The sequence below is a fragment of the Mustela nivalis genome (assembly GCF_964662115.1).
Source record: "Mustela nivalis genome assembly, chromosome: 13".
In the NCBI taxonomy this organism is placed as follows: Eukaryota; Metazoa; Chordata; class Mammalia; order Carnivora; family Mustelidae; genus Mustela; species Mustela nivalis.
Window position 1 is genome coordinate 68595005 of NC_139032.1, and position 288358 is coordinate 68883362.

Sequence of the window (288358 nt, forward strand, 5' to 3'; positions counted from 1 at the left end):
TTAAGTGTTTCTGAAATATTCATCTTGATTGGATTTCTTTTCTTTTCTTTTTTTTTTTTGACATAACTTTGTCTGCATGGTGGTCCAAAAATGTTTTGAAAGTTAAAAAATGGTGGAGGAAAAACAAAGGATTAAACATAAACTGGCTCGACCAGTTTCTTTCCCTCTGGATACAAAGCCAGCTTGAAGCTTTGTCTGAGAAAATCACACTCTCAGGCAAAAGCTAATAGGCTGAGGGTTGGTCCTTCTTCCACAACCTGCAAGTCTGCAAGACCTTTCATTTCTGTATTAGAATATTCTGTTATACTAGGCTCATGTGGCTCCTTTGGTTAATGGTGACAGAAAATGTGACTCTAGGGCCACATAACTGCGAGTACTACTGGCCTAGGGGCTGGAACAGATTGATACGATTGGCAAACCCCACCCAGGCTGCTCTTTGTAAGAAGGGGAGAAAATGCAGTGATTAAACTTAACCACTCTCGTGCATTGTGCAATTAATCTCCAGCATCCCTGGACTGCTCTCCAAGCTCCGTAACTTAGACCCAACCCACAGAGACGGGCCCATTGACTATGTTTCTAATGTACGATAGAGTCTGCACACAAAAATTCATTCATTCTTTCAAAATTCAATCCCTCTCCTCCTGTGGAGTGGGGGCTTAGAGGAACGAGGATGTATTTTCTTTGGCAAAGCTTTTGAGTCAGAAGTTCAAGGTAGAGGCAGCCTGGGGAAAGCAGATACTGTTGGTCGCCTATGCGTGCCCTTAACTCCAGCCCCAGGGATGGGTCATGAACCCATTCCCCCTGACAGTAATTGGTTTAGATGATGGCATGGATCTAATTCAAGCCAATGAGGTGTGAGAGAAAATCTGCGGGAGAATTTTAGGAAACTTTTTCTTTAAAAAAAAAAAAAAACAGGCACAGAGGAAAAGCTGGTCTCTTTTTTTTCCTCTGGCCATTGTCATGCCTAGTTGTGATAGCTACAACCAGGGCAGCCATCTTGCAACCAAGAGAGAATTCAGCCTGAGGATGAGGACAAGTATGGCAGAGGTGAAAGATAAAAAGACCCTGAATTCTTGATACTGGCATTGTGCTGCTGGATAACCGACATTGGAACCCCCTTAGCTCCAGATGGCTTGTAATGTGAATACATTTCTTTATTGCACAAGCCACTTAAAATTCATTTTCTTCTGTTACTTGAGGCCCAAAGAATCTTAATACATTTGCTTTATTGAGTTGGCTAAAACATTTGCAGATTTTTTTTTTTTTTTAAGTATTGGTCTTGCACATGCTACACCACAGCAAAGTGAGACCTGATCCCTGTTTCTGGCCACTTCTCCCTCATATTTCCAGTCTTATATCCCCACTGAGGACAGTGTCGCTGGCCTTCATCTTCAGATGGGCAACCCATCGACTTAATGGGTTAGGTCTACAGTGAGCTACTGACTCTATACAGGTTCTTTTTTTTTTTTTTAATTTTAATTTTTTATTTTTTATAAACATATATTTTTATCCCCAGGGGTACAGGTCTGTGAATCATCAGGTTTACACACTTCACAGCACTCACCAAAGCACATACCCTCCCCAATGTCCATAATCCCACCCCCTTCTCCAAAACCCCCTCCCCCAGCAACCCTCAGTTTGTTTTGTGAGATTAAGAGTCACTTATGGTTTGTCTCCCTCTTAATCCCATCTTGTTTCATTTATTCTTCTCCTACCCACTTAAGCCCCCATGTTGCATCACCACTTCCTCATATCAGGGAGATCATATGATAGTTGTCTTTCTCTGCTTGACTTATTTCGCTAAGCATGATACGCTCTAGTTCCATCCATGTTGTCGCAAATGGCAAGATTTCATTTCTTTTGATGGCTGCATAGTATTCCATTGTGTATATATACCACATCTTCTTGATCCATTCATCTGTTGATGGACATCTAGGTTCTTTCCATAGTTTGGCTATTGTAGACATTGCTGCTATAAACATTCGGGTGCACGTGCCCCTTTGGATCACTACGTTTGTATCTTTAGGGTAAATACCCAATAGTGCAATTGCTGGGTCATAGGGCAGTTCTACCATTCATTCTTTTTTAAAAGTTTATTTATTTCTTAAGGACTCTGTACACCCCATGTGGGGCTCAAATTCATGACCCCAAGAGAGTCACATGCTCGCCTGGACTAAGCCAGCCAGGAGCTTCTCTGTTCCACTCATTCTGCTAAGCGTTGGGAACAGAAACACAAACGAGCCTTTTATTCACTCAACAAGCAAACTTAACATCTACTTTGTGCAGCCAAGCATTAGTGAAAAAATTATGAAAAAAGTCCTGAAGCTTGCCCACAAGGGCAGTCTATGGTAGAGACAATCATTTATCATATATTCACACAAGCACTAGGTGAAGGGGAAGAATAGGGCAAGACAGAACATTCTAGACAAAGGGAACTGCAAATAAAAAGGCACTGGGGCATCAGAGAAAGTGGTGGAATTCAGAAATTCAAAGACCAGTGTGACTGGAGCATAATGAGCAAGGAGAAACTGTTTTAAGAAGAGGCTGGTGGAGCCCCCCAGGTAGCTCAGTGGGTTAAGCCTCTGCCTTTGGCTTAGGTCATGATCTCAGGGTCCTGGGATCGAGCCCCACATCGAGCTCTCTGCTCGGTGGAGAACTTGCTTTCCCCCTCTCTCTCTGCCTGCCTCTCTGCCTACTTGTGATCTCTCTCTGTGTGTCAAATAAAGAAATAAACATCTAAAACAAACAAACGAAAAGACAAGGCTGGAAAGACAAGAGGCAAGGGCTGGGTCACCAAATGCCCTTTGTACCATATTAAAGAGTTTGAACCTTTTCGTCAGGGTCCTGATGTAACATTGGAAAATATTGAGAAGGATAGTAAACCAACCAGACTTTTGCTGGAGGAGCCAAGCTTGGAGTCAGAAAGATGAGTAAAAAAATAAACACAAGAATGAAGAGGAGAAGTTGGATGACAGATGTCAAGCGGGCAGATCAGCAGAAGATAATGGCCAGCATGCTGTTAGATGAGGAACTGAGGAAGAAGGACCAGAAGGTAGAGATGATTTCCAGGCTTCAGGTGACATCACTTTAAGTAGGAGCAGAATTAGACTGCATTTAGTTAGCAGGACCTAGCGTGTCCAGGATGGAGTATCCAAATTAGACATGAAGATATATCAATCTGACTCAAGAGAAAAATCTGGGTGGGAAAATCTGGGTCCCATAGCAAATAGGCAGCATGAAGACACAGAATGGGTAGCACCCAAAGAAAGGATATAAGTTAACAGAGAGAAGTTCTAGTAGAGATCCCTGAGGACAGTCTATATTTGTGGGGCCTGGGGCAAGAGTACCAGTGAAAGTACCCATGCATCCGCTTAAGTATTTGAAAGTGCAACATCAAACTGACAGCCCATTAAAATCTTTAATCCTCCTACTTTTTTACTGTGTCAGTAATTTCCAGCATTTCCCCTGCTGTTATTGTAGATAATTGAGTAAAAGCTTTTCCTTCTCTACATCAAGCATCAGTATCCAACTGATACTCTTAGAAATTCAGTTTTGAGATTTTGCTTCAAGATCATGACTGCAGAGTTTATGGGAAATGCATGTGTGTTTGGCTAAATGAAACTATTTCTTTTTCTTGAGGCGAACACTTAGAACAACTGGAAGAAAACAGAAATGGGGGGGGGAGTAAGATCTTCCACCAACTTTATCAATACAGAGTCCCAGCTATCTTTCATCCAGCTGACTATATGTTTCGGTTATGAATACACATCTCTCCCACCCCACCAATTATTCAGCATTTATGTGAATTCAAGGTACTAAATGCTAATATATTTCTGTTGCTTACGTTTTTAATGAATGCATTAGTTCTAAAGTCAATAACCTGGCTGATGTCCACATGCTGGCTAATGTGTAGCACAGAATTTAGACCTTCTAGGAATTTATTTCTTAAAACTGTGAGTTGGGTGGAGGAACCCTAAGAGTCAAGGGCATGAAAACTAAAGACAAGTAATATGTAAAGGGATATTAATAACTCACAGGGGAATCTTACCAACCTCACAATAGCAATTCCAGATAATAGGATAATTAACAATAACATTTTTATAGTTTTTATGATACAGTAGTATCTAAACCATTAAGGGCCTAGGATTAAGAGAGCCAAACCATTAAGAGACTAGGATAGTTCTCCTTGTCGGGTATTTCCAGAGGACCCTATCTTTAACACCCACTCTTGTCTACTTCTTGACACCAGTCTTCCCCTCTAAGCTTTATGGAAGCAGGAACTCAGTACAGCAGCTGGCACACAGTATGTGCTCAGTAATCATTAGTTAGATTGAACTTATCAAGTCTCTATAGCTAGTAAGGCACAGTGATGAGATGTCAGATTCCACATCACATGTCCCTTTAAAGCGCTAATGGTGTTTATTTACTTATTGTTACTGTCGACTCATTAAAAAAAAAGAAGGAAAGAAAGAAAAGATGCTAATGACATAGCTAGACCAGGCATGTCTGTTTTTATACCTAAAGCCACTTGTGTGTGGATTAACATTTTGGCATATAGACGAGTGGTGATATAGTTCTATGGTCATAGAGCTCAGTGGTTTTCTTGCCCAGGGCCTATGTAGGTCTATGGTCTTAGAGCTCAGGAATCACATAGCTAATGGTTAAGATCATATGGCTAAGTGGTTAAGAGGCAGAGCACCACAGTATCAGGTCTTTACCCAAAACTTTACTGTAAGCTCTCTAGCCACATATCCTCTAGTACATCACTGAACTTTCCCAAGCCTCAGTTTCCTCATTTGCAAAATGGATATAGCAGTAAAAATCTCTCAGGATTATAATAATGAAATCAAATCTGTAAACCATGCAGCACAATGCCAGGTACTTAGCAAGCATTCAATATCCATCATGTTTATCAACGTCCTCATTACTATTACCATTATTATGTGTCCCTAGCAAGAAAAGCAAAAGCTCCATGGGTTGAATACAGAATTGTCAAGAGCAGAAAAGGCAATTTGCTGATAACTGATACTTGATTTGGAAATGGAAAAGCTTTTACTCAGTTCTCTACAAGAGCAGATGAGTAAACGTTAGCTGTGTCATGTCTTTTACAAGCCACTGAAGCCACCAGAGCCAAGAAAGCCCTCTCCAAATTCCAGTTGAAGAATCTGGGGAGACCTAGAATATTCTCCTCTACTTCTCTTTTAACAGCCTTGGGGCATTTAGTCTCCTCACCCACCTCTGCTGCTGTGTGCAATGTTTTTTCGAGGTGACTACAGCCCTACTTGATCATTTTCAGAAAAGAAATTCTTAAGTCCCTTTGTAGGTCAGAGATGTGTCTTCTTTCATCTGCATACATGTTTTCCCTTTACTGCTAGGCTATTAGTTTTGATTTCAGCTGCTTTTTATGAACAGATCCCTGAATGTTGTGCCCTGAAGGACTACGTTGCTTTCTCACTTACTCCTTCTTCAGAACGTTCTCCTTCTCCTCTTCTGTCTGCTCCTCCTCACACTTCTCTCAGCTTCTGAGACAGCCAGCAGTGCAGAATATGGTTGAGTTATATTTGTCCAGACGCTGATACCTCATGCTTGGCTTTGTAGATTTTAGAAAGATGAGGCATTTAGAGTTAGAGACTTGGGTGTGAATCCTGATTGAATCATGAATTAGATGACTGAGTTTTGGGCAAGCTATTTCTTATCCCCATACCATGGTTCACACATTTATAAAATGGGAATAATAATAACACTTACTGAAAGGCCTGGTGAAATTGAACCTCCCTTTAGATCTCACCAACTCCTCACCTATAAGCTTTCTTCCATCTTCTGTCCCCTGTTCACAGCCAATCCCCACATGAGCTGTAAACAATGCACTCCAGAGTCACCATGCCATTGTGTTTTCTTCCTTGGAAATAGTCTTCCTCATAACCCCTCTGGCAAAATCCTGACCTTTCTTCAATGCCCATTTTAAGTGTCTCCAATTTCAAAGAGCCATCCATGATCCTTTCCTCTTCCCAAACTGATGGGATCTCTAGCTCCTCCAGACACTGAGAAATACTCAGCACTTTGATATGTGCCTTGTGGTGGGTGATATCTAATTGATTTCAATGCAATTGAGAAAGATCTTTCCAACAAGTAGAGCCTTCTGACTAAAAAGAAATGAGCTTCTTATGAAGGCAGAGAATTGGTTCTTAATAAAAGTTTGCATGCAATCATAGTACTTACCGGGGAATTGAGATGAATCCCCAAACCTGTTGTAGAGACTTTAACATCAAATAGGAATATGAGACTGAGAAATCTTTGAGATGCTGTATCATTCAGAGATTCTAGATTATGTATGGTAGCATAGTGTTCATTCAGTTAACATCTTCTGAGTACCTACTTTGGAGTTCAACAGAAAGCACAAATCCAAATGCCTACTGGTGACAAGTGAGGTAGGTGACTTACATGAGGAAGTGGGTTGAGTATTAGAGATCACTGGGGAGTGGAGTGGAGAGGAGTACACTGGAGCAGACATGCTATGTTTAATGTTAGTACTCACACCTCAGCTCCATGCATTATTGCTGATTAGGAATGCGGGTATGGGGGGTTTCGGCATTATCAGTCATTTTGACTATTCAAAGAAAATTTAAAAAACGATTTTGTATAAAATGTCTCAATTTTTTTAAGTTGACAGTTCCTTTTGCAAAAAACAAAGCAAGATGAAAAAATATTGTGCAGGCCAACCAAATGCATCCAAAGTGTTGAGTCTGTCCTTGGGCACCATTTTGAGACCCAAAACTGAATACTGTACTCAGTGCTTGGTGTAAGAAAGATAAACCCCACACTCGTGTGGGAGATAGGCATTTAAACAGATAATTATAATAGATTGCACATTTAGCTTATTTCCATTTTTTCTTCAAAAATAAATGAAAGTATCTAATGGAAAATAAAGAGAGAGGGAATTAATGTAAAAGCATGGTCTTAGTGTACTTGGAGTACAAAAGAAGAGATGGAAAACCTAGCAAAGAGGTGGGATAGTAGGAAAGAAAAAAAAAAAAAGTAAAATGGCTTTCCAGTAAGGGTGAATACAGACCTGAGTCCCTCCCCTTGGGCAACTGGACAAAGAAATAATGTTTATTTAAAGAGGATAACGATACTTTCTGTTTATAACAAGTTGCATTTTATGTGGCCATGCTCAATAGCCAATTTTGTATAAGTTGGAAGGTTGAAAGAAGAATTAAAATGGCAGGGAAATGTTTAGGGGTCATCTACTGAGGTTAGATTGTTTGAAGTCATGGATATGAATGAGATGAACAAATGGGAGATTTTGAAGTGAGGAAAATAGAGAATGGGGCTCATATCCTAGGAGAGAAGCGTTTTAGGACAAGCAGAGAGTAAGAAAGTCCAGCAAAGGGAACCAAAAAGAATATTGGGAAAGCAGAGAAACCCAAGTCCCTACGGCCAGGGTAGGGGCATTAGCCGAGAAGTCATTCTCCTCTTAAACTAGGTCAACCCCAAGGTACAGCTGCTGGGGGAGTGGGGAGTGAAGGTGTTGGGGGGAACACTGTAAACTTTTTCTCTAAGACTGGTAGGCCAGGATGATTTCCAACCTGGGCAGAAACTGTGATCCAATAAAGAATTGATAATGAGTATTGAAGAGAATATTGTTGGGTGGCCGACTGAGCTTTTCATTTTGGATTGGCACCAGGAAAATATTCTTTCCATGGCTGAGAGAAAGAAGGTTTCTTTTCATTTGAGAAGAAACAGATTTTTGCCCCGACTCTGCAAGGGCAATGCAAGTCATGAGGAAGGGATTCATTATTTTCAACTGCAGTCTTCCCACATTCCCAACACAAACGTTATTCCACACGCAGACACATTCAGACCAACTTCAGAGCTGTTGAGCACATACATGTTCTGAGGTTGCAACTATTCATCACGGTCAACTTTATTTTTTTTTTTTTTTTAAGAAAAATAAATTAAGGTCTTGGGAAAGGAAGGAAAATGAAGCAGGCCAAATGAGGAGTTTAGTGGACTTGAGATGTGAATTTTCAGAAACTCCCTTTTCCCCCATTAATCCTTCTTTTTTGTCCTTTATCCATTATGTGGGATTAGTTCTTTGTAAATTTGGATTTGTACTGATGAATTAAATTCTTGGCAACCGCTGTTCCTGCTGACTGGGTGCTTCTTTGTGCCCTTTGTAAGATCTATAACTCATTGCACCTGTTGCATCTGAATAGTCCTCTGCAGTCAGGAGTGTGTGTGTGTGTGTGTGTGTGTGTGTGTGTGTGTGTGTGTGTTCTTTAAAGCATTCTACAACATTCAATGTAAAAGAAGAACTCCAGTAAACGGGAGGGGTTGCTAAACAGTGGACTGAGTTATGAAGGCAAGTTGCAGAATCTCTTTCCTTCGTGGTCTTTTACGGAGAACACCAGAAACAGCTCTTAGTAGCACAAGGGGCATTTGGTGCTCATTTGGGACAAAATGTTATAAAATATGAATTCTGAAGACCTCTCCAGCCCTCAGGGGTGGCTGTATGTTTGCACTAGAGATCAAGAAAGGAATTCTATGATCCTCTAGTCAAAATCGCACAGTTTTCGAAGAAGGTAAGCTGGATCAGGGAGGGTTAGTAGTAACTTACCCAAAGGTAACACAACTAGTTATGGAACAGAGAACTAGAATCCACACCTCCTGACTCCACCCTACTCCAAATACACATAGTTTCACTTTACATCCTCCTTTGTTCTTTGAGATAAATATTAACCAGCTGGCTTGCAAGCCTTTGTGGAGAGGCTCTGTGTTTTCATCAAGTTTCACATTTCTGAAAAATTACATCAGAATTTATGTCAAAAAGATGTTGCATTTTTTCAATGAAATACAGTTTTTAATGGGAAAAAGAGAAAGCAAACCAGGATATATGTCTTAGCAGCTGAATAAACAGGTCTACAGAACAAGCATTTTTGGCTTGATATGTTATATATTATTTATAGTGCAGTCATTCAATTTATTAAAGATTGAACCATTAGTTTCATAATATAATACATTCTCTTCCTTTATTTCCCATCTAGGGCTCTTTCTGAGATGGAAATTAGCCAAATAGAGCATCTTTCTTAGAGGTTCTGTTAGGTTTCCTTCTTTCTTATTTTTCCCCATTCCCCACAGCTACCCACACCATCGGATCATATTGCTTAGTAGAGGTGGTTGAGACAGAATGGAAATCCCCAAGCTATGAGCCATCCAAGAGCATTATAATGGAAGTCACAAAGTCTAGGATTAAGTCTCATCTGTGCCCCCTTAATTCTTTTGGAAAGCTACTTAACCTCTCTGCACTTCACATTGCTCATCTGTAAAATGGGTCTCATAAATCCTCCATCACAGGTTGTTACAAAGATACAGGAAGATGACAAATGTGATGGCATTTCACACATGTGCTCTGTTACTACCAGGAAGTTCAACACAAACTACTTTCACCTACCATGCAAATGAAAAACAGGACTAAATGGACAAATAAAAATAACGATTAAGCCATACCTTTTTAGTAAGGGATATCAACCCCTAAAAATACATCATAATTTTTTAAAAAATTTAGTGAAGTAATTTCTCATCTGTGTCTTCTCAACCCATTCCCATATCTTTTATGGCAAATATAAAGTATTAGTGGGTGACGAGGATAAGGACTTGAAGGACTGTTATCAATTAAATCAGTTGAGGGTCCCAGTTAAGCTCTAAGAAAACGCTGGTTGAAATTTTCTAGCTTTCATTTCCTCTCTGAATGTAGTCTGACTTAAGAACTTCAAGAACCCCCAAAATTTACTGTCTTAAAACATAAAAGCTCAAAACACAGGAGGTGTGTTCCAACACATGTAAGCTAGATGATTACATCTAAAGCACGAGGGATTAAACAACTGATCCATGTTTGGTGGTGATGGTGGAAGGGAGTCCATCTGGAGGTGTGTCTCTTTCAAGAAGCTGGCCTTGGTAAAGGACAAGCTCTCCCTTACTGACTGCCCAGAGCACATCATGTTACCAGCACTTTGGCATTCCTCAGCCTCACTTATGCACTTTATTACATTCTCATGAGCTTCTCTGGTACTGCATTTGAAAATCATCACATCTTCCTTATCTAATAAACATGTGCACCACTAGTCACACTGAGTATGCAATGCAGAGTTGCCCACATGAGAAGCAGCTACATTTCTATTCCACACCTGCATTTCAAAGCATCTTCTCTTGGGATTTTTGTGCGGGCCTATATTTAAGATAACTGATGTTTTCCCTATCCATGCAAATTTCTCTGTCCTACATAGGCTATAATTATATCAGACCATCTCAGATATACCCTCCAGGTTTGGTGAACATCTATTTAGATATTTTGCTTAACAGGACAACAGAAAGCAATAAATAATTTTATTTATGTTAATTCAATAAATTATTCATTAAATCAGAAAACACTATTCAATACTTATTCTGTGTTCGGCCCTCTGCTAGAACTTGGGAGTAGATAAGATAGACATAGTCCCTGCTGTGAAAAGGCCTACTCACAGCCTCCTCTCAGAGTCAGGCAAACAACTAACCCATCTGAGAACTATAATCAAGTCTGTGTAGGGCACTGGAGGAACAGAGCAGCGAGAGTGTTGGGTTTTGCCTGAAGAGGTATGAAGAAGGACTTCATAAAGAAGGTGATATTTGAGTTGTGCTTAAAGGATGAGCAAAAGTTTTCTGGGCTGGGGCACAAAAGATAGGCCTTCTAGACAAAGGGGACGCTGTGGGGAAATGGCAGGAGGCACAAAGCAGCTACTGTGAATTGTCCTGTGTGACTGGAGTGTACCATGCATGGGTGGGCAGAAGTGTTAAACAGGAGTCTGGCAAGGGAGGTCAGGCTCAGATTATAAAAGGCCTTGAATGTGTGTTCCAACGATGTTTGAGATTGCCCAGTAAGCAATGGGATCATGGAAAGATTCCTGAAAAAATTATTCCGGTGGCAGGGTTGATAATAGGTCTAAGGAGAGAAGTGGTTACAGACAGTAGGACAACATGTTAGGTATTTACAAAGATCCAAAAAAGAGATCTGAACTAGATGTATGGAAATGGACTCAAGAGACATTTCTGATTAGAACTGCCAGCACTTGTTGACACGATGGATGTATACTTGTGTTCCCATACACATTTTGAGTGCACGGAAGTCTATAAACTCCTTAAATTCTTAAGACAATTTAAGTAAAGATAATTTACTAAATGGGTCCTTCACAATTACACATAAACAACATGAAGAGGCTAGCTCTTCTGGACTCTGGGTCAGGATCCACTGAGATGGTATTCTGATACTGTCTCTTTATAGCTGGCTGACAGTAGATAATTCCTTTCCCCAATTAAGCCTCTCTTGTGTCCCAAATGGAGGAGGTGGCCACGATGATTTATCTCCAAGACTTCCTCCAGCTCTCACGCTCTGTGAGTCAAACCCCTGTGATAAGGGTCCACCACCCCCAGCCTTTCCCAAACTGAGTCACCTCTGAAGCTGCGATTATTCTGGGGCTGACCAGGAAATGCGGGAGCACAGTCACTGCAGTAGCATCCCAAGATCCATTCTCAGGAGCTGGGAACCAGCAGGTCTGGTGTGAGACTGAGGCAGCTGTCAGGGGCTGTTCCCTGATTACACAAGCCTCTCCAGACATCTCCCCCACAAATGCGTAGCCACACTCGATCCTATAGACCAGTCAGGGCTTCCCCCAAAGAAAGAGCCCTCTCTTTCAAGTCTCCGAGTTTCTCAGTCTGTTTTTCCTGCTTGGGCAAATCCCCACAGCCAATTATCCTATTTACATTGTTCTAAAGCTGCTCACAGGACTTTGCCACAAGAATGCAAGGTTCTCAGGTGGTTTTCCCTTACTTCCTCTTCCCGGAGCACAGCCGGGAATCTGCTTCCCTCAGGGGACTTCAGGCCTTGTTCCTAACCAGTAGGGGGCTCCACCTCTGCCTAGTTCCAGCCACCTAACTCCATACACCCTTGAGTGTTATGTGGCCAACAGCTTCTGCAAGTCGAGAATTCCACACAGCCACCCCAAGACGTAGGTGTGACTTCCCAATTCTAATGTGAGGTTTGGTGGAGGAAAGGTGGCTCATCAGAGGCTGAACTTTTAGAATGTGCCCAAACCAGAATTCAAACCCAGGTCTGTCTGATCTCCAGTCTGCTCTGGTTCTCCTTCCTGTGACCAGAGTTAAGCTCTAAATGATATTAATGCCCAAGCATGAATTATCTGCAAAGCCTCTGAGCACATCTACATCTGATGTCTTTGTTACCCAAGGAAGGTACAGTCAAGGTTATTTCAGGTTAAGACACCAACAGAGGGAAACAGGTCCTAATTCACCTAACCAAGGGCACTAATGTTAGACATCCAGGTTCCTTCCAATTTTTTCCCAAGAGTGGTGTGATGTACTGCTATCAGTCAGTTTCACGTAGTCATTAAAATGAAGAAACTCAGGCACCTGGGTGGCTCAGTGGGTTGAGTCTCTGCCTTCTACTCTAGTAGAAATCTTGGGGTCCTGGGATCGAGCCAGCATCTGGCTCTCTGCTCAGCAGGAAGCATGATTCCCTCTGTCTCCTTCTGCCTGCCTCTCTGCCTACTTGTGATCTCTGTCTGTCAAATAAATAAGTAAAATCTTTAAAGAAGAAGAAGGAGGAAGAGGAGGAGGAGGAGAAACTCTATGAATCAGGCTGCCCTGCTTTGAATTCCCTTTATCACATAGTAGCCTGGTAACCTTGACCAAATTACTGAGGCTCTCCTAAGCTTAGCTTCCTGTGGGTAATGGAAATGAGAATAATACTCACCTCATAGCGTTGTTATGAGGAGTAAATAAGACGATACATGTAAAGCACTCAACACACAGTCTGGCATATGGTATGAGCTCAATAAATCCCAGCCATTATTATTAGCATAATATCTTTGCACATAAATCTACCTGCAGCTCTGATTGTTTTCTTAGGAGAGATTCCAATGAGTAAAATCCTATATCAAAGGGTGGCTCTTCATACATAGTGCTTAATTATCTTCCACAAATTTTGGGGTGATTTATACACCCAAAAGAAGTGCCCGCAAGGGTAAATACAGCATGCCTCATAGCAGTGGTCTCCAAAGGTCTATGGAATGTAGCTGAGCGTAACACAATAGAAGGTGCTCGAACATCTTACAGTTCTCATATACAAAGATAAACTTTCTTTTCTTTTTCATGCCTCTTCAGTCATGGACTAACCAGGGTCCAGGCTAATCAATCCAAAGGCCTTTGATTTAAGAGTTCGAAAAGACGGGTTCAATTTTAAGCTCTGCCACTCACCAGCTATGAAAGTTTGAGCTAGTCTAAAAGGAATTATACCTGGGAAGTATCTTCCTCTCATATTCTTTATAACTACAAATGCAGAATGCGTATTATCACCAGGCCTAGTCTTATTTATGTGACTGTCAATATTTTTTGTACATTTTTCTGTAAAGGCATTGCATTTATAAACAATTTTTCACTGTTCATTATACAGATATCTCGTGCATCAATATCAAATAGGGCATAGATCCAACTCTACCAAAATTTTGCTGTACAGTTAAGGGTAAGTGACTTTCCCATTCCGGGCCTCTTTTTTTCTGACTATAACTTTTTTTCTCTCTTTTTTCTGAAGGCTGTTATAAATAGAAACACATTACCTATGTTTCTATCATTTTGTCTTTGCATACATCGAGGTTTCTCAGTCTTGGCACTACTGACATGTTAAGCCAGACAATTTTTTGTTGTGCAGAGGAGGAGTGGTTGTCCTGAGCATTGTACGATGGTTAGCAAGTTTCTTAGACTCTACTACCTTATTGGTACCTCCATCTAGGCTTTGACACTTAAAGATGTCTCAAAATATCGAGACATATGCTGAAGGTCAAAATCATCCTCAGTTAAGAACTACTTGCCATATTCTTAAGGGTTTCAGGCCTTGATTGTTATATAAAGAGTTGGATTAGATGGCTTTTAATATCCCTTCCAATTGTAAAATTCCAGTGATGCTGTCAACCCACCCACATCCCATAGATTTGAGAGAGGTCCTTGTCACCTCTAGTATCTCTTCTACCTGCCAAGGTCCATGGATGTGATTGACTCAGTCACCTATGCCTTAGCTAGAGGTGATAGGTGAACTATCCCAACCACAGATTTGGGGTTCATCTGACCCAGTCACCAGTCAGATGTCTCTGGGCAAATTCTGAATTTTTTCATATGTCGAATGTGGATGATACCTCAGATCAATTCAAGAGGACTAAATACGGCCAGTGTGCATGTGTCCACTACCAAGGAGGAGGAAAACTCCAAATGGGAGTCTCTTGCTTTCATTTTTCCCTACAGAAATGATTACCACTCAATCCTTTCTCAGCCATAGCCTTCGGGTTTGGATCCAGTTTTCTTTTGATTTAGGTGTTTCCAGCTACAATCAAGGAGCCTTTCCTGAGGAATGGGCTAGACAAATGATCCAGTTAGCAGTCAGAGGAATGCAATGGACCAAGAGAGTGACTTTGATTCCAGCTGAAAATGTCAGCAGAGTGCTGGGAGAAAGGAATCTGTTTAGCAGGTGTGCTTGGAATCTGGCAGACAGCATTGGGCCAGGGCCAGGGCCACTGAGCTGGTCTGAATGCCTTTCTATGTTGACTCCTTGGGACTGAGACCCAGGATTTAAAGGGGAGAACACCTAGAGTAAACACACAACAGCCAGACAGTGGCTAGAATTTTTCCCCAGGCCTTCCGTGTCTCTTACAGAACACCAAGAGGCCAGCAACAGAAGTGGGGCCTGAGTCCGTGGCCTTCACCCACCCTCTTCCACATCACCTGATCTGAAAGGAGCTCCAAAAATAGCTCAGAATTTGGGCCTGCCTGGGAGAGACATAAAGATCCATTTACATGGGAAGGTGACTGCTCTGAATACCCACAGCAGGCCAATCTATGTTAATGGCTCAGTCTCCCTCAAATCTGGGATTTATATAACTGGTTCCTACACTCTGCCGTTGCCAGCAGAAATGCCTGAATTATCTTAATTCCAGAATGTAAATTATTCCAATTTTGAGGCCATCATTTTAAAGCTGTCAAAGTCAATATTTTTAACAGCCTAGAAAAAAATTACAACTGGAAAATGTCTAAACAAGTTGTACTTGAGGTCTTGAGACAACTTCTGGCAAAAATCTGTGCTGAGATGGAGAAATCCCCCATCTCGGGACTCACAACTCAGGAAAAACATCTATTTTGTCCCGTCACCAATTTGTCTGCAGGGGAGCCAATGAGTCAGTCTACCTGCATTGATCACTTTCAATCTGTTACTTTCCATTTATGGATTAATCATTCATCTTTTGGTCCTAACTTTTTTTTTTTAAAGAAATTAATTCCTTAAAGAATAACATTCAATACTTGGTCATGAAGAGAAGGAGGGAAAAATCCCACCCTCACCTCCACCCTTTCCAAGTTTCCATTCCCTTTGTGTCTTAACTCCCTTCATCCATGACTCTCTGAGAACCACTGTGTGCTGACCACGACCCTGGGGATGCTGAGATGGGTAAGTACTTCCTGAAGGTGAGGGAGGAAGCTTTCAAATGAACTACCTCACATGTGGCCAGGAAAGAAAAGGCAGGTCCTCTTTTTTTTTTTTTTTTTAAAGATTTTATTTATTTATCAGAGAGAGAGAAGGGGAGAGAGCGAGCACAGGCAGACAGAATGGCAGGCAGAGGCAGAGGGAGAAGCAGGCTCCCCGCTGAGCAAGGAGCCCATGTGGGACTCGATCCCAGGACACTGGGATCATGACCTGAGCCGAAGGCAGCTGCTTAACCAACTGAGCCACCCAGGCGTCCCAGGTCCTCTTTTTATAGGCACATCAGTTTTCATCCAGGCGGATCATCATCTCTTACAAACTCTCCCAGAAAGACACCTGGGATTGAAGGAGGTAGGTGAATGTGTGAGGAGGGGAACGTGCAGAGCTGATTTGTCTTTGGGACAGAGGCAACCCGTTAGCACCCGGGCAGCTGGCCAGGTGGCAGGAGTATGGCACACCCCCCAAGTGGGCACGTCTGCCCATCACTCCCCCAGACATCAGGCTCAGGGTGGTCCTCAGGATAACGCTGGAAAGTCTCTGTGATGGGCCCATCTCCTCTTCAGAGGCTGGAAAACACCCCATTCCTGTAGCTCTGAAGCAGGATTAATTGATTGGTCTCATATGAACCTAAAAGCCGTTAAGAGCAAGGAGGATGAAAAGCAATTCAAATTGCTTTATTACCATTTTCTAGTAAAGTACCAGTTTAGTCCTCAGCCCTACTGTGAAGCAGCAGGTTTCCAGATATTGACTGTGCTGGCATGTGCTCCTAGAAGAGAGGAAATGCCTGGGTCTGAAAAGCAGAAACATCTGCTCGGATCTCCAGCGGGTCTGTTGCTGGAGCTATGGGCATGGGGGGAAGGGGGGTCGGGGTTCCCTCCAGGTGGTGTCACTGCAAGCAGGAGGTGGGGAAAGCACCCCAAGTAGAGGAATTTCAGGCCATGGGTGGGGGCTCTTCCTCTCTTTTCTTAAGGCCTTATTCACTTATGGGCAGAGAGGAAGAGATTATAAATGGTTTTATAAGGTAGTCTATAGACTTTCTGACAAAGGACAGCCAAGATGACTATGGTAGTTACAATGCTAATGACAGTAGCCATCCTGTAGTGCCTGTGTATGCCGGGACTGAGCACTTTACCTACCTTCAATCATTTAAACCTCAAGCAACACTACATGGTAGATACTACTATAATCTCCTTTTTACAGATGAGAAAACTGAGGCACATGGGTTAAGTAACTTGTGCAATTTCACCATCTAGTAAGTACGGGGGGGGAGGGTCAAGCTTTAAACCCAGAAAGTACAGCTGAAGAGTCCCTGCTCTTACTACCTATGGTAATGATTAGAGCACTATGCTAGACACTGCCATCACACTTTTTTCTTTGATCCTTACAGAAATACTGTGAGTCAGATACTACTGTCCCCAGTTTTCAAATGAGCAAACTATAGCTGAGTGTTATGAAGCAATGTGTTCCTAAGGTCATAAGGATGAGAAATGGGGGCGCCTGGGTGGCTCAGTGGGTTAAGCCTCTGTCTTCAGCTCAGGTCATGATCTCAGGGTCCTGGGATTGAGCCCTGCATTGGGCTTTCTGCTCAGCGGGGAGCCTGCTTCCTCCTCTCTCTCTCTGCCTACTTGTGATCTCTGTCTGTCAAATAAATAAATAAAATCTAATAAAAGAAAAACAATGTCTTTAAAAAAAGAAAGAAAGAAGTGTCACAGCCTGGATTAACCCCAGGTCAAGCTCTTTTTACAACAGCCTGGCTGCCCTCGGTGATCTCAAAATTTGGACGTGGGCTATGCTTTCTCTGTAGAGATGTAACCCAGAATGTCAAAAACAAATCAATCAGTAATAATAATAGTAATATTGATAATAGTTAACATTTACTGAGCACCTGCAATTTCATAAGCCCTCCTCTAGACATAAGTTAAATCCTCACAAATTCCTGAAAGTCAGATTTTTTTCTTTATTATCCCCGTAAATTAAAAAAGGAAACTGAGGCTCAGAGACATAACGTGACTTGATTAGGGCCACACAGCTGGTAAATGATTGCACTTAAATATGAGCCCAAGTTGGTCTGGTTCCTAAGTACAAGTAGTTACTAACTGTCATTTTCTTAAATCAAAAGAAAAGAAAAAGAAATAAAGAAGGGGAAAAAAGAAAGAAAAGCAACAGAAACTGAAGTGTTAATATTTGAAGTCTGTTCAGTGCCCTAGGGAAATTCACATGTAACAAAAATTTTTGCCACATGTTTCTAGAACATAAAGTCGATGTGAACAGAGATTTGGGGCTTTCTCCTCCTCTCCCATATGCCATGTACCTAGAACAATACTGGTAGATAATTGTTGAATGAACTTTGGGTTGTGATTGAAACATCTTAGGAAGCTTGAGTGATTCACAGAAAGGGAGTTTTATGACACTTCTAAGAACAAATTCAGTGCTGGGCTACAACTAATCAAAGAGATAAGAGGTAGATTTTCAAGTAACAATTACCACAGGTGTGTCCATCTGACTTAAACATTTATTTATAAGATGAGAGCTCAGTGGATCATCATCTCTCCAGTTGCTCAAACCAGAAACCAGGAATCCAATCCCCAAACTACTTGGGGACCAAATACTTGGACCAAGCCGGTGGTCTCTCCCCTGAACTAACTCAAGGTCCTCCCATCTGAACTCTCTTCTTTTACTCTTCACCTCTCTAATCCTATCCTCCGTCCAAGAACCAAGGTATGCCTCCTGAAATATGAATCCAATTATGTCATATGCCCTACTGGAAAACCTTCCCCAGTTTCCCATTGAACTTAGAGTTAAATCCAGACTTCTCCCACTAGCCCCTCCTTTCACCACCACCATTTTGAACCACCTTCCCTTAACTTAGAATGTTCTGTCCTCATTGACCTTCTCTCAGTGCCTCTAACAAATTATGTCCATTCCCACTTTGGACCTTATACATATCATTTTCTCTGGTTGGGCTCTCCTTGCATAATTCAAAGTTATATATTTACTGGTATACTTATTCTCTATCTACTCCAGTAGGTTGTTGGCTCATGGAGGTGAAGACCCTGTCTGTTTTTTGTGTGTTTGTTGGAGGTTAGAGTGTCATCATTGGCTCTTCAGCACCTAGCTTTGTGCCTAGCGGTGTAGTCTGGACTATAGTAGACATTCTAAAGTATTTACTGAATAAAATTAATGTAAAAGATTATTATATCTGGATAAAGTCACAGAGACCCATAAACCATTAGTGTAAGCATATTGGAAACAAGTGCTATGTCTTGGTTAACTCTATATTCCCAGCAACTTCCCCAGAGACTGACAGAGGTAGATGTTAAATGAATTCTTGTGAGTGACAAGATGGAATGGAAAAGTAACTAACATTTACTAAACCCACTAGTGTGTTCTAGGCAATCAACATATGTCATTTTTAAAATTCTACTCAATAACCACATGGAGTAAAAAACAAAACAAAACACCAAGACTTAAAGAGTTTAAGTCATGTGTCAAAGGTCACCAGGTTGAATAAGTTACCTTATTCAACCACCTATTTTTACAGATAAAAAATTGAAACCAATAAAAACTCAAAAATTTGAGCCTGTAAGGCAACTATCTCAACATAATAAAGGCCATATATGGGAAACCCATGGCTAACTTTATGCTCAATGGTGAAAGACTGAAAGTGTTTCCTCTAAGACCACGAAGTAGGCACCAATGTCTGCTTTTTCCACTCTATTCGAAATAGTATTGGAAGTTCTAGCCAGAGTGTTAGATAAGAAAAAGAAATAAAAGTCATCCAAGTATAAAAGGGAAAAAGTAAAATTATCTCTGTTTGCAGATAACATGATCCTATTACAGGAAACCCTAAAGATTACACATACACACACACACACATGCACACACGCACAGACTGTTGGAGCTAGTAAGTTTAGCAAAGTTGTAGGATATAGAATTAACATACAAAAATCAGTTGCTTTCTATACACTGACAATGAACAATACAAAACCAAATTGTGAAAACAATTCTATTTATAATAGTGCAAAAAGGGTAAAATGCTTTTAAAAAATGTAACCAAGGAACTGAAAAACTTGTAAATTGAAAACTGCAAAACATTGCTAAAGAAATTAAAAGGCACAAAAAAATGGGAACACATTTGTGTATATGGACTGAAACTTAACATTGTTAAAGTGTTGATATTATTCAAAGTGATCTGCACATTGAATGCTATCCCTGTCAAATTCTCGATGATGTTTTTGCAGAAGTGGAGAAACCCTTCCTAAAATTTATATGGAATTTCAAGTCAGAACAGAATTGGAAAAGAACAAAGTTAGAGGATTAATGCTCCCTGATTTCAAAACTTACTACAAAACTACAATAATAAAAAAACAGTGCGCTACTGGCATAAAATAGACATATCAACTAACAGAATAGAATAGAGAGTCCACAAGTAAACTTTCAAACATATGGTTAAATGATTTCTGACAAGAATGCCAAGACCTTTCAAGGGGGAAGGGACAGATTTTTCACCAATTAGTACTGGGAAAACTGGACATTCACAGAAGAATGCAGTTGGAACCTTACTTTACACCATAAACAAAAATTAACCCAAAATGTATCAGAGGCCTAAATCTAAGAACTAAAGTCATAAAACTCCTAGAAGGAAACATAGGAGAAAAAAAATCTTTACAACATTGAACTTACCAATGACTTCTTGGCTCTGACACCAAAAGCACAGGCAACAAAGAAACAGACAAAATGGACTCCCTCAAAATTTACGACTTTGTGCATCAAAGGGCACAGTCACAAGAGTGAGAAGCCAGCTCACAGAATGGGAGAAGATATTTGCCAGTCCTATTCCTAATGAGAGACTGATACCCAATATGTATTTAAAAAAAAAAAAAAAGCTCCCACAACTCAACAAAAATAAATAAAAATAGCCTGATTTTAAAATAGGCAGAGATTTGAATAGACGTAACTTCACAAAAGGTATATAGGTGGCCAATAAGCATATGAAAAGATGCTCAATATCACTATCATCTGGGAAATGCAAATCAAAACCACAATGAGATACCTTGTCACAGTCATTACTATGGCAGTTATCAAAACAACAACAAAAGAAAATGAGAAGTGTTGGTGAGGCTGTGAAGAAATTGGACTCTCATTCATTGCTGGTGGGAATGCAGAATGGTACAGCCACTGGTAAAAACAAAGTGGAACTTACTCAAAAATTCAACATAGAATTATCCTATGATCCAGCAATTCCACTTATATATACCTAAAAGAACGGGAGGCAGAGACTCAAACAAATATTTGCACACTCTTGTTCATAGCAGCAATACTCACAATAGTCAAAGGTGGAAAGAATCTCATCGACAGATGAATGAATACAAAAAACGTGATATGCATCCAATGGAAGATGATTCAGGCCTAAAATGGAATGTAATTGTTGGGTCCATGGCCAAAGGAGTGAGACTGATAGAAAGCGAAGGTCAAGCAAAGCTTTATTTCGCGCCAAGCATCGAGAATCAAACTGACCGGCCAGGGCCGTCTCTTGCAAAGAGGTGACCTCTCTCTGCCTTACAGAGACTAGCTTTTAAGGGCAAAGGCCATGTGGTTAGGCCTGGCCGTGCACAGGTGGCCAAATGAGATTGTAACACAGAAAAAGCTGTACAGTCCTGCTAGGTCACACTTAAGTGGCCAATTGAATTACAATTTACCCTATAGTAGATATTTGAACTAGCCTATCACCTTGGTCAGAATTGGCGCCCAAAAGGCACGCAAAGGGTGGGGCCCATACTCCTTGGTAGCTAGGGAGACAGTTTGCACCCCCACTGGTTGAATACCTCCACCTGGCCTGACCCACCCTTGTATTTGGGCTTTGTTACCTGGGACTAGTTTCCAGGACTTATTTTAAGTAAGTCCCCTGGGGGAAGGGTGGGGCAAGAGACAGTTTAAGTTTTACTGTATAAACAACAAGGTCATTGTTTAACCAGATGGAATCGCTCTGGCTAAATAGGCCCTTACATAATTCCGACACACGCTACATCATAGTTGGGAACCTTGAAGACGTTATGCTGAGGGAAATCATCCAGACCCAAAACGATAAATACAGTCTGATATCATGTTGGTGAGGCACCTAGAGAAATCAAATTCATGGAGACAGAAAGTAGAATAGTGGTTGTGGGGAGCTGTGGGGGGCGGAGGGTAGACAGGAATGGGGAGTCATTGTTTATGGTATAGACTTTCAGTTGGGGATGACGAAAACGTTGTGGAGATGGATTGATAGTGGCGATGATGGCATGATGGTGTAACTGTTGCCCTGAACTGTACACTTAACAAGGGCTAAAATGTCCAGTTTGATGTCATGCATTATTTTACCACAGAAAAATGGAAACCAAGATGAGAAGACTTCCCCAAGATCACACAGTGAGCTTGTTATTGACTCAGGGGACACTAGAATTCCCAGCTTCCCGAAGCTCCCAGTGCTATTCTTATCTTCACTTCACTTCACTTCAAACTGAAATAGGACTTAGAGTTATAGAGCATTTACAAACACAGTTAAACATCAAGTAGCTTGAACAGAATGAACCCAACTCCTCACTTATTATTATCCAACCCCCTTCCCCAGGCTCTCCAAGTAAAAGAAGAAACTCACAACAAAAACCTATCATTGGTGGAGGTGGTGATAAAGATGGTAATGGTTTTGAGAACAATCACTCCATTCCCTGAGGCCCGGGCCAGTGTGCATTTAACTCAGCTCCCTGACCCCCAGACTCTACAAAAAATATCCCAAGTCCCTTACTCAACAAACTTTGGCTCTGTTTCAATTTTTACCTTGATAAGATGGGACTAAGTAGAAACTCAACTAATCAGAAAACCATTAATCTGCCAATTAATTGTGGTTTTGCTCCTTGAGTCCCTTTAGAGTAATGTCTTTCCAAAATGGGCAGTCAGGGGCACCTGGGTGGCTCAGTGGGTTAAAGCCTCTGGCTTCAGCTCAGGTCATGATCCCAGGGTTCTGAGATCGAGCCCCACATGGGGCTCTCTGCTCAGCAGGGAGTCGGCTTCCCTTCCTCTCTCTCTACCTGCTTCTCTGCCTGCTTGTGATCTCTGTCAAATAAATAAATAAAATCTAAAAAAATTTAAAAAAATAAAACAGGCAATCAAAAAACCACCTGAAAACTTAACATTTCAGGACTGAATCTGGGTTGGTCTCCTCTTGCTTCTTGTCTCTTTTTTCTTTCCATGGTCAGATTGACACTTGTTTGGCAACTAAAGGAACTGTTTATGTCATGCAAAAACCTGCCTTTCAGAGGTGTTAGACTATTATGTATGTCATTTGTCATAGGTCTCTGACTGTTCAACCAATGTTTATTTCTCCTGGTCAAGGGTTAGGAAAGAGAAAAGAGCATGAAAAACACTCAGATTTGTAGAATAGGATTACAGCACAAACTGGATCATTAACTCCAAAGAGATCATTCTAAATGAACATAGATATTCCTCTGCCCCATGTCCTAGTGTTTACAGTAACACCCCTGCTACTACAACTGGTTTGTCTCCTTATTAATGTCCAGAGTTATCAAAATTCCCAGTTATGACATACTTTCCATAAATTGAAATATTAAATAGCCAGTTACATTTTTCTTTCAACCTAAAAAAAAAGGAAAAAAAAAGCCTCAGGGTATGGCCTCATGAGTAAAGTGAATTTTAATTGTTCCATTTTCCCACAGCAACCTGAATATGGTTATCAATTTTTGTTAAACTAGATTTAGTTTTCAGAGTGATAGCATTATTTCTTTCCACTCAGACTCTTCATACTTCTTGTCCATTAAGAATACATGTTAACAGTCAAGAACATGTATGCTACCAAGGTTGAAACTTTAAAAAAAGAAGACTTGATTTCATTTTTTTAAAGTTCAAGGTGTTTTTATTGAAATTTAAAAGAAAAAGAAACTTTTATAGGTCATATAATTCCAACTACCTATTAATTACTTTGATCCTAATAATGTACACTTTTCTGCCCTTTTAAAACATGGATATTCAGGGCGCCTGAGTAGCTCAGTTGGTTCACTGTCTTACTCTTGATTTTTGGCTCAGGTCATGGTCTCAGGGTCGTGGGATGGAGCCCCATGTTGGGCTCTGTGCTCTTCAGAGAGTCTGCTTCTCCCTCTGCCCCTCCCTTGACTCCCACACGTGCACGTGCATGCTCTCTCTCTCTAAAATAAGTAAATAAATCTTGAAAAAAAAAAAAAAACACTGATGTTCAAGACTTGAAAAATCCCTCCTGACCTTAGAGACATGTCAATATCTTAGTCTTATTCATATCCATAAGATCGGCTCTTACTTTAAGTTTTCCTGATTCAGATCTGTATTGTTTCTTATGTCTGTTGCTATTAAAAATTGGATCACTTAGATTCATGTTGTTATCAAATGGGAGAAATACTATTGAACAAGTTACCTTGTTGATCCTACCTGGCATATTCCTTGAGATCACAATCCTTCTTTTCTGCTCCAAATATGAGAGAGTGCGTGGACATTGAACTAGCTGTTCTCACACAGTTCTATAAAATTTTTCTCCAGTTACTCTTTCTCCAAAAGGAAACACATGGTAAAATTTTACTTGCGAGTCTAGCTGATGCTGTTGTCCCTCTCAGTCCCTTCTCTCTGGTCTGGCCTTTGACCACCCTCCCCTAACAAAATTCCTCACCGCCAATCAGTTTCCAGTGATGTGTGAGCTGATCAACAAAGAAAAATTTTAAGTAATAATTAGAAAGCACTTTACAGTTTGCAAAGTACTTTTGTTAAATTTAATTTGCATTTTATGTTTCTATAAATGTACTCATTTTTTTTTACTTATTTCAAGTTTTTTTTTTTTTTAATTTATTTTCAGACAGAGATCACAAGTAGGCAGAGAGGCAGGCAGAGAGATAGAGAGGAGGAAGCAGGCTCCCTGCTGAGCAGAGAGCCCAATGCGGGGCTCGATCCCAGGACCCTGGGATCATGACCTGAGCCAAAGGCAGAGGCTTTAACCCACTGAGCCACCCAGGTGCCCCAAATGTACTCATTTTTTTAATACAAAGACAAAGTTTTAAAAAATTCTTCACAACCTCACAACCACATAACTCCTCTTTGATTTCTTAAACAAAAACAATACATTTATCATCTACAGTGACAAAAAGCAGACCAGTGGTTGTCTGGGACGAGGGGTGAGGGAGTGGGAGGTTTGACTGTAAAGGGCAAGAAAGAACTTTCTAGGATAACAAGAATATATCCTTCCCCACCCCACCCCCAGCGTTATTGAGGTATAGTTGACATATAACATTGTGTAAGTTTTATGTATATAATGTGATGATTTGATATATGTATATACCACAAACTGATTATCACAGTCAGGTAAGTTAACACATCCATCACTCACATACTGACCATTTTTTGTGTGTGTGGTGAGAATTTCCAACATCTACTTACTTAGTATCTTTAAGATATAAAACAGTTAATGGTAAGTCATGCCATGCTTTAGATCCCCAGAACCTATTATCTTATAACTGGAAGTTTGTATCTTTTGACCCCTTTCAGTCATTTGCCCCATCTGCCTGCCCCCAGAAACCACCCGTCTACTCTGCTTCTATGAAATTGAGTGGTTGTTTTTTTTTTTTCATTTAGATTCCACATAAAAATACTATCACACAGTATTCATCTTTCTCTGACTTATTTCACTTAGAAGAATGCCCTCAAGTTTCATCCATGTTGTTGCAAATGTCAGGATTTCCTTCAACAAAAGTAGGTTTTTTTTTTTTAAAGATTTTATTTATTTATTTGACAGAGAGAGATCACAAGTAGGCAGAGAGGCAGGCAGAGAGAGAGAAGGAAGCAGACTCCCTGCTGAGCAGAGAGCCCGATGTGGGACTCGATCCCAGGACCCTGAGATCATGACCTGAGCCGAAGGCAGCAGCTCAACCCACTGAGCCACCCAGGCGCCCCCAAAAGTAGATTCTTGACTGTGGTAGTTACAAGACTATATTCCTTTGTCAAAAGTCATCATGCTGTACACTTAAAATGTGTACATTTTATTATATGTAAATTATACCTCAATAAAGTTTATTATAATTTTTAAAATAGTGATATATTCATAAGGAAATTCAAAAAGCACTTGCAGTTAAATATGCTGGATTTATTTTACTCTACCTCTCACTGAAATGGTAGTAAAGGAATGGATAAAAGACATCCAAGGACAAGGAGAACAGGGGAAAAAAAGACTTTAGAAGGTAAGAATTCAACAGATTTCAGAATTTAGCAGAGCAAAGTGAGTTACAATCTCAGTGCCTACAGTTAGATGAAAAAATCATAAGAAGTTCGTGGGCAATTTCCCCGGCAGGAACCCTGGAGGGAAAGAGAAGGAAGCTTAGAACTTAAGGGAGGAGGTTGAAATCTAAAAATAAAAGAGGGTTTAGCTGGAAGTCTGTCTGAAGAGGAATGGGACCCCACCCCTTCACTCTGGGCAGCTGGAAAATCACCCCGTCTTCACCCTCCACGGTGATAGAACAGAGGTTTATTTCGGAGAGACCCCAGACTTCTCCCCAGTGGAAAGTAAGGGCCAGTGCAAGATGGAACCTGGCCATTTACAAATAAGTTGACCTACTCTAACCCCCACAGGATTTTGAAGATCTCTTTCTGGAAAAAACTAAACAGTTCTAGAGAGGAAAAAAATCCTTGCACACACATTCCAGGGTCTCACCAATGGTAAGGCTGTCCTGTTCTTGATCTCTCTAGACTGAAGCCCACCAGTTCATAATACGGTCTCAACACACACACACACACACACACACACACACACACACAGAAAGAGAGAGAGAGAGAGCTTCCAGATAATGGCTCAGTTTTAAATAAGAGCAGAGTAGAGAATCATTAAGCATTTAAGAAATAACATCATCTTTGCCACATCTGCCATGAGAGTGAAGGTCATTCTCAGCAGCCAGAAAGGGTTGGGGAAAGGAATTGTCCTATCTTTTATAAGCCTTCTATTTTATGTTCTATCTTTATAAGCCTACTATTTTATGTTCAAACTATGGGTATCATGCACATAATTTTTAAAAGAAAAGAGGATCCATCTCCTGTTTTTACTACTACAAATAATATTACAAAGCATTTTTGCTTCCGTTGTCTCATTGGGATTTCACAAGAGTCTGCAGAGATAGAAGTTACTGTGAGCTCTGTGTTAGACAAGGAAATAGAGAATTAGAGAAATGAGGTGAGCGGTACCAAGTCCACTGATTCTAAATCCTTACCTTTTGGTCCTTCCAAAGGTTAAAGTACAAAATTATAATATATGTTTATTTACAATTCTGCCTGATTCCTAAAAGGTCCTTATGGGAACTCATAATGATGAATATAGCATTGCCAGATAAACTGAATTTTTAAAAAATCATTTGAGAAGTACATAGGAGAAGGAATAAGAATCGAAGATTCAAGGGTTAAGATTAGTTCATTGAATTCAAGCCAGCAAATCCCATATATCCAAACAGAAATGAAACAAAGTTTGTCTCTGAGCTTCCTAGCAACCAATGCTAAAAAGGAAGTAAGATTGATAACTTAGGAGATTTGCAGTGTCCACAGAATAAGATCAAATCATATATTTTCCCAAAAAAGAATCTCATATATCCTTGCTGCTGAAACCAGGGAGAACTTTTACTCACTAATCTTCATAAAGAAGAAACTATATGATAGAATGAGCACTATCCCCAGCAATGTTATTAAAATAACGTCAACAGCAAGTAGAATCTCTGTCCTCCAATGTAGACCAACTTCATCACATCACAATCAATTTGATTAAAAACAAATTAGCAAAGGCAAGAGGAGGAGCATGAAAATAATGAGACCTAAGGATAAGGGAAAATTCAAAGTAAGTATAATGTTCCCATGATTCATGTATACATATACACATACACATACATACGTATCTATGGTATCTATAAAGACTTTGAAACAACTCAACTTCCTAGTGCACTCACCAAGAGAAAGAAACTACAAAATGTACACTATTTATGTCACTTGTTATATAGGATTATTTGCTAAAAATGAGTTTAAAATTGATTTATCTATCCAAAGTGGTGACATTCGTTAGTTTTAGGATTGATCCATAGTTATTCTTTTTGTTAGAGAATTGTCTCTTAAATCCACTCCTGATCTATGAGAATAAAACCATCTCACCTGTTAACTCTAGGTGAGAGAGTTTGAAATGATCTCCCCCCCCGCCCGCCCCATCTACTTCAATTCCTCCTCAAGGAGGAGATTTGTCCAAATTTCATGACATTTCATGGACCACAGTATAGGGAGTCTTGATTTGACTGAGTCAGGCTGAAGAATGGGTGAGAAAGGGGAAAACTCCAGAGCTGGTCATCTGTCCACTGAACATCAGGTCTTTCCGATACTCTCCTGTTATTCTCTGAATGAATAATGGCCATTCCAGGGTGCTGACACCCTGGGATGACACCCAAAGCTCTTGTCTTCTGAAGTACCAGAAGTTCTTTAGTCTATAATGCATTCAGACCCTGCTGAGTCCTATGCACAAATGAGAAAAATAGGCCTCTCTCATGCAGGGCAAACCTGGTCCATATGGACCTACTGATGGTTAAGCCCAATGTTGTCTCTCTTCTTTCAAACCTTGCACTCAAAACTTCCTTCTCATGTGTATCCTTTCCTTCATGCCATTCCGTATTGCAGATAAATTCAGGCTCAAGGAGATTGTCTAGTTCTTATTATCAATGTAGCCGTTGTATCCCCAGGACAAACCAGCATAGGGGATAGAAATGGATTCTCATTAAAACAATATTTCAGTAGGTCTGACTCTACTAGTTCTCCTCATACTTAGTGGACTCTGACATTACCCTCGAATTTTGCCCATTGATTCCCAGGTGTCCCCAGAGTGCTCTCTCACATGTGCTCATTCCCTTATTCTATCTGCTCCCACCACAGACCTCATCTTCCCTCCTGGTCCAAAACACTTCCTTAATTCCCTCACCTTCAGAGCTGTGAGAAGGTACTAACACTGTTCCTAAGGCACACCATTGAAACACCTCCCATGCACCCATCAAAAATGCAACTAATGTGCTATAGTTCTGAAGTTGCCAAAGCAGCACTTTGTGTCCATAAGTCTTTAATGTGTCTAAGTCATCTATCTTTGTGCAGAAGTGGAGAAAAGTTCTTACAAATTCCATTATAATTAGAAGTATTATGACAACACTATGAGCCTGGGTGGTTCAGTAGGTTAAGCATCTGATTCTTGATTTCAGTTCAGGTCATGATCTCAGGGCCATGGGATTGAGCCCCACGTTGGGCTCTGCACTTAGCATGGAATCTGCTTATCCCTCTCCTTCCATTCTTCCCACTGCTCTCTCTCTCTCTCTCAAATAAATAAGTAAATAAAATCTTAAAAGAAAAAAAAAAGCAGGAGCATTAGGATAACTGTAGTGAAGTTGTATTTATGCTTATTTGCAGCTCCATCTTTCCCAGGAGTTCAAATATGAACCTACAGAGGGCTGGTCCAGGGGAGAGTTTTGAATAGCAAACACCATCGGTGAAGTGCAGGGCATCCTTCCCTGTAAATTTCAAGGCCTTTGTATGGGATTTGGCATTTCCTACCTTCTGGTAGCTGTCAGTAATCTCTGGTATTCCTTGTTGCTGTACCAATTCAACACCTTCCTCCAACATCTTTCCTGGGTATCTTCACATCATCTTCTTTTTCCTATCTTCATATGGCTTTCGTATAAGGACACCAGTCATGGGATTTAGGGCCCATGCTAATCCAGTATGACCTTAACTGATTACATTTGCAAGACCCTATTTCCAAATAAAGTCAAATTTCAAGGATTCTAGTGGACATGAATTTTGAGGGGACATTATTCAATCCAGGATGCCCACACTTGGTCAGAGACTCAACAAGTGCCAGATAAGGAAGTATAGGGGCCTGTGAGAGTCATGGATTGGAACCTTATTCAGACTCAGTCAAGAGAATCAAGGAAAGATCAGAATCCAGGAAGCCAATGAGCTGATGAATGCCCAAACTGAAAGTTCACTTGTATGGTGACAACCTAGTCTCTTCTCCTCAACACTTTCCCTCCAGCCCCTTGGACAGAAGGACTTGGATGGCTGCTGTCTCTCTCAGAAAAATGGAACTAGCATACACTGAGTGTCTTCTATGAACCAGGAATATGCTAGTCACTTTTACAGAACTAGCAATTCCCCTAAAGTTGAATCCTGATTTTAGAAGTGGAAAAACTGTGACTCAAAGTTAAGTGACTCATCCAAGAACATACAGCTCCTTGCCAGTCTGGCCCCAAAGGTCATGCATTGTCAATGCACACACTTTCTGCAGGTAGGACCTCAGTACAGTCCTAGACTGCTTCTGCTTCCCCAGGTCTCGGTGAGCTAGCTCAGAACAGAGATTGTATTTTACTCCCATGGCAAGGAGGAAATGCTGCTAGGACACAGCTGAATGTCCTGTCACATTGAATGCCCACAGAGGTTAAGAAAGGTCCATGAGCCCACTCATCATCTTCTGCCTCTTCCATGCACCTCTACCCAACCCTTCTTTCCTCCCAGGAGAAAACCAGATTGGCTGGAATGTTTGCACCAAGAAAAATCCATCTCTTAGCAAACATTCTTCCAGTCCCCAAGGATTCTTCATAAGAGCTTTCCATTGCACCCGCTCACAGGGCAGACACTGTGCTAAACCAGCTGTTTAACACAAGAGGCTCCTGGTCCCCAGAGACCCGAGACAAGCTCCTGAGACGTGCAATATGTCTCCATTAGCCAAGCAACCAGCTTTGGGTGTGTTTTCTAATTCCATATTCTTGTGTTCATTAGCTGCAAGTCTGCCAGAAACTCAGAGCTCTCCAGCTTTTCCAAACAGAGAAGAGAGAAATATTTCACATGGTTTGCCTCATAGATCAGTTTTTCTGAGGACCTCACGCTGTAGAGGCTTGTTACCACCACAACCTGTCAGACTTAGCTGCAGAGCCTGCTGGGGTGTCTGTGCTGAGTCAATAGAGAAAGATGAGTAAACACAAGAATGAGGAACAGGCAAAACTGGGAGAGGAGCTGACCAGCCTGCAGGACCGTTTCTGAGACAGAAGGCAGCCATCCAAGTCCTGCTGGCCAAGGGGCAAGAGGGAAGGGGGTTTAACACAGCAGGTAAGGGCTCGAACTCCAGAGAGAGGCAGAACTGGTTTTGGATGCGGACAACCCGCGCTTAGCAACTCTGTGACCTGAGGCAATTGTCATAACCTTTTATGCCCCAGAGGTAATAAAAGAACATCCAGATTATTCTGAGGCTACAATGAGATAATGCTTATAAAATTTGTAGCACACGGGCTGGCCCAGGATAAACTATAATTAACACTCATTGCAGCCTGATTCAGTCTCCAGGAGAAGACAGTCTTGCTGGTAGACAGTGACCTCCCATCCGAAGTAATATCACAGAGAATAGCAGCTCCCCAACCCTGGGTTCTTCTTCCAGCCCTTGTAACAATGTTCAAATTAAACAATTTGGGGTGAGAGTCTACATTGCCCACTATGGTAGCCACCAACCACATGTGGCTATTGAACATGTGAAATGTGGCCTGTCCATGTCAAGAAGTACTCTACGTATAAAATCCACAGTGGATTTGAAAGAGTTAATGTGGGGGGAAAAATCATAGAATAGCTCATTGATACTCTATCTTATATTGCCTATGTGTTGACATGATAACACTTTGGTTATACTGGCTTAAATAAAATATATTATTAAATTAATTTCACCTTTTGGGGGAGGGTTTCGTTTGGTCTGGTTTGGTCTTTACCTTTCTCGGTGTGGCTAGAAGAAAATTTAAAATGACGTGCGTGGCCTGCATGCACGGCTCACGTGATCTTTCTACTGGACCATGCTGATTTACGGGGACAAGTGTTCTAGCCAATGGGTTGGATTCAAGGGACCCAATTCCCATTTTAAGCATAAATGGAACACGCTCAAGATGTTAAGGCAGGTAGGCTTCTGAGCTAACACATGGACCTGCAGGTACCTGGGCAGGGCCCCCTGGAAATGAAGATGATGATGACAGCAGGAAGATTTGTATTAGACTTCACCTCCTGGCAGGGGAGGAACCCCTGATTAAGGGCCAAGCCTGTGCAGGGCTGGTTCCGTGAATGGGTGGGACCGAGCCCGCAAGCTTCAGGACCTGCACTAGGCAGGGCTGAGGCCTCCAGGGACAAAGAGTTGCCATGTTTGGGATTGTTTATAAACCTGGTAACAGGTAAGCGCTTCGTAACACAATGTGTCCTTCCCTCACTTGTCATGAGCAGAGATAAGGAATCAAGACACCTCCCTCTAATGAATGCACATCCAGCTCAAAATCCTGGGCTGGAACAGAAAGCCGGAAAGAGCAGGGAGGAGAAGCAAAGCGATTTTGGAGGAAAACTTCCAAAGTATTGAGTATGTCCTCAAGCCAAGCTAGCCACAGCCAATTTCTAACACGGACATAAGAAGCATTCTTGGAGAACTCTATCTCATAGGCCCTTGAAAACATGATTATAGTTAGAACCATATGTAGGGCCTAACATGTTTAAGGAAACTTCTGGCTATTCCCTTCAATCTCTCAGCCCCAAACAGCCTCTGAAATATGATTAGGTACAATCTAAACCCAAGCTCCTCAGAGACATGACATCAAAACCTGGTTAGTAATTCTCAAAGTTAACGTTTTCCAAGAGTCTGTATTGTCCTTACATGAAGGAGGGTGAGTAGTTTGTTGAGGAATTTCTCCAGTTTAGAAACTGAGGATTTCAGCATCTCGTCTTACCTCCATGAAGCATAAATCAGTGAGTTGAAACAAAGGAGGCATATGAGAAGCACTGGAGATTGAGGGAAAGTTGGGGTGGCTTCCCAGCTGACCAGACCTCCGTGATACACTGTGCTCTGGGATGGGATTATTTTTAGGCCTTGGCACTATAATCAGGATTAGGATTTCACTCCCTGGCCTGTGAAGACACTCATATGACTTCGTCGTTCTGGACAGAGCATGTGTTCTGCCGCAGGTTGTGTGAAGACCACTGTCAGATTTGGTGAGGCAGCCCCATTCCCGATCAGAGTGTACAAAAGGCAGCTTGGATCTCTGAGTGCAATGTGGGTTGTAAAGGGCCCCTTGACCAGGACCAAAAAATAAAAAAAGGAAGAGGGGAAAGAAGGAAGGAAAGAAAGAAAAGAGAAAGAGAAAGGAAAAGAGAAAGAAAGGAATTTGGCTCCTTCTGTTTCTAACACTTAAAGAAACCTTGGATAACCACCCCCACACACACACAGCCCAGTGGTATACCTCCAACGTTGTCTTATGAAAAATCCATCACATGCGACTGTTGGTTTCGCCTGTTTGTTTCTGCAGCATGGATGAGTCACCCCTGTAACCAGAGGTTACAGCCCATTTCTAACAAACAGGCTGGGACATGGGCTAGTGGGGATGTTTCCTCCATACTCTTTGAGACCCCTGATCTCACCCCCGCTGTTCTGTTCCCATGTTCCCTATTGAGACTGACCATGAACCCGACTGGCTGGCCCACCGGGGACCCTCTCGTTCACATCTGCTCCATTTGATCCTGACACACATGGAACACTTTGCCAATGTGTATTAAATAAAAAAGCATGAATTACTGCCTAAAACTCTGAGCCTCATCTTTCTCAGTGCACCCCTACACTCTGCAACAGAGAGTACCAAGTCACCTGGCAATTCACTGGGTTGTAAAGCCAATTCCTGATAAGAACTAGTGAAAGGGAGGCTGTGGAGAAATAGGACTAGGTCATGGTCTTCAGAGGGTCAGTGTTGCTTAGGTAAACAAGAGTGACCAAGTCTGGGGTGAACGAAAGAGGTAGAGATGATGCAGTCTCCCCAGGAAACACTTTCATTATCATAATGTCAATGATGCTAATAACAGTGACAAGAATATTCTCTTACCTTCATAATACTTGTGTCTTAAGTTCTTCCAGTGTTCCAGACCCTGTTCTGAGTGTTGGGCACATAGTGAAAAAGTGGAGTCCCTGCGGTCATGGGTGCAAGGAGACAATGTGAGGAAGGAAGTGTCTGATGTAGCACATGAGAGAGGGGTGTCAGGGGAGAAGCCACTGCAGCCTTATAGGAGGTAATCAGAGGGCGGGAGCTGTGGAAGGCCCAAGTCACCGGAGCCATGTCAGAGAGTGCCTCATGGAGCTTTTCCACTGCAAGGAGGGCCAGTCCATTGTGTCCCACCTGGAAATGGATAATACAGGTCTTGTGGTTGTGTCATAACATTGAAAAAACAGCATCAACAACAAAAACAAAACTTCTCACCAAAACCAAGGCCTATAGATGTCTCCCCTAACAAGTACTAGAAGAGGGGACAAGCGACCATCTCTGTACAGCTCATCTTTGACCCTGGTAATGAATGAACTACTGCTGTCAGTGGCTTTCTTAAATAGAAGTACACACTTGGTGCTATGCATTCCATGTAAAACCAGGTGCAACTTTACAAGGGGCCCAATATTGCTGGACCATGCGGGACTGTGCTGGGCTTTCAACTCTGTTTTTGGGAAATTAAGCCTCATTAGGACCATATCAGGTAGATGTTATCACTCGCACGATGTCAGCAATAAAATAAACCTCCGAAAGGTGATTTTTTCCCCAAATCACCCAGCTTACAAGTAGCACCATCATAATTTCCACTCAAATGTTCCCGACCACCAAATACCTCGTCCCTACGAGGGCAAACAGCAGGGAAATAGGACTACTTACTTCCTTGGGTGGCCAAAAGCTCTGGTGGGGGATAAAGGAACCTTGACAAATGCCTTTGAAAATTAGAATGAAATCCAATCTTCCATGATAACCAGGTATCAAAGAGACAAACTAGAAACTTACTGGACTAAGAATTTAGCTTTCCAGGGATTTTTCATTCATTCATTCATTCATTTACTCATTTAACATGTATTGACTGCTGATATGCTGTGTATTCACCTGCTACACTACTAATCTCCTGTTTGTAGCATGGTCCTGGTAAACTCTCACTTTTCTAGAAAAGAGAAGATCACGTGGAACCTGCCGTAGTCAGGTTTAGCTTTGACCCAGAATGTTGTTACCTGGTCAGTGTATGAATGACCTAATCTCTCTACGGCCTCAGTTCTTAAAACAATATGAAGTAATATTGGTCCTACCACATGGGTTTGTTGTAAAGATTTCCTCAGAAAAAGCATGTGAGAGCACCTGGCACGTAGAAGCCAGGAAATGTTAGCTGAATCTGACTTTGTGGGTTATTTTCCTGGGGTTAATCTATTGCTGGTTTTTGGAACAAAATTCAGAATGTGAGATAAAGGGAAATAAGAGCTGCAGAACCTCTCAGGTGGCCTCCTTGTGCTCCTGGTGTGGGCAGCCTCGTCTTGCTGGCACCGCCAGGATGAGGGGCAGTACCAGGAACCTTGAACGTGGTCCCAACTGAGACCAGGCACTAAGGCTGTGAAGCCTTGGTGAGAATGGGCATCATTGGAAGAACCTGCCATGTCAGCTTGTTAAGCCGTGGCCTGTCTTGTGAGAGGTGAGTGCTTGAATATTCCTTCAGTATTTTCCCTTTCTTCTAGAGGAGCGGCCTGTAAAACTGATTTGGTTATGCAAATGTAAATGCAAGTACTTGGGCACTGTTCTTGGAAACCCGCTTCGGAATAGTGGTTTTCATTAGCCAGCATCTAAAATGGAGATGCTTCGAAGTTACTTGTTTAAGAAGCAAAACTGTTTCGTGTGACCTAAAAAATATTCTATCCTGTTTTGTGCAGTAATGTAAATTTGGGGTATCTTTAGGCTGCGCTGTGTTTTGGCTTTTGCTAGTTCTTTACAAGTGTTTCTTCTCTGGAACTGGTTACTAAAATGAGAGCTGGGTTGGTCCCAGACGCAAACACAAGGAGCGTCTATTAAGCCCTTCCTTCAGGGCTGAAGACGGAGGATTTGTCACACAGAAGAATTCACAGAAAGAACCAAGACTAGCTAGCTTTCTCAGGGAACCCTGAATCTCTGGCTGCGTGTACCGTGATAAGTAAGGAAGGGGAGAGCCTGATGCCTCTGAATAAAGTCTTTGACTTTGCTTAAGCAGCATTTGACCAACAGTTACTTGTCCTCATGGCGATGTGTTTGTTCTTGTGGGAGCTCACAGCCAGGACCAGAGAAATTAAGAGCAGCCACCAAGAAGTCTCCTCCTTTGACTGGACAAAGAACTATCCAAATGCACTGGCCTCAGGTTGGTGAAATTCCCCAGGCTGGTGTATTGATGTCCTATGCATCACGCTGTGTAAGAACAGAGAACCCAGACTCTGATTAAACAAACAAACAAACAAAAAACATTAAAAATGCAAGAGCTTGGTGATGGCTGCACATATCTGTGAACATTGAGTGGTACCCTTTGGATAGGTGAATTGTATAGTATATTGATTACATCTCAATAAAGCTGTTTTTTAAAAAATGAAAGAGGTGTCTTTTCTTTGTGTAGCCTAAAAAGGAGGAAAGGAAGGAGGTAAAAAGACATCCCTACCCCACATGCCATATATACATAGATATCTATGTATATATCTATATCTAGATATTCCTTCTCTGACTCTTGGGCTTATTTCAATGTCTTTGTCTGGTAAGAGCCATAGGATAAGGTCTTAAAATGGCTGGAAAAGCCTGCCATTCAGGAGGTGAGACCCCACCCCACATCACCACCAGTCCATCATCCCTGGAAAAAGCAAACAGAAACAGAAAAATGGACGCTATGAAGAAGACACTTCATAAGACACAGGAGAAGAGGACAGTTTTCTCACTTCTGGATACCATGGAGTTGAGACCTGCTTATGGGCATACCTGAATAGTGGGGATAACAGGACTTCAGATCATGGAAGAATCAGAAGAAGCCCCAACCTAGAGATGAGCAAACAATGTCCTGTAGATGAGATACCTATTTGTACGTGTCCAGTTCCTTTGCTTATCCCTGAACCTCCAGTCAAGTCGTACCTGAGAACCATCGTCTTCTCAGCTGGTTGCCACCAGCACAGCAAATACAAGTGACATGCCTTGAGTCCTCCCCACCTCCCTGCAAAAGCTATCAGACACCATCGGTATTAGTCTCCTCCAGCTGTCATAACAAAACACTGCAAACTGGCTGGATTAAATAATAGACATTTATTTTCTCATCATTCTGGAGGCTAAAAGTCCATGGTCAAGGTGCAGGCAAATTTGGTTTGGTGAAGGTTGTCCTTTCCGGCTCATAGGTGGCTCCCTTCCCATTTTACCTCATGACTATGGCCTTTCCCCTTTGCTTATGTGGAGAAAGAGAGAGTCTGGTGTGTCTTCCTCTTTCTTATTGTTTTTCCTCAAAGGTAGTATGTATCTATGTATTTTTTAACTTGATTACAGTTGACATGCAATCTTACATTAGTTTCAGGTACAAAATAGAGATCTGACGTCTCTCTATATTATGATATGCTCACCATAAAGGTAGCCACCATCTGTCACCATACAGTGCTATCATAATATCATTGACTATATTCCTTATGCTGTACCTTTTATTGACATGACTTAATTCATTTCATAACTGGAAGCCTGTATCTCCCACACCCCTTCACCTACTCTTCCCATCCCCCCATCTTCTCTCCCCTTTGGCAACCATCAATTTGTTCTTAGTATTTATAGATCTGATTTTGCTTCTTGTGTGTTTATTCATTTGTCTTGTTTATTAGATTCCACATATGAGTAAAATCATACAGCATTTGTCTTTCTCTGTCTGGATTATCTCATTTAATATAATACCCTCTAGCTCCATGTTGTCACAAATGGCAAGATCTCATTCTTTTGTACAGCTGAGTAATATTCCACTGTGTGTGTGTGTGTGTGTGTGTGTGTGTGTGTGTGTGTGTGTATCACATCTTCCTTATCCATTCATGTATCGATGGACATTTGGTTTGCTTCCATATCTTGTCTATTATAAATAGTGTTGTAATAAACAGAGGTGCACATATCCTTTCAAATTTATGTTTTTACTTCTTTGGATAAATAGTAATAGAAATAGAAATAGAATTATTGAATCATATGGTATTTCTATTTTTAATTTTTTGAGAAACCTCCATACTATTTTCCATTGTGGCTGCACCAGTTTACATTCCCACCAACAGTGCACGAGGGTTCCTTTTTCTCCACATCCTCACCGACTCTTGTTATTCTTTTCTATTCTAGACACTCTGACAGATGTAAAGTGATATCTCATTGTGGTGTTGATTTGCAGTTCCAGATGATTAGTGATGTTGAGCATCTTTTTATGTACCTGTTGGCCATCTATATGTTTTCTTTAGAAAAATATCTCTTCAGGTCCCCTGCCCATGTTTAAAATGGGATTATTATTTTCTTTTGATGTCAAGTTGTATGAATTCTTTATATATTTTGGATATTAAACCTTTATTGGATATATCATTTGCAAATATGTTCTCCCATTCCGTAGGTTGCCTTTCTATTTTGTTGATAGTTTCTTTTGCTGTGCAAAAGCTTTTTGTTTTGGTGTTGTACCAATAGTTTATTTTTGCTTTTGTTTCCCTTGCCTTAGGAGATGTATCTAGAAAAATATCTCTAAGTCTGATGTTAAAGAAATTACTGCTTATGTTCTCTTATAGGAGTTTTATGGTTTCAAGTCTCTTCCTCTTTTTATAAGGGCACCAATCCTATCAGTTCAAGACCTCATACTTATAACCTCATTTAACCTTAATTTCATCCCTAAATGCCCTGTCTCCAAGTATAGTCAGAGTTAAGTCTTCAACATACTAATTTTGGTGGGACACAATTCAGTCCGTAACACTAGTATTTTCCCCACTTTACATCTGAAAAAACTGAGGCTTAGAGAAGAAATTTGGCATAGTCAAAAAGCCAAGACATGAGCCCAAAATGTCCAAAGGAAGAAAAATATCTTTATCTACTTCATTTATACCACTGTAGTGAATTAATGTGTATGTGTATACTCTGGCCAATATATCCTTAAGGGAACAGGTTGGGTCATGGTAGCAGAGAAATCTACAGGGAAATGGAAATCCTAAGAAGGCTAGAATTATGGCAGCCACATTCTGCCAGTTGTCCCCATCCTGGGCTTCACCCTGTGTTGCCAAATTTGGAGCTTCTGATCTGTGTTTCTTAAGAGAGATGACAGTTTCACTTACATGATTCTGATAAAGAAAAAAAACATTATAATTCAGACACTGGGATCCCCAAGAGTTTGAATGATAGCCACATGTATTGTGACAAAGCAAGTAGCCTATGAATCAAAGTCACATTGTTTTTTTTTTTTTTTTAAACTAAGTATAAGTTAAGCCATGATGATCATAGAGCTCCTCATTATTGCCACAAACAGATCTGCCCATCATGGATGACCACATGCTCCAAACCTTTCCTCTTTTCCCCTAACATTTCGTTGTATTTGCCCAGTGTCCTATTCCCTCTGCCTGGCATGATGGGGAAAAACGATAATTTTTTAAAATGCCTGGTGATAATAATGGCTAAAATGGCTTCAAATGGTATTTTACTTATTTCTTCAATAAAGGTTTGTTTCTGGTTTCTTTGTTGTTATTCCCTCCCTATTACCGATCAGATACTATTCTAGGCATCGGCAATAGAGTAGTAAGTCAGTCAGAAGATCCTTGTCCTCAGAACACACATGCTCTAGTAAGGAACTTATATTACTATGAGAATCTTAATCTTTATCTTAAGCAAGACATCTCTGCTGCTTAACCAGTCATAAGCAGTGTGAAAAATGGAGCTTGATCTGCAGTCATGATTAGAAGATCAAGTTTTGTGCCCTGGCTTCATGTCTTTCATTTATTCCTGTAACATCCACTATGCACCAGGAATTATGCTTGGTGCTAGTGATATAGTAATGAGTAGGGGAAAGAGACAGACCATTACAATGCAATGTGCTAAGTGTTATAAAAGAATCATTGTCAAAGTGCTTTAGAATTACTGAGGGAGCAGTTTGGTCTCTTTGAGAAAATATAGGCAGCTTCACAGAAGACATGAAATTTGAGCTAAGTAATTAAGGAGCAAATATCTTCTAGGTAGAGAAAATGAGGTTGGTCTGTGCCTCTATATGCATAGAGGGTTATAGTGTTTGGGGGAAAAGGGGAAAAATCAGCATGGCTAATGAGAATTTCAGGCAGGTGGGGAAAAGTGTAAAGAATACAGATTGGCCAGAGATCTGTCTCTGTATTTCTATGACCATTTCACAAACCCAACTCTGTGAGTTACCACATACCAAATTTCAGTGGCACAATCGGAGAACCATAAATAAAATTATATCTGTAAGTGCTTCTCTTCTCAGGGTGTATAGACATACATATACATATGCAGATATATATTTTATCCTGTAAAAATATCATAAAGAAATATAAAAGTACTGAGATACTTTATATTCAACATTTTGATGATTTGATTTTACAATAGTTATTCAAATTTGACTTGAAATGTAAAGTATCTTTACCTCCTGTGAAGACAAAAAAATTAGCTTCAAATGCCATTAAATTGAACACATCATAGCTTGCATCAGGAAATCCCCAGACTTACACTTTCAAAATGTTTGACTCAATTAAATAATGTTGAAAAATCTATTGTTTCAAAATCATTATGGTAGATTGAAAGCAATCTTCTGCCTTGAACCAGAGGGCAATTGATCATGAGAGGGCACAGCACTCTAAAGAAACTTGCTAGCCCTCATTCTGTCCAGCAGTCCCATGCATCAGCCTTCATCAAGAGACTGGAGAAACAATAAAGAAAAATGTTCTGTTAGCCTTGGTGCTATTTGTCACATAATTCCTGCTCTCTGTTTTCCAAGCATAGGGGAATGTTACATTTCCTTGAAGCGTTCATTCTAGACTTTCTCTCATGATGACCAATGATAATAGCTGCTTCATCAGCCTGATTCCAGAATGGAGACGAGACAAAGTGGATATCCAGCTACTTTGTGATGTGTATACCAAGGAAGAAACAAACCCTGTTGTGATAAACCACTAAACATTAGGGATTGTTTGTTACTAGGCTTAATCTACCCTTGTTAATTAATAACTTTACCAGATTCAAGAGTTGAATCAACTCTATTTTAAAGTATGACCAACTATTCATATATCAAGTATGTACCATGTATGTACCATAGTAAACACTGTGTATTTTATCCTCATTTTTCAGACCACTAGGTAGGTAGGTATATTTTATAAATGATAAAACTGAGTCTCGAAACATTAAGTTGCAGAGTCAAAAAACAAACCAAATCCTCTTTCTTTTTCCAAGTCTGGCCTTCCTTTTGCTGTAACTCATGACCTTTTCCACTATTTCTATGGCGAGTAACCCAGATATATCTGAGGCTTAACCCTCAAGATCTAGACACTTGACTTGAATCCCATTTCAGTGCTTTGTGAAAATCAAGTCACCCTCCAAGAGTTTTGCAAATTTTAAGAGGACTTTTGAGCCCAAGCCTTTGTCTAATTTCTGGAATCCTGATTCCTTATTCCACATTTACAAAATGGGGTACTAGAGGCGAAACTGAGCCTTTGTGCCAATTTCTAAAAAAAGCCAAACCAAACCAAATGAAAACTCATTACACACACACACACACACACACACACGCAAACACACACACACACACACACAGCATTGGGTAAAGGGGATTTGCCGGCATATCTTAGATCAAACAACTAAAAATCTCATATTAGACATTTGTGGTCTTTAAAAGGCCTTTCAAGCCACCCCATCTCTAAGAGAGCTCCTTTTGTGATCTATGCTCCCCATGATACATAAATTCCCACAACTCCTGGCTCTGTTTTTTTCCTCCAGCTCCTCCTCCCCTCCTCCTGGATTTCCCCTGAAACTCCAAACTCCACTCCCCCTACCATTCAGAACAAGTCCATTCTCCATACTTCTTACTTCCCAATTTGCATAGTCCTCAGCAAGACTCTCTGCCTTTCCTTTAACAAAAGTACCCTCTTTAACAGTTGATTGTGGTTATTTTTAAAAGGACTTTTTCTGTTCTACAAACTTTTTAAAATGTTTCTTTTTTGTCTTCTTGATGTTATGTATAGTCCTTTCAGATACAAATGTAAGAATCTGTCTTAAGGAAATGCCTATTCAGTTCTCTCCACCCCTATCTGACAAGTCTTGAGACCTGTGTCATGCAAAGTAAGAGATAAAAAAGAATTCAGCCCCTGACTTCAAGATGTTTACCTTGAAGTTGTAGATCCATGATAATTATACAGGAAACCTCTTGAAAACTGCCCAAGTTGGTATCTGTATAGTAGCGTTTGTGAAGGTACCAGGAATTCGGTGAGAAGCTGAAGGAGTCTGATGGGAGGAAATGGGGACAGGAAGAGGCTAAGGAAATGTGCAGATGTGCAAGATGGAAAAGTTTGATCCAGGCAGGGACTAGAGTGGAAGTCAAAACAAGACAGCAGGAGACATCTTGGTATGTGCTAGTGACATTTCATCCCATTCTCAACCTCCTTCTGGACCCCTATACCTAAAGTCATATAGCGATAAAAAAGTAAAAGATGTATCAAACCCAATTGTTTTTGCCTCAAATCCAAGACTCTTTATAATTATACCCCAGTAGTTCAAATCATGATCCCACAAAACAGTGATTTATCTTGAGTTGGACTGATAGGTTGTTCATCTAAAATCTGGCCTTTTTTCGAATTGTTGAGAAAAATGTTAATGCCTAATGTTTTGTTCAGTGTTGAGTTTTTACTCAAATCTCCACTCACTGGCAACAAAACGATAAGCTGTAAATAAATATTAACAGGAAAAGTGGGAAACAGTCTGCACTCTTAGTTTTTCTTTACTTGTTTGTTCTTACATGAACAAGTACTCATAAAGACAGGAACTCGGGCTTTGGAGCCATTCCACATGAGTTCACCTTTCTGCCTTGCTACCTGTGATCTGTGTGTTCTTCCTTGGGCAAGTTATTTAACCTTTTAGTACCTCAGTTTCCTTGCCTGTAAAATTGGGATATTTATAACACCATTTCACAGGAACAAGTCTACAGCAGGAACATTGGTGACAATATAATAATCGTAACTATAAGAATAATGGATAACATTTACTGAGAACTTAGTATGTGTCAGGCACTATCGGCACTAATTAATTTTTCCAGTAAATGTTTGTTGTTGTTATAATTGTGTCATCAGTGTTCCTGATGGTAGAGTTGTTCCTAATGTGCATAATGGAAAGAAGGGAAACTTCATTTCATAGTGTTCAGAAGAAAGCTCAACAGCTGTTGTGGTCTCTGACACCTGAAAAACATGGGAAGAATACCACATTACTCATCGAGGAGGTTGATGTCATTCTTCCTTCACATACACTTTCATACCAATAACTTTCCATCCAAATTTCAAAATAGAACATTTGCTTCTAGTTGGACAAAAATCCCTGTTCTGAAGCCAACATAGCATGCAGAATCCGTGGATTGTTCTGGTACATGCTAGATAGGAAGGAAACGCCCTACAGGAAATGCCTATGATTTTCTACTTCTGTTGCTGTTTAGGGATCCTGTCTGCATATGTCATAGAGAGGGGTGCAATTACGCAGTCTATAGTTTTCAAATTTAATGGATTTGCATGTTGGAATTATGATCAGGGCTTCTTTCTATGGCTTCAATCCCACCACTTTGAATAACGAGATGCATTCTTATTACAATGGAGAAAACTGAATAAGATGCACTACAAATCCACTTTAAGATTGTCCCAGCAAACAAACGTATCCTGGCATCACCCTGAAATGTAGTACATTCTGTGATTGAATGATTACTCTGGACTACACTGAGGAGTCCTTGTCAATCATCTTTCTTCACAGGACGTATATGTGAGGATGTTTTCATTCAATCCTCAACCAACCAGATAGAGAACTTCCAGATGGTAAGCATTCTCATAGCTTCTGCTTTTTTACCTAAGGCAAGGATATGAAATCAAATGATCAAATTATTAAAGCAGCACTTTTTTTCTAACTGTTAGTCATTGTTTAGAGACTGACATTTTACAAATAAAATGAACATCCTGCTGAGGACATAGCTGTTGACATCCCAGAGGTAACCCTTTTGCCTTGAGACTGTGGATTTGGGAATTCATTAATGTACGTATTTTAAGATCATCCTGTTTGAAAAGATCACAATGAACCAACTTCTGTAAGGTCTCACTGAATTGAAATAGTATGGTCATTTCTATGACCCCAGGGGGAAAAAAATCTCTACATCATCAAGGCTGCATGATTAAGTGTCTCAGAAATCAAGGACATAGCTTCCATAAGAAGTGCTTTCTACAATGCACAGACAAAAATCTTTAAATAGCTAACTTACCTGATCATGAAAAGTACCTGTACCAGAATCTCTGTAGTTAATTTCAGATATGGCAAACCCAACTAAGCTTCAGAGACTCCCATTAAATCTCTACTCCCAAGTTTAGCAATATGAAGTACAAGTTCTCCAAAAGGAAGTATATTAGCCAAGCATACTCTTCAGAATCCATTAGACTGGAATCCAGGAACATAGTTAGCAGTGCCCATAACCTGTCATCAAAGAGTTCTTGTTTATTCAAATACAGTGAATGCCAATGGTTGGAACATATTCAGGGAATATATAGGTCAAGTTGCTTTTGATAAATACTTAAAAATAGTGGTTACTGATTCTAAAAGCTTCCTATCAAGCATTTCTTAACAAACATTATTTCCAACCCTCATAATAACTTTGCAAGGTGAGTGCCATTATCCCCATTTTACAAATTAAACAAGTTAGGATCAAGACTGCTGAGTCATCTTCTGAAGGCTTAGGACACAGTAACTGGCTAAGCCAGGAAAAGTCAGGTTTGCTCAACACCAAGCCAGATGCATTTCCCTACATACTAAACTATTTCCTCAATGTTTGCATGATGCTTTTCTGCATATTAATTGTCTCATTGGTTCTAGTCATCATCTCTCTGCTGTAGGCTTTACTTTCCTTGTTTTAAAAAGAGGGAAACTGAGGTTCAAGGAAATAAGTGACTACAAGAGGCCATACAGAGAATAAGTAGCAATTCTTTTGCTATTGTGCTGCAGTGCACCTGCCTTAGAATTAGCAGCAGAGCTCCATCGTCAACTAGGAGAGTAAGATTGAAATTGAACGGAGTTGTGGTAGATCCTTAATCAGACACATTCCATTTAACTTTTTTCAAAGTCTGTTGCCATGGTTGTTAAGACCAGCATGCATTCCTTGAGATTACAACAATCTCACAGCTGACGATGCTGGAAATTGCGTTGCAAGGTGTCATTACAGGGGGAGTGAAACCAAAAAAACAAAAAAGAAGAAAAATTAGTTTATAGCAATAGGCTTCAGTGTCCAAGGTCACCATTCCATCTGGAATTGTTTCTAAATATTTTACCAACTTTTTTATTATTACTTTTTTCAGAAATGCATGATCTTTATAGAAAAGATATTAAATATTAAAAAGTAGAAAGAGGATGGGGGAAAATCCATAGTTCCAGCATCCCAAGCTAACTACAACCAAGAGTTTGTTTTATTTCTTGCTCTTTTATATATATATGTGTGTGTATATATATATATATATATATTTTTTTTTTTAATATATCTTCTTATGTCTTCTACAAAGTTGTTATCATACTGGATATATAACTTTTGTTTGTTTTTTACTGAGGTATAATTGACATACAACATTATATTAGTTTCAGGTATACAACATAATGATTTGATATTTGTATATATTACAAAAGGATATATAACTTTAGATCTTACTTTTCAACCTACATCTTATATTACATGTTATAACTTGGGCATAACCAGTAGCAGGTTAATGGCTACTTAATTATCTACTGAGCATAGTTATTATGATTTATATAGTATTTTTCTCAACAGGATAGTCCTTTCAGCTTTTACCAATTGATCTTTATTATGAAAAACTTTGCAATCAGTATCTTTATGCATAAAGATTTTTTAATATTAGCCTTATTTCATTGGACAAACACTCAGAAACAGAATTACTGATCATTTTAGGATTCTTGGTAGATATTTGTGTTCAAATAACTTGTAGTCAAATTATTTTTCTATGTATTTCTCACTCGTACCATCATTTCCTTTGAATATTCTAATTTCAACAAATTGATAGAAATCTCCCAAAGTAGTCTCTGAAAAACTGTTTGAGCTTGTGTCATCCATTCTGCATTTAGCCATAGCACCAGTTCATTCTCATGCTAGAAATCATCTTGGGCTCCAAAGAAAACAATTGAAGACTTTTCAACAGATGATCAGTGTCCTCGAACCAGCACTGCCATTAAGACGTGCCCTTCACTTCACAATTGCCTAATAATTGAGCACTGAAGAGGATGCCTCTGTAACCAAAAATTTTTGAGCAGCACCCATATGTAGTATCTTTGGACTGTCTGGTTCTGGATGTTCTTGCTGGTGTGGGAACATTGCAAAGCCTAGCTTTGTCCAAGTTGGTCAACAGCTGATCTTTGATGATGCAACAACTATTACTTGGGAAAGGCCATTTCAGGTTACATACCATCTCTTTGGAAAGTCTTTTCCCCATAAAATGTTCCAGTATTGGGATCGCTTTGGAGAAATATTCCTTAAAAGAGATGAAGTTAGGGCTTCAGTGAATGTTCAAGAAGGAACGCTGCTGCAGAGATCTGCAGGGAGATGGAGGACTTTATTCACTAGAATCCTTCTCTGGGCCGTGGAATAAAAGGAGTATTCCCAGAAAAGGAAAAGAGGAGCATTGTCTTGACTGAAAGAGGAAGAAGGAGGGGAACAGACATAAAGGGTCAGAGGTTGACAGAGAATCAGGTCATCTTTTTGTTTCCATAAATGGGAAAAAAAAGGAGGGGATTTTTTTCATGTCTTTGAACAGATGTATGAGTAAAGAAAAAGAGTAGTATTTAATATATATTTTGCTGAATGATATAGTATGTAAACTCCTAAAGTAGACCTTCAAGAAAAAATAGTAAATTCTCACATTATTTTCTAGCCTTCTGGAGTTAAATTTATAGCGTTTTGGGATGGGGGTGGTGGCAGTGAGTTGTTCTTATCAGGTTGTTTCATGTGTCATCTGGCAGGTCTCAATGTGACTCTATTGAAGTTACATAACTGTGTTCCGAGGAAACCACTCTGAACCAATGGGGCCTTCCGCAAAGCTCATATATTTTATATGCTGATATGCTCCTATCAACTTCCACCTCTCTCATCCTATCACTAACACTCAGACTATGACTTTAACAATAGGCTTAAATCCTGGCCACTGCTCCCACCTATCATTCCCACTTTTGCTCTTCCTCTTAGTATGGGCTTTGCTATCCTATCTAAACTACCCACACTTCCTTGGCCCTGCCAGCCCTGCCTGGTTACTAGCATTTAGCTCAGTAGTTTTAGGTTAGCCTAGGCAGCTAACATCAGTCTATACAACAGAGATAGCACACCAATCACACAGGCAAGGGAAGATGAACTCATGAAACAACTTTTGGTTGCCATATGTCATTTTGATAAATTATAAATGCCGATGGCTCAGTTGGTTAAGCCTCTGCCTTCAGCTCAGGTCATGATCCCAGGGTCCTGGATGGAGTCCCACATTGGGCTCCTTGCTCCATGGGGACCCTGCTTCTCCCTTTCCTTCTGCCCCTCCCCCTTGCTCATATGTGCACTCTCTCACTCTCTCTCTCTCAAATAAATAAATAATATCTTTAAAAATCAATAAATCAATCAGAAGGGAAAAATCTAGAAGTCAAGTTGGAACTTCAGTATCATCTTCTGATGCTCTTACATCAATACTCTAACCACCACTCAACAGGAGTAGAGTCACATCTTGTTTGAAGATTAGTTTCTAGTGTTGGTTTAAGGTGAAAATTCAATATAGCAAGAAAAAAAAATGCTCTCAAAATCCCTTAAATTATTCACAAGGTTGTATGTAATATAATCCTCAACAATTCTAGAGCCAAAACAAACAAACACATAGTTTTTCCTCTAGGATTAGAATGGATCACTAATGCTTTAGTTGAGCACCAGAGAAAATCATTAGCATGTGTTGAGAGGCCATATTGGTGTGTTGTTGTTGTTTTTTTATTTAAACTTTATTTTATTTTTTCAGTGTTCCAAGATCCATTGTTTATGCATCACACCCAGTGCTCCATGCAATACATGCCCTTCTTAATACCCACCACTGGGCTCACCCAACCCCCCACCCTCCACCCCTCCAAAACCCTCAGTTTGTTTCTCAGAGTCCACAGTCTCTCATGGTTCATCTTCCCCTCTGATTTCCCCCAGTTCAGTTTTCCTTTCCTTCTCCCAATGTCCTCTGTGTTATTTCTTATGCTCCATAAGTAAGTGAGACCATATGATAATTGACTCTCTCTGCTTGACTTATTTCACTCAGCATAGTCTCCTCCAGTCCCGTCCATGTTGATATAAACGTTGGGTATTCATCCTTTCTGAAGGACGCATAATACTCCATTGTATATGTGGACCATATCTTCTTTATCCATTCATCTGTTGAAGGGCATATTGGTTCTTTTCACAGTGTGGGGACAGTGGCCATTGCTACTATTGAACACTGGGGTACAGATGGCCCTTCTTTTCACTACATCTGTATCCTTGGGGTAAATTCCCAGTAGTGCAATTGCAGGGTCATAGGGAAGCTCTATTTTTAATTTCCTAAGGAATCGCCACACTGTTTTCCCAAGTGGCTGCACCAACTTGCATTCCCACCAATAGTGTAAGAGGGTTCCCCTTTCTCCACATCCTCCCTCAACACTTGTTGTTTACTGTCTTGTTGATTTTGGCTGTTCTAACTGGTATAAGTTCGTAGCTCAGTGTGGTTTTGAATTGAATCTGCCTGATAGCTAACGATGATGAACATTTTTTCATGTCTATCAGCCATTTGTATGTCTTCTTTGGAGAAGTGTCTGTTCATGTCTCCTGCCCATTTTTTGACGTGATTATCTGTTTTTTGAGTGTTGAGTTTGAGGAGTTCTTTATAGATCTTGGATATCAGCCCTTTGTCTGTACTGTCATTTGCAAATATCTTCTCCCATTCCGTGGGCTGGAGACAGAATATTGTGTAAAAAAAAATAATAATAAATACACAAACTATGTTTTAAACTCTTGACTTAGAGCACCTGGGTGGCTCAGTGGGTTAAAGCCTCAGCCTTTGGCTCTGGTCATGATCCCAGGGTCCTGGGATTAAGCTCCATATCAGACTCTCTGCTCAGCAGGGAGCCTGCTTCCCCTTCTCTTTGCCTCTCTGTCTACTTGTGATCTCTGTCAAATAAATAAATAAAATCTCATAAAAAAAAAAAATACTCCCACTAGAAGAGACACAAGACAACTTGGAGAGACATGGGAACTCCAGAATCATAGCTTCCAATTCACATCCACTCATTGAGTGGATATATGAGCAAAAATATCTATTCATCATAGTAGTTATGACATCTACTGTTAGACTAAAGTAAGGAGGCCAAGCCTTTTTGGAGTATTGATACATTCATTCATTTGTTCCAGAAACACATACCATATGCCTACTCTGTACCAAATTTCATGTGGGGTACTGCAGCAGCTAATAGAGGAGCAAGACATATTCTTGATTCTCTAGGAGCTCATTGTCTCATGAGAGAGAGACAGACACTTGAGCCAATATTGATAGTTCAATGCAGCAACAGAAGTGCAAGCATAAATTTATGGGTACACAGTGAAAGTTCTTAATAACTTGCCTGGGATGGGTCATGGTGGTAATCACAGAAGCTTCAGAGAAGAACTTCAGTGGTAATAAATTTACAATTCTCAGTGAAAAAGAAAAGAAAAAGCTGGTAGCTACTACTCTCAAGGTAAAGAATATATCATTCATGCCAGAGTTTCTTCAAAAGAAAACTCACAGTCTTCATAGTACTATTAGTTCATTCTTTCATATACTCATTCACTTAATTTTCTAAGCACTATGCTGTAGAGATTTCAATAGGAACTCTGGAGTCCCTCATCCTGGATATCATATGTAAATCTGACAATTACCCAAGCTCTCTACATCTAAATTTCTTCCTCTTTAACATGTGAATAGTAAGTGGGATTTTTTTAACTCATTGAGATGATACATGAAAAGTACTTAGCATAGTGCCTGAAACAAACTAAATGATCAATAAATTTGCCTGGTATCAGTCACTGTGCTCTTTTTAAAGAAGACTGGGAGCTCTCTGGGAAAAACTAGAGGCAGGTTTCTAAGCCAAGAGAAAAGCTTATGCAAACAAACAGGATGAAGAAAACATATCCTATGTTAAGGGAACAAGACAGTTCAGTTTGGTGATTGTGTAGAGTGTGTGGTTGAGGGGAGTGGCAAATGATGAGATTGGAAAGATAAGCTGGGTCCAGATTGTGAAAGACTTCATAAACTGTATGAACGAGTCTGAACTTTATCCTTCTGGCAAGGAGGAGACAATGGACATCTTTAAGGAGGGAAAAAACATTATGGTTTTTTTGTTTGTTTGTTTTTGTAGGAAAGAAGTTCTGGCAGAAAAATATGTCAGGAGCATAGGAGGCAGGGATGTAGTGGGAAATGTTTGCAATAATCTTGGCAAGAAAAATCCAGGGAGGTGGTAATGAGTGGGAAATGAAGTAGAAGAATTGGATTTGAGGGATATTTCTAAGGTAGGATTAGCATAACACAATGATTGATCAAATGTAAGGAACAAGAGAGAAGGAAGTCTAGAATGACTCTAGCTAGAATTAAGAAAGACAAGAAAACAGAGGCACAGTAGATTTTGTTGGTCAGATAAGTAGTATGTGTATGCCAGACATGTTAGTGGAACTGTTGAACAGGCAGTTGAAAATTGGGTCTGGAGTTCATTGCAAAGCTCTGAGCAAAGAAATAAATTTGGGAGTCATCAGAGAATAACGAGCAGTGAAAGCTCTGGGAATGATTCCAGGAAGAGGAGTTCAACATGCTATCTTCTTAGTCTATTGCGTTACTTTCTCGGGTATTCACTCTTCTGAAATGAAGTGAAGCATAATCCATGTCACATGGTCTCCAAAAATAAGGTCTTTCAGTCATCCTAGAGCTATTCAACTTTCACCACATTTTATTTCACAAATTGCAACCATAGTTAAGTCGCCTCACTTTCTAATACAGAGGAAGTGTCCTATGGCATTGAATTAATCAAGATACATGCTTCTTGGACTTTGTCGCTTCATGATGGTGGACAGAAACCATGGCCTCTCACTACGAATAATGATTTGCCTCAACTTGGCTCAGCCACAAAATGTTGGAGAACTAAATTGCTCATTTTTTACAAGGCAATAATTAGCTCATCCTCAGAAAGTAACTGCATACACATTGACCAAGAAACCCATCTTTTTATGACAGAAACCAAGGTTCAAAGGTCTTTTACCCCTTTTTACCATTTGCCTTCCTCTCAAAGCTTTGGGGGTCATTCTTCTCTATAGATATGTCTAAACTCTTAATTGTATCTCAGATCTATAATGACCTTGTATGACTCTTCCAGGACAAGAAATTTTGATTATAGTTATTTCTAAAGGGCTTTTGATGAGCCTGGTTCCGCCTTAAACATCAGCCCTAGGCCAGTTATTTGAAAAAATGAATGCCTAAAACACTACCATTTTTTAAAATAGTTCACCATTTACCTTGGTTGAGTGTGGAGAATTTATGCACAAGAGCTTTATTAGGAACCATCATGCTTCATCACCCTCAAGCTAAATGTTGGGCAAAGAAGAAGCTAGAGACTACCAAGGATGCCCACAAGCTGAATGATGGACAAGATTAACCAGAATGGCTTAGCTGTTTCCTCGTTGCTCAGTATAACATGTCTCATCAACAGCAGTAGCCAGTTATACAAAATCACCAATGAAAGAATGTAAAATGGAAATTTAGAATCCCTGGGTTCATATCCTAGCTCCCATCTCAAGCAAATCAATTAAATTTCCTAGGGGGTTAGTATCTCTATTTGTCAGTATCTCTCTTTGTAGAAAACCCTTGCTTTTTTTTTTTTTAAAGCATTAACAAGATAATATGAGTGAAAACACTCAGAATGGTGCCAAATAAATAAACACCCAATACTGGATTTGAGTAAGAGTTTGAGATCTAAATGAGATCATGGTCTGCTTATGCCAGGTGTTGAGTCTTTGCTGAAATGAGTTAGTGAGATAGAACTATTGAGACCACAGATCTTGGGTCATATTCATTAGTTGGATAGTGTAGACGACCCATCTTCATATTAACTGTCAACAGATAGACTCCTATTTGGAGGACTAAAAATTCAAGACTTTTAGGAAGTAGTTGTCTTTCTGATTGTGATTTTTTTTTAAAGATTTTATTTATTTATTTGACAGAGAAAGATCACAGATAGGCAGAGAAGCAGGCGGGGTTGGGGGGTGAGTCAAGCTCCCTGCTGAGCAAAGAGCCTGATGTGGGGCTCCATCCCCAGACCCTGAGACCATGACCTGAGCTGAAGGCAGCGGCTTAACCCACTGAGCCACCCAGGTGCCCCTGATTGTGATTTTTTTAGATACTCTGCTATTGAACATACCTTTACCACAACATAAAAAAGCTGTAATCAGCTTCACTGTTGAAGTGAAATTTAAAAAAAAAAAAAAAAAGTTGGCTTTTCTACACTTACAGAACTTGAAACAGAAAAGGTAGAACATACCCAATTTAGTAAAGGTTAGTGTGAGAGCTAGCTGCCTCTGAGACCCTAGAGTTTCTTTAATATTGTAACATAGTATGCATAACCATTATCATGCATAATTCAAACCTATCTATTCCCTAGGGAATTTGACAATGTATATTACCTGTCCCAGCATAAAACTGGGGGGAGAAGGGATTCCAGAAGAGTTAAGCGGAATATAGAGAACTTAGCAAACTTAGCAAACAAATCAGTTTTTTAAATGTCAAAGGATATTTAAAGGAACTTGCCAAGATAAATACCATAGGTTCAAAGGAAAAAGAAAAACCACTTATAATGAATTAATATTTTAGAGCTCACTCTCATGGCCCAGTATATGGCATTCTCCTTGTATATAATAATGAAATAAGCTCATATTTAGCAGACACTCACCAAAGGGAAATTGATTTCTGGAGCCCACCTGACATTCAACCCACAGCTTGCTACTGATACGAAGAAAGATTAATGTACCTGCTCATAGTCAGTGGAGATTTGAGGTTGCATCTTATTCATGACCAAATCCTCTCCAGCCAACCATGCGACTTCCTGGAACCATCTGTGAGAAGCTGTGGACTATGTCATCCTGGGCCATTTATCCAGGCATGATGTTTAATTAGTGCACACAAAGTTGATGTGAAAGGCTTGGCAGCTCATCCCCTCACCCCTGTTGGGTTCATTGCCTCATTAGAAAAGCCCTGGATGGTTGACCAGCCAGACAAAATTAACAAGCACATTTTTCTAACCATCCACAATAGCAGTAACTAACATTTTCATAAAGATTTCAGGTTTATAAAATGCTGTTACGTATGTAATGCACTTTGTTGCAATGTTGTAGACAGAGCACCAGACCTTGGATTTGAAAACCCCAAGTCTAAATCCCCATTCTGCTATGATGTGGCATTGGAAAAAGTAGTCTGTCCTCTTTATGTCTGTTTTCTGCTCTGTGAAATGCTTGTTTGGATTAACTAAGGGGGTACATGTGAAAATAACTGCACCTTTGCTGGTGTTCAGTGATTACTGCTGTGACCGTATCGACTACCTTCTGTCTTCTCCATCTACCTAGTTTAAAGAGCAAAATGCTCTGCCATACATCTGAAGAGATGGTGGCCCCAGACAGACCCTCTGAATATGCTGAATAGATTGAACCACCACTGAGTACAGAGGTTAACTGAGAAGACTATAATAGGAGACTCAGGCAGGGAGAGTGGAGTGGAAGAGAGTGTCACATAGGTTTACACATCTTCAGATAAGATCTCATTGGCAATCCAGACTTCCTAGAAATTATTCTCCAGCTAAAGCAAAACTCTTGTTGGTTGCTGACCCAACCATGTGACTGAAGGGAACATTTTGGACAGAACACTGAAGACTGTTAAAGTTTGAGTCCAGAATAGACACCTAGCCTCTTGCATCTCCACACACACACACACACACACACACACACACACACCCCTCCCCAACACACATGTTTTGTTTTGAAATTCCACAACTGAGTCCTGAGCTGCCTCAAGAGAAGGGGGCTGGAGCTCATACGGGAACTGTATTTGAAGGAAAGCAGTGATTACCTCTCCTATCTTTCACAGTCAAATAAATATTTACTAAGTAAGGACACACAGCATACATTAAAATTAATGCTTCGCACAGCTTTGGAAATGTCTGTCATTTCTGTCAATGTTTCAATAGCTCCATGACTGTGAATGGCTCTGCTGTCTCTCAGTGAGAGCTGCCATTTTCCTGACGGTGCTCAGCAGGAGATCGGGGCTGATTATATACTCCGAGCCAAAGGACGAGCAGCTAAGCAGAGGAAAGCTCAAGGGAGAGGGGACAAGCTTACATTCAGCGAGGTCTGCAGCCGTTCTACAGTATTTGGGGAAGAGTAATTGAATGGTGATTTCAAATAAAGAAAAGGAGCAGCACCTAATAGGGACATCCGTGTTTATAGACTATTAGCAAAAGAACACTGGAGGAAACTGACAATCATCTTTCCTTGGTTAAATAGCCTATGCAGAACTATGTCTTCCGTATGTCAAGTTGTCACCAGCCCAAGGGTTTAAGAAGGGACAGTTGGCACTTAAAAGATATTGATGCACGTGTTTACCCAAATGTCATTCATCCAACGCCTGTGCAGTGTGCAGTGGAGATATTTGGACTCGAGTAATTTTATTTTAGTGCTTTCCCCTCCTCTAGGAATAGTGTCAACTCCTGACACTAATCTGGAGGCTAAAGTGATGGCTCACAGTTTCATTAATGGTATATTTATGATCTCTTCAAAATGCCAGTGATCTACTCCTCTTGGAAAATATACACAACAATTAAGGAAGCCACATTTTTAGCCATTGCTCTTTCCATTGGCACCTTGGGTCCTACTGCAGCTGTGGTCCCCAGAAAATGGAGAAAAACTTGACCAGCTATTTTTGGGGCAGTGAGAGAAACAGATCTGGAGAGCTGTAGAAATGGGGAAAGTAAGAGGTGAGATGGGAAATAGAAAACAGAGAGGTATGGGTTACATAGTCGACAACATTTTCCAAGTATTCAGAAATGAATTAGTGACATTCCTGAATGTGCTGGAATGTCTTGCTTCATTCCAGCTGTGTTTTCTCTGTGACTCATACATACATCAGGGTCCCATCTTCTCAGTTCTGATATATGAGTGGTCCTCTTTAACATCAGTGCCGCCTTCTTGTACTTCTGTTAGAAAGAAAGCCAGTCCTCTCTACCGATATATTTATCAATAAAAATTCTTCCCTGTAAGAGGGATTTTACATCATAAAAATGGAGTGGAGGGGCACCTGGGTGGCTCAGTGGGTTAAGCCTCTGCTTTCGGCTCAGGTCATGATCTCAGGGTCCTGGGATCAAGCCCCGCATCAGGCTCTCTGCTCAGCGGGGAACCTGCTTCCCCTCTCTCTCTGCCCACTTGTGATCTCTGTCTGTCAGATAAATAAATAAAATTTTTTAAAGAAATAAAAAAAAATAAAAATGAAAATGGATTGGAAACTCACTAAAGAAGCTCCATCTCGAAGCCTTCTTGAAGTTACCTGGGTGTTTGAAACATTCTTTATTATTTCAGCATAAATTGCAAAGAAACTTGAAGGTCCAAATCCCCAAATCCAGAATCAGCATAGGTTTTAGTTTGGGTTTCATAAAAGCAAAACCTGAGATAAGGGTTCTGGCACAGTGATTATTGAAGAAGGGTTCTCAGTGCTCTAAGGGTGGGGAAATCAGGACAGCAAAGGGAAAGAAGCCAAGCACAGTCTAAGTTCAGGTGAAGTCCAGACTCTGTCTGAACCTCAGGGGAGCTCTGGAGGATAAATAATGCCACAGAGTTTTTTCCACTTTGAGGCAAGGGAGCTAGAATTTCATACTTCAGAACCAGTAAACCACTAGCTCCAGGATACCCCAGAGGAATGTAAACTCCAAGCACTTTTGGCTCTTTGAAGATCTCGATAAAGAATGTCCAGTGGCCTAAGGGAAGTCCTCTCGAGAAGGTATGAGCTGTTAGGAGCAAAACATACAGGAGCTAGGGGATGGTATGTGAGGGGATCTGTATGGCATTCCAACAGCCTATACTATGACATACGATCATATGGTCATTTATTAACTACGTGATCATTTAGTGCCTACTATGTGTCAGGTCCTGGGCCGAGTGCTGGACATAAAAAAATGAACAGAAAACGATTTCCTGAAATACTTCAACAGCTCGAGGAAAGGCCAGACATATGAATGAGATCACAAAATATAATGTGGTTGGTATTTTCAAAAATAAAAGCGCTATGAAATCCCAATGAATAAGTACCTAACAGCAGGGGTGGGTGTCATACAAAACTTCAGAGAGAACATAATCCTAAATATCTGACACTTCTAAATAAGTAGAACTTGAAATCTTTGTGAAAGGATAAAGTTCTGCACACTCAGCTCAGCTAGCTCTGCTCACTCCCTGCATTATTGTTGTTGTTTTCCTGAGACATCCATTAAATATTCACCCAGAAAACATTTAGTGAGAACCTGATATGTTCCAGGAACAACAATGGGCACTGGGGAGACAAAGAAAAAGAACAGTTCCAACCCCTAGAGGAGCTTACATCCTGAGCTCATCATTTCCCGTGTGGAAATTCAGATTTTTCATCTGAAAAATAGGGTTTATAAACTCTTGATACCTAGCTGTACCCAAGGATAGTTCATGAAATGTATGAGCTCAATGGAAATGTTTCCAATAATTAAGACCTCAAAGCCCGTGGGTGGTGGGAGACGGAAGCAATTTTTCTTTTTTTCATCATTGTGAAAGGTGTGGATAAAGTTAGCCACAAACTTAAATTCAGCTCTGAGAATAGCTGACTGTTATCCCCAGTGAAATACCTAAAATGTCTTAATATATGGTCAAAAAATAAAAGTAAAAAGTCAATGAATCCTAAGCTCCCTGTGATAGTTACAACCATAGGCAGCCAAGCAAAACCACATATGAAAAAAAAAATCACAGTGAAGGATGGTGACACCCAGGGCCCAAATCTGGACATGACTGTCAATAGAAAAATGAAGAAGGAAAACAAGTAATGTGGAGGAAAAGCCCATCCTAAGTGATTCTTGCCCCCACATCATCTGCCGCAGCTCACCAACTGTGATGCCCTCCTTTGGCTTGTCCAAATCTTGCCTAAACTTTCCCAGACAGCCAGGTTCTACCTCTTTAATGAAATAATCCAAACCTTTCTCTTAATTCTAACAGTTCTTGTGTCTACACCACTTACTGAGCTCTTTACAAATCATCTGGTCCTCTTTCTTTCTTTTTTTTTTTTTTTTAAGATTTTATTTATTTATTTGAATGAGAGCACAAGAAGGGGATCAGCAGAGGGAGGGGGAAAAGCAGGCACCCCACTGAGCAGGAAGCCCGATGGGATGCGGGGCCTGATCTCAGGACCCTGGGATCATGACCTGAGCCAAGGGCAGACGCTTTAACAGACTGAGCCACCCAGATGCCCCATCTGGTCTTATTTCTTAATTGTCTCTTATATCCCCCAACAAGTTTATAAACTCCTGGAAGATAAAAAAAATTCTTATTCTTTTTCATATCTCTAAGCTGAGTTCAAAGCAAATGGAAGAAGGGAAAACTCACGCTTATGATTGGAGGAATAGACAGTGTCCCCAACCTCCAAGTGTGCCTTCAGATTCTGATGGACAAAGTACAATGTGGGTGCAGGAAGAGATTGTATATTGGCAACAATGCAAATGAGTCATCAAGCTTAGCAAGATTAGCCTGGAAACAAAACAGAGAACCGGGTGAGATCAGGATCTGCATCTAGTGAAAAACATGACAACCCTAATCAAACGGTTGACAAAAAGCAAAGGGCAAGAATCAATTTAAGGAATAAGTCAGGATCAGAGCTGGCAGGGGCTGAAAATCAAAAAGTTAGAGAAATAAAATTTGAATGTTAGGTCTGAGCCATACTGTATAGACAACTACTGAGATCAACCTCTTTTTTTATTTTTAATTTTTTTTACAGACAAAGAGTTGTGCATAATGCATATAACTTGATAAGTTTGGACATAAGTACACACCCATAAATCCAGCACCACAATCTATGCCATAAACCTACCCATCATCTCTATGCTTCCTCTTGCCCTCTTCTTCTCTTGTCTTCCCCCTTCCCCTCTTCTTCTCTTGTCTTCCCCCTTCCCCTCTTCTCTTCCTCCTCCTCCTCCTCTTTCTCCTCCTTATTATTATGACTTTGTGAAAAGAACACTTAACATAAGATCTATTCTTCTAACAAATTTTAGTATACAATACAGAATTGTTAATGCTACTGTGTGCAGTAGATCTCTAGGACTTACTGATATTATATAACCCAAACTTTATTCCTTCATATTGACTCATAACTCCTCATCCGCCCTAGCCCTTGACAACCATATTTCACTCTCTGCTTCTATGATTTGATGATTTTTTTATTATCATGTATTAGTATCATGTAGTATTTGTTCTCCTCTGTCTTGCTTGTTTCACTTAGCATTATAACCCATAGGTTCATCCATGTAATTGAAAATGACAGGGGTTCCTCCTCCTTTAAGGCTGAAAATATTCCATTGTGGATAGATAGATAGATAGATAGATAGACAGACAGATATAACATTTTTAAAATTCATTCATCCATCGTTGAACCTTTAGGTTGCTCCCATATCTTATCTACTGTGAATAGTGCTGCACATGGAAGTGAACAGAGAAGAGCAGATGTGTCTTTGAGATCCTGATTTCAATTCCTTTGATATATATTCAGACAGGGGATTGCTGGAGCATATGGTTGTTCTATTTTCAGTTTTTTGAGGAACCCCCCCCCCATACTGTTTTCTATAGTGACTGTACCAGTTTACTTTTTCACAAACTGTGTTGTACAAGGGTTCCCTTTTCTCCACAGTCTCACCAATATTTCTTACATTTTGGTTTTTTGATGAATGTCATCCTAACAGATATGGAGTAAGTGACTGTCTTCTTTTGATGTCTGAGTCTCCACTTAGTGATTACTGTTGAACTGTGTTGATGGCTGCCTCAGAGGATAAGAAGATACAGGTCTGCACAGCTTATATGAAATTCCATCTTTGAGACAAAATTCTTAAAGACTACCATGATTCTCTGTTCCTCAATTTATTATCTGCTGAAAATATTACAGAAATTCTGAAATGGCCATGCCCAAAGGAAAGAACATGTGCTCCAGGTAACAATTTATCAAGACACTTCTGTTGTTTCAAACAAGTATCTTTGACTTTTTATAGGAATAAAGGTAAAAATAGGTAGAAGTTAGCTGAAAGTCGTGGGGGAAGCCCTCAAGGAAGCAGCAAAACTGAATGCCTAGATCAGCATGGTCTGCAGAACTTCCAATGATAATGGAAACCTTCTGTTTCTGCATTGTCCAATCAATATGGTGGCCACTAGGTATTAAGCAGTTGAAATATGGCTAGTACAACTGAAGAGAGACTGATTTTTTTTTTCCCATGAATTCTAGTTAATGTAAATTAAGCTAAGCACACGTGGCTAATGGCTCCTAACTGTAGTGCTAACCTAGATCTTCACCATAGACTGATGAAGAGAAAACAATAAAATAAGGTGCTTAAAGGAGGAGAATAAAAGAGATAATGACTAAAATTGAGAAAGTGATGAGAATGGGTAACAACATTGGTCAATGGAAGGAAAGAGAGAATAAGACCATCTGGGAAATCTGTTTTTATTTAGGAGATGTGTTGCTAGGAGATATATCAGCCTAAGACCAGAGTTAAAATAGCTTAGCTAGGAGAGGTTAGACTGGCAAGAGGCCTTGTCAGGAAATATCAACCAGTTTCTACAATCTGGATGAATGTTGAACTAAGAACTCCTTCCATGTTCAACTTCCAGTATCCTAAATAAAGCCATGTGCAGTATCTGTTTCAGTTTTAGATTAGGCCAAGGAATATCCCTAAAAGCCACTTTGTGTGATGCTACTTTTGAAGGAATGATAGCTCTAATTATTTGAAAGATAGCTCTGACTGGTTCAGTCTTTAACCCCAGAAAAGACCACTATAGGAAATGACACTCATCCTTAAGTGTGTTTCATCAATTTACCAAATGGGTAGATGTTTGTAGCACTTTATCCATCAATCCATAGAAAAGTAGATGACTTTTCTTCTCATTGGTGAGATGGAGAACTTTCTCCATAGACCATATATGATCAAACATACACCCAACAAATCAATCCACCTTGTTCATGTTCTATCAGAGACATTTTCTGAATACCGGGAGACTCTACTGAGGTCATTAAAAATGTGGAGGGTGGGGAAGTTCCTGCAGAAGGAGAACAAAAAAAAAAAAAAAAAAAAAAAAAAACATGCTTTCTTTTTTCTTTGAATGTAGGAAGCTGCTCTCAAATCAAGTTATTTGCATTGCTTGTTTTGCACCTTCCCCTTGAGTAGGCTATGCCCATCTGACCATCATGTTTATATGTTACACTAAAAAGCTATGCAGTGGAGGGAAAATAACTAGTATTTTCAGAAAGCCAAACTGTTTAGGAAGCCTTTCTAAACTATTATCTCCTTGGTCATCAGATCATCTTCATTTTGCAAAAGAGACAACAGTGACTCTGAAAGTCACTGAGAGAGAGTAGTCTGCACCCTCTAGGTTAGCACTGCAGTTAGGAGCCATTAGCCACGTGTGCTTAGCTTAATTTACATTAACTAGAATTCATGGGGAAAAAAATCAGCCTCTCTTCAGTTGTACTAGCCATATTTCAACTGCTTAATACCTAGTGGCCACCATATTGATTGGACAATGCAGAAACAGAAGGTTTCCATTATCACTGGAAGTTCTGCAGACCATGCTGATCTAGGCATTCAGTTTTGCTGCTTCCTTGAGGTCTTCCCCCATGACTTTCTGAAAGTCAAAGAGAGAGGGTAGTCTGCACAAGGTGACCAAGCTGGTGAGTGGAAGAGATGGAGTAGCCCAGGTTTCCTTCAACCAAATCTTAACTGAAAGCACCTACCTCAGGGAGCACCTGGGTAGTATAGTTGGTTAAGTGTCTGACTCTTGGTTTCAGCTCAGAATGTGATCTCAGGAAGTCGTGATCTCAGGGACCAAGGGACCAAGACTAGGATCAAGCCCACTCTCACATTCCACGGTCAGTACAGAATCTGCTCGAGGTTACCTTTTTTGTGATAACATTTTTTTAAAAGATTATATTTATTTGAGAGAGAGAGAGTATGAACAGGATTAGGGGCACAGTGGGAGGAAGAGGAAAATGTAGACACACTGCTGAGTAGGGAGCCTAACATAGGACTCAATCCCAGGACCCTGAGATCATGATCTGAGCTGAAGGTAAGTGCCAAACTAACGGAGCCACCCAGGTGCCCCAACACCTTACACTTTAAAAGAAATTTGGATATATTATCTAGATTGGTATTTACAATGACTCTTTATTATCTGCACTATATTGATGAGGAAACCAAATTTCAGAAAGGATGGATGTCTTGTTGACAACAAATATTTACCTTAAATAAAATGTTCTTTCTATCAGAACGACAGCATCCCCCCTTCTTGTGCATATTTACACTGAGGCCAAGGAACATAGGACAATTACTCAGTAAATCAAGGAATTTGGAAAGATAGTACATTTTTAATTCTTTCTGGTCTGTATTCTCCAAAATTGTACTTTCTAGTTTCAAAGCAAAAATTAGGAACATTGTGAGTGCATTTAAAATATAAACAGTGGAATTTTTCTAAGTTTCAGAATTGGTCCTTATTTTAATATATGAGTATCCATTTCTTGATTTTAAAATAATGTTTTATAAAATTTGAGAGAGACAAACTCAGCTTAATTCAATCATCTTTTAATATTTTGATTCATTTTCTGTTTCCACCTTTGTATGCATGTATATATCTTGTGGGCCACCAATTTTTTTCTTAGATTGCCCATTCACAAAGGTGGAAGAGAAGACAAGCAGACAATGTGAATTATGTAAAACTATTCATACTACACAAACCACAAAATGGGATTTCTAGGATTTCTCTATGCCTCACTATTGGAGCAAATAGAGTATAGCAAGGAGATCTTGAACCAGTTCAACTGAAGATATTTGAACATTGAGAGCATATTTAAGTTGCTGGTCTCTCTCAAACCCAGCTGGATATACCAAAGTGAAAGGATATCACGTTGAGACATGACCCAGTAAGGTGTCACAGTTTTATGGTCCTAGTAAGGATGGACTCATTTCATGAGTCTAAAACCCAAAAGGCATAACTACTACTTGCTAGTCCCCGTGATGCAATCTGAATGTTATGTCCATTTTGCCAAAAAACATATGGTCAGAATATGTTAAGATACAACAGTGAATAATGAAATGTAGGAACATGAAATTGTTTTTCAGCACTAAGAAAGCAGTTAGTAGGGAAGTCAGAAACCAGGAGGACATTCTTGGGATCTGAAAAGAGAGAAGGCTAACTTGTCCTCTCATTCATGTTTCCTATGACATATAAAATCTTAGAAAAAGACAATCCAATATGATGATCTGGAAAGGACATGATCACAACTTGAAATAAACAAGTTAATTCATACATCATCTCAACTATCTGGTCTCATCTTCTGGTCTATCTATCATCTCATCTATCTGATTAATTCATGAATCATCTCATCTCATCTGGTAATACCATACCTCCGGTCAAACTTGAATGGAAATGACTGCTCCCTATGCCTCATCTTTGTGCCACCACTAAGCATCACCTAACTGCTGTTAATGAAGCATCTAGCCTCAGGATCTGGCTCCCATTCATAAGGAGTAAAGGATCAAATCTCTACACTTCACAGCAAAAACTCCCTCATCAGTAGGTTATAAAATCAAACCATTTTCATGGAATTTGTCTGTTTTGGGAATGTTCATCTTTTGTAGATGTCATCTTTGAAAACCTCTGATGTTCTTCTTCCCTACATGATATGTTCAATCATTTTAGCAATATGCAGAAATGTATTGATCGCTTATATGTCAAGCTTGTGTGACATGCTAGGAGGAACTACAAATTAAAAGGAGGTTTACTCTTTCTGCTTTCCACAGGCTTACAGCCTATTAAGATAAACAAAAATATAGCACAGGAGCCAAGTATGTAAGTCAAGGGAATGCGTAATTAAATACTACATGGTGAGGAGGCCACTCTGATATACAAGAAGAAGATAAGACCTTGTGGGCTATAAGCAGAGTTGTCTAGTGGAAAACATACTGAAGTCAGAACCTAAGTTCAAGTCCTGGCAGCACTATTTTCCAGTTGACTGATCTTGGGCAACCTCTTTGAGCCTTTGAACTAGATGGCTTTGTCCTCTTCCTGCCATAAAACGCTTTAACTTTCCATGACTCATCTTGTGTTACAATGAAGGTGGAATAAACTTTGTATAAGTAGAGGGGAACAAAAGGGCATTTAAGATAGGAACAATGTAAACCAGTAGAGCAATGGATTGTGTCTGGAAGGGAAGACCCTAAGGCGATGACAGTAATGCTTTCTGGACTGAGAGTTAATAAAAAAAGACTAAATGTCAATACCAGGGCTGCCATTTGCTCTCCTCTCCCAACTCAGGGCCCTCCCTGTAGATGACCAGATCCAGAGATTGGAAACCTTACCCAGCCATACCTAGCAGGCCATCCAGATAGGCAAAAGATGAATTCAGAAGGGCTCTGAAATAGAAATTTAGCTTTGTCAGGAATCATTTTGTTGTTTATAACAGAAACCCATTCAAACTGGTTTAAGTAGCGAAGGGTTTGTGGAAATAATACAGGAGGATCCTATGAGACCCAACTGTAGAATATAACAATGAAGCCTCACATGATCTAGAAAATCATCACGCACCTATTCAGTCCATCTGACTCTCTGAGCCACATGGTTTCTTTCTTGCTGGGCGTCACCTTCATTCTCCTCTTGCATTATACCTGTATTCTTGCCCCAAACAAAACATGGCTGTAGCTTAACTCCATGACTGTAGTCTTTCAGGTTGCAACACAGTTAGGCTGCAGCTTTTGTGACCCATTTCAAATTCTAAGGAGAGCACTGAATTGACCAATGGCCAGCTCATGGGTTTATCATTTCTCTAAAATTTCTCCACTAGCCAATGGGTAGATTTAGAAGTTCTCTAAAATTTCCCTAATTACAAGAGTCCAGTAGAATTTGCAGAACCCAGTTCTGGTTCTTTCAGGGCTTTGAGTGGAGTAGGGTAAACTAGAAGGAGAATTTAGGTATGATGAGCAAATCAACTACTGTTTTTGCTACCAGCTGCTATTATGGCTTAGACATCTTATGGGTTAAAAAAGATTGTATGAACAAACCTAATGGCCTAACTATCATTTATAATACGTAACACAATTTTTATGAAAAAACATGCCTCCAATTCCAAATTTCAACAAACGATCTATTTTTAAGTTGGGGGCTATCTCCATACAATGTCTACCAACTAAACATGACATGAAATGAAGGCATTGGTTAGACTTTGTGTCAGCTTACTCCACAAGAACATTTCTTCATACCACAAAATCTCTAACCCTCATAAATACAGATTTATGCCTTCATGTAGAGAACAAAGGCCAATCGCTTAGAAAAGAATTTATTTTTAGAATGGTAGATGAATGACTGAGAAGAAGGTAAGATAGCCAGCCTTCCTCCATGGCATTAGGGAGATCTTCAATGAAGGAAACAAACCTTTGTTTCATGGCAGTCATCTGCCAGAAACTGTACCAAGGGCTGGACATGCCTTTTCTTATTTAATCCTCATTTTAAAAGAAGACTATTGTTAACCCCACTCTCCAGATAAAGAAACTAAGACAATGAGGACAACTTGCTTGTACAAAGTCATAAAAGTTGTGATAGAGTCAGTACTTAATACAGAGAGCATCTGGCTCCAAAGGACATGCTCGCTCACTGTCTTCACACTCTCATCAGCATGGCAGTAACGGGCATGAGCTCTGAAACCAGATGGCTAGAGCCCTACCTTGCTCCATGCCCGACCAGTCCTATGAAAGAGACCAAGTGCACCTGCCTCTCAATTTCCTCAGTAAAATTGGTTATTTAGAACCCATTCCAAAAGCTGCGAGAAGGATCGAGTGAGTTTAAAACTGTGAAGTGTTCAGAAAAATTTCCAATCCATCTTGAGCTCCTCCCCTCTGGTGCATCCAATTGGGATTCCTGGGCTCAAGGAGGACCAGTGACTTAGATATGCTCTCAAGGTACAGATATCTTCAGCAGAACTGAATCAAGGTCCCCTTGCATACCCTATTTGCTCCAATAATCAGATTTGGAGCAATCCTATTTTGTGGCTCATTCAGCATGCAGAGTTTTACATAACTCAGATGACCTGCTTGTCTTTTCTTCAGCCTTGGTTGATGAGCAATCTGAGAAAGAAATTGGTGGCCAGTGAGTGCATACATACATACATATATGCATAGAAGCAGAAAAAGCATCAAAGATCTTGTTGTTATTGCCCCCACATTGCTTTGGAGGCTATAATCCATGAGCAGATGATTAATACCATGCAAGTCATTGCATGGTATTAATGTAAGTAGATCTGATGACCAGCACACAACATATTTGCAAACTAGAAAATGTATCTAAATGTTAAAGAAATGTGAGGAAATCCAGGAGAATATATTTACCCAAGGAAACAAAGTGAAAAGTCTGTCAGCACAGATATTTTGGAATGAAGGTGGACCGAATACAGAAGAAGTAGGAGGAGGAATAAAATATGCTATCAGAGTAATCTTCCATGCCGGCCCTAGGGGGATAAACTAAGTAACCTAATAGGTGTTTTCCATCTTTGAATTCTCTGACTAGAATAGCAATGAAGGTTTTAGCTCAGAATTGGGATGCTACAGCCAACTTAGGAGGTCTGCAGAAAGAGGCTTTTATATTGCCTACCCACACCATGTCTGGCTTAAACTAGTGCTGACTGATTTCTGTTTTCTTAAGTGCTCACCCACCATAACAACATTTTCTACACACTATGTGCAATCATCGTGCACACATGCATACAATTATGGCGCAAGATACACGAGCATTTGTGTATAGATAGATTTTGAAAGGTAATGTTCATCCCTGATGCATTGGTTCTCTGATTTACATTCAATACATAGAGAATGAAAGCATATTTCTTTTAGAAAGGGAAGGGGAAAAAAAACCAGTAGCTGATGTAGTTTGGAATTTATGGGTCAAATATTAATTCCCTGAATATTTCAGTAAATGAGTATTATACTTGTAAGTTGCAATGTTTATCAAAAATGATAGTGTGTGTTGGGGGAAAGAGGCTGGCGGGGAGAGAAAGCTATAACTTCCTTCAGACTTCATTATCCACATTACTTGGCCTACCTATTAAAATTATTATGATTATGTCTTTAAAGGTAAAAATATGCTCATACTGATCACATTAATTTCCTTATGGTGGTAATGAGTTTGAATTACAACGTAAAAATATCTAAACCAAATAACTACCAGTGCTCTTGCAAAGGTTATTAAGAACAGAAGATTTCTCCAGATGGTCTAGAAATTATGCCAGTTAAATCATAGTTAAATAACGTATGGGTCAAATTCCATGATCTCGAATTCAATAAAAGTATTTTTTGTTATACTACTTTTTATGATATATTATGAGGTAGATAAATATAATATTAAATGAACATAGTTTATGATGTCAAATGAACAGATTATTACTTGGGGCTTTTTTTTTTCCCTAATCTTTTGCACACAGGTATTTGTTGAAATGGAATCTGACCCACATAAACAAATTTATCTTTATGGATGTGAATCTGATATGGCAGAAACCCTTTCAAAGTTCTATGCCACATGTTCTTTCCATTACTAAACACTTGAAACTATATGTTCTAAGTGCATGTAAAAGTTATTTCCATTGAATAAGGCATTAAATTCTAGATGAATCTCAAAAGGTAGTAAATTATTATAAAATACTAACTTGAACTGTTACAGGTAAAGACACTCATTGTGAAATAAATGTGCATGGAAAAATGCCTGAATAACCATTTCAGCATTTAATTGCCTCAGATTAGAATCCTTCATTTGCAGGAGATGATTATTGCGTATGCAGACTCTTTTCCCTTTCTCTTCTTCTAAGGTAGTCTAGTGACATTAAACATAACTTTCTTGCTTAGAGTCTCCCATCTTGAATTTTCCCCCAAGGTGCTTGAGTTTACAAAAAAAAGTCTTGGTGCATTTTTTTTTACCAGGGGACTATCATTGTACAATTTATAACCAGCCAGCCTCCTCTTCTTTAGGCAGCAGGCAGATGCTGTGTTTAGAGTTTGTGCAACCCTCATTCATTCGTACATTTTTTTTTCGACTAATAGTTATTCATTGCGCCAGACACTGTTCTGAGTGTTTCATGTGGCTAGAGACAGAATAACAGTCAAGTAAGGAGCAGAGAAGAAATCCTACATTCTTGAAGCAGGGCTCTGATTATACAGTACTTCCTTTGTTAACAATAATTGCTTGTTACCTTACGACACTATCCTTTAATTAGAAATGCCAATACAGGAAAACGTTAACTAGCTCTCGCACCTATTATCAAATGTAAGATACGTCAAAATTACAAGAAGTTGTAGAAATGCACGCTCGTAATAATAATGATAATAATAATATTATTATAATAGTAACATCTACCACTTATTAGTGCTGAGCATGTACTTGACACCATGACAAACACTTTACATTTAACCACCAGACTGTCAAAGCTCTTAGGGCAGGAACCTTGTATGTGTCTTGTTCGTGACTTCATCTCCAGTGTCATGCAAATTGTAAATATTCAAAAACTACTTTTGTCAAAGGAATGAATAGATGAAGGAATGAATCATTATCTCATTAAGTGCCTAAGAGATAGGTATTATTACCTATCTTTACAGATGAGTAAATTTAGGGACACGCGAGAGAGATGAAGTGTTTGGCAAAACTAGGATTTCAATCCAGTTCTGATTCCCTCCAGGGTCTGTGGTTACAACTGCTCCGCAGAGCACCTCCTGATGTTGTGGGTCCTGGGTCTCAATTCCTCATTAAATTAAACATATTCTTGATTAGAATAAGCTTATAATTCTCTTTCATTTGATAAATCGTTTGGATCACCTACTATTTTTTACGTTTTTTTGTACCACCCCTCTATAAACACTTACTCAGATGTCATACACAATACCTACAATTAAGTTTTGAAATAAATTTATCTGAAAACAAATCTTCTCCCTGCCACCCCCAAAATTTAAGGTTTGCATTATGAAAAGCAAGAGAGCCTCTCAGAGATGCACATATGGTTTCAGTAATCCAAATTGCTCTTCTTTGAATTGAAACCTGGTGTAGTGAAAGTAATATGAGTCTGCGTGAGGCAAACATGGGCTCAAGGGCTCGCTCTACTGACTTCACCAGTTGCCCGACCTTACTACTTTAACAACCCATGGGCCTGCAAAGCTCTGAGTAAGGGTGGCATTTAAGAGGCAAATTAAAAATCAGAGTCCTTCAGAGAACATGTTCAAAGGAAGCCACTGCAAGAGCCACAAGCAGACAAAAGACACAGGTGTGTGGTGGCCACTCCCAGAAAACACCATCAACCAGGCAGGCAGGGGTGCTAAGCTGGGGAACCCTCTCGAGGGGCGCCTTCTACTGGCCCTGGCCAAATGATGGGTCAAATGGATGCTCCTCTCCAGGAAAGGTGCCCAGAGGACAGTCCTTCAGGATGCAGTGTGCAAAGAGAGAATTGTTCCCTGATGCTGGGGCTGAGTTTTGTTCTTTTTTGAGAGGTCGGTGCCACCTCCATCCAGTAGGAGAAGTCTCTGGAGGAGAAGCCGGCAGAGGGTCTAAGATGTGAGACTGGATGATCTCTGAGGTTCAATCCAGCAACTACGTATTAGGATTCAAACTTCTGATCAATTTACAAAAGTCATCTTAAGGATCTCAAGTGGCCTGTACGTGCAACAAGACAGAACACCACAGTTGAGGAAAAAAAGGGGAAAAGAGAAGCTTCACATCACCCCGAGAGCAAAACCTCTCATGCTGGTGGAATTCTCTTAAATGGAACTAGGAAGCAGAGCCAAACAGACTTCAGAAAGGGCAGTGCTCTCTCCCTCTTCTCAACACCCCAAGAATAATGCATTCTGTGCTTATTGAATCTTCCTAAATATATGTGAGCGCAGCCTCAGATAGAATGTTCTAAAAGCATCCAGGAAGAATAACCTATCAAATTTCAGATTGAGGAAGGAAGGCTCGGCTCTCTAGCTTGACAAAGAATGCCAACGATATACTGAATATGCAATCTGGACCTTTTACTGGAGAGAGATTTTTAAAAAGTTAGAGAAGGTTTTTTCTCCCCAGAATCTTGTCATTAAGTGGGAGAAGAGAGCAACCAACATGGCAGAGTAAATTGATCACTAAGAGGAGGTACAAATAAGTCTCTAACAAAACAAAAATTCAGACTAAGAAACTAGAAGGAAGTTTCATGGAGAAATTGTGTCTTAAATTGAACTTTGAAGAATAAGCAGGACTTATAATAATTTAAAAAAAAAAACACAGAAAAGCAACCTAATTAAAAAATGGATGATGGCCATCGGCAAGCAATTTCCTCTAAAATGTAATATAAATGACCATAAATGTGAAAAAAAGAGATTAATCTTAATACCCCAAAATGCACATGAAAATAATTCAAAACTATTTTTCATCTATCAGACTGGCAAGCATTTTGTAAATGATAATATCCGTATTGGCACGTTTTTATGAGGAATCAAGCAAAGTTTATCAAGGCCCTTAAAATGTTAATATAATTTCACCCAATAAATCCAAATCTAATATTCTGTTCAAAGAGAGACACATAAAGACATACATCGAGGCATAATTTATAAAAATAAAATATTTGAAACTTTTAAATGTTTGAGAATATCTACAGAGTAAAATGTAATGATCTATTACCTATATTTTAGAAGACTATTTAATGACATTGGAAACTTTCCCTGTATATTAAGTGAAAAAGAAGTGTTCTAAATACATGTGTTTCTATACATAAGATATCTGCATGTGCTTTGACATAAACAGTAGAAGATACATATAAAGATATAATACTATTTTTGGATTATGGGGTTATGTGAGTTTATTTTATACTTAGTAACCTCTCTCATATCCTGAAGTTTTAATCAGATAAGTATTATTTTAAAACAATTTTTTAATGAGTTGAATAGGCAAGTAGAGTAGTGAAATGACATTCTAGGCCAAAGAACAATACAAGTAAAGACAAAAGACAAATATGAGAGACACTTTTGGAAAAGATAGAGTAGACCAATAAGGAGGAATGTAATAGTAAATGAGACTGAAAAAGTGGTTGGAAGCAGGTGCTGAAGACCTTGACCATCACGCTAATGAATGGATCCTATGTAGTAGAGATTCTTAAAAAGGGTGATTGTGTGATCACACTGGTTTGTAGGAAGACTATTTAAATAGCAGTTTGGGGGATGGAGGATGGATCAAAGGGGGAAAATCAGAAGCAGAGACAGACTGTTGTCTATATGGTCTAACCTAACAGTAGCTTCAAAACTTTTTTAGACTATGACCCAACACAGTTATATGCACACACAATTATCCTACCTATGACTGAAACAAAGGTTACATGAAAAAGTGATACCCTTACTTTATGAAATCTATTCTAATATTTTTTGTTCTGTTGTGTTCTATTCCTTTACACTCAATAACACTACATTTTTTTTTAAAGATTTTATTTATTTATTTGACAGAGAGAGATCACAGTAGGAGAGACGAAGGGAAGAGATCACAGAGAGAGGAAGGGAAGCAGGCCCCCTGCTGAGCAGAGAGCCCGATGTGGGACTCGATCCCAGGACCCTGAGATCATGACCTGAGCCGAAGGCAGTGGCTTAACCCACTGAGCCACCCAGGTGCCTACATTTTTTTTTTAATACTGGTCACAACCCACAAAAATAATTTCAAGATTTATATGTGACAGCACTACTCTGGGATAAGTCCAAGTCTCCCTATCCTCTCCCCAGCTGCATTCCTGAGGAGTGGACCAAGCTCAATAATGGGTCAAGATCAAGAACCCAGAGCTGGGCCATTATACTAGGAGCTGAAGATTTTGGGGGGAAGAGCAAGGGGGAAATAGCTTTTGAACTTGTGATGAGAATTATTTTGGGATAGCTTGCTCCCTTGGCCTTCCTTTCTTCCTGGAAATGCTTCTCCTTCCTGTAAATCACTTCCTATACAGCCAGTTAGATAAGAAGTCTAAGACTTCTTGTCGTCACTTCTGCCAACCTACTCCACCCACAGAAAGCCAACAGAAAACAAAGGTTAGCCCAGAAAAAAAAGCAACCTGAAGCAGATGAGCAGCTAGCCCAGATATAAGCAATCCTGTCAGCTGGCATGTCATCCAACCTAATTCCCAATACAGGCATTTGGAACAGAAGCCCAAGCCAACAGGAAAATATGGTAAATCGGTGGGCCGCTCTTGGTACAACTTTCCTTTGGACATAAGTTCATAGTGAATGTAGATGGAAGATGTGTTTTCACCTATCCTGACAGAAAAGAATTCCCTAGTCCTAGTAAGAAATGATCCAGGTCTTACCCAGGACAGCCGTTGTAGGATGCAAGTGGTGGATACATCCAGTAAACATATCTGTGTTAGAATCTGCTGGATTTGAAGACAAGTTGGATTGGGGAAGGGAAGAATGACAAAGAGAGCAAGAGAGAGGTGGGGTGGGGGGCGGGGGTTGGCAGGGAACAGCTCCTGGATTTCCGATTTGAGAGATTGAGATGGAAGCTAAGTGTATTCTGACATCATTAACAAGGAGAGAAATGTGGGAAGAGGAACAAGTTTTACGAAGAAAATAATGAGTTGTATTTTGGTGGAGGTCCAGAGAAAATTCAAAGCAAAGGGACAGAGGTACTGTATTCTTCTCCATTGAAGTGTTCCTGTTTCCTATGGAAGAAGGCAGACTATCAAGGGCAGTCAAACCAAATAATAAGTCCATCTATTATTACAAACATCTGGATTCAGAGTGAGCTAAGGTGTATCCCACTTCACATGTCAAATCTCAACAGCAGCACATATGTTGAACCCCGTTTTCTTGTTTACTTCTTCGCCTATCTTCTCACAACAAACCTCACAACTGAGAGACGCAGGGGTCATTACTTCCAGTTTGTAGATGAAAAGCTTAGACACAACGAGTTTAAGAGGATTGCCTGAAATCACATTGAGTTCTGGCACTTATTTTTTTTAACCACTGCATGTTTCCCCCCTGAAGCCTCCTCTTATTCAACAGTGAGCCTGTAAATTTGATCATGAGAAGAGAGGGGGAAATGCCAGCTGAAGAGGCCCAAGTGGAAGAGTCATCTTTAAAAGGACTTTGGAATATTCCAGAAGCCAGGAGGAAAAGACATGCCTGACTCAGGTTGTAAAATAGGATAAAATTGTTGAACATAAAATCCAGGCCATTAGAAAACATTTCCATAATTTGATGCTAGTTATGTTATGAAATACAGCCCCAATGAAATCAATCTTAGGGCTTTACAATCACTCAGGAAAATCATTTCAGATAGAGAAGGATGGTAAGGGAATTTAAATGTTTCCTGCTTCCAACACTCTGTTGTATTTTCTTAGGCAGAAAAGGGTTTTCAACCATTTTTGAAGCATGTTGACATAAATCATACATGTTCCAGCAATTTCGTCAAGTTCGTATATATGAATTATATTTTTATTAACAATTAGTTTAATCCTTTTGATCTAAAATGACTGAGTCTTGGGGCACCTGGGTGGCTAAGTGGTAAAGACTCTGCCTTCAGCTCAGGTCATGATCCCAGGATTCTGGGATCGAGCCCTGCATCGGGCTCTCTCCCTGCTCGGGAGGGAGCCCGCTTCCCTTCCTCTTTCTCTGCCTGCCTCTCTGCCTACTTGTGATCTCTGTCTGTCAAATAAATAAATAAATAAAGTCTTAAAAAAAAAATGACTGAGTCATATTTTCCTGGGTAGATAAAGTAGTGGAAAAAGAACTTCAACATTCAGAGAGGCCAGTATTTTAATTCTGTTTCTCCCACCTTCTGGATTGGTGACTGCAACTGGACCAGTCGTAGCAGAATTTATCTAAGCCTCAGTTCCATCACCTAGTAAATTAAAGCCACAGTACTCATCTTATATAATGTGTGTAAGGATGAAAAGAGAAAAATGTATATAAAACCCAAGTCCAATGCCTGATGTAACAGAAGCTCAATGAATAGTAGCTATGATGATGAAAAACAATGAAGGGAAAAAAAAACACTATACATCCACGTTGGAAAGATGTCTTTTTTTTTTTTTTTTTTTTTTTTTGTAATGAGGGTAAAATTCTTTCTGCAGGTTGCAAACTTTTAATAAAATACAATATACCCCTGCAAAATATATGTTTAGTTTGAACACTCGTATTCTGGGTGACCCTGGAAAAAATACCTTCTCTTCTTTGGCTCAGATTTTGCAAAACACCAGGAAAAGGACACTTAACTCTGACCTTTCCAGAAATATGGTGAATATTTGCTTTTCAAAGATCAGTCATGGTTAGAGGTTTCCTATATCAGAAGTTAGTCCAGCTCTTTTCCTCGGGTAAAGACATACGACTCATAATGACACATGCAAAACCATATCATTTCAGGCAGAGAGGAGGTAAGCCCTTTTGGTCAAGATTTTTAGAAAGGAAATATGGCTATCTTTCCAGAAAGACCCTTCTATGTCTTTAGAACTATACACTCTTGAGAATTTCTCCCTTAAAAATAAACAAAATGCCCACGTTTTGAATGTATCTCCTCATGTTCTAGCCTTAACAGAGTTGAAGTACAATTGGTTGCCACTCTCTGGAATAACGCTTCTTTAAGTACTGTGGGATTTATAACAGCTTCTTCTCACTCTTCTCTTCTCCAGGACAAATCATCCTAGTGCTTTTAACCTCTGCAGAGCATGCTAGAATGCCCTGACTCTATTAAAGTGCCTGGCACCCCATAGACCTTAATAAAATACTCTGGACAAACTGGCTAACGGATTGACTTTTGCCATAGATCTTATTTCCCAAAGTTCTAAACGTGCTTGTAGCTTTCCTGTCCAAGTTCAAATATAGTATAACACATCACAAGTGCCGAGAAGCAGGAAGTCCATCACTGAATCTGGCACTAGAGTCCTGGGTGGAAAATACCATTTGTTTCCTTGACAGTCTCTCCCTGGTAACTGGACAATGCGGGGAGCAGAGGGTTAATAATGCTAGTATGGGAGAGCCTCTACACCCTGCCAGTTCTCAGAGGACAGGGAAGGGTGATGGTGCTGGAAACGGGTGGAATTCCTGGTGCTGTTCAACAGGAAGTTGGGGGAAAGGTCTAAAGGTCTAATGGCCTCATAATTAAGGGCTTCTTCTCCAGGACAAGTTTATAATCAGGAGTTGTCCTACAGGAAGAAAAGGAAAGGACAACAAGTGGGAAAGTCACTTTTGCGTTGAGAATTGGCCAGCACAGAGGATGGAAGGCAGAAGACCTTTCCAACATGTTAAGAGCCAAAAGAGTACCTTTTAGTGTTTGTTTGGATTATATTTGCCTGTAACCCAGCAACTGGGCCCAGATGCCAGGAGCCCAAAGAGAACACTGCTGATGACTGGTGTACAGAAAGAAAAAGAATTCCTTTTGTTTTCTTACTTTTATGGTTCTTCTCAAGGTGAGTGAAAAGGGCTAGTCAGGACCTTTTGAAACTGTTTAGAACCCTTACTCATTTTTCTAACAACGGTCAGGATGATTTATAGCACCACATGTTCTCATTGGTGGTTTCCTCTTTTTTATTTTTGAAGACAAGACACAAGTGGGAAATGTGAATCTTGAGCCAGAGTTAAGCTGATCTTTTAAGCAACCAAATGAATTTTCCAGTCACTATCCCCCCATCTTGAGGCTTTCCTCCCTGAATCACTGAGCTCTCCCCCTTACAAGGGCGGTCATTCCTATGCTCAGTGTCACTCTCAACTTTTGGATTTCAAGAACTCCATGTTGCTCAATATTCTAAGCTGGTTTTGCTTAATACATTCTCCTTCTGTGTACTGAAAAGAAAAAGTAGTGGATTCCATGTCTGAAATTTATTAGATCTCCTATAAAATCACAACAAAATGATCTCAAACAGAATTATATTATTTCAGCAGATATATAGAAAATGGACAACACAAAACTAAGTCATTCTTGATAATCTTTGCAACCAGGTGAGTCTTCTTACTTCAAGCTAAATCCCTCCTCTGTTACTGTCTATTTTCCCTTGTTCCTAACTTTATAGAAATAGGGAAGAGAGAGTGTGTGTGTGTGTGTGTAGTGGTGGTGGTGGTGGTGGTGGTGGTGGTGGTTTTATTCCCATTTAATCATCATCACTCAGCCATTTGAAGATGATTATTAATACAGTCCCTGACCTCTTATTTTCTAGATGAATTAATATAAGTTTTATGATTCTATCCCCACCTCCACCATGGGTCTTATTTGTATGTTAGAAAATAACTTGGGATTAAAATACTTCATTATTTCCTAGTTAATTTAAAGATCCTAGAATTTCCCATAATGCATTCATTTAAATGGGAAAATCACAAGTAAATTTCATCTGACTGACGTATTTGGAGAATGTGGTTTTCTGATTAATCAAATATTCTCTATTTATTAATGTTCAAAAATTTGGGAATATATCTAACAATAAAACTATGTGCTACAGCATTTAACCACTAATGATCCAGATGGCTCTTTAGAATCCTGTACTGCTTTCATACCAGTTTTTAAGACTCTGTCATGCAACTTGGTATCCTGATATCAGCCATGATAGGAGTATTTATAATACAGAAAGCAGTCAACTCTACAAGGAGACTCAGTTGTTAAACATTCACTAGCACACCCCTAGCTTCTGGTCATTATTACAAATATAATAATTATTACTTATAAAATACTACTTGTAAAATCTATGCCCTCAAATATACCACAGCATAGTAGAATAAACAGAGATAATGTGAATACCCAAAGTCTATCATTTTCACTCATGCTTACACTTTCAAAAATGCAACCTGATTTTATTTATCTTTACTAATTATTTTCTAAGGTTTTAAAACAATAAAATTTCCTCATGAACTTAAAAGTGAGCAAAACACTAATACATGCTGAAATGACAGAATGATTTAACCTATTTAAAAAGCATATTCTAAAAAAAATAAAAGAATAAAAAGCATATTCTTTACACAGCAATATGTAAAGAATCCTTGCAAATCAATAAGTAAAAGATATGACACAATAAAAATTTTGCCAAGAAATACAAATGGCTACTAATTTCAAAAAAAACACCCTATGTATTGTAATAGACAAAATCAAAATAATAATAAGATTCTGTTTTATGTACAAGATCAGCAAATCTTAATTTCTTAATAAAAACATCTAATGGTGGTACAAGTATGGAGAAACCAGCATTCCTGTACTGCTAATGAGAATGTAAAATACCAACACTTAATAAAAAACTTAGCACTGTGTGTCAAAAGCCTTAGAAATATAGAATATATATATGTATATATATGTATATATATATGTATATATATACATATATATATTCTATAACCCAGAAATTATCTCTCTAGGAATTTATCCTAAGAAACTAACAAAGTTTGAAAACAATTAAATATTCAACAATATTAGATTGCTAAAGTAAATTAGATTATTAATATTCCATTGAAACAGCTATATTGCATCGAGGAGCTCATACAGAATTTCACATATATGCAAAGAAGGGAAAGGATAGGGGATAAGTCCGATGTCAACTATTTTAAGGAACCAAGTTCAGGGCACATTTGAGACTAGCATAGAACCAATTTATAACTCCAGATTCTTTATATAAAAATTAATATAATTCATTTTAACGAAGAGCCTTCATTATCAAAAACAAAACAACTAAAATGTGTTGCTGTGTATGCCTTGGGTCTTAAGGGTTCTAAATTTCATGCTTCACACTCTATACCGTCTTTCCTTCTACAACATTTCCAATAAACAGTATGTTTGTCACTCTTTTAACATGTTTTTATTAAACATTTTTATAGATCTCACCATGCCCCAGACTCTGCTATCATCATCCCTTGCTCATCATGGTAATAGCCTCCTTCATTTTTCTGTACTGCCCCTCCCCCCTCCCCAACAAGTGTGCAGACACTTGCCACTTTTAAATACTCAATCCTTAACACAACCCCATGGGATCAAGTTGACCTGCTTAGCCCATAAATACCGCTCTGACCTTTTCCATCTTTCTCGGTCCCGTCCAGCATCCTTGCTTCAGCTTCTCTGGGACACGATGCACATCCTCTTTCCGCAAGCTGCTCCCTGAGCAGTAAATGGGCTTCTCACTGCCCTCCCCGCCCACGGTCACCCCCAGCCCTCTTGATTCTTTTTTTTTTTTGAATCTTTTCTTCAGATCTGACTTCACTGGTTACTTTTCCCTCAATGAAACCTCCCTTGACCTCTCCCAATGACTGTTAAGTTCTCCTGGACCCTTTCTTCAGGGCCCCTGTTAGCCCACCTTTCTGAAAAATGACAAAAATTTGTCACTCTTCCTAATGCCTGCAGGAAACTCAGCAGCCGGAGCTCTGGCTGGTGTTCAGGCACCCCTTGGCCTGATGCTTTTGGGTGAGGCCCAGCCTGAGCAACTGTCCTCCTTAACATCTCTCATGGCTGCAATTTAACACTTCTCATGTGGAGCCATATTTCTTCTGACTCCAGCCTCTCCTGCTTTGCCCTCCTAGAATATAACCTTCTAGAAGGTCGGTGATACTGTCTGGATTTGCTTACGGTTGTATTTCCCCTGTCTAACACATTGCCTGGCACAGAACAAGCACTTAATAGGTATTTACGTATCAGTGATTGAATCTAATTTCCCTTTCCCTCACTGCCACTGACACTATTCTCTCCTCCACTTACCCTGGCCACTTCTATCCTGTTGAAAATCCACGAAGATTTTCAAAACCTTCCCAGAAGTCTCCACATGTGACAATTTACACCAAAATCACCCCAGGAATGAAGAGACATTGAGGTCCTCAAAAAAACAGGGAACCATAATTTTCACAAAAGGTCCAACACATGCCTTATCATTATTCAGAGTTCTTTGTTTCTAACATATTTTTAGTATTTGTTATTTTCTGCATTTTAAGTATGAAATGAATCATGGGATATTTAGAAAATAAGAACCAATAAGATCTCAGTTCAGCCTGGCAAATAATCATAAAACACTTCGGAACTACCAAAAAAAAAAGGGGGGCAAGAATTTACAAAAGAAATGACTAGGTCAAAATCATACTAAGAAAAGGAAGGTCCTAAAAAAATGAAGTTGTATAGTCAATCACCAGTTGCACTTGGGATTGAAGGGGGATTTATGAAAGAATAAAATCCAGTCTTCATCCTGGTAGATTTCCTGGCAGGTTTTCACGTTTTGATAAATTTGAAAAAACCTGGATTTCAGCTTAAAGCAAAGACTGAAAAGAACGATGACAGGTCTATAAGCTTTAGGTAGATAATGTTATCGTTTTGTAAATAATTTCTCAGATTAGAAATGAAACAGTAATTAATTAAGATAGATGGGGAAGATATAAGATGATGAGTACATATCAGCTTCTACATTCTAAGAGATATTCCCCAATGAATGGAGAAATGTGAGAAAGGCTGTTTTTGGAGATTAATAAAGATAGTGAAAAGCTTTCCTCTGATGAACAAGTTATAGCATGTCTTTTATACTTTCATAGTCAACTAAAGTTATGTGATATTTGAGTAAAAGGGAGATGAGAGATCTTGTAGGCCAGCCTCTCCTGATTTACAGCTGGGTTCTTTCATTGTTCATGCATGTGTATTGGGTTTAGACAACCAAAGGAAGGAGTGTGGGAACTGAGCTTAGCTCTCTCTAAGAGACCGTGATGGGAAGTTGATGAGCGCCCAGCAAAGAAGACAGAGTGTGTGGTTGTGAGATTGGAGGAGAATCAAGAGAATCAGAGATCAACCAAATAGTATATTCAAAGACAAAGCAGAACATTGAGTTTGATGGGGACTGAGATTTGATTAGAGGTCATAGGCTAGATGTTCTGGTTCCCACTTCCATGTTTTTTCCATAACGCCATCTTCCTTCCACTCCATTGTTACCTCACCTGAGCTACAGATAGGGCTCCCCCTCTCCCTCTAGGGAGCTGCTTACTTGAAATCAAGTCCAATGAAATTTCAATAGAGGTGGTGAAAGAGGATATCTTACTTTGTGGGTTTTTTTGAGACAAGGATTTGAGGGAGACAGAAAGAGGGTGTATTAATAAGCATGTTATTGCTATGGGCAACTGGCTCAGTTTCACAGCGACCCTCTGAGGAAGCATGAAGGATATGGCTTCAGCATTGTCGGGAGGGTCGTGCTGGGGGAGATATTCACAGACTCATTGGTTGAGAGTTTCCCACCCGGGGAAGTAAATATTTAGCATGTCCCAGGTTACCTTGTGCATGTTTTTCAGTGCTAGCAAAGGTCTCTAGGCAGAGAAACAGAGAAGCATGGGTACTTGAAGTGGGAAGCAGTCTGCAAGCCAAGGAATCTTCATCACTGCTATATGTGAACCCAGAGGTAGGCTGCCTAAATATGGACATCTGCTATGGAGGACAGTGCATAACTGATCATGGTAGCGCTGTTCACACACTTGGTAGTGAACTAGGTAGGTAGTGAACAGAGTAGGTTGGACTCTGTTTCTTGTTCAACTATAAGCTATTTGGGCAGATGACCAAGTGGTATTCTTCTTTCTTTTTAAATTTTTATTTTTTAAAATTTTATTTATTTATTTATTTTTAGAGGGATGGAGGGGAAGGAAGGGTAGAGTGAGACTCTTAAGCAGGATCCATGCTCAGCATGGATGCCTAGGCAAGGCTCTATCTCACAACCCTCAGACCAAGACCTGAGCTGAAATCAAGAGTCAGATGCCCAAGACTGAGCCACCTGGGTGCCCCAAGTGATACTATTCTTAAGCACTTGCTAAAGTGGGAGAAAATATACACTAGGTGAGAGATTATTTTTTAACAATATTTAACATGTCTTAAGAATAATAAAATATGGCTCAATAAATATTAGAAAGGATAACACTCTGCTCCCTTGTTTGCATCCAGAAATTTCTGGAAAATTTTTTGGTTTCTGCTGAAACTGAAAACAGGACAGAAAAAACAAAAAGAAAATTATTGAAATAGAAATATAAATATTATCAATAGCAAATTCTTTTTATTTTAAAATTTATTATTTAAATCCACCTAGTACCAAGAAGATTTCATCTGGCTGAAATAAATATTAATATTTCTATGTTTTAATAATATGCAAGTCTATGTAAATATCTCATTAAAATGAAATTATTCCTAAGTTCATCAGTGAGCTACTGTCATTATCTCAAGAAGCTATACTTCTAACTTTGATAACCAATGGGCCTTAATTAAATAGATGATAAGCCACTTCTTAGTATAGTTTCTTAACTTTCTATAGAGAACTTATTCACATAGATATGCCTTTAACCGGCGACACAGATGATCTAAACAAAGTTCTCACTAGAGAGCCCAGCTATTCCAAACAAATAAAAAACACGGTTGCAAGCAATGCCATTAATAGAGAATTGCCTGAAGCACAAGCAATATTTCCTACCCTCTGGTTCTCTGGGTTGTCCTGGATGAGGTCAGACCAGAGAAAAACATGCCCACACGGATAGCATTGCTTTGGCCGTTCTAGAACTGCTCTTATCCAATCAGGATTTGAAATTATCCCACTGCCCTGTTGAAGGGTTGCAGGTAAATCCACAGATGTAATGGCTCTCTTAAATGTTTAAAACCAAACATAAACAGCCAAAACCTTGCTGTTGTCTTCTGAGTGCCTCATCACTAATACTGTGTCTCACCTGTTCCGGCCTGCCCCAAACACACGAGTAGGGAGAAGTCTGTGCCATGCATTACTGTTAAATTACTGCAATTCCCTTTCTAATCATTTTTACTCTTGCTCCCATTTATTTAACTATTTTCCTCTTTTTACTGAATTTTTAAAAATAAGTTGACCTGAATCCTTTGTATAACTTGAAGAGAAATAAAAAAGAAAGAGGTAGTAGTAGGTGGTTGAGATAAATTATTTGAAAGCATTTAGGAAAGAATACAGTGATTATTGGATCCAGTATGGGTTCAATAAGAATAAATCAGACCAAATTAACAAGTACAGGAAAAAAACCATGCATGTAACGTATCCTAATTTCAAGAACATGTTTTCTGCTTCTCATAATATAATACAACAGATGCTAACTTAGCTAAGTGAATTCATCTCTGCTTGAACAATGATAACAAAGGAAGATTGATTGAACAATGATAACAAAGAAGGATTGATTAATGAATCTACTCCAACTTGGAAGAGGTCATTAGTAACATAATTCAAAACTCCCTCCTTTGCCTTGAATCTTCAAAGAGATCACAAAAACATTGGGCTTTGAGGATTGGGGATTCCATAAAGCTGGGTGAAATACCTAATAAAATGGAAAACAATATCAAGACTGAAAAACAATTTGGCAGTCTGAAATGGTAGACCAGTTATTGCTTAAAAGATTGTATTTAACAAAGATAATAAATAAAATCTTGATGTGAGAATTAAATGTAAAAGATTAAAACTTCTATTTCACAAGTTCAAAGTGAAGGAAAAAACCAAGACCTGGATGGGTAGGTGAATATTTGTTAAAATAAAAATGTGAGGGAACTGAGTGGTATTAAGTTGACCTAATATAACTACATAACATGATTGTTATCAAAAGGTAGAACCATTGTTGCAAATATTAATTGAAGTCAATACTCAAATGAAAGTCCGTTAAACTCCCTCTGTACTACCATCAGCAGTATACTGTTTGTGTTCAATACCCCATCTTTCAAGGACAGGATCAAATACACATTTGGAGAGAGAGAATTGAGATGGAGAGCCTCTGGAAATGCAGCAACAGGTGAAGGAACCAAGGATATTTAGTGTGGGATAACAACAAATTCAGTCAGAAGTTGAGTAGTATTTACTTAGATGGGTTGGGGGATGGATTTGTTTACCAACTTTTGGAAGGTGTGCTTATAAAAGAGAACAGGCATTTCATGATTTTCCAAACAGAAAAAGCAAGATTATAAGCTGTTTGAGGATAGAAACCATGTTCGAAAGATTTTAATATCCTTGGCAAGTCCAATTAACTGCAGGTGTTGTTTGATACTCACTGAAATAAGGAACTGTTGTTATTAGAAGACAGATTCTACAGGGCCCCCCGGATGGCTCAGTCCGTTGAATGACTGCCTTTGGCTCAGGCATGAGTCCCGGGTCCTGGGACCAAGCCTCACATAGAGCTGCCTGTTCCTTGGGGGGTCTGTTTCTCCCTCTCTTTTTGCCCCTCCTGCCACCTACTTGTTAGCTCTCTCACACTCTCTCTCAAATAAATATCTTTAAAAAGAAAGAAAGAAAAAGACCAATTCGAGCATTATATAGAGAAAAACTGTATAAGAAGTAGAACAACAGATTTTCAATATATTGATTTTCATATTGCTGGAAATATCCCAGCTGTAAAAACAATAGGGTGTAGTGGCTCAGATTAAGAACACAGTTTCTGGGATAAGGCTGACTTGGGTTCAAATTTCAATTTGAATTAGCTGTGAATTAGCTGTGTGACCTCAGCCAAATTACTTAACCTCTCTGGGTCTCAGTTTCTGTCTGTAAATTACATATGGTGCTAACTAGCTTTCAGTTTTGTTTTGATGTTTAAACCAAGACAATGTTTATGAAGAGTTAGGATGGTATCTGGGACAGTAGTAAACATTCAATAAATCATTATTACTCTGGCAGAAACTGTCTTAGTCTTCCAAGAATATTATGAAAGGAATTCTTACATTGGATGGGAAGTTGAATAAATGATCTCTTGGTCTTACTCAATTCAAACATTCTCTGATTCTGCAATTTCTCAGCAGTATTCTTTTCTATATCCTTAGCATTTATAAATGTCTCTAGAATTGGATTTATCTCACTAAACTGGAAACATTAAATTAAGGCTAACTTCAAGCTCTTCAATAGGAAGGAATGGCTCTTTTTTTTTTTTTTAAAGATTTTATTTATTTATTTGACAGAAATCACAAGTAGATGGAGAGGCAGGCAGAGAAAGAGAGAGAGGGAAGCAAGCTCCCCGCTGAGCAGAGAGCCCGACTCGGGACTCGATCCCAGGACCCCGAGATCATGACCTGAGCTGAAAGCAGCGGCTTAACCCACTGAGCCACCCAGGCGCCCCAGGAATGGCTCTTTTAATCTGTATACCTCCAAGCGCACAGCACACTGCCCTATACTAAATAGTACCATACTCACTTTATAAATAAATGAATGATAAACAGTTGAATATTTAATTCATCTCAAAATGTAGATTTGCCATCTTTCCATGAAAATTTCAAGTCCAAATGCTTGAAAATATCCACTTGATCCAACATGCTTCCTTCAAGCCTAAATAAGAAAAGCAAATGAAAAAGACTGCAATTTATTTATCTCTAACCTTAGCCATTTAAAAAATGAACATTCTGAGCACCTTCTATGGGCCAGGTGTTTTTCTACATAATCTCATGTGATTTGTTAACCCATCTATGAAGTAAGTATTATTTTACCTAATTTGTAGATAAGGAAATTGAGTCTCTGAGAACTTAAAAGTCATTCAAGTCATACAATGATTAGGTGATATATACCTAGATTTGAGATTTAGTCTGTCTCAGTCAAATACTAAGATGTCCCTTTTAAGACATTTTTAATTGCAAAAGCACATGCTACAAGCTTTTTTTGAAAATTTTAAATTTAGCAATACACAGACTGAAGTATTAAAGCTCTTTTATAGCTTTTTGCCCAAGCCTGCCAATCCCTGCATTAATATGCTCTGATCCATAAGAAATGATGTGTAAAAGCACCCTTTTAAGTATTGTTCTATGCATTTACATGCATATATGATATATAAACATAGCATTAATACTATAATATTTAATACTAGGAAGGCAGCATTTAAAAAATAAATACAATTTTTAATGTAATGATGCAAATAGGTCTATCTCAATTGTAATGAAAACATAAAAATTTGTAATAGTGTAAACTTATATGCTATAATTTATAAAATAATTCCACTATTGTTGGGTATTTAAGTAGCTTCAGATTTTCTTTGATTAAAAACAATGCTACACAAACCATATGAGACTTTCGACTCCAGGAAACAAACTTAGGGTTGTGAAAAGGGAGGTGGGGGGGGGGGGGAACGGGGTAACTGGGTTGCAGGAGTTAAAGAGGACACGTGATATGAGGAGAACTGGGAACTAATGAATCATTGAACATTATATCAGAAATTGATGATGTGCTATACCTTGGCTAATTGAATTTAAATTTTAAAAAATTGGATAATTTTTCATTTTCAAAAGGAAACAAAACTACAGCAAACAACTTTGTTCACATATGCAAATATTCCTATAGGATAAATTCTTAGAAATAGAGATTTTTGTGTCAGAAAGCTATGAATATTTTAAATTCTTTTAGTTATCACTCCATTGTCTACCAACCCACTGTACAGATTTGCATTTCCACAAACTCAGTACGTGTATGTCCCTGTCAACACTGGATAGCACAAGTTGAAAAGATATTTGACAATCTGATGAATGAAATTATTATAAGTTTCATTTCCATGATTATTTGAGATGTAATACCTTTTTCATATGCATTTTGCCTATTTTGTATGCCTTCTGTGGATTGTTTGATGATACTCTATGTCCATTTTTAAAACATGGATTATCTTTTCTTTTTAAGGATTTTATTTCTTTATTTGAGAGAGAAAACGTGAATGAGAGAGGGCATAAGCAGGGGGAAGAGGCAGAAGGAGAAGCAGACTCTCCACTGAGCAGGCAGCTGCACTGACTGAGCCACCCAGGTGTCCCTAGATTGTTTTTTTCTTATTGAATCATTGGAACTCTGCAGATAATATTTATTTTTGTCATATATGTTGAAAATATCTTCTGCAGGTCTGTCTTATCTTCTGCAGGTCTGTCATTTGTCTTTTAAATTTATTCACCAATGAAATTTATTATGTAAATTAACTGGACAATCTATGACATTTTAGAAAATCTTTTCACACCCAGGATTGTAAAAATATTTCCCCATGAGTCCCAGTATGTTACAGTTTTTTGTTTTTTCGTGTTTATAATTTTAATCCATCTGGAATTTATTTTTGTACATCGTGTGAGAAGGGAATATAACTATTTCTTCCCAAGTAGAAACATGTTTCCAAAATTAAATCTGAAATAATTGATTATTTCCAACTGATCTGAAATACTATATTTATTATATACTAACCCTCACATGTACATAGGCTGGTTTTGGATTTTGTATTTTTTATTGTGTTCCATCCTGTATTCAATTTGTATTCAACTCTTGTCACTGTATCTGTATAATAAATTTTATGATATATGATGAGGCATTAGGCTTCATACTAGTCTTATTTTTGAAAATGATAATTTCCTCTTATAGGTAAGCTTTAGAATCAGTTATCAAGGTGAGAAAAAAGGCCATTTTGGTTGGGACTACTATGGATTTGTAGATCATTATAAAGGGAATCAACAGGGCCCCTGCGTGGTTCAGTGGGTTAAGCCTCTGCCTTCATTTGGCTCAGGTCATGGTCTCAGGGTCCTGGGATCGAGCCCCACATCGGACTCTCTGCTCAGTAGGGAGCCTGCCCCCCCCATCTCTGCCTACTTCTCTGCCTATTTGATATCTCTCTCTCTCTCTCTCTGTCAAATAAATAAAAATAAAACTCTTTAAAGGGAGTCAACAATATTAAGGTTTTTCATGTAAAAATGCAATGGATCTCTCCATTTTCATGTCATAAGTCTTAGTTTCTTTCAGTAAGATTTTAAAATATCATCACATGGGTTTTGCACATTTCATTGTTTATTTATTTTAGCTACATTATAGATGTTTTAAAAAATTGTCATCTGGGTGATTGGGATCTTCCATCCCCATTGTATTTTCTAAATGGTACAGTGACATACCCTGTGCGTCATCTACCGAGTAGCTTCTGATAACTCCTTTCTTGCTAATTTTATTTGGGGTCCTAATTTCATTTGGGGTCTGCTATATGCCCATTCCCAGAGGATGAATCATGATAAGGTCTAAGCCAGCCACGGTTAATCTAAATGATTGCGCTTTTACCACACGCTCATTTTCTCTAACACTTTCGCCATCAACGCTGGCCATGTTATCTAGTATTATAGAATGCGTGAAGAGAGAAAGTCTGATAATACTTACTCCTCAATACAAGTAAAACCCCCTTTGCTCCTGCCCCCATTCTTTCCTCTAACTTTCGATGCTGATGAGCAGGTGCAACACCTGTTTGGGATAAACCATAATATGGCCATGTGAAAACAAAAATAAAGCAGTGTGTTGAGATGATGTAGCAGAAAGATAGTGTCTTGGTCCCTGAAAACGTTACTGAGCCACTGAACATACCAATGAACGGATTCCCTTTTCAGGAAATAGGATTTAAACCTTAACTCAACATTCTCTAACTGAAACTGAATGCATCCAAACCTATTTAGATATTATTGGCATATGGGAAAATGAATAGATTTTTGTATATTTCCCTTGTTCTCATTTCCTTTTTTTTTTTTAAGATTTTTATTTATTTGACAGACAGAGATTACAAGTAAGCAGAGAAGACAGGCAGAGAGAGAGGAGCAAGCAGGCTCCCTGTTGAGCAGAAAGCCCGATGTGGGGCTCGATCCCAGGACCCTGGGACCATGACCCGAGCGGAAGGCAGAGGCTTTAACCCACTGAGCCACCCAGGCGCCCCCTCAGTTCCTTTCTTGAACTCTGAGTTCTATTCATTTTTAAGAAGATTGAGAGTTTCTAATTTGCATTCACAAATGATGATGGTTTGGTCTCAATCTATCTCATATTTACTCTTAAAATTTCTTAAATTATCTCAAAGGCCAAGACCTCAGTCAAATGTTGAATTGTATCAGTGAATAACAGGTATTTTCTTTTTTAATTCCTGATCTTAATGAGAATGCTTTTAATATTTCAGTAGTAGTAAGTTTTGCTGTAATTTCCTGGTAGATATCCTGATAATGAAAAAAGTACTCTTCTAGTTGTGAATTACTGAAAATTCAATTTTGTTCTATTTTGTTTTGTTTGTAATCAGAAATGGATATTAAATTTTATTAACAACTTGTTTTGGCATCTGTCAAGATGATCACATGGTAATTCTACTGTGTTCTGTTAATGTAATGAGCTACCTCAATAGATTTCCTGGTTTTGAGCATCCTTGCTTTTCTGGGATAACCTTATTTAGTCATGGTGAATTACTTCTTTGATGCACTGTTGGATTTTTATATGAAATACGTTGTTCAGAAGTTTTGCATTTATATTTACAAGTAATATTGATATAAGCTTTCATTTCTGTATTTGGTTTGCTTGTTTGGATTGTGGGGTTATAGAGTAATAATAAGACCAAAAAATGAGTACAAAATCTTTAAACAGCACAGGACTTATACTTTGATGTCTAGAACTTTCGGTATTCTTTAAATTTTTTCCATGAATGTCTATTACTTTATAATAAAAAGAAGTTAAAGATAAATTAAAAAGTACATACATATATTTTACAAACAAAAATTATCATCTGTATAAGGCATAATAGTTTACTTAGTGCCTCTGCAGTGGGAGTTGGGGATTTAACTATGCTTTCTGTATTTCTGTGGTAATTGGTTTATTTTTCTTTTCTCCTTTCTCTTGAGTCAATTTTCATTATTATATGGATTTTTGGAAAATTATCCTTTTCACCTAAGAAATTCAATTTTATTGATATAATAGTCTCATAACTTTTTAATCTCCTCTGTAGTTATGTTTCTTTCCTTATCTTATGTTCTTTTATCAGACTTATCTGACTTTTCTGTTGAGAGTTTAATTGATAAAACTTACTTCTTAATTTTTATAGAGTTCTGCTTTTAACACGCAATACATGCTACTTTAAAAAAAATTGGTAAAGGATTTGTAATTCCTTCAGTTCAAAGTGTTTGTGTATTTTAAATATGTTCTGCTTCTAATTAATACACTTGAAGATATTAACTTTTATTTGGCTAAAACTGGGTCACATCACATAAGTTTTCATATATAGTATTCTCAGTGTTGTTCTATTTGAATAGTCTGTAGTTTCAGCTTGATTTTTTTTAACCAAAGATATTATGAAAGGTATTTTAAAGTTTTTCAGTAAATAGTTTGTGTGTGTGTTTCTGTTCAGTTTATTTATAGTTTTTGTGTACTCTGATCTGTATTTTGCTTTCAATCTTATTGATATTATAGAGTTTTTATTTTTGTGGCTGAATGACTGGTCATTTTTAGTAACTGCTCCATGGGTATTGAAAAAGAATATCAGGCACGCAGTTCTACACATACATCTACAGTCAAGTTTAATGAATGTGTTATTCAATTCCTCCATATCCTTTTGTATTTGAGGGCCACTTAATTTGTCATTTTTTGGTGAGGCCTGTCAAAAATCTACAATTATCATTATAGTTTTGTAAACTTCTCCTTGTAGATATAACAAATTATACCTCACATATTTAGAAACTATATTATTAGGTACAAAAATGATGAATTACTCCTTTTACCAATTAAAATGTTTCCTTTTTCATTTTAGTATTTTAATCTTGAATTTTATTTTGTCCGATATTACTATATTTTCTCCTAATTTGTTTCTGATAACACTTCTCTGATTTCTGGTTACTTCCTCTGATTTCCAAAAACTCCTGGTCATTTACTTTTACTTGCAACCTATTTAAATAGCTGTTTGCATTTTTGTTTCTTAGACCATCGTGTTGTTTAACACATCTCCTTCTGGAAACTGACAGATTTTCCAACCCTCAGATAGCAAACAGGATGTAGAGGAATTGTACAACCCATTTACTCAACCTGAATAAAGTTTATGGTTATTAATTTGCTTTAATAGCATGAGATTCTTCATATCCCAATAGAGAACCTTTATCCATTAACACTTACTCTGAAAGTTGACACAAATATATTAACTCTACAGTTTGATTTCTGACTTCTTATTTTTATTTCTGAGGTTGTGTTTGTGTTTTCTATTGTCAAATCCTCTTGTTTATTTAAATCTTTTATTTTCTTTCACTGAATTAAAACAGTGAGTAGTCATTTAAGATATTAGACTCAGATCTGAATCTATTTTAAGAAAAGAGCCAAAAAAACCCCAAAAAACAAAAGAAAATAAAAACCAAACAAAAAAAGAAAATAAACTGATGTAAAGTTTTGAATGGACTGGTAACCCAATAATGTATCTACATTATCTATGTTTTGTAAAATTATAAAGAAGTCATAGATGAAACAATAACCTGTGTACCTACTGAAGGAATTGGAACTAAGTTAAATTACATATAAATTCACACATATATGTATAAATATGTACAGTATTACATTTATACATACAAATATGCATATAAACATTGCATTTATGTACATTTATATATATACATATAAATTATTACATATAATATAAATTTACGCATATATGTCTAAATTACTACTTACATATATGGAGAGAGAAATGCTGCTCAAATATTTAATAAAACCTAAGCAATATTGTGATCTTTTCCAGTTTAAAGGAATAAATCTGATAATAAAAGAGAAAATTAGGACCAAGAATAAAACAGACACATTTGCTGTAATGAAGGTAATCTTTCAATTAAGTGGGTAAAGAAAGGATGTTTTTAACAATACTATGACAATTGGTTAATTATTTGGGAATTGTTTGATCCCTACCTCAAACCACGTATTAAAATAAATTATACAGAGGTTGTACAATTAAATGTGAAAGTAAAACTCTTGATATTCGTAGGGGAAAAACACCCATGTACATAAGTAGTTGTCCCATTAGGGATTTTGAAGTCTTTTCTAATTTTATACCAATGGCGGAAGGCCAAAGAAAATGAGTGATAAATTTGAATACAAATATTTTAATCTCAGTATGTTGAAAAAGCAGTATTTTCAAAGTTAAAAGTAAAAACTAAGAAAAATATTTTTTCTATATTATAAGGGGTTAATATCCTTATTCTATAAAGTGACATCACAAATTATTGTAAAAACACAAACATATAGGGGCATCTGGATGGCTCAGTGGGTTGGGCCTCTGGCTTCGGCTCAGGTCATGATCTCAGGATCCTGGCTCAAGTCATGATCTCAGGGTCCTGGGATTAAGCCCTGCATTGGGCTTTCTGCTTAGTGGGGAGCCTGCTTCCCTGTCTCTCTCTGCCAGCCTCTCTGCCTACTTATGATCTCTCTGTCAAATAAATAAATGAAATCTTTAAAATAAATAAATAAATAACCACAGACATACAATCCTACCAATAAAAAACAAGCAAAGGATATCAACTATCGAATCAAAAAGGGGAAAAAATACAGAGGAAAGAGTTAACAGCAGTTCTCTCTGTATTTTTAGACTAGGTATTATTTTTTCTTTTGTTTAACTTTTCTGTATTTGCTAAGTTTGCTACAATACCTATTTTATAATCAGGAAATATAAATATATCAAGGTATATTTATAGACATGATGCAAAAAATATATTACTATGTTATATTGGTAATTTAACACTTGACAATTAGGAAAGAAGGTGCTATCTGAAATCAGAAGTCTTAAGTTCAAGTCCCAGGGCTCATTGAATGATCTTGAGCAAGTCACTGAACTTTGAGCCCTGATTTCTCCAAATAGAAAACAGAAGAAATAATCCTCATGTCATAAATTGTGAGGAATATATTTTTAAAAATGTATGTGATAGGGCCACCTGGGTGGCTCAGTGGGTTAAGCCTCTGTCTTCAGCTCAGGTCATGATCTCGGGGTCCTGGGATCGAGCCCCGTATCGGGCTCCTTGCAGGGAGCCCGCTTCCTCCTCTCTCTCTGCCTACTTGTGATCTCTCTCTCTCTCTGTCAAATAAATAAAATCTTTAAAAAAAATGTATGTGATAAATGCTTTATGAGGGTCACTTACAGATATCAGAGATTCCCATCACTGATCTGGTGTGTTAGGGCTTTTCCCAGCCTCCAGACAAAATCTGTGCATCTTCTCTTACAAACACCATATCCCTTTGCCTGAGGAGGGCTTAGGTTTCTAAATTGAGGAGGTGACAGTTGGATAGGTCTTGGATTTTGCAATCTACTCAGTGAATGGGACAGGAGCACCTAGTAGAGCCTGGCTACATTCAGGTTTATAGTTAAACGAAACTGTAATAACAATCACTATTGCTTTCCTTTTTCCATGTCATATGCTTTATCTTCCAGTTTTAGTATCCACAGAATTAACTCAGTTACCAAACTGATACTACAATTCCACGTTTATGACACTTAAAAAGCCTCAACTGGGGCACCTGGGTGGCTCACTCAGTAAGTGTCCGACAGTTTCAGCTCAGGTCATGATCTCAGGTTTGTGCGAATTCTCTTGGGATTCCCTCCCTCTCCCTACCTCAACCCCTCTCTCTTTCTCTCCATTTCTTAAAAAAAAAAAAAAAAAAAAAAAAAGAATAAGAAAAAAGGAAAAGTCTCTACTGATTTCAAATTCAGTCCTCTGTCATAAGTCAGATGAGAGGGCACTGGCAAATCTCCTTTTTCAATAACAGAAATAAGTCCTTTGTGAATGTTGCATGATGTAGATGCAGAGAAGCAATGCAAAAGGACCAGAATAATCAACTTTTCTATGATCCCTGATATGCTGAACAGCACTGATTCTCCATTTATATCTTTAAATTAAATGAAAGCAGAATTACAATTTTCCATGTGAAAGCCTTATGCCTCCTGGTCTTTTTTTTTTTTTTTTTGTCCCCTGAGTCTAAGCCTATAAAAACCATTCTAGATTGAATGATGAGAAGGAAAAAGTGGAGAAAAACCCTAAACATTCTCAAGGAAGAAAACATGTTGATATATGGACAACTTAACTAACTGCTCTGCTAATCCTCTGAGTTTACAAAAAAGATAAAATGGACTGAAAGTTATCACAATAATTTAGAGAAAGTGTAAAAATTATTTATTGGTTGACGAAGCTGTTAATTATTGTTGGTTATGTAAAGTGTAAAATCTCATTTCTGGGAAAACTTATGAAGGAAGGGAAAGAGAGAGAGGGAGAGAAGGAACCAAGAAAAGGAGAAAACTGAGGTTCAATACCAGTTCAAAAAAAAATCTCTTTTGCTAGGATAGGCGAATTGCATGTAGTTGAAATTGCCATGAAAAGAAATTGAGTAGGTGTGGATCTTCAGTAACTTTGGTATGTGATCTTGAGCATTTTTTCATGAGACCATTTTCTCATCTGGAATAGATAGTGCTTTTCAAACTGTGCTCCAACAGAACATTGCTGATCCCGAAGCTAAGCCAGAGAATAGTAGTGATCTCTATACAATTTACAGGAAAATGAAAGAAAATAAGGTTCCCCCTTTGCTGTAGTTTATTTATTTGTATTTATTATAACAATTCCCACACTGTATGAATTTTTCTGAACGTATACAACTATTTCTTCATTTGATATCTCAATAAACAAAATACTCTTGATTTTAAGACTTTCTGTTCCATTTTTAGAAAACCTCTGGCAATAACTCAGTCTGGTAGCTGAGTTCTAGCAAAAAACAAATGGAACCAGCAAGCAGAAAGTAAGTAGTAATAGGAGAATTTAGATACAATTAATTTGTTTGGGTTTTTCATTAGTAATTGTTGATTTTTAAATTTTGTTTAAATAGTAATGGATTAATTTTTGACAGGGGTGCCTATTTTGGTTTTGAATTTCTAGACTAAAGACCTGTCTTTTGACTTTGGAGCTTTTCCTTCATCTATGCCATCTCACAGTGAAGCTCTATAGACTTGGATCATATTAATTTACACTTGAAAACCCCCATGTTCTTTATCTGCATTTTAAAAAAAAGCTTCATAGCAATCTTATAAATATTTAATTGTTCTTCTTTTACAGATATAGAAACTGATGCATGGAGTCCAAGGTCATCATTAGTAAGAGCAGGAGCTGGAAACTAGTGAGTAGAAGTACATTGCTGGATTTGGTTTTGTCTTTCTTCTGAACATTAAATCAATAAGTACTTACTTAAAACATGCTCCTTGAAATGAGCAAATTTTCAGGATAAACATTAGAAGGATACTAAAGAGTAAACTTGTTCTGCATTTTAGATACTTAAAAAAACATGCAGCCAATACTCAACTTTTATGAAACATTGATCTTAGCAGCTTGCAGGGAAATCAAACCTCGCCCTAGTAGATAGGAGAGAGTATGTATAGATTCTACATTATGGTGAAAGGACAATTAACATGAAATCTACAAGGGGTCAGTCCAGGGTTAGTGGTTAGTGGATAAAAAGTCAAGTCAGTTTGATGCTGGCAGTTAGTATCCAAAATCTGAACATTGAACTCTTGAGTAAAGGCTGTTTAGGAAATCAAATGAATATATGCAAGGACTTCAAGATGCGTATGTTTTAAAATAATGATTAATGAAAACTTACAATTAAATTTCTTTTACACATTAGACAAACATTTGGTTCAGTCAGTGATTATGACATAAGAGAAATTCTGTGCTGGCAAAATTTACTTGCAAGTTCTATAGTTTTTTTCGTTCTAACTCCAAAAAAGATACATTCATTGTAGAAATGTTTAAAAATCTGAGAAGTTAGGGCTCTGGGGTGGCTCAGTCAGTTAAGGTTCTGACTCTTGAATTTAGCTCAGGTCATGATCTCAGGGTCATGGGATTGAGCCCCACGTCGGGTTCTGTGCTGCATGTGGAGCCTGCTTAAAATTCTCCCTCACGCAGGGAGACAAACCATGAAAGACCCTTAACTGAGGGTTGCTGGAGGGGAAGTGGGTGGGGGGGATGAGGATAGCAGGGTGATGGGCATTAGGAGGGCACTGATGTGATGAACCCCGGATGTTACAGACAACTGATGAATAACTGAACTCTACATCTGAAACTAATGATGTACTATATGTTGGCTAACGGAATTAAAAAAAAAAAAAAAAAGATTCTCCCATTCTCCCTTTTCTCTTCGCCCTTCCCTCCCCGCTCTCTTAAAAAAAAAAAATCTGAGAAGCCACAGTGAGAAAATATATACCCATAATTACATCACCTAGAAAAATTACATCACCTGGAAAAAACCATTAACACTTTCATTATACTTTTCTAATCCGTTTTCAATGCTCAATACACACATAAACACACATACTCACATACACATGTGGAATAATGCTATATATACTGTTTTGAAATCTGTTTTTCTCTTATCAAAAAAGTCATGTAAATATTTCAATGTCATTTAATATTTATTACAGATTTGATAGCTATATATATATATGCATATATATATTTTTTCACCTTCTTTTTTTTTTTACAAAGAAGAACATAATTTTTTTTAACCAATCACTTGTTGGGTATTAATGCCACAGTGAACCTCCTTGTACATAAATTTTTGATAATAGTCATGAGTACTTAGGTCAGTTTCTAAAAGTTAAGTTTCTGGGTTAAAGACTTTAAATATATCCAGAAAGATTGAAACTTGTCATAGTCCCATCAACAGAGAACCAAAGGGTCTGTTTTTCCATATCCTCCACAACTGGGAATTATCTTAACAACTGGCAAATGTAAATACACACTCAATGCACTATATATTTCTGTCAACTTGTAGTTGAGTGCCATAGCTTTCATGTTCATAACTGATGAAGTTGAATTTCATACTAGCCATTTGTAACTTTATTTTAATAATATTTGATAATATTTTGAGAATATAGTGGAATTCTAGTTTTCAAAATACAAGAATAAGAAGTTATGAGACCTGGATTTTAGTTTTCTTTACACCATTAGCTTTGGAAGACCTTAAGTTAAATCATTTAATCTTTTTGGTCTTAAATTTCCTCATATATAAAATATACTCAAAATGCCCACTCAGATCTTCTTATTGACCCTGTGAAAAGCAAATTAGACTATTTTCCTGAAAACAGTTACTGTACCACTAATTTATTAACAATATTAATTAGCTCTTTGAACCTCATTTATAATAACAAGACACATAAAAGAAGATTCTATCATTTAACTTTAAAATGTTTTTAAGGGGCACCTGGGTAGCTCAGTGGGTTAAGCCTCTACCTTCCGCTTAGGTCATGATTTCAGGGTCCTGGGATTGAGCCCTGCATTGGGCTCTCTGCTCAGCAGGGACCCTCCCCTCCTCCCCTGCCGCCGCCTGACTCTGCCTACTTGTGATTTCTGTCTGTCAAATAAATAAATAAAATATTTTTAAAAAAGGTTTTAAAATACTTAAACAGGTAATCAACAATTCAGTTCAAACAAAGTAGTCAACTCCATATCAGTATATATGTGTGTGTGTGTATGTATAGACACATAGGTATATATGGTTTATATATAATTATATAACATATAGATTATATATAAGTTCCACATTTTCTAAATTTTTTATGAGAGGTCAATTTACTATTGACACATTGGTATATTTCCTTTCAAGGTGATTTGTGTGTGTGTGTGTGTGTGTGTGTGTGTGTTATAAGAAATAATCAGTGATCATAATTTTGTATCCAGGTCTTTTACCTAGCAGGAGGCCATTTTTCCATTTAATTACAAAATCTTACTAACAATTTTAAGCTGCCTACTACATCATAGGGGGGATATATTCTTATTTATTTACCATTTCTCTTCTCTTTCTTAATCACAAGTTATTTTCAATTACTCACTTTACCTGTGCCATTTTTTTGTATACGTTTTTTCTCCATTTCTGATTGGTCCCTTAGGATAGATTTTTAGGGGAGGAATGGGGGACAAAAGGTGTGACCATTTTAAAACTTTAAATATATATTGTTAATTGTGCTAAAAAGACTTGTGTCAAGTTTTAATTCCTACTAGGAATCTATAATGGGAGGGCTTAATTTGGGGGTATAGTAGTCACTGCTAGACCACATTATTATTATTATTTTTATTGTTATTTACTTTTTAAAGTGTAAAAATGATTCATGTTTGTACACACAAAAATAGCTCAAACAACATTTTCTTTTCCATTTCTCTAACCCCTTACCAAACATACAGTTTGGCACGTATACTATCAGACTGTGCTTTAATCCAATTAATTTTAATAATATATTTATTTTGATACATATTGAAAATGTATATATAAAATAGCCCACCAGACCTGTGATATAATGGGTATTATTGCTTTTGATAAAGCTAATTTATTTTTAAAGTTGATTTTAAAATAATATATGTTCAGTAAATAACATGTACACAAAACAATCTTGAAGTGATCTGAGAACAGTAACTTCAGGAAAATGCCATAGAGGCAAAACTTCTAGAGTTGACTGCCTCTGACCAGCTCTGTGGTCCTGACCAAGTCAGGTCCCATCTCTAAGCTTTAGTTTCCAGAGCAAGTAGCAGGAATCTGGAAATACTGGTTTTTCTGCTAGAGAAGGATGCTTCAACAAATGGGCAATCTCTCAGCTGAGTCTTTTTCTTCTGAATTTTGGTTAATCTAATCATAGTTAAGCTCAGGTTGCTCTTTCCTAAAAAGATCTCCTCTATTAAGAAATTCATGTATAAATATGAGTTAAGTAGGATATTGACTTTAAAATGAAGCCCCAAAATTTTACTTTAACAAAATACCACTTCTCAATCACTTCATAATAGGCGCAAGTTACGTTCAAGTTAATTATAGTCCCCAAATTGGCTAAATTCCTGTATTGCTTTTGAGAAAGTAAAAAAACCCCAAAAACAAAGTAAAGTTCTATAACCAAGTAATGTGATTTTAAAGCTAGTGGGTCAACAAGTAGATCATGCATTGAGACTCTAACCTATTGTCTCCTATTCCTCTTTGCATCCCTAATATTCAGCTCTAAGTGTGGCACATTGTGGCTGCTAAATAGATATTCAATGATTGAATGATATTACATATGAATGTTCCATATTATGGTAACTAGTTTGATAGAACTGTAAATTTAACTTGTACTAAGGGAGAAAGACTTTTTTTTTTTTTTTTTTGAATTTTAGAACATTGCTATTGAACTATACTCTCTGGTATCCAAAGGTATATATATACAAAGATTCATATGAAGTAAATTTAATATAAGTCATGCAATTTCCCTTCCTTTGAGAGCTGTTCAGAATCACAAATTATCCACCTTTGTCTTCTTTTCATCACTCCTCCCTAGGCATGGACACTAGTCAACTAGTTATACATATTTGGATATGGGTTTATGAGAATATATTGATTTTTCTGTAAGGGCTCGGAAGGAAAGTGTTAGTGACTTAACTTTGTAGATATTTGGTGGATCCATAATTACTGAATTTGAAATTAAAAAAAAAAAAACCTTTTTAAAGACTGAGTAATTTCCAACGACAGTAGAAGATCTTGAGGATTTAGAATAACCCTTTGAAAATCAGAAACTCAAATAGTAAAAGACTACATTGAACTGTGCTGAAAAGAAGTTTTGTATAGGCGGGAAAATACCACCAAGTTCAAGAGGTCTGTCACAATATGGTCAAATGTTTAAAGATGGACTAATTGAGACTTCTGAAAAAGCCATACTCAATTCATTTGCTCTTTGTTTTGCTAAAATCATCAGCATGAACAGTTTTCCAGCTGGAATTTAGAAAGTGGGGTTATAAACTGGAATTTTGGGTTGGCTTTTTTTTAAAATAGTTTTTGTAAGGAGGACTTTTCTTTTTTTATATGATATAATGTAAATATTGTAACAATGACAGAACAAGAACAGGAGTGAATAGCTCTTGTTTCAGTTGAAATTCTGTCTTTTTAATGTGGCCTCTGGACCAGCTCTTCTTTCCATGATTCCTTCCTGCAGGTGACAGAGGTCCTTTTACTCCCAGGAAACACTTCTTTGAGAGATCTGGGTGCCTTTCTTTCCTAAACCTTTAAAAAGCCAAAATGATTTATAGGCTACCCCAATCCTTCTAGAGGTGGGCACCTACGTAGATCATATTTGCATGGGTCACTCTGATTGTAGGACTCCACTGTTTCTTGAACTAAAATTGCAAGATTTATTATTCTGTTAATGCTCATAAAGTCACTCTTTTGATGAGCCATAATTTCCCTTCATGAGGAGCCTGCATGCCAGTCACCCATGATAAGGGAGAAGAAAGTCCAGACTTCCAACACGTTCATATTTCCTCATGAACATTATAATAAAGTCTTGAAATCCCATATGACTCCAGGACATAATGGCATGGGATACAGGAACAAAAGGCAAATTTTACGCAGTCAACATGTCCCCATAAGACTTCCCTTACGTTGTTGGCTGTGTACAAAAACTAAGCTTTTCCATTTTTAATGCGAAAAATTTAGAAATTAACCTTCCTGGTGGAGAAGATATCCTACCAGGTAGGCTTGTGTTATCCTTGTGAATTTTCTTAAGGAATGACCTAGCAGGAGGTGCGAACTTTCTCCTGTTATCTTAATTGTCCGCTAATGGCAAAGCATAATTACAGTTGCTTAAGTGCCAACTTTATCGAGGTTTTCACTAAAACCTTCAGCCGCAGCGCTTTCCTTGACTGACCTAGCTTTTATCTATCCACTTGCTTTACTATCATTTGAATGAAAACTGCCCCCAATAAAAACAAGCAAACAAAAAGCCTAATCCCCAACCGTGTTGAGTATCTTCTGTTGTTTTAGTTGGAGAGTTAAGGCAGTTGTGACCTCAAAGAAGTCGACGAAATTGTGTATGGCATCATTCATTGAAAATGTAGCCTTTCCACATTCAAAAAGCAGGGCTTTGCGGGAGTTCTGCAATAGTTCGCTTCTCGGCTTGGGGAAGTCAATTCGCTGCTAAACCAGAAGATGGTCTTCTAAAGACTGTCCTGTATTTGGAATGGAAACTTAGCCATTGTACCTTTCCCCCAGTGCACCCACATGAGAAGCCCGAAAGCCACCCATCGGTCTGTGGAGCTCCTCGCTGCCTTTGTCCCTTCTAGACGTGGAGGCTTGGAGAGGAGGTTTAGTTTCCAAGGATTGGAGCGTTTGAAGGGCGGGGCCATCTCCAAGTCCATCTCCCCTTTTTGTCCTCTTCTCCTGGGACGGGAGGGAGGAGCCAGGTCCCCCCGCGGCCGGTTCGGGAGCTCTCTGTCTCGGTCGCTGGAGGTGAGTCTGAAAGGGCGGCAGCCCGTTTAATTGTAGCGCAGGTTAATTTCTCGAGTTCACCGCAGTCGGTCGGCCAGCCGCTTCCCGGGTCTTTGCCAAGTGGGTTTATGAGGTCTGAGGCGTGTTGGGGCGCGCTCGCATTCTCGCAAAAGGCTCCTCCCCAGGGCTCATTCCCCGACTGCGGGCAGCCCTTTGGTGCCCCAGGAGCCTTGGGTTTCCTCTGACCTCGGCGCTTCCTCTTCCCTCCCCACCGCCTGGTTCCGTGCGACCCTGCCCCCGGGGAAGGGCGGCCCCCATCTTAGGACTTCCGACCCCAGCCAACCCAGAAGGTACCTTCACGTCGAGGAAGATTTTTATCACAGCCTCCAAAACCCAGCGGTAATAGGGGCTTTCAACCTGAAATACGATTGTTATTTTCCCGGTGCAGGGCTTGACAGAGAAAGTCAGCTTTTTATTAAAGACAAAGAGGTAAATTATCAGCTGGGGCACTGAAGGGACGGCGGAGACCTGGCGCGCTTCCTCTCGTTGCCACGAGGAATTTGTGGGGGGAGCGGCAGCCGGCGCTCAGACACCCCTGGGGTCCCGGGGGAGGAGCTCGGGGCAGAAGGACTTCCCCGGGTCCCTCCGGGCACCTGGAAGGGAGAGTCCTGCCAGTTCTGCACAAAGCCAGGGGCATTTCAGTTCTGAGCAGCCTTACCGTCCTCTCTCCTTTCTTCTTTCTCTTCTCTTTCTTTGACTCCCGTCTCCCTTTCGCCTCTGTGCTTTCTCCTCCTTGTTCTCCTCTCCCTACTTTTTCTCTTCCCTCTCCTCGCCCTCCCCCCCCCCCTTTCTCTTCCACCGCACGCGTAGAGTGTCATTTATTTATTTATTTATCACCCCCGCCATCAACACCCTTTTAGGGCTCCCAGGCTTTTCAGTGTGAGTGGGAGGAGAAAAGGGCAGGAAGTGTTGACTGCGAGGGGGTGAAATCGTGCCTCTGGGTGAGACATTCTGCCCCGGAATAAACGATTGGGAAAAATCTTGGAAAATGAGGAGTCGGATCTGTTTATGAAAGCCCGCTATCCGATGGGAACCAACTCCGCGCGCGTCTCCTCCTCCCCTTTATTGTATGGGTTTAGGGGTATATCTTCCCGGACTGTTGTTTGGGGTGTGTGTGGCGGCGGGGAGGGGGGGGCGCGGGTGGCGGAGGAGGAGTATTAAAGAGGACAATCTGGCCCAGGATCTTCACCACCGCGCCTTCTCCACCGGATGCGCGCTCCCCAATGCAAAGGAATCCAACATCCCCCAATTCAGACGCGGACAAAAGAAACTTTAATTAAGGTCTCTGCCCCGCGCGCTGTGTGTTTCTCTCTCCCGTTGCTGGTGATGTCCAACTCGAGGATGCGAGAAATAGAAATGGTACAACCAGCCCGTGCCCTTGAACTTCAATTGCTCCTGACTTGCTGTATTGATTTTTTTTTTTTATAGTGTAGGCACCCCTCCCAAATCAAATTAAAGCCTTAGGAGACGTTCGACCTGGTGAGGGGTGAGGGGGAACCCATTCCTTTGCAAAAGAGATAGTTCAGAACGATTTGGGGGAAAATTACACTAAATAAAATTCAAGGTGTGAAAGCCTCATCTTGGTTCTCTTGTCTTCAACACCATGACACCTTATCATTAGAAGCGCTGATTGTTACTTTCCGAGCCTTTAGATGATCAGCCAGAAAGTGCAAACAACGCGGGGCTGGAGGGTGTAAAGTTATTTAAGTAGATTTTTTTTTTTTCCTTTTGGTGCGCCGTCAAAACATTTCACAAGTTAGGAAAATAAAGTGGTGGTTCCGAAGCTCAGAATGATGGGTTCCTTCCATCCCCCATCCCCCCTTTCCATATCAGAAAAGAAATAAAATGCACAATGAGCCTTTATTTCGGGGGAGAAGACTTCAAAATACGTGCCAGTAATGGACAATTTGAGCTTTTCACTGGAGATACTCACACCGCAAGCTGGAAAGGGATTAAAAAGCCCCACGTGGTTGATCTGGGTTTAGACTTGCAACCTCTAGTTCCCCATGTATGTTCTTTGCAAAGATTGGCCTCTAGATGGATGCGTGTGAGGGACTCTCTGGGGCCGGGGCTCGGCGCCTCGGGCTGGGCTGATGTTGGGAGAGCTATGAGCGGCCGGGCAGGGTCCTCACTGGGGGCTTCCTCTGCCGGCCAGGGCGGCCGGGCGCCTCCGGGACGCGAGCGCGCACGCCTCAGCCCGGCCGCCGCGCTCCTCGCACCGCCTTCTCCGCAGGTCTTTATTCATCTCATCTCCCTCTTCCCCTTCTCCTCCTCCTTTGCCTCCTTCTCCTCCTCTTCCTCCTCTTCCTCCTCCTCCTCCACCACCACCACCTCCTCCGCCGCCGCCGCCACCTCCTCCTCTTGCATCTCACTGGCCTGGCTCTGTGTTGCTCTGAGTGACAAAGACAATGTCCCAGCCTTAACTTTGCAACCACCTTGCCTCCTTCTGGGGTTCAGCGGGGGGGAGGGGGGACAGCAGCCGCAGCCTCAGCATCTCCTCCAGCTTCTCCTTCTGCTCTTCTCCAGCTCTTGGATAATTCTCCCTTTTTTTCCCCCCAGCCCTTTTCTCATTTCTTTCTTTCTTTCTTTTTTCTTCCTGTCTCCTGCACGTTGTTGTTGTTATTAGAAAGGCTTCGCGCACCCCCTGGTGCTCCGGCGTTTTGTGTGGCAGGAGAAGATTGTCTTCCTTCTCTCTTTCTGTCTTGCTTTCTCTCTCCCTCTGGTTGCTCATTATTCAGAGAGAGACACAGAGGGAGGGAGAGAGAGAGAGAGCGCGCGAGGGAGAGGGAGGAGAGGAGAGAGAAGAGGAGAGAGAGGGGAGAGAGAGAGAGTGAGAGGGAGAGGGAGGGAGGGAGAGAGAGGGAGAGAGAGAGAGACGGATATCTCAGGTCATCTGCAGCTGCAGCGAGTCTGAGGAGCCGAGGAAGGCAGGGAAGATGGCGATCCTCCATTGCTGAGACCCGGCAGAAGCACATGAGACTCCCAAACAACTTCCACAACAATAACCCGAGCAGGAAGAGGAGAAAGAGAAAGAGGATAAGGAGGCGGTGGGGCTGGAGAACCCGAAACACCTCCCGGCGCCGGGACGCTTCTTCTGTAAGTTACTGCAATTAACAGCCACCTCGGGGTGGTCCGAGTGCTCCGGGGAGGAGAGCGCGGGGCGGTGGAGGCACAAACGCGCTCATTCATTCGGCCAAGGAGGGTTGGTGGAGCGGGGAGGAGAGGAAGTCCCCTGCATGGACTGGCTGTTGGGAGAGGAGAAGAAGCGAGAGAGAAGAGGAGGAGGAGGAGGAGGAGGAGGAGGAGGAGGAGGAGGAGGGGGAGGAGGGAGAGGAGGAGGGGGAGGAGGAAGAGGAGGAGGAGAAGCGAGGGAGGAAGAGGAGGAGGAGAAGGTGGTGGTGGTGGCAGTGGAGGTGGCTGTGCTTTTCCTGCTGGCTGCTCCTTCTGGGGGGAGCGGAGCGCTGTGGCTTAATTAATTTCGTGTAGTTCTATGGAGAGAAGAGAAAATGAAAGATGAGTGAGGAGAGAGCTGGAGCCCTAGGACGGATGCTCCGAGTGTGGGGATAGGAGTAGGGACAGAGAGGGGGGCGGAGGGCGGGAGGCGAGGGGACCTGAGCCGAGAGCCAGAGGGAGCGAGCGAGGGGCAGAGGAGGGAGCGCTCCGAGCCGCCCCGACCTGAGCGGGTTGACCTCTTTCTTTCTCTGTCCCTCTCCTTCCTTTCCCCCTCTCTGTCTGCCTGTCCCCAGCCCGATGGCAAAGCCGTGCGGATTGGCACCCCCCTCTTCCTCAGGTATTTGGCTCTCTTCTCTCTCTCTCTCTCTCTCCCTCTCTCTCCCCGAAGTTGGGATGCGGGGTCGGGATGTGTCGGGGGGGGGGGGGTGGCTGCTGCCGCTGCTGGTGCTGCTGGTGCTGCTGGTGAGGAGAGAGGCGAGGAGCGGGGGGGGGGGGGGGGGGGCACGGGCCGCGTGGGGGGGGGCGCAGGTTCAGGAGCTGCTGAGGAGCTGTCTCCAGGCTGGGGGTTCAGAAGCGTCTGGTGGAGGAGGACAACGGTTTCTGGAGAGGAGAAGCCATTACACACGCTTGGCTCTCTGAGCAAGGGAGAAAAGAAGGCAGGGGCCTGGGGGTCGCCTCACTCCTGGTGCAGTTCCCAGGGGTCTGCCCTCCTTCCAGGCACGAGGGGAAGCCGCAGCCGCCCCCCATTGGAGCAGCCCCTCTCTTTCCCTTTCTTTATCTCCCTGTCCTCCATTTGCAAGCTGTCTGCTTTGGTTCCAGTCCAGACTCCAAAACACAAAGCTCCTTCTCACGTTCATTCTCCAGGCTTTTCACCATTCCTGAAGGAACCCTCATTTTCTTTTCATTGTAGCTTCTAACCTACAGAGAGGGAGGGAGGATGCCTGGAGTTCCTTTTTATATTCCTCCTCTACCCAAAGGGGGAAAAAAAAAGTTTTATTTTTCAGCACGCGTCTGGGATGGGAAAAGACCAACCAGTTGGGGCTTTTCTCCCAGAGCTCCCGGGGGTTGTGTCTGAGTGTCTGTGTTGGTGGTTTGGTTTGCTTTGGTTTTGTTTCTGGAGGTGGCTTGCAGGTTTTTGGAGGAAGTGACTAGTTTGGTTGGGAGCTGGGAACTGAGTCAGGTAAGCCGTGTCATGTTGTAACTCCACCAGAAAATGGAGGAGAGCGGGTTTCCAGGAGACAAAGCTGAGATGAGAAGTGTTTATAAAATTATGGATGTCTCCATTTTGAAGCTCTGTTGGTGATGGCTGGAGGAGGTTTGCCTGCCTACTCCTTCTTCTTTTCCAGGGTGAAATCTTCTGGTGGTTCCTCACCATCTATTCATTATGCAAGGAAAGGAGGGAGTTGTAAGGGCTGCTCAGATTTTTCTCCCACCAAAGGAGTGCTTTCATAAGTTATTGAGGCATTTGTTTCCATTTTAAAGTAAACTTTTGAAATTTTTTTTCTTCTTTTGAGTGGACCTGAAGGGTTTTGACCTCCTTCAGGAAAGGCAAGGCAAAAACCTTAAACGTTTTCCACCGAGGTCTTCACCCAACTTTTAAGCTCCTCCAGGTCTCCTGAAAAGTCACCAGGAATTGTTATTTCCTCATTGTGAAGATGGTGGTGGCCCTAAAGCTGAGATTATGGAGTTCTGGGGCTTGGTTTTCATCATGATTTGATGCATGGCAAGACTTTATTGTCTGGTTTGGGCTGATTTCTGCAAAAAGGGGTAAGAACAACAACAACAACAAATCCTGCAAGCTCTCAGAGGAACCCTAAGACTGACTGACCCCAGTTTCTCCAGAGTCCACATTTCTCTTCAGGTTGTTCCATTTGTGTATAAGGCCTTCTTTTAGTTCCTTTGTTTTCCCCCTTCCCTTTCATTCTGCTCTTTTTCTCTGTGTTCTCAAGTACTGTAAATCTTCAGAAATATCAGATGTCTTCTTAACAATGTCACTATGGAAACAAATTTTTAAAAGATTATGTCTGTGGAGAAAACCTTATGTCCAGGTATCTTCACCTTTTTAATTAGGAAGAATTTAGTAGTCCTGAGGAAGACATTTTGTGAGGATGACTTGAAGGAAGGACCCAGTACTACCCCAGTCCACACACATTGATTGGAGTTCTTCACAGATTAGTTCTAGAGAATGTATGTAATTGATCCAAGTAAAGAACAAAATCCTGAAATGCTTGAGGAATTTATAAAAGCCAACCATGAAGATGTTGCTTTACCATTAGGTAAGGTAGCCATCTTGAGGGTGAGGGAAGATGTTGGAAGTATTTTAGGAGGACTACTGATAAGATAGGTGAGGAAGCCTCCACAGTGGAATGAAAACTTGGAGGAGATTCAGAACCAATTAATATATTGTAAGGAGGCTGACTGGACCTTGTTTTCAACTAAGGAGAGACATAGAAAGGTACCAGCTTCAACAGAAATAAGGGACACATTGGTGAGCGACTTATACCAGCTTTTTTCTTGCTCTGCTTTCTCATTATGTGTTAGATGTGTGCGTGTGTGTGTGTGTGTGTGTGTAAGATTCCTATGTCTACAATATTATTGTGCATATTGAAGTGGTTTTAGATTCCAGATGTAATTATATTCTGTTGAGTAGCTGGTAGCAGTGTCATTCAGTAAATGCACAAGGCTGTATATGACAACATCACATTTTTCAAACCAAACTGTTGTGTCATTAATTGAGGGTTATTGTTCTTCTGAGGAGTGTGGAAGGCAAGGAGAAATACATGGTTCTTTAGCTGATAATTGTCCATGGTCAATGAAGTAAAACCCTGTTTTTGCAGACGAAGATGTATGGTTTTCAAGATTTTCAGCTGATGTGTGTGCTCATTTAAAAATACTTCTCTTTAGATCTCTGCTTCTTTATTAAAAACCTGGGCTTCTCCAAGAGCACTTGAAAAATCTTACTTCTTGGAATCAGACCTTTTATTATTCAGTTTTGAATGTTATCTTTTGATACCATTACTTTTGCTCGGAAGTGGAATGTTGTCAGTGTTAATACTTATAAGATTTGCTAATGCATGTGTGGATGTTACTTGTTCAAACTCGGAAGTTCAGATGCAATGGAATAAAAAGAGTTATTTGGGAAAGTAATTACCAGATAATTTTGCATCTAATTAGCCATATTTATGTATGTAAACACAAATACATTATAGGTTGATCTTGAAGCAAACTTCCATGATATCTTTGTTGTTGTTGATACCAGGACAACCGGTTAATTACTTATTTCAGTGGGAAAAAAAAAAAATCTGACAAAACTGGTTGCTGGTCCAGTGTTTGACTCACCACATATTTTACTTTGTAACCAAATGTTTTGGTGTCTTTATAGACAGTCTTAGAGTTGAGCTTTCCTAGAGGGAAAAAATTAGTTACCTAAGAGGCATTTTGGAGTTTGAGAATATGTTCTAACTGGTTACCTAAGAGATGTTCATCTCTGATGCCCTTCATCCACATGGGAAGCACTTAATGTTAAAGATGGGGATTCTTGAATTTTTCCAAACGTACACATTAGAAATGGGACACGTATTTTGGATAGTGTGCTATGAGCGAAATACAAAGAGTTTCAGTCAAATTGAACATTTTCATTTGATGTCAAGGCTCAGAGATTTTGTTTTGTTTTGTTTTCAAGACATCAGGTTGATGAGGCTCGTTATGCAAATTTGTTCCTTAGCTCTAATATATCACAAAGAGAAATCATTCTAGAGAAATATATGTGAGCTATGAGGCACGTTGCCATAGAAAAGATTCTTGTTAGATCTTTGTATCCCCTATTTCTCATATGAGATTTATGTCCATCTAATTTATTGACCACATTCCCTGAGGACTTGGTTTTTTTTTTTTTTTTCCATACTCCTTGGAATTGGAAACTACTTTTAAGATAGAAAGAAAAAGATATATATGTACACACATGTATACACACACGTGTGTGTCTGTGTGTATGTTCTTTCTTTCTAATGAGTCTTCTGGAAGATAGTAGGAGAAAAGAAATCCAACTCCACTAATGGACTTTAGAGCATTTGTGGTCAGTTTTCCTGAAAGAAAAGAATGGTAAAATTGTCTCGGGAAGAGTTCCGCTTTCTGTATGATTTACTTTAATAGGGTCTAGTCTGTCTTGAGTTCTTGTGTCTTGAGTTCTTGTGTCTTGAGAACTTGCGTTGCAAGTTCTTAGTTAAGGTAACCTTACTCATCATCTTTGTGCTGTATGCCTTTATCAGACTTAGTGCTCACGGCCTCATGGGACAGAGCATTGACAAAGCTGTATTGAATGTTTCAAGTTGAAAACTGGAGAACAGGGGTGCTATTGCGCAATGCCACACTCACAAATTAAGAAATATATAAATAATGAACTCAGATTGCAAAGGATAGGACATGAATATATGATTGGCTGATTGGTATGTGGAAATGAAGGAAATTCAAAAGAAGTGTAGGAAAATATTTCCAGGGTCTATCATTACAATCCAGCAAATTGGGGGGGGGGGAGTCAGCCTATGTGTGTTGGGGGAGATAGGGGCTGGACAATTAATTACCTTTTGAGGTTCACATAGTTATGAAGTTAGTGGCTTTGAGAGAAACATTAGCTGGGTGTTGGTGACCTATTAATTGATTATGAGAAAACAGAGGCGAGTAGATAATGCTAGAAGAAAATTCCTCTTGTTTGATATGCCAAGACATCTGGCAGATGTTATGTTGGGCCCTAAGGAATGGACAGTTTAATTTTAGCCCTAGCAAGGAAATGGGAAGTTCTGAGCTCTTTTAATAGCACAAGCCTTAGTTTGGGGAAGGTTGCTTAAAAAAAATAAGAAAGGAAAAGAAAAGAGGCATTTATTGTAATATTGAAGAACTCCAGGGAGCACCCAGATTAAGCTGAAGTTTTGGGGTGAGGGACAAAGATGTTACTTCCTTAAGTAGAAATGAATATAAAAATCACTAAAAAGTTGACTAATGTGTATACTGTAAATGGTGACTCCGAGAACTTGTGATTGGGAAGCTAGTCGTTTTATGCCTTGGAGAGATCATCTACTTCAGATCTCCCCTTCCCCCGGCGTTTTATTGAAGAGGAAACTGGCAAGGAGACAGGCAGTGACTTGCCCAAGGTCAGAAGGTTCAGTTGTAACGAAGCCAGGCCTAGCACTCAGGTCGGCTGACTCCCAACCCAGTGCCCTTTCCACCACCCCAGTGCCTCTGATTGTAGCGGTTTGTGAAACACCAGCTCTCCTCTCCAGAGTCCAAGCCTCTCTGAGAAACTCTGTAATCAAACACCAGTGGGGCAGGAGTATTGGTTTTTGTTAGTTGAATTTACCATGCTGGGGCTGAGCATGGTTTCATTCACAGAAGTGATACCCTCTAGAGGCCAATTTTGTTCATGGGACTTTCAGTCAAGTTGTAGCTTAGTGGGTTTGAGACTGTGCTTTTCTTTCGATTGGCCTAATCTCTTGTACAGTTTGTCATTCAGGGAGGGCTTGGGAGTCCTTTTCAGATGCCCTTCTTTGGAGGTTTGTCTGGGTCTCTTGCAACTTACCAAAGTAAGTGCCCACAATTGGACTCAGAGGATCTGTTTTGCAACATGGTATGGATTTAAATTGGCTTCTCTCAGAGATGCCATTTTGTAATACTGATGAATGGCCAAGGGATAGAAATCCATTCGAAAACAATTGCTGGTGATTTTCCAGTATTCCAGACTCATCCAAAAATGTGCCATCTTCTTGGAGCCCCATTCTCTCTTGCAGACCAATGGCTAGTTATTTACCTTTCCCCCAATGAAGTCATGAAGTCATCCTTGAAGTGAATTTTTAACAACATGGGAAACATTTAACCAGAGAGAGCTAGAGAGACAGTACTTTGGGAAGGGTGCAGTGGGTTCCATTTCTGATTCCTCTTGGACAAGTGAAAGTCATTTTGTATAAAAAGAAGAGTGGTGTTTGGAAGTTTCCACATTTTCTAAGCTTCTTCCAAACTAAAGCATAAATTCTTAATCCAGGAGGCAGCCTGGAGAAGGTAGTGCTGGATGTGGACTTCTGGCAGAAACACAGTTAACGCTATAAACAGTTGAACCTCAGTGTGGCACTCCTCCAAATGAGTTGACTGTCGAAAATAAAATGTTCCAGAAGAACTGGGAGAACAGGAAAGAAGTTAAAACAGCATGGTTTGCATGCCAGTACTGAAGGAAGAAAAAAAAAGTTGGGGTTGGGGGGTGGGGGCATTGGAGAGAAGATAATCCCAAATTGAATAATCCCAAATTGAACCTGGATTTAGAAGACCTGGGGAGAGAAGTTTCTAAGTGAGGGGAAATGGATTTTTATGAATTCAGATTGTATTTGCAGTTTACTAGGAAGCTCTTCTGAATCTTTTGTCCCCTTGAACTTTGTCTCTGGAGAACTGCACACACTGATAAATAGAAAGTCAATTGAAGTGCTTTGGATTTCCATTTTCTGTTTAGAAATATCATCAAATTTGTCTACTTTCTAAGGGCTCCTGCCCTTATCGGTTGAAGCATAATACATAAGCTTTTTAGCCTTTGGATATGTGGCTTCTACTCCAGGTTGGTTTTTTCAGGTCTCGGAAAGACAAGAGGCAGGGTAAAGAGGGTGTGAGTATGGTCACCTACAAATGCATTGTCTTTTAATCCTGGTTGAGCAGATTACGTGGTATCTTCAAAGCGTTCTTGCCTAATTCCTAGCTGGAGACATTTTTTTCAAGAGTTATTCTTGGAGGGAAGATTTCTTTTTGTGCCAGGTCATGGGTATTTTGATATTGATTTCCTTGCTTTCATGTGTTTGCTTGTTCAGTTGCCTGCATGTTGCTTCTGGATATTAATAAAATACTTCTGCTGTGCCTGTCCACACCTTAGCCCCAACTTCATTCAGAGAACACAGCCTGCTCTTGGGGGCGAAGGGAAGGTTGGTAGGTACTTATTTGTTCAAAAAATAAATCCTTGAAGATGAAGACGGCTTGATTCAGAGAAGGATTTGCCAGGCTTTTGAGTAGACTTTTAACAAAGACCACGCGAGGAAAGATGGGGAAAGTTCTAGTAGGGACCAGTAGATCCTGATTCAAATGTTTTAAGGATCACTTCGTAGGAAATTAAGCATTTGTCCAAGACGAGTAAGCAAAGACTTACACCTTTGGATTCAGATTGGTTGGAGCACAAAAGGAGCTGGAGGCCCAGGCGAGACAACTGTGTCAGAAGTAATTAAGCCTAGGATTTGTGGAGAGGCTTATCTGCCACAGAGCCCAGCTGGGGAAGGCTAGTCTCACTCCCTAAGCCCTCATCTGGCCAGTTGAACCAGAACAGGAGCTAAGGACTTCAAATTTTGGAGTTTCCCTCCTCCCTGTTCAGATTTAAGAAGGTAGAGTTGCCATATTCAGTTTTGCTCATGTCAGTTGAGTACTTGCTTGTCTCTTGAGCTGGGAAATGCCAGAAGCGGGGGGGGGGGGGCTGATTTCCTCTGAAGGAACAGTCTCCCTTTTGACACTACAAATGTGCCTATAACATTGTCCTTATCACTCAGAAAATAATTGTGCGGTAGCACAATGTGGGATACTTGAAAGATGTTTGCTGCACGAAGGTGCCAGTACTCACCTGCAGATTAAGAAATGGGTTTCTAAACCCTCTCGTTTCTATTGCTAATGAAAAGCTTTGGAAGGCACCTGTGAATTAGAACTCCAGCTGCTATCATGGTAGGGGAAGTTAGGCCTTGAAAGGATACACGGATTAGCCGGGCAGAAAAGCAAACAGTAGCATCAGCACAAGTAGGAAATAGACAGAGGTTGTTAAGCTAACAGAAAAGTTGGCTAAAGCATTGCCATAATTATATGGTGGAAATTTGCTGGGAAGGAGAGCCGGCTGGGATGAGAGACGGAAAAGCGAAGAGAGGCAGGGGAGTGATGGGCAAGTCCCAAGTGGAAGAGGTCTATCCACTCGGAAGAGCCAACAGGAAGAAGAAAGGCGGTGCTTTTAAGAAAGCAATAAAGTAAGTGAGAAAAGCCCTGGTAATTTGGAACCTATTGCACGTGAGAAATGAAGACCAGTGCTCAGACCCACAGTCTTTGGTCAATGCTACCCTGTAAGGGGGAAAAAAAAAAAACTGAGCTTGGAAGACCATTTATGTGACTTCAGGCCAGTTACAGACTGGCTTTTCTGATAGAGGACAGAGGGATACTTGAAGGAACTGGTTAAGTAGGCCTAGGTCTGGACAATGAGCGAAGTAAAGAATCGAGCACAGCAGAAAATCGCTGCATTATTAATGGGCGGCAGCTTGATAAGTCCTCTCTCCACTTCTCCGTAGAGCTTCTCTACCTAGGCTGCGGGTGTTAGAAGGAATGAAGGAAGAACAAAGACACGCTTCTCTCCTAGGGGAAAGGAGTGGACTGTGGCGGCTACCTGGAGTCCGCTTTGGGATTAAGCCAGTCACTGGAGGCAGGAGTCACAGGCTGGTCTGTCAATCCGATCCTGGCATCTAAAAAGCCAAAATAAGGCCTTTGTGGCCCAAAATGGTTAGCCATTCTAATCCCTAGTCATGTCATCTTTCTGTGTTGTGACCAATTAGTCAGTAATTGCGTATCAGTCACTCAACCCAGATGGGGCCTGGTCTAGGGGACCTTCGGGCTATAGCCTGAAGATGCCCAGAAATGGATGCCAGCTAGAAAGTACGTAAGGATTTCAATACCAAGTACTTCTCACCCAGAAACTTTTCCTCCTTAATGGTTTCTTGTATGGTCTTCTGGTAATTGGTCCTGAGTATTGATACCTGGGGAGGGTTGCCACATGGAAGAGACCATTTTGAGCTAAATGTCAGAGTTCAGCTGCCAGGACTTCTCCCCCTTCTGCTGTCAACTAAATATGATCCCTTCTGCTACTGGCTTCATTAAAAAAAAAATGCTGCTAACTCTTCTATAATAGGCATATCCCACAGACCTTCCACAAAATGCTCTTTCTCCTCCTGGAGAGACTCAGAGTTATTACTAATGCTAGGGAGCATTTGCTTAACGTTTAATCTGAACCCGGGACTGTTCTTATGGTAGAGAAGACTGAGGTTTGGGGAGGTAAAGTCATTTACCCAAGGTTGTGGAGATGGCAAAACGGGGTACTCCTGGCCCTCAGCTGGTGGGAGCTGGCCTCCGTTATTAATTAGTATGCTAATAGCTTATAATCGTGATGGTTTATCTCTTGCAGTTGCTTACGCCAGTAGTATATCCTGGTGTTCTAGAAGGGAAATTTGAGCATAATGGAAAATTAATTGTAATATATTAGTTGATATGAGAGATATAACTTATTGTAATAGCTTGACAAAATGTGTTTAACTAAAGAGTACCCTGTTTTTGTTCTTCTGAGTTATAGAGGAGATGGTGAAAAACAGCAAGAGACCATGTATGAGGAAATTTAGAGAATAAATATTTTTAAATTGTACTGTGCGAAGCTCAGAATTGTAGTTTTACATGCGGATATTTAAAAAGGAACACCTACCTGTTAAGGCAGAAAGATACACTGTGTGACTTTCTTCTTTCTTTCTTTTTTTAAAGTAAAGAAGGTGTCTTACTTTTTTTTTTTTTTTCCTTGGGGCTCCTGTTGAAAGTCTCAGTGTCCCCTATTGGCTCTGATTTACTGTAAGCACGAGACGTGTTTCCAAAAGCCACATGGCCGTATTTGAAAAGTAGTTCCACTAATGGTCACTTTTGGAAAATAGCAGATACTCTTCAAAGCATGGGTGCTAATGTCCCCCACGCCTTTTAGTGATCACCCTGTGCTCTATTTAGATCACAGAGACATGATGAATGTTTGGGTTTTATTTGCCTCTCCCTGAAACATCACAGTACAGTAAGGGAGCTGCTGTTCATGGATGACCACAAATGCCCTTAATAGAGTAACAAGCTGTGCTAAGGGAGATGGAGCAGGTCCAAATATCCTGAAGATACCCAGGACAGTAGCTTTACTGTAAGACAGGCAGTTGGGGCATTAATTGCTGAGCAGACTCTTTAACCTCAAAACAACCAGTCGTGGTTTTATAAAATCTTAACTTTGCTACGGATCTGTTCAGGTGATCTGTTCCCAGCCAGAATCTGGGTAGGAGGATAAGCATGTGTCCCTGTCTGTAAAGTGTCCTGAGGAAGCCGCAGTGCCACCCATTTTTTTTTTTTTTTTAAGCCTGCCATCCCTATCATCTACCAAACTTAATCAAAACCATTGTTTTCTTAGATAAAGGCCCTTCACTGGAGGGGAAAAAAGGTCAGAAAAAATAATACATAGTGGAAGAGAATAACACTGAGATATACCAAAGCGTGTGGTTCTCCAGGTGGAATTTCTGATTTAAAAGCCTTAGGTAGCATCTACTGGGACCCTAATCAGTAGCCCTCAGCCTTCTATGATACTCCCTCAAACCAGCTGGTCTCATAAAGACCCGTTCTTAACGTGGTTCCCTATTGTTCCTCCATTAGGAGACAGCTACCCAAGTTACCCTCAGGAGCTTTGCAGAAAGTGCAGGTGAATTGAGCCAACATATCTTTGTGGGAGCAGTGACATCCAGTTGGGACTAGGACTTTGAATTTGAGAATACAAGCCACGTGAGAGGCAGGGTGGCAGAGGGACGAACCCTTGGAGCATGTCCAAGGAGGTAACTGTAGAACGTCTTAGGTATTTAGGCCTGGTGGTGGAATCTCCCATTATCCTGAAAACAAAAGAAAAGAGCCTCTTCAAAGGCAGATTCCACTGTAATGTGAAAACGCACATTGTGGAGATCACATAAAATGGTATGCATTCAGGAAAGCAGAATTGTATCCTTCCTTCCACTTGAGTGGAAGTTCTCAATCATGCATTCCATCTTCTCCTGTGGTTTTGCCTCTGATTAGTAATTTTGGGGGCTGGGGGACTGAGAAGTGACGTGGTTTTAAAGAACAGATGTCAGCTGTCCCTGACATTCCTCCCAACTCCTTGGTCGTCTCAAGTGTTTTGAGTACCTCAACCATTCTTTCTCTGACCAGTGGCTGTAGCTTGTTAATAATGAAGGAACATCACCCATAGGTCCTGAAATTAGCAAGTGTTAAATGTTATGTGATTATTAGGGGAAAAACAAGATAATCTAGTCAGTGGGCTTAATTAGGTTGTGATTGCCCAATTGCTGCTTCATGATAATTATATTCATAACCCCGTTTCTAGACGTCAACTACAATTATCAAAATTGACCCCAGCACAGGTAAGTGTTAGCGATCTTATTTGAAGCAGCTACTGAACAGTGAATTTCCAGTGTTCCCAGGGTGTTCTTCTCTGTTCCTTTCCCCCCTACTTGTCACCTTCTCATCATCTTTTAGGATTTTTAGCAGAAAGATCAGTGGTAACATTATTTTGTCTGTGACCATGTACATATTGTGTCACTAGTGTTGATGGCTACAGAAAAATACTGACGTTTTTAAGAGTCAAATATGAGTAAAAGAAAAAGCAAAGCATTAATAAATCAGCAAATAGGAATCCTGAAACATAAAAATCCAAATTGGGCTAGATTTTTTTTTCCAGCCCTTGAAATCTGTTCAGTAGATTTAATGTGATTCATTTGAACAGAGCCTTTCTTTTATAAGGCATAGTCCTGAAGTGAAAAGTGTCCATCTGTGTTTGAGGTACTGTCTTATCAATGTGAGCATTAGGGTCTGAGAACAGAGGGAGAATTTTTAACTTTATATTAACCACACCCTTTTATCCCCCAAATTCATGACATTTGCCAGTAGGGTATTCTGGTAGAAAAAGAATCTGTCGTTGCTGTGGACATTGTTTACTGTTTATCGCCCCAGTGAAGGCAGGGATTTCTAGGAAATGCAAACAACAACCTGTATCAGAAGTGGGTATGTCAGTGTGACACCGTGAATCACTGGGGCCAGATTGTCACTTGGCAGCTTTCCCTTTCTGACATTCAGTTATATGAAAAAATAATGGACTTAAAATTTGCACACGGGCTAAACTTCAGTGCCGTTGAACTGTGAACAACTAGGAATTTGGTTACTATATATAGGTGTGTGTGTGTACATGTACATATACATATGTACATATATCTAAATATGTAAACATGTATGTGTATATTATCTCTGGGAGAAGGTGCTTATTTTTTGCTGAAACATCAGGAACGCAAATTTTGCAGAAATGCAGTTCTCTGTGGAGGAGTCTTCATTAAGAGAGTGGTGTGTAGTATATAGAGCAAACTCCGTGGGACTGCATGAGCATGGGATGAAATTTGTCTCTTTCCTTTCCTTGCTGTGTGACCTTGAGTAAGTCACTTAACCTCTCTGTTCCCGTGATTTCCTACCCAATAAAAGGGAGATGATAATTGAATCTGTAGAACTGACATAAGGACTACGAGTTATGGGTATAGGGGTCCTGGTTCATAATGGGCACTTGAAAAATGATCATTTCCTCCTTCCTCACTGATAGAGAAACTGGGGTAGAGGTCTCCCAGGGCTTTGCCAGATGTGAATTGTTTTGTCCTTGGTCTTAAACTCCGTGTTTTGAGTCCCGCCTGATTAAGTTTGTGCCATGTCTGCCCTAATTGATGAATGGTCCCCACCGCTGTTGCGTGGTCAGAGGGAGATTTCCCAGACTGTAAGCCTCTGCTGCCCGACTGTGGGCCCCGCCGTGCTCCGCATTCGTGTGTGGGTGCTCAGGAGGGATTCGTAAGCTACCTGAAGATGACGCCTTGGCCTCTCGGAGTGGTGTATTTTCATGGTGACAAAGCCTCACCTTTCTCAACCTTGTAGAGATCTATTCCCTGGAATGTTGTGGGGGAACAATTTTTAATCAACAAGAACTTCTTGAGCATTTTGGAAGCAAGATGCTATTACTGTCCTATAGCTTGGCATCATTCTGGCAAAAACATGATTTGTCTTTTCGAGAACACAGAGTTCATTGTGATGAAAATTGAGCTACGGATGCCTCTCTTGCAGCCCCACTCATGTGGATAGCTCTGAGCTAGTTCGAGAACAGGCTGGTGGCCTTGCCTAGAATTGCTTTGGTCTTCTCTGTGCATGTGTTTATTTTGAAAGCCCATGTCTACTTGGTCTTCTTAATATGCTGTAATATCAGATGCTTTGAGATCTCAGGGTTAAGGAGGCTAATTTTAGAGTGCCATAAGGGTAGATGGTATTTCAGAGTGTAGAAGGGTAGGTAGCCTAATGAGACTTACCTAACCTTGTTTGCTCCAAGTTAGAAGAACATTTATTGATGGCCTCCGTGGTGACAGCATGGTGGTTGGTGGTGGCCAGGGCAGAAATGAAGAACCTCTGAGTGGTTCTTCGGTAAAACAGTATAGGGACTTTTCCTTCTTTAAAAGTAGTTACCCTTGATGATTTATTTATTTATCTTCTTTGGAAATTTTTACATTTCAAGAACTTCCAGAGAGACAAGGATGTCAATGGACTTTTTTTTTTTTTTTTAATTATAAAGAATTTACGGTTGCCGCTTTAAAATTGTGTCCAGAGGGAGAGAAGAGACCATGCATTTATTTTGCTATGTTCAGATCTCTAGGATGATCTCAAGTGAGAGATTTTGGGTCGCCCAGGGGAGACCCCAAGACTAAGGAGGTGACCGTGTAGCTGGTTCTAATCGTGGGGCATACCCTCAGTAAAATAAGACGTATGGGGAGAAACAGGAGGAGCTGAAACCAGGACTTAGGATGCCTGAAAAGCTAGCTGGAAGGGGGAAGATTTCTCCAACTTCCTGGAGATTTTTTTGGTCAGGGGTGTATTGGGTCATACATGTTGGGTTCTTTACAAGTTACAAGATCCGTACTTTTCCGTGGCTAGCAAGTAGTAGAATAATGATTGGTTTAACTTGGGTCAGGCTCTTAATTGGCTGGGAGCCTCCAGCTTATCTTTAACATGGAATTCTGTCTGTGACGACACGGCTAAGAGGCATAATGTGTGTAAAGCGCCCAGCACCCTTCCAGGTACCCAAAAGACAGCCACCTCTGCAGTTCATTTGCAGTTAGTAGCCATCCAGTGCCTCTCGTGCAGATGGCTTGCTCTTGCCATTTTTCCTCCGCCTGGCTTTGCACGCCTAGTTAGCAGTTGTGGGATGATGTAGAGTTGGAAAGAATGTAGAGTCTTCACTATCCTACAGCGTGTTTTATGGATGCTCTTGTATTTCAGAAACGTGTGCCGGTCCATCTCTCTGGCCATCAAACATTTATTGAGCACCTTTTGAGTACCCTTGGCATGTGCCTCCTCCCCCTGGGTGGTTGAACCCAGGGGGTTGTGAGACCTTCCCTCTCTCGGTGGTGTTCGGCTCTTTGTTTTGGTAATTGAAATGATTATGATGGAGATGGTGTCCTTCCCCACATTTAAATAGGTTGGAGTCAAGGGCTGGTGAACTGTGGCTTTAGCCAGTGGGAAATGGATTCCCGTTTAGATGCCTGCATTTCTGAGTCTTTGTGTGTATATGTTTACAATATCATTTGCTAACCGTGTAGTCAGTGCTGCTGGGGTACGTAATCTGGCAGATCATTTAAATATTTACTCCAAAATATCTTGTTCTCTGTTGGTGTGAAGTAGAGTTTCCAGATATTTTTAGGTCATTTTCATCTTAGCAACCCTGTTGGAGAGGAACCAGACACGCTGCTGTAAACTGTCCCCACATTTTGATAGAATTTAATAAAGTAAAGTTTAATGGTTGGGTCCCAAGAGGCCAGCAGACCATCTGGTTAGCAGAAGGTTAGGTCGAGTCCTGCGCGGCTGCCGGGAGGGCCCACGAGGCAGCACCGACGCCCTGGTCCCGTGTCCAGTTGCTGAATGCGGGAAGCGTTGAAACGGTGCTTTTTCAGGTCTGCCGAGCCAGCAGCTCCGTTAGCACCGCTGTGACGCAGGAGATAATTCAGCTGGGCAAGCAGCAGCATGGGGGTGGATCTCCAGTACAGGATGTGTAATGTCAACATGAAGGATTGGAGCTGGCAGAAGGAAGGGAAGCACTCATTTCATGCCAGTGCAGGAAGCCTGGAGAGATGCTTCCCACCCCCTTGCATCTTGTCCTCTTCTGGAGCTTTCACATTATGTGTTAAATGATTACCTTGTGCAGGGCCCATGGCAAAACTTCAGCTGATTTTCTGCCTCTTTTGGAACCTGTCAGCATAAACAGAGTGAACCACATTCCACACACATGGAGGGCGGGCGAAGGCAAGAGTTAGCTGCACAGCCTGGGAGGAGGAGAAAGGGCCTCGTTAGGCAGGAGCATCTTTGTGCTGGAGATGGAATCCCATTGTCCAGCCCTTTGCGCTCGGATTTGAGACCGGCCGTCCGTTCACGTCCCTTCAAAGGCGGCAATCATCCCAGAACACTGGGCTGCAGCTGGAGTCCGTGGAAGCCCGCAGAATGGTCCCAGAGATTCTGCAGGAGCTTAGCAATTACATAATTGCTGGGTAACTGGAGAGAGCCATCAGGACCGTCTAGTTCCCCTGGAAAGAAAGCTTCTACAGTTTGAAGGATAGACTGTTTTTCCCCAGTTCAACCTGAAAGCTGATGAGCAAGGACATCAAGCCACCAGTCTGGAACCGGGTCCTCTCACTGGCATGAGACAGGAGGATGTTCACAAGTACACTTGGCTGGACATTCAGTGGACGTCACAGCTGCCTTCAAGGGAGAGAGTGAGAGACAGAGAGGAGAGAGAGAGAGAGAGAGAGAGAGAGAGAGCAACTCACCGGGTCTCAGAAAAGTGGATTCGTGTATCAGCAGAACATAGTATCCAACTCGTTTCTAATCTGGGAGGCAACATTCCATACGCATTCAAGGCATGGAGTGTTCTAGAGCCTTCCTAGGAATGGGATCGGCGGAGCTGCGCTTCATAACCAAGAGCCCTCTCCAGTTCTACCTGCTCTGGAGGGATTTCCACAGCCTCTCCAGAACGAACACTTCGCTCAGACACTGATCGGCGGATGCAGCACAGGGCGGCCCGATGGTCATCTGATGTCCCTAAATGTTGGAATCTTCTCAACATCAACCGATGGTAGTGCCTCGGCAGCCTGGGGCTGGAGCAGACTGGACACTTTTGTCTGTGGAGACCTCACAGCGCAGGAATGAATTCCTTCTTTCAGCTTCCTGACCGCCCGTTTTTCATCGTTGAGGAAATTTTGAGGTGGAGTCGGTTAGACGTTGGCATGAGGGCCACCATACTCAACCGGCGAGAAGTCCAGGCTCCATTTCTTCAGATAGGGAACAGTCATCTAAAATTAGCCGCATCTCCTCACCCAAGTGGGGACTTGCTGTTTGTTTATGTTAAGTAACTCTGCCTCTCAGTAGCCCTGCCTTTCTGGGGATGGTTCTGTGGGGCTGCTGAAGTAGACCGTGGTTTTATCAATGGCTTGCAGTTGGGCCTTTGATCTCTGTGATCTTCATCTGTATCTCTCAATTGAAACATGTTTGTAGTCAGAACCTCGCAGAGGGCAAATAAAACATTTTGGCTCCCGTGTGAGTTAAAAAAGGAACAACCAGTGGGCACTGTAAGGAGTTGGACCTCCAAGGCAGATTGGGTCCACGGACTCCTAGTCCTTTTACCTTTAGACCTGCTTTCTTCTTCTACTCCTGGGTTTAGCTCTGAGGTTGATGGATGCAAATAGTTTCTGTTAGAGTTTTGATTCCTATGAAACAGCCTTGGTGGGTTTTCAAGGAGGCCGGCTGTCTCAGTCCTGCACTTTTGTTTTGTAGCAATTGGAAGGGGGGTATAGGATCACCCATGGTGACCCTTTTCTGCGTCATTCCAGGCAGGCCTTGGCACGCTCCAGCAGATGAGTAAGGGTGAGGGCAATTGGCAAGAGGACCCGCTGAGTTCATCTTGCTTTGTATCTCAGAGACTGGCCTGACCTTGTTCCCTCATCAGTGTTTGGGCACTCTGAGAAACACTGGACCATCTTTCAAGGGTCCCAGAGATTGTGCTGGGAGCAGTGTGCTCTCATACTAGGAAGGGGCACTTGACTCAAGTGCAGAGACCACATGGAAGGGGAGCTCTTTGCTATCAGCATTGGGAGGTCTGTGAAGACCTTGGCAGTGAGGGCCATGGTGTATAGTAGAAAGAACCGAGACCTCAGAGCCAATGAGGAGCTGCATGACCCTGAGTGAATGATTTCATCTTTGATCTTCAACTTTCTTATCTGGGGAAAAAAGAAATCTGCCTTGTAAGCTTCACATGGGGAATAAATGAGATTGTGAATGTAAGTCTCTGGTGTGGAGCCTGATGTATTAGCACATAAAAATACTAATTTCTTTTTCTCCCATCCTTAAGTTTTCATAAAACACTTATTATAGGCAGAGCACTGCTGACAGTGACCATCTGATTAGGAGTCAGAATACACTTGAACCCACATGAAATCCCCATAAGGGGGCGTGGGACTGATGCTTTCATTTAACATCTTGGCCTTACGGGCTGGAGAAAATATGTTTTATTATATGGTAACTTTGACTTATTTATTTACTTTTTAAATAAAAAGATTTATTTATTTACTTATTTATTTGAGAGAGAGAGAGACGGGGGGAGGGGCAGAAAGAGAGAGAATCCCAAGTTGACTCTCCCCTGATCACAGAGCCTGATGTGGGGCTTGATCCCCGGACCCTGAGATCATGACCCCAACTTACTCTACCATTCAGATACCCCTGTGTGGTGACTTTTAAAAGCCACTGTGCTTCTTCATGAAACATTACACTAAAATCTGGTAAAGGAGGAAAAAAAGTACCTTAACCTCTGTTGGCACTATCTTGAACATTCTATAGTAGATTATTTATTATATTCCTCAGATGAGGTTCTATTTTTGTTTTGTTGTTGTTGTTTTGATTATGGTTGCACAACTAACCTCTTTAAAAGAAAAATCTGATATTTCTCAAAAATAGCACAGATGGGAGATAGTTGGGTGACCAGAACTCAACAGATAAATCAATGACCCTCACAGCCTCTTTTCTCTGACCTCTAGCCCAGTGTGCCATTTCTTATGTTGGTGTTCCATGAAGTCTTGTTGACTGTTTTCAGGGAAAAAGTTAAAATTTAGCCAAGTCAACTTGGAAGGCCAACCAGTAGTTAGTTTCTCAAGATCAGTTACGGAACAGAACTTGACTAGAAGCTACAGAAAGGCAGGCTCAGGCTCTCTCCTTCTCATCTGTATAACTGGTGCTTTGCACAGTGCCTGGGGTAGAGGTACTGCATTAATAAGTAAGTATTGGGTCAGTAAACCAAATCCAACACTTTTTAAAAGGTCATACTGCTTTTTTAAGTATCTGTTCCTTAAATACACCTAGATTTTTAAAAGAACCGTATCTCTTAGTTTCTTCTAAACAAAGATTGCTACTCTAGATATCACTAGTATAAAGCATTCAGCTTGAGTAAATGGAGATTTGGCCCTGACATTTTAATTTAAAAATGAGAGTTGATGTAAGTTCTTAATCAAGGGAAACCTCCCAACTCTGCTATCCATATTAAATACATTCTGGAAGTAAGAACAACTAGATTGCCATCTAGGATAAAGAAGCCAAGGAGAGTTTGGGTATTGGTGGTTTGGGAAAGGATACTAAGTTGAGGATGACGGTTTACTAGTTTGATTGTGAATGACCCCTTGGGGCACTGTAAAATTCGATTTTGTGGAACTGAGTCTGACGCATGGAGAGGAAAAAGTCAAACTCAGGAATACTCAACAGCTTAAGGTCGGTAGTTCTGGAGGAATCTCATTCGTAGTTTTATATGGGAAAAAAAAAAATCTTTTTCCAAGACTTTATTTGACCTAATAAGTCTATATGGATTGTGGCAGGTCTTTCATGGGGTAAATGGGTGGCATGGAAGCCTCAAGGAATATAGGAAAAAAATGTTAGAGAAAGAAAAGATGAGTATGGAGCATTTCCTGTCAATTTAACATAATTGAAAGAATGAGGCAATGGAACTGGGACAATAGTCATGCTCTTTGAAGATGGTCAAGCAGGTTCAGAAAACATGCTTCTCCAACCTTTGACTTTAGTTCTTGAACATTTCAGCGGAATGATTTAGACCATTGAAAGTCTAGTATGTGCAGAAGCCTTCTAGGTATGAGGTGACCTTGCAGTATTAAAGAAACCCACGGATCCTGTTAGTTCCAACCTCACTGAAGGACATATTCTGAAGAGCCAGCTCATTAAGCAAGCTTTTGAAGGGTGTGCGCTGCAGAGCAGTTTCCTGTTATTTGGTTAATGGTTGACCTAGTTCTATTGCCATATGCTTCCTGGAACGCATTCTAATATAAAGTATGTGTTAAAGCAAGACTAGGATAATAGCAGGAAAGTCAAAGCCTTTCTGAAGCAGAGACCATGTTAATGCTGGCCCAGTGAGGGCAGAAGAGTGTACGGGTGGAAAATGAAAAGACTTTTTCTCTTCTCGGTCCTGTTTACTAATTCTTACTGGAGTCCTCCTGTTTCATCCCAGGGCACTGCAAGGAGTCGCCTTTTCCCAGCGTACCTGGTACCTAGGTAGCCTGCGTTGTGAGCTCGTTTCTCGCGCCTGCTAGACCCAGTTAGGTGTTGAAGTACCCTGAGTAAAATCACTGCTGCAAGGAAAGCTTAGATAAAATTGGGCTAATGGCAGGTGATTTTGTTTTGGTATTATTATTTTTGTATTGCCAACAAGGGATTAGTAAATCTTTTTGTCTGGAGTTTGGATAGAGTCCAGAGTCGAAGACCAAGGCTTCTTTGACTGACTTGTCATTCTACCTGGAATGGGCAGCCTTGGCTGTTCATGTAGATGGATAGGAGAGTCCACACAGTCATGGGGGCTGCTGAGCAAACGTTGCACCAGACACACGGTGTTTGTTTTAACAGCTTCAGAATGTGAAGAATCTGTGGGTCTAGTCTGCTGATTGCTGGATATTTGGGTGGTGGTAGAGGAAGGTGTTCTCTTCACTGCACAGAAAGAAAACATTTGAGGAACCACAAGTGTGTGGGGGTGGGGGTGGGACAGGGTGGACAGTTCCTTTTAAATTCTTTTTTTTTTTCTTTTTAATAAAAATCCCCGTAATTGTAGAATGGGATAATGATTCCTAACCAGGCTGATGTTCAGTATCATTGTGAGAACTTGGAAACAAAAAGGAGGTTATTAAAAATAGATTTTTAGGTCCCACCACAGGAGAGGGATTCAGCAGGTCTAGGGTGGGACCCTAGAATGTGTATTCTTAGAAGCCTGATTTAGGAACCACTGGTCTTGGGAATTCAGTATCATTAGGCAGGCAAGGGAGGAGGAAGCAGCCACTGTGCTTTAATGTCTCATATGCAGGAAGTAGGAAAAGGAAAAGAGATGCTGTCAGAACTTGATATTTGTAGCTGCTTATAATTTGAGCTATGGAAGAGGCTTTCGTCTTTTCCTCCCCAGGAAGTCAGTACCTCCAGGGCACCTTACAGGGACCATATACTAAAGTGATTTGGGTTTGGGAAATGTCATCTTAGTGGCATGCCACTTACTCTGCTCCACCATCGTCAGCACCCTCTGTTGCCCTGTCCTCTCCCTCCTGCCATGGAGACAGTGTTAGCAGAGTATCTGTCGTTCCATCAGTTAAATTGGATGGCATTTTTTCATAGTCATACCTCTGGCTGAAACAAGAAGGTTATCTTATGTTGGTTTCTGCATACAAAGAAATTGCTACTGATCCACCCCAGTCGCTGCTGTTCCTGCTGGGTTTTTTTGTTTGTTTGTTTGTTTGTTTTTTTAAATTCCCCTCCTATTAACAGTAAAGAGATGCACATGTTGACTGTGGACTTGCTCCATAAAGCTGCCCACCCGGCCTGGGTTGAAGCTATTGGCTCTGGTACTGAGCCACAGTTCAATAACCCATTTATGAATCAGGATGGCCTTGACGTCAGGATCACCCTGATTTGGGGTCTACTAGTGTGCCTGATAGTGACTTGATCTTCAAGGCACAGTTAGTGGACGAATGAATGACTGAACCAGCTAAATAAACAATGCCCCCAGGAGATAAGAAGTGACTTGGAAAGAAGAAGATTCTGCTTCAAAGCAATGTGTGTGGTCAACATAACCTTTTTAAGGATGCTTTCTGCATTCATCCCAACAAAAAGGAAAATGACCCTGTTTAAAATTTGACAGACCAGACGCTTTGGCTTCCTGAGAAAATGCAGGGAGATTATTTCTTTAGGTGTTCTCTATCCCCTAAAACAACTGTCCCTGCTACTATCACCAAAAAACAATCACACAAACAAACAAAAAAACAAATCCCTGCACCACATTCAAGAGGGTGGTACAGAATAGATACCGCTAAGGCTCTCTGTTCTTTCTCCCTCCCCGCCTTCGAGCTTGAAAGGTTTTGTAAGGAGTGAGAAGAATGTTGTTTGGGGAGAGTAGAAGAGAAGGAGCAATTGGGTAGAAAGAAGAGAGTCAAGGAAACCTCTTCTTGATAGTAATCTCTTGGTAACAGAAAACAGTGGATCAGGGCCTAGGAACTTGTAGTCATGCCCTTGGCATGCTTAGAAGCTCCAAGAATGGAAGATTGTCTTTTCAAAGTTATTTTGAGGAGTTGGACACTACCTGCTAGGCTTCTAATGCTTACCCAAGTTAAGAGGTTGAAGTGCCTCCAAGGCTTTAAGCAAGCAGCTGAACATGTGATTTGGTTAACCCTGAGATGTTGAATAAGTGACTCAGATCACAGAGGCAAGTGATCCTGCCCCACCCCAGCTGCTCCAGCAGAAGTCGGCATTAGAGTCAGCCTGTGGACAGTTGGTAGAGAGCTCACATGGAAACTTTAGAACAAGGATGACTTGAATTGGCGGTCCTGCACATGGGACTTAGGTTGAGTTGGTGGACATCTGTTGCTTAGTGCTCTGATTCACAAGTGTTGCCAGTTTCTCCCTCCGCCCCTACCCCCTACCCTCTCATGAACCACTTGAAGAGAAGGGGAGGATGTCAGGGAGTCATGAGTTCTCCTAATGATTTGCTCTTTGGATGTTTCCTCATCTAGATAGACGGAGGTTTTTGTTTTCCCCAAGAGAAGTTAGAGTGTGCCCAACGTGGCCTAGAAATTGTGTGAAGCCTATTTGGAATAAAAGAGCAGATGAACAGATTGCATTTTTATTAAGTAATAATTAGGAGGTAACCCATACCCACGAAGCTGGTTTGTTGGCCTTCTGGGAGAGGAGGTAGCTATGGAAGGACTCACTGAACATGATTGACTTAGTACAAAAGGAAAATGGGGGTGGGGTGGTAGGCAGGTCGTTGAACTTGCTACCTCACCAGACCACTCTTTAAACTTTCTCTGTCTTTTCCTGACTCCAGTGTGTTTACATAAATCCAAAATTATTTTAAAGCTTAAAATGTCTTTCTGTTCCTCTGAGTGAATGTGCTGCCTATTTCAAAAGTTGATAATGACTCAAGGGTATCCAGCCCTCAAGATTCAAGCCACTGCATGTTGGCAATGATACTGAATCCCAGTTTTATAAATAAAATGCTGGGGTGCCGCCTTGAAGAGCCAGACATAGTCTGCGAGCACTTTCTAAATCTTGATCCATGGGTACACAGCAGCGTCAACTCAAAAAAAAAAAAATCACCAAAAAGCAAAATGCACATACACAACCCCCTCCAGAAGAGAGGGTCCAAAAGGACTACTGCCATCTGTCCTGGACGTAAGATTACTGGTTCTATTCAAAGACATGAATTCCCGAGCCGGGTTGGATCTGTTCAATCATCCTGCCCAGCCCCTTCATTTTGCATCTCTGGAAAGGCTAAAGTGATTTGTCAGAGTCCACAACGTTAAGAAGTTAGTTAGGGAAATGCAATTTCAGTTTCCTGCCTTGGCCATCTATGCTTACTCCACTAGAACAGTGTTGGCAAGGAGCTTGTATTTCTTGTGCCCGTTTTGATTGATTGGTGAAGACTGCCCGGAGCTCCGCTTTGAGGATTCTCTGCCTTGTCGAGGCTTGTTGGAGAGGAGCGTGGAGATCAAGCAGAGAGGGCTGCAGTAGGCGGGAGAGGGTAAATGATAGGCGGTGGCACTTCCCCATACTTCTTGTCCCTTACAATTATGTATTTTGAAATCATAGATTCACGCTCCACCAAAACACCTTCTCACTTGGTGTTCATGACGTCTTCCTATTTCCAAATATTTCCAAGAAGAGGATATTCAGTCAGGAGGCAACTCTCAGGCAGAACAGCTTAGCCAGGTGACTTATCCAAGGTCACTAAGTTGTTAGGTAGCAGTTGGAACCAATGATTGGGTGTTGGTGGTGATTTTTATCAACTAGCCCAAGAGCTCTTTCTGCATTGTTCATACGGTCTCACCTCGATACTGGTGAGGGGTCGCTCCTCTCTCTGTTCCACTACCACCTTCTTGCCCGCTCTGCATGCTGTCCACAGTTTGCCTTTATTGCCTACATGCTTTGTGGGACCTCCTAGACCATCTGCTAAATCCTTTCCTTGGGTGGATGGTTCAAAGAATTCATTAACTTGACAGTTAATGAATGCAGTCAGGCTGTAGAAGGGAGCCGAGCTAGAACCCTGATCGTGACCGTCACTGCTCCAAGATATTTCCTGGGAGGTTTCCTACCTGCTACAGCACAGGTGATTTTTGAAACTAGAAGGAACCTTGGAGATTATTTATTTAATCTGATTTTATAGCCAGAGAAATGGAATCCAAGAACATTTAAGGGACTTGCTCAACCCAGGTAAATAAGTTGTTAAGGAGCACAAAACCCATCTGGGTTTTGAGGAACAAAGCCAAACCCATGGTGTGCGTGTGTGTTGTTGTTGTTTTAATACTTTCTCTCTTTTCTTTATTTTAATTGAGAAAAATGAATTTTCATTACAAAGTTCACAGAGGGCATGATCTCTAGAATCCATAGATTTCATAAAGTTAAAAGGATGAAACTGGTTAGAAGAGGACATTTTGGATTATCCTTACATGATGTAAGGAAAAGCTTTGGTCATAAATTTCTTATCATTTCTCATCACTGAACGCTCATACGCTTTAAGGTATAATTTTGGAACCCTCTCTGCTTCCAAAGATAAGCTGGTGTGAGGACGCATAAGGGGTGTAAAGGTGCCAAGCCATCTGAAGGGCGCTGTGAACTTGAGATTGTCCGGCGTGGTACTAGGCACACGAGGGTGGTTCTGTCACTGTGATTTTGTTAATGTTCGGGATTTGGAGCACCTACTGCCAGAACTGCCTCCTGCTTACCGTATGTATGAACTAATAACACTTTGCCCTGGAGAGGATCAGTGTTTGGTGGGGAGGGAGATGTGTTTCACAGGCAGAACAATCTGTCCATGGCTCATATGAGATGAATGCCATTGGTAACATACAGAAAAGACTCTGGCAATTTCCCATGCCGGTGCAGCTGTTTGCCCCTCTTGGCTGGTCTGGAAAACAGAATTGAAGGTCTTCTTATCTTTCTTGCATCTTCAGCCGCAGACAGCGACTTTTGAGCATGCGCAGTGCCACTGCCCGTGGTTCCCATTGGCCACTTCGTATCTACCCTCTCTCCCGACCACAGTAGCCCATACGGAAGAAAAGTGATGTAGATTTCGAAGGGATCTTGGTGCTCAAAAGGGTGTCGACCCATGGGCCTCCTACCCAGTAGGCGAGGTGGCCCACCTTGGATCGGTTGCCTCTGCTGGATCACTTCACAAGAGCCACCACCCACAGAATCATCAATACAAACATTTCCCTCCCTCCTTGGGGAACCTCCATCTAACCTTGAGCCTTTTGTTTTGGAAGATAATGGTATCAGTTCTACACAAACCTGGGAACAAACCATTCTTAATTCCTTTTCCTCCCAGTCAGTTGTTTTAGCAAAATGATCCCCTTTCACTTTAACAAAAAGATTCTCTTTCTTGCTTAAAATATTCCGGATGTGCTTTAACTTGCCTTGGGGTCATAACACATGTCTTCCAGGACTGATGAGTCTTGTCAGTTGCCCCAGGGTGAGAACTTTAATAAGCAAATTGCACACACCTGGTTTTGCAAAATATTGGCCTAATGGGGCACCTAGGTGCAAGTTCCTACTTCCACTCCCTGTGTACACACCCTCCATCCCCACCCCTTTTAAAAGAGAGGCCTCAGAAATTGCTGCCTCTCCATTTATCTTGTAAAACTTTCCTGTCTCTTTGCTCCCCTGTTGTGATCGCTAACGAGCTCCGGTTGTTGCTGTCACTGCTGCTGTCTTGGATTTGAAAGTAATGGCAGTGATGGCATGTGGGATAGGTATGGGGGAGTCTGGTTAAAAGGGAACAGGGCAGGCGAACTCTCTTTGTCAGGCTGTGCGTCCCCCTGCCCTGCTCTTTGATTTGCCGCTGCTGCCATCGGTGTTTGCACAGCCTTTCTCTGCTCAGACTCTTCTTGGTTAGTTGAAAAAATGACAGCCTGTTTCCCTGGTTTTGGAGACTGGACACCCGGCTTACCTCTGTCTCACTTCTGTGCATTCATTTAATCATTCATTCCAACTTTTATTGAGCCTTTGGCTACTTGTCAGGCTTTGTTAAAGATTGAGGAGTACGGAAAGGAAAGACCCAGCCCTCACTACCTTCTAGAAGCTCATAATCTAGTATTCATATCCCCAGTAGCTGGTAGGCAGAAGGTACGGACATACGTCACAGATGCATTGTAACACAGTTCTTTTGCGTTCTGTGCTCTCTCGTTGCCAGAGATCAGCTTCCCCAAATAAAGCTGTTTGGATGTCTCTCTTGACACCCATTCTTTTGGACATGTTGGGGTACTCAGGGGATCCGGATGCAGGATCACTCCCTTAAAAAGTTGAGACTGACCCTGATGTATGTATATGTATAACCAGACCAACTAATGGGCTTGACCATTTATTTGAGTGCATTAGGCTCCAGACCAGATTCCACACTGTTCTCAGATGACATCTGCTGTCCTTCCAAAGATGCTTACAGGTTTTGCAGAGTTGGCTTTTTCTGCACTTGTCAACCTGTGCATCAGTGGATGACATCCTGCCTAGGCATTTATGAAATCTGGTGATGGCATTTAGCTCTTAGGATGTGAGAACGTAATGGCTTTCCTGGCTTTGACTCGACTGTGGGTGGCCTCACTCTTCAAATCTGTGATCAGCCCATGTTCCCCCATTACTTCCACGTATGTACCTCAGAAATTCCAGTCATTAGCCCAGTAGCACCCAAAGGCACTGTTTCCAGGAACATTGCTGATCTTCTAGGCTCTTGGTTTGGAAGACTTTCCCAAAACATCTTTAGGACATTTCTTTCATCCACTCGTAGAGTCCCTTCGTGGAGCTTATAAAGAGGGAGCACGTGAAACCACTTGACCATGTCCTGGCTTATCTACCTTTGGCAGTTCTTTATTCGTGCCTGTGGCGTGGCTGTACATTTGTTGAATTATGCAGTTGGGCACAATGCCATTTGTGGTGAGACATCTTTTGAGGCTGACATTTAGGATTACCTTCCTAGTGTGGGTGCATGTCTCAGGTTAGCCAGATGTGTCCAGGTCAGAGAGCATATGCTCTGATATGGAATTCCAGAGGTCGTTCCCTGCCTTTGTCCTCTACACCAAAGCTCATGTCACTTGCATCATGCTACGGCATGAAACAAACAATATTGCATCGCAGGGAGGGCATAATAGACTGTATTGTCCAATTATCAGGAGATTACTGAATACTTCTGCCTGGAAACTTGCCAGCAATAGTGAACAAAGAGATGCCCCAAGCCACTTTCTCACCTTTATTCTTGAAGACTAAATAGCATTCTTAATATCTGATGGTTTCCTCTGTCCCCTTCTTATTGAGTAAAGAATAAGGCAAGCTTTTTTTTTTCTTTTTTCCTTTTGACAAAGAATGTGGCTAGTACAGGAAACCAAGATTTTTAGCTAATTTGATGAGAATTGGTAAAAAGTCAAAGGTGGAACAGAGAATACATAGGCTGGAAAAGGAGATGACCAATTTCTAGGAAATGGGAGATTGTTTGATATATTTACAGTAATAAAGAAAAGTTCTTCCTGGAACAAAAGTATTGCAGAAATAACCAAGAGAGGCAAAAAAAAAAAAAAAAAATGCATTTCCCTAGCACACAAAGTATGAAACCCATGCTTTTTGTTACTGGAAGTTCTGACATTTCTTGAAGTCTCCAACTTTCTTGATTTTCAAAATCTAACATTTAATTCCAAAATCTGTATTCATCTCTGTGTTTTCATTCTCCCTGAGTTATCTGTGTCCTCTGAAAGTTTAAAAACAAGTGATATTTTTTTTCTCATCTCTGTTGGCGGAGACACACAATGGGCTGCCTTTCCCCTTCTCTGTGGAAAGAATGGAAATATGGTAAGCAGCCAGCGAAGCTCCATACGGATTGACATTCCTTGCTTCTGCTTTTGAAGTTAAGATGGTCACGAGAGAGAAAAATATTTTCGGTTCCAAGCCTAAGAAAAGGACATTCCTTTTCGTCTTGGCACTCTGGTTTTCATGGTGTTGATTTCCCCCCAGAATCATCTTCGGTCCCATTAATAAGTCACATCTGAAAATGAAATCACTTTTGTAAGTTTCTTTTCCTTTCCACACCCTTGGTTATAGAGAAGGTGACGTTTTCTTAGATTTATCTGAAGTAGCTTAAGATATATTTTCCTGGCATTTTTTGCTGTGGGTGAGTTCCCATTGTTGATCAGGCATATTCAGGAGACGTTTCCAGAGCCCTGAGAGACCCATCCATGCATTCTGTTCTGTTAAGCAAAGAAAAAAATTAGTAAAAAGAAAAAGTTTAGTTTTCACCTTGCTTTAGAGAAGGAAATCTCAGAGGAATCATTTTCCTTTTAGGAAGATTGGGGTTTGTAGGTTAAATTCCACATTATACAAATTCCCTAAAGACAAAGAAGCTTCGTGATCAACAATCTTTCTTTAAAATGCATTTCTGTATTGAAAGAGGGGATTCCATTTGAGGCTGTTGATTAAGACATGAAGATGAGGTCTGAAATTGGTGGTGGCCCAAGGTCATTGGTAGAACTAATGGACCATTTGAAAATTATTAGCAGCTGGTTTAATAGAGTTGTAATAACTACAGCTGTGTGAGAAAAATCCAAGTACAAGGTACTTGGAACGTCCCCTTTGAGGTTCTTTCCTATTGTTCTAGAATAATCCTGGCATCCATTTAACAAAAATGCAACTTGGTCAAAAGATTAGGGAGCTGTGTACATAAACATCTAATACAGGCTTTATTTGCTTTAGGTCTTTGATCATATTAAAAAATTTTTTTTAAATTTTGGCATCATTCAGCTTCTGCAACCAGCATGTCCTCGTGTCCGCACCAGTAGTACCACAACTTCGGAGTGTTATAATGTTTGAGAATTTTAATAGTTTATCTAAGGAGTGCTCTTTCTTTCCACTTAACATTTTTTATTAAAAATTTTAATCATATCAAAAGATTTATGAGGTTTAATTTGCCAGACTCCAAGGCAGTGGAGAAAAAGACAACTGGAAGAGATGCCATTCTTTCTAAAACACACCTTTTCTTAAAAACATAAATGTTTCCAGTTTTATACAACCCAATCGAGGAATAATTTGCTCAGATCTTTGCTTTCATACCTGGAGGCACACACATGCATACACGTAGGCACGGTATGTATGCACATATAGATAACATTTGGTCTGTACAGAAATATGCCTATTTCCTCCGTCTGTCATCTGTACCTTGCTAACCCAGAGACTTGACAAGGAAGGGAAATACAGAGAGCATTCCACCGGTTAATGAGTTCCACAGTCATGAGTCACCCTGGCCTCAGGCTTCTCCTCTGCCCCATCCTATTCCTGCACTCAGAGTCAGAGGTCTGGATCTCCTGTTCCTCACTTTGGAACTGGGGAAGGAGGTGGGAGATAACACACGTAACAACATAAAACAGGAGCCCTCTTCTGCATCTCAGAGCAAATTCCCAAAATACACTACCAAGACACAAAAGTGTGGAAGTCAGGTTTGGGTAAATCCCTGCCTTATGTTGATTTGCAAAGCTCTTCATAAATGAGACCAAGGGCTTTCCGTCTAGGTAATGTAAATGTGTTCTCCACAACAACTCCATGAAGCAGATGTGCTCTCTGTGACCCACAGAGGTCAAGTGACTTCCCCAAAGCTACGGCTGGTTGAAAGCCAGGACAAAGTCCCAAATCTTGTCTTCTGACCAGCCCTTTCCAGTACACCATGGATGACTCACCCACGAATGACAAATGCTTTGTAGGTTTTTAAAGGAAGTTGGGGATATTCAGGAGACATCCTTTAACCTCGTGAGGATGTATCATTATGGAAGGAAGTCACCGTGCTCTCCGTAGTCCTCCTCAGGGCCAGTGGCCGAGATGACTTGCTGTGGCTTATGTAGAATAGATTGGACATGGGTGAGGACACTGTGAAGATGTGATAAGAGAGTAAATGTCCCCGAAACAGGAAACAGTTCTGTCACAGTAGTTTCCCTTCGCCTTAACTTCACTCAGAAAGCATGTGCTTCAGCTCATCCCCAAAGGAATCTGTTCAAAGCAACAGGCTCTGCTTGAGAAGGGGAAGGGGAAATGCTCATGGTCCTCAAGAGGGGACAGACACTCTATGTGCTAAGGGCCGAATTACTACCATGTTTATTGTCGCATCTTAACTGTATTATTGTGCCGTGGGTCCCATTTTATTGTAGTTCTTATTCTGAGTATGAGGAAACAGAGGCTCAGACAGGTTAAGGAACTTGCACGTGGTCTCATCAGTTAGGTGTCCGTGCAGGGATGTGAGCCCAGGTCAGCTGTGATCTTTCCAGCTGCCTACGGACCTCTCAGGTTGTTGAAACAGGATACTGGCATTGCTGGAGGAGTAGAGATGTCCGTGCAAGTAATGGCTAAAAATTATTGTCAACAGACTATGTGCCCAAGTAATTTTTATGTAGCACCTCATTTAACCCTTACTGTAATCCTGTGAAATAGTACTACCATTTTGAAACCTGGATTCACACTCAGGCAAGGGGGCTCCAAGCCTGTGCTCTTCACCGCTATGCAGGATATGGCTACGCAGGCCGTGTGCCAGGTTCAAAATAGCCCTTGTTGGCCCAAGGTGTTCTTCAGCTGGATCATCTCTGGGGTGGGTGAGTTATGCAAACGACCGGTTTAACAGTATAGGTAAAGAAATCTGATTTGCGGAAGTCCTTTGCATCTCTGTTATTACAGAGATAAGCTGGCCGAGATATTATTTCAATAATCCACAAGGCTTGATGTGTCACCTTCCTTGCTGAATGAATGGAAGGGATCTCTTAACTGGTTCATCTTTATCTTAAGGAAAATGTAAAGACATTGCAGGGCTGTAAGTCAGGGAGCAGATGTGACTAGATTAGCATTTTTAATCTCTCATTCCAGATGTTCAGCTGCAGTAAGTGACTACCTCAAGGTGAGTTCCAATGCAGACTCCATTGAATAAAGGACTTTGTTCAAGTACTAGAAGTACCTGACGGTTGTCTAAATCTGTCCATCCGCCACAGTAGCTCTGTGTCACAGGTGACTTATTAGACGGTTGAAGAATGCCTGGTCCGAATGGAGAGTTTGCTCTAAGTCTAAAATATATTGAAATTTGAGACTGTGTAGATTTAAAAAAAAAAAAAGAGTGTGTAAAATATCTCATTAACATGTGTTTGTATTGATTACATGTGAAAAGAATAATTTGGGATATATTAGGCTACATAGAATATGTTATTGACATGAATTCTAGCTATTTCTGGCCACTAGAAATATTTAACTGACATACATGGCTTGCAGGATATTTCTTTCTGGTCTAGGTAATTTCCTTGCTGTCTAGTTAAATAGAAAATATCTAAGAAGGCTATTATCATGGGTTGATGCTCTATCTCTGAGTACCATCTGGTTAAAGTATTCCAACCTAAGGAGTCTTTTGCTTCTTAAAGTTCTTGGGTGACATTCTATGCTTTCACTTGCACTGTCCTTTTTAAATTACAGTTAAGAATGTAATTTTTTCATCTGTCACTGAAGAACTGTTCCTGATGTTTAAAAAAAAAAAAGAATACTGGGTTCGGACCACATCTCATTGTTTAATTTACTCTAGGTGGGTCAGAAAGCAGTGAACTGGTTATTAGATAGAGTTCACAGAAAGAGAGTTAGCTGCTGTCCTTTCTCCCTTCTAAATGCTTAGGTTGCACCCCCCCACCCCCCCACCCCGTGCATCCTCCTAGCCCAGACCCGCTTTCTCCCATCCCTGGACCATCTCAGCAGCTGCTTTATAAGCAGCTTCTGTCTCACCCCACGCTCCTGGGTGCCCCTCCCAGCCTCAGGAGTCCTTCAGAGTGCTGCCAAAATAATCTTGAGAGGACACAGCTTTCATTATATCACATTCCTCTGCTGAAGGATGATAAGAGTTCCCCGTTGCTGTCCCAATGAAGGTAGAGGGGAAGGACCTGACATTTGAGACCCTGTAGATGTTATCTAATTAATCCCTAGGAGATGGGTATTTTTAGCCCCATATTTTTAATCTCTAGGAGATGGATATTTTTAGTCCCATTATACAGGTGAGGAATCCGTGCTGTCTCGTGCCTAAGGTCAAGGGGTAGGCCATCAAGGTGGATCCTGACGGCCAGGGTGAGGTCCTATTGTATTTCCTTGCTAAAGCTTGTGCTTGTTCTGCTGACCAGAACAGCTTTTAAGAACGTTTATTATCAAACCCACAGACTCACTGTGTCCTTTGCTTTCCTGGTTGTTCTAGCCATCTTCATACTTGGAACCTGTACCGTACCTGGACCTGGACCGTAACAATCCATGCTTCATTATAGAGTGTTTAGAATTCTTCATTTTCTAATTTTTTTTTAATGTTAGTCATGTCTACTTTTTAACTTCTGTTAGAAAAAACGTGCCTTTTCCCAGTCTTTTGTCATCCCCTACCATGTCCCCATGTTTCTTGTTTTTCTCTTATGTCTAGAACCATACCAGCTACTTAGTAGGCATTGAGATGTTCAGTAAATGGCCACATGGTTGCTGATCAATAAAAACGTGTTTTTTGGCTCAGCTGAAAATGATTTTTGTTTTAAATGAGGGCAGAGAACACCAGGTCAATGATTCCCTCTTCACTAGTCTAGATGTGTGATGAAATGGCCCTTGGCAATGACAAGATACTTCTAAGCCAAACCTTACCTCATGGAGTCTCAGATTTCCCACCTTATCTGAGTCGTGGGATGAGATGGTCATGACTGGTGGCCCACTTCTCTCCAGGAGGTGATGGATTATATTGCTTCTAATATTTCGTGGAGGGACACTTAAGATGTTCCTATCTGTTTGGGGGTAGATTCAGGGCAGAAGCGTTGCCCTCCATACGGAGTCTTGGAAGAAAACTCAACATTAGGTGGGATTGTTAGTCAGTCCCGGTTCCACTATTGATTAAAGTTTGTGGTCAGTTAGGTGTTCCCGCCTAACTTTGCTTTTTCAAATTCTGTAGGACACATCTGCTCCTGTCTGAAGTTTATGACATTTGGTCTGTTTGCTAATCGGCAGTTAGTGTTCTGTGGTCAGCCTTGGCTGTATGCCTTTTGTTCACATGCCCACATTATTGTGTGGACACATATTAAGTATTTTAACACCGAAGTGATCACACACCCACACGTTCCCTAAAATGTGGGCCGACGTGTTGGATCTGGGGGACTTTTTTTAAGGGAGACTGTTGAGCTTGTTTACTTATTTCTTCTGAAAACACTTAAACCTTAACAATTTCCAGCTCGTAATAACCAAAATATATACAAACATTATGGAAGTTGGAATTCAGAGAAAGTGAAAGTTCTTTGTAACCCCACCCCCAGAGAAAACGTCTTTTAAGGGTTTGGGGCATATATCCTCTCTTTTCCTATATGTATATACTAGCACGTTGTTATTGCCATTGTCATTTGAATAGCAATAGACTATTACATTCTGTTTTGCAACTTACTTTTTCATTTATCTGAAATGTTAAGAATACTTCCTAAGAATTCCTTAAGGAGAAGTACAGGCTTTATAAGGCAGGCAAAATGCTGGATGCCTGGGGTTCTTAACCTTTGGTGAGGAGAGCGTTGCCTGTCAGGTGCTGAACCTTGGCCATCAGTGACCTCATTGTGCTTTCATATGTGGGTCTTTAAAGAATTCTTCTTTTCCTTTTTTTTTTTTTTAGTTCATTCTAGAGAAATCAGTTGTTTGGAGACCAGTTAGTTCTTTTCAGACCTGACATTTCTCATCCCCGCAAATACACCAGTCTTCTGGAATGCAGTCGTGTTTTATGAGTGCAAGTGGTATTTTGTAAGGACACTCTACTTGGTCTGAAATTTCATTGCCAGAGGCAGGAACAGTATAGGGAGCATGGTAATGTGCACAGGGAGGCTAGAGGTAGAAACATATCATTAAGTTAAAAAAAAACCCAGATCAGCTGGGAAGTCTTAAGACAAGGACAGCATTGAGATTAGGAAGGGGATGCCTTGTGCCTGAGAATAGTGAGGGAAAGAGGTGACCAGAAGGGTACTGCTGATCTCCCTGAGGATGGCCTCCAGCCACAAGGCCCCTTGATCAGGGCCACATGGGACGGAGGCTAAAGTCTTTCTCTGTTTCTGATCCCCAGCTCCCCTGTCAGCCTCCCCCTCCACACATGTACACACAAATGCACACAGCCCACCAGTCCGGCTTGATTCCTTATTCCTAGGTACTAAGACACATCCTTCTCCACCTTTCTAATTTCTCAAAAGGTATGCATGTTACAATTAAAGTTTATATTAGTATGCATGGGTTCCCCGCCCCCCTGTGCAAATCTTTATTAAAGTATGTCTCATAATAAGTTTGTTTCCAAGTCAAGGAAGGAAGAGTATGTAGGTTTCAACCATGGGCCAAGCCTGGGATTGAACCACACAGAGTCATAGCTTTCAAGGAACTCAAAGTACACCATGGGGTATAGACAGTTAAGCATAACTACCTAGTGTTCTATGAAAATTATGGTATAGCACATACGACCTAATACTATATGAAAAATGCTTGGGAGATTTAGGGATGTCCAGGGAGAGTCTCAACCCAGCTGTGGGGGTCCAGGCAGGGCTTTCTAGAGAAAGTGATTCTTAGCTGGGGGTGATTTTTCAGACCAGCGGAAAACACTGTTGGTTTCGCTACTGGGGAGGTTGGGGCCAGAGGAGGGAGACATTACTGGTATCTGGTGGGGAGAGGCCAGGATGCTGGCAAACATTTTGCAGTGCCCGGAATAGTCCACCCTGCCCTCTGCTCCCTGCCCACACCCTAAAACAATCAATAATTTGGCCCTAAATGTCCATGTACCAAGATTGAGAAAACCTGGGCTGAATTGAGACAAAAGGGTACTGGGGGAAGGGGGTCAAGGTGGAGAGAGTCCGAGGTGCCCAGGGGAGAGAGCTCCTTACAGGAGTGTGCGGGCTCTGGTGGAGAATGGTGTGGAAGTAATGCTTCAGTTAGGTAAGGAGTCATAGTATCCTTTCACGGACCCTAAGAAGGCTGCCCTTGACCATATGGAATTTGTTTTAGCAGAATGCTACTCAGACGTACTAGATGTAGAGGGCTGAAGAAGGAAGGAGCAGGAAAGCAGTTTGTGAAAGGGGGAGTTGATGGTAGTAATGGCAGTTATAATTAAGCCTTCATGTATGTTGGAAACTATGCCAAATGCTTTGTGCTATTATTCCAGACAACAAGCCTGTGAGATGTGGATTTCTTTATATGGATGAAGAGGTACAGGTTTGGAGAGTTTAAATAACTGGTCAAGGATTCACAAAGCTCATAAATCATGGAATTGAGATTCAACCCCAGGCATCGTGGACTGGACCTGTATTGTTTCCCTAGGAAGAAGCTGGGCCAGGAATGTGGGTCCGTTGGATATGCTTGTGTGGATGTGTGTGTGTGTGTGAGAGAGAGAGAGAGCGAGCAGGTTTTCCTCTTGAATGAGAGAGCGTTTTCAGATGGGTGGATTTGGCTAGTAGAGAGAAATGGAAAATGCAGATCAGGTGAGCTCTTGGTTGAAACAGGAGAGGACTGGATCAGGAAACCAAGTTGAGGAGTCAGCCTGAGATCAGGGGCAGTGGGAGCATGTCTTCTACTTGTGGCAAGAGAAGAGGCAAAGGAAGGGTGCCCCTTGGGATAAGGAAGGGAAAAGCAGTCAGAAGATGGAAACTTCTCAACTAGACACAACAAAGAATGGAAGACGGGGTAAATACCAGACTGCAGGGTAGAATTATAACCAAGAATTTGCCGGGACGCCAATCTGAGGTCAAAGAGAAGTTGGGAGAATACATTGATTCAGACCGACCCAAGGTTGAGATTTTTTCCCGAGTGGTTATGGGGAAAAGACAATGAGTTGGGCTTCAGACTTTGGTTTAGGAGTTTATTTTCACAGTCTTCCTTCCACCTGCTTAAGTTCCTTTAACGAGCTCAGTGTAGCTTTTCTTCTCACAGAACTAAAAGATTTGTCAGTGCATGGGTAGAGCAATTTGTTTCTTGAAAATTGATTATATATGGATATAATCAATTAAGAATTATCTTCCTGACCTCAAGACTGAAATGCCTAAGTCACTGCATATGGCTCATCTGAGATTATTAATTTAAGGAGTCATTAAAGATTTCCAAACAGGGTAGAAAAAGGAATGCCAGGGTTTGCAGAAGAGTTAACGTTCTTAGTAAGGTGAGCTGTAATAAAGCCATTGAACACCAATATCTTGCCAGATCACTCCAGTGCTTTACATTTGATGAGTGTTTTAAATGTTTCAAGTAATAAAGTCTTAAAGTTGAAAAAGTTCTAAATTATTAAGTAGCAAATGACAGTGTTGTTCACCTGTGCACACAACTGGGTCATTCCCCTTATGTATGAATTTTGGAAACTCTCTCATCGTTTTCAAGTGTTATTTATTTTACTTTATTTTTTTTTTAATTGAAAGATTTTATTTATTCATTTGAGAGCGAATGAGTACGAGCCCAGGTGGGGGGCGGGGTGAAAGGCGGAGGGAGAGGGAGAAGCAGATGCCCCACAGAGCAGAGAGCCCGACTTGGGGCTCCATCCCCAGACCTAATCGTATAAGTGACCTGAGCTGAAGGCAGAAGGTTAACCATCTGAGCCACCCAAGTGCCCCTGTATTTCCTTGTATAAATGCATTGGCTAGCATTTTCACAACAATGCTAAGTAATTATAATCCTTGTCTGGTTTTTAACTTGAATTCTTTTAATGTCTTATCATTAACATGATGCTGAGTTGTATCCATTGTATCCAGTTGTGTGTGTACGTATTCATATATTATCTTACTAAACCATTTTTATTAGAAAAGGGTCCTGAATTTCATCACATGCCGTCTAGCCTGTTCTGTATTGATTAAATTATTTTTCCTTCTTTGATTGTTTAATGTAGTGGAGTATAGATTTTCTGGTATTGAAACACTGCCTTCCTGCGGTGCATCCCACTTGATCATGGAGCAATATTCCTTTAATGTCCACTTGGATTTTATTTGAATTCTTGCCTCAATATTTACAAGTATGTCGGTTGCTTTTATTAACATTATGGTTATCGTTTTGAGGTAAGCTTTGCTATCTGTGTTACACTAGCTTTGGAAATACATTGATGAAACTCTTAGTGCTTTAGATTTAGGACCAATTTCAAAAATATCTGATTTACCTATTCTTTGAAGGCTCTCAGGTGATTGGGTTGGCTTTGTCTCTTTCCTAGTCTTCCATTGGTAAGGTTTCTTCTTGGATTAATTTTGGTAATGCACATTTCTAGACAATCATCCATTACTTTTAGGTTTATAAATATGTTTAATAAATATTATCGTGAGTTGTGTGTAGTGATTTCTAAATATAGTTTATTTTTTCATTTATATTTTTTAATATTTTCTGCTTCTTATCCTTAATTCTCTGTATTTGTGGCCCCTCCTCCCCCCATGCATACCTTTTCTCTTACTAGGTCAGTGTTATTTATTTATTTATTTATGGGGGGGGTTGCCCCTGATTTTCTATGTTTATCCTAATTAAATCCTTTCTTCCATTTTTCTTCTTTTTTCTTTTTACTTGTGATGGATGCTCAATTCATTTAGTATTATTTCTTTATTCAGTATTATTTCTTGATTTTTATAAGAAGTATTATTTCTTGATTTAGCAATTATAGAGCTATGAAATTTCCTCTAAGTACAGCTTTTCCCAAATTCCATATTTTATATACATAACATTTTAAAAGTCACAGTATGTAGCTGAATTTTCATTTCGGATTAATCCAGAAATTGTTGAGGAAAATGTTAAAAAGAATTTTCCAAGTGTTTGGAATTTTTTGTCACCCCCCTCCCCATTTTATTATATTATAAGTAAAAGTGATGGAACTTTTTTCTATTTGTAATTTATTATCTCCTAATTCTGACATGATAGACTCCTATAAACCTCCATGGGCATTTAAAAATCTTTGTAATGTCCCACAATTCTTTGAAATGAAAATGTATTTTCTATATCTAGGATATAGAATTTGAAATGTATCCCTAACTGAATTCTGACTATTAATTCTTTTCTTAGTTGGCTTTCCTCATTTAATCTACTAAGTGCTTGTGTCTATTACTTCTTTTATTTGTTGCCTTTTTTTTCTTTTATTTGGTGATATTAGGGGGACATAAATATTCATGATAAATCTTCATTGTGGATTTACTTTTTTACATTAAGGATTCTTTCAACTTTTATAATTACAATTTATTTTCCTGTATATTGTGAAAGTTTTCTGCTTCTTATCCTTAATTTTCTTTAAAACTTAAAGGTAACTTTGTGAGTTTAACTTTGAATAATATTAATCATATTCTCTACTTTTTCTTTCCTTGATTTATCTTTTATATTATTACTACTTTCAGACTTTTTTGTCTTTTTACTATGTGTGTCTTTTATAGACCAAATGGAGTTAGAGTTTGTCTTTGCATCTACTCTGGGGATATTTTCCACGGGAGGATTTTATCCAGATCACCTCTATTGATATAACATATATACTTGATTCTAATTAATTTCATTACTAGTATATTTCTGTGCATGTCCTTTGTCCTTTTAGTATGTGGTCTGTATTGGTTAAAAAAAAATTAGAAGCTACATTGTCTGTTTTTTTTTTTATACTAATTAATTTTTTTACTTTAATGTGCTTTATACCTTTATTTGGGGATTTATTAACTTCAGAAGGAAGCAATATCAAGTTTTTTTTTTTTTTAATGTTCTACTATGAAAGTTGAGGATTTTCTCCCACTTACCTTTATCCTCTGATGCCTCCCTCTTTGTTTCTGTTATTATGCGGAGGGATTTTTCACAAGTCTGTGCGATTTTATTGTTATTCTATGGGATAATTTATTGTTATTATAATTATTATGTTGAAGGGCTTATAATCTTGTTTTGCAATTATTATGAACTATTCAGTCTTAGTTCTAGAAGAAGGGATTCAGTGCTCACATCTTCTGTTTACCTCTTACATTCCCTATTCTTGAGATCTTGATTTTGAATCTTCTCTTGGTTGGATATCTTCCATCATTGAGTGGATATTGAAGGAGAATTATTAGTAAGTGCAGCAACCATTGACTCTGCTGATTGGAAAATGCTTTCTTATTACTTTTATACATGACTGCAAAGTTAGGAATTGAATAATTCCAAAATTGGGAATTGAATAGTAGAGATGCTCCTGTCTCTTTCTCAAGCCTCTGTAGACATCCGTTCACTGCTTTCTGTCACTGAGCGTTCCTGTGGAAAAAGTCCCGAATTTCACCCTCTACAATTGACTAATTTTAAAATATCTCGATTTTATGGCATTCAGTGTTTATTCTTGAAATTCTGTAACTTTACCAAGGTGTCTAAATTTGATGATTCTCTTTGTTACATTTTCTCAGCACATCAGGTATTTCTTGATTTCAACAAAATTATTTCCCATCACAGATTTGAGCTATTTTGTTTTGCTCTGTTTTGTTTTGCTGTCTACTTCTAGAATACCTTTTATCTGTATGTTGGATCTGTTTTCAAACCTTCTTATCTGTCATCTTCTCTACCTCTTTTCATCTGCTTGTCCTTTTCCTCTGTATTTGTACAGTTTTTTGAAAACTGTTTTCCACATCATCAACTTTGTTTTTGGTTTGTGGATTTTGTCTCTTATTACTTTAATATATTTATTGGTTCTGCAATGATACTATTTTTGTTTTCAGTTTCTTTCTTCACCTGCCAGGTCCCCTTTCATCTCATTGTGATGTCTTATCATTTTATCTTTGATCTCTTCTTTCATAGTATCTTTGTTAATTGTTGTATGTAATTTTCTTCTGCGTTCTATTCTTTCAAAATAGATTATTCATTGGTTTTTTCCATACCACTTCTGTCGCTTTTTTTTTTTTTAACCTGAGTTCATTTTTTTTCTAATTTATCTGTGGTTGGGACATAACTATCAGAACCTGCTCTTGACCCTCAACTAGTAAGGGTAATAATATCTCTTTAAATTTTCTCCTTGAGTCCTGCTCAGCTCTGCTTTCAGAGCCTGAGTTTGGGTCTTATTGGGTGTCTTTAACTTCTGTGCCCTTGGAGCAGTCTATCGTGGTCCCATGGTCAGGTTCCTGGGCAAGACACAGTTGATGAATTTTATCTCTGAACTCCGTGATTCTGAGTCCTGCTTTTGATTTGAGGGCCCCATTGGTCTGTTGCTTTGGTGTAGCCACACTTCTTTTCCCCTTTGTTTATGTTGATCTCCTTCTTTGCCTTCAGCCAAGCCTTTGTTTGCAGTTTGAGACAATTAGCCACCATTTTGGGGGGGAGTCCTTTGGTTAGCTTAAAGCACATATCCTTCCTTTGAGGGATTTCCAGACACATTTATGTTTTCAGATGTTGATTCTTACCACAGATTTAGCTCTGGACTCTACTTTTGGTGTGATGATCAAATAACCACTCCAAGTTTGGAGGTGTTTTCTAATAAGATTTTGTCGATCACAAAAGCCTCCTTTCATGGAAGAATCTTGTTTTTGTTTTGTTTTGTTTGTTTTTTAGAATCTCGGGTTTTGAGGATTTACCCAGTTCTTATTAATTTCTGGATAAAATACTCTAATTCTTTCCTTTGTGGATTGCCACATCCCACTTTACAAATTTCAAGGACACCATGTCATGAACTGTTCTGAAGTTTTTAAAGGAGACGAATATCAATATTAGCATTGTATTGTCCACAATATTCACTGTTTCAAAGGAACTCTGCCTTTTATGAGTGTGTTCTTCATAGCTTCTGATGCTGGATTCTGCAACTTAGTGTTTTCTCATTAATTTCTAAATAAGAAGTAAAATATTTGCGAACATTGGTCTCTCTTAGGCTCTTTGAGGACTGCATAGCTATTATTGTAGTCATTCAATGAACAGCATTTAGAAGTAAGGTTCCCCACACATTGGAGAAGGGGCTTTACCATTGTAGCACTAGTTTCAAGGGACTGTTTCATAGGGAGGAGGATTTGGGCTTAATCTTAAGACCTGAGTGGGTAGCAGAATCACCCTCAGGTCTTGTTAAACTACAGGTTGCTGGGCCCTTTTGGACACATTAAGTCTGGAGAGGAACATGAGAACTAACTAATTTTTAACAAATTCTTGGATGATGCTGAGGCTGCTGGTCCAGGAACCCTCCCTCTCACTTTGAGAATCATTGTCCTAAGTGATGGGGATTACATGGACCTTCAAAATGTAGGTTAAAGAATTCTATAGGGAGGAAAACATCAACAAACTGTAGAGATCTTTCCATCTTCTTGATTTCTAAACCATTCTCTTGGTTACCACAAGGGACCCTTTATAAGAGACCCTTATGGTCTCTTTGGTTACGATAAGGCACTCTAAGAAACCCTTTAACTTTTTAAATATCGGAGGATATTTAAAATAAATAAATAAATAAATAAATAAAAATACATAAATAAAAAAAAATCGGAGGATATTTCATGGGTAATATCATTAATGATATTGACCCCTTGCCCTCAAAGCCCATGAGATCATCGTCCGATATTTAAAAAGTAAAAGGTGATTCTAGCCTTTCTGATGCATTAACTTTTTTATATCCAATACATGAGTATAGATGTCTACTAAGAATATAGGTAAATAGAATATATGTACATGAGGTAAAACAGTCCAGGTTGTGATTGGTTTCAGAACATAATGTATAATTTGAAGTAAAACCTGGTATCAACAATGTTCTGGAGTTAATTGGTCCAGGCCACATACTCGATGGGCCATGAGAAGACTTGCTTCCTTGCCAGGCATTTGTCCAACTGACTGCTCTTCTCCTTCCCATTTTAAAAGAACTGACCCTGATATTTCCAGATACCCCTAAGACTCATTCAGCCAGCCTCTTCAGTGACTTTGTTGGCAGCACACATTTTCCATAAGAAACAAGACGATGTTTCTCATGGGGTAGATTTGGCAGGCATAAAGCTACTACATAACCTTGTTCCGATTCCATGAGGTTGGATTCTGAAGAAAGATAATTCAGTATTATAGCTCTTGTTCTTCTGTGTATACCTTTGTCAGCAACTTTCAGTCTTCCGGAATGTGTTTCCAAAGTAGGAACACACTGTTTGCATGCCTAAGAAGGTCTTTGAACAGTCAAACTGCAGACGATAGATTTTGCACCTTTTCAGTGACTCTCCTGAGTGTAGAATTCAGAGCGGAGGAAACACAGGAGATGATTCTGGAGTCCGCCTCCCAGGCTCTTGTTACTGAGGATATATGGGGCATGGACTTTAAGTGTGAATAGCTATTAATGAGCTGGATAACATTTACAGAGTGTCTTTACTGCTGATTTCCTTTCTCAAATTATGGAATTGAAAAGATTTTTCCCCCCCTGGGTTCAGAGACTTTTTGTGCTAGAAGCCCCAGGCAGGTATTTTTTGTGAGGCCTCAGTTTCCCTACCTGAAAGGTGAAGACACTGGACCGGGTTGATCTATATGGTCTTTAAGATCTCCTCTGTATTGGAGATTATAAAATGATAGGTAATTAACTTTTAAGTGAATACTTCCATTGGACTTAAGGAAGGCATGAGTAATATATTGTTTCAGTATTTTTCAGGGACACAGAGGAGAGAAAGTTCTGCTCCTACCGAATTTTGTTATACTCCTCCCCCCCTCCCACCCCGCCAAAATGTTTGTATGGTTTTGATATATAGGGGAGAATTTTTCCCCAGGCTTTCTAGAATCCTTGCAAACAAGAATTAAAAGGTTTTTGTGGAGGGAAGACAGGGAAATAGTCTCAAGAAATAGCCCCAGGTGATGAGGCCAAGTGTCACATCAGCTCAGGGAAGCTTAACGGTGTTATAAATATACGGGTGGAATTTTGCAGTCAGAGGACCTTCCCTATGGATGATGAGGAAAAGGAAGGTGGTTACTTACTTCAAATACAAGGACAAGTGAAGACTTAGAATTCCTGGTACCCCAGCAGTTAGCTAATCATTATGATGTGGCTTCTTGAGTTTCGTTAGCTGGAATGGGGAGGAGTGTTGTATAGCACTCAGTTTTGTTTTTCTGGTCATTGGAGGTTCTCTGGAATTGCTTAGGGCCCTAAATGTTTAGCTTTCTGTTAGTAGCCCTGGCACGTGTTCTGGAAAGCAGACATGTGTACATTCATGCATACAACAGTTCTCATCAGGACCAGACCTGTGCTGGGCCCTGGGGGTCTGAGAACCAAACGGAATACATGACTTGTCCTCTTAAGAGTGATTTTGAGTACCCTGAGGTACTTTGAAAGAAGATAATTTTACATATTGAAGAGGAGAACATGCGCATCTTGTTTACCACAAAAATTTTAGTTGGAGGCCACATGTTAAGTGTAGAGCCTGACCATTTTTAATGATATTGACCCCTTACCCTCAAAGCCCGTGGGATCATCGACAGTGCAATGGCCTTATCACTAAAGAAAATTACTCACCCTAATCTTACACTTTTTTCTTGAAAAATTTTTAATAAAATACCCAAATCAGAAAAATAAAACTAAAAACTTGTGATCTGTAATCTGAAGACTACTAAGGTCATTTAGAATCATAGAATCATAAAATCTTTGCGCTGGAAGAAAAGTGCTAATTATCTAATTCAGAGATTCCCTTGCCAGGACCCCAATGCAAGGACTATAAGGCAAGTGGGTTATCTAGAGACTGAAAATAACCCCCAGACAGACTACTTGTGAAAAGGTTTCCAACCTCTGTGCCATTGACATTTTGGACCAGATCATTCTTTGTTGGGGGGGACAGCCTGGTGCTTTGTGGAATATTCAGCCACATCTTTGGCCTCTACCCATTAGATGCCAGTAGCACCGTAGTCTCTGGTTATGATGTCTTTCAACCAAAGAGATGTCTTCAGAAACTCCCAAATATCCCTAGCCTGAGGTTTTTTTGGTGGTGGTAGTGGTGGTGCAGCTGGGAAGGGCAGGTAGGCAGAAGTCCTCCTGGTTGGGACCACCACTGCTCTGTACTAACCATAGTTTTAGTAGAAGAATCCAATCTCATGACCACTCTTTTCATCTTTGATTGGAATCTTCAGAGGCTTTGACTCATTCATTCGTTCATTCAACACATTTACTGAACCCATTGTGTGACTGTCCCCAGTGCTGAAGATACCAGTGTGAGTAGACAGGCATGGACTTGCTCTCAGGGTGCTTATGTTTTAGAGGAAGACATACTGCAAACGGGCATCTTATCAACAGTGAAGGAAATAAAGCAGTGGAAAGTGGTAGAGAGAAAACGAGTGTGGTCAGGGTTGTGGAGAGGGGGTTCAATTTCATGAGGGTCAAGGGGGTGGGAAAGTGTTAGGAGGAGTTGTCAGGGAATGCCTCTTAGAGGTTAGAACCTTTGAGCCCAGACTTCACTGATGAGGTGTCAGCCATATAAAACTACACATTTATTTGTCTCTGAATAATAATAAAAGGAAAGGAGTAAATTAAGCCAGAAAAAAAAAAGTCTTTTAGAGATGAAAAGGAAAACTTGTAAAACATTCCTTTTTTTTCTAAAAAGGTTGAATATCATAATCTAATTTTTTCATTTAGCAAAATGACCCAATAAAGGCTTTGAAAGACTTGGTCAAGGTGAAGGTGATGGGCAGAGTCGTCACACCTGCTAGAAACATTCTTTTACTTGCTGGATAGGCATGGCATCTCTGTATCATTATCTTCCTTCCTATCAACATAACAGTGAATAAGCTGAAGAAAACTAAATGGGGCAAAAATGAGACTTACCATTAGGGGTTTACAGAATGGGGGGCTTGGCGGAGTACTGGAGCATTCTAGTGTTTTCACATGGTGATAAATTCTAATCTTGGGTTGGCAAACGAATGTCTTAACTTTCTGCTTTGAAGTTCTTGGGGTGCAATGATTTTTAGGAGTAAATTTACTTGCTGAAAGTAGATTGGAGATTGCAAGAGAAAAGAAATTCCTTGCCTGTCATTTTTTTTTTTTTTAATTCCTAATTCTTGGGTATTTGTCAGTTCTAATAAACACATAATGTGTTTTTCCTATTATAAGAGTCTGTTAATTTGTCAGAACAACCAATGGATAGGAATGGGCCAGTTGGTTAATTTAATGAGGAGGAAGGACAGCCTCTGATCATTTCTGCTATAGGTGGAGGCCAGAGGAGAAAAGAAAAACAAACAAACAAAAGACAGCCCACAGTCTCCTGGAGCAAAAGGATCTCAAAGTGTTCATGATCCACACAAGCCCAGCCATTGTTTAGCTTTCTAGAAAGGAGTCTGCTAAGGGCTTTCGTCCTGATGGGGTAGTTAGATCAGGAACCAGGGTTTAGAGAAAGATAGACTGAGGTGCCAGGCTTGTGTGGTCAGTTTCGTCAGATGTAAGAATGAGGCTGGAGAGGTCATTGCAGCATTTGAATCCGGCCCTTGTGTGCCACTGATACAGGCAAACTTGGAATGATTCTGGTCTAAAGAAAGTGACTTATCTGAACTTCTGAGCGAACCATGTACAAAAGGCAACGTGCAAGTGTCTGACAGATTAGATTGGGATTTTCGTGGGCTTTTCCCTTAAATAAAAGAGTTCCTCTAGCAAAACTTCCTTATCCTCTCCACAAGGCAACAGCCATATATCATTTTTTGTTTTGTTTTGTTGCGTTTTTCTCGGAGTGGTAATAGAGAAGAAGGTAAATTGTTAAAATGGTTTCTGGATCCATTCACTGAAACTGTGGAATTTAGACTTTGTGTGGTTGGCCAGGCCAGCGCCGGGAGCTGTTAACGGCCGGGAAGACCTACATGACCAATGCCAGGGGCCGGTCAGGCTTTCAGACCCACTGAGGAGGTACCACTTGGTGCCCGGGTTGGTCTTTCATGGTGGGAAGGATGAGTTTCACCTCAACTTCTGCTTACTCTGCGTCTCAATCAGTTCTGTAATGAAGACCCAGCAGCATCACTGCAACTTCCCTTTAATTTTACAATTTTTATAATGAGAGTTCTTGTAGCATGAAAAGTGTCTGTAGAAACCCAGCCAGCATTCTGAAGAGTTTCTAAAGGAACACCATGATTTTCTGTCTCCGCTGTTTGGGTGCGGATTGGCCCTCCAGGAGAGAAATCAGTTATCTCTTGTTCTCAGTGCTAGGGCGAGAATGGCCTCAAAAGTTTCCAAGGAACTTCCTGATGGGCCCATGACATTTCAGAGAATTCATTCAACACCAAGAATGGCTTTCCGTCATTTGAAAGAAGTAGATGAGCTGGGATCTCATGTGTCACAGTTGCGTTTTGAGCATTTTACTGAAACGAGGCTTCTTGGTTTGTTTTGTTTCTCAAGGAGAATATTGTCAGGACACTTCTCAGAATTAGACTTATCTGGCGAACTGCAGGTTCCCCTTTCCAGACAATGAAGTCTAAAGCTGCTGAGATACTACCCTGCTTCCTCCCTTTCTTTTCTAGTCCCTTCTCTCCTCTTTTATCTCCTTGTTCAAATCACACGCTTCCTTTTCTAAGGACAGGAGAGCTGGCAGGCTGCCGATTGGCCTGTTGGCCTCAATTAGCCTTATATCATTGCAAAGGAATGCATGAATTCTCCAGAAGGTATGTACTATCTCTTTCTGTGTTAGACACTCACTACCTGCTTTCATAACAGGTCACTCAGCCAGAATTGCTCCTTATTTACATATCTGACCGTTTTTTTAGTCACTTAGATTACATCCCTGGATGCTCATCTCATTTTAATGATGATCCCAAAGGCACCTGTTATGAAATAGTACTCAACGTGCCCTGTAACCCTTGAAAACTTGATGCAGAACAAAGCTAAAACAAGAGATAACCTGAAAAGGACCATCGCTGGCCAGAAAGCGAGTGGGTTCTTCATCGGCAGCTTGCCTGCTCCAGACTTGTGCTGACGTGCAAGGTCCACAGATGGTCCACAGTCTGACCACATAGAACAGAGGCAACGTGCATTGGCAGGACTTGGGGGTCTCCTGGTATTTCTCTGCTCAGTATTTAAATTCAGTCTCATATTGGGGGTTACATATGTGATTGCAAATTAATCCTTTCTCTTCTGAAAATTTGGTTTTGAAGAACAGCTGTGTCTCCCTTCTGAATTCCTTAATTATTTATCCTCCCTGATATGTTAAACCTTTCATTAGTGTGGTGAATTGCCAAGAGTACACAGAACTGCTTAGATCATGTAGCAAACAGTATAAACATTTGATAGGACATTTGAAGACACCACATGGCAAGCCGGGATCTGTAGTGGAGCCGGATCGATGGAGGTAGCTTGTTGTCAAGAGTTCTTTGTTGGTCTATTTTGCTGGCTTATTTTATTACTAGGTTGTTTTGTGTGGTTTTTTTTTGTTTTGTTTTGTTTTGTTTTTAACTAAACATGGGAGGAATACATAAATCATGGGTACTTACTTGGAAGGGGCTGATTGTGCTCTGATAGAGTCCCTGTCCAATTTGGAGTGCACATGCTCATATCTGAGGTCAAAGCAAATCAGTCCAATTAATTATTGCATATGCAGAGAGAGAGAGAGAAAGTCTTTGTTTGCATTTGCCTGTCACCTTGATCCTTCTACTGGTGTTGTAAGGAAGTTTCACCTCAGTTTCTTCTCCGTGCAGTCGGGCTTGGAAAGATGCTTTAAATGATTTTTAAGTTACTAGAAGTCCTGTTTTGACCGTGACAAGGGCAAGTGATAAGTACTGATACAGAACACCCCTTGTTGTCAGAGTAGCAGCTCACGTCCACCAGTGGATGAGTTAGTGGTTGCCCCCCATTTTTCATCCTCAGCATGGAAATCCTTCCTCCCAAACACCCCCCTCCCCCAGCTCTTTGACCTCATCCTATCAGCTGTTTCCAATCTCCAAATATATTTGTAGGCTGATCTTCAGGTTCCTGATGCTTCTGTTTTTCTAGCTGAACTATTCCAGAGTTGATGCATTCCACTGCCAGTCCTTGGATAATTGGTTTTTCCATTCACTGGAAAGTAAGAAAAGCACAAACAACAGGTGCTAACTAAAACCTTTTCTTAGAATTGTGATTCAGGAGAACTGGGGAGCTCAGTGCCTGATAAATGAAACTAGGTTTCTAGAGTGGACAGAGGAAAAGCACCTTATGGTGTTTCTGGTTCTATTTCTCCAAGGCTTTGAAGGTTATAATTAGTTGCTGCTGAATCCCTGTGGCCGTGGCGCCTCACCACTTTATTTCTGGTCTGCGGCCTTCAGGCCGAGAACAGGTTCGATCCAGGCAAGGCCTGTGTGTTTTAATTCGGGCACTTCCTGGAGACCGTTGGGACTTTGACTTGAAGACCATGTTTATGCAAGTCTGGGGAACAGCGTTCGCCAAGCCGCCAAGCTGCCCTGGGCGAGAGGGCTGATGGTGGCCTGGTGGTGAGAACACCGTGAACCATCCAGGGTGCCTCCCCCTCTCCAGGTACATCTGGGCCATGAGCGGAAGAAGAACGGGGCGTGAAGCTGCGGATCGCCCTCTTTCACCTTCACCGAGCCATGATGGCTCCCGGGGATCCTGGTCACAGAAACGTGGGGGTGCAGCTGGTGTAGACGAGGGAGCAGCCTGTGCCCATCATCCCCCTTTCCCCATTCACACGTGTACATTCCCGATCTTGAATGAGATCTCTCTGGGTTCTCTTTAACTATGTCTTCAAGAGTGTGTCAGATGTGGAGAATTGGAGTTAGGATTTCTCATCCAGACCCCCACCTTTGGAAATCCCCAAGCTAGAAATGGAAATGGAACACACCAGCAATGGGGAATAAATGATACTGAAGAGCAGTGAATAATTCGAATGCTCTGGGGGTTTCATGTGTGTCAGGAGGACTGATCACTTTCGGCGCTGGAGTATTAGAGAAGAATCCATACTCACAGAGCAGGTCCCTTCGTGGGTGGTGTTTAGAGTCCAGTCCTCGATGCCTATTTGACCTTGAGGGGCCTGGGAATACTGCCCGGGGTGGGGGGGGGAGTAGGAGATGGGGGTGCTTGTTTGATTTGTAGACTTAGCCCATGACCTTCTGAAATAGCATTTCTTTTTAGTTAGTTTGAAGCTTCCTCTTCTGCTTTTGATTTTGCTGATTGGGTCAGTGGTGGGGAGGGGGGTATTGCTAATCTCATTATGACAGTATTTTTAAATGAAGTAAAGTAGATAGGAGGTCAAGGCTTTTAGCTTTAAATCATCATTTTGGAGCACGTCAGTGTCTAGCTGAGTCTTTGAGGGTTGCTGCTCTTTCTGGGAGGATGAAGCAGTCAGAGAAGCAGCAGAGCGCGTTTCTCCTCTTTTTCCTGGTTGTGGGTTTCTCAGAGGATTACCATCTGCTGTGAAAACATACTCTGGTTGATGGATGGGTCCTCCTCGGGTCCGGCTTTCTTTGTCTCCCGTCCTCCCCCATTCCTTTCTCCTCCCGCTCTCACTCCGTGCACGTGTGTGCATCCTCAGTCTCATAAACACATCGGGTTTCTGTTTCTTTGATTGTTTAGGCCATGCTGGAAATTTCCGTTTTCTTCTTCTGTCAGCGTCTTCAGGACAAATGTGTACACAAAGGCAAAATGGCTTTCAAAGGAGGCTCCGTCCTCCTCTCGGGGCTTGGTGCAGACATCAAATTGAAGGCCGTTCAGCTGTACCTGACGCTGGTTCTCAGCAGCCTGGAGATTAACCTCTTCTAAGGCTCTGAGCTATTTTTGAGGTAGAGACTGCAACAACATTAAAGCTAGAACCCATTAGGAAATCACTTTCATCATCTCTTCTTTTTCCAAATCAGTGGGTTTTTTTTCCCCCCTGATCTCATGACCCTTTAATCTCCTTTGTAGCAGAACAAGGAGACTGTTGGTTTGTGTTTGCATCCAGTGAAGTTAGAATCCTTGATAACAGCTTCCGAAGACACCAAGATATTAGAGAACTGCACAGCAAGATGAATTTCATGTCTGGGTGGAAGACTTAGTGCTGAAGGTGCCCTGCTTTCCTTGTGCAGAACCATCATTTTTGTTGATGTTGTGCAAACCGAGCTCAAAATTTCCAAAAGACACACAGCAGAAAGCCTTTTGTTGCGTTATTTCTAAAGGCTTGAAGTTTTGAAGGGAAGAGATTTTGTTTTCCTCTCGGGCTACACAATGGAGCTTTCAGAGAACCTCTTTTAAAAGGAATAGCTACAGCCTTTGTGTTGAAGGGTGTGTCTGTTGGCAGGGTCTGCTGATGCAGACAGACTGGCTGGTGATTAACAAAGGTCATTAGACTTTGGAATCTGGCAAGCAGAGTCGGATGGTATGTCTTCTGTGTGTGGAAGGACGACTCCCAAGAAGCCAAGGCATTCTGGAGGTCCCCCCCAACCCACCCCCAAATCCTGCTGTAGAACAGAGTCTGGTCCAGGATCGTCCTGCCATCACCAGTCAGCTCTGCTGGGACTAACGAACAAGCTTATCAATCATGGGATAAAAGAACCTTCGGAGATCTTGGTGAATGACATTTGAGGAGGAGAAAGGTGCTGCTTTTCCGAAAGCAGTGCAAACAGTTCATTCTTTGTTGGGAGCAGAAGAGCATAGGAGGAGCCCAGCCTGTTCTTCTACTGCTCATTTCTGATTGTCAGCCTAGCAGAATCCCAGAGAAGCCATGTTGTGCACGGAAGAGAAGCTCCGAGCTAAAATGGCCGCTCCTGAAGCTCAGAGGACTAGGGCAGCTTAGTGAGTCTTAGAGCTTCAGTGACGCAGGAGCTCATATCTCTTGAAAGTGTGATAAACACATTCAGCAGAGCTGTGGCTTGTTTGGCTGAGATGAAAGGGCTAGGCTTGGGGGATGGGGAGTGCACACTGGATGGTCTGCTTTTTTCTGTGAAGTGTTCTAAATGCAGGAGTCGTCTGCACCATGGAAAAATTTGTTTTCAGGTCTAATGGACTGTGCGAAAGGAGAAGTGGGGTGGGGCCTCAGTGACGGCTGTAATTTGATCCAGAGCTGATAGCAACCTCTTCCACACAATTTGGGTTGGCGCTTAGGCATAAAAGCTTGTGTATCTCGAATGTTGAGACTTAGCTGAAAAGACTCTGGTGCACCGTTCAGTGTTTATTGAAAAAGGATAGATTGCTGGGTGAAAGAAGAGGAGGTAAATATCTGTGTCTCACTCTGCAAGCTCAGTCTGTCCAGAGCTGGACTTGCCAGAAGTTATTTTAGCAGGCTATCAGCAGGAGCATTCTTTCATAGAAAATCCACCCGCAATGGCTCCTTTCTCTACATTTGACACATCGCTGGACTTTGTTCCTCCTGCAGAAACAATTTACCTTTTGCCCTAAAAGTAGCGAAAGTTGCAGTACAGTAGAAGTCTAGGAAGATCTGGCGAAGGCTTTAGTTCTTGGACATCTGGGGTTCTAGATTGCAGTGACTCAGTAGAGTTTGCCGTGAGCTCCATGAAGTAACTCACTGATTAAGATAATAACCGGGTATCTCAGCTCAAGATATGTATTACGATGGGACAGACTACACCTTCTAATACATTTTTAATTGCTTAATGGTGAGCCTCTCTGTTGAGTTAGTGGGAAGCTATCTGTGTCTCCTGTCACCCAGCGAAGAACAGAGTGAAGGTAGCTGGGCAAGTTTTGCTTTAGTCTGCCCCAGGTTTGCAGCTTTTTGTGGGCAAGTACACACTGCACATTTGTCATGGAGAGACATAGGAAAGGAGTTTCAGCTTAGAAGCCCCTCTTCAAAACTGTTTGTTACCTTGATATAAACCGAGGCTTCAAGGTACAACTCTAAACTAGAAACTGGATTGTCATCTGAAGTTGGTGGATGGAGAATCTCATGAGAAAAAACAATTTATGACCTAGTTAGTTGGAGAAGCTGTTAGGTTGTAATTGGTAGATAGTAGACAGCAAAATAACCATTTAGATTATGAAACGCATACACACATGTGCATGCGCACACACAACTAAACTGGGGAAAGGGGGAAAGAGGCATACCCCAGTATCAGTTAAGGTATTAGAATAACAAAAGGTAGAATAAAAGCTCTCTCTACCACCACCCAAAATTCAATACTGTTTTACCATTTGGGGATGAAACATCAATGTTCTAATATTAGAACAGCTAATGAAGATTGAAATTTGTCCTTTTTTCTGTACAGACATCTTCTTTACTTCTGAGAAGGTTCTAGTTCCCAAAAAAAGGGGTCCAAGCCAGAATCAAAGTCAATATTGACTTGACAAGAAATTTGAAATCAGTCAAGAAATTCAGAAACTACTAAAACTCTTGACTGTTAAGGGTTTCCTTGACCAATGGCATTTGAAGACATATTTATATCAAAGTAGAAAATGTTTATCTGGGCCCCCCCTACACTTTTTTGATATTTGGATCTCAAGGACGCTATCCCTGTTATGTCTGGTTGCATTTCTTTGGTGGACATTCCAACTGGCAAAGTTCAGTGAAAGATCTGCTGATACTAGAATTGTTTCTGTTAATGGACTTGTAGCCCCATCGACTTGGGATATTCAGCTAGTACAGTTCTTCAGACACTGTATTCTGAATTCTGTCACAGGTTCCTAATGTGAGAAGGTAGGCCCAGATCATGGAGGTGCTACAGTGTGATGGCTGTGACTTCCGAGCCCCATCCTACGAAGATCTCAAGGCACACATCCAGGATGTCCACACAGCATTTCTGCAGCCAACTGACGTTGCTGAAGACAATGCTAATGAGCCACGATCCGGGTCCATGAATGCCAGTAATCAGACAGAGGTGGAGTATTCTTCGATAAAGGACGAATTTGCGATCGCAGAGGATTTATCAGGTAAATCTTTGCTGATTCTGGGCGTATCTGATCTGTTTCATGGCACCCCTCTAGTTTTAGCCTGTAGCCATGGGTTTTGGCACATGTGGCTTCTTCAGAGTTCTTGCTCTCTGCGAGCCGTCTTTGCAATTAGGGCGTCACGTTTCTCTACTTGAGTGTCCTATGTTATTGTCCTTTCAGCTTCCTTTATGTCTCTTAGTTTCCTTTCAATTTGGAGAACAGGATAGTACCTTGCAGAATTCTGGGATGAATGTCGCAGTGTGGGAAATGCATCTTTTTATAGCCCTAGGGCACGTTAGTGGGGATGAGGTGAGTATCGTCTCTAAAGCTGAACGCTGCGTTTTCATCTGTGAGAAGCGCTATGTGTGTGTTCATTAATGCTTCATTAATACTCTTCAGGGCCTCATCTGGAGATGTTATTAGGACTTTCGAATGTGATGTTTATTAATGAAGAACAGTTGAAAAGAAAAATTGATTTGCATGATGAAATTTCTTAATTCTCTTTTGTTTGCTTTTCTGTTCTCACTTACCTCATGCTTTCTTTTTAGGTCAAAATGCAACTGCATTGGGGACCGGAAGCTACTATGGCCACAGTCCAGGATATTACGGTCAGCATATTGCCCCTAATCCCAAACCAACAAACAAGTTTTTTCAATGCAAGTTCTGCGTACGCTACTTCAGGTCAAAAAATCTCCTCATCGAACACACAAGGAAGGTCCACGGAGCTCAAGCTGAAGGGAGTTCGGCGGGCCCCCCTGTTCCAGGATCCTTAAATTATAATATCATGATGCATGAGGGATTTGGAAAGGTCTTCTCTTGCCAGTTTTGCACATATAAGTCACCGAGGAGGGCGAGAATAATTAAGCACCAGAAGATGTATCACAAAAACAATTTGAAGGAGACCACTGCTCCCCTCCCTGCCCCTGCTCCAATACCAGACCCTGTGGTCCCACCCGTGTCCCTGCAGGACCCGTGCAAGGAACTGCCAGCAGAGGTCGTGGAGCGCAGCATCTTAGAGTCTATGGTCAAGCCTTTGACCAAGTCTCGAGGCAACTTTTGCTGTGAGTGGTGCAGCTACCAGACCCCCCGCCGGGAGCGCTGGTGTGACCACATGATGAAGAAGCATCGCAGCATGGTCAAGATCCTTTCCAGCCTCCGCCAGCAGCAAGAAGGGACTAACCTCCCCGATGTGCAGAACAAAAGCGCCCCCAGCCCCACTTCCAACTCCACCTATCTGTCCATGAATGCTGCAAGCCGGGAGATGCCCAGCGCCAACGTCTCCAACTTCCGGGGCTCCATCAGTAACTCCATCATGAGACCCAATTCTTCGTCCGCTTCCAAGTTTCCATCCGTGTCTTACCCTCAGATGAAGCCGAAGTCCCCTCACAACTCTGGCCTCGTTAACTTGGCGGAGAGATCGCGTTATGGCATGGCTGACATGACCAATTCCTCTGCTGACCTGGAAACCAACAGCATGCTGAATGACTCCAGTTCTGATGAAGAGTTGAACGAGCTAGATAGCGAGAATGGCTTGAATGCCATGGATCACCAGACGTCAGGCATATCTGCAGAGCAGCTGATGGGCTCGGACGGCAACAAGTTGCTGGAGACCAAGGGGATTCCGTTTAGAAGGTTCATGAATAGGTTCCAGTGCCCCTTCTGTCCCTTCCTCACTATGCATCGACGTAGCATCTCCCGTCACATAGAAAACATCCATTTGTCCGGAAAGACCGCTGTCTACAAATGTGACGAATGTCCGTTTACTTGCAAGAGCTCGTTGAAGCTTGGGGCTCACAAGCAGTGTCACACGGGTACAACGTCAGATTGGGATGCTGTGAATTCCCAGAGCGAGAGCCTTTCTGCTTCCCTGAACGAAGGTGTTGTGTCTTATGAGAGCTCGAGCATCAATGGCAGAAAGCCGGGGGTCCTGTTGGATCCCCTGCAGCAGCAACAGCCGCCGCCCCCGCCGCCACCGCCACCCCCACCGCCGTCCCAGCCGCAGCCACCGCAGCTACAGCCGCCCCACCAGGTGCCAGCCCAGCCGCAGCCCCAGCCCCCGCCGGTGCAGCCGCCCCAGCCGCCCGTGCCAGGCCCACCCCTGCACCCTTACAAATGCACCATGTGTAATTACTCCACCACGACTCTGAAAGGGCTACGGGTCCATCAGCAGCACAAGCACTCGTTCTGCGACAACTTGCCAAAATTCGAGGGGCAGCCCTCAAGCCTGCCGTTGGAGAGCGAGACAGACAGCCACCCCTCTTCCAGCAACACTGTGAAGAAAAGTCAGACCTCAATTCTTGGGTTGTCCTCCAAGAACAATTTTGTAGCTAAGGCCTCTAGGAAGCTCGCCAACGACTTTCCCCTCGATCTGTCGCCCGTGAAGAAGAGAACGAGGATCGATGAGATCGCAAGCAACCTCCAGAGCAAAATCAACCAGACAAAGCAGCAGGAGGACGCGGTGATCAACGTGGAGGACGACGAGGAGGAAGAGGAAGACAACGAAGTGGAGATAGAGGTTGAGTTGGACAGGGAGGAAGAGCCCACAGAGCCGGTCATGGAGGTGTCCACATCCTTCTCGGCCCAGCAGATCTGGGCGAGAGACGCCGGCGAGCCCCAAAAGGAGCCCAGCTTCAGAAGCGTCGCCCACGACTACAATGCCACCAACGGGGCGGAAATTGAGCTCACCCTTTCCGAAGACGAAGAGGATTACTATGGCTCCTCGGCGAACATGAAAGACCACCAGGTTTCCAGTACTGCTCTGCTGAACACCCAGACTCCCATCTATGGGACAGAGCACAATAACGAGAACACAGACTTTGGTGACTCTGGACGGCTTTATTATTGCAAACACTGTGACTTTAACAACAAATCGGCCCGGAGCGTCAGCACCCACTACCAACGGATGCACCCTTATATCAAGTTCAGCTTTCGGTACATCTTGGACCCCAACGACCACAGTGCCGTGTACAGGTGCCTGGAATGCTACATTGACTACACCAACTTTGAAGACCTGCAGCAGCATTACGGTGAACACCACCCAGAAGCCATGAATGTACTCAACTTCGACCATTCGGACCTGATCTACCGCTGTCGATTTTGTTCCTACACGAGCCCGAACGTCCGAAGCCTGATGCCACATTACCAAAGAATGCATCCCACGGTCAAGATCAACAACGCGATGATATTTTCCAGCTACGTCGTGGAGCAGCAGGAAGGGCTGAATACGGAATCCCAGACGCTGAGGGAGATTCTGAATTCAGCCCCCAAGAGCATGGCAACTTCCACTCCCGTGGCTCGCGGTGGCGGTCTGCCGGCTACATTTAATAAAAACACTCCTTCAAAGACCTATACTCCAGAATGTGAAAATCAGAAGGACCCCTCAGTTAACACTGTTGTTGTTTACGATTGTGACGTTTGCTCGTTTGCAAGCCCCAACATGCATTCTGTCTTGGTTCATTATCAGAAGAAACACCCGGAAGAAAAGGCTTCCTACTTTAGGATCCAGAAAACCATGCGAATGGTGTCTGTGGACAGGGGCTCTGCCCTTTCTCAATTATCATTTGAGGTGGGTGCTCCAATGTCTCCCAAAATGTCCAACATGGGTTCCCCACCCCCCCCACAACCCCCGCCACCAGACCTCAGTACTGAGCTTTACTACTGCAAACACTGTTCGTACAGCAATCGGTCAGTTGTGGGAGTGCTTGTCCACTACCAGAAAAGACACCCAGAAATAAAGGTCACTGCCAAATATATCAGACAGGCTCCTCCCACAGCTGCAATGATGAGGGGGTCTGAGGGGCCTCAAGGCTCCCCTCGGCCACCCGCCCCCATGCAACAGCTGAACCGCAGCAGCTCTGAGCGAGATGGCCCTCCTGTGGAGAACGAGATGTTCTTTTGCCAGCACTGTGATTACGGGAACCGGACGGTCAAGGGTGTCCTCATTCACTATCAGAAGAAGCACCGAGACTTCAAGGCCAATGCAGATGTGATCCGGCAGCACACGGCCACCATCCGAAGCCTCTGTGACCGGAACCAGAAGAAGCCTGCCAGCTGTGTGCTCATGGCCCCCTCCAGCACAGAGCGGGACAAAGCGAAACTTCGAGCGCTCAAGTGTAGGCAGTGCTCGTATACCTCCCCCTACTTCTATGCACTGAGGAAGCATATCAAGAAAGATCACCCTGCCTTGAAGGCCACAGTCACGTCCATCATGCGGTGGGCGTTTCTTGATGGCTTGATAGAAGCTGGCTACCACTGCGAGTGGTGTATCTATTCACACACAGAGCCCAACGGTCTGCTCCTGCATTACCAGAGGAGGCATCCAGAGCATTACGTTGACTACACTTACATGGCTACCAAACTCTGGGCTGGGCCAGACCCGTCCCCTCCCTCCCTCGCGCTGCCCACGGAAGCCAAAACCTACCGATGCAGAGACTGTGTCTTTGAGGCCATGTCCATCTGGGACATCACCAATCACTACCAGGCATTCCATCCCTGGGCCATGAATGGTGATGAATCGGTGCTGCTGGATATCATCAAGGAGAAAGATGCCATCGAGAATCCCCTAGCCCCCTCCGCCGAAGAGCTGGTGGGTCCCGTGAATTGCGAGAACAGCTTGCCCACTCCACTCCCCGAGCAGGATGCAGAGTGCCCAGATGATGCGAGGCTCTCCCCAGAGAAGAGCATCCAGCTGGCCTCCGCCAACCCGGCCATCTCGTCCACCCCGTACCAGTGCACAGTTTGCCAGTCTGAGTACAACAACCTGCATGGCCTGCTCACCCACTACGGGAAGAAGCACCCCGGCATGAAGGTGAAGGCAGCCGACTTTGCCCAGGACATCGACATCAACCCCGGCGCTGTCTACAAATGCAGACACTGCCCCTACATCAACACCCGCATCCATGGCGTCCTGACACACTACCAGAAGCGCCACCCGGCCATCAAGGTGACCGCTGAGGACTTCGTGCACGATGTGGAGCAGTCCGCGGACATAGCGCAGAACGACGTGGAGGAGACGAGCAGAATCTTCAAGCAAGGCTACGGCGCCTACCGTTGCAAACTGTGTCCCTACACGCACGGCACCCTGGAGAAGCTCAAGATCCACTACGAGAAGTACCACAATCAGCCCGAATTCGACGTCTTTTCTCCGTCGCCCCCGAAGCTGCCGGTCTCCCTGGAGCCCGAGATGACCACAGAAGTGAGCCCCTCCCAGGTATCCGCTGCCGAGGAGGACATGGGGGAGGAGCCCATGTCCACGTCGCACTTCTCCGCCTCGCACCTGGTCTCCCACACTGTGTTCCGGTGTCAGCTCTGCAAGTACTTCTGCTCCACGAGGAAGGGCATCGCCAGGCACTACCGCATCAAGCACAACAACGTCCGCGCCCAGCCGGAGGGCAAGAACAACCTCTTCAAGTGCGCCCTATGCGCCTACACCAACCCCATCCGCAAGGGGCTGGCGGCCCACTACCAGAAGCGCCACGACATCGACGCCTACTACACCCACTGCCTGGCCGCCTCCCGGACCATCAGCGACAAGCCCAACAAGGTGATCATCCCGTCCCCGCCCAAGGACGACTCCCCGCAACTCAGCGAGGAGCTGCGGCGGGCCGTGGAGAAGAAAAAGTGCTCGCTGTGCTCCTTCCAGTCCTTCAGCAAGAAGGGCATCGTGTCCCACTACATGAAGCGCCACCCGGGGGTGTTCCCGAAGAAGCAGCACGCCAGCAAGCTGGGCGGCTACTTCACGGCCGTCTACGCGGACGAGCATGAGAAGCCGGTGCTGATGGAAGAGGAGGAGAGAGGCAGCTTCGAGAAGGACGAGGTGGAGGGAAGCGAAGCTGCGGAGACCGAGTGGCTCCCGTTCCGCTGCGTCAGGTGCTTCAAGCTGTCCTTCAGCACGGCCGAGCTGCTGTGCATGCACTACACCGACCACCACAGCCGGGACCTCAAGAGGGACTTCGTCATCCTGGGCGGCGGCCCCCGCCTGCAGAGCCCCGCCTACCAGTGTAAGCACTGTGATAGCAAACTGCAAAGCACAGCGGAGCTGACCTCACACTTGAACGTTCACAATGAGGAATTCCAGAAGCGTGCCAAACGTCAGGAGAGGAGGAAACAGCTTTTGAGCAAGCAGAAATATGCAGATGGTGCTTTTGCAGATTTCAAACAAGAGAGGGTAAGGCTATGTTTTGATTTCCCTTCCCCCAGGAGGCCTCTCATCACTGGTGCCCACACGCACTTCTTCGTTGCCAGCCAAACTGCTACAGGCTTCCTAGTGACTTAGCTTTGCCAGAGAGCTCCATAAGTCAATTAAACGTTTCGAGCTTGATTAGCCCCCCATCCTAGGCTCGCCCTTCTCCACGGCCCGCTCCCCTCCCTCCCACTCTCCCAAGGCTCCCGTGGGGGAGGGCCGGGGTGGTTTCTCTGTATCTCCTTCCGCCAAGTAGCCTTACGTGAGGCCCCGTTACACGACGCCGCTCGCTCTCTTTCTAAGGCAGCTGTGGGCCGTCTCTTGGTGTCAGCCGTGGTGCTGGTCCGCAGTGTCTGCTACAGGAACCTGCCATCTCCAGGAGTAGATTTGTCTGATTGGTTGGTTTTCGGTTTGGGGGATTTTTTTTTTTTTTTTTTGGGGGGGGGGTTGGTTGGTTCTTTTTCCTGGTCAAGACGTTCACTAATGGCGTAGCTTTGCAACGTTTCACCTGCGTGGTTGACACTGCTTTGAAAACCACCCGACGCGGTGGCCGTGACCATGACGCTTCTCCACAGAACTCTGCTCTCCTCACAAGTCGTAACATGTGTGGGTTCCGGAGACTTTGGCGTGGCAGGCAGCGCGCCACGGCTCTGACGACCTCGTTCTGTAAACACACGGCCGTATCTCTCCCTTGGTTTCTAACCTGCTAATCCACTTTGAAATAAAGTCCGCTAGTAAGCGACAAGCGTAAACGCCGGCGTGCGAGGGAGGGCTCGGAGTACTGATGGCTACCACTGTATTTTACCAGCCTTTTGGTCACTTAGAAGAGGTGCCAAAGATCAAGGAGAGGAAGGTGGTGGGCTACAAGTGTAAATTCTGTGTGGAAGTGCACCCGACGCTCCGAGCCATCTGCAACCACCTGCGGAAGCACGTCCAGTATGGCAGCGTCCCCGCCGTGTCCGCCGCCGTGAAGGTGAGAGTCAGGGAGGGGGGAGGTGTGGATGAGCGGTCAGGTGTGTGAGCCGCTCGAGTCACTGATTAACCCCCCACCCCCAACTGTGCTCCCACCCCCCCCACCCCCCACCGTTGCGCAAAGCAGCTCAGGAAAGGGCGTCCCAGGATGTGGGCATTCCTGAGCTGCACTTGGATCGGTCTGGCTTGTTTTGATTTTTTTGCAGGTTGGACCCTCTTCATCTTTCGTGTCTCCACCCGGTCGCGTTTCGATCTGGTTCCCTTCCACGCGGATAGTTTGGTGGAAACGGAAGATCCGGGCCTCTCCGGACAGGAGGCTTTGGGTCGCCCTTCTGTTCTGCATGTAGTGCCGTTAGGTGTTACGCTCTTCCAAGTTGCCTGAGCTCTTGAGAGGAATCAAGTGGGTCCTGTTCCCATCATCTTTTGCTCCTCCCACTGCCTGACTTCTTACTGTTCTCATCCTGCTGACGGTTTAGAGAGCCCAGGAGAATCTTTTACTTCTTATCCTGGGTCCTCTGAGGAGCGTGAGACACATGAAATCTAAAACTATGGGCCTTCGAGTCACAGTAGGCCCCAAGAACCCCTTGCCCTAATTTGGTTCCTTTATCCTCTTTTTACCCATATGTGGCTGACCAGTGTCTTCCCTCCCTGCCCCAACTTCAATTACACTGCCTGTTTTGGACGTCATAATCCTGAGAGTAGCCACAGTTTCGGGGACCTGCCTTCCAGGATATAGCTAAGCACTGATTTTTGAGCAGAGAAGTTAATTAGTTTGGGGCTTGGCTATTTCTCTCTAGATACGTAAATATGTTTTCGTTATTGGCCTTTCTCCATCTGGTGTCCTGTTTTTGCCCATATAACATGGACATAAAGTCTCTGCTTTCCTTCGCTGAAGACAGAAGCCCCTCTGGCTCCCAGCAGAACAGTGGCCCCTGGGGGCAGTGGCAGTCAGCCTCTTCCGTGCCACCACAATGTGTCTCAGGCTTGTTTCCTGGAGTCACTCGAGGGAGACAGAGTTCTTCATGTGTAATCAGTAACCCAAGGAGTCACCTCCAAAGATGGGTGTCTTAAACTCAGGCTCCTCCTTAAGTTTTTCAGTCGATCATACAGCAGCCTCCCATTCAGTGGGTTAAGTCACCGTACGCAGGGTGGGGAGGAGCATGGGTGGCAAAAGGCAGGGTCCTTCCCTTTCCTTCATTTCCCGAGGATGGCCCACGCTGGCTCCTAGATGCCCAAACCTCTCTGCTGTGTTTTCCTCTTCCTTCCTTTCTTTTCTCTGAGCCATAACCCTAACCCTGCTTTGTGTGAGTTCAGGTGGGATGGCAGTTGGAATTTTCTTTCTAAGATGGGAGCAAAGTGAGTGAATGGTCTTCACAGTGGGAGAGCCTCTCTCTCTCAGGCAGTGGCAGCCTGTGCCGGGACATGTTGCCTTCACATCACCACCGCTGCATGGCAGGCGGGTTTGCCCTCCCTCTAGGGGGAGCTGGAGAGGCAGGGGAGGAAGCTTGAACTGGAGATGCTGATGACTTTGGGAGAATGAAGGGAGCGGAGGAGTGCTGAAGACGATGATGATGGATATTTATTTTGTTGGTGGGGCATGTGTGTGTGTGTGGTTCTCTTAGCAGGAGGCCGAAGACCCTTCCCACTTGTTCCTGGATGGATTGGAAGTCGCCAAAGATGCCAGTGGCACCCTGGTGGACCGGGTGGATGGTGAACACTGCTTGCTTGATGGAATGTTGGAGGATGAAACCCGGCCGGGGGGATACCATTGTAGTCAATGTGACAGAGTCCTGATGTCCATGCAGGGGCTGCGTTCTCATGAGAGGAGCCATCTGGCCCTGGCCATGTTTACCCGCGAGGACAAGTACAGCTGCCAGTATTGCTCCTTTGTTTCTGCTTTCAGGCACAAGTAAGTGCTGTTGTGTGCCCGCAGGTGGGGAGGAGGGAGGTGTCCTAGCGGGAGGCAGCTAAGCTGGAGCCGGGGTTGGGGGTAGTGAGGTGGGGGGTGGGTGGAGGCGTCCACGAGCCCCACTGAGGGCTTTCACTTGCTGCTTAGGTTACCTTGAGCCTTAGTCACCCCATCTGTCAAATGGGGCTAAGAGCCCCAGATTACTTAACATTAGACGTGGCAAATACAGGTCTTTTTCACAAGTGGCTATTTTGGAGGCCTTGCTCTGATTTACAAAAGACTAGAAAGTAGAGGAATTTGCTGGTGTTATCCGTCAAACATTCATCCAGAACCTCGTCGTCATTTGAGGATGTAAAGTTCCATTTAGGAAATTGAGGGTCTGTGGAGGTAAAATTAGGACTATTCATTCCCTGTTGTGACCAAAGAACCATTGCTTGAGATGTTTCTTAAAAAGACCTTGAAAAGTAAGGAGGTTCCTGATGCCAACAGGTGCTTTTGAAGTAAAGGGAGGTTGAGGCAAAGGAGCTGCCTGAGGCCCATCACAGCTTTGGAGTCATGGATTTGGAGTATTGTGACTGGCATTTGGGGGTGATGGGAAGGGGGATGGTTCCAAGAAGAAACCACCATTTATTGCCTTTTCTGAACTGTCTGAGAGGGATACGCGATGAGTAATGTGTGCCACCATCTTGGATGGAGGTGACCGATTGGAAGACTAACATGCTGTTTATCTTTAGGATGATTGAAAGTAAATGTTGGGTTGGTTGCTTCTTAAAAAGATAAAGTGCTGGATAGTTGTTGAAAGCCGGAAGGAGGCAATGCTTGTCCAGAGGGTAGGATGGGTTACAGATCCTGAATTCTACAGAGCCTAATGTCTCATCTTTGTTGTCAGATCTGTGCGCCGACGTAAAACTTGTGTAGTTTTCATCAGTTTAAGAAGTATGTATTCCCCAGCATCTGTCCTGCTTTCTGACACCCAGTAGAGGCTCGGCAGATCCCTACTGAATAAATGGATACCCTCTGTGCTAGGCAGTGTGCTGGGGACTTGTGGGATTTGAGGGGCATATAAAGATGAAGAGGCCATGGTCAGGGAGCTAAGGGAGTTTAGGGCCTAGGGGAGTTATAAATAAAGCAAGCACACAAATGAGGCAAAATAAGGCACATATCTTTCAAAAATGTATCAGTAAAATGCTATGAAATTTCAGAGAAGGGTAATGTGACACCTACTGTGGAAGAATTGAGAAGGTTTTATGGAGTAGGGAGCATTTGAGTCAGGTCTTAAAGTCGGAAGACAGGGGGCGCCTGGGTGGCTCAGTGAGTTAAGCCTCTGCCTTCCACTCAGGTCATGATCCGAGGGTCCTAGGGTAGAGCCCTGCATCAGACTCCCTGCTCAGCAGGGATCTGCTTCCCCCTCTCTCTCTGCCTGCTTCTCTGCCTACTTGTGATTTCTGTCTGTCAAATAAATAAATAAAATCTTAAAAAAAAAAAAGTCTAAGACAGGACTTGTAAAGTTTGGAATGGGCGTACAACATGGTGGAAGGGATGAGAGCATAAGCCCGTGGAATGGAGCACGAGGCTGGTGGGTGCCCGGCTGGTAGTCTAGTCTGACTAATCTTTAAGGTATATGTAAAAGAATAGGGGAGGATAGAGTAAGACTTGAGTAGAGACCATTTTTGGAGTCTTTGAATGCAGAATTAAGACTCTTTAATTTACATTACCAGCAAAAGGAAGACTCTGAAATGAGTAGAGTCATCATAATTGCTGACATTTATTAAGACCTACTGTGTGTCCGGCAGTACGCTAAACGCCTTCAAGTATTATCTCATTTTATTCTTAAGTCAGCCCTGTGAGGTACGGTCCCACTGTGTCTCCATTTTGTGGATTAGAAAGGTGAGGAGGTTTATGTAACTTGCCCAGGCCATTCGGTTTATAAGCAATAGCTGGGATTTGAACCCAGGCGGTCTCACTCCATAGCTCATGCTCTTGAGTTGACCAAAAAAAAAAGTTGGGAGGAACCAATTAGGAGGCAGTAATAGTAGGTAATCCAAGAAGTTAGAATGGAACTTTGGGAATGGTTGAAAGAAGTAGGATCTTAATGATTTGGAAAAATTGACTATAATATAGGGGATGAGGGATGAGAGACAAAGTAGAGGACAGATGACACCCAGGTGTTCCGTCTGGTTGACTGAGAATGGTGGTGTCCTTTGTAGAAGCAAGGAAAGGAGAAAGAGCGGCTGTTTGGAGGTGGTGGGGGTGGTGGGGGGTACTGATGGTTTTGTTTAAGGGCTGGTTGAGTTTAAGAAAGCTGAAGGACACCCAGAGGGAGATGTCAGGAAGTGATTGAAAGCGCAGCTTTGGAGCTCAGAACATTGTTTGTTTAAATGGTAAGCAACACCATTCCCAGATGAGTCATTTAGAATGGAATCTAGTTCTCCGGGGTACCGATACAAATTAAAAAACCTTCCCACACCTTGTTTGGGGGATTTATTATTTTTTAGACTAGTAATTATTATGAAATACTGGGGGTTCACCATAATTTAATAACTTCTTTATAAGTTGCTCTGGAAGACTGAGGTACAGCAAACATGGTAGTGTTTATCAGAAGGGATAAGTGGCCTTTGGATCACAAGACTTCTTTGAAACCTACCTTCCAGTTGCCTCCATATTTACAAAGATGTTGGAGACGTGACAGCCCATTGCAAGTAGCTCAGCTACCTTGGAACTTCCCTTCCCCTCCTGAGTGTTCACCGTGAATGCAGAGTTGAGATTTAAAAAGAAAGCCCTTTCTAAATGCAAAATTTCTCTAATTCTTTTTTTTTTTTTTTTTTTGAATAAGTTAAGGAACTAGTTGATAGGCATTCCTCACCACCTTGGCAGAAAACTTGCATTCCCTGGTATTTCATCTTTTCTCTTTGAATGCACTCTTCCGATTATACATGCTTCCCGGGAAGGGAAAATGTTCGCACTGCCTTGTATCTCAATCCAAAAAGGCTCTTGATATCTTCTTTCCTTGAGCCCCTCCCTTTCAAGTAGGCATGACCACTCTTGTCATTTTTGTCATTGTTGTTTTTGGTTTGGGTAAGCACCATTGTTGAGCAAAATGACTTTGAGCAGCTTAGAAGTGGGATTGCTGGAAAAGGGCAGGGAGAAAAATGTATGTAATTGTTAATCCTGTCCTGTTTCTCTCTCTATTTTTCTTCTCCATCAAGCTTGGATCGCCATATGCAAACCCACCACGGACACCATAAACCATTCCGGTGCAAACTCTGCTCCTTCAAGTCCTCCTATAACAGCCGGCTGAAAACACATATACTCAAGGCTCACGCTGGTGAGTTGGCCTTCCTGATGCAGGAGTCCTCTGGTTTTGAAATCCTATGGTCTTCCCTGAGGGAAAGTCGAAGTCCCTTATCCCGCACATGAGAAGAAGTTATTCTTGACTTGGTTGGTTATTTATTTCTATTTTAATCTAATGAAGAAACATAAAGAAAAATTATAGAATAACCTGAAGCCAAAATAAGCCAAGGGTGACCAAGCCCATGTCACCCAAGTCATAGTTGAGATGTGCTACTAACAGGCTTTGTTACTGTTGTTGTTGTTGTTGTTTAAAGATTTTATTTATGTATTTGCCAGAAAGAGACACAGCGAGAGAGGGAACACAAGCAAGGAGAGTGGGAGAGGGAGAAGCAGGCTTTCTGCTGAGCGGGGAGCCCAACGCAGGACTTGATCCCAGGACCCTGGGATCATGACCTGAGCTGAAGGCAGATGCTTAACAACTGAGCCACCCAGGCACCCCTGGTTCCCTGGTTTTTGTTTGTTTGGTTGGTTTCTTATAGGAATTTCTAAATTACCTAGCCTTTTTTTTTTTTTTTTTAAGATTTTATTTATTTATTTGAGAGAGAGACAGACAGAGAGCATGAGCAGGGGGAAGGGGCAAAGAGAGAGGGAGAAACAGACTCCCCTGCTGAGCAGGGAGCCCGATGCAGGGCTTGAACCCAGTACCCTGGGATCATGACCCTAGCTGAAGGTTTAACTGACTGAGCCACGCAGGTGCTCCTACCTGGCCTTTCTAATGGAAATGCATGAACTGTTAGCATCTACTGAAGATAATTCCCAACTAAAATGAAAGTATAATCTTGAGGAAGTTCAAAGGGACAGAGTCCCTAAGACATGCAGGATGTCTCATGAGATACCCTTAAATACATTTCCTTACAAGAGATAAGAAATGGGTCCTGAGTGTCCAGAAGCTGTGCTGGTCTCTGTTACTCTTTTGTTCCATCTCCTCATGCTTCTGTCAGGAACAGTCCCTCACCCGCCAGGCTTGCACTAGGCATGTTCTGTCCATCCCACTCATTAATCCTCATGGCAGTCCTAAAGGGTAGGTGGTGGTGTCCCCCTCAGCATCAGAGGAGGATATAAAAATTAAGTGACCTGTTCAAGGCCGTATAACCCACTCACTAAGAATTCGACTTCAGAAGAACAGCCTGCGTCCTTATCACTGACAAGAAGCTGATGGCCTCTCTTTTTTGCATCTGATGGAAGATGCCTGCTGGTGGCACAGGAGAGGAAAGAGGTGTGGTGCAGGGAAGGTGCTGGAGAGGGGTCTAGGGGCCTCTCCGTGGTGGTCTCAGCCACACCCGGAAGCCAGACTGCACATACACCATTAGTCAGGGTCCCTCTCCGAGGTTTTGACCAGCTTTCCTGGTGTTGGGTCCTGTCGAACTGGCCTCATGGAATAAAACTCCTGAAGCCATCCAGCTGTTCTTAGCCCCACTGGGCACGGATGGGATGGGGAGACTGGTTCTAGACTTCTGTTCGTATTTTTATACTTTTGGGAAAAGTCTACTGAAGCTATGGAGTAAGAGGCTTCAGGGTTCAGACCGCTCTTTTGTGACATGTGTGCATATTGTAAATTCTTTAGCTGGGACAGCATCCTGGGGAGTCTTTCTCACAGATCTCCACCTTGGCCAAAGCGCTGTCAGCAAGAGGAGTTGGGTAAATGATCTGGCCCTATGCAAAGGACTTTAAGAAAGTACCAGAGGCTGCCTGGAGACTCCAGGGCAGTGAGGTGACCACGCACACGGTCCTTCTGTGCTCACTGGTTGGCGAGAAGGAAGCATCCATAAAGAGAGGGGGAATGCTAGAATTTGTTTCTCTGCACACCTGGGAACCTTGGTGTCTGTGGCGTGGCGTTCAGCCACTTGAGAGCAGCTTGGCTTGCAACAAGCCAGTGCGTTTTCCAAAACACTTGTGTCATCTTGTCCATGCTAGGTGGATTATTTTATTTTAAAGGGTAAAAGTCACATAGACAAATCAAATAATCTGGATTTGAATTCTCTCTCATGTTGTGCTACTTGCCACTACCTAACCAGCTTCATGCAGCCAGACTTGCATTAAAAAATTTAAAAATGGAGTAAGAAGGGCCATGGTATTCTATACAATGATTATATATATTGACATGTGTATTTCTATGTTATATGGGAAATTATATTCTATATATCCATATTTATTATAGTAATAGTTACCACTGTTGACAGCCAGGCATTATCTAGACTCCTAGATAATAGCTGGGGACTGACTGAGGTTCTGGCCCAGGTCGTCTGACTTTGAACTTCTCTTCCATCTTGGGCTGTAGTGTGTTGCGTCACTCAAGGTTCTCTTCAAGGCTTTCTTGGAAGTACGTGCTCTGGGAGTCATCAGTGGCAACGCGGAGGCTGAGTGCAGAGTCTGGGTTCCTGCGCTCACCTGGCATATGAAGACATTGAGTCATTTTCAAGGTTGGGGGGGAACAACCCATCTCAGCTGGGTCAGAGCAAGCACAGAGGTTTACCTTCTCATTCCTGCTCCGCGGCTCTGTCCAGAGGTCCCCCTCACAGTTTGGCCCACGAAACTTTCCTTGCTGAAGGGCCTTTCTGCTCTTTTTTTCCCCTCTATTTCCTTCTCTTTCCCCACCTCTGGTTTTAAAATTTCGCCTTAAAAAGAAATTTAAAAAAAAACAAAAAACAAAAAAAACCTGCTCGTTAGGGGAAATTTGGAAATGAAAGAAGAAATAAGAGTCAGTCACCCCATAATCTTATTCTCTAAAGACCACTGTTGTTCACGTTTGAGAACACTTCCTTTCAACCATGGCCTCTATAATTATTTTTAACACTTGTGATTATAAGTGAGTCAAAAATATATCATGCCTTTCTATTTGTTTTTCTGGAGATCACTATTTTATTTTCTGGTTTTTTTATATTATTTAAGAATTTATTTTAATGAATTATCATTCATCAAGAAGCTGGTACTTGTTTATTTAATCATTTCCTTATGACTGGAAACCCTGTATGTTAAAGGATATTTTTTTAGTATCAGGTTGGAGCAGATACTGAGCTGCAAGCATGAGGATTCACATCCTTTTGTTAGGAAAAGCAAAATTGCTTTCTGAGTCGATCAAACCAGTGTTTTCCCCACAACATAAGCATGTCCATTTCACAGCTTGGCTTTTTAAAATGCACTTAATTTAAAAGCTGACTTTGGGCAAAGGTGAACCATACTCTCATTTGGTCACTGTGTTTCCATGGTATAAAAATAATTAAAATAAAAGTAGGAAATGTCCTGTGTATCAAAGAATATTGGAGATATACACACGCTTATACATATACAACTATCTCTTAGTTTTTAAAAAAAAATGACTTACCCATTTCTCTGCATTATTGATTAGATAGGGGCATGGAGTTTTATGCTGAGGTTTGTGAACTGGTCCAGAAAAAACAAACTAGAATGTGTGGAATCAAGGAGGTGACTAGTCAGCAAAGACGCAGAGAATGAAAATAGCACAATAGAGTTTGCACTTAGTTACCCTGTGCTTGGAAAGCCACTGATAGGTCCTTGAAATAAGAAGCATATTATATTGTGCAGATGATAAAAAGCATCCTTGAATGAAAGCCGACGTCATTTCTAGTGGAGAGAGAGAGAGGGAGAGAATGAGAGACGAACCGTTTCTGAAGGAGGGATCGTAGACATTCAGTTTCACTCCCTGTTGGGGAATCCATGCATGGGTTTGTCCCTGTAAGTAGAGCATGAAATGAAAAGGGACCGGGTCACCTGATTCTGGAGCTCATGGAAGAGTTTCAGTCCCAGAGGAGCACTGTGGTTGTGGGAAGGGGTGGGTAGCTGGTCTGTGAGGCTTCTTAGACCCTGAAACTTGAGAAGTCGCATCTCTTGCGTGAATTAACTGTACTTCATCTCTTGTGTGAATTAACTATGCCATTTTGTTTTCCACCCCACCTTACCCCCTTCCCTCCTTTCCCGTTCTGCCCCTTACCGCCATCTTCTTCCAGGTGAACATGCCTACAAGTGTTCTTGGTGCTCATTTTCCACCATGACAATCAGCCAGTTGAAGGAACACTCCCTCAAGGTCCACGGAAAAGCCCTGACCCTCCCCAGGCCACGAATTGTCAGTCTGCTCTCCTCCCACGCGCACCACTCCTCCCAGAAAACTACCCCGGCCGAAGAAGTAGAAGACTCTAATGGTAATGAGGGGCTTGCAAGTGCTAGCTCACCACCCAGGGTGGAGCGGGGTCATTGCCAGTCATTCTTCCCAGAGGGAAATCTAATACAAAACCATGACGGTTCAAGTGAAGGAAGAAATGTGGAAAGGTGAAATGCTATAGACATTGGAGTGGGAGGGTGAGGGGCCCTTGGGGACTGTCTGGTGCTGTGGCCAAAATGTCTCTCTGGACACGATCATGAGAGCGTCGCTCATGGAAAGAGTACTCCATGTGCATGGACTAGTGTTGGAGTCTCCCGTGTGGTTGTGAGCAGGTACGTAGATAGGGTACCAGGCAGGTTTATTTCTTTGTTTACTTAGTTATGTATAGTTTGTGTTGTTCTAAAAAAAAAAAAAAAAAAAAGCCTGAAAACAAAAAAACATGGGGCATGAAGAGTCTGGCGGGGGCATACTACGCCACACAGAATTCAGAGGAGGAGATGGAAGGGGGATGGGGGGGCAAGTCTCTCTGATCCTGTTGCAATGTAGGGGTCATGTCATGATTTCTGGTAGCCAAAGGTTGACGAGGAAGCGGCAGCTGAGAAGAGGGTTTAACTGCTGGGATTTAGAGCTTCAGAAATGCAGAGAGCCATGGAGGGGTCTCCTCGCTGGCAGTGTCCCCCAGTTGTGACGAAGTGGCAGGTGTGACATAGTGAGCCAAAGGACAGCTTATTGTTTTGACCACGCCAAGAAGCAGAAGTGTTTTAACTGCTCAGCTTGCCTCTGGGGATTGCAGAAATCAGGTGCTTAGGACCAAAGGAAGCGTACAGATTCTCAGGGGTCTGGAAAATCCCAGAGCTGCTCCCTTTTCTGCCCCTACAGTCACCAGACATTTTCTACCAGCTCAAGTTCTTCCCAGCCTGGGAACACACTGTTCCTGAGGTCTACTGTTATGTTCTCAGGAGGAGCTTAGTGGACTGGAAGGAAACTTCATGGGCTCTTGGCAACAGAGGATTGGCTTTGAGTCTGACTTCTCTCAATGCCAGTTGTATTTTCCCGGGCAGTCGTGGCTTCCACACTCATGTAGGCTTGGATGACGATACTATCTCCACCAGCTATCTGGAGAGAGTAAAGAGAAAAGGCACACGTGTTAAATGCCCTACACAACGTCTGACACATAGTGGGTATTAAATAAATAAATGGTCATTTTACTGCTGCGATTCTCATCCTTTGCAGTTTTGGCCTTGGGGGCCATTGATAACAAGTGTGAATTTGGGGTTATTTTTAATGTAAGGGTTTAAAAAGAGAGCCTCTTCAGGTAACCTGAAGATTTGACAGCTCAGCATGTCAACATGGCCTGATTATCAGATTATCCAAAGAGTAAATGAGTAATCTTCCTTCATGAGGTCTGCAAAGAGACAGCTGTGGGAGGAGAAGGGAAGGCGAGTCCCGAGGCTAAAGCTGCCTTTACTGAGTTAGGGAACTTGGTGGCCTTGCCTTTCCAGCGGTCAAACACTGTGTAAAACACAAGAGCTCCTTATTTACCGGTATTCTTGTCCTAAAGGACTTTGACTCAACAAGAAAGACTTGTTACTTTGACTGTGGCTTGTAACAAAGTGGATCTCCTCGACTGTTGTGTAGTAGTTCAAAGTGTGGGAGGAAGCCAGGTGTGCTTTGTTGTTTTCTGGGAAGACTTCGAGTCTCGGAGCCGGGAGGACGGGGTGGGGCAGGGAGCCTATGCAGAAGGGGACAGGGTGTTCTCTTTGCACCTTGAGATGCTGTTCATTGGAAAAGATGGGTATAGAGCAGCAAAAGGCAAAATGTCATTTGATGTGGATTATAACATCTTTATTCATATGATTTTTAATTAATTGCTTTCTTCTGAAATGGGAAGCTACACCTGCAGAGCCATTTGGGTGAAATCGATGCATCCTCACGCCATTTCCAGCAAGGGCTCTTCCTGGGAAATTCCTCCCCATGTCAGACCTGTTTTTCTTTTTCCTTTGCTCTCCTCCCGTGAACAGTGGGCCTCAGTCACAGGGCAGGGGACTCCTCTGGACCACTCATTCCACCTGTGTCCATACTCTGCCGAGGACAGTGCTCTGTACAGAAGAATCCTGGTCCTCTGAAAACTTAAAACCAAATATTGAGAAGATACTGTCAGCCTGGGTTTGAACCAAACATAACCTTAAGCCTGAGTTCTAAGCTTTTCAGGAGTGATTTCAGAGTCTTGAAAGTGAGACGACGTTGGGACCTTGGGGTGGGTGGTCGCAGAAACACGATAGTAGGATGTTGACTCTCTGTAGAACAGAGAGGGTTTGTCTTTAGTCAGCTACAGGAAGATAATTTGCAATATGTAGAAGTGTTTTCTTTTCCCTTCTATCGAAAGGACTCAGCCCTGGGTGGCAATTAGTGAGGCCCACACAGAGGTCATTGGACTTGCGCTGGTTTTAATGTATATAAATAACCTTTATCAATGGGTCAGCAGTGATTGGTTTAATTTGATGGGGGGACAAAAAGCTTCATTAGAAGGTAGGTAAACAGAAAGAAGGCATCACATGGGCTGTTCTCATGAGTGAATAATTCCGTGGAAAGGATCATAGTTTTTTTGTTTAATAAACATTTTCTCGAGTCCTTCCCATAGGTCTTGTGTAGCTTTGGATGCCCAGGAATGACTGAAGAGGTTGAAATTGGGAGGACTATTCGCTAGGGAGCTAATGGTGGATTCCTAGAAACGACTAAGTCTGGGGGATGAAAAAACAGCTGTGGGGCTAGACAGTAGCCTGTAAATCATGCCTTGAATGGTGTTTGAAACACGCATGTGAAATCCAATTGCACATTTTAATAGGGAGAAGCTCTGGGGCTGTTGGCTCTCAGTTCGGGTTTCCCACACTGCAGATGCCAGGACACTGTGAACACTAGCACCAAAAATGTGTTGCAGGCCTGGGGGGAGTTAGAGAGCTATAAAACCAGGGAAATCACCAGTGTGTCCTTGGCTTTGCGATTCCCTAGCAAGGGATGGGAATAAAACTGGTTGACATGCTCACTGCTGTGTGCCGTGGTCAAATGCTTGCAGAGTTGAAAGCGAGCCAGTCTTCTCTGGCAGGAGGAAATGGGATGAAAAAGAAGGTTCTTCCAAAGCTGCTTTCCCTCCCAGCCCAGAGGGAACCGCTGCAAGGGAAGGAGGGGAGCTGGGAAGGCAGAAGGGAGAAGGTGGAGGGGCAATTTCGCCCCAGCTGCCTGGCCACACACCTGTTCTGTATATAAACAGACCTCTTGGGCTCCGGGCTGTCCGTCTTGACATGTCTCACCAGCACGCGAATCCTTTCTAGATTCTCTGTGATCGGTTTTTTGGAAGAAAGAGCGGCGGCTGCGTGGCGGTGGTTTTGTGTGTAGGATAATGGGAAATGACACGTAATTGCTATTCTAAACAATGCATTAAGGGGAGATCGTAAGGTTGTCAACAAAAGGAAGTGCTCTGCTGTGTTTGTGTTTACTGGGTTCCTTCTCCTGCCATAGAAAATGTAGGACTGGGTTTTATCACACTTTGTTCCCCAGTCTCTGCTTTCAGGACAGAAAAATACATGGACACACACCTCTGTAACATAACAAAGAAGCTAGAATAGCCGAGTTAAGAGATGTGGTGAGGTCTAGAAGCTGCATGGTGCACGGGAGGTGGCCACGTCATTGGAAATTGAGCTATATCCTTCATACAAAGTCAGGCCAGTGGTGACATTTCATTATTTTCCTCCCTTGAATGCCCCCCAAAGAATGGATTATTTTTGTTTTTCTGTCTACCCAGTTATGCTGCATGGAATTGCCTGCTTTAGGAATTAGCTACTATGCTGCGTTTAAAGCAAAAACGAGACACTAAGAACAGGGACAAAATAAATAAGGTGAATGAGGATGACATAGTTCTTTAGTCTATGCCCTAATGATAAGCTAGGGAGAACGCCTGACAGCTTTCTCTCTTTATGGTGTAGGTCTTGGTACAATCCACCCAGTGGAGAAGTCTTCACTGGTAGCAATCAGAAGAAAAATGTTGTAAGGAGCTTTGTGATTGTTTTTTTCTGTTAGAATTTTTCAGTTGGCTTTCCTATTCTAAACTCTAGAATAATGCTTGATAAGCACATTTTTAGCCAGATACCTCTCACTAAAGAACTGTAGGCACTTGTCATAGCAAAGCCTTGTGTGTTACGTGCTGAGTTTACCATTGGGTCACACATTCCCCATTCCAGAGTGGCCTTGCTAGCATATAATACCGATGCGTGCTACTATCTCTGTGCTTGCTACCCCTCTCCACCCCCCAGCATCTAACTTCTGCATTTCCACTCCCAGTGCCTTTGAATAGGCTCTCCTGGAAGCTTGGAAGGATTTCCTCCCTGTCTGCTTCTCTCTGTGAGCCTCTGACTTTCACTGTCTCTGAAGACTGACTTTTACTGGCCCAACCTTCTACTCTGGTAACTCTTCTATTTGTGATCTTCTCAGGGCTCTCTTTGTACTTGTGGATATGCTGCTGGTTCTGTCCCATAACTTTCTGATGGAAGCAGTTAGCTGTAGGTACATATTAAATACTAACTTCTTTTGAATGACCAAGGATTTCTTGGAGACATCACAGTTTTCAATCCAGTTAACTGTATTGAGTCTCTTATGTCTAACTAACTCCACAGAACCAAATTAGGAGGGCACATTTCTTTCATTTCCATTTAAGAGTCAAGTTCAAAAGGCAAACATTCTAAAGTTGAAATCTCATGGACTGCTTTAACAGAAATTTTCTGATACATTCTGCAAGAAGAAGAGATCTACCTTGACGAAGTGTTTTAAACATTGCCCTTGTTCTGTGCAAAACAAGATCTTCTGTAGGGTGGGAAACCACAGGTTGAAACAGAGCAGAAGCCTTTCCAACCTCAGGAGGAGACAGTGTAGCAGAGGTGGAGAGGAGTTGCAATACTCAAGTGGTCACCTGTTTACAGAGCCAAATATATACAATCATGGACCCCAGAGTGGGCGAGCTTGTTCTCCATCTCTCACTAGTGTTCGGTGGCGATGAAATCCAAATTCAAAGAAGCTATAGGATGAAACTGACCAACGAAACTCATGGATTGATAACATTTTCTATTCTTCCTCAGAATTTTACCCACCAGGATTTTAACATAATATATTCACTAGAAGAGACTCTTTTATGAGACTGATACTGGTCCATTTCTACACAAATCAGGGATTGGCCAACTTTTCCTAGAAAGGGCCAGATCGAAAATATTTCCAGCTTTGTGACCCATACCATCTCTGTTACAGCTATTCAACTGTGCCACTGTAGTGTGAAAGTAGCCATAAGCACTATGTAGATAAATGGACACAGATGTGTTCCAATAAAACTTTATGTACAAAAACAGGGAAGTCCAGATTTGGCTTATGGGCAGTGTGCCACTGACCTCTGCCCTAGGTAATGGTGGGGTAGAAGGCGGGGATTACAGCCATACCCATGAAATTAATCCCGTCTTTAACAAATGTCATCATCAAGCTTTATATTTAACACAGACTATTCCTAGATGCCACTTGCAATGTAACTTGACCTAAATATATTCTTTATTTCATATATGAAATGTAGGGCATTGGATAGAATTTTTTAAAAATTAGCACATGAATTACATTTAAGCTTAAAAGAACATCTTCTCTAAGAATTATGTTGAGTCTAGCGCCAAGCTATCAACTCATTTAACCTTGACTGCAGCAATACTTGACACTTAAAAATTAAGATCTGAGATGCCTGCTTTTCAAAGAGAAGCTTTTCAGATTTCTAAATAGGTCAAACATAAAATTCAACCTTTAAGAGGATCCAATTAGTTGCTAGGGTATCAGACCTCCACACAGGTTTCAATTGCAATCAGATTTCTCTTGGGGTGAAGAAAAGAAGAGGTGGTTTCTTTAAAAATGACAATAATGAAGTGGAGACTCTAGAGTGAATAATTGTGAAGTACAAAGATTTCCATCGTTTCTAACACACGGGATACAAGGCATCATTTTAATGGCTTGACCGTAATTTTTAATAGGTTCCGCTGGTCACAGAAATTATCTGACCAGAGAAGACTAACCTTCCCTTTTTGACCTCAGAACTTCTACATGAAAATGTGATCTAGAGTTTATTTTAATGCTTATTACAAAGAATGGCATTTCTACCAGAAAGATTCAGAGGTTTGCGACACCAGCGAGACCATGATACAGTGATTCTGGATCTCCCGTCGTATGCCCAGCGGTCTTCAGTCATTAAGCTGTTAGAACTTGGCAACCATGGCAAACACGAAACCCCCATAATCACCACCACCCCAAAGTTGTGTCACGTGACAGACCCTTCCCAAAGAATCCACCTGCCTGAGATTTCTGTGACTTTGTGAATTAGCCACAGTTTCATGTGCCAAGGATTGAAAAACATTTCAAGTGTAAGCCTTCCGTGTCCTGGGAACTTAGTCAACTAACCCATCTCCCCCTTCTCATGCCAAGAAAAACATTTGTTCATCCGAAATCTAAGCATATACTGCCGAACTCACCCAGAGCTAGTTCCTAGCAACACTGGAGTTTGCTTCCTAACTCCACGTCTGATTTTGGCATCTTTTGGTGGATGGAGATGTTACCTTAAGTCTCCTGGAATCTATGGTGTGGAAAGTAACTAAAAGAAAGAAGGAATCTGTTTTATTCTTTGGCAGAAAATATATTCGGTTACTGGTCGAATCAACTAAAACGACTCATCTCCGTTCTTTTCAGGAAGAAAGAATTTTCCTGGATTGTCCTCATCAGATTTTGTTGCTCTGGAACTGGAGCTAGGTATTTTAGCCCGGTTATATCCGAGATAAAATCCTTTTCTTGACACACATGATTCTGTAGGTCCTCTCCTTGCTTTCAAATGTTGTTCTGCTCCAGAGGGTTTTATGCAGGCAGAACATTGTATTTAGGGGGACCAACTTGAGTGAGCCCTGATTCAGAGGTGGAGATCCTGGAAAAGTCTTGCTGGATTCAGCAGAGGGTTTGTCCTAAGCAAGAAGTATGTGAAAAAGATTTTTGTTTGAAGGTGCAGAGATGGGAAGAAGATGCTAGAAATCATATTTTGGAAACAACTATTATTTATTTTTAGAAATAAATTATATGAGTTTTGATGATACAGACCAGGAGTTCATGTCCAAATAGTATATACATTTCCCTGTTAACTCATTCATCCTCCGAAATAACATCCTATGGAAAAGTCTTGGTTGTGATAGTTAAATAAAAATGGACACAAGAAGTTCAAGTAGTAGGGTCTGTTTGCATCTTGTTGGATTCACTCCTTTGCAGTCTGCGCCCAGGAAGGGATGAATTTTTGCCACAGGGGCTCTTTACTTTGCAAGCAGTTTCAGAGCCATCAGCTGGACCCAAAGGAGGTGTTTGGCTGCGAGTACAGAGCCCAGCTAAGGTTTTATTTACCAGTACACGGCTCTTGGAGCAGTCATTCCAGGGCTAGGTTCTTCAGCTTCCTCAGGGACACAGAATATTCTTAGATGATTCATGCAAGCCACCCTCCTTATGTCATCTTTAATTTTAATGTACCGTGAGCCCTCCACCAAAGCAGCGGTGAGAGCCAGTGAGCAGTAGGGCCTTCTAAAGAACCCTTAATCTAGTCCTTGGCTTTTTAGCCTTGCTAGCTATTTTTTCCTCCTTGACCAGTTTGAAAGTCATCCATTCTAGTTTTGCTATACAGGATTCTGTCTCTTTTTTAATTCCTAAGCAATAAGACTATCATTGTTTTTATTTTTTACATTCTGCTGATTGCCATAAGTTTATCATCTGGTTTAGCATGTCTGATGAATCAGGGGTACAAATTATTAGTCTCATTTTTCTAGAGAGGAGATGAATACCCCAAAGAGTGGCCTGATGAGTCTAAGAGTCACAAAACCTATGTGTGTGGTGGAGCTTGTCTGAATCCAAACCTTGTGCCCTTAACCTTTGTGTCGTCTTGTGGCATTCTTACAGCAGAAATGTACATCCATACATGATCCGGAGTGGCTAAGGGACAACCTCCTCTTCCATGTTTGGGGATGCTGGAATTTTCCAAAGGAAACTTGGGCCAAGTTTTTAATATTGATTGATATTTAGACCTTAGATTAATCGATAGACAGTGTTGTTAGAACAGAATAGAGTGAAGTGATAAATTGTGCATTTGGTTTTTAATTGTTATAGCCTTGGAGAAGAGAAGAAATTGAGGAGTCATGGAAGGCTTCTTGGTGGAGGTGGGGCTCAGGCTGGTTCTCAAAGCATGAGTGAGTTTTGCATAGGTGGAAGCCCATTCAGGGTGGAAGGAGTATCAGAAGTGAGCAAATATACAGGAGGAATCCTGGGACATACGTGACCAACCTGGCTACCACGGAAGGTGTACATTAGTGAGAAGACAGTTGGTGAGTTGAGCAGAGGTAGAACCAGACTGCAGTGGTACTTGGTTACCAGGAAGGCTTTAGATTGTAGAGATGCAGGTTGAATAGCGGCAAGAGCTCTATCTGTTTTGGAAGCAGGAGGGTACTTTTGAACTAATAAACTAGCATCTATAGTCTTTGAGAATGAACTTGCATTAAGAATAGTCCTGAGAGGGGCACCTGGGTGGCTCAGTGGGTTAAAGCCTCTGCCTTTGGCTCAGGTCATGATCTCAGGGTCCTGGGATTGAGCCCTGCATTGGGCTCTCTGCTCAGCAGACAGCCTGCTTCCCCCCACCCCCAACACCTGTCTCTCTGCCTACTTGTGATCTCTGTTTGTCAAATAAATAAAATCTTAAAAAAAAAAAAAAAAAAGAATAGTCATGAGAGGTAGTTAGCCCCTTTTAAGATGCCCACATATCTTATTCTTTTTTATTACAAAGGTAATACCTACTCATAATTAAAGAACAGCTTTATGGTGGTACATAACCTAAAATGTAGGAGTCACCCTTAAGGCCAGCCTTCTTGTTTTAGTAACTGAAATAATCTCTATTAACAATCTGCTCTAGAGTCATCTAGATGTTTGTTCTATAGGTTCTGTTTGATTTTTTTTTTTCTTTACGAAACTGGGACCATAATATATAAAGTATTTTTTTTTCATGTTTTTGCTCCCACTTGATAGATTCATTACTTGACTCATACTGTATTTTAAAATTTGAGGGTTCTTGTTTAAAAAAAAATAAGAATGATTCCCCTTCATATAATAAATATCGGGCATTTAAAGGCTTCATTTATATGTGTGAGAGTGTGAGAGAGAGAGAGAGAGAGAGAGATACGTGTTTAGGATGGCATTCTCAGAATTAGATAAGGCCTTTGAGCTTTTACCAATCAAAAATCCATTAATTGTGTTAATTTTAGGGCTCACTTATTGCCTAAAAAATTTAAGTTTTTTTCCTGCTGTTTGAGGCTTAATACATTTGAAATATTGGCAAATTGTCCATAAGTTAAATGACAAAATCAAGATTACAGACTGTCTAGACTGTTCTGAGTATGAGCTGTAAGGAGATTTTGCTAGGTGATAAATATAAAATATGCCGGGTGGCTTCTGACCCTCATACTTTCTGCCAGTACTAGACTTGCCAAATTTTCTTAAAATCATTTCTTATCATATCTGTCTCCCTAGCTAAACTGTGTGCTCTCTGAGGTCAAGGACTGTATCAGATCCCTAGTGCTTGGCAGGCCATTCAATAAATATTTGTTGATTTGAATTAGGGCAACAAAGTGAACCATACACAAGGAGAATTGACAGAACAGTAGTTTATATGTGGAAAAGCCTGGGACTTTCGGTGACTGTGAGCTCAGCTGTGCTGCGTAATGTTTGGGAAAAGCCAGTGGATTTGGGCTGCATGAATACCATGATGTACCATCCTATCCTGTTGCACATTTCCTTGGTCACACCTGTCTTCTCCAGTTAACTAACTTTGGCCTTCTCCCCAGTGACAACACCATATCCCTTTCAACTCTCTATAACCAAAGTGACTCATCTCTTTCCTCCAAGTGGCCAAGAAGAGGGAGCACATGCCTTACTCGCTGCTACCTCTTGAGAATATTTCTGCTTCCTTCATTTAATGGCCCTTCTCAAATACCTGCTGTCTGCTGATTTCCTCCTCCTGATGTTCTGGAATGTTCTTTCACTTTTCTCAGTGAACTCAGTGCCAGATTCACAGCTTTCCTTTTTATTCCAACCATGACCATCATGCTCTAGAACTCCAGTATACGAGACTCAGTGAATTGGTCTCTTCAGGTTGAGATGCTTAACCTCCTTCCTGACTGTGCTCCAACCACCATTCTCCTGTGCCTGAATTCACCCTAACTGCTTCATCTCCAGCATCCCAAGCTCCAAATTCTATGATCAGGCTGCCTGGGTGGCTCGGTTGGTTAAGCGTCTGCCTTCGGCTCAGGTATGATGCCAGGGTCCTGGGATGGAGCCCTCTGTCAGGCCCCTTGCTCAGCTGGGAGCCTGCTTCTCCCTCTCCTTCTGCCTCTTCCCCTGCTTTTGCCCTCTCCCTCACTCAAATAAATAAGTAAAATCTTTTTTTTTTTTTTTTAATCTTATCTATGGCCTCTCTACCTACCCATTTCAGAGGGGCTTTCCTCAGCATCCTGTGTCTCTAACTTCCCAGGCCCCAACCCCAAAGAACTCTCACTCCATGTTCTCTGATTTTAGTCAGTCGTCCGGGCTCCAATCCCAAGCATTACCGATCTGTTTTCAAGGTTGTCTTTGTTAACCACAAATCTGATTTACTTTAAAGAATAGAGTTGAGCTTATTGTGATTTCTCCCTTTATAATGCCAGTTTCCCTGCCAGTACACCAAGTTGCTCTCCGGTGAGCACCGGGAGTGGAGTCCCCAGCACTGTTGGATGTTGCTGGGAGCTGCAGTCTGTCTTGCCTGCCCCAGAGCTGACAGTGGATCAATGGCGGGAGCCACTCTGTGGTTAGCAGCCATGGCAATCGCAAAGGATTGTACTTGTGCATTGTGATTTCACTGGTACTCTGTTTTACAGTTATTTTTAAAAATTTTGCCCGTGGGTAAGTTTTTAATTAGGAATACAGACAGGAGAAGATGAGGAAATCCACTTGTACTTTGTGTGCAAGAATAATGCCACCAAGGTGTCTGTTAGAAAAGACCTCCATCGTGATAACTAAATCAAAGGCAGTAAATTGTTGGGGTTTTTTCCCCATTTTTAAAGTCTATTTTTATTTATTTATTTTTATTTAATTTTATTTTTTCAGTGTCCTGAGATTCATTGTTTATGTACCACACCCAGTACTCCATGCAATATGTGCATGGAGTACTCCACCACATGGCTCACCCAATCCCCCACTTTCCTCCCCTCCAAAACTCTCAGTTTTGTTTCTCAGAGTCCACAGTCTCTCATGCTTCATCTCCCCCTCCAATTTCCCCCAATTCACTTTTCCTTTCCTTCTCCTAATGTCCTCCATGTTAAGCCTTATACTCCACAAGTAAGTGAAACCATATGATAATTGACTTTCTCTGCTTGACTTATTTCATTCAGCATAATCTCCTCTAATCACATCCATGTTGATACAAAAGTTGGGAATTCATTGTTTCTAATGGCCAAGTAATATTCCATTGTATATATGGACCATATCTTCTTTATCCATTGGTCTGTTGAAGGGCATCTTGTCTCTTTCCACAGTTTGGCAACTGTGGCCATTGCTGCTATGAACATTGGGGTATAGATGGCTCTTCTTTTCACTACATCTGTATCTTTGGGGTAAATACCCAATAGTGCAATTGCAGGGTCATAGGGTAGCTCTATTTTTAATTTCTTAAGGAATCTCCACACTGTTTTCCCAAGTGGCTGCACCAACTTGCATTCCCACCAACAGTGTAGTGTAAGAGGGTTTCCCTTTCTCCACTTCCTCTCCAACACTTGTTTCCCGTCTTGTTGATTTTGGCCATTCTAACTGGTGTAGGGTGGTATCTCAATGTGGTTTTGATTTGAATCTCCCTGATGGCTAAGGATGATGAACATTTTTTCATGTGTCTGTTAGCCATTTGTATGTCTTCTTTGGAGAAGTGTCTGTTCATGTCTTCTGCCCATTTTTTTGATGTGATTATCTGGTTTTTGAGTGTTGAGTTTGAGGAGTTCTTTATAGATCTTATATATCAGCCCATTTTTTGACGTGATTGTCTGTTTTTTGAGTATTGAGTTTAAGAAATTCTTTATGATCTTGTGTCATTTGCAAATATCTTCTCCCATTCCATGGGTTGCCTCTTTGTTTTGTTGACCGTTTTTTTTCTTGTGCAGAAGCTTTTGATCTTGAAGTCCCAAAAGTTCATTTTTCGCTTATGTTTCCTTTGAAAGGCAGTGAATTGTAAGTAAAATTCCTAACTAACACACTGAAAATGGTAAGTCCTATAGGTTGTTATGTCAATAATAAGACTGTTTTTGCTCACACAGCTACAGTGTACTTAAGTGTCTTGCCTATGTTACCTACATTGTGAAAGACTGGAAAACATCACTCTTTAAAAAATTTAATTCTATGTGAAAGATAGATTTATTTTTTTCCTCTTTATTTTTTTCAATGGCTTTATTTGTATTTGCCTTTCCAACCCTGTAGCTTAACAAAAAGCTTTATGATCCTTTTTACTATGTTTCTTCCTCTTCTAATTTTCTGGGGTATTATCTAAATCAGGTTATGCCTCAGGAAGAACGTTGAGAACATAGATGTTCACTAGTCATGTGTTGTCAGAGCAGCAAAGAGTTTGAAAACTAGAGGACGGAGGAGTGGTGGTTCTGGGCAAGTCAAGGGCAGGCTTAAAATTTGGTTTATTTATGTATTTATTTATTAGCCATTTTCTAAACTGAGAGAAAGCAAAAAAAAAAAAAAATGGGTGTGAGAAAGAAGTTTTGTTAACTAATCTACTGAGTGAATGGGTGGTTTGCATACCAGTCATCATGCTCAATACATTAAAGTTGAGAAGTGCCCAGAGCCACAGACCCTCCCCTCCCCTGAGCAAAGGAGCAGCTCTGGGCTTCCAGTGTCTGGAAGGGGCGTGAGGGGTACTGATACCAACAGGTCAGTGACATTCAGTGGCACCTTGAGCCTGTCCCAAGTCCGCTGGGCATTCTGGTGGCCGTGGCTCCCCTCAGGCGCTCACCATCAAGGGAAGCATCCACATGTCCCAGGGAACCCATTCCCCAGCTTGTAACCATTTATTTTCAGTGGAATTTTGGAGGCCTGCTAGGTTCTGACTTTGAGTGTGACTCTTCTTTGTATCGCTGGGTTCATTTTAACTGAGCAAAGCACCTGGAGCTTGGGAAGATGAGGGGCAAAAGATCTCTCAGGAAAGCAGTTCTCCGTGTAGATCCTTTTGAACAGTCTGCATGGGAAATCTTGGGCCTTTGAGTTTGAGGTCTGACTTGAGAGATGCTGTAGGCCTGTATCAAGGAATCCATCCACTCAAGAGCCCATGAGACTCCCACCTGTGCAGCCTTCGACAGAGGTCCTGTTCGCCTCCCTCTCTCCTGAGCGTGTTATGGTAAACCATTTACCTTCTCTGAACCTCCGTTTCTTGTTCGTAAAATAATGATAATGCCTCCTTCGTGAGATTATTTCAAGGATCAACTGAGATAACATATAGAAATGCTATCATTTTCTAAGTTACTGTAGGAATATTAGTATAAAAGTATTATCATAGAAGAAGCAAATTTCTTGTCAATTTATAGTCAGTTGTCATGCAGAGATGGATGAGGGTTTGATTTTTTTAGTAAAACAGGAAAAAAAATTCATGTTTTTCCTTAGAAGCTGAAAGAAATCTCTTCACATCATGAGCTGTTTCTTGGGAGTCTAAAATAATTCAGTGTTTGGAACATGGTGTTTAATGTGGAGCCCTGGTGATCTAATTTTATTTAAACTTTGGAGCTTAATTGAAACCATCCACACAACAAAGTCCTTAGCAGTGGATACCCTCACAGGCTGGTGAAATGCACTGATAAGTCCCGTGTCAGACATCAGTAGTATTCTTATTACTGGTCCTAATCAATACATATCATTAATTAATGGTAACTATTATTTACTGAATGTCTATTGAGTGAGTACTTTACAAACGTCATCTCATTTCATTTCATGCACCCAGCAATCCCACGAGACAGGAACTTCCATAACTAGCTTCCTCCCGTTTGCAGAAGGGAAAAAAGTCTTAAGAACAGTCAGAGTCACTTCTGGCAGATTTGGGATTAGGATGCATGTCCACCTGCCTCCAAAGCACTGTCCCGTATGTCACTCCATTTTCCTAAACCTCAGTTCTTAGATGTATTATGTTTCCCTTGGAAAGTCTGAAATAGAGGAGCTCTTGGAGCCCCAGGAAAGGGCTCTGTGTTTTAAATATTGAAACCATTCTTGGGTATGACCTTTAGCATTTTGATTCTGCATTTTGACCTGCTGTCTCTTTCAGGCTCTCCTCTGCCCTCATGGTAGTACCTTGTCTTTACTCTCCCTTACCTTCTTGGCTGTCTTAGCCCCCAGATCTTCTTGAAAGAACCAGTATGCCCAACTTACACTCCCTCGCCACTTCTTCTTTTCTTAAATGGCTGGAATCCACGTTCTGCCTTCAGCCTCTCGTTGAAACCACTCTCACGAAGAATCCTCTTCTCTGCTAACTCCAGTGACATTTTCTCTGGGAAGGAGTCAGTCCTTCCTTGTTCACACCTGCCACCACCTCCTTCTCCTCCCTCTCCCTGTCTGGCATCCCAGGCAGTGTGACTCTGGCCCCCAGCACAGTAATGGAATGGCTTGCACAAGGGTTGACGACGACTCCAGACAAACAAGTCCATGGCCGCTGCTCCTGCCTCACCCTTCTTTTTTTGGCCGTGGCATTTAAAACTGCTGACTTTCCTCCCAGGGGAATTCTCCTCCTATCGTTGGGGACCTGCTGTCTCTTTCAGGCTCTCCTCTGCCCTCATGGTAGTACCTTGTCTTTACTCGCCCGTCACCGCCCTTGCTCCCGCTGCCCACACACAGACCTTGGGCCGGTCCTCTTGGTCTGGTCCTCAGAGGTCCCCCTTCACAAACACATGGAATCAACTCATTGTTTAAATGATGCTGCCAGAATCTCAGCCTCCAGCCCTCACCTTTCGGGTTCAGCTCCAGACCTTCTTTTCTGTCTGCTTCTCACCTTCTCTCTCTGGGGATCTCATGCATCCTTCACCTCAGAGGTTCTGAAAGGGAACGCCTTACCTTCTTGGCTGTCGACCAGCACTCATGGTAGCCAGCCGAACTCGTCTACTGCGTCTTCAGGTCCTGGGCCACAGTCCGTCAGCTGCTTGGCTGCCCACAAAGTCCTGTTGTCTCCTGTCTCCTGATGTCCTCTCACAATCCCTCCTTCCTCCAACTTCCCCTCCTTCCCACACATTCTCTTACCCAGGAGCCATTCCCACACCCCCTCCACCTGCCAACTCTTCCCTTCATCCACGCCATGCACGGTTGAGTGGCATTATTCTCCTACTCTGAAGTCTTTAACCACTCTACATAGCCTGTTTTAAAAAATTCCTACCCTCAGCATTCTCCATGCCCCTCCCCAGCTGCCCTCCTGGCTTCCATTCCCACATGTCCACACCCTACTTGTCCTTCAGAGCTATGTGCAAATTCCTTCACTTTCATGATGCTTCTCATGATGTCTTCTCTGAAATCCTCTGGTGCTATGGCCTGCCTCCCCTGGGGACATGTGTGGTCCATTCTGCCAGCTCTGTAATATTACCAGAAAAAGAGGTCATTAGAGACCAGGTTTTTTTCCTGCTCATCTTTGTATTCTAAACATCTGGCATAGGGTTACTTTCTTCTGAGATTAGGTGTCCCATAGATGTGAAATGAAAGTTGTGTCCTAGAATAGCTATTAAATAGTTAAAAGCAGCAAACCTAGATTTAAATTTTTTTCTCACTGTAAAGCCCCAGTTGTGTTCCAGCCATTCTGGTAACAACAAATCGAAATGCCCTTGAGCATTTGCTCTTTTCTTTGGGGGCTCACTCTTTTGCAGTGTGTGCTGTTGTAATCTCCCCTAACAACCCAAAAGCTCTTGAAATAAGAGATTTGATGATCCTTGTATCCATCAAAGACCCAACATATAGTAGTTCTATTTGTTATGAATAAACAAACCATTTATATAAAGTTAACAAGTCCAGAAGAATATTGGGTCGCTTTACAAAATAATATTCTGACCATTGAGTCTAAATGAATGCAAGAAAATGTGTATTGTGTCCTTGGCTTGACACATGGCTATTAAAACTGAGGAGTAAAATACAGATCTAGAAACATTTTGGATGTTGCGGAGGCCCTGTGTTGGGAACACAGACCACAGGGTTTTGGCTGACACCAATTCGTTTCTTGTCTTTGCCAGAATGTGGACGTACCACTCAGTGTCCCATGCCTCCTTGTTACTTTTTTCCACATGAAGGGCTGGTAGGTTGCCAGCAAGGTAGCCTGTTGGGTTTCTGTCCTTTCTTCCCATCAGCAGGGCCATAATCTACTCCAGATGTACGTGTAGAAATAGTAGGAACTGAATTTCAGATGAGCACTCGCAACCTGCTAGTAAAATCCAGAGCAGAAAAGATACAGTAAGTTGTTTTCTACTTACCAGAGTGAAGTCTGTGGACTCACAGGCTGCCGCTGATCTACCTTAGGTTAAAAACAAACGTGCCATCAGTTGGTTTTTCCCACAGTGGGAAGGCATTTTCCCCAAGGCACCTTCCCTGTCCGAAGTCATTGGTCAAGGACTATAGGTGCAATTTAGAGACACAGAAAAGGTAAAAATATGAAGCCTCTATCTCACCTCCTTCCTGCTTAAAACCCTCCAGGGGCCACCTCCTTTGCCTTCAGAATAAATTGCAAGCTCAGCATGAAAGTTGTTTTCTGGGCCCCACATTTCCCTGTGGGGTCATTCCTCGTGCCTTGTTCTGACTTCGTGTGCCCAGCCACGCCAAGAACCCTGCCTTCCCGGGCGCCCGCTCTCTCACGCTGCAGGCCCTGCCCTCCCTTCTCGGAACACCCTCCTCTGCTTGGTTCACCTTCCTCCTCGTTACTCCATCCACTTGGCTAATTCCGACTCCTCCTTGAAAACTTGAGTCTTGTTTCCTCCAGAAACCTTCCTCTCTGGCTGAGAGGCCTCCCGTGTGCTCCTTCTAGGTCCTTGAGCTCTGTTTAGTGACCCAGCACTCATCTATTTTGTTCCGCTCTCTCTTTGCACCAAGACCATTGGCTTTTTGAAGGCAAAGGCCATCATTTTATGTTTGGGTCCCCAGAGTATGGCAGATGACCTTGCATGCTGTGGGCACTCAAACAAGTGATTAGAGTGCCTGAATCTAGAAGTGTCGGTGTTCATGGTGCCATACACTGGCCACGGCACTCGAAAGGCTGAGACGTATAGACCCGTTGATGGTAGGCCTGCTTCCTGGCACCAGCCCTTAGGTTTCCTCCTTTTGAGTACTGGCCAAACACTCCAGGCTCAGCCAAGCCACAGGTTCCCAAGCAAGCTTAGATGCCCTCATTAGTCATGAAATTAAATCCCCAAAATCCATACAAGCTGAGAAATTTGAGACAAACTCCCTCACAGCTAGTAGGGAAAACCAGATAATCTATGATAGATCAGGTGGCCAGAAGCTCTGTGCAGAGGGGAGGGAATAAGGGACAGGGAGGGCAGACCAGGGGCTGTGGCATCGGCTGGGATGGTTGGAGAGACCATCAGTGATCATGAGGCTGATTGCCACACCTATAAATCAGGTACCAAAGGACCTTGCTCAAGGCTTGAGGTGAGCTTGAAAAAAAAAAAAAAAAAAAAAAAAAATTGAAAGGAAGTCAACCCCAGAAGGCTTGCCAGAAAAGTGTCTAAAGTTTGGAAATGAAATCGCTCTGACAACTCTTTTTGCAGCAAGGTGATTTGTGACCATGCTGTGTGCATTGTGATCTGACAAAATGGGGCGAATCATGGAGTCTGTGGTGTTATTCAGGTCAAGCCCTGCCTTTGAGCCGAATCCAAGCCCCGCGATTGCTCCCCTCCCCGCTGCAGCCATCTCCACCTTCCAGATAAGCTGGTGGGTCGTTGCCAGCCGTAGCAGTGCCCTTGGCTCTGCCCAGAATCAGTCAGTCACAAGCTAGCTGCTGAGCTCCTGCCACGTACCTGGAGCCGGGATGAATGTTTGCTACATTTGTTTAGATCAGTGGAGAGACACCCGCACCGCTCCATCCTGCAGTCCCGCCTAGGAGACCAATTCTTGCAGGGATAGAGACCCTCCATACCCACTAGAAGGCGATTTATAATTCAGTTCAAGATTATGGGATGCCGACTTTAATAGCTGTGGAACAGAGACCTTAAAGTACTGCTTTGTGCACCAGTTGCTATGCTTCCCACGCCGGCCTCCTCTGCGTGGCACCGCACACACCGGGATGTTTGCCAGGGTCACGGTCTCTGTTTTACATGTGAGGAAGCAGAGGTCTGCCTAACTACCTGTCTCCGCAGGATTCCCACGGGACCTCGATGCACCTCTGGGTAGATGAGAGGTTGCCTCTTTTCCAGTTACTCCCTTGCTTTTCCCATGGTGAAGATCAGCAAGAGGCCTTGTAAGAAGCCCTTGACACAGATGCTAGCCAGAGAGCTGGTGGAGACAGTAGAAGGTGACCCTGGATCTCACCACCTGTCCCTTTGCCTTCTTGAAGGCTCCTGCCCGACACCTGAGCCCAGCCCCACCGAGCAGGCGAGTTTAGAGCAGGCAGAAGAGCTGTCTATCTGAAGGGAGGAACCTACTGCTTTAAGGATGATTAAAAAAATGTAGCTTCACCCAAAGCCAGGATTTTCTTCCACGGCATGGGAATAGGGAAAAAGAAAAGGAAAAACGGTAAGAAACCCACTGGGTTTGTTGGTTAGGAGACTCCTGCTGCTGGGCGACAGTTTTAGAAAAAAACTCTATGCTTTGAAGTGTGGCTGCTTGTTCTATTCTTGATAAACCATTGCCTTTCTCACCTGATTTCCATATCATCACTTAGAGCTCTACACGGATCTAAATATATATGCTTATACTCAGATGTGTTCTTTTCTCCTGATTATCTAATCTTTGAAGAAATCGCTACAATTGTTCCCTGCCCAGGCTGACTGCACTGTTCATAGCAAGCCATCCATTGTGACCAACTCCTTGAAGTCAGTAGGCATCTTCCCTCCAGTCAGGTCTTGAGGAGGAAGCTCCGTGGCCTTGCCCACGGCCCGTGAGCTCTCCATTCCATGTGAAGTTGAAGCAAGCTTTCTGCGGTGGAGGCCAAGTCACTGATATAAAGAGGCTTTTGTACTCCCAAGTTTTGCGTTGGATTTTCAGTGTGGTAAAGACATCTATAGGATCTAAACGAGCAGCAGGAAACATTACTTCCTCATCACACAATTCAAAAGAGTCACAGGTGAATTTTGCATTTGGTATTGTAAGAGCTTCTCAATTAACAATGGCAGATGCCACCCAGAGTTTCCTCCCCCACCTCAAAAAAAAAAAAAAAGAATTAGAAAAAGGCTCCTTTACCATACATTTATTCATTTCCCAACAAGTTTCCCGCCTGCTTCGAGAAGACTTTTTAAAAACACACACTTTGAGTTACAAATAACGTTTAGTGCAGAAGGAACACCTAGGATGTTTGCTAATGACTGTGGCAGAAAAGGAACATATTTTTGAAACTGGGGCACACAGGAGGCCCCAGGTTCTCTTCCTGTTTCTCCATGGACTGGCTGGGGAACCAGAGGTCCTCTCATCTCCACTTTTCAAAACCTCCAGCAGTCTCTATGCAAAGTGCCTCCTCTGTATGCTACGTACCTGGGATGAGAACGTGTTCCCGATTGAGAAAAATTGGTAAAACTGTTTGTATGGTGAAAACGTAGTGATAAATGTGGGCAGGGAACCCATGAATGCCTTCTCATGGATTGCAGCGGGCTCCGTTTTCATGGCCATAAAAGTTGACTGTAGGGAAGTCACGGTGCGTTAAAATACAGTAGAAGTGCTGCTGGTTACACCTGTGCATTTTACAAACCTCTGCACCTCCCACTGGATACCCACTGGGTACAAAGAAGAGGAGAGAGTTGCATATGGAATCAACGGAAGTACTCCCAGGTAGCCTGATGCCATCCGTTTCAAAGTTTAGACTTCATAGTTGATAAGGGTCAAAAGCAGAAGTGATGCCTTTGGCTTCTTAGGATGGCCATGGATGGTGAATTTCATGCCATCCAAACTCTCAAATATTCCAGAAGCCATTCTCCAGATAATCAAAAGAGACCCCCGACTCAGTTTTTCCTCTCCTTCTCCCATTGTCCTCCATGCTATTCCTTACACTCCACAAGTAAGTGAAACCATATAATTGACACTCTCTGCTTGACTTATTTCACTCAGCATAATCTCTAGTCCCATCCATGTTGATACAAAAGTTGGGTTGACTATCCTCTTTTCAAAGAGATCCTAGTTTGGCACAGGTAAAATAAATTAATCTCAGTGCCTTGCCATGAGCACAAGTAGGGATTTTAATAATTGTAATGAGGAAGTTCAAGGCAGACCTTTATTGTGATGGCATATTTGAACTAAGTTGGGTTTTGAAAGGTGGTAGAAGTTGAGAAGGCTGAAAAGTAGAAGAAAGGCATTGCAAGACTGAATGATGCAGTGGAAGGAAAGCACACAGCGAATGTTAGGAGCCTTCCATGTGGCTGGCGGGTTGCAGTGTGGGAGCAGTATGGCTCTGGGGGGGATAAGTCTGGGAAGGTGCAGGAGGGTGGGAGCCCCAACAGTGCAGAGTTTGGATCTTTTCCTATCAGACACGGTGATGGTCATGTTTGCTTTTAGAAGAGAAAGGAATCTTAGGAGGAGAAGAAACTTGGAAATGGAACACCTGTTAGGAACATTTTGCAGTGGAAGGTAACGCATGCAACCACAGGGCCTGAACCATGGCCGTGGAGTAGTGAGTAGATCACAGAAGACGGTAGAACCAACAGGGCTTTCCACTCATTGAACCCCGTAGAGCAAAAGAAAGAAATGAATAGAGGATTCGTTCTAATTTTGTTGACTGAGTGGATGGTGAGGCCATTCGCAGGAAACCCCAATGAAACAAATGCTTTTGTCCCCCAAATATAGGGTCTGGCAAATTGCAAGTCTTAGCAGATTTAGGTCAGACTTACCTGGATCCTCCAACAGAGAGAGAGAGAGAAAACATGAACCTTCATGTAAAAATCAGGCCATCGTGAGACCCTTTCAATGAACTTCAATAGGATGGGACACAATCTCTCAAAAAGAGAAGGTGGCCTTTTTTTTTTTTTCTCTGTTTTTGTCATTTTGAAGACTAATTTTTTTTTTTTCTTCATCTTTTCCCTGATCATATTTCAAGGTTTTGTTTTTACTCATCAGAATGACAGGAAGTTTTCAAAGTGTGTTTCCTTCAAGTTTGGCCTCAGCCTTATTTTCAGGATTAGGCGTTTGTTTTTCCATTTGCCTCCATGACAACCAAGCCCAGAATTCCTATATATAGTCATCCAGCGCCCATTGTCCCCCTGGCCATTGTAGCATAATGTCGTGCATCCAGGCCAGAGAGCTTCGCTGGTGAAGGAAGATGGGGAGGCGCCGGGGTCCTTGGCCTGGAGATTTTCAAGGCACAATCAAAAGAAGGAAATAAAATAGTGTGGCTGCCTCTGGAGATTTATGTTCCCCTTTAGACACTATCCAGAAGGAGTTGAAATGTCTCGTGTTCCATAGCTTTGTTTCTAATACGATTTTCTTTTAGAGTGGCCCACAGAGAGCATTTTTGAGGCTCTTCAAAGGAAGTGCTTGGAAAGTTGCATTGATGATTTGTACTTGGTGGTATTCTTCTGGAGGCCAGGTTCTGCTCTGTGTTAATAGTGTGAAATAAACAACAGGTATCTTGAGGAACAGAGGGAGTTGAGTTTCAAAGGGATTCAGATAGAACCTAAGAAAAGTTATTAAATAAGTAAACTTTTTGAGTCTGTGAATCATCCTGGCAGTGTATTCGTAACTTCAAATGATAGGTGATAAATGGACAGATAGGCAGACAGGCCCACATTTAAGAAAGTTGTACACAAATTCAATCCTGCAACATTTTCCTACATATCTTTTCTCATAAGTACCTTTCTTTATGAAAGGACTGTGAGTTTCTGTGGCTATAAAAGTATGTAAGGTACTATTCCTGCTGATCTAAAATGTAAGCTCCACAAGGATCCTTGTTTTTTCTTACTGATGTATCCCAAGTGCTTTGAGGTGCCTGGCACGTAGAAGCCTCTCAATAAATATTCTCTAAATTAATCGAAAACTGGGAACAAATATATAGACTGATGTAGTAGAAACTCTTATTTGATGTGATCAATACCCACCTTCTCAGTTATATTTGAAAGTTACTAAATGCAGGGAATCCTTTTTAAAATGTCTTAAGCATCTTATTTTCATCTACAAAATAGATTCATTCACCACTATTGAGATGTAGGGCCAAGCGTATGTATTGGAGTCCTTCAGTTGAAGTTCCCCATTTCCTCCCTGGCATAAAAGACAGGCATCCTCGTTGTATCATGTGTCACTTCCAGAGTCCGCTTCTTTTAAGTGGAGTGGTAATTTAGACATTCGTGAAACAGTCTTAGAGCATAATCCTTCTAGATTTTTATGTCCTTAATCTTTTATAGTTGGTCTTGCCAAAACATAATTTGACATAAAAAAAATTGGTTTTAGCAACTTGACTTTATCAAGTCTTTCCAAAGCATTCAATGTAGCTTTCATAGAAATGACACCTTGTGCCCATATTTCATCATTTTAGGTCATATTAATGACGTCAGACAAGCTCGGTAGCAAATAGGACAGGTACAGAGAAGTCTGGGAGCTAATCCAGTGGGTTGTTGTTAACATCAGCTCAACTGTTGGAAGCAGAGATGGATGGGCCTGCTGGAGGGTAACCCCCAGCGCTAGTCCAGACACTGCTGCGTTCGGTCTTCTTGGGTCAAGGTGTTTTAGGGTCAGAGGCATTGGTCTGGCCAAATGTGATGGTGGAGGTTGCTTAAGGGACTGTGTGAGTGTAATGTGAGGTGTAATGAGATCAGGGCGAGAAACCCAGTGTGTCTGTGCTGACAGAGCACCGAGGAGAGCAATGTCCTATCTGGATTGTTGGGAAAAGTCATCACAGTGTAGACGACATTTCAGCGGCACTTTGAAGGATGGGTAGGTATTTGTCAGGCAAAAAGAGGAGGAAGAGTGCTTGGTGGCCCTGGTCAAGGACTCCCAATGGTGAAATAGGCAGAATGTGCAACTGGGAATTGAGAATGAGCTAGAAGTGAGGTTGAACACCTGCTCTGGGGCCAGACTGAAGAGCTCTACATTCTGCACTCAGGAATCAAGACCTCGCCCTTGGGCCCGGTGGCATAATCCTGTCATAACCATGTGAGTGATAACATGTCTGTGATGTGCTTGCTGGCTGGAGTGGAACAGATATCTGAGGAAGGAAGACCAGATTGGAGACTGTTCCAGCTGCCCATGCAGGATATGAGGGCCTGAATGAACAATGGGAAGGGAAGGCTTAGAGAGGGAAGTGGTTGGAGCTGAGCGGGACACAGGTCTCTGGGACAGTGTACTTGGCTCAGGTGCTGCTGCCAAGGACAGCTGGGAGGAAGAATCTGACAGCTGAAACTAGAACGAAGTGGTGAGCCATTCACTAACGTTCAGACACGTGGGCAAAGGAACAAAAGGGCAAAAGAAGTGTGGGCAAAGAGGAGATCGGCCTTCAGCACCTCAGGTGTAGAGAGTCTGACAAATTTTTTTTTTTTTTTAAAGATTTTATTTATTTATTTGACAGAGAGAAATCACAAGTAGTCGGAGAGGCAGGCAGAGAGAGAGGGAAGCAGGCTCCCTGCTGAGCAGAGAGCCCGATGCGGGACTCGATCCCAGGACCCCGAGATCATGACCTGAGCCGAAGGCAGCAGCTTAACCCACTGAGCCACCCAGGTGCCCGAGTCTGACAATTTTTTTTTCAGCATTAGAGGAAGACTCCGTCATCTCAGAGCTTGCTCAGTTTCTCATGGCAGCAGGATTTTCTCGTCCCCACAGATACCTGGGTCAGTAGCACAGATGTGAAAACACATAGAGTCTCTTTGTCCTTTGCCCACATTTATTAGCAGTTGCATGATAGAAGTTGCATGGCATTCCAGAAGTTTCCCAGCTATTAACTAAAGTAGATCTTTAACTGCTCTCTTGGTGTTATTAGTGTCCCCTTATCCAGTTTTCTATGATTTCTTGACTGAAAATAGTGAGCTGTATTTCCAGCATTTTGGAGGTCCCATACTTTGGATATTTACAGTAGTTGCAGTTCAGTTATTCACAGGTAATATTCTATTTCTGGTTCCTTCTACTACCAGACTTGAGTTGCTAAATTGCCTGTTTGTTTAGTTTTTTAAGGGGTAACTAATTTTATTTTTTATTTATTTTTATTAACATAGAATGTATTATTTGTTTCAGGGGTACAGGTCTGTGATTCATCAGTCTTACACAATTCACAGCACTCACCACAGCACATACCCTCCCCAGTGTCCATCACCCTCCCACCCTCCTCCCCTCTGGCAACCCTCAGTTTGTTTCCTGAGATTAAGAGTCTCTTATGGTTTGTCTCTCTGGTTTTGTCCCATTTCATTTTTTCCTCTCTCCCCCTATGATCCTCTGCCTTATTTCTCAAATTCCACATATCAGCAAGATCATATGATAATTGTCTTTCTCTAATTGACTTCTTTTGCTTAGTGTAATACCCTCTAGTTCCATTCATATTGTTACAAAAGGCAAGATTACATTTTTGATGGCTGCATAGTATTCCATTGTGTATATGCTGCATAGTATTCCATTGTGTATATATACCACATCTTCTTTACCCATTCATCTGTTGATGGACATCTAGGCTCTTTCCATAGTTGGGCTATTACGGACATTGCTGCTGTAAACACTGGGGTGCAGGTGCCACTTCGGATCAATACATTTGTATCTTTGGGGTAAATACTTAGTAGTATGATTGGTGGTTATAGGGTAGCTCTATTTTCAACCTTTTGAGGAACCTCTGTACTGTTTTCCAGAGTGGCTGCACCAACTTACATTCCCACCAACAGTGTAGGAGGGTTCCCCTTTTTCAGCATCCTGGCCAACATCTCTCATTTCCACACTTGTAAATTTTAGCCATTCTGACTGGTGCAAGGTGGTATCTGTCTCATTGTGGTTTTGATGCCCTGATGCCGAGTGATGTTGAGCACTTTTTCATGTGTCTTTTGGCCATTTGGATATCTTTGCCGAAATGTCTGTTCATGTCTTCTGCCCATTTCTTTTTTTTTTTTTTCTTATTTAGGATTTTATTTATTTATTTATTTGATAGGCAGAGGGGCAGGCAGAGAGAGAGAGAGAGGAGGAAGCAGGCTCCCTGCGGAACAGAGCTCCCAACGCGGGGCCCGATCCCAGGACCCTGAGATCATGACCTGAGCTGAAGGCAGAGGCTTTAACCCACTGAGCCACCCAGGCACCCCTCTTCTGCCCATTTCTTGATTGGATTATTTGTTCTTTGGGTGTTGGGTTTGATATGTTTGATAATCATCTGTAGAGATTTTGGATACTAGCCCTTTATCGGGTATGTCTTTTGCAAATATCTTCTCCCATTCTCTTGGTTGTCTTTTGGTTTTGACTGTTTCCTTTGCTGTGCAAAAGCTTTTGATCTTGATAAAGTCATTTTTGCCCTTGCTTCCCTTGCCTTTGGTGATGTGTCTAAGAAGAATTTGCTGCATCTGAGGTCAAAGAAATTGCTGCCTGTGTTCTCCTCAAACATTTTGATGGATTCCTGTCTCACATTTAGGTCTTTCTTCCATTTTGAGTCTTTTTTTTAATGTATGTTGTAAGGAAATGGTCTAGTTTCATTCTTCTGCATGTGGCTGTCCAATTCTCCCAACACCATTTGTTGAAGAGACTGTCTTTTTTTCCATTGGACATTCTTTCCTGCTTAGTCAAAGATTAGTTAGCCATAAAGTTGAAGGTCCATTTCTGGGCTCTCTGTTCTGTTCCATTGATCTATGTGTCTGTTTTTGTGCCAGTACCATACTGTCTTGATGATTATAGCTTTGCAATAGGACTTGAAGCCCAGAATGGTGATGCCACCGGCTTTGCTTTTTCTTTTTCAATACTCCCCTGGGTCTTCAGGGTCTTTTGTGGTTCCATACAAATTTTAGGATTATTTGTTCCATTTCTGTGAAAAAAGTCGATGGTATTTTGTTAGGGATTGCATTAAATGTGTAGATTGCTTTAGGTATCATAGACATTTTCACAATATTTATTCTTCCAATCCATGAGCATGGAATGTTTTTCTATTTCTTTGTGTCTTCCTCAGTTTCTTTGTAAGTATTGTATAGTTTTCTGAGTACAGATTTCCTTGCCTCTTTCATTAAATTTATTCCTAGGTATCTTACGGTTTTGGGTGCATTTGTAAATGGGATTGACTCCCACTGCTATTCAACATAGTACTAGAAGTCCTAGCCTTAGCAATCAGACAACAAAAAGGAATAAAAGGCATCTGAATTGGCAAAGAAGTCAAACTCTCACTCTCTGCAGATGATACGATACTTTTTGTGGAAAACCCAAAAGATTCCACCTCGCCTGTGTTTCTCAAGAAAATTAGAATTCAGGCATTATTTTGAACTTTCTATGCTATTTTAGAAGATTTTAAATTCTCCCTTATGCGATCTACCCTACTCTCTGGCATACATATTTTTCCATTCAGACTCATCCTCTGATCTTCATTCCTTTTCCGTGTCGGAATTAAGTGACTTTTTCTCATTGTGGTATAAATGGAGTTATTTCATTTCTATTTAAGACTTAAGGTGGAAGTGTGGTGAATCGAACATTCCAGCATCTTCATATCTAGTGTTACTTCATTAATGAACACACTGACTAGTACTAGTTATTAATGGGCACTCAAAGTTTCTTTTGTCATTCTCCTCCGTCTCTCTTCTTCCAACATTCTGTCAGTCACCACATACTGATTTTGCTTCTTCTCCACTTAGCTCTTTGTGGATGCCTCTATCAAGATGTTTATTTCTCTGCATTTATCATAATGAGTTCTTTACATGTCCATCTGAGACAGTGAGCTGCTTGAGGGCAGGAAATCCTGTGCCCAGAACTGAGTCTTCTGTTGACATAGATGCTCGGTAAGTATTTGCTAAACAAATGGATATAATTGAAGTATTTGCCCCCCTTGGGCACCCCTCATGTGCTTGCCTAAGATCCTTTGTCTTTTAATTTTCTCCTGGTACTTGGTTCACGCTGACCAAAAGAGCCTGCCTCCCCAAGTCTACACGAAAGTTTAGCTCTGATAGAATTAAGTGTGGTTGCTGGCACCAAGATCCTTCTGCCACTTTTGTACCTTCACTCACATCCTCTCTGGAGCTGCAGAAAATTGAGAATCGATCTTCCTGTACAGCTTCCCTTTTGGATCACTCAGTACATAAGGGGGTTCTCCTCTGCAGCACCCACAATCTACTGCCCAACTGATTCTTACTCTTCTTTGGGTCTCCTTAATCTTGCAACAGCTAAATTCCCCTGGTACTCACTCTTCATTTATTCTCCTTGCCATCAGTGGGGTTAAGTTTGCCAGACATGGAGAAGGCCTGTGTTGTCACAACAGCTCTGCTCACCCCTCTGCTAGAGCCCAGCTCTGAGAAGGTGTCTTCTTGGACTTTGACTCTAGAGCCCGCACATAGGCTGGCACTAAGAGGGGTGTTAACTAAATGTTTGTAGCCTCAGAATATTCCAGAATGCTTCATTCTGTCATGCTTTTTGTACTGCCAGAGTTCACGTATTTGTCATTCATCTTTATAAAATCAAATTTCTTAACGATTGTTTCTCTGCTGGCTAATTTTTCAAGAAAAGAGAAGAAAGAAAAAAGCCCCTTGAAGTGATAGTCCCCTGGGTTTGGTGACATTCTGGGAGATAGACTTTAACAAGATGGTCTTCCACTTCTTCAGGAACATGACTCAGTGAGAGGGCTGGGAGGTTTCCTCTGGAACCCAGCCCTTTCCTTGGTTCAAAAGCCTGTCCAAGAGCCACCGGAAAGCAGCCACCCGTCTCCGGGCCATGTACCTTTCTTTTCCAGCCAAATCCCACCTGAGGAATTTCAGAGCAGCATTATTTTAGGGCAGGTTATCAGGCATCTGTGCAAGTGTAACATTTGGGCCGGCAGGTTTCTGATGCTGGGTATCTGCTGTGTTCTCCTGCGCAGCCTGCTGGTGGACTTGTCGCCTATGTGATGCCGTGTTTTTGTTTTTATAAAGCATCTTAAAATTTTGGATATTCTTTTTCTTTCCCACGTACCTTGCTTTATTTTTTCCCCCCACATGCTCTGAAAGGCCCATTCACATCCCATTCACTGTTATCCCCTATCTGTTCTGTTTTCATTTCTATCTATTCTAAAATGATTTTCATGGCTTTCAATCTTTCTGTCACCTTTTCTCCCTGCTCTCTGCTATGTATTTATTGTTGATGGACCACTCGGATGTTCTTTCTCATTCTTCTGACTTGTATAACGGGACCCCAGGTCACCATTGGATATAGACACCTGATGGGCAAGACTCAGATTTTAGAGTCTGATGAATCTTTGGTGAAATCCAACCTCTGCCTCTTACTAGCCGTGTAACCAACTGCCTCAGCTACCTCATGGGTAAAATTGGGATGAGAACCAAACTGCACACTGTAGTTGTGAGAATTAATTGCTGGCTTTTCAATAAATTACAAACCTACATCCATAAGCACCATGACCATCCGTGCTAAAATTCGAGTTTGATCTTGATTTTACAAAATATATTTTTATAGACTGGTGACAAAATGGATAGCTACCCATGACTTAGATTCATCTTACAACTATAGCTGTACCTGATAATATAATTTCTAAAGCTTTGCATGTAAATAAATTCACAAGAGAATTAAGCTTTTAGATGGCAGGCATATGTCAGGATTGGGTTAGAAACGTAGGGACCAGCCTGGTCTCTGTTGTTGGTTTCCCCTGTAAGGATTACTGGCCATCTAATTGAAAAAGATGTGATCTGAGTGACCACCTCGGGTTCAGTTTCCCCCTGCATTCCCTCCCTCTGCTTCCGGTGCTGTATATCTCAGTGACCACAAACCTGGCTGGCAGAAACAGGGTTTTTTCACTTTCTGTAAGCTCAGAATGAAGAAAATAGTCTTCATGATGATTTTTAAACCTCTGTGACGTGTCCCTTCACTACTAACAATCTGCTTGCCTTTCTAACCTGGGCACAAAAACGACCCTTTTCCTGTTCCTCAGGCTGTGTCTCGTGAACAAGTTGGAATGTTATGTCGTTTGGCAAATGGGCTTTTTTAAGATCGGTGGAATCATACACGCTCACGTCTTTGTCACTTTAGTGCCCAAAGTGCTAAAATTGTACATTATTCACAAACTCCCAAGTGAGAGAGAATGAGAGACATAGTGTGTCTTGGCACCGGAGAGGAAAGTAAAGCTCTAGGAAGACCCAAAAAGTTGTAACCTGGGCATTATTACAAATGTACCATAAGTGGTGGGATTTGCCTATCTTTGTAAATAAACCTGTCCATCTGATTTTAACCAGAAAAAAATAAAAAGGAATCCATAACATGGTACACACGGCTGTTCCTTTTGCATTGCCATTTACAAAGGAAGAGCGCTGAGCCTCCCTTTCTTGGAATGCTTTCCCTCACCACTTCTTGCATTTCTGTTTCCTCAAGTTTCGTGTAACATATATATACTGAAGTTAAAATTTAGAATTCGTTTTTTGAGACGGATGGAATGAAATGCAATAGACCCTAGAGACAAGACAAATGTGTTAAATCAAAGAAGACTCCCTTCCCTTGGAGGGAGTCTCCCTAAGAGATTAGTGCAGGTGTGAAGTTGGGGTGGATGGAAGGTAGAGGGAGATGAATTTACCTGGCTTATGATTTGAGTCGAAACAATGGACTTTACGCTTCTATAATAAAGGAATCGAAACTGTCGGAGGCCTATGTCTGAGGTGACCACCAGCCTCCATGCTAGCCTTCAGGACTCGCTGAGTTGGGTATCGAGTCTTGGAGGGAGTTGGCAGCTACTTTTGGAAAAACGGACCGTTCCTTGGGACGTTCATTTTGGTTTCTGGGTAGATTTGTGGGTGGCCGAGAGCTCACAAGCAATAAGACCTGGCTTTGGCCTTGTTGGTCCCAGAATTTCAATCCGGCAGAGCAAAGAGCAAACAGGAGGATGGGGGGCTCATGGGGGAGGCTGGCAGAGCAGTGCCCAGCCCACGGCTCAGGCCTGTGTTAACAAGAGAGGGGGAGTACACCTTGCGCTTCCTCGTGCGCTTCCTTGTGCCTGCATTTAAGCAGAAACTAGTCTTGAGAGCTTAAATAGAAAACATCTTGAACAATCCATGCGGTGGTAAACAAACCTGCTATTGAAAGGAAGAATGAGAAGTTGACAATTGCATTATTGTGATCCTGAGTGGGTTCATCAGCTAGGGTTGAGGAATAAAGAAACCAAAGATAAAAGACTTGAGTAAAATGAATTCGGTTGTGTCATTCCTTTCTTCCTTTGTCTTCAGTTTACACCTGGTAATGAACCCATGGAGGCTCAGAGGTATTGTTCAAGTTTCCTTTTGTTTTATTTTTGTGTGTGTGGCAGGTTTGTTTACAATTTCCAAAGGGGTTTTTTCTCCATCTTGAGGAATACGAATTGAGGAGGGGGAGGAGGAGAACAAGAAGGGAAGGTATTTTAGTATTTTGAAGACAGGAGGCGGCCTCACAATAAGGGAGGCTGCTCTGGTTTTTGTTTTTCTTCTCCAAGAGGCCAAAGGGATGGATGGTACTAGTTTTCATCAAATACGGGTTTTACAGAATTCCTTCGTGTCCTGCCTCGGGGAATCGTGCTTTGGAAAATGAAGTGTCCGTCAAATCAGGAGGAGGCTTGTACAGTTTCTAACCCCTTCCCCCCTTGCTTTTTGAAAGGCTTTTAAAAAAGAGCCCTTTGTTTTCTTTTCAAGGAAAGTTACACTGAAATTCATCTGAGGGGTATTTAGGACTCCGTTCATGTCATTCATAGGCAGCTGTAGGTTATACAGGACAAAGTTGTCGAAAGTGTAGCCTCAACATTCAAAGCAGCACGTTGGGAAGAGGTTCAAGACCTTTCCCTCCTCTCTTTGAGTCTTTAAGAAACCGAGATTTTTCCCACCTCCCATCTAGATCAGATTTCTCCACCACATTTCTCCACTGGAGCTTCTCAGGGGTAAGATTTATGGCTGTCATTTCCGACATTTTTCCTCCGGATTGCAAACTTGAAAATACCTTTCAGGGAAACTTATTTGGAATTTCATTTTAATGGGATTTATGAATAAATCTCCATCTTAATGCTGACTAAGCTTTAAACATCCATTCCAGGAGAACACTATTAGATCTTTATATTTTAAATTTTAAATCACTTGACTGTGAAGGCATAAAACATTTTTATATTTGCGAGTGCCATGTGCTCGAGCATTTCCGTTAAAGACCTTTTGGTTGGGGGGGGGGGTTGGCTTGAATAATTCTGGGCTGCAGAGGAGGACATATGACATCATCGACTTTTCCTTTCTCACCACGGTGCCTGTGTACTTGCTGTGCGTTTATTTATCTCCCCTATGGGGACGGGTGGGTGCTCTGCGGCAGCCCGTTACCATGCTGCTGTTTCCTTTAGACCACAGTTGACTTTCTTCCTTCACTTTGAAACCTGTCACCTCAGAGTTTTATTTTTAAATGCCGTGAGCCCTCAAAGTCAGACGAGAAGAAGAGACACTTCCTTCCTACCTGCCTTTCCCCAGATCTGTGTGGTAGGATGTAAATGAAGATGAAAGGTGGATCGTAGTCATCGTCTTTTAAAAAAAAAAGAAAAGAAAGAAAAGAAAAAACACTGCAGACTAATGTCAGGGGTTTTCAGGGGTCAAAGCTCCACTGTGTTCTCTGTGTCCGGTGTCCTCTTCCCCGTCTGTCCACAGACTCCTCCTATTCCGAACCTCCAGATGTTCAGCAGCAGTTGAACCACTATCAGTCCGCTGCGCTGGCGAGGAACAACAGCCGCGTCAGCCCCGTGCCTCTCTCCGGGGCAGCCGGGGGTGCCGAGCAGAAAACCGAGGCTGTTCTGCACTGCGAATTCTGTGAATTCTCCTCTGGCTACATCCAGAGCATCAGACGCCATTACAGGGACAAGCATGGTGGGAAGAAGCTCTTCAAGTGCAAAGACTGCTCCTTTTACACAGGCTTTAAGTAAGTGGCGTGAAGAACGGCCTTGAGAAACAAGGTGGCTGCGCCTGCTCCGCCCCTCACCACACACTTCCCTCCATTCTTCTGGGGAGGGATCGGGTCCAGTCTTCACAAAAGGAGGCTAGTTCCAGAGGACTGCTTTGGGGCTTGTGGAAGGTGTTTTGGGAATGAAGCAGTCGCTATATCAGAACAAACAAGTTTAAATGTTAGAGTAAATGGGCAGCCAAGAAGTGTCAGAGTGTGGTAAGGGATTTCTTGGGCCCAGTGCATGAAGCTATGTGTGTTTTTTCCTGTGGAGGACTATCCTCCCTTTTTTAGATTTGTCTTTAGGGGGAAAATCTGTGTTTCTGAAAGCAAAATCAAAGCCAAGAGAGAACATCCAGCAATTATGATTTCCCTGCTACCCTTACAGAAAATTCCTATTTCTTAAGATCATATTGTTGAGAGACACCCAGAGAATCAAGACTCCAGCGCTGTGAAGACTAGAACTGAACAACTGTAGAGACATTGTTTCCGATCCAGAAACAGATAATCCAAAGCCACCTTTGCCCCTGTGTATAATAGAATCAGTGAGCTCAAGGAACAGAGTGCTTCCTGTCACGTGTTCTGGACGCTTCTGATCTAATCTCATTCTGTGCAATACTGCTTAGTTTAGCGGTTATGAGTGCAGAATGTGGAGCCTGGCTGCCTGGGTTTGAACCCCAACTTTGCCGCAGGCTGGCAGTATGACTTTGGACAAGTCCCTAAGCTTCTCTGTGTCTCCTGGTCCTTATCTACAAAATAAAGATCATATTGTTGAGAGACAACACTTATAACCTCACTTATACAACTCGTAGGAGGAATAAATGAACCAATATATCTAAAGTGCTCAGAATAGTGCCTGGCGCAAAGGAAACACTAATAAGCATTATAATATCATAGCCAGCCATTATAATACTATAATATTAGATGGCTGTATTACAGGTGTAAAGCTATTATTATCTCCTCCTACTGTAGTTAGTACCTGAGCCATAGGCCACTCTAGTACTTCAAGACAGGCTTCATGGCCAACAAAAAGCAATCGGAAGAACAAGGTTCTTTTCCACCAACACTTTAGTTGATGGGATTCGATGGGAAGTGTGTTACAGCTCTGACTATTAATTCAGTTGTTTTTCAGATAAATATGTATGTGACCTTAGAATTGAGAAAAGGCTAAAGACTCAGATAACAAGGGCCCACTGACAGGTGTACATGTTTCCCCAGAGAGAAGCACTTGAGTTAATAAGAAAGGGACCTTGCCCCTTAGACTCATGGTTTCATCCATTTTTATGAGACACCGAAGGCTTTGTAAATGGTGAAGTTTTGAAAAGGATAGAGGGGAAGGCAGCAGTAGCCTTCCGCCTTCAGGCTGGTACACCCAGCCTGAGTTTAGTTTAGCAGATCTTCAGCCGCCATGACGTCCCAGCCAACTTGCCATCTCGGCCCTGACCTGTGCGGAGTCACGTAGGCAGCTGCGAAGTCCTCCTCCTTCCACGCACAGTGAGAACCTCTTTCTCTTAGGGACTTTGGCTTTTTGCTTTTCATCGGCAGCTTCTCATCTTCTAGAATAAGGTGTTTGGGGAAGTCCATTTCTTTCCAAAGTAAGCCCTGACCCCAGCCAAGTGGCAGAAATTTTCAAAAAGGAAGTTAGCCCTGCACAACAAGGTCCAGGTAGTGGATGAGTGACCAAGGAGCTTGTGGTCTGGAAACATGATGAACGACTCTGGTTTGGGCCCTCAAGCCGGGGGAGTCCCATGCAGAAGCCTAGTGAGGTAGCCCCCAGGGGATGTGGGAGTGACACGATCCCTTGTCACACTCCTCACCTGTCTCCCCCGCCCCCACACCTCTCTCTCAGATCTGCTTTTACTATGCACGTGGAAGCTGGGCATTCGGCGGTTCCCGAGGAGGGCCCCAAAGATCTCCGCTGTCCTCTCTGCCTCTATCACACCAAATACAAACGCAACATGATTGACCACATCGTGCTGCACCGAGGTAATCTTCCTAAATGTGGTTTTCTTGGGGCGTGGGCTGCGGGCGGCATTTCAGGGACACCCCTCTCGAGGTGGCCGCTTTGCCCTGGTCCCTGGTTCCTCCCCTTCTCTCCAGGTAGGAAATCACATTGGATGACCACAGTGACAGCCCATGATCCTACCACAAGGATCTGCTCCACGTGGAGGGAGGCAAAGGTGATGGGTTGGGCAGTGAACACTTCTGGGCCTCCCAGCGTGAGGGGTTTTTACATTCTGATTCCTCTGCCCTCACCGCCTTGCTGAGGAAGGAGCGAATGGGAGACAGAACGGACGGGTGAGGATTCATTACAAAATGTGAGGAGCTGTGTGGTTGCAGGCGATTCGCTGGCGGGAGTCTGAAGCGATGATTTCCAAAGCAGAGCGTGGAGTATCCCATGAGATGAATGGAGAGAGGAAAAAGTCTTAAAAATAAAAGTGGTCTGATGTTAGAAATCCCAGAGGCTTCGGATTTAAGTTCTGGTTTTAAAGCCTCCTGTACTGGCCTGCTCTCTGATCTGTTAAGAAGAGAGGACGGTCAAGCCTACAAAATGATGCGCCGAGGGTCTGGTGCGTTCCGTGGTGGATACATACTGGGTGTTCTGGACGTGCGGCTTCCTGTTGATAAACAGGGATGGTTCTTTCAAGTCCTCTTTGGTTTTCCTTTCAGTTGAGTTTACTCTTGGCCAATTACAACACTGTTAAACAAGAGGCTTCCTCTGCATTGGAAGGAAAAATATGTTTATGTAAAAACTACTTTGTCCAAAGAAGATTCAAGCCAGAGGTAGATGGAAAAAGATGACCAGAATCCTGGTTGCTAGTCTCTTGGGCGGTTTCCGTCCACGGATCTTACATCTTTTGTTCGTGCCTTCCCTCCCTCCTCGTCCCGCTCTTCGTTCCTTGGCCTCTAACCTTAGGAGGCTTTTCCATGCTTGCCACGTGGGCCTCAGAAACTGTGAGTGTGTCTTCTGCTGTCCTGCTGAGATGTCACACACCCTGACATGCTGGATATTTTTGGAGCATTTTCAAAGTGTCCAGCATGTCCCCAGCACCACTGTCTTGGGCCATTGCATTTTGTGACATTTTGCCCATCTCTGCTGCACACCCCGTGGAAGGTTCTGTTTAGCGCCCTCAGATTTCCTTCCTGCCCAGGCCACTCTGAGGAGACATGAGGTCGCTCCTGGCTGGGACGTCCACTTGCAGGATGAGAGAAGCAGCCTCAGAACACGGAGGCAGGAATTCTTGGCCAGAGTGGTCCCACCCAGGGTGCCACGTCAGTTACCTGGCTTCTGGTCCCCCAGCCCACGTGTGGTGCGGAGAGGCCATGAGTAGTGTTCCTGCTGAGCAGACAGAAATGATGAATCCTCATTTCTGTGGTCAATTCCCCTGGCTTCCCATGTTGCTGCCTGGTGGGCTCCAAGCTTCAGTGGCTAATGAGCGGCGGTTTCTAGAAAGGGGTGTGTGTGTGTGTGTGTGTGTGTGTGTGTGTGGTGGGGGGACACAGAGTAAATGCTAAAGCTGAGAAAAGCCCTTGGAGTGCTACTCTTGACACCAAGTCACTCCTGTCCAGCAGCATCGTAAGGGCTAGTATTATTACCTGTGTTCATGCGTCGCGTGCATGAAATGTGAAACTGAGAGACACTGCTTTTTCTTGGATTCAGTGTGGTTACTCGTGGCCATCTCGGAAAGGATTTAAGGTCTCCTAAAGATACTTGTGCAAAATGACAGGATTAAAACAAATGAGAAGTTGGGGCAAATGCAGACTGAGGAGAGACCAGTCACAAGTCCCCTGGCAGTACGAGGGTGCTCAGTGACAGTTTGGGGTCCATTGAGCACTGTGAGGTGTCGTGCGCCTGTCGGCCGCGGTCTGCAGGTCCGCTCAAGAGAGCCCAGCCTCCCGCGGCGGGGAAGAAAAGGGAATCTTTTGGATTTTGGGTGTTGGCTGGACTCTGGAAGTTGTGTTCAGAAGATTGTCAGGAATCCTAGACACCAAAACCTGAGAGGAATTTCTCCGAAGTGGAGCGTGTATGACCCAGTGTGTATGATCCCCACCACGGACACAGTGGGAAGGCGCACAGGGACGGTGACAGGGGGCCGGTTGAAGCAGGGTCTCCCGAGGGCTCACGGGGCAGTGAGTCAACTCCGGGCCTCTAAGCCCGGGACCTTTCCGTCATACTGCCCGTCGGTGGTTCCTTACGGTCTCTGCTGTTTATTTGTAGAGGTCATTTATGTTAAAAGAGCCATCTAAATCTATAAATATCATCCTTATCAGGGTCGGAAAGTGCACGATCTAGAACGAAGGGGCGTTTGAGGATCAGCAGTAATAATGACAACATTAACAACAACAGATTACTGTCACTGAGTGTTGACGAGGACAGGTGCTGTACTAAGTGGGTCCAATATGTCATTTTATAGAATTCTTACAAAGCCCTATATGGTGTGGGTATTACTGTTAATCCGCCAATCACAAGGGTAAAAGATTCAGAGAGACTGAGTGTGACCCAAGATACAAATGACTAAAAAGTGACCCAGCTGGATCCAAACCCGGCCTTGTCTGCCCCACAGCCCATGCGTATAACCACCAGGCATCGCTGTCTCTTCCCTGGGAGGGTGGCTGTGTCACCCTGTTGAGCATTCTCGTGGCTGTGGCAGCTGAGCCTGAGACCGGAACCACCTGTGGGGCTGGAGGTCAGAGTTGAGGACCAGGGGACCACAGATGGCTGAGAATCTCAGAAAAACTGTGTCTGCCATCTGTGTCACGGCCTGGCTTTGGTGTCCATCTCAACCCAAAAGGGCATCTTAGTGGGAAGCTGGTCTTGACGAGTCAGGAGACAGGGCTGGGTGTCTGCCTTGCAATTTCAAGTTGGGGTTGAAATCAAAGTAACAAGAGGTGGCTCTTCCTGCACCTGGGCTCTCCTTGCTCTGGGGATGAGTAAGCATCTTTGGTCTCTAGGGCCTGCAGTAAGAGGGCTTTCTGAGGCCTGGGTTCATTAAAATACTTGGGATGAAAGGGAAGGAAAACAACTTCTGAGCTGGTCTGGGACCGAGATACAGCTTGCAAGAAGAGTTGCCTTAGCTTTTTATCTCAATAGGATGATATATTTAAATAGGGAGGAAAGGGAGGGGAGTTCATTTTATTCATGGGAAATTTGAGTGAGAAATGATCATGATTTTATGTGGGCTGTGGCAAAAGAGCATACCGTGTGCCCATGCATTCAGCAAGCATTCATTACTTGCTTGTTTTGTTTTTAAAGATTTTATTTATTTATTTATTTGGCAGACAGAGATCACAAGTAGGCAGAGAGAGAGAGAGGAGGAGGAAGCAGGCTCCCCGCTGAGCAGAGAGCCGGATGCAGGGCTCGATCTCAGGACCCTGGGATCATGACCTGAGCCGAAGGCAGAGGCTTAACCCACTGAGCCACCCAGGTGCCCCCATTACTTGCTTGTTATGTGCAGCACTATGCTAGCTTCTTGGGCAAGATAAGGTATATAAGACCCAGGGCCCTCCCTCCTCAAGGAGATGAAGCATGTGCGTAAGTCTCCATGATATAGTGAGTGATGGGTATCTAGGAGATTCATGGTGGCAGGTGTATTTGTGTTGGGAGTAGAGAAAGGTGGTGTGGAGGGGTGGCTTTCAAACTGAGCTATGATAATGTTTAAGAAGGCAAAGAAGTTTGAAGTCAGGGCATGTTAGTTTCCTAGGTAGCTTAAAACAACAGTGTACTGTCACTGCTCTTGGGCCTAGAAGTCTGATACCAAGGTGACAGCAGGGCCAGGCTCCCTCTGAAGGCTCTAGATAAGAATCTTCCTGTGGCCCTCCCCCACTTCTGGTGGCTTCCACCATCGTTGCCTTACAGCTGCGTCATTCTGGCCTCTGCCTCTGTCCATGCATGGCCATCTTCCCTTTGCATGTCTTCTGTATGTCCTCTCCTCTTCTTCTAAGAACGCTACTCATTGAATTTAGGCCTCACCCAAACTACTGTGACCTCATCCTGACTAGTTACATTCATCTGTAAGGACCTTATGTCCTAATAAGGTCTCATATCAAGGTTCTAGGTGCACATAAGCTTCTGGGGGACACTATTGGACCCACTACATGAGTGGGAAGGAAAAATTTAGACCATTCAGGTACGTGGGAGCAAGGTGTGTTGACATAGTGGTGTTTGAGTGTTCTGAGTGAGACTGAAGGGAATATAGGGGACAGGACTGGTAAAGTGTGTTCTGGCCAACTTAGATAGAGCTTGGATACCAATGTAGGAGTTTGAACTTTATTCAGTAGGCAGATGGGAAGCCAGGGTACCTGATGAATACCAGTTTAGGAAAGATTGAAGCCAAGGATCGGTAGACCCATTTCTTTCAGAAACTTAGTTCTGATCAACATTTGGTGAGATTGGCCATGATTGGACAGCTTGAAAAGGAAAAAATTAAGCCCTAAGAATTTTGTTTAAGGGAAAAGGTTGGAGGTAGGGCTTTTGTTGGGTTTTCATTCAATGCAACAAATATTTATTGAACATTCACTATAATGCTAGCATTGTTTTAATCCCTAGGGATACAGCCATGAAGAGTCAGGCAGTCTGTGCGCTGAAGGAACTTGAACTTTAATGGGAAGAGAGACCATGAATAGGGAATATTTTCATGAGTACATTTCCACTGAGTTTATCACCATCACTGGAATCACGCTGCCTTGTGCACAGACAGCTTTGCCTGGATGTATCTTGCACACCTTTGGTGCACCTGGAAAATTGGGTACAGATTGAATTACAGTTTTGCCAGATATTTTTATTTCTATTTCTGGAGCTGTGTAATCCCCGATACCGGTCTCCAGTTGGCATATTAATTTAAAGCTTCTGCTCCCCAGCCCGTAACCCCATATATGGGCAAATACTGAATTTAACTGTACCCTGCAGGTGGGCGCCTTTTGGGAACAAAACTAATCTCCCTTAATTTACCTGATCCATATCGTTTTTCTTAAGAAAAAAAAAAAGCTACAGTGAGATTGCCAGTCTTTCATTTTATTCCATGAAATTACACATTCCCTTCCATCCCCACCAAATACTTTTGCCAGTTAGAATGAGAGGTGTGGTTCCTGGCTTTCTCTGATTTGACAGTGGTAGCCTGGCTAACGTCAGAATTAGTAACTTCTTACCAGGAGCCGTTGTCCTTACGTTTGTGTGTGTCCATTTATGGTCATGTTTTGGACTCCATTGTTTTTTTAGGAACTATTGTTCTTTTCCTAATGGCTTTCTAGTACTCAGCTTTTGTCACTTACTTGGCCTAGAGTAATAGGTGGGGTTTTGGTTTGGCCCAAAGAGGGTCTCAGCCCCGGAGCAGGATCATTTGCATACGGAGTTTGTTGGCGTGAATGACTTCCAGATCTCTCCCTGCTTCGTTCAAACTTGGCACGTTGTGGGGAGGAAACCCAAGTGTGCTGTGGTCTGCCTTTCAGGAAGAATTTTTACTTGGTGACTCTGGACTCCACAGTGATGTGGTTTTTCTCTGTTTTGAGCAGAAGTGACCCTCCGCCCTCTTGGTAGTTGGAATTCAGCCGATTCTTCCACTGAGCTCCACGGGAGCTTGACAACACACCCTTCTAGGCTCTGTTGCGCTTGGGTTCCCACAGACTTCCGTGGGGCATTCCTCCTGGGCTTCGTGTCCAGCTGCAGCACCAAGCAGCCTTTGAGTAGGAAGAGATGAGAGACACAATCTATCTTGTAGTCAAACTGGTGAAGTCATAATATTTTTGCAGCCAGCTCTGGAAGCTGAGTCACAATGAGTGTGATTCAAGCCTTGGTTTCTTACCCAAGGTAATTTTGAGAGGTGTGAAGTCAAGAAAGACCCACAGTTGTCGCTGCCTTCATAGAAAAAAAAAAAAAAAAGCCTTGAGCCCTAGGCTTCTGTAGCCAAGACAGGGCTCCATCCATACCTGGAAACATTCCAGTCTCTAACTTTATGTCCTTGACTTGCCTCAGTAATGAATAACCTCATTCAGAAGGCACTGTCAGTGATTTGCCCACCTTTCCAAGTCTGTCTTGTTTTTTATCTTGGTCGTGTTAGTCGTGTTTTCAGGTAGAAAAATTAACTTTTTTTTTCCCCTAAAATGAACATCTTAGTACAAATTCACCTAACCCAGAGACTTGGAATGTTGGGGATGTCTTCGTTTGGAAATGAGAAGTCTGATGTTTCAGAGTGAGGAAGCAAGCAGGAAGCTGCCTCTTACCTGATTCAGAAGATACTCGAAAGAAGTTCAACTAGGAATGGTTGCCTTAGATATATGTCTGTAGCTCTTGAACTCTTAATCGGTTAGGAATCAGAGGCTCATCAGTGAACGGCATGCGGATCTAATGATCCAAGAGAGTTCTTTTCCGGGGGTGAAGGAGAGGAGGGTGCTGGCACAGGTCAGCCAGGAGACCTGTGCTCCCAGGTCACAACTTTGTTCTGAACCAGAGGCGTGACTTTGAGGAAGGCGTGCAGCAGGCCAGTCCTCAGCTTCCACACCAATAAACTAAAGGTAATAAAACTGACTTTGCAGAGTCTTCCGAGAATAAAAATTTAACCATGAGGGTAGAATGCCTAACAGTGCTTGAAACAGAGTGAGCTCCTGGTAAATCGCCATGGTCACTTCCATGAATCATTATTATTTAAACTCCAGGCTATTTTGAGGGCTCATGACTTTGTTAAGATTCACTTAGATCTACATAGTGAAATGGGAAACTGCAAAGAAAACTAAGGTGGTAGAGCAGTTGAAAGGGAGGCCTGTAAAACCCCAGTCTGAAAGAAGCGATTCTTTATGGGGAGAAGCGAAGACTGGAGGCTTGGCCACACGGCTGTCTCCAAGGTGCTGGAGGCATCATTACAGGGGCTGTTAGACCAGCTGTGGTCCATCTCCCTGGCAGTCGGCAGGGCTGGAGACAGAGTGCATGCAGCAGAAATGACACAACCCAGAGTGGGAGCCAACACAGAGCAAAGGGGGTTGCAGCGTCAAGGCGGCAGAAAAGTCCGTGGGAGCACTGCCCGTGAGCCCCTGAGGCATTGGGCCCGTCCCAGGGGTTCAGCCTGTACCCATCTCGTGCTTGGGCGCCGGCTTGCACCGGTGTCTTAGCCAGAGCAGCTGGAGGTAATGCTGACACTTGGTGTCGAGTAGTGGTCATCAGCCGGAGTCAGGGTGCCTTTTGTCCGGAGGCATTTTTGGTTGTCACCCCTGGGGAAGAAGGGTGCCAGGGCAGGTCAGTGGAGTCCAGGGACCCTTGTGAACATCCCGCAGGGCAGAGTACAGCCCCCGGAGTAAAGCCTTTTCTAGCCTCAGAATGTCAGGAGAGCTACTGTTGAGAAGCCCCAGGCCCCACGAGTGGAACGTCATGGCCTGGGCTTTCTCAGGACTCCGGCTGGCTTATGCCAAAGCCTTTTTTCCTCCGATTACACCGAACCATAGAACTGAATGGTTAGAAGACTGTTAAACATTTGCTATTCTAAGAAAATGTGTGGATTACATTATAATCATGTGTTTCTTAGCTGTCTGCTCTACTTTGGTTTAAAAATATTTATATTGCTAAATAAGCGACTGACTCTTTGTATAGGGAAACTAACATATGCATTAGAGCTCTGGGGAATATGTAGCAGACACCACCTTCCACGCTTCCTCTGGCCAGCTTTTTGCTAGCCAGTTAATCGCCGTATTCAAGGACTTCCAAGGCAGGGACTGCCCTGCATGCAGTGAGAATGTGGTTGCTGAGCCCACAGCGTGGCTTTGGGTGGGGAGGATTCCCCAAGGGCCAACCCCGGCCAACACAACGGGAGGGCTCTCAGAGAGAGCTGCCTCAGTGCACAAAGCACTGATGTCTGGAAATGTTGCTACTCAGTGACTCTGAGAATAAATCACGCTTTCTTGACTTAATAATACATTGCTATTTCTAAATAATATAAGTATATGTTGTGTGCGTCCATTTGTAAACTTCCAGAGTCTTCTGAAATCCAGACACAGCATGAAAACACACGCTATATTTGATCCTTGCATAAATAGCACAGATTTTAATTTTATCCCAGTTATGGATATCTGGCGCGTGCACCGATACTCTGGGCAGACTGGTGTGAAATTTAATTTGAGCAGTTAAACACAAGGGTGAGAGAGTGCAAAATAAACAAGCACACGCATTTCCAGCCCTACAGCATTTGGTATGTTAATGGGAAAAGCACCCAAATCCTCTCTCTCTTTTATTTTTTCCCTTGTGACAATCAGATTACAGATTGTCTGAAAAGGCACAAATCCTCCCTATCTCCCACACCACCCCCAGCGGGCCCCCCCAACACACACCCTGAATGTTTCCTGCAGCCATTTCATTTGTGAGCTTCTCTGAGTTAGAGCTGGAGTTCTAGTGAATGAAAACCTACAGGTCCTTTGTTTTTAAAATTTGTTATTAGAGATTCCTTTGGTTTCAGGAGAAGGAAAACGGTCTCCTTGAGAGCATCTCAGAAGGGGAAACAGGAGTGGAACTGGAAACAGTGGGCCGTAAACGGTTTGCTTTTCGACAGGCGGGGATGGAGATCACAGCTGGGCGAATTACGACGTCTGTGATCTTTGGAAAGTTACTAAGAGTCCCGTCCGTTGCTTTACTGATTTGTAAAAACAGGAATACCTCCAGCCTAAGAGAGTTGCCAGTAAAGGTGCACCATTGGAGCACACAGGTGCTTAGGAACCATCCGTTCCCTCTCTGCTTAGGGGCATCTCTGGGTCCAGCTCAAATAGCACATACTAAGGAGGTGCTCAGGCGGGCTGTCAGTCGTCATCGCGCTGGGGTAAACCGTGGCGGCCAGTCTCATCCCCTCCGTTAGCCACCTGCATTCAGGAATTAGCAAGCACTTCCCAGCCTCCCTCCTCGGTATAAAGATCACTCTGGGGATGGAGTACACCAAGAGGCTTTGGTCTTACAAACACTTACCTGGACCAGAAGATGCTGTTTGGGGAACAGAGGGAGAGGCAGTGTGCACATGAGTTCATGGACACCCACGAGAGGTAGCAAAACCGGTTGAGTTCCTTCCTTTATTCCAAAGACAGAGCGCGTGCGGACCGTCAGTAAAAACTTCCATCTTTCCATTCAATTTGTTTCCACAGAAGAGCGAGTTGTCCCCATCGAAGTGTGCCGTTCCAAACTGTCCAAATACTTGCAGGGAGTAGTTTTCCGCTGTGATAAGTGCACCTTCACCTGCTCCAGTGACGAGAGCCTCCAGCAACACATAGAAAAGCACAACGAACTAAAACCTTACAAATGCCAGCTCTGCTACTATGAGACCAAGCACACGGAGGAACTGGACAGCCACCTTCGGGACGAGCATAAGGTACCTGCCGTCTTCCTGCTCTCACCCCGCGGCACCCCTGTGGGGATCGGGCCTGGCCGGGACACTGAGCTCCGGGTGGTCACGCCCGCTGGGGGCGAGTTGGGACTAAAGGTTGCGGGCACGTTTCCGACTTTTTTCATGAGAGGTCATGTTAGGAAACTGGAACACAGAGATGAGCATAAGGAAAGTCACCCCGGATGCTGCCACCAAATCCACCTGCTTGGCCTTTTTTATCTCTTCTCTGCCCATTTCCCCTTGTTTTACCTAATTCTGGTGATACCACATGTAAACTACTATGTCATCCTTCTAAAAAAAAGTTGTTTTTTTTTTTTTTACTTGACAACCTCACAGGAGTATTTTTCCATGTTATTTTAAATGTATCATCACAGGAATTGACGAACTTTCTCTATAAAGAACCAGATAGTCAATATTTTAGGCTTTGCAGGCCAGATGGCCTCAGTGGTAAGCATGCAACTCTGCCTTTTGTAGCAAGAAAGCAGCCACAGACAAGACATAAATGAACGGGCACGGCTGTGTCCCAGCGACCCCTTGTTTACAGAAGTAGGCAGCAGGCAGAGGACCCGGACGGAGGTGCTGACCCCTGTTGTGATGGCCAGCCACCTTGTCCCTCAACCATGTAGGTCGTTTCCACTATTTTGCTAACTACTGAGATTTTCCAAAGCCTTGCTGTTCATGTCTAAACACTGTAAGGATTGGAAAAGATGTGTTTTACTGGGGGAGGAGGATTGATAAAAAACAGATCAGTCTGACCTAAAATAAGGGGTTTGTGAAGAAAACTTGTCTTCCAAAGGTGTGCTGATCGGAAGGCAGGGTCCTACAGGGCGGCTTCAGAGGGTTTATTTGGCACATGGGGGAACCAAGGTTCTTGCTTCTGGTTTTGTGGCTTGCCCAGAGTGTAGAGGAGCTACAATCTGTATTTGTTTCTTGAAAAAAAAAGCTGATTGAAATGTTTTCTAATTGACCCCAAAATCCAAAATAGCGAGGGAGTGTTTACTTAAGGCCCAATGAGAAGGGCTTTTAATAGTTTCTTTTTTCTTTTCCGTGTCCTCCTCCTCTTTTCTGGCTTTGCAAACCCCGAGTTATCAAGACTTGAGCCTGAATCCTCTGTGTCCAAGGGTTAGAATTTTTTCTGCGGGGTGTGGGACAGAGAAGGCTGTGCTTTACCATCCCTCCATAATGAAATGGTTTTGTAGGCACTTTTCTGCTCAGGAATGCATTCATTTTCTAATGTGTCTGCCCAAAACTGAAAGCAGAGAAGAAAAGCTTGAGTTTACCTCACTGAAAAACTTTCATAGCCTTTCTCAGTCAAACTTCCTGGGCATCTCTGCCCCCAAACTCAAAGGGTAATTTCAAACCAAGCTTTCTACATTTTTGCACATGGATCTTATTTATGTAACCACCTCAGATCTTTTTATTATAGTGTTCAAGCCTTTGGGCTGGTATTTTGGGAGAGCGCAAACCAGGAAGATAAATTCTCCCGTTGTTACACAGTTACTGTGAGTCACTGGTGAGAAGGTTAGAACCATACCTGCATGGAACTGAGGACTTCCTGAGCGGGCATGGAAGGTTGGGGCTTCAGGGTATCCATCAGGGCAGTGGATAGTGCCAGACGAGAGGGGCCCAATTTAGAGCTTCTGGAACCAAACAGACCTGACTTTGAATCTTGTCTCCACTGCTGACTGTACAACTTTAGCAAGTTACTTAAATTTCTGTATTTTCTGATTTCTAAATGGGAATCATTTTATCTTCCTCAGAAGTTGTGCAAGATTAAACGAAGTCCTGGTATATCCCACACTTTGATGAGACCCAAGGTGTTCCTCAGAATTGATCTGTGGTACCTATCAGAAAAGCAGTTAAGTTCCCAAAGAACTAAAATATATTTAAAAATCACTAATTATACCTTGCATCTTAGATACGGTCTTTTGATGTTATATTTTCACTATGCCATGTTATGTTCTTTAATTTTACTCTTTCTCATGGCTGACCAGCTTATTAAGTTCAGTGAGCACGTAACAGGCTAAAGAATTGCCACTTCCAGCATGCGTAATGATGTTCACCATCGTCTCAATTGTTGTTAAGTTTACGAGACTCCTGCTTATTACTGACGGCAGCGCTTTCTCCTGCTTTCTATTTCTCCATTTCTAAATGATGAGAATAAAATGTATGTCGAATTTTTTAAATAACTATCCAAGCACTTTTTTTTTTAAGATTGTATTTATTTATGTGAAAGAGAGAGAATACAGCGAGAAAGAGAGAGAACAAATGGGAGGTGAGAGGCAGAGGAAGCAGGCTCCTGCTGAGCAGAGAGCCCGATGCAGGGCTTGATCCCAGGACTCTGGGATCATGACCTGAGCCAAAGGCAGACGCTTAACTGACTGAGCCACCCAAGTGCCCCCAGACACTATTAACAAGGATAACAGTGCTGCTGAAATGGAAGTTCTGACTGGTAGGCAGTGACATACACTGGTTAAAAACCATCAATTAAAAAAAAAAAAATTCAATTTATTGGTGATTTCAGCATTTATGAAAGGGATAGGAGTATTATTGTACAATGAGAGCTAAAGTGACATTTGCTAATCATCCAAATAAAAGTCAAGGACCAAAATGCCTGGGTGGCTCAGTTGGTTAAGCATCTGCTTTAGGTTCAGGTCATGATCTCAGGGTCCTGGGAGGGAGCCCCAAGTCTGGTTCCCTGCTCAGTGGGGAACCTGCTTCTTACTCTCTTGCTTTACCTACTCCTGCTCTCTCTTTCTCTCTGTCTCTCAAATAAATAAAATCTTTTTTAAAAATGTCAAGGACCATAAGGCAAGAACAAAAAATTAAAGGTGTAAGAATTGGAAGAAATGAGACTACTTGCATTCACAGACAATTCACAGACAAGGTGACTTTGTACATGGAAAAATCTAAGTAATCTGTATTTTTTTTTAAAAAGCTGCAAGGATATTAGTATAGCAAAGTTGCAGGACATAAGGGCAATATGCAAAAATCAATTCCATGTCTACATACTAGAAATGGAAATCAGAAAGTAAGATTTGATTAATTTCATTTACGGTAACATCTAAAAGAATATAATATTTAAGAATAAATTTAACATAGGAACTGTGAAGGCTATACACTGAAAATTACAAGATGTTTTTGAGGAAAAATAAGAGAACTCAGTTAATGCAACATATACTGTATTCCTGGATGAGAGGACCCAATATTGGCAATTCTCCCCAAATTGATCTATAGATCTGATGGAATCTCTGTCAAGACCTCTTTTCTTTGATAGACGTTGACAGACTGATCCTACCATGTAAATGCAGAGGATCTAGAATAGCCTAAACACTATAGAAAAAGAATAAAATTGGAGGACTTTACCCTTCCTTATTTCAAAAGCTATTTTACACCAGAGCATGTGGTATTAGCATAAGGATAGATGCGTGGATCACTGATGCAGAAGAAAAAGTCCGGAAGTCAGCCCTCATGTGGTCAGTTGACTTTTTTCTTTTAACCAAGGGTACCAAGGTAATAAGGAAAGGATAGTTCTTCCACAAATAGTGCTTGAACAGTTGGATACCCACATACAAAGTAATGATCATTGACCCTTAATTCACTCCTAACAAAAAAAAATTATGTCAAAATGGATCATAAACTTCAGCCTATGAACTAAAACCATAAAACTCCAGAAAAAGACTAGAAAATCTCCTTGGATTAAGAGAAATTTTCTTAGATACAAATACAAAAGCTACAGACATTAAAAAGAAGAAAAATGAGTAAATTAGATGTCATCAAACATAAATTTCTGCTCTTCAGAAACACTATTAACAAAACAAAAAGGCAAGCAACAGATTGGAAGCAAATATTTGCAAAGTAATTATCTAGCAAAGGTTTTTAACCAAAATATACAAAGAACTTCTACAACTCAATAGTGAGAAGATAAAAACTCAGTTTAGCATGAGAAAAAAATGTGAATAGTCAAGTTACCTGTGAGGATACACAAATGACAAGTGATCACGTGAAAAGAGGCTCGGTAAGATTCATCTAGGAAAACGCAAAATAAGACAACAGTAAGATGTCACTATCCACCCACAAGAACGGCTGAAATTAAGAAGATAGTGCCGAAGTGTTGGCAAGGATGTGGAGAAACTGGAAATCTCATACAGTGTTGGTTGGAATGTAAAATGGCATATTCACTTGGGAGCATTTTGGCAATTTGTTTAAAAGTTAAACATCCACTTGCCGTCTGATCCAGTGAGTCTGCTCCCACATAAATTGGATGGAAAAACAAAATGTGCTATATCCATAAAATGGGATACTAATCAGTACAAAGAAATGAGGGACTCCTGGGTGGCTCAGTTGGTTGGGCCACATGATCCCCAATTCCCGGGATTGAGTCCCACATCAGGCTCCCAGCTCCCTCTGACCTTCTCCCCTCTCATGTTCTCTCTCACTTTCTCTCTCTCTCAAATAAATAAAATCTTTTAAAAAATACAAATAAATGAGCCTACTGATACATGGAGCAACATGGATAAATCTCAAGAAGATCATGTTAATCAGACAGGAGCTAGACACGAAAGATCACATATGATTCCCTATACATGAAATTTCTAGAAAAGACAAAACTGTGGAGATAAAGCAAGTTGGAGGTTGTGTGGGGCTGGAGGTTGGGAGAGGGAGTGCAGAGGTTATGAGGGAACTTCTCAAAGTAAGAGAAGAATTCTTAAATGAAATTGTGGTGAGGGTTGCACAAATGCATACATTTACTAAAACTCACTGAACTATTTATTTAAAACAGATGACTTTTATGATGAGTAAATTATACCTCATACCTAAAAGATTCAAGTTTCCCAGGACCTGACCCACATAGTAGATCCTCAAAAATGTTAATTTCCTGCAGGCTTTTTTCTTTCTTTCTTTCTTTTTTTTTTTTTAATGAACTTGATCCTGGGAACAGATCAATCTACAAGATGCTGGAGATCCAGACTATTGTGTAAACCACCAAAAATAAAGTGCAATAGACTTAGCCATTAGTTCTAAATTAAAGTTTACTTTTCCCTACCCCCACCCAGTAAGACTGTTTTGAGAGCATTGCTCACCCTCTTCTTCCACTAATACCGTGAGGTGATTTGTGTGGTGGAGAGAATCTGCAGAGGAAACTACAACACCGTAGGATGTGTCTCTCATCAAAGGATGTCGTTGAACAGAACTGGATCTCCAAAGCTGAACTTCTGAATTCTACCTGCAAAGCCTGGAGACCTCAGGAATGTCTCTGTCAAGTTGACTGGGCAGAATCCCGGTCCTTCAGGAAGGATCCTTGAAGTCAAATATCCGCTTCTAGTCAAGAACCAGATCCTTGCCTGTGCTGGATGCACGCTGCCCTGTTTATCCTCAGAAGCCCGGGTGCAGTACAAGAGGGATGAGAGCAGCCCTCATGGTGAACATGACACAACATCTTGTCTTCCTAGACCTTTATCTTTGCACCAGTGACCAAAGACTCACTTGCAGTCTCTTGGAATCTAAAGTAAATAGTACAGGCGATTTAAAATTTTATTTTTCATCCTTCAGTTCTGTTCTTTTCGATCTCACTATCTCTTCTAGAGACAGACTGCTCTATGCCTTCAATCCCTCCCTCTCTTCACACGCGCTTACCCAACGCGCTTACCCACACACACACACTCTGAAGCCCTCCGTTAGTAGCACCGTTTATTAGTAATGCTGGTGAGAGATGAGGACAACATTTTTAAGGACCTTAAAGTCATGAAGAAGAAGGAAAAAAAAAAAAAAAACCTTCCCCTTCTCACAGTTAAAAAACTCATTTTTTTAAAGAAAGTTTTTAAGTGTATGCGGTACCTTGTTAGTGTTCTTTATAGTTCTGGAGTCTCTTTGCTAGTTTAAGGAACATAAAAATATATTATCTCTAACTTGGTTTGCTCATAAAATTGTCATGTTCGCTATATTAAATTTAGAAGGATAGTCTATTCAGGCAATACACATTCACTAATTGAATTTACTTTGAAATGTTTTTAATTTTTTATACAAATGGAGCCTCAGGCGGCCAAACTCTAAGGAACTCGGATCTCTTACTCTTACTCTTTGCCGGTTTGGGGGAAGCAGCACGACCTTAAGCTCAGGAGGCATCACCAACATTTCAGTTATGCCAATAAAATTGTTCAGTTTTCTGGACCAGTAAAATCCACAGTGGCAGAAGAGTCCCATAGAACATTTGTGTCCAGCAAAGGAAATGAGAAGAAAGAAAACAAAAGAAACTTCTTTGATTCCAAATTATAAAACACACCTTTGGCCACATGTTTTGGGACTGCGTTTAATTTTGAAACTGAGTGCCAGCAGCTTTATCTTGATCGACTGAGGATTGATCCAAGCTGGAGGTTTCTCCTGAAGATTACATCACATCAGTTCCGCTTTTCGTTATAGTAGTCTTGTTTCTTGATTTGTTGACCACAGCCCCCGTTTCTTTCATGGATTTTGGACATAAGAAGTAGATGAGGAAAGAGCATTTTTCTGACCATTTTTCCGAGGGATGTGCCTGGTCGAACCTTACATGGTATTTTTTAAGTAGACATTTGAAGATGGTCTTTGCCTGTAACTTTTGAAATTATCCACTAAACTCTCCAAACTGAACGGCTCCTGCTAAAACTTACACTTAACGAGTCTCCATCTTGCCATTGGATGCAACGTCCTTAAAATGGAAACCGGTTTATTTATCTGTCTTTTCTTCCAAAATCTAGTCATGGTACCCTGCATACAGTAAAGTTTCTGATAGCTGTTTGCTAAATAAATCAATGTACAAAATCACTTTTCAAATCAAATATTTTAAATATCCTGTTTGTTCATATAAGCAAGAACTGGCAGCACCAGCCACACGTTGCCCTCTGGGTTTCAAGTTCAGGATATTCACAACAGCTCTGTTGGCCAGCAACAGGGTTCTTTGACTTTCTTAATGATGCCTTTCACTGGGCTTTCTTGAGTACTGGTGACTGCAGTTATCCTGAGATGCTCAAAATGACTTGGTTTTGTCTGGGTTTCTGCTAAGTTAGGTCAGCAGAAGCGTGTTTTCTGCTTCTGGCTTAGTAATTACAAAAGAAAGTAGATATTCCCCTTGACTCCTGTGCTCTGTACGTTCCTGGGCACTCTTCCAACCTCTACTCTTACTGTTCTTAGAAAGGTTTTTATTTTGAAGAAAATTTTTCAAAAGATTCTACTCCTCTATTCATCAAATTTTGGAACATTATAGTCACAGTACTTTTTTCTGCTGCCTTCTTGTGTTCAGTTGGTATCCCGTGGGTAATTTTTACACATTTTGTACATAATTTTGCATTTCTGCAGATGATTTGCATAATAATGGGGAAAGCTGGAGCCTTGTCCTCTGAAGATGTGAGTTCTAATTCTGGCTTTATCACTTAGCTTCTTGTGTGTTGCTTCCCTTATTTACAAATATAAAAGGTAACACTTACCTCTCTGAGTAGCCATAAAGGTTAAGTGATCCACGTGAAAACGACTAGATTAACTTTTAGCACATAATAGATATTTGGTAAGAACTGAAAATCTTTTAGAAAATGTTCAGTCTTATTAGCAAGCAAATTTTTATCACTGGGTACGACATTACGAAGTTCTTTATACTCTATGATCTCCCGTGGTTTTTATGTTACCAGTAAATTCAAACAGCATTACTGTGTGTCAGTGAGAGGATCGATCTTATACTCTATACTGAGCATATAAAGCTAAATAGGAAAGAGTTGCCACCTTGGAAGAATTTATAACCAAGGAGGGGAAACAAACTTAAATAAAGAACCACAAGCCAGCATGTTAAGTGCTTGATAAAGGTACCTGCAAAATAAGACAGCAGCACAGCATATATGGCTTATCTCCCATAGAACTTTAATACACTTAGCTGAATATCCCTTCTAAAAGCTTTTATGAGAGCTCTGATCAAAAGGCTCTGATCCGAGAATTCAAGATTTTTACCTGCACCTTGGACCGTCTTCCTCCAAGAAATCGTAGAGATGATGTTTTGCTTTCTCTGATTTCATTCCCATTCTGACTTTCCAAGAGAGGCAGAGATCGCTGGGTCGACCACCTGATAGTGTAAGTTAGAGGTTGGCAAACCCTGGTCCATGGACCAAATCCGGGCCCCTGCCTGTTTTTCTGTGGCCCACCAGTTAAGAAGGGTTTTGACATTTTTTAAATGGTTGAAGAAAATCAAAAGAGTACTATTTCATAACATGTGAAATTATATGAATTTCAAACTCCAGTGTCCGTCAATGCGGTGGTCTTGGAACACAGCCGTGCTCATCCATTGCCATACTGTCTGTGGCCGTTTTCAAGCTGCAGCAGCAGGTGAGTCGCTGTGACAGAAACTAGACGGTCCGAAAGCCCAGAATACTTGCTTATCTGGCCCTCTGCAGAAAGTGTGCCCACCCGTGCCATAAGGCCTTTAAAAATCTTTGCAGTGCTACACGTCCTCGGCGTGGGCCTGAGATGGGCATTTCTGATGTACAAGGCAGTTTCTCCGTATTCTCTGGTGTCACTTTCTCTGCAAATAAAAAATGTTCCCTCTGGCCTTTCTTTTTTTAACATGAACAGGCAGTATTAGGTGATGTGCTCAGCCTGACAGCATGTCCCTTTGAAGGGACAGATGTTAAGTGAGAAGTGGGGAGAGCTCTGGAAACATGGAGGGATTCTTCTTGATCACAGTCTCCCCCATTTAACGTCGGCTAAGTAATGTGAGGACAGGGGTGTCCGGTTTCCTGCTTTCGTTAGCCAGCAAGTTCACACCAGTCTTTCCTGTAAGACTGGGTTTGCCGCCGTAGTATGAAAATGCATGTTCAACTTGGTAGTATTTGTAAATCATGGAATGCTTCTCCCATAGAATAAGCCTCAAGTATGGAAATTCGTTCATCTGCTAGGGAAATGCATTCACTCTGCTGCCTGGCTACAAACCAAGACGCAAAAGGACACACACAGGTGTGGAGCTTGACTACCGAGCGTGAGCTCAGAAGGGCTAACAGTGTCGGCTCTCCATCGTTAACGGGGAACGCTTCTTGCTGGTTGTTGGCACTTTTTCCCACATTCTTAGTGGCCTTCACAGGGGACTTTGGATTTGCAGGCAATCACAAGTAACTTTCACGGGATATAAGGCTCTCTGTATAGTTTTATAGTCCGAGGGATTTTGTATTTGAACAGTCCAACCTTCAAACACACATACGGTTACTTCTGCCTTCCAAAGGCTCCGAGGAGCCAGATTCTAAATCTCAAACTCTTAGCTTTGCTGTTTCTCCCTCTATTGTGGACCTTTTGGGATATAAGGTAATACATTTCTGTGTACCTCCAGAGAAAGAAGGGACTTTCCCTCAGTGTGTCCTCCAATCTCCAGGTTCAGAAAGTAACTCACTGCTATGATCACTGTAGAAGCCAACCCAGACATCAGTTGGAACTTGAGTAAAAGTCCGTTTGATCCTATAATTTCACATCTGGCAATATAGCCTATAAAATTAAAGCTAAACGTGAAAGAAATTGTATAATTTATATACAGTAAGATTTATTGTTGGTTTCTAACACTAAAAAGCCAGGGATAGCCAAAGGTAAACTCATGGGAGGAGTCAGGTAAACTATAATCTTATTTACTTAATAAGATACATATGGAGTGATTAAAAATGATATTCATACAGAGAATATTTATACCATGCCATGCATTAAAAAAGGCAGGATACCCACTTGTGTGTTTTAATACAATTTCAGCAATTAAATACCCTACGCATGGAGAGCGGGATTACGGAAGTACAATACCTTGTTGACAGTCGTATGTGTAAGTAGTCAGACTTGAAGCTTTTTCTGCTCCCCAGTTATTCTTTGTGACCTGTATAGGAACGAAAGATACACTGCGTTAGAAGGAAGGCCTGTAGTAGGCAAGAGGTGAGCGCAGCAGCCGCTCTAACAGACATGGCCAACCAGCTGTGAATGAGACGTAGAGTGTCCGTCTGTCCTCATGGAGCTTGCAGCTCACTGGGGGCGGCAGGCCATAAACAATCAACCCCCGAATGGGATGAACTATAAAAGGGGAGGGGAGAGCATGTGGAAGCAGAGAGTAAGGATAATCTACCCACAAGGAGTTTAGGGAAGGTCCCCCTGGTGTAGTGACACAGAAGCAGGGCTGGAAGACAGGAGTGACTGTGTGAACGAGACCGCAGAATTGCAGGCAGAGAGAAGGGGCATGTGCAGAGAAAGGCCCATAGTCAAGAGCACGGCGTATCCTGGAAACGTCCATGAGTTCAGGGTGGCAGCAGTGGGCTGTCGAAGATGAGCCAGGGTGAGCAGAGAGTTGGCCATTTCTAACTACAGTGAGAAATTCAGATTTTACCCTGTCCTCAGGGCAAGCAGAAACTGACATGAGTAGATTTACATATTTATTTTTACTCTCAGACCACACTGGAGAATCAATGCAAGAAGGGGCAAGAAGGCATGCTGGGAAAGCAGCAAGGAGGGAGGGGGCGGGGAGCTTGCCTTATTCCAGGTAAGATGGTGGCTCCACGGCGCGGCAAGGGGGGTACCTAGAGAGTAGGATGCCAAGTGAAACAAGGGCGACCGAGAAGACAAGCACCAAATGATTTCACTTCTATGTGGGATCTAAAAAACAAGCAAAAAGAAAAAGAAATAGACCGATAAATATAGAGAACTGATGCTTGCCAGGGAGGAGTGTGGTGGGGGATGGGCACAGTGGGTGAAGGGGAGAGGGAGAGAGAGGCTCCTGGTTGGGGAATGAGTCAGTGGCAGGGAAGGGGGGGAACAGGATGGGGACTACAGTCAATGGTAACGTAATAGTAATGTATAGTGTTCAGCAATAGCCACACTGGTGGTGAGCAGAGCTTACTGTAGAGACCAGTCACTAATAGTATGCCCAAAACTAGTGTACATTCTGTGTTGACTGTATCACAATTTTTAATATCACTTTTTTAAATGAATATGATAAAGTCCTACTGTCTTTGAGAAATAATTAAAATTCCAAATAATAGGTCAAAAAAAATTTTTTAATGCAGGAGGGGGCCCCTGGGGTAGCTTAATCAGTTAAGCATCTGACCCTTGGTTTCAGCTCAGGTCATGATCTCAGGGTTGTGGGACCAGGCCCCACGTGGGAGCTCAGCGAGGAGTCTGCTCAAGTTTCTCTTTCCCTCTCCCTCCACCCCTGCACTCACTTGCTCTCTCTCAAATAAATAAATCTTTCTCTTTTTTTTTTTAAGATTTTATTTATTTATTTGACAGAGATCACAAGTAGGCCAAGACGCAGGCAGAGAGCCCAATGTGGGGCTCGATCCCAAGACCCTGAGATCATGGCCTGAGCTGAAGGCAGAAGCATTAACCCACTGAGCCATCCAAGTGCCCCAAGTAAATCTTTTAAAATAGATGAATGAGTGAATGAATGAATGAATGAATGCAGAAGGAGTCTTCCTTTTGTATTAATACTAATACTGGATGGCTGATTGGGGATTTAAAGTTTAGTAAGAGCCCAATACTATAAACAGTTTTTCTTTTAAAATCTTCTAATTAGGGGCGCCTGGGTGGCTCAGTGGGTTAAAGCCTCTGCTTTCGGCTCAGGTCATGATCCCAGGGTCCTGGGATCGAGCCCCGCATCGGGCTCCCTGCTCCACAGAGGAGCCTGCTTTCCTTCCTCTCTCTCTCTGCCTGCCTCTCTGCCTACTTGTGATCTTTGTCTGTCAAATAAATTAAAAAAAAAAAAAAATCTTCTAATTAAGTAGCAAGATTTTTAGTTTTTAGTGTAGTAAATCTTTTAATTACCTAACAAAGCCTTTAGAAATCTCCAGGACAGATAAATTCTGGGTTAGCCCTGGATGAACGTCATATCGTGGAAATATTATATATTCTTTTAAAATTGTGCCGAACCCAAGATGTTTCCCAATGAAGGAATGATGGTAATGGGAAAATGAAAAACCCAGAAGGGGGAAAAGAAAAAAATAACATTTGGTTTTGTGACAGATCTCCTTCTGTCACCATGAGCTCGTTGAGAAGCAGGGGCTTCTATACCTTGCGTGGGGCCCGGGCAGGGAGGGGGTGGAGGTATCCTTGCGGAAGGAAGGAAGGAAGGAACAAGTAAGTGGACCAATGAATACGTATGGATTACAGAAGGTGTTTGAGGATCTTCTTGACCTTTCTTGGTTTGGTTATTTTCATTTCCTGGCAGGGGTCGCCACTCACACCTCTTACACACACCTGCTGACGCCCCGGCTAGAGATGGAAAGTGGAGGGAAGAGGTCAGAAAAGGCTCCCTTCTATGTACTGGTCACTTAAGGATGTGTTACTTCACACATATTTCAAAGTTAGGTAAATTGGAACCTTGCCTCGTTTTCCTGAAAAACTGGCAACCCAGAAAACTTTTTTATTCAAATATTTGTCATAAATGCTATTTGGTTAAAATGTAGAGTTTGTGGCTAAACATAACTTCATAAATATGCATTTACGATGCTTGTTCTAAGCGTTTCCAAAAGCCAAGATTGGAAAAGGCCACATTCCCAGAAAGGAGAAGGAAACTGCATTTTGGGGAACTATTGTGTTTCAGGTAGTGTGCTGACCTACCCTTTTACGAATGGGGACATGGAGGGTGGCTGTTGAGCAACTTACCCACAATCATGTGGTTAATAATGACAGACTCTGAACTTGAACTCAGATCTGTCAGACTTCAAAGCCCATCCATGCTCCTTGTTCTCTTTTTGCTTTTATGTCATAAAAACAAAGAAAAATCAATATGGGTCTGTAGGAGTGAGGCGTAGTAGAAAAATCCAGATAGGAAGGTGCTATAAGCAAAAGCTCTTTGAAGACTGTTCCTGTGAACAGGAACGAGAAAGAGAAATAAAGATTCTGAACTCGACTCTTCCTCCTTGTTGGCACCTTCGTCTACAAATTTTTAATTTTAATTAATTTTGCAAATCACCAAAATAAGATGTTGCCTTCCCTGAGTGCTTAGCATTGAGGTCTGCAAAAACATCTCTCCGTCCTCACGTTGACTTATTCTCGGAGTTCAGTGTTACCTGATTTCATGAACTGCATTATTACAGTTAGATCAATCCATTGTTTCTCTCATTTTAAAAGAGCTTTTATCCTGAGTTTTCGTTCTCCTTTTCAATGCTGCCTACCTTCTACAGGATGTTGTTGGAGCAATATTAAGTCTTTTCTCAGGACTGTCTTATTGGCCCTGGTACTCGGAGTCTCTTTCACTACCATTTGTCACAGTTGATGAGGATGTTCCCATCTGCCAGGCATATGGAATTGGTGGTGCTCAGCAAATCTTTGTTCCAGTCTGGTCCCAGAGGGTATTTTGGGATTATCTTATAAATTCTCCCTTTCCTCTCCTATGTCCTCAATATGTTCTATCTGTATTGTAGCAGCTATGGAAATCTACCTTGGAGTCTGATTAATAATGCCTGCTTTCCCACTTCAACTAAACTGTGAGCCTCTGGAGGCCAGGACTGGGTCTCTTTCATCTTTGTGGGTCCCTTTCCTGACCCCCAACAGGGGGAGCACAGCACCTTCCACAGAGGAATAAGCCCATCACCGTTGACTGTGGGCTGGAGACATTGTGTAGGCTTGAGTTCATGCTAACCTGTCATTCCTAATAATTCTATACACACAACTGGAGAGGTTCTGAAAATAGATTAGTCAAGAAGGTGAATTTTGTGCTACTGCCAATGTGAGACCCCTAAACATAGCCTCATTATAAAGTTTTCCCAGTGTGGATTTCCCTTGGGCATTATTTGGAAGAAAGTGTGGATTCCCACATTATTCTAACCACGTTTTACATAAATAAAAATCAGCCATAGTTAACACTTAGAGGGCTTTTAGGGGTTACTCTAGATTTTTTTTTTTATTTCAGGTAATCCCAGCCTTAATCGACAGGTTATGGCCCGCTTCAAAAACAGTAATACTCAAAATAACGGTGTTGTCTTCCATATACGGAGTTGGGAGTCCAATAGTAGTCATCTGGCTTAAGCTGGGGCCCCACAGCCTCCAGGCTGATAAAATCATGTAGAAGAAGGTTCTGACTCTCGTGATAGTTTTCAGGATACTCCCAGAGCCTCTTCGCCTCCAGAGGTATTTGAAATTTGGTAGTTTACAAAAGTTACACCTTTGAATTCAACTCAAAAAGAGCATTCTTGGACACCTACTCCGTACCCCAGGCTTTGTGATACTTTGATTTCCTGCCGGCTGGAGCTCGTGTTTTTTGCTGCATATGGTGAGGAAGGTCCAGTGTTCCTTTAAAAATGTTGGAACAAGAGGGTAAAGGACAGATCCACCCTTGGAACAGCCCAAGAGAAGAAAAGAGCTTCTTGGGCACGGGTGTTGTTTGGTCCTGGTTCCAAAAACACGGTCAAGAGAACGTGGTGGTAGAAAAATCTCTCCCCCAGGGAGAGCCCTCTTCGGTCTGTGGCTCATGATTCTGTTATTCATTTGGACCTTTTTCAGGTGAGCCGTAATTTTGAGCTGGTTGGACGGGTTAACTTGGATCAGCTGGAACAGATGAAGGAAAAGATGGAAAGCTCCAGCAGTGAGGACGAGGACAAGGAAGAAGAAATGAGCAGCAAGGCTGATGACAGAGGTTAGTCTCAGCCCTGCCCTTGGAGGCCCAGATGGCATGTAGCACGTCCATGGTGAGACAGAAGGGAGGCAGAAGGTTGTTGGAGGAGAAGCAGAAGGAATGATCCTTCTTAGTTAAGTAGCAGAACAGACTGACTTAAGAAACATGTCAGGGGCCATCTTCATAAACTATTACCAGCTATAGGAACTCCAAGGAAAACAGACTTTTTTACAAACATATAGCTATAGTTAAGCCGCTGCCTTCGGCTCAGGTCATGATCTCAGGGTCCTGGGATCGAGTCCCGCATCAGGCTAGTTTTCAGGATAGTGATAGTTTTAGCTATATGTTTGTAAAAAATACATGGGGATGATTTGTTTTTAATAAGGAAAATTGGTGTTTAGGGAATCTTCACAGTAAGGACAGGCAGACAGTGAGACAGGACACTGTAAAGCTGTGGGGGAATGTGAAAGAAGTTTCTGTTAGGCACTTAGGTAATATTACTGCTGCTGGGGCTAAAATTGAAGCTGGGGGGCAGGAGAGCCTGCGAAAGACTTGAGCCCTGGGCTTTTCTAGAAGTCCCTCTGCCTGGTTCCTTAACCCCTTGCTGCTCTTTTTGCCCTGTGAAGAGGGAGAAAGAGGCCAACAGTTTTCATTCAACCACGTGTTTTTAGGGAAAGGTTTTGTGGGATTTTTCTAATAGTTTTCCAGTTTCCTCTGAGTCTATAATTACTTTTTTTTTTTTTTAAGATTTTATTTATTTATTTGACAGACAGAGATCACAGTAGGCAGAGAGGCAGGCAGAGAGAGAGGAAGGGAAGCAGGCCCCCTGCTGAGCAGAGAGCCCGATGCGGGACTCGATCCCAGGACCCTGAGATCATGACCTGAGCCGAAGGCAGCGGCTTAACCCACTGAGCCACCCAGGCGCCCTATAATTACTTTCAAAATAAAGTTTTCCAGAAGTATATTTAGCTGTAGACATACATTTATATGGTCGAGAGTTGGTGTTCTATTGTTCAGCATAGCACATTGTGGAAATCCTGGGACAGTGCATATCAGAATATGGGTTTGGGATCTGTTAGGTTGGTTATTGCGGATTCATCAAAAGCACATGGTTAACAAATGTGAAAAATAAGCATAGATACAAGAAGAATGATGTTAGTTACCAGCATCGAGCTTCCTTACATGCCAGATCCAGTGTTGGTGGGTTTTATAGAACCCTTTTTCTGTCATCTTCTATAATGTAAATGGTTCTGCAGTTGGCCACTGGGATCTGGCTTAGAGTTGTGGAAGGCTTGGATGAGATCATGTACAAGACACCAGCCTAGTTCCTGGAAGTAACCACCACATAAATGATAAACCCTGCAATGTATATGGTATTACTAGCATTTTACAAATGGGGAAATAAAGACCCAGAACATTTAAGCACTCAAAGGAAAGGAAAAATATATCATAACTTGGAGACTGAATTTGGGTCTTTTGGCTCCAAAGGCAAGATCTCTGCACTACATCCCCAGTCCACGTCCCCAACCCCTTGGGCAGTGGAATGTTCTTCATCTCAGGAGACCTAACCGTGAACCCCCTTTGGGCCTAACTCTGAGGTATACTTCTACAGAGTATCTTTGTTTTTCCTCCTTGCTCTGTCTGCAGGCTTAAGAAAGCCTGGTTGGTGGCCATTTCCCTCAGAGATTCTCCCCGTCCTTTTTCCTGACCTGCCCCACTCCCACTCCATTCCTAGCATGACATCATCGCAGGAGACCACAGGTTTGCCATGTGAGGGGCCAGTTAGGCCCCTCGACCCCCACTCCCACCCGCCGAAGACAACAGCAGGGACTGCCAGCTCTTCAAAGCCCCTGTGCCTATGGTCAGCCTGAAAAAGGAACTGACGGAGAACACAGCCTACCATTCTAGGTTGACTGCCCTTGTCAAGTCACAACTTTTACTAGGAGAGGCCATAATGATCCATTTCTTGCAAGGAAAATGGCTATGATCTAAGGAAGCATGGTTCCTATTTTTCTCTCTCTTTTTTTTTAACATTTTACAAATATGTTCTTAGTGATGAATTCTTTAACGTCTGTGCACTGTTACCAGAGTTCTCTGGAAGAGGATGCTTTTGACAGAGGGTACAGAGGCTCCTTTTGCTTCATGATGCTCTGTGCCCTGCTGTTCCTCTCCAGGAAATAAATTATTCCTCGTTGGATGCTATGGCTTTTTTTAATCTCTGAAGCTGAGCACATACGATTTTAGAGGTTATAAGCGCGGCAGCGGCAAGAACCCCTTTTAGTCCTCCCCTCCTCTGTGATTCCTCCTAAGTGAAAGCATTGTAAATTAGAAAAATAGATGGTCGTTAGGGATGGGGGGCACCAGGCAAATTCCCTTGCTTGCCTATGCCCTTCGCACGGGTACTGGGGCATCAGACCAGTTCAGTTTTTGACTGGAAAGAATTTCATGGTGTCTGATTGCTTCTCATCGGAAAGTGCAGTATCCACATTCGTGAGCGCTAACCTCATAGGGAAAAAGTCTTGGGGTGGCGGAGCATGTATTCCTCTCTGAGGGTAGGGGATTTACGTGAGTAACTTCTACTGATGCTAATGGGCTTTCCAAGCCTACCCCCCATCCCCCTCGTGATTCTTGAAAGAACAGCCTCCTTTGTCTCATCTCCTTTGAATCAATTTTCCACCATCTAGGTATATCCTTGCCAACAAGAAGAAATGGCACACAGTAGCCTCGGGGTGTTTTTGCCAGACGTTCTGTCTTCTAGGAGTAGAGCGGGAGGTGGCTTTAGCACAGCTCTCGGGAGTGATGGAGAGCTATTTGATGTGTGACAGGTAATGACTGGCCTCCTCCTTTGAGGATGAAACAGCATGAGCCATTGGAAAGAATAGATGACTGGTTTCATGTTTCCTAAGGGTAAAGGAGCAAATGTGCCAGGAGTATGCCCCTCATTGGCAGTGTAGACTTTGATCAGGCACACTTGGTTTGGGGGGCTCATGTCCTTGTAGCTCCCCCACTCCCTGCGCTCTCTCCAGCACGGGAACCGGAGACTGACCACGGCCACACCACAGGTCCTGCCTAGGCAGCTCGGAGGGAATTTAAAAGAGAAGAAGCGAGGCATGAAGAAATCAAAATTAACCCAAGCAGAATCCTCCCCACCCCCTCTCATTATGCAGTTGGGAGGAGTCAGGAAGGCATTCTGTTGATTTCTTGCCCAAGATAATCCCTGCTAAGGAATTAATGCGCAGAGCAGATGGTGCTGTCTCATTTCCAATGAAAAGAATCAAGGAAGATAGTCTGTGCAATTATTTTTAATGGCTTGTGTGGTGATCTTCTTAATTTGTGAGAAAATGTTTCATCTTTTGTTAAAACTGGCCCCATTCACATAGCTTTTTGTGCTAAAGATTAAGGCAGCACAGAGACACCTATCCTGTTATCATCATCCTGAGGATCTTATTAGATGGAGTATTTCAACCAGGAGACACCCCCCCCCCCGTACCGTCTTGTACGTACAGGCACAGAGCAATCCGCTATGGAGAGATGATGGACATTTCCCTTCCCCTGCCCTGCCTTCACTTTGCAGCGTGGCTGCAGGCCTGTCTCGGTCCTGCCATTTATTCCCCTCGGGAAGGTGGGCCCTCTGTGGCATAATGAAAGACATAAGGCCTTGGGACTCAGGAGAACACAAAGGCCATATGAGCTCTCATCTTTGAGTTTGCCAGGGGGAGTGGTCTGTAAACAATTAGCTGGCCGGTCCACTGTTTTTCAGTCCCCTAGCATGTGCCCAGCGCCATGGAGAAAACAAAACGACAGTCAGTGTTTGATGTTGACAACAGGCCTGTCCAGAAATGTCTATACCCCCACATTCACAAGTACCACTGACAGGGGTAGATGCCAGCAGCCGGCCAGGGTCCCTCACCAGCTCAGGACATGTTTTCACACACCAGCCTCCCTGTTGGCCAGGATTCCCGTTCACGCTAGGTTCTTCGCTCTCAGCTCCCATTCAGGGCCCATAGCTACCCTGTGAGGTGCGGATTAGGACATCCGTGACAGGTGAGCGCAAGCTGTGAGCCCCCCGGCCTTACTTGGAACCAGCTGAAACTCTGAAGTCTGCTACGCGGAAGCTGGTCCAGTGTGTCTGTGTTCTTTTTAGCGAGCAAACATAAACCTGTGTGGGATAGGAAATGGATAGTCGCTAACCTGGGAGTCACTGACAGAGCGTCCCTGAAGGGGGAGATGCAGCAGACAAACCTGCTGAGACACTATTGGGAGTTATTTGGGCCAGAAAACCCCAGATTATTTGTGATGGGAGCAGCTGGGGCCGTGAGGAGGCATGGGGAGGCTGGGGGCCTGGGAACCAGGGGTGGTTCTTGAGAACTAGCCAAGAAACACCTCTAGGTGAGAAGCCAGGAGGAGAAAGAGTAAGGCATCTGGAAATGGCCTTCACGGATGGTTTTACAAGTGCAGGTCCTAATGAATGTGGACTTAACTCTTCTGCCCCCTCCCACAGCAAGCACGCAGGTAACAATTCTGCTTTCTCCTCACAGATCTGATGAGATTTTCCGACCATGGGGCTGCTATTAACACCGAGAAACGTTTTCCGTGTGAATTTTGCGGACGGGCATTTTCACAGGGCTCTGAGTGGGAAAGGCATGTGCTGAGACACGGCATGTAAGTTGAGCCATCCCAAGCCATCACTTGCCCAGAGAAATGAGAAGTGGCAGGGAGAGCAGGTTCTTTTTGTTTTGTTGTGGTTGTTGTTGTTTGTGGGGTTTTGGGGGCGGGGGTTGGTTTTTTGCGGTGGTGGTTGTTCCCCTGACAATCCATAGAGCCTTCCATCTGTGTCACACTTCTGGGCATGGGAGGAGAGGCAGCTGTCAGGAACTAGGCTTTGTGCTTTTTTGTTGATTTTTTTTTTTTAAACGGTCACCCAGACACAAGTCAAATGAGAAAAAAATCATCTTTATGAATGACAAATCCCACCCAAGTCCTCGCGTGGAAGTTTAGTGCTATTCTTCAGCCAGTGTCCCTTCAGCTTTCATTAGCATGACATTCTCTGATAGAGCGTGGACCGGGGTCAAAAGATCTGGCTTCTGTTCCTGCCTCTGTGATGACTCATTCCCTGAGTGGCCTTGAACATGCCCTCGCACCTCTTGGTGCCTTCAGTGCTCTGCCTCGGGGACAGAGCCAGCTTCTGCCTGCCTCCCAGGTAGGTGGGAGCATACCCATAAAACACTTGCAAGATCCCTGAACATAAAATCGTCCTCTAGACAAGGCACTCTTAGCCCACGAGACAAAGAGAGAACCTAGGAGTTAGTTAGTACTCAAGTAGAAAATGCCCCGGAAACCCCAAGCATCTAAACTTCAGAGAAGGTAACTAAACTTCCCAAACCATGGGTTCCATCTTCAGGTTTTTGTTCTTTGTTTCTGTGATTTGTTTCTGAACCTGTCCATTAAATTTTCACCTGAGTTCCTCTTTTTATTTAGTCTTATTAAATATGGCCAGTCTCCAAGCTTGTGAGTTCCACCGATGAGCTTGAGCAAAAAACGGTTCTCGCTACTACCACTTGTGACCTGTGACCAACCCAGTAGATGAGGGAACATAAAATAATCATGTTAATGTGTCCACATTACACATGGTGTAATTAAAACATAGTATAATAATGGCTACTTTTGTAGATTCACATCTTTGATAAGAGGCCAGAAAGACATGTCCTAAGCATAACAGGTAGCAAAGATAAATCACTGGCAATTTAGTCCTACATTTGTGGCATTTTATGCAAAGGAAACCCCAAGGTCTTTTTAGGAGCAGGGAAATAAGGACACTTTTTTGGTTTAATTGGAAAAAAAAATGCATACTCACCTGTCTCTCCCATCAATGTTTTTCCAGGGCGTTGAATGACACCAAGCAGGTGAGCAGAGAAGAAATCCACCTGAAAGAGAGTGTGGAGGACAGTATTAAGATGCCCTCTATAGAGGAAAAGGAGGATGACGAGGCAATCGGGATAGACTTTTCCCTAAAGAGCGAAACAGTAGCCATTTGTGTAGTAGCTGCTGACAAATCTCTCCTGGAGAATACAGAGGCCAAAAATGAATAAGCGTTTGGTGAAATTCTTAATCAAACCGTACTTGAACCGTGATGAGAAAGTGGGAGGGCCAGCTTGGGCTGAGAAGGGGGGTGGACAGAAAAGAAGACAGAACAAAGCTGCTTTTTAGGACTGAACAATCTATTTTCAAAGCACTGGTACCTGTGTGAATGAGTATGTAAATTAAAGTTATTTAAATGGTTGGAATATGTGGCTCCTTTTCCATCACTACACCTATTCTTCCGGATCTCCATCATGGAAGTGTCATTTGTTGTGGAATATGGAAGCACCTCCCGTGTGCACGGTGTGCTCTGTGGCGGTCTTGGACAGGATGTGGAAACAGAAGCTCCATGACAGTAAAAGACTTCCCTTAGGGGAACAACTTTTTGACGCACATCTTTTGGTGCGTTTTTCTAGTTTTAATACCTTAAGCTTTTTCAAGACCTAACTGCAGCCGCTTTGGGAAAAAACAAACAAACAAAAAAACCACAAAAAAATCAAAAACAGAGAACAAAAAACTGCTTTGCATAAAACAGTCACCTGTTTCCTAGTACCTCAAACTTAACCAAGGGAATTCTCTGCATTTGTCAGTACTACCTGTCGTCGTCGTGGTTAAATGTAGAGAGAACTGCTGGGCAAGACGGTGAATGGAGAAAAAAAAAAGAGAGTTTTAAAGAAAGGAACACAAATTGTGCTTAAAATCCCCACGTGGGTTTTATTTCTTAAAATACTGTGATTTTTTTAATTATTTTAGTAAAAAACAAAACAAAAAAAAGAAACAGACTTTAATTATTAGATAACTGTTTGTGAATTGTCATCCTTTATTCCAGGTAAGCTGTTTATTAGTGTTCAACTATAATTTAGAATTTGGTAGATTCATGTGAGCTAATTTTACGGTGACTGTGGAGTTTTGTTTGCCATATGTTTATTTTCTATCAATTTGAGTGTTACAAACACAGCACAATTCAGTTTTGACATAAATTGTTTTTTGTGTGCGTGTTATTGTTTTAATTTGGGGGCAAGGGAGATTTAGGTTTTTTTTGTGAATAGGAATGTTTTTATTTTAAAACATGGAAATAACAAAGAGGTTAGCTTTTTTTTTTCCCCTTAATTTAACTAAAGAACCAAACTTTTTGGCACAGCTATGCAGCTTGTGGGCCAGATGAGGAAGTCCTCTTCACCCTTTTGTTGCTCGTCAAATTAACACATTATCCGTCTCACACAAATAATTTGTTAGAATGGGCTGGCTTTTGTGTGTGATTTTGAAATCTGTGTTCGGTTTTTGTTTGCATTGTGTTTGGGGGAGGGTTTTTCATTTATTTTTATGGGACAAGGGGATGTGCTAGAATCCCATCTCTTTGGTGAGAGTGGACAAGAAATACTTATATCCTACATGGAGCCTGGAGAACTACTTTTTTTTTTTTTAATCTATCTGCCAGCTGCTCTGTTTCCCCATATTAGCTTTTTCAGGAGGGAGCAGCTTAGACTAAATCTAAGTCTACATTTATAATATGTTCTGATTGTGAACAAAAGGTTTCATTCCAAAAAAGTAGAAAAGAACTTTCCTTGAAGCCTAGGTTATAGAGAAGCCTGTGTGTGTGTGTGTGTGCTTTGATGCGTGTGTGCTCATGTGCGTGTGTGTGAGTCCTTTGGTTTTCATGTTTTGTTTTGTTTTTGTTTTTGTTTTACTTGGAAGGGTTGTGGGGGGGCGGGGGGAGAAAGGGACAGGGAATTGCTGAGATGACAGTGTCCCACACAGCTTCAAATAAAATCCATGGAAAGATACTGCATTTGTGGAATAAGTGCTTACTTGAAAAGCATGTTCTTCTTTTATTTTCTTGCTGTTAAGAAATTTTATTTGTAGGGTGTTTGTTTTAATTTAACTTTTTTTTTTTTTAGGGATGGGGGCCATCATGTGGAAACCAGAAAATGGGGAAAGTGTGATCTAGACAAAGATAACATTTTATGTCCATATTTGTTTTTAATTGGCCTCATTTCAAATGTATTAAACAGTTCCATACCTGGATTGGGTGTTTGTAATGGTTACCAAAAAAACAAAAAAACAAAAAAACAAAAAAAAAAAAACAACAAACAAAAAAAAAAAAAAGAAAGAAAGAAAAAAAGGAAAAAAGGAAAGAAAAAGGAAAAAAAAGAAAATAATTGTGACATGCTTTTATCACTACTTTATTTTTCAAATAACATGTAAATATTGTAATCCATTGGATTTTGTTTTGCTAACCTGTTAATAAAAATATGGGACCATTATCCTTTTAACAGGGCTAGAATGTCATTTTTTTTTTGTTTTCAAACATATACCTGATATTTTGTGGCCGCACATTTTGGATGCATTATTATAATTCTGTTGACTGTAATGACATAGAATTTACAACTTTTTTTTTTTGTTTAATTTATACAGAGGACATTTTTTTTTCAGAGCTTGAGAGAAGAAGATAAATAGCAAAATGAGAACCTGTTGACTCCAATAATCAGTGTTTCCCGATACTTGATAGGAGAGAGGGAGATTCTGAGTTCTTGAAGCCAAGGGTTTTAAAAACAACAAAAACACAAGTAGGTTATTCAAGTTGTTTGCAACATACATTTTTGTAATGAAATGTGAGAAATTAATAAAGAATTTTTTTCACATGTGTCTATGTGCATCTGTTGTAGATCATTTACAGATACGAAATGTAGGAATAATAACATAGTGTTGCCTTCACTGCATGTACAGGAGAGCTAATTGAAGCCATTGAGCCTATACAGGTATGGAAAACAAAGGTCCTATTAAAGTGAGGTGTGAGCTGATTTTTAAAAGTTAACATTTCTGCTCAGGTATGTATCACCAATTGGATTTTTATAGAGGAATGTTTTGCATCAAAAATGTAAATCAAAATGGTGTGTGAAGGTTTAGAAAGAGGAAATACTAGTGATTAAATGTTGTCTGCGGACCCTGAATCCATGGGGAATTATTTTAAGCCAACAGCAAGACAAAACCACTGCCACAAACTATCTTACTGTGCATCCTGCACTGGTAATTGTTATGATTAAAATATTCTTTGAACTACCCTGTTATAAAAACAAAGGAAAAATTAATAGGTCATGAAAACTAGAGGAAGAGTAAATTAAAAATCAGCACCAACTGTAAAACTCAGCTGATTTATAATGTCTGTCTTCACCAGGGTTAGAGGAAAGGTTCATTGATCTTTTGTCCAGAGCACATTCTAAAAATGTGTTCCTCACCCATTCTTTGTCCCCTTTATCTCTTCCACAGAGGAAAATTTTTAAGCGTATAAAACAAAATGGGAAATAGATAAGTTCAGAACCTAAAGGAAAAAGGAGGATTGAGTAGCAACATAGAGAACTGGCAAAAGTGCATCCAAGAGACCATGCATAAGCCATGTATTTGGTTCAGAGCTTCCTGGCAGGCAAAGCAATGAAAGATCAAGAATCACATTTCTAGTAAATTTATTACCAAATGCTCAAGAGATACTCAACCTTTTCTAAAACTAAAAGTTAGGAAGTTTCTTCTATGTTTTTCTAAAGAAAGCAATGTAAAACTTGTCCCCTGCAAAACAGCTCTTATGGTCACCATCAAATATTTAATGAACAGTGTTTTTACTGAGTTGATGTCTAATCCATATTCCCACTTTGTTTTGTGGAAATGAAATGGAATTTGCTGATAGGTTAGTCATGGTAGCGGCTACAGCAAGGCAACTCCTTGGAACCATAGAGGTACACCTCCATCTGATACTGCCATCTGAACACATGAATCCTGGGATTATTGTTGAGAGCTTTGGGTGATCTACTTCTGTGCCTCACCCAGGAAGTAGCACACCTCACTTCTAGTCTTGCTGCAAGGGCTAGATCTGTTCTAGCCTTGTCTACCTGTGTCCCCAGGAACTTAATAGATGTTTCCTTTTTAAACAGTAGTGGGGGACAGAAACCCTCTATTCTTAAAACACAAGATACTGGTCTCATCACCTATGCCCTTAACTGGTATTTTTGAGCAAATATTTGGTGGTGGTCACTGCATAACAACAAATGACCAACACGGCACCTTCTCCTGACACCTCATGAATGATGAGGCCAGAGGGACAACGTGGGAAAAATGAGCAGCACAGGAGGTCTGGGACTTGCGAGACCACTAGCTACCTCTGTGGGTACTGGTAACCCTGGGGGAAGATGGCCTTGACTATGAACGCCTTTTCTCTGTCTAAAAGCTCACATTTTGATTTAGTAAAAGCATGCGAGAAATTGGTTCCCCATACACATTTGGAGGGTCTTTAGCCCTGGGTTTAACCAACATTACCATAGGACGTGTTCTTCCCTTGTAACTCCCTATTTCAGGGCCAGGGGTGTGATAGGGGACAGCACTCGGTCACAGACACTGAGATGCTTTGAGGTATTGTGCTCATTATTCCGTGAAAATGCCAGTTCTTTTCCAAACACTCTGCTCTGCACATGCCGTTCCCTCTGCCTTCAGTGAACTCTTTATTACCCGAAATTACCTGCCCTTTAAGACCTAACCTCAATATAACTTCTGATGTGATGCCTTCCCGGACTCGACTCTACCACCGTCACCCTACTTATCACCTGTCCCCTGCCTTAATAAACACTTATTGAAGACTTCTCCTCCCCACCCCACCCCCTGCTCAGACTTTAAGTAGCTGAGACACATTGCTGTCAGATGCAGCTAGCCTTTTTAAATTCAAATATATTCCTGTTGATACCAAGTGTTACTTCTCATCTGATTTGGCATCAATGTTACATTTTCTTTCAGAGCCTGAGATTGCTTTTTTAAATATCTAAGTAAAAATATGCAGTTTGGTAGATGAAAAATGTCTTTGTCTGAAACTCTAGGCTCTCTGAAAAAACATCAGAACACAACACCAGCAATCCCTCTCAAGAGGTCACTTTGGCCATCCCCCTGCTGTCTTGCTCCGATGTGAAGAGGAAAGGGATGGGGAGGTCCGCTTGGTCTGAAGAGGAGGCATCCGTGGTGCCTGAGCAGAAGCCAGAACTGGCAGTGATGGCGGCAGAGATGTGTGGCAGTGACAAGGGGGTAGACTGGGTGAAGATGCAGAGTGGTGAAGGCAAGCCTCAAGGAGGAGGAGGGTAGCTCCAGAGGCAGGGTTGAGGAAAGACGTTTTCTTGGAATGGGAGACAGTTGGACACGTTTATCATCCCGAGGGAAGGCAGGGTAACTGGCAAGCGGACTCATCCGGGGATCCTGGCCATAGGAGAGGAATGGGCTTCGCAGATGGAGAGGGACTCTTTCCTCCTAGGGGGTTGGGGGGAGGGAAGGAGGAGGAAAGGAACGCGCTCTCCGTGTGCATCCACAGGTGGAAGATGCAGGTGGGGACCGGGTTCATGCTGGTGAACCCAGTCTTTGAGGTGGGATCCAAAGTGGCAGGTGGGGGAGGAGTTGGCAGAGAGATGGCGATTTGGAGCTTCTACAGAGGGCCACGTAGAACTGAGTGGAGGGGACAGGGAAGCAGAACAGTTACTATATTCTCCATAGGACAGAAATGGCATACGCCGAAGCTCTGGGGTAATAGAGCTTTCTCTAGGACTTCCCTCACCACCACCCCCGCTTCCTCCGTACACACCACAACCTCCATCACCACCTAAAAAAGAAAGGAAACGGACAGACAGGGAGAGCCAGAGCTCTTGGAATCAGAAGGAATACTTCCTTTCTCCGCCTACTTAATTATCTGGCTTTTTGAATTACCGGTGGAAAGCAAACTTGCCTTGTTTCTATTCAGTTTCTCTCTTGAGTTTGCTCCCATTAATGAAACAGCTTAGTTTGGTTTAGCTAACTGCCTGCATGATTTCCAAAAACCACATCACAATGCGGGAGGAATGCAGCCTCTAGCAGTCCTACAGCAGCTTAACCACACTGTTTAGAGAGAGGAGTGGGGCAGTGCCAGTGGCTCTGAAATCCATTTAAGATGTGTGAAAACACAAGATTGAAATTCTGACCTTTCCCCCAAGCTGAAAGAACCTACTCCAGGGGGCTGTTTGGATGACTGTGTCTGCAAGCCTGGGCCCGTCCATGGCTCCCCAGGACCCTGGCTGCCAGTGGCCTGTCCAGCTGGGAAGCCCTGCCTCTCTGTGTCCATCTGTCCCTGACGAGGGCACTTCGGACAGGGAGATGCTGCTAAAACAATAGCACTGAGGCTGGAAGAGGAGGGAGGTTGTCAAAGGGCAAAGAGAGGAAATCCTTATCTAAACCCTGTGGGTCCGGGTCAATGGTCACCCACAGCCTTTTCAGATTTGCATCAGAGAGGGAACACTACCCCCATGGGCTTGCTGCTGTTAACCCAGATGTCAAAATGTTAGAGGCATCCTGGGGCAGGAAGAAGGGCATGGAACTTGGAATTAGTCACATACATGGTATAATAATTTCATATACAACTAGCACTTAGCACAGCTCATTTTTCATATTCTGTGCCCAATTGATATGAGCCACCATCATCCTTGTCATGTGATCAACTCCTTAATGATCTGGAATCTTTGCTTCCCTGTCTGCCGATGCCAACGAAGTCTTTTCCTTCAAGTGGCTTCAGATGAACATAGGTGAGAAAGAATGTGACATATTTGGCCCCTGAATCTATGAGCTACTGATTCTTCTCCTGCTGGGCCCTACAAAAATGTAAAGGGTATGGTTTCTTTAGATGGAATGTGTCATAACAGAAGATCTTTAGCTCACAGTACAGGCTCTGGGGTCAAACAGAGCCGGGTTTGAGTGTCAGGTCATTTTCTTATTTGCTTTGAAAGGTTTGACAAGTTTTCAGCCTTTCTGTGCCTCCGTGTCTTGATACAGTGAAGACAAGCAGTGTGTACTGTGAAAAATGCAAGGGGATGAGGCAGAGTCTAGAGCGGAGGAGGTCCACACGATGAGAAATACTGCTTCTTGAGAGCAGGGGCTCTTTTCAACTTCCTGTGGTATTCCTACACCTCTGAGCACACCTGGCCCATTGGAAAGGGGCTCAATAAGAATTTATGGCCTGACTGAGGTGTGAGGCAGGAGAATATCGGTGCCAATTTCTGAAAGGAGGTGTGGCCCAAGGTGACCTCTGAATTTTACTAGTAGCTCAGCTGGGTCAAGGCAGTCTTTACACGCTCAAAGCCTTTGGTATATGCCTGAGTTTTTTTATTTTTAAATGCAATTCTTTTCAAGCTTTCTGAAAACAAAAGTATTCTTCTGCAAGCCTGTGTCCCACAATCTACCCAGCTTGCATCTCAGGGAAGTGGTAAGGGCAGATGGTAATACAAACCTCGGTAATACAAACCTCTGAGGGGTCTTAGAATGCTGGTTCCACTATTGACTAGAATTGGAACCATGGGAAAATCACTCACCACCTCTGAGTCTTGTTTTCCTTACCTACGGAATGGGGTGTTCATAAATAAAGCAATGGCAGGGACTAGAGCAAGATGGTAGAAGAGTAGGAGATATAAACTTCATCTGGTCCCATGAATTCAGCTAGATAGTTATCAGACCATTCTGAACACCCACCAACTCAACAGATCGAAGAAAAGAATAGCACCAACTCTATGAACAGAAAAACGACCACTTTGTGGAAGGTAGGATGTGCAGAGAAGAGAATCTGAGGTCATATTTGGGAAGATAGACTGTGAAGGGAGGGAACCTCTGTCAGCCAGTTCCTGGCAACTGATAGAGCAGTGGAGCACAAAATTGGAACTTTTAGAAGTCTGCTCCAGTGGCTAAGTTGGGGGGAGGGGAGTGAAACCCTTGCTGGAACAGTGTGGTCTCAGGACCCTTGTGTGTGTGGTATCTGACTCAGGTGCTTGAGTGCGGCAGAGTCCCAAGCATCAGAGTGGGGAAGCCAGCTTCAAAGGCAGAGCTGAGGAGTGAGCTCTCAGCTCAGGGTTGCCATAGACCGTGATCTGTGACACAGCTGGCTCACTGCTCTTTGAGAAGCAAGCGGCAGATCCGGAGATACTCGCTTTCCTCCCCGCCGGAGGAGTGCCACGGGAGTGTGCTGCAGGAATCTGCTGGGTTTGCAGGCACTGAATGGGGCTGTGTGCTAGAGAGAAATGCTCAGTCACAAGCTGGGTGAGCACAGAGAATGGCCGGAGACCAGAGAGACAAGAGTGATTGATTGCTTTTCTCTGAGGGTGCACTGAGGAGGGGGTTCCTGAGCTCTTGGTTTCTCCAGGCCGGAGATCGGGAGGCCACCATATTCATTCCCATCCTCCAAACTGTACAGAAAGCTTTCAGGGAACAAAAGCTACCAAGAGCAAACCTGAGCAGATGACTTAGGCTGGCCCCTGGCAAGGGGAGTGCAATTCCGACTCAAGCAAAGATATTTGAGAATCACCGCAACAGTGATTGTGAAGATTGCAGAGAATCACCACAACCTCCCCTAGAAGATCAACCTCCCCTTACACATCAATGAGAACTGCAAAACTCCAGTGCTAGGGCAATATAGCACATAGAATTCATAGCTTTTTCCCCCCATGATTCTTTAGTCTTTCAAAGCTAATTTTTTTAATTTTTCTTTTCCTATTTCTTTTTTATTTTTCTTCTTTCCTTTTTCAATCAACTTCCTATCAATTTCTTTGTAAAAAAATTTTTAATTTTCATTTTACAGTCATATTCTATCCTTTTATTGTATTTGACTTTATTTTTTGTATACATAAGTTTTCTTTCTTCAAAATTTTGGGATGCCGTTTCTTCTAACAAATTAAATATACCCTAAATCTGGTGTATGGCTTTGTTCTATTCACCCACCTGATCACATTCTCTCCCCTCCTTTTTTTTTTTTTTTAAGTTTTCTTCCTTCTTTTTTCAACCAACTTCTTATCCTATCAATTCCTTTTTAAAAATCTTATTTAAGTTTCATTTTCATACCTATATTCCATCCCTTCATTGTATCTACTCTTATTCTTGTATATATATGTTTTTCCTTCTTTAAAATTTTGGGAGGCAGTTTCTTCTAAAAGACCAAAACATACCCCCAAATCTAGTATGTGTGGCTCTGTTCTATTCACCAGCCTGATCATATGCCTTTTTTTTTTTTTTCTCCTTTCCTTTCCCCAGTTTTGGGTATCTTCTGATTTGTTTAGTATATATTTTTCTGGGGTTGTTGTTACCCTTTTAAAATTTTGTTCTCTTGTGCATCTATTCTTCTCTGGACAAAATTACAAAGTAGAAAAACTCACCCCCCCCCAAAGAAAAAGAACAAGAGGGAGTACCAACTGCCAGGGACCTAATCAACACAGACATCAGATGTCAAAACTAGAGTTCAGAATGGTGATTATAAAGATACTAGCTGGGCTTGAAAAAAGCATAAAAGATACTAGAGACTCCCTTTCTGGAGAAATAAAATCTAACCAAATTGAAATAAAAAAAACTACTAATGAGGTACAATAAAAAAAAAATGGAGGCACTTCTTCTAGGATAAATGAGGCAGAAGAGAGAATTAGTGATATAGAAGACCAAATGATGGAGAAAAAAGAAGCTGAGAAAAAGACAGATAAACAACTACTGGATCATGAGGAGAGAATTTGAGAGATAAGTGATACCATAAAGTGAAATAATATTAGAATAGGGATCCCAGAAAAGGAAGAAAGAGAGAGAGGGACAGAAAGTATATTGGAGCAAATTATATCAGAAAACTTCCCTAGGGGCACCTGGGTAGCTCAGTGGGTTAAAGCCTCTGCCTTCGGCTCACATCACAATCTCAAGGTCCTAGGATAGATTCCCATATCGGGCTCTCTTCTTGGAAGGAAGCCTGCTTCTCTCTCTCTCTCTCTCTCTCTCTCTCTCTGCCTGCCTCTCTGCCTACTTAATGATCTCTGTCTGTCAAAAAACATAAATAAAATCTTTAAAAAACAAAAACAAAAACTTCCCTAACCTGGGGAAGGAAACAGGTGTCAAAATCCAGGAGGCACAGAGAATCCCCCTCAAAAATCAATAAAAATAGATCTATACCCATCATCTAATAGTAAAACTTTCAAGTCTCAGAGACGAAGGAGAAATCCTGAAAGCAGCTCAGGATAAGAGGTCTATAATCTACAAAGGTAGAAATAGTAGATTGTCAGTAGACCTATTCACAGAGACCTGGAAGGCCAGAAAGGACTGGCATGATATATTCAGGGCACTACACGAGAAAAATATGCATCTAAGAATACTATATCCAGCTAGGCTGTCATTGAAAATAGGAGAAGAAAAAAAGCTTCCAGCACAAACAAAAACTAAAAGAATTTGTGGCCACCAAACCAGCCCTACAGGAAATATTGAAAGGGATCCTCTAAACAAAGAAAGAGCCTAAAAGTAACAGAACAGAAAGGAACAGAGACAATCTACAGTAACAGTCACCTTACAGACAATACAATGGCATTAAATTCCTATCTTTCTATAGTTACCTGAATGTAAATGGTCTAAATGTCCCAATCAAAAGACACAGGGTATCAGAATGGATAAAAAAAACAAGACCCATTGATATGCTGTCTGGAAGAGACTCATATTAGACCCAAAGACACCTTCAGATTGAAAGTAAGGAGGTGGAAAACAATTTACCATGCTAATGGACATCAAAAGAAAGCTGGGGTGGCAATCCTTGTATCAGACAAATTAGATTTTAAACCAAAGACTATAATAAAAGATGAGGAAGGACACTATATCATTCTTAAAGGGTCTGTCCAACAGGAAGATCTAACAGTTTTAAATATTTATGCCCCTAACATGAGAGAGGGCAATCATATAAAACAGTTAATAAAATCAAAGAAACACACTGACAATAATACAATAATAGTAGGGGATGTTAACACTACCCTCACTGAAATGGACAGATCATCTATGCAAAAGATCAACAGGGAAATAAGGGCTTTAAATGACACACTGGACCAGATGGACTTCACAGATATGTTCAAAACATTCCATCCCAAAGCAATAGAATACTCATTTTTCTCTAGTGCACATGGAACATTCTCCAGAATAGATCACATCCTGGGTCACAAATCAGGTCTCAACTGGTACCAAAAGATTGGGATCATTCTCTGCATATTTTCAGACCACAATGCTTTGAAACTGGAACTCAGTCACAAGAGGAAAGTTGGAAAGAACTCAAATACATGGAGACTAAAGAGAATCTTACTAAGGAACAAATGGGTGGGTCAACCAGGAAATTAAAGAAGAATTTTAAAATTCATGGAAACAAATAAAAATGAAAACACAACTGTTCAAAATCTTTGGGATGATGCAAAGGCAGTCCTACAAGGAAAGTATATAGCAATACAAGCCTTTCTCAAGAAACAACAAAGGTCTCAAATATACAACATAACCTTATACCTAAAGGAACTGGAGTAATAACAGCAAATGAAGTATTAGCCCAGCAGGAGAAGAGTAATAATAAAGAACAGAGCAGAAATCAATGAAATAGAAACCAAAAGAACAGTAGAACAGACCAACAAAAGTAGGAACTAGTTCTTTGAAAGAATTAATAAGATTGATAGAACCCTAGTCAGACTTATCAAAAAGAAAAGAGAAAGAACCCAAATTAATAAAATCATGAATGAAAGAGGAGAGCTCACAACCAACACCAAAGAAACACAAACAATTATAAAAACATATTAGGAGCAAATACATGCCAACAAATTATACAATCTGGAAGTAATGGATGCATTCCTAGAGATGTTTAAACCAGTTTTGGGTTCAGTTCACCAAAACTGAACCAGGAAGAAATAGAAAACCTGAATAGTACCATAACCACAAGGAAATTGAAGCAGTAATCAAAAATCTCCCAACGAACAAGAACCCAGGGCCAGATGGCTTCCCAGGGCATTTCTACCAAACATTTAAAGAAGTAATACCTATTCTCCTGAAACTGTTCCAAAAAAAAAAATAGAAATGGAAGGAAAACTTCCAAACTCATTTATGAGGCCAGCATTACCTTGATCCCCAAACCAGACAAAGACCCCATCAAAAAGGAGAATTAAAGACCAATATCCCTGATGAACATGGATGCAAAAATTCTCATCAAAATGCTAGCCAATAGGATCCAACAGTACATTAGAAGGATTATTCACCACAATTAAGTGGGATTTTTTCCTGGGCTGCAAGTTTGGTTCAACATCCACAAGTCAATCAATGAGATACACATTAATAAAGGAAAGAAGAACCAAATGATACTCTCAACAGATGCTGAAAAAGCATTTGTCAAAGTACAGCATCTTTTATTGATCAAAACTCATCACAGTGTAGGGATAGAGGGTACATACCTCAATATCATAAAAGCCATCTATGAAAAACCCACAGTGAATATCATTCTTAATGGGGAAAAACAGAGACTTTCCCCTAAGGTCAGGAACATGGCAGGGATGTCCACTATCACCACTGATATTCAACATAGTACTAGCACTCCTAGCTTCAGCAATCAGACAACAAAAAGAAATAACAGGCATCCAAATCAGCAAGGAAGTCAAACTCCCACTCTTTGCAGATGATATAATACATTATGTGTTAGCCCAAAAAACTCTTCTGCCAAACTGCTAGAACTCACACAAGAATTCAGTAAAGTGGCAGGATATAAAATCAATACTAGTTGCATTTCCATACACCAACAAGACAGAAGAAAGAGAAATTAAAGACTCGATCCCATTTATAACTGCACCCAAAACCATAAGATACTGAGAATAAAATTAAGCAAAGAGGCAAAGAATCTGTACTCAGAAAACCATAGAATACTCAAGAAAGAAATTGAGGAAGACACAAAGAAATGCAAAAACGTTCCATGCTCATGGATTGGAAGAACAAATATTGTGAACATGTCTGTGCTACCTAAATCAATCAACACATTTAATGCAATCTCTATCAAAATACCATCAACTTTTTTATGTGAGACAGGAATCCATCAAAATTGTTGAGAACACAGATAACAACCTCTTCGACCTCAGCTGCTGCAACTTCTTCCTAGAAACATCGCCAAAGGCAAGGGAAGCAAGGGCAAAAATGAACTATCTGTACTTTATCAAGATCAAAAGCTTTTGCACAGCAAAGGCAACAGTAACAAAACCAAAAGACAATTGACAGAATGGGAGAAGATATTCGCTAGTATCCAAAATCCATAAAGAACCTATAAACTCAAAACTCAAAGACACATAATCCAATCAAGAAATGGGCAGAAGACATAAACAGACATTTCTGCAAAGAAGACATCCAAATGGCCAACAGACACATGAAAAAGTGCTCCACGTCATTCGGCATCAGGAATATACAATTCAAAACCACAATGAAATACCACCTCACACCAGTCAGAATGGCTAAAATTAACAAGTCAGGAAACAACAGATGTTAGAGAGGATGCAGAGAAAGGTGAACCTTCCTACAGTGTTGGTGGGAATCCAGACTGGTTCAGCCACTCTGGAAAAACAGTATGAAGGTTCCTCAAAAAGTTGAAAAGAGAGCTACTCTATGACCCAGAGATTGGGTATTTACCCCAAAGATACAAACGCAGTGGTCCGACGGGGCACATGCACCCCAATGTTTATAGCAGCAATATTCACAATAGCTAAACAGCCAAACTACAGAAAGAGCCCAGGTGTCCATACACATACATACATACACATATATGCAATGGAATATTATGTAGCCATCAAAAATGAAATCTTGCCATTTGCAATAACATGGATGGAGCTAGAGGAGGTATTATGCTAAGTGAAATAAGTCAATCAGAGAAAGACAATTATTATATGATCTCAATGATATGTGGAATTTGAGAAACAAGACAGAAGATCATAGGGGAAGAGAGGGGAAAATGAAACAAGATGAAACCAGAGAGGGAGACAAACCATATGAGACTCTTCATCTCAGGAAACAAACTGAGGATTGCTGGAGGGGAGCAGGGTAGGAAGGATGGGGTGGCTGGGTTATGGACATTGGGGAGGGTATGTGCTATGATGAGTGCTGTGAAGTGTGTAAGCCTGATGAATCACAGACCTGTATCCCTGAAACCAATAATACATTATATGTTAATAAGAAAAATAAAAATAAATAAAGCACTGCCTCCCCTAACTAAAAAAATGGGCTTCTGAAAACTGCCAGAGTAGAATTGTGGTTTGGAGAAATAAAGACCTCCCAGAGAATTGGGGAGAAGAAGGAACCACATTAGCCACAAACCTATGAGAAGTCTTATGAATATAGATTTTTAACTTTTTCTAAATAGAGTAAAAAAAGATACAAAATGTCAGTGACATTTAACACATATTAAAACACTAATAGCAAGTGCAATCCAATTAATTTCTATTTACCATCCCTTGCTTCTAAGAAGATTTTCAAGAGCTCCTTCCCCTCAAGTTTTGAGGAAGATGCTGAAAACTCAGATGGCAGTTCAGAGACCACAGAAGGGGAGAGTCTGTTGGTTGGCCTGTTGTTCTCATGTTCAGGTCTCTATACATACATGCATTGTCTTCTCTTGGTTTCCCTGGGCATTGTTCTCTCTGTTCCCCCAGAGACCCGGGCTCAAGGCACCTCAAAGAAAAAATCCCAGGCACCATCTGTGCACAGAAGGTGTGCTCCTCCCCTGGGGTACCCTGCCACCCAAGAGGAAGTCTATCCACTGGCCCTGGCACCCCCCTCACACCAGGTCTTCACCTTCAGTCCCCAGGCCCAGTCATCCACAGCCCAGTACCCCTTGAATCCATCTGCCACTTGAGCCCAAGTGCTATAGCTTAGCTGTCCTTATTTATCAAGACTGCTGTGACCATATCCTCTCTGGTTCCCTCCAACCAGGCCACACAAGGCACCCAGAATGGGAAGCAAATCCCACTCTGTCACTTCCTTTCTTTTTTTTTTTTTTTTTAAAGATTTTATTTATTTATTTGACAGAGAGAGATCACAAGTAGGCAGAGAGGCAGGCAGAGAGAGAGGGGGGGGGGGAAGCAGGCTCCCCACTGAGCAGAGAGCCCGATGCGGGACTCGATCCCAGGATCCTGAGACCATGACCTGAGCTGAAGGCAGCGGCTTAACCCACTCAGCCACCCAGGCGCCCTGTCACTTCCTTTCTTAATACCTCTCAAACCCCTCTAGCTCTGTCAGCCAGGCCACTGCCCCTCAACGCCAGTCACAACCAACACCATGCAGTTTCCCAGCTCCTCCTCATGCTCTATGGATGGAAGCTCCTCGACTTCCCACATGTGGCTCCAGTTGCTGAGAACTCCTCTCTCCACCTCCAAACTAAGTCCTCTTGTCGTTGCGTACTCAGCTCAGGTTTAACCACTTGGGACTTCAGGGTTTTTAGTCCCATCAAATGAGAATAACAGTACCTACTTTACAGGTTTTTGGAAGGAATAGATGAGTCAATCCATAGAAGGCATGAAGATCTGTCCCTGGCAGTTTGACAAATGCTAGTTATCATGTATCCTTTCTGGGTCGACTTGACCCTGAACCACACTCCCCAGGTTATGTTTCCATAATGCCCCACACTTCCCTCCTCACGACCCCTAACAGATGGAACCCAAACTGATCACTGGAGTTAACATTCCTTGAGATCCCACCTGGGGTCGTATTTATCCCTGTCATTGTTCAGAGCAGGGGCCAGCAGCCTTGCAAGGATGTTATGTTACTCAATGTCAGTTGAATGAACAAATATTCAGGCCAAGAGACCTTTTTACCACGGCCTGAAAGTCACCCAGGATGACTTACAGAAACCACTTCTCACTAGGGCTTCTGAAAAATACCCTGCCCATGCTTGAGCTCCTACCTGGCTCTCCCTAACCACAGACAACCCCGTCAAGGCACTGCATTGATGGCATGATAGGTTTTACTCTCCCTTTCACTTAAAAAAAGGAAAAAAAAAAAAAAAAGAAAAAAACCAAGAAGAGGAAAATGACTTAGTCATCACTGTCAACCTTGGCAAATAAACATTGCTATTACATACTCCAGAACTCAAGGAGCAACACATAATTAGGCACAGGTTCAATCAGCGGCGAGAGGCAGATGGGTGAGCCCGGAGGGTGAGTGGCTCATTTGCACCGCAGAAGAGGTGGGGATGCTGATTTTCATGCAAACACTGTCTCTACGATTCCCAATTAAATAAGCGTATTAATATTTTTAAGGCCCAACGCAGATGAAATGCTTTTGCTGAGAAAAGCAGCAAGAAAGTTTGGGTGGCTGTGTTTCTGAGTGGTGGCAGCAGATTTATTAAGACTTTACCTGTTTTCTCATTATAAAAGTAATATATTTTCATTGAAAGCACCTTTGAAAATGCAGAAACAATAAAGAAGAAAATAAAAATCTCTAATAATCATATACTTATGGTCCTCTCATCCATTCGATTCACTCTATTTCCATTCAGTAACTCACTCAGCAAATGGTCTCATTAGTCCCATGGCTTTAAATGCCATCTTTATGTTCATGATTCTCAAATTAATATTTCCCGCCCCATTCACTCCAACCAGCTCCAGGCCTAGATGTCAGAGAGACAGAGCGTTGTGGATATTTCATAGCGTCAGAAGTTCAGATGGGCCACAGTAAACCTCTTTTATATTTTTTTTAATTTTTTTTTAAAGATTTTATTAATTCATTTGAGAGAGAGAGCATGAGCAGGGGAGAAAGGCAGAGGGAGAGGCAGACCCCCCTTCCCTGCCCCTGCACAGATCTGGGAGCCTGATGTGGGGTTTGATCACACGACCCTGGGATCATGGTGGATCTGAAGGTTCATGGTGGAACTGAAGGCTGACGCTTAACCAGAGCCACCCAGGTGCCCCTCACAGTAAACCTCTCGCCTGCTCCATATTAGTAAATGCCACCCTTCTCTGCCTGGGTGCTTCAGCCAAAAGCTAGAAATCTCACTGAGGAAAAAACAGGTAGGGCGAGATAGGGAGAGAGGCACAGGGGCGCGGTATCAGGCTCACAAAATTCCAAAAATGCAGAGGTGGAAGGAAACCAGAGATAAGGAAACAAACCAGACCATCCTGTTCCAGGTGTCCAAGGCACGGTCTTATTTTAACAGCAGCTTGTGGCCAGCAAAAGAATGACCCCACTCTAAAAAGCAAGTAAGCCATTAAAGGTGTTAAATCACTCATTCTTGCTCAATGGTGATATCGATAGAGATGTTTAAAGGATTTAAGTGCCCTGGTTAGCTTTCACTGAAAGACCGACCCTAAAAGCCCCCAGTGGCAACCCTGTCAGGACCCCTCACTCCAGAGAGCTCTTTCTGTATCCCTGAGGAATCAAACTCTATCGCTTGATTCACCCTCTTTTGTCCACAAGATTCACTCTTCCACTCAAGAAGAGACAAGAACCTCGTTCTCCCACTTCGGCGACAACCTACTCTTCACATCCAGTTGGCCCATCAGAAAGTCTTTTTTTTTTTTTTAAAGATTTTATTTATTTGAGAGAGAGACAGTGAGAGAGAGCATGAGCGAGGAGAAGGTCAGAGAGCGAAGCAGACTCCCCCATGGAGCTGGGAGCCTGATGTGGGACTCGATCCCAGGACTCCAGGATCATGACCTGAGCCGAAGGCAGTCGTCCAACCAACTGAGCCACCCAGGCGTCCCTAGAAAGTCTTAATTGTAAAAGGACACCCCAATCTCCCACGTACCTTCTATCCGCACTGCCATTACCCAAGTGCCAGAGGTCAGTATTTGGCACAAGGGATAGGGTGTGAACAGAGCCCTAACTTGTGTCTCCGCTTTCTGTTCCTTATATGGCAGTCTGGTATCTGGTTATTTTCTAAAGCTGGATACCTAAAAAGCAGGATTGCAAAACCAAATAATTTAAGGCCTTGATTCTCTATGTATAGCTATCCAAGCAGACTTACAGAAATCACCTCCCAGTATTGGCCACTCCTGCACGGTCTGAGGGTCTGGATTTTAAGATCAGGTCCATCCCCAGATGGACCCCACCCTTGGCCAAGAGCAAGCTTGGTTTTTTTTTTCGTTGCTTCACATTTCTCTGTTACTGATGGAAGCCATGATTAGCTCTTTGATCATGTCCTATCTACATAGGTACAATCTATGGCACAAGAGAATCAAAAATTTCACTTTTAAAATATTTCCCCTCATAATCAAACTTAGCATCTGTCTGGAACCCCCACATTGTCTAGTGGCACAGAACTCAAATCTATTTAATTCTAGATAAGCTCAATCACTTGGGGGTTTTCTCTGTCTCCTCAAGTTCAGATGCCACCGGTTTGAATTTTCTCCAACCCCTTCTTCTGTTCATGACCTGGGATTTATCTAAATCAGTTGGGATCATGGGCTGGGGAGGGGCTTTATAGAAAAGCCCCAGACAGGAAAAAAAAAAAAAAAAACGGTGGGGGAAGGGTGAACTGGGTACAGTGGTCATTTGCCTTTGCTGGAATCTACTAAAAAAATCTTTACATTTTGTGATCTTTGGTGAATCCCACTTTTATCAGCTGAAATGTCCCCTTCACCACCATCAACTCCCATGTCCTTTGGCCCAAGAAGTCCATGCCTGAGTCTCTCCGGATCACGGCAACTTTTCAGACATTCCCCCACGGCAGTCTGGGGCCATGCCAAGACAGAAGGAGCTATAGTATGCGTCCTGTAACCATTTTCTCTTTACTTCTAGTCCACCGCACTGCCTCTCTTGGGTGGAACATGGGCTGTTCTGCCAAACCTCTCTGGCTGTTCTATTGTCTCCTGGCCTGGGGTTAAGCTCAGAGGGGAGAGGAATAGCATGGTCGACGTGGAGACCCACAGCTGCCCTGATCTTCTTTATGGAAGGACCAGCTGCAAGGAGTGAAGCCAGATGAAGACATCTCCAGCTCTCAGCTCCTCTCAGATCCTCTTCCCACCTGGTTCAAGGTCATGCCTTCTCAGAGCGGCTTGCACCAAAGACTGAGTAAGGTGGAGGGTGTAAGGTCTGGCCATTTCACCCAGCAGAATCCCCTTAGTGAGTAATATTTGCTCCGGAGTTCCCTACCAGCAAAGGCTTGTCTCTGGGTTTAACTTCTCTCTCTGCAGTCCTGCTTTCTTTCCCTTCCTTTCTTACAGTGCTAATTCCTAATCAGCATTTTGCACCCCAAACTTCATCTCAGAGTCTACCAGAGAACCCAATTAGTAACGTTTGCTAAGCTGAGCCATGTTCAAGGTCCCTTGTCAGAAACACTCACGGAAACTCTGATTCCCCATAAGAACCACCCCCCACTTCTTAGCTCAGCCCCTGGAATCTCTACAGATTCTACAGAACTAGATCATTCCCTTCAAAAATATTTTAATATATTTTTGCATTTTAAATTTTTATATATTTCTTTGTAGTCCCTATATTTTTACGTATCACACATTCTCCCCAAATCTATTGTAAATAGCATAGCATATGGCTTTTGGCACAAGAAAAGCCAAGCTTTTGAAACTCAAAAACCTTTTCTATTAACCTGTTTTCTTTGCCAGGACTTTGAAAAGGCTCTTTTGAAACTCAAGATTGAGAACTGACGCCTTTGTTCTCTTTTGTTTGGCTGTGGCCTCCCTTTCTTGAGGCAATGAATTTAGAGGGCCCTAGCTACGGCATGCAAGGAGAGAGGGTTCCCAGGGTCTAGTAGAAATGCGGAGGTCTGTGTGTGTGGATTATGGAAAATACTTGGGTTAACTCAAAAGTCTTATCCTAGCGTAGTTGCCAAATACCTGTTGTCCTCTAAACACCACTGAAAACAGCTGGAGCTCAAGTCTGTGCTGGTTCTGAAACCCAAATATGGAAGGAGAAGCCAGACACAGCCAAAGAGCTCTATCATCACAGGTGTCAGTAGTCAAAGCTAAAAGATGTTCTACCAGAAACTTGGAAATAAATTTTCTCCCGAAAAAGATCTACGAAGTCACCTGAAAGGGACAACCGCATTCCGAAGGGTAGGGCTCTGTTACAACACAATATAGATAGGACAGAGAGCTTGGAAGATGGAGTTAGAAACGTGACAACAGTATCCAGAGAAAGAGTCTGAGGAGCAGTTGTGGACATTCCTGTTGGAAAGCCCTTACCTGCTGTGTAAGTCAATGGATGTAAAATGTTCGTAGGATCCTGTTATCGAAGGGTGGCCCTCAATGAAGCACTCTGGTTCGCCCCTTCCCTTGAATCTGGGCTGGTCCTGTGACATGCTGTAACTCACAGCCAGCAGAAGTGATTAGGTGCCAGCCATGGACTTAAGCCTGAAGATCTATCAGCGGAGCCCTGAGCCCCCCAGGCTAGGGGTCTGGCAATGCTGCTGGGGAGACCTATGGAAAAGCCACATGGAAGGAGGGGTCCTGAGATCCTACGGAAAGAGGAGGTCGAGTCATCCCAGTCTCCCAGCTCAGTCAAACCCCCGCTGACCAGCAACTACAGCCACCTGTGTGACCTTCAGTAAGACCAAGAGAAAAACTGCCCAGCAGAGCCCAGTCCATTTTGAAGAACTGAATGAATCGATATCATGAGCCAATTGTTGTGGTACTTTGCTGTGCAGCTTTAGTCAACCGCAAGGAAGCGGTAGCTTCCTCAAGTCTTGAGAATTATGAAGTGGATTTATCAGGCACCTTAACTAATGCCATTAAGTAATCAATTCATCTTACTCGCTCTGTGCTAATTCCTGGTTCACCCAACAACCTTCCACTGCAACCCCAATCCCCCTAGTCCCTGCCCTGCAAAGCAGTTCTGACCTAGGGGAGAGAAATCACTGGGTAAAGACTGGTGAGAGCTCTCTTCCTGGCTTGTGGATGGCTGATGTCTGTGTCCTCACGTGACCGTTCCTCAGTGCGTGCTGAGAGACAGAACACGCAAGCAGTCTCTCTGGTCTCTTCTGATAAGGACACACTCTTATTAGATCAGTGCTCCACCCTGGTGACCTCCCTTAATCTAATCACCTCCCCATCACCCCTGTCTCTAAATATATCCATCCTCAGCATTAGGGGTTGGACAGACGGATCTTGGAGACCCACATTCCGTTCCTAACAATGGGTCAAGACTGGGCCGTTGGGAAGCAGAGAGAAAGGGAGTTGAAGAAGTTTCTGTTTGTGGCCATCATTTTCTGTGACCCAGGATGCAAGAATGTCTGTTGACAATGAGTGGTATCAGGAGATGGAGGCCAGAGGGAAGGAACAGAGTGTTGGACTAGAGTAGTGGGCAACAAGGGAAGGGGGAGTCAGGGAGGGCTGAGAGCCCGCTTGCAGGTGAAAGTATGGATTTGAAATGACCCCGAGCATCACTAAGCACTTTAATTTGGGAGCAGTCAACAGTTCAGATGCAGGAGCAAAGGTGAGAGAATCCTAAAGGTATCTCAGAAGAGCCACGTGCGTGCGCATGTGCGTGACTGGGGTGGGGGTGGGGAAAGAACGAGGGGGTTGAATGCAGTTGAAATACTGCCCCCTGGGATCCAAGTTGGGTTAGGAAAGGAGCAAAAGTCTGGGTGGGATCAGAAATAGTGGGATAAGAGTAAGTGCCTGAAAAAAGCCTCTTATTTCACAAGAACTCAGGAAGGTTAGTGGTTCCCTTTTGGACCAAGCTGGGTCTGGAAGCTGTTTGGTTCCCCGTTCCTACTCTGTGCCTTTCTCTCCCAGGACGGACTGCTGAGCCTGCACCCTCAGGCACTGGATCATTTTTGTTGCAAAGCTAAAGAGCTAATGGGAGATTTGTATGAAATTGTATTTACAAAAAGAGGCTCCTCAAAAAGAACAATTCTTGAGAATTTCACCAAGTCAAAGAGATACGTTTCTTCAGCAGAGAGAGAGGATCAGTTGAGGTGCTTGTGATTTAATAATTATGGGTTAGTGGTGGGAGAACTTTCCCTGGATTGCCCCCCAGTCATGCCCAGAGCCGTGGCCTCATTTAAAGGCCACCAGCTCTCCCACTCTAGACAGGTGACCTTGGGTAAGTCGAGCAAATTTCCTAAGTGTTTCCTCATCCTGGGAACGACTTCCCTCCCAGGGCTATCACAAGGGCAGAATGAGATAATATGAACTAGTCCAAGGGTGAGTCATGATTACTTTGTTCAAGTGGCCAATCCTTATAGGTTTCCTTGAGGCTCACCTTTTTCGGAGCAGACTTACCTAAAAGGATGATGGCGAATGGGTTCTCTGCTTTAAATGAAGTGGCTTCATCTCCCATCCAGATCCAATGAGGACTGCCGAAGTGTAGTAGAGTCCGTGAAGGGACAAAATCTTGGTACCTCTGTCCGAAGCAGCTCCTGGGACGAAAACTGGGTTCCTCAAGCTTTAACAGAATCATTTGGAAGGCCTAGTAAAACGTCAGTGGCTGTCCTCCACCCCCACAATTTCTGGGCCAGTGGTGCCGGGGTGGGTCCCAAGTATTTTCACATTTAACAAGTTCCTAGGTACTTCTGCGGCTGCTGTGCAGGAGACCGTGCTTTGAGAATCACAAACCTAAACGAACTACAGATCTGAAATCCTGTGTTGCTTCCCATGCTGCCCCTTTCCACAGCAGAGCAGAGGGACACGTGTTTCATTTCATGAATTAGAGAGAACGCTGGCTCCGTCTCTCCCAATCAGCGGCCAGAAGTGAAAGGCACTGGCTCTTGTTTCTGGAGTGATTGTGTTGGGGCCCCGGTCACCCGGCACAACGTAGGAGACGGTGAGGAGTGGTCTTGTTTGCTCATGCTGGGTTCAAAGGGGCTTTGGGAGTCACAAACAGGTGCACAGAATAAACTGGGTTTTTAAAGTAGGGAAATCAGGGACGCCTGGGTGGCTCAGTTGGTTAAGCAGCTGCCTTCGGCTCAGGTCATGATCCCAGCGTCCTGGGATTGAGTCCCACATCGGGATCCTTGCTCCGCAGGGAGCCTGCTTCTCCCTCTGACTCTGCCTTCCACTCTGTCTGCCTGTGCTCACTTTCGCTCGCGCTCTCTCTCTGACAAATAAATAAAAATCTTAAAAAAAAAAAAAAAAAAAACTTTAAAGTAGGGAAATCAGCACTACTGACAGGTGACGGTGAAGGAAATATAAAGCGTTGCTAAGTTGGCCTCTAAACTTCTTTCTCATGCTTGAGAATTACCACACTTGTGAAGCTGTGTTCAATTCCCACAAAACTCAAAATAAACAGCACTTCCCTCCTGGCTATCCCTGCATTTAGGAGACCCGATGGGGACTCTGTCCATCCGTGCACTAACTTCAGACTCCAGAAGTTAAGGACCCAAGAAGTAGGAATCATTGAGAACCTACCTGCCAATGGGCGGGACAACTCTACTGAGTTTCTAGAAGCATCGGACAGCAGTCCCAGAGGCATCACAAGGCATGTTGGTGGTTTCAGGTGTGCGTGCCATGGCCCCGAATATCCAGGGAAAGCTGCACCTGTGCCTTCACCAGGCCAGCGCTAGAACCGCTTGGGCGATGATATTCCTGCCTAGAGAGTGCCCAACCCTCATGCCAGAACTATTTAGGGTTTTTTGTTTTGCTGTTGTTTTATTAACTTTTGCAGCTAAGAGCCCTATTCAATTCAGAACATGTTCAAAATAAACTCTGAATTAAAAAACCTAGCTTTAAATTCTCCTTTTCCATTTGGGGGCCATTTTGTGCAAATCTCTTAGACTATCTGAGCCATAACCCTTACACAGTAATAGGGAAGAAGAGGAGTTTTTGCCTATAGGTAGTGGGTGAATAAAATGAGATAAATATGTGAAAATGCTTTGAAAACCAAACCGCGCCATATAAATGTGAGTCCGTATTTATATAAATATGGCCTGACACACATGACCTCTCTGATACTTTACTTTGGCCCTTCCTCAAAATCAGTGGTCCTTTGGTCTCTGTGTGACCTCCATCCCTCCAAGTGTCTCTACCAGAAGCATTTTCACAGTGAGTTGTTTATATCTGTCATCCCACTATACTATGAGTTCCCCACGGGTAGAGTCTTACTGATCTCTTATTTTCCCTCTGCTGTCTATGGTTATATAGTAGGTTTACAGTAATTGTCAATAGGATGAAAAAACATTTTTTTAAAACTTGCTGGAGCCTCCATGTGTGTACCAGGAAGTTTCCAGCTCAGGAGCAACACTCACTTTCTTCTTTTGCAACACTTTGAATCTGTCGCCGAGTGCCCCAGAGGACAAGGGAGCGATCAGATGGAATATGCTCCTGGCGAGGCGACCAGTTGTCCTACAGGTGCAAGTGACGGACACAGCAGAGGAAACGCGTCTTAATTGGTAGCGTGAAAAACATTTCCCAGGTGCTAGGCTGGGTTGTAAGTGCCATCTGTCCTGCCACAGAGGACTAAAGGGAAGAATACCTTTCTCTGGATGCTGGGGACAGTGTAGGCATCAAGATGAGCTGTTGATATTAACTTGTCTGTGCTTCACCTGGATAATTGCGGGCGAGGGAATCTGTCTGGGGTTTCCATTTTGAAATCAGATGGATGATGCGGTGGCAGGTCTCTTGTTCCCAGGTGTTGGGTTGCATGTGTTAAAGGGTTTTCTGGGGAGAACAAGAATTAAACATTTTTCGGTCTGTCCTGGAAGGTTTTATGTCAATATACTCCACACTATTTGATGTTTGATCTCCCAGTGGCAGAAGAAATGAAATGTACTTCCTCATTCTTGCTCTGTCTTTTCTTAAACAGCCCTTTTCTTTCATTTTATTCACCCTACTACTGCTGAGCTCCATGAAAGGGCCAAGCACTGTGTTGAGTCCTGTGGTCACTGAGGAAGATATGACCTTGTTTCTAAGGCCAGGACATTCACTGTCTTGGATGTTAAGAAACAAAACAGATGAACACGGGGAAGGGAAGGAAAAAATAAGACGTCAAGGGAGAGGGAGGAAAATTATAAAGAGTCTCTTAACTTTAAGAAACAAACTGAGGGCTGCTGGAGAGGAAGAGACGGGGATATGGGGTAACTGGGTGGACGTTAAGGAGGCACTTGAAGTGATGAGCACTGGGTGTTAAAGACAACTGATGAATCACTACATTCTACCTCTGAGACCAATAATACAGTATATGTTAATTAAATTTAATTTAAATAAACAAATTTCTTTGGAAAAAGGGTCCCTGTGAGATTGGCTATAAGGGCACTGAGAAAGAGAGGGCTGCTCTCTACTGAGACCATGCCCTGTAGCTGGCCATAGAAACATGGAGCTGCTGGAGGCCTTCTGTGTTAGGCAGGTTTGGCTACTACTATGCTGTGGTAACAACTTCCAAATCTTAGTAGCCAATAGCAAAGGTTTATGTCTTGTGCATACGACTGGTTCACTGTGGGTCAGCTGAAAGCTCTGTTTGAGTTCCCTTACATGGGACTCAGTAGCCTTTAATTCAGGTTTTGCTGGTCACTATAGCAGAGGGAAAAAAGATCACGAGGTGTCATGGGCTGCTAATTAAACATTCTAGCCCAGAAGTGACACATGTCCCTTCTACTTACAACTCATTGGTCGGAACTATTTTAATGCACCCTGTCACAAGGGGTGCAGGAAATGTAAGTCATCCTTGTTCCCAAAAGGAGGGATAATCAGAAATACCTGGAGGACAGAAGAACTGATATATGGGACTCTGTGTGTGTGTATATATATAAATGTGCATGTATATATAGATGTGTATATTTGTGTATATGCATATGCATCTCAACATACATATCTATATAAATAAATATGTGTGTGTGTGTATATACGGGGGAGAATAAGAGAGAAAGAGAGAGAGGTGTGTATGTACGGATGGATGTAAGAGGGAGAGAGGTCCCTGTTGGCATTATAAGCTAAAAGATCCCTTTCAGCTACTTCGGCCAATAAATCCTCTCTTGTCTAAGGTAGTTTGCTTTTGATTTCCTGCATAGACAACTCAACGAGTCCCGACAAACACAGGAATTGCATAAGGTGCTCAGATCAATCCACATCTAAGCTTCAGTTTCTCACCTGTTGGAGGGCTGGGGCTCCAGAAACGGAAAGGGCACAGCAGCCCCGTGAGAGAACAAAGGTGGCTCCCGACTGCGGAGACGCTAGATGCAATGGCATTTTCACAGCACGGTCTGGATGATTCTGAACACGCACGAGTTTGACAACCTCTGCTTTAGACAACACCCAACTCCTCGCATCTTAACAATCTCCCAACTCTGCTACTTCATTAGAGCAATATTCTAGAACCTTCATGCCCATCCTCCATCACACTGGCCCTGGGAATTGGTGCCTTTTATACACATTTAATCACATTTCCTTAGATTTCAGGGACTGTCAGCTTCTTGAAAGAAGGGCTAAGCAATTTATTTCATTGTTTTTCCTAAATGAAGGGAATTCCTTTCCTGAGACTAAGGCTGGCACCTGTGGTTGGGCTAACGCGTCTGCCTGAGAGTCGCAGGTGGAGAGTCAATGAATAATGAATCCGCACACACAGACATCACTGCTAAGTTATTTCGGTTTGCTTTTTGGTGGGAGGGGGCGCCCTACACTTCCATAATCAGGATGTTAAATACCCCTTGTCTAATCTGGGTGTGAACTATCGTGCCTTACACTGCATAAAGTAAATAAAACTCAGTGAAGTTTTATTTCAGAAGCACCCTCATCTTCAGTAATAGTGATAAAAATAATACCATCCATTTATTATGTAACTTCTCTGTCCAGCTCTATGCTGGGTGTTTACATGCTTGATCCAATTCTGTTTTCAGAACACTCTTGTGATAATTATGGTCATTCCCATTTTAGACGTGAAGAAACTGAGGCCCAAGAGAGTTTAAATAATTTGCCTGCAGCTTGGGGAAGTCAGGATAGGAATCTAGGTGTTCCGATCCAACACACCTCTCTGCCTCTCCAATTCCCCAATTCTCTAGCTCCAAAATCCACTCTCGGTGCACAATGCTGGGGGCGTGAGTTTCTGGCCCTTGTAGCTTCTGCAGTGGGAGGTGAGCTTCCGGCAAAGAAGTTGGGAAAGGGAGCGGGGATGGCTGTTAGGAAGATGGCCAGCAGCAGCTGCCCCCTGACCCCATGTCACATGGGACAAGGCTGAAGATACTCAGAAGTGTTTACTCCAGAGGGGAGAATAATGAAGAGGCTATGGCTGTCCTCTTCAACATCTTCAGTCTGTCCTACAAGCACTTAACGCTAAGCCTAGGACCATGGTGATGATGCAAACGAGCATCTTCTAACACCCATGGTGAAGAGAATAGGCTTGAACAGAGGGGAGGTAACTCGGGGTGTTCGGACAGATGGAAAGGGGGAAGGGAGAGCATTTGGTGGTCAGACATGGAACATCTCAGCTCTGCAACACAGGACAGATTATAAACTTCTAGCCTCTCTTCATTAAAAATTAAGCCCAGGGGTGCCTCGGTGGCTCAGTCGGTTAAGTGACTCTTGGCTTCAGCTCAGGTCATGATCTCAGGGTTATGAGATCAAGCCCTGCATCAGGCTCCACACTTGATGAGTCTGCTTGAGGTTCCTTCCCTCTCCCCATGGACTCCTGCCCCCACTTGTGCTCTCTTTCTCTCTCAAATAAACAAATAAATCTCTTTTAAAAATTAATCCCAATAAGACCTATTTTACAGGATTAGAGGTAAGACATGTTTGAAATAAGGAACGTGAAGAGTGATACTACAGACTTTGTCGTGGAACGGACCCGCCTCTCTGTTAGCACAGCCAGTTTACATTCGCGACCCAAACAGGAAGGGGCCCCTGGGTGGTTCAGTGGGTTAAGCCTCTGCTTTCAGCTCAGGTCCTGATCTCAGGGTCCTGGGATCCCGCCCCCTGTCGGGCTCTCTGCTCAGCAGGGAGCCTGCTTCCACCTCTCTGCCTACTTGTGATCTCTGTCTGTCAAATAAATAAATAAATCTTAAAAAAAAAAAGAAGAAGAAGAACCAAACAGGAAGAGTGCAATACTAACATGTATTGCAGTAAATAATACATTTATTATGCATTATAGAGAACCCACAAGGTAAAACGTCTTTATTAATCACGACTTCCCAAAACGGAAACAATTTTCTTGGTGATTCCAGGACACTTTTGAGAGTCGATGGGTGAGGGGAGGGAGTCGTCTTTTTACAGGAACTTTTTTCTTGGTGTGTGTTGTGGGAGGGAGTGGAGAGGTTCCCTTGTTCTGTAAACCTTATCTCCAGTAAGGGATCAAGTTACTCTTGGACATAACCGCAGTGAGCCTGTTATCTAGCCTTGATCTCTATAAAATTCTCACCACTGAGTTTAACAGTTGATTGATTGTTCATTCCACATACTGTAATTGCTTCATTAGCGGCTTCAGATGGTTCATTGTGTTGGCAACTTCCTATCAAACTGTCTGCACAATCAGGGCCAGACACATGCCACTTGAGTCATCAGAAACCGAAGCTGTTTGTTTGTTTGTTTGTTTGTGTGCATGTGTGTTTATTTCCAAAAGGCAGCCTATTAACACGGGATTTCATCCTAAGGCCAGGTGGGGGTCCCACCAGATGGGGAGCAACCCGTGGGCAAACAGAGTCCCTCTCTGCGTGATCTCAGCCACTGAGGAGTGGCCGCCACCACTCACTTAGCGATGACTTCCAGATTCCCAGCTCCAGTCCCCATGTCTCTCCCGAACTTCACACTGAGATAGGCACATACGTCCAGACACTGGACCCCCGTCACTTGGATTACCCCGCAGGTGCCATCTACTCAATATCTGCACTACTGATTACATCCTGCCCTCCCCCCCGCCTCCGAAGACTGTCTCCTCTCCAGTTCCCCATCCCAGGGAGCTGAGCCGTCGTCCACATGGGAGCACAAGCAAGTGTCTGCTCCTGGTCTACACGGCCACCTTCCCCTTGGCTCTGCGTCCAAGCGCCAAGCCCTGTGAACTAGTTTGACTCCATTTTTCTCAGTGGGTCCTCCTGCATTTTCACAGTCACGTCCTTGGCCTAAGCTACCACACTTTCTTCCATGGACTATAGTGACAGCCTCTTCCCCTCGGGCTGAGGAAGGCAGAGCCACCATGCACAAGCTCTTCCAAAACTTTCTGACGTCCTTAGCACAAATCTGAAGAGACCGTGTTATACCAGATGATACTTCTGTCAACACTGAGCATTCCTTCCTCTCCTTCCTTTAAAAAAAATTCTGTATTTCTCATAACCCTCTCTACCCTGATATTGGGGCTGCGTCTTTCTCATTCATCTCGGATTAACCTCTGGATTAGCAGGCTTCCCGCCACGGACGGGGAGCCAGGAACCTACCCGTGGACCTGTGGTCGTGAAGAGGAAGCGGGCGGTATTCCCGTGAGCCGGCTGCACACCCCCTGTGCCAAGGTGACCTCGAGGAGGCAGAGGGGGACACTTTGCAAATCAAGTAGGCAAAACATAACAAATCAGCCTACTCTGAGAGTGGGACACAAGGCCCCTCACAAATGTGTCTCCCCCGCCTCAGCACCCCCGAGTCCTATCTCTTCTCCCACATCTATCACTGTGTCGTGTGTGCTCATGCGACAGGAGTGTTCTCTGTTTCACAAGCATGCCCCATGAACTCCTCACACTCCTGCCTTCACAAATGTTGTTCCTCCGCCACGAGGGCCTTTTCCCCTCTTCCCCACCTGTGGAAATTCTACCCATGCTCAAGATGTCGGCTTGGTTCTCCTCAGGCATCTTCGTCAGCGTGGGCTGCCAGAAAAATACTACCATAGATACCACAGATACTTATTCCTCACAGTTCTGGAGGCTGGGAAGCCCAAACTCAGAGTGTGGGCATGGTGGGGTTCCAGTGAGGACTCTTCCTGGTTTGCCTCGTCACTGCCTCCTCACATGGTGGGAGGGGAGAGATAGCCAGCGAGCTATCTGGTGTCTCTTGTTATTAGGGCACAAATCACGTCACAGGGGCCCCTCATGCCTCATTTAACTCTAAATCCCACAGGCCCCACCTACAAATACCATGACACTGGGGTTAGGTCTTCAGCATATGACTTTGGGGCGAAACACAACATCCTTCTATCCTACCTTCACGCTCTGCTACGTACAATCATTCGAATGCCTGTGAAAATCGTGCCCTTGCTATGGGCTTCATGTCCTTTATTTCATTTAATTCCCACTGCTATCCTAAAATGTGGTGTTTCTGTCTCTATCTTGAAAGTGAGGACCAAGTTTCCAGGTGGATAGACCACTTTCCCAAAGTCACACAACCACCAGTGGTGGCCGCAAGCCTGGAATCAGAAGCTCCTGACCCCACAGCCGGGGTTCATCCACTCTCACCTACCGCTGAGACCAGGAGTCGGTGACTGTTTTCTGGAGAGGCCCAGGTAGATGATATTTCAGGCTTTACCGTCCATACATTCCCTGTCACAACTACGCAGCTCCGTCATTGTATGCAAAAGCAGCCACAGGCAATAAATAAATGAATGAATGAACATGGCTGTGTGCCAATAAAACTTAATTTATGGACTCTAGACTTTGAATTTCATATAGGTTTCATGTGTCATGAAATAGTCTTCTTTGGATATTCCCGCCAACCATTTAGAAACATAAAAACCACTCTGAGCTCACAGGCTGTACACAAACACGTAGCTCGCGGATCCCCGTTCTAAACAACGACAGGAAACGTGAATAGTAATTATTTTCTGAACCACGTCTCTCCTCTCTAACATCTCTTCATCCCCTCAAACAGGGACGCATATACTCCTGCCATGTCTCCAATGGCCCTCTTAACATTTCCGACCTCAGGGCCTTTTCACTTGTCACTCCTCCGCCTGGAATGTGCCCCCCCCTGGAATGTGCCCCCCCCATATGCATCAGGGCTCCTTCCTCTCCCCCCCCGCCCCCCCGTTCAGAGTGGCCTTCTCCGCGAGGTCAGCTGGCCGTGCTGTCTAAAACTCCGGCATCCCTCTCTGTCATTCCTTGTCTCCCTTACCCCACGTCTTCCTCCTTAGCCCTTACCATCATCTAACCAAGCATATATTTTCTCCATTTGTCCCATTTATTGCCTCACCCCCATTAGAATGGGGGCCACCCGTAGCAGGGCCCTTTGCTTTGTTCCCTGCTATAAAAGCAGAAGTTAGAAGAGTATGGAGCCCACAGTAAGAGCCAACAAATATTTCGTTAATCTGTTCTGCATCCAAGCCATTCACAAACATCCGACATGGACTAGATTCTCAAAAAGCTTGGATGAATAGATTGATGAAGTGTACATCAAGTTTCTCCAGAGATCTTACATTTTGGGTTTGTAGACAATCTCTCTCGTTGTCCATGGAGTCTGTACAGGGCAGAAACGGGCTCTGGCCTTATTTCTCTGGCCTCCCCCTTAAGCAACGATCTGTGCTGAGATTTCTTTGAGGTGTGAACTCCTGACCCTGACGCTTCTGGAACGCAGAGCTGGAGGCTCTCAGGGAGAAGGCAGGACGCGGCTGGAGCCTGGGCATCAGCCTCAGACGGGAGCAGCAGATGGAGCTGGGGACAGCTTGGTGAGGGAGGCACAGAATTCTGGCAGAAAAGGAAAAAGGTGTGTGCCAGGGCTCCTGGGCGGGCTGGCAGAGGAGGACGGGCTTCTTGTTAAGTTAATTGAGGTAATTTTTGCTGCCACCTTTTGGATAGTAACAAAATTCTCCTTCTACCAGCCACTGATCATACCTCTACCTCCTGCCACATTCCATTGTAAAGAGACAGTGCTCTAAATTTAGCTACATTTATTTAGCTATTCCTTAAAACTTTGTCACTTAAAAAATAATTATAGGATTTCTCTGACAGACTGTAATACATGGAGTGCACCAAATTACAGGTATAATTTGGAGATCCAGCTGGGATCACCAAATAAAATTGACAGCAGCAGACTAATTCCAGAGTAATCCATGGGGCAGCTGGAGAGACTTTGTTCCTTGGGCCCCTCTCCTTCATCTGCATATTGAGCCAAAAGGTCAAAAGAATTGGAAGAAACTAAAAGGAGGGGTGTCTAGGCCAAAGAACGGAGCTCAGGCATGGCCAGGCTTTGTTCCGCTTACCAGGGCCCAGATCACTCGGTCCTCGGAAATTCAGATGTGCTCACCCTGAGGGCAGAGAGAGTTAGAAACCCTCTGTCTTTCTACGTAGCCAAGGGGCTGACATAGATGACCTCTAGGAGAGGAGAGGGGTTTTTTTGCCTTTTTTTTTTTTCTTCTTCTTCTTTAAAAAAACAGTCTTTTGAGTTTTCTATGATTGCTAACTGCAGAAAGCAAAGTCAGTCTCCCAGAGGGGAAAAAAATGATGCCCAGGAGAAAAAGAATGGGTCCCTCTGGGAAGTGATAACCCCACTCAGCAGACCCCTGGTGAACATAAAAGCCACAAGAAGATAAATAATTCTGTTTCTGATTCATCCCACAAACAGCGCTGAGCCCCTGCTGGGCTCCCACTTGCACAGAGCCCCTCTGCCCCTAGACCCCAGCAAATCAGAGGGATAAGAGAGACCCATTCAATCTGAAACCTTCTGTAGACTCCATGGAGGAAGGGTTCAGGAGGGCCCGAGAGGGCCCAGGGAGTAGTGCCTAAGTGAGCGGTTGGGTCTAGAGACAAGGAATTGGCAAGGACCGCACTCCCCTGCCGGTGATCAGTGACATCTGTGGATTTCCCTGAAGTGAGACTCCTTTGGTACATCGTGGCTTGCTTTGGGGGTAGGAGGAAAGGGCTCTCTGGCCAGGTATATTTCTTGCAGTTCTGGGTGGAGGCTAGGGTCCAGGGCTCTAACTAGCCTTTCTGAAGTTACCCCAGGAACATGTCGTGACCCAGAGCGCCCCCAGCATTAAGGCTGCCGGCTAGGCCGGTTGGAAGGAATCTTCCAGGTTTTCTAATCCAAGCTCTGTGTTTGGCAGGGTGGTGGACTCAAGCCCAGAGCAGTTAAGAGCCTTGTCAGGCCACAGAGCGAGATGGTGGCCACATCTGAAAAGAAGGCAGCTCTCTGCATCTACTCTTTTATTTTTTAGTTTTATCTAAGTTACCTCTGCGCTCAGAGTGGAGCTGGGATTCACGACCCCGAGGTCCGGAGTCGCGCACTCCTCCAGCTGAGCCAGCAGGGCCTGGGCCTGCCTTTTTACAGCAAGTCCTCGGTTTGCAGAAAGAGCACCGACAGCGGAGCTAGCTGTCCTGAGGTGTAAATCCAGACCCTGCCACCCAGGCTGAGGCAGGTCTTCCAATTAGTAATAATCGCGCCTCGGATAAACCTCATTGGCTACGATACTGCCACTTCCAAAGCTGGGGCTTCCTCATCTGTAGAGTGGGGATGTCCTCCCTGCTGAGCCTCCTGCAGGTCCAGGTGTAAGGATCGAATGATCCAGCCCTACAACCTGTAAAGCGCTGAGCAAACACAGCTCACCGCTGTAGTTTCTCATCCCTGGCTCCGATCCCCAAGGGACCAACCTGCTGACTCTAGCCAGAGAGAGAACGACACAATGTAGCAAGGTGTGGCTGCTGGGTGCTGAAGTCGCTAGAGAAGCAGAAGGCAGGAAGCAGGCCCCTGCGCCGTTCTGTGGTCCGTCCCTCCCTCTGCCCGTCCCTGTCTCTTCCAGACAGGGCAGGTGAGGGAGAGTCCCAAAGCTGTCCACTTTCTGGAGCAGCTCTGAGCCCCTGGCTTGACAGGAGCCAGGAGGCAGATCTTGGGCATTTGACCAGTTCTGCTGCTGTGAACGTCTCAACTGCCAGCCTTCTCCTCCCGACTTCCTGAGGGTTGAGGACATGCAGAGGACCCCGTCCCCAGCTATCTGACTCCTATAAAACCTGAGGCTCTCTGGATTCTATCCTGTATCCTGGGAGGGGTAGCAGCTGCCCCAGCCAGCTCGGAGAGTCCCAGGCGGAGATGGCTGACGGCTGATGACAGGCCCACAGATTTCCCCAGCCCCGACCACTGCTTCCACAGTCTGTGACCAGAACCACCAGCCCTGCTTGGGGGAAGGCGGCGAAAGGCAGAAATCCCAGGACTCCGCATGGTCACACGCTCTTCAAGTATCTGACCAAGCAGAGAAGCCTTGAGCTGCCCCTGCAGATGACCTTCTAACTGGCGACCACCTCCGAGCCCAAGGTGCTGCACTAACTTGACACAAAATTAAAACTCACTGAGCACCAACTACATGCATGACCACATGGGTCCCCCAGTACCTGCTGAGTGAGACACCCCTCCTGTTTCACAGAGAAGAAAATGAGAGTCCAGAAAGGGGGTGAAATTTGCCCAAGGTCATGTGGCTTACAGCAACATTCATAACAGCCACCATGAGTGCTTTTAATAAGCCAAACATTTTACGCACGTTTCCTCACTAGGACCTCACGATAACCCTGCTGTGGTCGTTGCTCTCCCTGTCTCCCAGAGGAGAGGGCTGGCATGGACGCCACTGAGGCCCTGGCCCACCACACAGAGAGCAGGCGATAGATCTAGAGCAGGTCTTTAGATCTGGCTTCCTGCTCCCGCGGCGGCTGCTGCTGGTAGACCCCTGGCTCCTGACGCTAAGCCCCGGATTCACGCGACACCGCCAGCCCTTCAGGATTCTCCCTGCAGAATCGCCGAGGGAGATTTTACAAACGGGGTTCTCAGGCTCCACCCCCAAGAGTCTGATTCCGCAGATGTGGGAAGCCCCCCGCCGTGAGGCTGTGTCTGTGACACACGCCCCAGACACGACGTTCCCAACTGCTGCCTGCTGCCAAGGTCTCCAACTTCGAGATCTGGTCGGTGTCCATCTTCCATCCCCAACTTCTGTCCTCACAACCAGAGCTGTCCTCGCCTGTGTCCCCTGGTGAATCTGGGGGCCCCCCCTCTATGAGCCTCACGAAGGCAGCCAGCACCAGGGACCATGTCTCCTTGTGAAACTTTCTCTAGAACATCCCTTCTCTCATGGTTTTCCTCCCACACTCTGGGCCTCCCCTTCTTAGCGTTTTTGTTTTGTTTTTTACTTCTCTACCTCCTTCTATCCCTTCATCTTGCTGTTCCCAGAACTCTGTGCTCAGCCGCCTTCTTTAGTCATCTTCCTTGCCCAGGGTGACCTCATCCACCCCATGGCGGCAGGGACCCCCTTCGTGGTGCTGAAGCACCTCACCTGCTCAGAGCTTTCCGAGCGCACCAAGGCCCCTGAGCGTCTGGACTGTCCACCTGGCTGTGCCACAGGCCCCTGACAGGGCTGGAAGCGAATACACAACCTTCGCCTGCTCCTCCCCATGCCTCCTCTCCGTGAAGGATCGTTCATAGGTCACTGAAGGCAGAAAACTGTTGGTGTTTGAGGTGAGGTACATCCCCATCTCCTCCTATATCCCGTTATTACCAAGATCTAGAGGTTGTAGCTTCTAAATATCTCAGAAGCACCCCAGGTCCCCATCCACATGGCCACCAGCCCACGCTTCCTCTCTTCAGTGCCCTGGTGTATGACTCCGGTGTCTCCCTAACCAGGCTCGCAGCCACCCAACCCACTCTCCAGCCAGAAGCCAATCAATCGGGCTGTCCCACTTCCTTATTGAAAACCATTAAATATTTCCCTTACCTCCAGTGTAAAACCTGAGCCTTTGACGCCCCCCCCCCCACCAAAGCACTTCCTGAGGGCTTTCCTTTCCAGCCACATCTACAGCTCCCCACCAAATAGCAGGATCTATGCTCAGGCACTTGGGCCTGTGCACAGTTCTGGGAAAGCTTTGGGATGTTTTGATTTCTTTACAGAGGCTATTCCTTCTGGAAAACTAGATCCTACTCTATGCTCATTCTGCCCATCTCCCTAAGGAGGCACCTCCTCCAAAAGCTCTCCCTGACTGCTGGCTTAGCACCAACCCTGAGTTATCACAGTTGACCTGCCCCTCTCACCAGACCAGCAACATCCTATCTGCTGCCCCTTCCAATCTCCAAGGCCCAGAACGGGACCAGAGGCTCTTAATGAATGTCTGCAGACTAGTAATGATAGAAATAAGAACCACACCGTTCCTTGAGGACAAGGCTGCGATCCTATGCCCATTCATCATATCACTGAACCTGCACAACAACCCTAGACAGTACCTATTTTTTATTTTCATTTTACAGACGAAGAAACCGAGGTGTGGGAATGTTAAAGCATTTGCCCAGGGTCACATGTTTGGCCAGTGACAGAGTAGAGACCAGACAGAGCCCAGAGCCCAAGTGAATGAATGAGTCCCCGACTGATGAAACCATGATTTCAAGAGGCAGAGTGATAGAGCCTCTGCTTAGAATTTAGATAGGACCACATTCCAGGAGTAAGTTAGCCATGTAACCTTGAGTACGTCTGTAGGAAATGAGCTCTGAATTCACCATGGCAGAGAGAAGACCATTAGCTCTTTAAAACTGATCAGTCAGGGGCGCCTGGGTGGCTCAGTGGGTTAAAGCCTCTGCCTTCGGCTCAGGTCATCCCAGAGTCCTGGGATGGAGCCCAGAGTCCTGGGATTGAGCCTCGCATCGGGCTTTCTGCGTAGTGGGGAGCTTGCCTCTCTCTCTCTCTCTCTCTCTGCCTGCATCTCTGCCTACTTGTGATCTCTGTTTGTCAAATAAATAAATAAAGTCTTAAAAAAAAAAAAAAACTAACTAATCAGCCATCCCACAGCTCTGAGGGCTTGAAGTACCCATATTCCTAAGAGAAGCCAGGTAAGAAGGCTCTTCCTCACCCGTCCCCTTGCCTGCCACAGCACAGTCCTTATCCTCCTGCCTGTCCACCGAACAATTCCCAGCACCACGTGACTTCTTGGAAGCAGCACTGGCTGTGGGCTGAGCACCACAGACCCCATCACTCCCTTCAATTACCCCCAATTCCAGGCTATGCCGGGAACACACGAGGGCAGAACACTCTTGAAATCTGTGTGCGGGAGAGGTTGGGAAGGTTGAAGAGAGCAATTTTTGTTTCACATCATTCCTTTGTATAATGTTGTATCCTTCTGACAAGTCCGCATAATACAGTTTAACTTCACCAATTGCCGCCTTAAGAGAAAACAGTGAAGACCTATCTTTAATGTCAAATGAACAATGGGCAACCTTCCAGAGGAGGAAAATGACTTGCTTTGAAGGAGCTGGAGAAGAAAAGTGCACAATGTTCCAGCTTAACGTGAGGGGGGAAGAAAGTCAGCAGCTGTGTGTTGGCACGTCAGCTTCCCGGCTGCAAGACAAGGGCGGCCTCCGCCAGCCTCATCTGTCTGTCGAACCACAGGCTGAGGAGGAAGCCTTCTAGCATGGGAGGGTCTAGACAGAGGGTGTTTATTCCTGGGGAAAGTCGAGCTAGCCCCCTCAGCCCGGGTGTGTCCGTGGGAGCATACAGGGAGCCCCTGGGCACTTGAGCCCCTGGTTCTTCTTCTGCCAGAGCATTTTGTTTGCACCTGATTCTCCTCACACGTGGCCACTCTCCAGGAGGCACTGAGATGAGGGTAGATTCTCACCAACCTTGGCACAAGGGCTTGGCTGACCAAACAATATTTAAGTGATTTAAATTCTTGAGGCTTTTCTCATGAGATAGAGAGTATCTCAGGATGCCTTTCCAGATTCAGATTCCATAACTGATACTTCAGCCACAGCAAGCTTCTTATAATTTCCTGACAGTGCAGTGTCATACCATCTGCTGTATGCCACAGTGCCTTTGCACATGTTGCTGTTTTGGGTCTGAAGTTCCCCTCATTCTTCAAGCCTCAAACTCCTTTAGAAGTTCTAGCTGAGCTCCTCGGTGAGTTTGCCACCCACCTTCTTTGGGCTCCATGCTACCTCTATCAGATCAGGCATTACCTTGTATGAAATTTATCAGTGTACATGACTTCTCCTCTATCAGGTGATGTCTGCTGCAGGAGCAGAGACTTTTAGTCATATATACAAGCACATATGCATATGAATTCACATATCTATGCATAATCATGCCCCGGACCTAGCTCGGTGCTTGGCACATAGTTTCTGCTCAATAAATGCTTATTAGATTAGAAAGTCTACAATTGAGGCTCTCAATCCCAGCTGCAGATTAGAATTACATGAGGAATTCAAAACAAAACAGAACAACTAGCATCCACAACGACTTGTTAGAAATGCAAAATCTTGGGTCCAGGTCAGACCAACTGAATTAGAAAGTCTGGGGTGAGGCTTAGCCATTTATGCTTTTATAAGCCCTCCACATGATTCAGAATAAATTTCCTTTGTCTAGACACTCAGGACTAAATAACGTATTTCTTCACCCCCCAACACATATGATACACAGTGGTAAAGAAAGAAAAAGGTAACAATTAAAAACCCCTTGGGAAAAAAGGGAGAAGGGAAGCAAAACAGTGTAATCACTAGCATACAGCATGTACACGATAGCATGAATGGGTGGGGATAATACAGAGAGGACAGGGGGATAACCAAGATGTCTTTACCTGGTGATGGAGGACGTTCCTTGGCCAGACTCCTCTGGTTCTATCTTTTGGCAGAAACTCTCTCATCTATTGACACTGTGGCCATAACTAAGGGGGACATTGGGCAGCTTTCCCTGCTTAGGGCTGCTCACTTTCTCTTAGTGTGTTCATGGGTCTGGGATGGCCCTTGAAGTTGATCACTTAGTTTCAGATTCACTTAGTTTCATGTATCAGACTCTGTGTTTTTCAGGCATGACAACTTTCTAGAACCTTAAGAAGCTCTTGGTTGCTTTGTATCCAGTCAAACCCAAAATCAGAATTAGGAGTCCTTGAATTTAGACCACTGTCTGAAGGTTTCTGTCCCTCAGCAGCAGGCAATTCCTGTCCTGTCTATTGTACTAACAATGCACTGAGTTGGGGACAGGGGTGCATGCATGGGTGGGTAACACTAACATTCCTTTGGCTTCTCTCCACATCCCAGAGGATGGTTTTTTTATGCTGTAAAGATATTAGGAAATGTTCGCACATCATGCTACCTCCAGGTTCCCATCTTTCCCCCTCCTCTGTGTTTTCACCTCCCATCACTTTACTTAGGCCAAGGTTAGCATGAATATAGAATTTAGCTATTCCTAAATTCTCAGCCAACCTGAACAACTGACGGAGACCATGTGGACTCCCCTCAGAAAGGCTGTTTCCATTCCACTCAGCCCTCGTTAGCCTTATGGGCTATTACTGAAGGCCATAAGAAGTAACCAATCTTCTCCAATATAATCGTATTTTCTATCTCCAGAATAGAACATAGTTGGAGTGTCAAGATAGCACATGCGACAGTTCATCCCAACAGCCATGGAAGACATGACTGGGATTTCTGACTTTTCAGACAAGAACAGAGGAGTTCTTGGTGCTCTACACCCCACTGTGATTCAGCCAGTCCCACATTTTAAGTTATCATGTGTCAAACACCACTTCCAGAAGCCAATGTCATTATTATTTAGTACATTTCATTACAAGTGGAAGAAACCCAACTTTAAATGGCTTAAGCAAAAAGGGGGAATATATTGGCGCACATGAATAGAAAATCCAAGATGTCTACTGCCTTTAGATGTGGTTATACCTAAGGTATGGAATTAAGCCATTGGTCCACTCTCTCTTGTTCCCTTAAAATCTCAGCTCTGTCTTCCTTTGTATTGAGTTCACTCTCCACTGTTAGTCCCAGGTTGCTATTTAAGCAACAAAAAAGAAAGTACCACCTTCGTGCAAGTTCCAGGAGAAGTGCCATTGCCGGCTCTCATCAGCCCGATGTTGTCAGAGGGCCATCCGTAAACCAGTCACTGGAGCTAGAGAGCATGTCCTACAATGACAGATCATGTGCCCAAACTTGGAGCCAAAACATGAGAACAGGCCCAACCTAAAACACGCAGTCTGAGCGTGGGAAAGATGTTTTCCCATGAGAAAAGAGTGGTTCTGTTAGCAGAAGAAGAGATGGCAAACAACAAGGGCAAACAACAGAAGTTCACTTCAAGGACCATGACTCTTTGTGCTGGCTATTGTGCCCCCAAGAGTTCAGTACAATGCCTGACACATAGGACATGCTCTTTCAGTATTTGTTGAATGAATGAATGAATGAATGAATGAGTGAATGAATGAATTCGGACACTATCTTTATATTCCATTTCCTCCTGGGAGAGTTCAATGGAAGACGAGTTCTTCAAGAGCTTCCAGGCGTTCTAGTGGATAGCCTGATTTTAACAATCCCTAGATTTGTTCAGTTGGAGAAACAATCCTTTTCTCCCCATAGGGATCCCTTTTCCCGATGTGGTCTCAGAAGGAAATCTGGCAATATTCCACCAAACTTAAAAATACAGCAGATAGAGGAAAAAATGAAACAAGATGGGATCAGGAGGGAGGCTAACCATAAGAGACTCTTAATCTCACAAAACAAATTGAGGGTTGCCAGGAGTAGGGAGGTAGGGAGAGGGTGGTTGGGTTATGGACATTGGGGAAGGTGTGTGCAATGGTGAGTGCTGTGAAGTGTGCAAACCTGGCGACTCACAGACCTGTACCCCTGGGGCTAATAATACATTATATGTTAATAAAAAAATTAAAAATTTTAAAAATACAACAGACATTTCTCTGAAGCAGCAGAGCAGTACATTGATTCTTTTCAAAATTCATTTATTCTGTTAACATTTACTGACCACCTATTATATGTCATACACTATGCTAGGTACTAGAACATAGGTATAAAAATTCATAACCTCTTGCTTCAAGAAGCTCAAGCCTAGTGGAGACACCAAGTGACCCATCAACTGGAGGTAGCCTATGGAGTAAGAGATTACGGGCTTTGGGTCTGACCTGGATTTGAAATCTGGCTCCACCACCTCATGACCATATAACATCAGGAGAGTTATTCACCTCTTCAGGCCTCTTTTTTCCTTATCAGTTAAATTAGCTACAACAATATTACCAACTTCACAGAGGTGTCATGTGAATTGAATGGTAAATACATGTGAACAACATGTAGCTAGAGTCTGGAACAAACGAGAGTGCTTCTAGTTGATGCAGTAGAAGTCCTGAGAAAGAGCAACTCATCCTGGAGAATTCAAAGGGCTGGTGGCAGAGGTAAGATTTGAGCTGGTTCTTAAGGATGAGCTGGAGATCACAAAGCAGAGGGCCTAGGGGGAGTGCATTCTGAGAGAGGGAATGGTTTATTCAAAGCTTTAAAAACCCAAAGAGAGGGGTGCCTGGGTGGCTCAGTGGGTTAAAGCCTTTGCCTTCAGCTCAGGTCATGATCCCAGGGTCCTGGGATTGAGCCCTGCATCGGGCTCTCTGCTCAGCGGGGAGCCTGCTTCCTTCTCTCTCTCTCTCTGCCTGTGTCTCTGCCTACTTGTGATCTCTGTCTGTCAAATAAATAAATAAAATCTTTAAAAAAAAAAGAGAGAGAATTGGTCATTTATAAAACAACAAATATTTCCTGATGCCTTGTAGATTTCTGGAATAGTAATGGTAGTGGAAAGATATGAAATACTGACATTCAGAGAAAGAATAAGGATCCTGGGCCTTCTTTGTCCATTGGGAGTTTAGGGCACCTGGGAATCCTTCCCAATTACGGTAAACCTTGGTGTTCCAGGTAAATGGGTGTCAGAATAGCCATTATCTCCTGTACGCACATGAAAATGATGCCTTTCAGATGGATGGAAAAGTTGAGGATCCACTTACATTTCCTTCCAGATGACTTGCAGTAATTCACAGTATTTATTATTGACAATCTGAGTGAAGCAGAGACAGTGAGTTGGTGGAAGTTGGGGGAGTAGGGGATGGCTTGACTCCTGTGGGGGGGGGGTGTTGGGGGGGTTAATGAGATGATATCCATAAAGCACTTTGATCTCCCTGAGGCGCCATGCTGTACCTCCTATTCGGGAAATGTGAGATCTGGTGAGAGAGTGTTTCTAAGTAAAAATGCCAGAGTAGAGGAATGCTAGACAGAACAAAGTGGGAAAAAGACTTGCTCCTTAAGTCGTTTCCCTCAACAGCATCAAGGCTGGAACCAGCCATCACAGCAAGCACAAAGAAATGCCAACTTGCCAATTCAGGGACTCACATCCAGACACTCGGTCCTACATGGCTTCTTTCACCAGAAAGGAGCCCACCCCTTCCCGCCCCAGGCCAAATGCCAGGCTCACATCAAACAGGGCTCCTGAGCCTTCCTCTCAGCTGCGGTCCTGACCCTTTCTCTCCAGCCCAGCTCACGTCCCTCGTCCCCACCTAATTCAGATTGCCAGTTGTGACAGAAGGAAAGAGGGCCAGCTTCCAGAATTCCAAATTTCTGACTAGCTGCTAACTGATGCCAGAGGTCCCTCATGGGCGCATACCATGCAGAGGATGGGTGGAGGAGGGTAGGGCTGGGCTGTGTGAGGTAATGTTCTTCTCTTCTCTTTCCCTGCTGCGTGCCTCCTTTTTCTAGATCATTCCCTCATCCCTACCTGGCATTACAGAGACACAGGAGAAGCTCCAGTCCCATGAAACTCTAGACGCTCAACTGTGTGCCCTGTAAGCCAGATTTTCTCGTCATGTTCCACATGAAACCTCTTAGATCCATATCAGGGCAACTGGTCAGCTCTTCGTCCAACCTATTCATGTGTCCTGGAGAGAAACTCAAAAGGATGAAACAGATAAATATTCACAATGAAGGGAGAAGTTTAATTCTCTTTATGCCCTCGCCCAAAGTTTGCCCCCTTTCACCATGACCCGGTTTTAAGACCCTGATTACTCAGTTTGAACAGGATCTATTGTAGAATTTCTTCTCCTTCATATTTCTATCAGAATGAAACCAACTGCTGCAACAAATGGACTCTAAAATTTCAGAGGCCTGACTTTGTGAAAAGCTTATTTTTTATTCACGGTCAATGTGTGTGTTTTTCTGCCATGATAGGAGAACGTCAAGGGGCAGGGGGTGGGGGTGGTATCACCTAATAGGTCCCCAGTGTCAAGGCGTTAGGAGATGGGATTTCCTGTGGTGATAAGGTCATGAGAGCAGAGACCCCAAGAACCGGATTAGTGCCCCAACAAGAGACACAAGAGAGAGGACCTGATTCTCCACCATGTGAGGACATTACAAGAAGGAATCTATCTGCACTCCAGGAGGTGAGCTCTCAGTAGGAATCACATTGGCCAGCACCTTGATCTTGGACTTCCCAGCCTCCAGAAACATGAGAAAAAGATTTCTGTTATTTAAGCCACCCAGCCTATGGTATTTTGTTATAGCAGCCTTTGAAGTGACTAAGACAGAAAGATCATGTTTCCTTCAGAAATTCAAGGTTGCCACCTTGAATAGCTCTGCCATCTTCATCAGGTGGCTTTCAAGGTCATCCTGGGTATCAACATTCACTTTACAAAGGGGGAGTAGCATGAAGGATTAGAGATTAGAGACCATGGCAGGCCAGGCCTTGAAAGGGTGTAGCTCATGCCATTCACATCCATGGACTAGAAAGCAGTCACATAGCCCTCAGGTAATCGCAATAAAGGCAATTCGTTGCTGTAGTTTTGCCCCAGCAGCAGGAGCAAGAGTCAAGAGATTGGATGAAGAGCTAGTCAGTTGCCCTGATACGGATCTGCAAAGATCCATATGGAACATTAATGAGGATCTGGCTCAAAGGGTACACAGTTGAGGTGTTGGAAGGAAAGCAGCAGCACTTGAAGATCTGGGTTAAACCAGTGGTAACCGGCGAAGATGTAAGGAAGATGAGATGTTAGTCCCAGGTCTCGGAAGCTGCTTGCAGGAAACTTATGAGCTGGCGAGTTGGACACAAGGCTGAGGTCCTAGAAGCCCAAGGCAATGGGGAGACGCCACATGCTGATAGTTTCAAGCAGAAACAGGAAGCACAGCCACAGAGACAGTGGGACAAACTTAGGGCTCAATAAAGGAACTGGTTCAAGAGTGCATCCTTGCATATGCTAAGCCTTTGAGGAAGATGAAGGACACGTGGGAGGAGAAGAGGTCTGTGAGTCGGTATAAAAACACTCCACGTGAGAAGGGAAATGGCACTGGGATTGGTAACTAACGTCCCTGGGGTTAGGCAAAGAGCAGTGGGATTGCCTTAAAGAAAAAGATGCAGAAGAAAAGAGTCAGATGATGTTCTGGACAGGTGAGTAGGGAGGTATGGGTATCCTAATGCCACTGATGGTCCTGAGGTGGAAGGTGTGAGAGGGTGAGCAGCCTTCGCTTGAGAGGGCCGTGGAGCAGGGCAGCTGCCCTGGGTCTGGGTTCGGGTGAGGCCGTGGAGGCTCTTACAGAGGGTCTAGCACAGAGCTCCAAGGGGAGAATGGCCTGGCAATGGGCCAGGGCTGAGCTGGTTGGGACTTGGAGGGAGTAGCAGAATACAGGTCCCCAGGTGAACCTTGGGCTGAGGGAGGCCATGAACCTGGTGGGATGATCAGTGCAATCCACCATATATAAATTACACCAATTTATTTACAAATGGAATAAAAGCTCCCAAGGGCAGTTTTTCAAATTACGTAAAATTTCATAGAAAAGTATCAGCCACTTCCTCCCAAGTGAAGAGGTTTGTGTTATATAACATTTTGGTAAAGGCATAAACTATGAAGATAAAATTACTTTTAAAATGTATATAAATGGCTAATAGGTGAACAATAATGAATATTTTATTTATCTGTTTATTTAATTTTTTTAAAAGATTTTACTTATTCATTGGACACAGAGAGAGATCACAAGTAGGCAGAGAGGCAGGCAGAGAGAGAAGGGGAAGCAGGATCCCTGCCGAGCAGAGAGCCCGACATGGGGCTCGATCCCAGGACCCTGAGAGCATGACCCGAATTGAAGGCAGAGACTTAACCCTCTGAGCCACCCAGGCACTCCTGTTTATTTAAGTTTTTAGAGATTTTATTTATTTAAGAGAGAGAGACAAAGATGGCCACAGAGAGCGTAAGGGAGCACAAGCAAACACAAGGGAGCACAAGCTGAGAGAGGGAGAAGCAGGCTCCCTGCCGAGCAAGGAGTCCGAAGTGGGACTCGATCCCCGGACTCTGGGATCATGACCTGAGCTGAAGGCAGACGCTTAACCGACTGAGCCACCCAGGTGCCCAATCATGGATATTTTTAAAAAGACCCAAACTCAGAGAAACAAACCCTTCTGCCGCTCTTTCCCTCACTCACAGTAGGCTTATCGGAGCCGGCGAATGTCTCAGCTCAGGTTGGAAAGGCCCGACAGAGAAGTAGAAAGCGACTTTCACTGGAGGAAAGAAAAGGATGGATTCTACTTTAAAGGTTAAATTTCGATCTGGGAGCTGTAACAGCACTGTCAAATAATTATTATTGTTATTTTTACAAATCTATTTCCCTTTAAAACAAGTTGGGAAATTTGTGACTTAGTTTAAATGAGACCTCAATTCTCCCAGGCCTGATCAGCCACCTGAGGCAGGGTCTCCTGCTGGAAAAGTGCTGTGCTGAGTCATTAAAATGGCAGCTCCCACTGAGAGAAATAACGGAGCCGGATTCTCGGGGCAGAGCTGCTGAGCAGCAGGGGGAGGGAGGGAGGGAAGCTCATTTTTCCAGGCAGATCCGAACACTTCTTTTTCTTAGGCACTCTTAGTCAATATTTATCTAGCTATTCACAGAATTATAACTAATCATTTATCTCTTTTCCTTTTCATTATATTTCTCTGCCTCTTTGTGGTATGCTGAACTTGAGCAACAGAAGGAAGCTGTGGCCTCTCCGCTGCACATCTGAAGACGTCAGAAGTTAAGCTTCTGGCTGAGGCATGATCAAATTGTGAAACTCAGTTGGGGCAAGACTTATGAAAAATAAGCCTTATCCAGGCCCCCCTCCTTCTGTGTGTAGATTTATAGAGAGTTAAGCTTTAGGAAGTATGATTTGTTTTTCTAGAGTCTTTTTTATTTTTGTTTTTTGCCACAATACCATTTTGGGGTGTTACTGGCCCAGTCGTTCTCCGACTTGGGACATTAGAGTGGTTTCCCTGGGAGAAGAAACCTTGTTTCCCATTGTGAAGTGCAGGGGGATGCACCGCAGAGGTCATCTTGACAGTAAAAGGTCTCAACTTGCATTTCTATAAGAATCCTGGAGGAGCCAAGGCCTTCCACAGAGCCTTTCTGATGGGAGGGGAACCCCTGGAAGTGTCTGATCATAGTCTCTAGAGGACAAGAAGCCAGAGCATAAGAAGTTAAAGGTCAAGGTCCCTGGGAAACACTGTGAAAAGCAGTTTGTGCTCAGACGTTTTCTCGGGAAGGAAGTGAAAGGAGAAGGGCTGGGTGAGTGGAAGGGAGAATCAAACCGGGAGGCAGCTCCAGCGGACCCCGGGGGGAACTCTGAGGTGACTCTTCGGTGAGGTCCAAGATAGGTGACAGGACTGGGCCCCTATGTCCAAAACTCCTTATCTAGGCAGGCAAAACTGCACCAACCCTGTCAGCACCTTCTGACTCCAACACAAGGCATCTCAGATGGATCCCAACACCATCTCTTCTCCTCAATGAAGCATTCCTGGAAGGATGTCCCAAGACTATCACCTCTTATATCTTCCTGTATGGACTCGGGGCCTTGGGTTGGGAGAATATGTGGAAGGGATCCCTTGCCTCTGCCCAAGGAGAATGAATCCGATCATTACCTATGGGACAAGGCCCACGAAGAACATTTCCTGTGGATCTGCAGATCAGTTCTGCCTGGATCTCCTCATGACAATGGTTATGTACCTGACCTTGACTTCACATCAGTCCCAACTCCCACACTTAGTTCCAAAACAGGTCTTAAATCACTCAGGAGCCAAGCCAAGCCAGGCTCAGAGAGGAAACAGCTTTGGCCAGGTCTGTGTTCCAGCACAGTCTACAGACATCAAAACAAAGACAGGCTAAAATCTAATGAAATCACTCTCAAACAATGAAAGCAAGATGTTGACATCCTCTTCACGGTCTGGTCCAACTTAAGATAGTGATGTCCATGGATAAGATAGGCAACTGAGTCAGAAGCCTTTGAGGGGCGGTCTAAGACATGACCACAGTTTTAGCAGCTAAATCAGATGATGGCAATTACTGGACATTACAAATTTGTGAGTTAAATGTTTATCTGCTTTGGGATGTCTGTTTTGACACTGTGAGGCCACCCCCAGAATGATTAACTTAACAAAGGCCTCTAGGGTGGCCACACCCACTTGTATCACCTCTATTAACTTTTCTGTACACACTTCCCTCTAAGAAAGCAGCCTTGAACCTGACTCTACTGACTGGCTGAGGTCTGGTAAGCATACTTTACCATTGTCTTTCTGCTTCTGCATTCATGCTCAACTTCCTATAGAGGAAATGTGTTTTAGTGCTGGTGTCAGATCCAATCTGTTAGCTCCAGGCTACAAGGAGACCAAATTAGTCACTCAAATGCTGAGTCTTTATCACCTCAGTCCCTCCCTTCCCCCCCTCATTTGATTCAGGTAAAGTGGCTTGCTTAGTGTTCTGCAAAGATCCTCTGCAGATTACATCACCAAGGAAGGACAGAGGTCAGGCTTGACCAATGTTCTCTGAAGAGCTCAAAAGCTCTTTTATGAGTTCTGTTCAGAATTGGACTTTAGAAATGTGGCCAATATGTATTAAATAACTTGAAATTGGCCAACTTCAAAAATTTCATATTATCTTAAGAAAACCATCATGAGAAGTGTCTATAATTTTCCCAGAATAACCTATCCAAGATTCTGATGGTCAAATATTTTAGATGAACTATAACAATAAGTTGCTAGATCTCTTAAGGATCTTATAGTCCCAGACCCTCCTATTTTCACATCTAATATCAAACTTTTAAATGGGTATCCTGGTGGGGAATGTGATTGAGAATTTGAATTAAATGGAATCTGGGTAAAATGTTCTGACTATAGCAGATTATCCCACTCAACCCTTGGCTGCTTGGTGACCTGCAGAGCATTTATTTATTTTGTGCTGCAGCAAGATTCCTACTGTGCATCTTTAAGGAGAAGACCTTGTCTGACAGGTTACATTTAGTTGGCAAGTCTTTCTCAGAATCACAGGGCTCTGGAAGCTAGAGGTATTATAGGACATTCGTAAAGGATTATTTCTGGATTGCTAAACCACTTAGTGACCTATTTTGAGGTTATCCGGTTAAGACTAGGGTACTATCCTAAGAGGAAAAGGAAGCTCCAGGGGTAAAGATAACCCAGACATCCCACGCACACCACTGTCACCCATCTCTCAACCCTTTTGAGAATTGGGGAAGGGAGACCTGTGACCAGGTATTGGAATTTTGCCTTCACAAGAGTCTGCTAAGTCCTTATTTTATACCCAGAGGTCAGCTTTGAGGGCCTGGCTATATAGTATAGTAGGGTAAAAATGAAGAGAGAAGTCTACAACTCTCGCTATCCAAGGCCTCTATAAATGAGAGAGCAGGTCCCCAACCCACAAATTGGAACTCCTGGCCTTAAGATGGGCAATCCGTCATAAGTTTGGGGAATCTGTGTAGTGGGTCATGGGGCATGGTGACTCAGAAAGGGAACCTGTGCTGGACTGCACATCCTCCTGCTTATGTGTCCACTGGCTGGTAGAAGCCAGAAGCCAATATATAGGAAATACGTGGGTGATGATAATCACTGTGCCTGCTATGTCAGGCTGAGCCCACCGTCCGCTGTCACCCTGATTACAGGAGGGAGATTGTTTTTGGTGTATGAGTTTGAACCAGAACGCATCCAATGAAGGGAAATTCTGAATGCCACTTGCTGGGAGAAAGCTGTCAACGAGAGGAAGTACAGAAGTCTGAGAAAACCCCCAAAGTGGAGATTGTGGCTTCTGACTGGCAGATACAACTGTGTTGGGCTCTGTGGGGGCAGTTCTCCTAACCAGATCTCTGGACGATCCAATATTTGATGGCATCACCGTGACTCTCCCTGGTCTCATCTCCTGCGCTTTGAAAACATGCAAGGGTCTGAGTCTCTCTCTCCTGAGTTAGGGAGTGGCCCTTGGTAGTCAGCTCTTTTGCACTTTCTGCATTACCCCAGACTCGGCAGCAGCACTAGGTCCCCTAGTTGCCTTAGTTTGGGATCCTAATGTGAACCAAGAACTCTGGTTGACGAAGGCACTGACCATGGTCCCACAGACTGGCCAGGGCAGGACGGGCCGTTCTGGGAGTGTAGCTGTCATCCAGCTTGGCAATGTTTTTTTCCCCCTGAATGAATGTCGCCAACACCCAATCTGTTTGTAGATCTTGCAAGACAAAAATCTAGTCACTGCCTGAGGACACCTCCAGCCACACCACAGGGCACACATTCACTCTGAGGGCCGCTGCATCAACTCCTGGTATAGGAAAGAAGCTAAACTTTGGAGCTGGCCAGGTTCGCCCAAGTGGTCCTGAGTTTGGAATGGAGGGAGTGGACACACCTCTGACACAGCCTGAAGATGAGAAGGCAGATGGAGAGCAGGGCAGATCTGTGGCTTTACAATGACCGCAAGCCTGTGTCGAGTGCTTAGTATGGGGTAGGCATTGTCTAAGCATGTAGGATGACATCATTGGCACCTCCCAACCATCAGACAAGGTAAGTACTCTTTTTGTTCCTACTTTATAATAAGAAAAGGGAGACACTGAGAAATGAAGGAATCTGACGTGGATAGTGAGGGGTCCATTGGGGAGTCAACCCCTGGCTCGTGGCTCTCATACCCCTACTGCTACACGACCCAGACCCTGGAAGCACTCTATTTCACCTCTATCCTAGAGTCTTTCCAGGTATCCTAGAGCTTTACTAACCCCATTCCACAGAGAAGAAGTTGAGTCTCAGAGAGGTTAAGTAATTTGTCCAAAAAGCACAGCGTTAGCCAGGACCCAAGCAGGGATTTTAATCCCTGCCTCCAAAGCCCACACTCCTCCCCCCACCCACCACCCACCCTCGTCCACCACACAGCACACTCAATAGGTTCATTTTCCAGAAGTTTTGAAACCAATGAAGATGAGAGAGAGAGAAAGGGGGGAGGTGGGAGAACAAATGAGAAGGGAGGGGGGAAATGGCTATGTAGGGAATAATTAAATTAATGAAATATTTATTTTTCAGACATGTTCTGAATCTGGAGTTATATCGCATGAGGTTCGGGACATAAAAATAGATTATGTGTTACTTGTTTGCCAATCGAATGTCCGTGCCTCGTTCGGTTAATGACATAAAAGCCTAGAAAAGGATTGAAACAGACTGGGACAATTTAAAAATAAACAAAAAATAAGCCCCTTAGGGGATGCAAAAAACCCCCAAACACGTTTTCCGCTCATTTAAAAAAATGGTCGTGGTTTCTGCTCTCTGGTTGTTAAGGGCTCTGCAGCAATCACAGACAATTTGCAGTTGACCGTTTGGGAGAAAGTATTCTGGCCCCACTGTGCAGCCTCCCTGCCTCACCCACAAAGGGTGGCACACTCCGGGGAGCGACTGCCATTCATCAAACGGGCTCGGCTTTTAGACTCAGCTTTTAGAGCCACCCCACGGGGAAGGGCAATTGTTCCCCGTGGTCTCAAGGGAAGACATCAGTTTGGCGGTGACAGTCCCCAAATCGCATGCATAATTGTTCTGAGGGAAGTATTATAGGACCAACAAAAAGAAATCTGTGCTGTATTATTTTGCAGGTTCCAACTGGTTGGATATAAAACAAAACAAAAAAGAAATTACATACTCGATGGGAAATTAGAGCATTTAACATTTCTGTTTCTTTTAGACATTTTAATCTATTCCTCCATGAGGATAGCTAATGGTTGTCTAAAAAGCTTTTGCCACTTTTCTACTGCATGTTAAGATGCCTATTTTCTTTAGTGGGTCCTTCCAACAAAACCATGTTCATTTTGTTCTTAGGATTTATTTCCAAGGATACAGTTCTTAGAGTAATTTAGGAATTATCCAAAGAATTATTAAAGGATTTAAGAGTCTTAATATAGCAGTATTAATTTACTAAGGGATCCTTCAGGAAATTTTTTTGAAGGTCTCATGGTGAAAAAAATCTTAGAAAAAATATCAGAGCCATAGGCTTCGAAATAATAAGAGAGATGGAGAAATGTAACTTCTAAAAAGAAGTTTTTTCATATATAAATGTCTATGTGTATAGATTACACTTATATCAGGCATATTCCCTTGATCGTGTTGGACTAATATTTTACCCAAATACATTATATTTTTCCATCATCATGAAGAGATGCATGATGTGTAAGCCGATCTACAAGGCTCGTTCATGAACGCTTCTTCTATTTACAGTTCTACTTCTAAAGCTAATTCAGTCCTCTGATTCTAGACCTAACAATAAGAACCATTTGGGTTTGAAAAGTCATATTTAATATCAGAAAACAAGTCCTTGTAGTACTTCCTTGTGCTAGCTACTGCTGAACGGGCCAGATGGTTTTAATTAAACAATCCACTTCGAGCCTAGAAGCGTACACAGAAGCACAGTCCGAGACTCTGCCCATTCTTCCTACTCCTTAGGCACATTTGCACGTTTTCATTCATTGTGTATGAGGTGCTTCGCTGTCCCTCCCATATCACCCAATAATGAGAAGGACATAGAAATTCTTCTCCACAGAGCATTTCTATAATCTATGGGCAAAAGCCATGTATATGGGAGCAAGCGCCCAGAAGCCGTGCTCCGGTGTCAGGGAAGAGTTATGACTCGCCTTAGAAGGTGGCAGCTCCACTACCTGGCCAGCCTTCTCTTTCACGGAACCGGGGCGGGGTACTTTAGAGAGAGCATCTGGGGCGGAGCTGAACTGTGAGAAGGGAGAGGGTGGCTACATTTCCCGTGATACCAAAAGAGAGGAAAGAAGGACCCCTTGTAGGTGGGCAATAGAAAGAGAACCGAAGGCAGGGGAGATGTCTGAACTTGGGGTTCCAGGCGGAATGCTGCTTCATGTATGTGCCAACCCCCTTTGTTCGTTACACAAGGAGCAGACTGCTCACACGTGCTGCTAGGCGTGTGAATTCTATAGAGGAATTCAAAGAAGAGGACAGAGAGCTAATGTCCTGGTTATGTTCTCACAAAATCCATACAAGTAGCCATCCCAACCCCTCAGGTCTGCGAGCTTAAAAATGAGTTGAAAAGTTGGAAATGGTGTTCTGCTTTCTCGGAAATGAATGGCAGAATATTGACCCCAAACTCCTTCCCAGGTAACTCAAGAGGTGGATCTATTTTATAGTGAAAGTGTTAGAGATTTAAAAAAAAAAAAAAAGTATATCATTATAAATTTGTTGAAACCCTAGAATGTATATCACAGAGAGTGAACTGCAGTCTAAATCATGGACTCTGAGTGGGAATGACATTGTCAGTATAGGTCCATTAAAGACACCACCCTGGTGTGGGATAGGGATAGTGGCCATGCACCTGTATGAAAAATCTCTGTATTTTCTGCTCACTTTTGCTGTGAATGTAACACCGCTCTAAACATAAATTCTAATTTTTTAGAAAGCAGCCTCTAGAGGCACCTGGGTGACTCCGTCGTTAAGCATCTGCCTTCAGCCCAGGTCATGATCCCTGGGGGTGGTGGGATCGAGCCCCTCATCGGGCTCCCTGCTCAGCGGGAAGTCTGCTTCTCCCTCTCCCACTCCCCCTGCTTGTGTTCCCTCTCACGCTCTCTCTCTCTCTCTCTCTGTCAAATAAATAAAATCTTTTAAAAAATTAATAAGAGAATAAAAAGAAGCCTCTACCTTTACCCGAACTGACTTTATTTCATACTATTTCTCATAGCATTTCTATTACAAATGGCTAATGTTTTTATTATTTATTATCTGATTCGTTTTTCTCTCTCTCACTACAACATAAAAAAGGGACTTTATCTTTTTTACCATTGTATTTCCAGCACTTGAAAGATGCTTGGTATTTAGTAGGTGCTCAACAAGTATTTTTTGAACAGACAGACAAATAATAGCAAGACCGTAAATATATGTGATCCCAAATGAATGATCTTTGGTAGAATTCAGTAATTTGGTAGGCATATGACCACAAGCAAATCATCTCCAGGACTCATTTTCCAAGTTGTCCAATAAAGAGTTTTGCCTAAATCAGTAGTGAGCAATCCTTGGTCTGAAGAATATATGTGGCCCACCTAGTTACACATATGATCTAATTTGTGTGTTAATTTATGATAAGCAATATCATCCTTGATCTAATTAAAGCATGAAGTTAGAAACTAAAAAGCTGCTTCCTTGTTGCAATTTCTCCAATATGCACAGAAATTAACATCCTAGTGACTAGAAGGCAGTGCCAAA

At 42.6% G+C, this 288358-nt stretch overlaps 1 protein-coding gene and 1 long non-coding RNA gene across 10 annotated transcripts; one reads left to right on the top strand and one right to left on the bottom strand.

Annotated features, from left to right (window-relative positions):
• Nucleotides 1–98911: 98911 nt before the first annotated feature.
• ZNF462 (zinc finger protein 462) lies at nt 98912–238140 on the top strand. 9 transcript variants are annotated; one of them, XR_014302285.1, is made up of 14 exons: nt 100584–102116; nt 154398–154647; nt 155196–160813; nt 161637–161801; nt 163423–163709; nt 166916–167034; nt 171026–171217; nt 203196–203463; nt 205334–205470; nt 214591–214814; nt 229305–229437; nt 233955–234078; nt 234471–234616; nt 235298–235382. XR_014302285.1 is itself a non-coding variant. In XM_082696832.1 (14 exons), the coding sequence occupies exons 3-14, from the start codon at nt 154428–154430 to the stop codon at nt 235503–235505; spliced, it is 7695 nt and encodes a 2564-aa protein (XP_082552958.1). In that variant the 5' UTR covers nt 100586–102116; nt 102767–102810; nt 154398–154427; the 3' UTR covers nt 235506–238140. The 9 variants fall into 9 exon arrangements, 7 of the variants coding, with proteins under 7 accessions (XP_082552959.1, XP_082552958.1, XP_082552956.1 ...); XR_014302286.1 differs by lacking the exon at nt 234471–234616 and adding an exon at nt 237393–238140 and having other exon boundaries at nt 100586–102116; nt 235298–236323; XM_082696832.1 differs by lacking the exon at nt 234471–234616 and adding an exon at nt 102767–102810 and having other exon boundaries at nt 100586–102116; nt 235298–238140.
• Nucleotides 214829–225298, bottom strand: LOC309847099. The gene is made up of 3 exons (XR_014302306.1): nt 224622–225298; nt 219914–220333; nt 214829–216469 (listed from the first exon to the last, which is right to left on the bottom strand). It is a non-coding gene; the product is annotated as an uncharacterized lncRNA (long non-coding RNA).
• Nucleotides 238141–288358: the final 50218 nt, after the last annotated feature.

Bases quoted from the DNA above. Each gene is read 5' to 3' on its own strand.
- ZNF462 (XM_082696833.1), top strand. From the start codon at position 154,428: ATGGAGGTGCTACAGTGTGATGGCTGTGACTTCCGAGCCCCATCCTAC. The intron at 154,648-155,195 runs GTAAATCTTTGC...CTTTCTTTTTAG, and splicing joins GATCGCAGAGGATTTATCAG to GTCAAAATGCAACTGCATTG. The intron at 214,815-229,304 runs GTACCTGCCGTC...GACCTTTTTCAG, and splicing joins ACCTTCGGGACGAGCATAAG to GTGAGCCGTAATTTTGAGCT.